The sequence below is a fragment of the Paramormyrops kingsleyae genome, chromosome 1, assembly GCF_048594095.1.
Source record: "Paramormyrops kingsleyae isolate MSU_618 chromosome 1, PKINGS_0.4, whole genome shotgun sequence".
NCBI lineage: Eukaryota > Metazoa > Chordata > Actinopteri > Osteoglossiformes > Mormyridae > Paramormyrops > Paramormyrops kingsleyae.
In genome coordinates, this window is record NC_132797.1 from 34,796,839 (window position 1) to 35,013,309 (window position 216,471).

Consider the following 216,471-nt stretch of genomic DNA (forward strand, 5'->3'; position numbering starts at 1 on the left):
GCCTTCCGACTTCTACGCCCGAATTTAAAATGTGTATGAAGCAGTTACTGCTTTATTTCAATGTTCCCCTGTAATACTTCACCAGATGCATATTTGTCACTCATTTAAAAATTTTGGAAGCGGAAATGCGGTTTTCTACATTTCAAATATGTACAAATTAAGCACTAAACCTGCCCATTATTTGAAATCTAAAATTCTGTGCATTGCTAATATTTGGTTATCTCACTGTTATTTTACACGAAACCCCGTAATCTAAAAACCGGCTGTTTTTCACATTAATGGACTTGGCTCCCCCTATTGGAAAATACTGTGAATTGTCAGCACAAGTCACGTCTCTCGGCACGACTTGTTCTCTACAGATAATAAAGATAGATCAATTTAACTACTAACCACTAGTTAATGAGGAAGTAGTCACACATTTCCGCATCAGTGCTGCATGCATAAATGTGATAACATACATTAAAGCGCATTTTGAGCACATCGCTCACATCGGGCGGTAGGTCGGGGGGGCGGGGGGGATGGTATAGATTTCAGCGGCGGCGCCGGGGAGGATCTTGGGCATGCTCTCGTCCCTCCTACCATAGCACCCCACAACACAGAAAAGTCTGTAAAATCTGTAATTACCTTAATCGAGAAAGGAAAGAAAATATTTTTATGTTTTCTTGTGATTAAATATTTTTCTCGATGAGCGAATGACCGTCGTTTACTCATGATGACGGAATAGTTCTGAGATCTCTAGGCAACATGTTTTAAAAAGACTGTAGCTTCTATACAGTCCATTGAAGACGTAAAAGTAACATTTGAGACAAGGTGGTAACCTGTCACTGCTTGGTTTTAGATCCAGTGTGCAGGGGTGAGGAGCTCTAACTGTATGACTGCCCTTGTGTAGACGGAACAGTACTAAGCATAGCGCATTTTTATTTAGTGGAATAACCCTCAAGGATTCAGTTTATTTAGATTTCAATATAGGTATGACGGTTTGTTTTATATCAAATTTAACTGCATATTGTTGCCATATCATACAGTCATGGCCGAAATTATTGCAACCCCTGGAATTTTTCCAGAAAATGCACAATTTCTCCCAGAAAATTGCTGCAGTTACAAGTGTTTAGGTATACACATGATTATTTCCTTTATGTGCATTGGATCAACACAAAGAACAGAGAAAAAAAGCCAAATTTGAGATAATTTCACACAAAACTCCAAAACTGGGCTGGACAAAATTATTGGGACCCTCAACTTAATACAGTGGTACCTCAGAACTCGAAATTAATCCGTTCAGAACTCCGGATCGAATCCTAAAAAATTCGAGTTCTGATCGACTTTTCCCCATAAGAAATAATGTGAAACCAATTAATTGGTTCCCGGCCCCAAAAAAGTTACACCGAAATGTGTTTTTTTTAGCATTTAAACACAAAATGAACCGGACAAAACAAGAAAAGCATATACTGTATTAAACACATCTAAGCACATTTATTAAAACAGTAATTTTTAAAGTAAGAAAATAAATGTATCCAAACAATGTGTAAAGTTAAAAAAAACAATGTCCACTCCTTCCGTGTGCCACGCCCCCTCGTTAGCCCCGTGTGGAATCCCAGTGTGAACAGCTCTTTCTGGTTGTTTTCATTAGCCCTCTATATTTAGTTCGCGTTTCAGTTTGTTTCCCCAGTCCGGTCATTGTATTGTCCTTCTGCGTTTTGCCTGTCTTACCTGTAATTAAACGCTGTATTCCCTGATACCCTGACGTCTGCGCCTTTGTCTCCGTTCCGTCCCCGCTGGGCACGACAATATTATTACAATTAAATGTATTATTGGTTTATTATTAATATTAAAATAATTAATAAGAAATATTTATTTTTAAATGTATTTTATTATATAATAATTACTGTTACTGTCTATCATTGTCTAAATGTATTTTTACTGTTTAAATATATGTATTCAGCTAGTGTAATCATGCACGATGCTCTCACAGCGAATGCGAGGATGAGACTGAAGCGTTACCCTTTGTTTCTGCTGAGAGACGTGCCCCGTGACTAATTTCCCCGCGCGTACAAGTTATCTTAGGTCAGCGTTCACGGTTTGACTTCTGAGATTCAGATTGAGTTATAGGTAAAAAAAAAATTCAAACTGGTTGGTTCGACTTTTAAGAAGTTCGAGTTTTAATGAGTTAGAGAACTGAGGTACCACTGTATTTGGTTGCATGCCCTTTGGAAAAAATAACTGAAATCAATCGCTTCCTATAACCATCAACAAGCTTGTTATACCACTGAACTGGAATTTTCGACCACTCTTCTTTTGCAAAACGCTTAAGGTCTCTCAGATTTGAAGGGTGCCTTCTCCCAACAGCAATTTTGAGATCTGTCCATAAGTGTTCAATTGGATTTAGATCCAGACTCATTGCTGGCCACTTCAGAACTCTCCAGCACTTTGTCTTCAACCATTGCTGGGTGCTTTTAGAGGTATGTTTGGGGTCATTGTCCTGCTGGAACACCCATGACCTCTGACGCAGACCCAGCTTTTTGACACTGGGCCCTACATTGCGCCCCAAAATCTTTTGGTAGTTTTCAGATTTCATGATGCCTTGCACACAGTCAAGGCATCCAGTGCCAGAGGCAGCAAAACATCCCCAAAACATCTTAGAACCAACACCGTGTTTGACTGTAGGTACTGTGTTCTTTTCTTTGTAGGCCTCATTCTGTTTTCTGTAAATAGTAGAATGATGAGCTTTACCAAAAAGCTCTACCTTGGTCTCATCAGTCCACAAGATGTTCTCCCAGAAGGATCTTGGCTTCCTCAGGTACATTTTGGCAAACTCCAGTCTGGCTTTTTTATGTTTCTGTGTCAGCAGTGGGGTCCTCCTGGGTCTCCTGCCATTTCGTTCAGATGTCAACACATAGTTCAAACTGACACTGTTGCACCCGGAGTCTGCAGAACAGCTTGAATTTGTTTAGAAGTTGATTGGGGCTGTTTATCCACCATTCGGACTATCCATTGCAGTTTATGAATTTTTCTCTTTCATCTACGTCCAGGGAGATTAGCTACAGTGTCATGTGTTGTGAACTTCTTGAGTATGTTGCACACCGCAGACAAAGGAACATGAAGATCTCTGGAAATGGACTTGCATGTAGTCTTGAGATTGTTGATATTTTTCCAGAATTTTTGTTCTCAAGTCCACAGACAATTCTCTGCTCTTCTTTCTGCTTTCCATGCTTAGTGTGGCACACATAGACACAACAGAAAGGTTGAGTCAACTTTTCTCCATTTTAACTGGCTTCAGGTGTGATTGCTATACTGCCAGCACCTGTTTCTTGCCACAGGTGAGTTCAAACGAGCATCATATGCTTGAAATAAAATGATTTACCCACAATTTTGAAAAGGTGCCAATAATTTTGTCTGGCCCATTTTTGGAGTTCTGTGTGAATTGATGTAAAATTTGTTTTTTTTTCTGTTTTTTGTGTTGATCCAATGCACATAAAGGAATTAAACGTGTATACCAAAACATTTTGAATTGCAACAATTTTCTGGAGAAATGGTGCATTCTCTGGAAAAATTCTAGGGGGTGCTGATAATTTCAGGCATGATTGTATATACACATTTTGTACGGTGATATATAACAGCGTTGACCAGGACCATGGTGCAACATAGAGACAAGACATGTAGATATTTTCTAAAGCAAGACATAAAGCCATCTCACCCTGCCTCAATACTTAATTAAATAAAATGTGATATTGATAAATATATTCCTGCTCCTCTTCTTGAAATATCTTCTTCTGCCACTTCAAGCAGGATAACTAATGACAGGTTTATCAACTTTACTCAGTTGGTGAGAGTGAGACTTGTAGTTTGAGATAAGTCTGCACACACATGTACAGACATTTACATGTATGTAACAAACTTATTGCTCGTAGGAGTTTTACTTACACAAAGTGTTATAAGGGCAGAATGAAACATTATTGGTTCAGAGAGATGACCAATCAGATTGTAGAGGAGGTGGGTCCAAGCAACTAGAGGAAGCAGGACCAAGACATCTGATTGGATGGTTCTGCCTCCTTTAGTTGCCTGGATCCACCTCCAGTACAATGTGATTGGTTAGCACTCTGAACTATGCATTTTTTTTGTTTTGCCCTCAGAACATTTTTGTATAAGTAATACTCTCAGGAGCATTTTGCCACCTTGTAAATAGTCTGTAGGGTTTCCAAACTACTCCAATGCTTTTGATATAGCTAATTTTAGGTGTATATTGGAATAATGTCGATTTACTGTACGATTTCTTACTTAAGAGTCTGAAAGTTGTCACACCTGATGCATATAGATGGGGGCTGTGTGAACTAGAAGTATTTTGGCTTATGCTTCTATACGTCTGGTAGTCAGGCATGTAGCCACATCGTTAAATGAAAAAAATGTGTTTGCTGCTGATCAGACATTCTCAACCAAGGAGTTAATCCTGTCATTTTACAACCTGGCCTCACACTAACATTCACTATAGCTGTAGTTAATTTTCATTAAAAAGAACACAAACAGTAAGTGTGATCCATGTGCGATTTTAATTTTAACTGGTGTTAACCAATGATTATAATCAAATACATAAATCAAAAATGGATCAATATCCTTTTTGTAGCTATTCTATGCAAAATACTTTTAATTCCAATATAATGAGTAGTTTTAGGGAAGATTCATGCTGTACTGTACTGTAAAATGCAAAAAGTGATGCTTGCCTGTCACATATATTCCTTTCAGTCTTCTCTCATTGCTTCTATCCTTCTCTGTTCCTTTCCCCATGTCTGCTCCTGCCTCTGTCACTTTATCTTTCACTGTTCCGATCCCTGCTCCTCTCTTTTTCCCTGTGCCTGCTCCTTACCTCGTCCCTGCTCCTTTCCCTGCTCCTACCCCTTTCCCTGCTCTGCCTCCTTTCCCTGCTCCTACTCTTGCCCCTTTCCCTGTCCCTACTCCTGCCCCTTTCCCTGCTCCTACTCTTGCCCCTTTCCCTGCTCCTACTCTTGCCCCTTTCCCTGCTCCTACTCTTGCCCCTTTCCCTGCTCCTACTCTTGCCCCTTTCCCTGCTCCTACTCTTGCCCCTTTCCCTGCTCCTACTCTTGCCCCTTTCCCTGCTCCTACTCCTGCCCCTTTCCCTGTCCCTACTCCTGCCCCTTTCCCTGTCCCTACTCCTGCTTCTTTCCCTGCCCCTGCCCTGCCCCCTTTCCCTGTCCCTGCTACTGCCGTCCTCATTTCCTCTCCATGCTCTACCCACAGCTTCACTCCTCTTTCTCCTCTCGTACTGGAGTCCTTCACTGTCCCTCTTTCTCTGCGGACTGAGGTCCCTTCCACTGCAGTGGGCCTGCCTGTCTCTGCTGCAGTGTTCATTCCTCTCCTGATCGGTAACCCGGCCTCCTCGCGCAGATGTGGGTTCCAGCTCCTTGCATTCTTGCTTCCCTAGATCCCGACTCCTTGATCTGCCCCTCTGAGGAGAAAGCTGTGCCTTGAGGGGGCTTTTTGAATTCTTGCTGCCATCACTGAGGGACCTCTTCCCCTTCACTTTCTTCCTCTTCTTGGCCTTGCACTGACTCTCTGAGTCAGTGTCGGAATCGCTGCTGCTGCTGCAATCGGAGGTGTCACTGGATGTCGAGTCATTCGTCCGTTTCTTCTTGTGCTTGCTTTTGCGCTTCTTTTTCTTCTCCTTCTTCTTTTCCAGTCGATCTAGTTTCCTTCAATGGAATTAAACAAACAGGATGACTCCATAATAAACTAGATGCTGACGGACCAATGACAATGTATTCGTGGGATCTGAATTTAGTGGTATTAGTATGACTTAAAAAAATCCACATTTACATTTGCTAAGAATTGGCGTTCTTGGAAACACACCTGAGAAGTTTCTGTTTCTGTTTTTTAGTCAGAGATTTCAAGAATTCAACTTCAGGGTCTTCCTCTTCTTCACTGACCACATATTCCTATGGCAGAAGAAATACTTTTCATGCTATGAAAAACAAACTTTGCCAGGCCATATTAACTGAAGGCCATGAAGGTCACACAGGCAGGGGCTTGCAAGGAGCACAAAATGAGCAGCAAAGGGAGGAGGGGGAATGAAGAAATCCTGCAATTCTCGCTTTGGAGAAATGATGAGGACCTATTTGCAGGCACATTACCAGAATTCATGCTCATTAAAGCGGCCCGGCTCACCACAAACTGGAAGTGATGTAAGAGGTCCATCATTTGCTCATAACTGGCCACTTTGGAACAGTCAGACAAACTCAAAATCTGTCATAAATATTGTTGGGGTGGACCAGGCACCCCCCACCCCGGATCGGGTGCGGAGGGGTGGCGTCTAGGAGACAATTACCTGCGTGAGATCACACACTGTGGCGTTCCTCCCCAGCACACTCCGCTTCAGTGCGAACCCACTGTTTCGCATCTCGGCCATTAACTCCGAGGGGTGCATCGATGGACCTGTTAGGACCAATCACAGCTTTAACAGTCTCATTGACGCCTGCCCACTGCCGCTACTCCCTCCGCAGCAGGGGAGCGCGGCGGCGCCTTTGTTCCTGCGGGAGGTGAACAAATCGACTCGCTCGCTCTTCCGGCTGAGCAAATCATAAGATATTATTCCCCTGAAGCAGCGGGCAGGGGTGGGCGGGTCAAAATACACAGTAATTGCATTTCTCTTCCAGCTTGAGGGGGACTCCACTGTCAACACTGTATGCGAGAGGCTCCCCTGGGTAGACACGCCATCGTGCCAACATCTCTGATTTCCAGAAGCGGAGGGGGGGGGGGGGGTCCCTCCGTGTGATAGAAAAGTGGGTCGGAAGCACCTCAGATGACACACCAGTACCCGGCAACATCGTCGTCTTCTAAAAGGTCTATCTACAAAGGTCAAAAAGGTCTATCTACTGCATTCTATTTCTGCAAATTTATACCCAAACATAACCACATTACCTTAACAGTGGGGGAAAAAAGTGTCTACATACTTATAACAAAAACATATAGGATCACAGGTGGTACGAAAAATACTCAATTTCCCACAGGATGGGGAGTGGCAGAAAACACCTGTCAGTCTGTTAGTCAACAATACACAATTTCCCAAATGTTAAAACAGCAGAACACTTAAAATGGGTTTGACAGAAATGAGAAGAATCACTAATCAGTATTGGCGAGCTTTGAAGCACAAATGTTGAAAATGACGTTAGCAAGCAAGGCCATTTCTTGTAATAAAACATTTGCAACAGTTTTTAAGTCTGTTTGTTTAATGTGGATAATTAACAGACTTAATCCATTTGATAGTAAGAGCAGGAGATGCTTGCAGGCAGACTGCCACCCACCTGCACCCTCGGAGGCCATGGAGCTGGCATTGATCCCGGACAGGCCAAAGAGCGGGCACTCTCTGTCCGTGTTCACATGGCCCCATTTGTGGCACTTGATGCACCTCACATTACGCACCTGTGGAAGGAGGGTAGATCAGCAACAAAGTTAGTCAATTATGCTTGTCACAAAACATGATGCCTGCAAACACTGGAACATGAATAAGGTATGAATCGTCTTAAAGCATTTAGTCCCACAGACTTTGCTCTAAAGTCTGAGACAACATGGCAATACTCTGGAATGACACTCGATGTTATCGTCATGCGTTTTACACATCACTATGCAGCTTAAACCTTCTGCCACTCATGTGCACAGTGCAAGAAAGGCTGCTGAAACAAATAAATGTTGTTCGTGTCGACACATCTCACATAATCACATGGTAAAACCCTGGCCTTTACAATTAAAAGGATTTCAGATATTACAGATATGTATTTTAAAGTTTGGTTTGTGCATTTACAAGCAAAATGAGTTGGTGCCACTTTACAATAAGCCGACCCATATAAAGGATTTATGAATGGTTTATAATCTGGTTATTAATTAGGTTGTAACACTTTGTAAATTATTAAGACAATTTTAAACAAGTTATAATACAGTTTTCTTTTTATTAATGAGTTACTACCATTTACTAGTGGCAAAAGGGAGCCTTATTATAAAGTGGTACCAATGAGTTTAAAGGGAATCTCTACAGTTTACATACAAATATGGATAATCACGAGAATTAGCACCATCACTAGCTGCATTTCATGTCCTTTTTGCATTAAATCTCCTGAGGTAGGTCCTGGATCACTACAGCTTTCATTGGATACCATTACATTTCCATTTGTTCAGTAGCAGATGTGTCAATAGTAATGCTTAATTGAAAAAGCAGGAAGAGTCAGTCCCTGGAGCAGCTGAGGGTTAAGGGCCCATCAATGACATTCCATCACCCCCCACGAGATTCAGACCACCAACCTTCCAATTACTAGCAAAATATAAGGACAAGTTCTGAATCATGGTCATCGAAATAAGAGAAGTTGCAGCTAGGGACACCAGAGAAGGCAACCACTGATCAGATGTCATATTCACCAAAATCACGACATCCCCCGAAACCCCACAGTTCCCAAACACAACAATAAATGCACAAAAAGGATTGAATTGGAATGAACAAAACTATACCTGAATTCCAAAAGGTTGATCTCTGATGTTCATGTCATCCTTTGCATATCTAAAAAGCAAAAAGGATTAAATGATTCTCTCAAAAACAGAAAAACTAAACGGTTGTTCATATTGAAAACTTAAAAACCTGCTATACTTACTTCTCACGTGGAGCTACTTTCTGCCATTCAAACTTGTATTCTGATTCGCCTTCCTGCAATGAATAAAAAGGCAGAATACAGTTGATTTATATAAAAAAAGATATTAAACAAAACAATCTGTAGAAAAAGACTAATATAAAAATTGTACATAACATACAATACTTTAAAAACCTTCCAATTTATTCTATTGCAAAGCTACTTACATATATTCAGAAAATCATAGATTTGGTAGAAAAAATAATTTCCTGCAAACATTAAACAGCAGATAGACAGGGGTCTGAAATCTATTAAGACGATAAACAATACAATGACACTGCAGGTAGCTCTGTTGCCTCAAACCTCCAAGGTTAGACGTTTTAATCTATCTTTGGTACTGTATGTTTGTGCGTCTGTGCGGAGTATGCATGGAGTATGCATGTTCCCCTGAGTTGTACAGGTTTCCTCCCAACCTCAAATACTAAGACATGCAATAATTAGCATCAATAAACTGGACAATTTGTATGCGCGTGTGTTTGCTGTGTGATGGACTGACATGTCGAGGGCACACCGTAAATCGCAGCCATGTAACATGATCCAGCCCCCAGTGACCTGGACCCGGATAAATGGTTTGAGGATGGATAAATGAAAAACAATACCTCTTTTGTCTCCTCTTCATAACCAAAAGGGAAATAAACCAAGAAAAAGAAACAAGATACATATTAATAATAAATATGGCCAGATATTAAAAAGGTATGCATTTCAAGCACACCCTTAAAATAAAATACCTTTTGATGCGCCAGGTGGTGCCTCATACATAAAATTGAGACCATTTTTCACACGATCATCACCCATCAACAGCCTGCAAGAAAGCATTTTATTTTTTCAGAAAATATGAACATAAAATGCCACCAATCACAAGAGCTACACTTAAACAGTTATCTCTTAATTTAAAATATTTCAGTACAGTTGTTGTTACACAACGGCATGGATCAAATACAACTAAAGGAGCATTGCCCTTGAACCGCAATGTAATTTTCAATTCAGGCAAACGGAAATACTAAGACCACATTAACGACACTTAGTACAGACCAACAAGCTGCTTAGTTCCTAGGTGGAAGCAATTCAGACCTGTTGTTATAAGTTTCCTGTTCCTTCAGGTAAGCCTGCATCAGATCTTCTTGTTTCCTCTTATCAAACGTCAACTTCTGTTCCGCTATCCATACCTACACACAATCATCGAATAATTCAATAACGCATACTACTTATATCGTGAAAATATTTTGAAAGAAAAGTTAGATTAGTTTAAGTTTCGCTAAATATAAAATAAAAGACTTGTACAGCATATCAAACGAGGAAAGAAATCAAAACCAAAAACGCATTTAACTTAAACTAATTTCAGTATTTTAGTTTCAATTTAGTTTAACTAACTTTTGCGTCCATTGAATATTATGTCGTACAATTTTTGAAGTTCTTTAAATCAAAAAGCCATGAGTTTCGCTTACCTTTTTAATGTTAGATTTCGAGGCAGGATGAAAATCTTTTTTACACATAAAATTTGCAAATGACTTTCCCATGTTGTCAAAATAATTTGCGAGCTGTGCTAATGTCAAAGAATTGCTTTTGATATCGTTTATAGCAAATGTGTTGAGGATACAAACACTAAACCCCCACAAATATTGACAAAACCCGTAAGCAGAGGCAAGTATTTCCGGTTCAAATGAACTCGGAAGCAAATGACGAAGAATAATTATTTCCGGTATGTGACAAATTCTTAAGTTTCAAAATAAAAGCACTGATTTTCATTAATTTAAACCCTCGCGATATTTTATTTTATATTACAGTTTTTCTCAGTTGCTTTGATGCATTTCTCACAACAGAATTGAAGTTCTCAAAACTGCTCGTTCAATTCCCACAACCTCTAGTCAGTTGTGCAGATCATAACAGCAATTTCTGGTTGTTTTTGTCATTTTGCAATTGCTTTAGTACACTCAGGCAGATGCTTATGTGCAATTCTCAGCTATATCATACATCAGCGGTTGCTTATGTCATTATGATCAAAATGCATTGTGCTAGCCCTCTTTTGCATAGTCATACACTCCAGACAAACTTGTCATTTTGTCATTGTGTATGTCATTGCAGTCAAAAGTGTTCAACAAGATATCATTAGCTGTCAAGTGTATTTTAAAGGTTTCTACAAAACTTTTTTGGTATGTATTCACAATACTAATGATTCCTGCACCATTTTCATATACATGGATGAGACTGGCTTCAACTTGGCCAAAGGAAGGAGACATGGGTGTAATCTGATTGGACAGAGAGCTACTGTTGATATGCCAGGTTTTGGGGTGGGACCATCACCATGTGTGCGGCTATTTCGGACAATGGGGTCCACACTCGCATCCCTCTTGTGGGGCCATACAACACCCAACATCTGCCGACCTTCTTGAACACCTTCTATAGGGATCTCATTCCTGAAAAGGAGATTGGTCAGGAAAATGTACCAAAGTATGTGATCATTTGTGGTAATGTGAGTTTCCATCACTCCAACCCAATCAGCGAATGGGTTGCCAACCGCCCCAGGATGCTGATGGAACTCCTACCACCATATTCTCCATTCCTCAACCCAACTGAAGAGTCCTTCTCAGCTTGGAGGTGGAAGGTATATGACCGTAACCCACATACACAAATGACACTGCTTGCTGCCATGGAAGCTGTGTGTGGGGATATAGCAGCAGGCACCCGCAGAGGCTGGATAAGACATTCTAGGAGGTTCTTTCCACGCTGCATTGCACAGGAAGATATCCGTTGTGATGTGGATGAGAACATGTGGCCCAATATACAGGATGACCTGCAACTGTAGAAAGCATTTAGAGTTTCAGTCTGTATATATTGTTCCCCTTTTTGATTTTGTAATTGTTTTTTGTTTCATTTCATATGTTATGCATAAAGCATTGAAATGCATTTTTTTTGCTAGACTGCAATTGCAGTGCATGGTATGTCACCATATACCAGTGCAATCAATAAAATATTCTTCTTGAATCAATCTCCCGCAATCAGTGTTTTTTATTTTTATGTTTCCTGCCCTTGTCATTCAGATGTTTTGTGTCAGAAAATGTTTACATTGTGCCAATTTTATATTGATAACATAACTTTATATTTTGGCTCACATGTCCATGGACTTGGGATTTTGATGGCACTGACATATTCAATGATATAAATACTTGCTTTTGAGGCATGGACTAAGTATTTTGAAGAGGATACCTGCTTTTGCTGGTCATCTATGATATTTTGCCATTTGCACTAAGTGTTTTGAGAAATGCATTCGCTGTTATGCAAATGTTAAGTCTGTTGTGAGAAATACACCAAAGCAACTGAGAAAAACTGTAAAATCCTTCTGTTTAAGCCATTAAGTTTTAGAAATAAATAATCATATTATAAAATGAAAATTATTATTATGCGTTGTATGGGTCATTATGGTGGAAGAATTTACAAATTCTGAAACTTCCTAACACATTACAGTGAAAATTTTTTGAGTTTTAGTGTGAACCTTTATTCCCATTTTTTTAAACCTTACCTTTGCCTTTCTAGCACAGATAGATATTTTTCATGAAGCAAATTCAGTAAATCAAGTTTTTGAATATCCTGTATCCAGAGCTCCTGATTTATGGCCCTACCAATGTATCTTTCTAGTAATCAGCTCAGTGTTGGTTCAAAAACTGTGCAATATTTGTGTCCGATTTAGATACTTTAATTATGAACAATATAGTCTGTAGGATAACCAGCAACGTCCATCAATTCATCTTTCATACATCTGATACATCTCAACGCTGAATGGGATTCCAGTACAAACAACATTTTGTTTTATAACTATTCTTTAAAGGGTTATGGTAAAGTAGCAGATTTTGGAAATGTGGATATATATGATTTATGATAATATTTTTTTTTGTAATAAGAGCACATTTATAAAATATCCTCTCGTTTTAAGAGTTATTTGTTTATTACTTTGAATATATCAATTGTAACCTATGGGTATGTGTAAGTCCCCTCAAAAATATAGAGGGTGCAGGTTTCGAAAGACAGAGGCCTAGATAAATTTGTCCAGCCGCATCATAGATACTTTGCAGTTCCTAAAGGAAAAGAACAGCATCTGTGTCAGTTGATCAATAGCACCAGTGTAACAGCTTGATGTGCCTTTTTAACTGTGATTGCTCAGGAATTCCACCCATCATGATTCTCTGAAATTTCGTGTAAGCAAAAGCCTCACAGGGAGAAAAACATGCAGACTGCTTTGGCATATCAGCTGAACTTGGGTCTGAGACCAACACCTCAGAAGGAGATTCCCACTTATTCCCTTATCGTTAGTTTAATAAAAAAAAATCAACATAATTGCTTCCATAATGATATAACTAACTACTAGGAATAATTGTTTTTATCAGAATACAGCTGTTCCATAACTAATTCTTCGATTACAAGCATATCATGCACCGTTATAAAGTCATATGTTTGTAACGTTGCTATCCTTCTGTGACCAGCAGAGGGCACTATATAGCAAAATTTTAAATAATGCCTAGTTTGCTTTAATAAGTACTAATTTTATAGTTCAGTATAAAACAAAAACAATTAAGCAAAATAAGTAACCTGCACACTCATCATTCTAAAATTGAAATGATAATAATCAATGTCTTTCATAAATACCATTTTGATTAAAGTAACATTCAAATGCCAATATGCCATTTTCAGATTAATTTCCGTAACAATAAATGCAGTAACGTACGGAGTACACTAACACAAGTAATAACTTATTTTAGTGTACTCCGCACGTTACTGCATTTATTGTTACGGAAATTAATCTTTATAGTTAAATATACTATATAAATTTACTGGGCTGGGAGTACGGGGTCATAGTGAGTTAGTTAATTATGGGGCCGGCTCAGTGTTGCGTTTGCAAGATGTTTGCCCTTCTGGACGTTAGTGTCCAGTCGGACTTCATCTGGGAGCGATGTAAGCTAGTGGACTCACTCATGGTCAAGGTTCGCGACCTTGAGGAGCAACTGGCTCTCATCCAATGCAACAGTGAGTTAGAGGAGCTAGTTAATACGCCGTTTAGGGAGATGGTGTGTACGCCACTAGCGGGGGGGAGGGAGAATGAAGAGCAGAGAGGTCGAGAGAGCTGGGTGACCGTAGGTCGTAGACGCAGGAAAAGGCGTACACATGTTACAGAGGCGGCATCACCTGAGGTGTCTGTGTCTAACAGGTTTCAGGTGCTTCCAGCTTTAGAGCCGGAAGGGACTGGGGAAGCAGGTGGGCCCTTGGGCACTGAGGAGCCCCCTCCCCCCAGAAAGAGGGAGGTTGTGGTAGTGGGGGATTCAATTATTAGGGGAGTAGACAGTTATGTGTGCACGCGTGATAGAGGGTCCCGTACGGTGTCTTGCCTGCCTGGTGCCCAGGTAGGAGACCTTCCAGATCGTGTGGACAAGCTTTTGGCCCCAGCTGGGGTGGATCCAGTTGTCGTGGTGCATGTTGGCACCAATGACATAGGCAAGGGTAGAAGGGCTGTTCTGCAGGATAAATTTATAGAAGTCGCCAATAAGCTTAGAAGCAGAACGTCCATGGTGGTATTTTCTGAAATACTCCCCGTGCCACGCGCAAGTCAGGCTAAGTTAGCTGAGATAAGGTGATTAAATGCGTGGCTAAAAGGATGGTGTAGGAAAGAGGGGTTTAGGTTTATGGGGCACTGGAGGACCTTCTGGAACAGGTGGGACCTGTTCAAGCCGGATGGGTTGCATCTGAACCGGAGGGGAACCAGTGTACTGGGAAGGCGTATTTGTAGAGTAGTTGAGGAATGTTTAAACTAGGGACTGGGGGGGCAGGGAGGTTAGTTAAGTATGTAACTGGGGGGAAACGGAAAGCCCCAAAAAATCATATTATAAGTAGGCACTGTAATAGGCCTACCCTTTGTTGTCTGTATTTAAACGCCAGGAGTATTAGGAATAAAATTCATGATTTAGAGGCTCTTATCTCATCAGACTCTTATGATATTATAGCAATAACTGAAACGTGGTTGAGTGATAAGGATGGACAAGAATATAATATGGATGGTTACACATTGTTCCGTAAAGACCGTATAGGTAAGAAGGGAGGTGGTGTTGCAGTATATGTAAAGGAAAACTTGCAGGCAAGGGAGCTTACTGATATAAGTAAAAGTACGGAAGCTATATGGGTAAAATTAGATGCTACAAACTCAAATAGCCTAATTGTCGGTGTTTGTTACAGAGCACCCAATGTAGCTGCTGAAGAAAGCAGATTGTTATACAGTGAGGATTATGAGCAATAAAAATGATGTGGTAGTTATGGGTGATTTTAATCTACCGGGGATGCAGTGGGACATTGTTGCTGGCTCTTCTGAAAATGAACTTGAGATGGTGGAATTAGTACAGGATTGTTTTTTTACTCAGTTTGTTAACACCCCTACCAGGGTAGATGCCATTCTTGATCTTGTTTTGTCTAATAACCAGGACAGGATTGGTAAATTAGACGTTTTAGAACCACTTGACAGTAGCGATCATAACATGGTTAAATTTGAGGTTAAGTTTAGTGCCCGAAGAGCAAAGTCCAAATCAAAAATATATAATGTTAGGAAGGCTAACTTCAAATGTATGAGATTAAAACTAGAAACTGTGAACTGGATGGAGTTAAATAACAAAACTGTTGAGGAGGCATGGGAATTTTTTAAAAGCACATTATTGCAAGTGCAAGAGGACTTCATACCTGTTTCCAGCAAGAATAAATCTAGGAAATTGCAACCTAGGTGGTTTAATAGGGAAATAAAGTATAAAGTAAGGAGGAAAAGGGCTTTGTTCCAGAGATGGAAAATAACTGATGATGACATAATAAAGCAAGAGTATCTAAATCTACAGGCTGAATTAAAAAATGACATTAGACGAGCTAAAAGGAATGTCGAAAGGAAGATCGCATTGGAGGCTAAGGATGACGTTAAAAGTTTCTTCCAGTATTTTAACTCTAAAAGAGCTCTAAAAGCTGAAATTACTAATCTGCAGGATAGTAAGGGTCTTATAATTGAAAACGACATTGACATAGTAAATGAGTTCAATGATAGTTTTGCACGGGTATTCACTGTTGAGGACACTAGTAACTTACCAGTTCTTATTACTAATCCATCATCGTCTATAACTAATATATATATAACTGAAGCTGATGTTTTGCAAAGCCTAGCTAAGCTCAAAATAAATAAATCACAGGGCCCTGATGGCATCTTACCTATAGTGTTAAAAGAGATGAGGGATATTATTTGCCGACCCTTAATATTACTGTTTCAAAAATCCTTATCTGAAGGTGTGGTACCTTCTGATTGGAAGCATGCCAACATAACGCCCATTTTCAAAAAAGGGGATAGAAGTAATTTGTCAAACTATAGGCCAATCAGTCTAACTTGTATAACTGGTAAAGTTATGGAGGCTATAATCAAAGAGAAAATGGTAGATTACCTGGACTCAAATAACATTTTGAGGGATAGCCAGCATGGATTTAGGAGAGGTAGATCCTGTTTAACAAATCTGTTGGAGTTTTTTGAGGAAGCTACTCAGGAAGTTGATGATAAGAAGGCCTATGATGTCATCTACTTAGATTTCCAAAAGGCTTTTGATGTTGTTCCCCACAAGAGGCTCTCACTTAAACTCAAAGCGACAGGTATTTTAGGAACTGTAGCGACCTGGATTGATAACTGGTTAACGGATAGGAAGCAGCGAGTAGTTATAAGAGGCTCAATGTCACAGTGGGCCTGCGTTCATAGTGGGGTACCGCAGGGTTCAATTTTAGGACCACTTTTGTTCCTAATTTACATAAATGATATAGACACCAATATATACAGTAAACTGGTGAAATTTGCAGATGACACCAAGGTGGGTGGTGTAGCAGATACTGAACTAGCGGCTCAGCAGCTACAGCGGGATCTTAATTTAATTAGTGACTGGGCTGACACCTGGCAGATGAAATTTAACATAGACAAATGTAAGGTACTCCATGTAGGGAGCAGAAATATAAAGTACAGGTATTTTATGGGACCTACTGAAATAAAGGTAGCTGATTATGAGAAAGACCTTGGTGTGTATGTTGATGCTTCCATGTCTCATTCTCGCCAGTGCAGGGAAGCAATAAAAAAGGCCAATAGGATGTTGGGGTATATCTCCAGGTGTGTGGAGTTTAAGTCAAGGGAGGTAATGCTAAGATTATACAATTCCTTGGTGAGACCTCACCTAGAATATTGTGTACAGGTTTGGTCACCATATCTTAAAAAGGACATAGCGGCCTTAGAAAAGGTGCAGCGTAGGGCCACAAGAATGATTCCTGGTCTTAGAGGAATGTCATACGAGGAAAGGTTATTTGAGCTAAATCTGTTCAGCCTCAAGCAAAGGAGACTGAGGGGGGACATGATCCAGGTCGATAAGATTCTAACAGGTTTGGATGCTGTTCAACCGAATAGTTACTTCAGCATTAGTTCCAATACAAGAACTCGTGGCCATAGGTGGAAATTAGCGGGAGAACATTTCAAACTGGATTTAAGGAAGCACTTCTTTACACAGCGTGTAGTCAGAGTATGGAATAGTCTTCCTGATAACGTAGTGCAAGCTGAATCCTTGGGTTCCTTTAAATCAGAGCTAGATAAGATTTTAACAACTCTGAGCTATTAGTTAAGTTCTCCCCGAGCGAGCTCGATGGGCCGAATGGCCTCCTCTCGTTTGTATAGTTCTTATGTTCTTATGTTCTTATCAGTACCATTGTCACATTATTTTGCATTATCTGCAAAAATACCATAATTACTTGACATTATGAGAATAACTGCGGGATATAGATTAATCCAGATATCTTGATAAAATGCCCAAAATTCCATCAAGCATCAGGCAGTACTTGTTTCACAGCTGAATAACCAAATAACATAAACATTAGAAAATCATTTATAGTCACACTCAGTATCACACTTAGAGTGAAACATTGTTTGTTAATTATACATTTAACTTTTAACAAGAGAATTGATAGATACATTTTCTTTACAGTTCTGTTATAAACAGATTTAAATTATAGGAATACTGTCAACTCAACAGATTTATTATTATTCTTTTAGAAACCTAATTAACCACACAAAACACATGACACTGGCTATTTAATGTAATTTAATTATTAAATGTAAATCCTTCTTTTTTACTCATACAAAGCAGAATAACACCATATTGAAATTCATCTGTTATACGCCCCTGTTGAACATTTTCTCTAATCTATTTTGAGTCTCTCCACCAGGGAGACACCTGTTCTTTATAAAAAATAAAAGCATTAGGATTTCCTAATAACAATGAAGTTTAAAAACTAGCATTGCTTGCACTGGCTTGCTTTGAGAAACACTAGTGAATATTCTGATATAAAACATTAGATATACAATAGTTGAAGACAAATAGCATGGGTGTGTATGTGCAATTCTTTTGGCCCTGCAGGGTGACATTAACTTTTTATATAAAATTGTTCCTGTATAATGTCAAATGGTAAATAATCTACAAAAAGTTAAAATTAAATTAGAAAAATGAGCCCATATGGAAACAGCTTAGCTTAGAAATACCAATTACTTCCAGCTTAGAAATATCAATTACTTCCATCTTAGAAATATCAATTACTTCCAATGCTGTCAGATGTAAAAAGACTCAGTAAGTAAAATATGCACAGGAGAAAAGAGGAGGCAGGTTTGGGTAACTGGGTGTACTGCGAGCAGCAGGTGGGGGGCTGGAGGACTGAGTGGCAGGATGTGGGGCTGCTGAACTCTTCACCGAGGAATGGGGGGCAACGGGGGTGCACCTCTTTCCTTTTTTCCAGAACCTGAAAGGATGGAAAGTGTGAGACTTCTGGAGAGAAGGACTGAACAAGGATTCAGCATAAGGAAGAAGCACTGATGCTACATTCCATTCCAACTCAGAAGTCAGAATTTCCAAGTTCCTAGTTGGAAATTTCAACTGGAACGCCCCCAAAATCTGACTGGGAAAGTTGGAGGAACATCTACAAACCCGACTTCAGAATACTAGATGGCTGCACCCTTAATCAGCAGAAGTGGAAGCTGTAGATAAATACTGTTTATTAGCACCTATGTCTGATTTGTGTCTCATTAAATCGGCCGTATACTCAGTACTGTCCAACCGCGATCTGTGAACGTGTTGCTACGGTGTTTTTATGCGCGAAATGCTGTGTAATGCGTTATAAACTGGTAGTGCTCACAATGGCTAACAATAAACCTGGCTAGTACTGGTATTGTTAAACAGCTTTCCGACTTGTTGTACTGGAACGCAGTTAAGTCCCAGCTCTGACTTCTGAACTGTGAGATAACTGGAACACAGCAGAAGACTCACCTCTGTTCTCACCCTTCCCCATCCTGCTTGGGTAGGTCTTCTGGGAAGGTATATAGGGCTCTGGTGAGGGAAGCTCTGACACAGGGTGAAAAGTGAATCTGCCCTCCCAGTCGTCTGCAAAACACACACAATGTTCACAGACCCCCTTGTACAGCGATATGGACAGAAATCCACCAGACAGTTTTTTAACAAGAACGTAAAAATGCTTTTAGTTGCTATATTGAAAATATATATAAAATTTATGGATATAAAATGTATCCATCTTCCAACTACTTTTCTGCATTCAATTAAAAAAAGAAATCTTGATCTGAGAATGTTCTTATTCTGTGAAATATACCAGTGGCCAAAATTGTGGAAACTTTCAATTTTTAGAGATTGCAGAATTTTATTGCGGTTACTTATTTAATCGTCCAGTGTATGATATTTGTAAGCATTCTTTGATTGTTTATAAACATTACTGCCAATATGTGTGTAGTAATTTTTAAGCCATATTGCCAAAAATGCTAGCTGTTTCCACAATTTTGGCCAGTAATGTATACTTTCCAATGTTCACCAGGGGGTGATGAAACTTTTGGAAAGGAGTCAGGTAACATTAACTGCATCCTGAATCAGTGCCAGAGAAAGGGATCTTGTGCCTTCCCAGCATTAGCGGGGCTAAGTGTGATTTTGACACTATGCGCCTGCAGATGGAAAAGCAGCTGGAAAATTCTGAGCAGGCACATCTGGACGTTTGCCCAAGCTGCACACCTACCTGTGGAGTGTTGGTAGGAATTCTGGTAACCGTTGCCAATGGGGGGAGGGGGAAGTGGCGGTCCCCCAACGGCCGGTCTCTCTGGTGGGGGTGGAGGTCTGGGACCTCCTCTTGGAGGCTCCGGTCCTGGTCGATTCGGTGGGGGCGGGGCTGATGCCCGTACATTGCTGCCTGACCTCCCTGTGGGTGGGGGTGGAGGCAGAGGACCTGTGGACATATTTTTAGCACCATCAGCAAGGATACTGGTGTCTACTGGAAAAGTTCATGCCAAGTATGTAATAAACACTTAGGTAAATAAAGCAGAAATATTATGCAAAACACTTAAAAATAGCCCAAAATAGCAAAATAAAACAGCAAGGAGAAGAAACTCTGAAACAGGATTTATTATTCAAGCATTGATTAACATTATAATTCATACCTGTTCTCCCAGGTGGGTTTCTACCAGGAGGGGGCGGTCTCTCATTAGGGGGTGGGGGTAAAGGGCCACTGCGGCCTGGAGGGGTGGTGGGGATGGGGGCGGGAGAACTGAGGGACACGTTTCGCTGTGGTAACCTGGGAATTTGTTCATCACTGGGAGGTGTGGGAGGAGGGGGGCCAGGTCGACCTGGGGGCAGGGGTGGGGCGCTGCTCGAAGGGGGCCGCGGTGCAGGGGAGCCCTGTGGCTTGCTGTTGGGTGTACGAGGCTGCGGGGGAGGCTGTGGGGGTCCTTCCCGGGAAAAAGGCTGCCTGCTTCCCATAGGCACAGGGGGGGGACGATCATCTGAAGCCCTGCTAGGGGCAGGAGGGAGGGAGGGCCGTCCGCTGCCAGGCACAGGGGGGGCAGGCAAAGGTGGTTGGCGGCTGGATGCGGGGGGCTCGCTCGAGTGTCGGCCAGGCAGGGCAGGCGGCGGGGGCATGGGGCCAGTGCTTGGTGATCGACCCCCCGCAGGCACAGGAGGGAGGCCTCGATTCTGGCTGCTTCCTTGGTTCGGCCGTGGGGTACTGGGAACAGGTGGTGGAGGCCCAGCCGGCTCATGTCGGGGCTTGGGCAGGTCTGGGACACTGCCACGGTGGGTTGGGGGTGCACCTGGTAGCCGGGGTGGGGTGCCTGTGCTGCCCCCTGGGGGCCTGGCTCCCGGAGACCTTCCCCCGCCAGGTGGCATAGGAGGCCTCGGAGACACGGCATCTTATGACAAAACAGCAAAACAAGGTCACTAGTACCATACACCAGAAGGTCACTAATACCATATACCAGAAGGTCCTAATATCATACAACAGAAGCTCACTAATATCATACACCAGAAGGTCCTAATATAACTAAGCTACACAGGGCTCCGGCCCTCCAGGACTGCAGTTTGACACCCCTGCACCAGAAGATCATTAATATCATACACCAGGTTATTAAGATCATGCACCAGAAGTTCTTACCTTATATGTAACATTACCAGAACATAATTTCATAAATGAATTGTAATTCATTATTACTTTTGTTTTTTATTTAAGTCAGTACATTGAACATTATTAATACATTACCGTTACTGTCTCTGTTCCCAGCAGATCTGAGCTTTGGCATCCCTCCTTGGAAAAGTCCTCCTAGCCCCCCTGCTGGTGCCCCACCAAATCCTCCACCTCCTCCGCCTCCTCCTCCGCCTCCTCCACCTCCCCCGCCTCCCATTCCTCCAGCTCCACCTTTGGGCTCTATAATAAAATATTAATGGAAGATCTCAAATCAGAGAGAGATGCAACATTTAATCATATTTCATGCAAAGCACAGTAAGGGATCCTACACTATACTGCAAGCTGTGTATATACTTCATTAAACTAACAGGCGAAAACAATGGAAGAATGTAAAACAGGATGTTTTTTTATATATGTAGATCTGAAACTTCAGTATTTGCCCGAGTAGGCAGATGCACTCAGCAGGAGTTTACTCACTGTCAAATACTGGAGCACTCCGGTCATTAGTGATGGCCTTCTTCAAGCGAGCGCCTTTGTTGATGTCTGATAAAAGAGCATTTCTTCCCTGCTGTTCAGACTTGTTGAGTGATGGTTTTTCTGTATTCGCCTAAAAGCACCAGGAAAGAAACTGATTAATACAGAGCTCTTCAGTCTGGCCCTCGATTCCAAATCCAGGTCTTGTTTTCAGTTCTCCCAGGTAGTTAGTTTAATAAGTACTGATTCTGAATGGTTAGAGGCTTTACATCTGGTTCACAGGTAAAGAAAGGCTGGAAAATCAGCAGTGCTCTGACCTTGAGGACCGTGATATAAAAAGCCCTGGTTTAATATTAAGGAAAGTTTAGTAGCTGTAATATTCCACCAGATGTCGCTGCAAAGCTCTGACAAACAGGGAGACTTTATAGATCGCCAACAGAGCTGTTATTCACTATAGAAACACTACATATATGCTCTTGACAAAATGGTTTTATGTTATAGGCAGATAACAGTTTTAACATTTGCCCCAATAGTGTTTTACGTTAGAATTGCATAATTTCAAAATTTCACCGGAGTTCTACTCCAGAATTTCCCCCTGGGATCAATAAAGTTCTTCTTATCTTTATTGACTTAGCAATAGTGTGTGAAGTACATATGGAACAAATAATGGAACCACAGGTAGCACATCATGGCCTAGAGACTGATAATCCAAGTTCTAGATGCGGCTTCTGAAGTTATAAACTGACTTTCTCCTGTAAAATTTTCAGCTTTATAAATGATTTCAAAATGTAAGCAAGCATCACCAATACCAGTAAATTAGTAAAGTAAATTAATAATAACCAAGAAGACTCCACAGACAGACTCAGCTGCCATTGGTTTCATATAGTTTTCAAAGAGAAAGAAAAATGACAAATGAGGAACACAACTTCCTTAGGTAGGTTCAGGGTCAAACAGTCACCAGGGAAAGAGATAGTGTCTCACCGCAGCAAAGGTTGGGGGAGGTGCTGGAGGTGGCGGTGGAGGAGGCACAGGCATCGTCGCTCCTCACGTATTCTTCTGTCACTTCTCAGACCTGACAAGCAGAATGCAGACTACCATGAAAAGCCACCTGGTCATTTTCAGCAGCCATCCATCTGACTGGGGGCTCAGTGGCAGAACAAGGAACTCGGTGACGGTCACGGAAACCACAGGCAGTGAGATAAAGTCACACCCACATTCACACAGTGTCGTACAAATAACTTAAGGTTGTCAAGCGGCCCCACACAGCACCTCGTTGCATTGTGGGAGGAAAGCCTAGTGACTGGAAGGAAGAATGAATGAGGCCATAACGTGCAAACCCCAGTAGGAGAGATTTGGATCCATTGTAGAAGCCTGAATGACAGAAGTCATGTTGCATGAAGGGCTTGCTCTCTGGTCAACATGCACACCTATAACGCGTTCTCTCCATATTCAAAGCTGACACACAACACAACGACATGCCAGCCACTGAAGGACCGTGGCTTTAAAAAAACACACACTTACATTCATAACACATTTTGGATTGATTGCTCACTGAAATATTGCTCTTAAAGACATTTTTCTATTCATATTTCTATACCCTGATACTATGAAGTTCATTTTTCAACAACTTGCTGAGACCTAATGCTCAGAAGCAAAAGTTCTAACTGCACGCTGACTGCCTTTCAGAATCAGTGCAGGAATGTGAAGCTCTCATCACTTTCAGGCCATAAATGATCCCTTTCCTCCTTCCTTTCCGGTCAGCTTTTGTGGACGGCCACTGAGAACTGGCTTGCGTTTTGCAGTCTTAATGCCTTCTCAAAGAACCCTCTAGAACACCATATGAGCCAGCAAGGCGACTCATGGACGAGTGTATCAATGGCAAATGCACACTGCCCTTGGCTGTCAAAATAAACAACTGAGAACGGTCTGCAAGAAGCCTCTGGCTTCCTGTGCCATCAGCTAACAGGAAGACGTGTGCTGAATGCAAACCCGCAGCCATCCTGTCACTGCAGCAGAAAATCTCTCCCTCTCTCTTTCTTTGGCTTCTGTGAAACTCAGCCATAATTCACATTTCTCTGTCTAATTTCCCATTGACATTCATTTTAATGGATTTAACGGTTTCCTGCGCCACCTTTTACACAGGGAGCCTGATTTTCATGAGGCACCATCATTGCTGAGATCTCTCAAGTAACGTTTGCAGGTTAAGATGGATACTTTGCCTGTGGAGAGTGTCTTGTATAGCATACAGTACTACACATGCATCCTAGTAGTGGGTCATCGGAGATATCGGAAAAATATCTGACTCATTCTCGCTCTCATCCATCCCATTATTCCAGCACCAGAGCAAGTCAAAAAGAGCACCATGCACTGCTCCTCTAACTAAAATCTTCTCTAATCATCCCATGCACCTCAAGGCCAACAGACTACCAGATATGTAGAAAAAATAGCAGCTCAGATGTCTCACAGAATTGCACGTGGAAAGAAATGAACAACTGGCATATGTGTTTTTGTGTTTGCGGTTTACAAAAGTTTAACAGAACTTCCTGCTATCTGCCTACTACAATATGTGGACTCAGATTAAATAGTTCTTGCATTTTATCAAAGAGATCATTAGCAAGCACAGGAAAACACAACTGTATCAAACGACTGATCATCTACGAGTCCATTCTCCAAGGAGGGTGAGCCTGTGCAGTTTCTCTGCCTCACTGTTTACGTATGAGGCAATAAAATGGGCATTTATGGAAAATGTACTGTAGTGTTTACAACAGAGCCCTTCTTAACATCCCATATGAAAAGATCCATCCTATGGGCTCAAGGCAGGAAACAACCCAGGATGGGGCACCAACCCATCGCAGGGCACACTCACACACCATTCACTCACACCTACAAGCAATTCAGCTACTCTAACTAGCCTCAGCATGTTTTTGGACTGTGGGGAGAAACCAGAGTACCCAGAGGAAACCCCACGACGATGTTAGGAGGACATGCAAACTCCACATACATGGAACCCAGGCAGGTCCCAGAGGTGTGAGGAGACAGTGCTAACCACTGCACCACCATGCTGCCCATATGAAAAGCTTTTTTTTGTGCAATTATAGTAAAGCTGAAACAGACTCATCTACTCTGCTTTAAAAAGGCTCGACACAATAACTATGTTGACACTAAAAGTGAGAAAGAGGGTGTTTTGCTTTGATTTTAACATGGATTTTGTAGTCACTGTAATTTTCACACTGCCGTTTTATCGCGGCTATGTTTGTACCTGTCCATCCTGAGAGACTGAAATATGAGTCACTGAGTAATGGCCGACCTGCAAATGGCACCTGAACAGCAGATCTAACATTTGCTGAGTGTTTTTAAACAATAGATTCTGCGAAACTGTGCCGGAGCGAGTCCCCATCCGCAGGTGGTGTCCCGCACGCCGGCCCCTCTACAGGGACGCTTCCGTGAGGTTCTTGCGGGAAACACGCCAGGCCAGAGGTCCACAAAGCGCCCATTGAAGGCGGCCCGTGCAGTGGCATGAGCCAGACAGCGGCTAGAGTTACAGCAGCACTACAGATTCAGCACATTAAAGGTGGCCCGCGGGCCGTGGCTCTTCCCTGCTGTAATTGCTTCCCAATGTCCGCGTGGCCGCTTGGCATGACCGTGCGGTGCTGAGTCCACTGCTGCGGGATTCTGGGATGTGGGGCAAGGAGGCAACCTGCTGACTCTGCTACTCGCACCAAGAGTTCCTTTGAAGCTCCAGTTAATAGGCTCTTCAAAAAAAACAACTTTTCTTTCATCCTCTGTTCCAGTGCCCCCTAGGCAACAAAAATCCACAACTAGCAGCAAAAAAAAAGAAAAAACGCACACTGCGCAGAGTTCCTGGCCTGGAGGATGAAGGACAGACGATGTTTGTTACCATAATTCAATCTTTTCCATCTCTGATGCAAAGTGTTGACAGCTGAGGCCAAAATCAACACAAGCAGGCAGAAGTAAAAGCAAAACATTTTCTATTCTGCCTGTAGCTAAAGCTTAACATTCAGTTAGACAACCTCTGATATTCCCCTGGGTTCCAAACCATTTTAGATGCCAAATGGCATTTCATCCAAAGGCATCCACAGGGACATCCACATGGGCTTACAGTTTTCACTGTGACATCACAGTTGATAGTTACCAGATCACAGAACACCATGTCTTAGCATATACTATCCAGAACCGCATCAGCCAATGAGGTAATGCCACGTCAGAGACGTCTTACTCAGAGCTGGACGTGAGAAATACCTGCATTTGCCTTTAACCAGGGAAACAGAACATCTACAGCTCTGGGGAAGGAGGTTCTGCTAAGAGAACCACAGGGCCACATGAACTGGCGACATTGGTGTCACTTGTTCAGAGGGTTCCAGAAGAACTACTTCTTGTATATTGTTTTCTTAAAATAGCATAATACTTGATTATAAACAGATGCACTGCAGATCATACTGAATCTGGCGCCATTTCTGTAAAAATCACGAGATTAAGTAGCAGAAACAGTTCAAGGGGAAATTCATTATTATTCCAGGTGGTAGCATTCCTGGATCAGGTCAAGTAAGGACATTGGTCACATCTGTATCATGGCTGGACATAGGCATTAATCAACACTTCACAAAACTCACTGTTGGCAAATCAGTGTACCTCTATCCCCTTCTCCGACGAATCAATAGTGGCTTTCGGTGCAATAAGCAACCAATGCTAGCACGGCCAGGCTAAAGACAATTCATTGGCAGCTGTACCTGTGACCATCAGTGCCTTTATAGCTTTCCTTAAGAAGCTGAAAAATATCCCCATGAAGGGCCTACTACTTAAACTGGCAACCCAGTTTCCGGAAGGCCAGGCATCCTTAATGACTCCTGCCCTTAAACTGGCAACCCAGTTTCCAGAAGAGCTGGCATCCTTAATGACTCTTGCCCTTAAACTGGCATCCCAGTTTCCAGAAGAGCTGGCATCTTTAATGAAACTGGTAAGGAAATGCCATTCATAGAAAGTGCTGAGGAAATGAAAGCAATGCTGGACTTTTCCATAATAACCAGGATGACATCAGACCATTTGCCTTCTTTTTTTGGGTTTATTGCAACAATATTTATGCCGATCACCCTTGGAGCTGCAGCCACAGCTACCCTACGAATTGGCAAACCGAATCAAACAGTAGAGGTTCATAGGAAGCATTTCATATGCCTTCCAAGTTTCCTCTGAGGTTCTGAGTTATTTTTCTGGACGTACCTTTTCAAGTTTAAAAAGAAGCTGCAAGCCCAGTATATCTAGGTGAATATCTTACTAAACCTGCCTACTATTTCCGCTCCATCTGTGATGTTCATGGGCCAAATTAAGATGTGAAATAATAGTTTTGACTGCTGGCTGCCAATTGAGGACCCCTGGATAGTGGGGGTTGGGGGGGATCTTCACTGTCATGCTGTGTAATATTAACATCCCCCTCCCCCTGACATTCTGGAAGGCTGGGCTCCTGCATTTAGATCACTGTGTCACAGGACCATTTTACATTCTCACTGAGGTTATTATTAATATTTTCTGCAGTCTCTGTGGTAAAGATGGAAAACACCGAGAACGCCCATTAATCAGAATGTATTATGTTCTTCTCTTTAAGGGCACCTCTTCCACATCTCACATTTTTAGAGAACTTGACCAGCAGATCACTGCTCGGCTCCACACAGTGACATTCCTCCTTTAATACGAAGTGGTTGACTGGTGATTAGTGACTTTCTCTTGGTTTTAAACAGGTCTGTATGCCAACAATGTGGCAAATGTGTAACAGTGAACAATGATAGGTGACTGTCTGCCAGAAGCTACAGCGTTTATTGTTTTTTTTTTTTTTTAAATATGAGATGTTAACTTCATCCACAGTATAGACAGACTTAGGTGAAAAGATGAGTATAAATCAGATATGGCTTGATGCCAAACATTGTGGTAGATTTCTTATTTAAACAATACTTTATAAATGAAAGAGTAGTAATTAGAGGCAGACTGTATTCACATTGTCTATTTAATGACCAATAACCAGTTCTAAGACTGTGATGCAATTAATACCTACATTTGACTGACTAATTAAAATGCTTAAATTCCAATACTTTTTTTTAGTTTCACATCATCATCAGTATTGTGACATTCATTTCCAACAATCCACTCAATTTGGCCCTAGGCAACCTATTCTGGCTATAGAGTCGGCCATGTATAAAGTACAGTAAAACCTTGGATTGCGAGTAACTTGGTCTGCGAGTGTTTTGCAAGACGAGCAAAATTTTTTGATAAATTTTAACTTGATAAACAAGCGAGATCTTGCAATATGAGTATTACGTATACGCTTTGTCTGCCGTGCGTCACATGATCACAACTGAGCCGATGGTTCTTCTCACTCTCTCGCTGGGGGATTGTGGGTAATCGTCTCCCATGCTCGGTCTCAGTTGGCGTCCCTCACTCATATAGTCAATATTTAGTAGAAAATCACCACCCGAATAAAGGAGTAGCAGTGCGAGCGATGAATCTGTTTAACGACAATGCAATGTCCACATTTACGTGAAATCGAAAAGGAGGCAAAAGCAGCTGTCATTGGATAGGTTTCTTGTTAAAGTCGCACAAAAAGAAAAAGATTCCAGTGAGCCAAAAGATAGTAGTGATTCCGTTAGTTATAGTGAAAGTCGTCCTACAAAATAGCCTTCCTCTTCTCCTCGTCTCCCTCACACCATCCACGATTCTTTTCAAAGATAAAGTGCAGGTTAATTTGTTTTATGTATTTTTACCTTATATTCATTTCTATAGGAATATTTTAGGTTGTGGAATGAATCATCTGAATTTCCATCATTTCTAATGGGAAAAAATGCTTTGATATACGAGTGCTTTGGATTACAAACACGTTTCCGGAACGAATTATGCTCGCAAACCAAGGTACCACTGTACACTATATGGACAAAAGTATTAGGACACCTGGCCATTACACCCACAGGAACCTTTATGACATCCCATTCTAAATCCATAGGCATCAATATGGAGTTGGTCCCTCCTTTACAGCTATAACAGCTGCCACTCTTCTGGGAAGGCTTTCATCAAGATTTTGGAGTGTGTTGGGAATTTTTTGCCCATTCATCCACAAGAGCATTTGTAAAGTCAGACACTGATGTTGGATGTGAAGGCCTGGCTCACAATCTCCATTATAGTTCATCCCAAAGGTGTTTGATGGAGTTAAGGTCAGGGGTCTGTGCGGCCAGTCAAGTTCTTCCACAGCCAGCTCAAACAACCAAGTCTTTATGAACCTTGCTATGTGCACTGGGGCACAGTCTAGAACAGAAAAGGACCTTCCCCAAACTGTTCCCACAAAATTTGAAGCATAGAATTGTCCAAAATGTCTTGGTATGCTGAAGCATTAAGAGTTCCCTTCACTGGAACTAAGGGGCCTAGACCAACCTCTGAAAAACAACCCCATACCATTATCCCTCCTCCACCAAACTTTACAGCTGGCACAATGCAGTCAGGCAGGTAAAGTTCTCCTGGCAAACCCAGACTCATCCATCAGACTGCCAGACAGAGAAGCGTGATTCGTCACTCAAAACAGATAACACATTTCCACTGCTCCAGAGTCCAGTGGCAGTGTGCTTTACCCCCCTCCATCCAACGTTTGCCATTGCGCTTGGTGATGTGAGGCCTGCATGCAGCTGCTCGGCCATGGAAGCCCATTCCATGAAGCTCCCGGTGCACAGTTTTTGTGCTGGAGTTAATGCCAGAGGAAGTTTGGAACTCTGCAGATTTTGAGTCAGATTCCTGACTGATTTTCTACTGTTCCTAAAAGCTTCCACTTTGCAATAATGCCCCTTACAGTTGACCATGAGCTATCTAACAGGGAAAAAATTTCGCAAACTGACTTATTGCAAAGATGGCATCCAATGACAGTACCATGCTTGAATTCACTGAGCTCTTCAGAATGACCCATTCTTTCACAAATGTTTGTAAACCTAACTGCATGGCTAGGTGCTTGATTTTATACACCTGTGGAAATGCACCTGAATGAAACACCTGAATTCAGTGATTTAGAGGTTTGTCCGAGTACTTTTGTCCATATATGGTGTATATATTTTTTAATTACTTTGTCTGGGCTCCCTTGTGTCGATTGGGCCCTAGAAGTTGTTCAATTTGCCTATGTCTGGATTCAGCTCTGGCCATGGTGAGACCACACACCCTGCCAGATTATCCCAGAAAGCACCAGGCATGAGGAAGGGGACACCCTAGATGGGATGCCTTTGTACAATTAGATCTTACTATATGTGCTTAAAATGTACTCTTTTTTTTCCAAAATCACGGACACACTTGAATTACAGCAAGATATCGTGCACTACTATTCAGACTTTTGTTCATTCTGCTCACTTATTTATAATGCACTACTTAGACAACCCATTTGGGAGAAGCACATTACCAACTGCCTTAAGATACTGCATAGGGGCACCATAACTATCAGGGTCTTGCAGGCAGTACACGGTAAAGTACATAAAACACTGTCTTCAAATGTTAACATCAAAATGTTTGCAAATACAATCACTTCCACCAAGCCCCACTGCATCTACCCCCGACCTCATGGTGAAGTGTGTACTTTAAGCGTTATTAATTGTGGAACATCACAGATCAGACAAATATGCAGCGATACTAATTGCAGAACTCACAGAGCATCCTAACACAACAGTCTTTTTCTTAGTCATGGTTTCCGAAAGCCCAGTAGACATTGCAAAAGTTTGCACTTCCACATTTAGCCACGTTGCTGCATTTCAGTTCCTCGTGCGGTTGCTGTTCAGCTGGTACTGACAGCGAGCAGAGCAGGGGCCCCAGGCCTGAGAACCCCCGCCTCTGTGTGAAACGCACATTACCAACAAAGGAACTGTTTCTCTACTATCTACACCTGTCCCTTCCTGGGGAGGGACGTGGGGGGATCGGGAGGGAAGAGTACGTGCTCACCTAGACCCTGCTGTCCTGTCGCTCCATGCAGCACTGCCCTCCCAGCGCGGTCACTTCCCGTATTGCTGTACTGTGCAGAACTGCACATCACACTTCCTCCCCCCGCCCCGCCCCTCAAAAGCTCCCTATCACATAAGCACAGGCTGTCCAACGAAAGTCTCTATTTCAGTTTTTTTTTTTTTTTTTTTAACTTTGTTACTTATTTAGCAACTAGGCTTTTACTAACAGTTCCTTTAAGTGACTAAAAAGCTCAGAAATGGATAAGGGAACTAAAAATGCAACTCCCAAGGGTCCCTCTTTAAAGTTTAACTAATTGTCACATGTCACTCCTAGGCATGCCAGTGGCAGTTAGCATCCATTTTCCACGCCACTTAATATCACAGGGTTGTGGTAACCTGCGTATCCCAGGCAGCGTAAGGCACAAGGCAGGGAACATCCTGAAGAGGATGCCAGGGTGTGTACACAGACACACAGACACACACACACACACACACACACACACAGACCTATACTCATGTCATTATGAGGACCATCCATTCATTTCTATGGGCAAAACCCAAATCCCAACAGTGACGACCTTAACCCCTACCCAGCCCTAACATTAAACACAAGTAGCCAAACAAACTCTTTTGGCATTTTTAATTATTTCATTGCGCTGACAGATTTTTATTGAAATTTAATTTTCCCCTGTGGGGACTGAAAAAAAAAACACACAAACACACACACACACAGACACGCACTATAGGCATAATACAGATGGCAATCCATGCAACCACATTTTTTAACTATGTGATGAACACAAAAGAAACAAAGAGAACACATGCAAATTACATACACCCAGAACCAGGAAGGGGATTTCAACCTTTGACCGGCGAGAAGTGATGTGAAAATGCAACCTACTACGCTAGCAGGCCATGGAACCTAAAGACAGAGCCGAAATCCCATAATGATTTCATTACATCGACTAATTAATCTGATGCCTTACAGGAGAGGGAAGGGTTACAGTTTATGTGTGCTCCCTGGAATACTTACATAATTACATTGCGCTATTTCGTATATTGTTCCTGTTTACATTACATTACAAATGAGAAGGTGGAACCGTCACGTGGGCATCAGGAATAATGTGCAAACTCAGTACGCGCAAAACTGGGGGGAGGGACCCAAGGAGTGTGAGGTCACAGAGTTTCCCGGGACACTGCACTGTCTCCACAGCTAGATGGGTGCAAAATTCAAATTGCAGGTGTTATGTCTCACTGTCTCTCCATGAGGTCCATCAGCACTAAAATATTGCACAACAAATCAGCCTGCAATCAGCTCTGTGTAATCTGTGCTTAAGCAAGTCTGATTTCAAGTAGAAGAGCTTACTGGATTAGTTCATCAGATCAAGAAGGACTTGCCTCCAGTGCTAAATGTTTGCAGCGTCTTCACAGAAGGACAGAAGCTTGAGCCGACATTTCCTGAAAGTATGACAGCACCACACAGGAAACAGGCAATATACCATAAAGGAGCCTGTAGTTCTCAGCCCACACAGAGGTACGGAGAGCGAGAGCGAGTAGCACTAATGTTCTCACACACCATCGACATATCTAAACCACAGAAGGTTTAGAAATGCACTATTGTTCTGTCAAGTGCATTTATCTGGGTCACTTTTGGAGAAGCTTTAAAATGGCTAAGCTGACACACTCGGCATGATATCGACATGATACCTACAGAAAAGTATCATTATAACATAACTTTCTTAAACGCCATTGTATAATAACCCTCCAGTTCCCATGTGGCCTTCTCAAGCAGCCCATGAGAATACGCATGGACCAAATGTGTTATCCATCACCTGATTCCTAGGCACTCTGCCTCCTGGTGTAGCCAACTGAGCTACAATAACAAACCTCCATTTAAGTCCAGACAGCCTTACCTGGCATCTGATTTCTATCCAGGACCATAAAGCTCAACATGTTAGACAGGAAACTCAGCAAAAAAAAAAAAACACAACATAAAGCAAAAGTAAAAATCACTTGTAAAAATCTTTAAGATTAGATAAACTTATTTTACAGTATCAACAAAATAAGTAAAATGTGTTTGTCATACATTTTTTACAAGCAAATTTATTGATGATATTATGCTTGCATTCACTATAGAAGCATCTTCACTGTTGATGTTTTCTTAGTGTCTAAACCTACATTTAAAGGACTGAAACATGCTGTTTGCATAAGTAGTCAATCCCTGTGTTGCAGAAGCACTAAGTTTAAACCATTAAAGAGGACATAAGACACAATGTGGGGAGGGGGGGGGTGGTCAGGACTGTGTCCGTATTCAGGGGCTGCATCCTGACACAGTCAAAGTGACATGATAAGACCATTTCGAAAGCTCCTTCAAATGCAGCCTAGACATACATGACTCTTTTGCCAAGTTTTCATTGCACGAACCTTTGAACTTCAAAGTTTGAAGGACGCAGCTTGCAAGGGCTACACAGACCCCATCCTTCGAAGGACGTAGCCCCTGAATTCGGACACAGCATAGGTCTGTGATCAGGAGGTTGCCAGAGTGACTGAGCAAGGCCCAAGACCCCAATTTGTGTACAGGGGAGCTGCATGCTTGCTGACCCTGTGCTGTGACCCCCAAGTTTGCTCTCACTTGTATATGTGTCTGTGTATTTCAGAAAGGGCAAGTTGCGATAGGCGAAAAAACAATTGAATATAGTATCTCTTTTCCAGATGCATTTCTGAACTGCATTTGAAGACGCAGCTTTTGATTGGGGCAGTCGTGTCACATGACTGTGATGCATTCGGTCTTCAAATGCTGCCTTCAAAGGAGGCAGCCCAGAATTCGGACACAGCCAGCCTGGACAGCTTACCTGATCCATTCCTTCCGGGAGCTCGGTTCTTGTATAGCGTACATGAGTGCATGTGTCACGATGTCATGTCTGTGTTCCGCACCCGGGCACGGTTAGCGATCACATGACATCCATGCCATGCTCGAGTCTGACTAATCATGCTCTGGCCTACTTCTCCCAGTGCGCCACACCAGAGCACAGTATGGGGCGAACACATCATTCAAAGGAACTGGACAGTGGGGGTCAAACATGGTCAGGCATGGAGTGAACTGGCGAGTCTGAGTGCAGCTGATCAAGGAAGACGTGCATCTAGACGCTTCTCTATTTTGGCACCTAAGTGGTGGAATGAACTTCCCATATATGTCCAAACAGCTGAGTCAAAGGGTGCCTTCAAACGACGACTAAAAGCCTACCTCTTTCGGAATTACTTGGATTAGTACTTCTAGAATTATAATCTTATTATTTAAAAAAAATGTTACTTGCCAACAGAATCTTTGAGAGTGATAGTAATCTTAGCCGGGTTCCATTGAAACAGTATCAGAATGTATTCACTGATGAGGCTTCTAAGCAAATTAACATCGCTCTGGCTAAGGGTGCCAAATACCATAAATGTACATGTAAATGTGTTTGGTAAAAACAGGAACTCCATTATCTTGAGCACTACGACCAGACAGTGTGACTTTTACCTCAGAGATGGACACTGTATGCAATAAATAATTATATAATTATGTTCTTTTATCTCTAAGTCAAGAGACAAGTGACCATGCATGCAAATGACATATTTCCAGGTCCAGAGTTCAATTTAGATGTCAATTCCAGTTGAGATTACGCTGAAATCTGGGACAGAAAATGCAAACACCGCTCAGCCCTCATACATACATACAGAGCTGGGGAGCAGGAGACATTATGGGACTTTAGTCCTCCAGTCTGTCCTGTACTGTGAGGCGTGTCGTGCTGCATGCAATTACAGCATCTGGGCGGGATAAGGGCACCCTAGGGACAAGCTGATGGACATAACCTGGGGACAAAAATCAGCAAACAAAACAGCTCTATAATAATAATGACAATCTTTGACTGGATTGGCGGCCAACCCTGCCCAACGGATGGCCTCCAAGACCTTCCCAGTGTGGACGAGCTGTTCCTCCCAGTTGTCCTCCAAATAATAATAATAATAATAATAATAATTCAAAGGCTGAACAATTTATTTGCCTTGAACATTTTCAAGAAAGTAAAGTTAATTTACTCTCTTTTTTAAAATTCCCTTTTTGAAGATAGTAGTCTACTTGAAGTTTGTTCCTGTTGTTTTTTTAACTGCATGTTCCTCGTTGTGCTCGGTCATCGGTTACAGCACTAAAAGAGATTTTCTGGGTATGAGCCATTAAAAAATAACACGGATTTTTATGTATATTTTGCTGTATGACTGTCAGTAAGAGACGTACTGGATTCGCAAGCGCAGTCGTATACAGTAAGCCTTTGCGCGGTATAAATTGATTTCACCCAAATACAGTAGGCTACTGGAATGCTAGGCTATGTTCTTAAGCTATAGTAGTCCTGTTTCTTGCTGACTTGACCGGCCCTGATTACAATAAACTTTTCCTGTCTTTCAAATTTCATGTCTTCACGCAAAACAGGCAGTTCCAAAATGAAAAGATATTGCTGGATGATCCAAGGTTGAATGATAAACCTCATAGCAGTGCTTAAATAAAGTGAAAATTCAATAATGCACATATCAAGCATAAATTGAGAAAAAATCCGAAAACTAGAAAAACACACAGATACACACACTTGTGCGCGACGCGGATGAAGCCTTTCAATAACCTAAATCTGCTTTCATGAGACTTTCTTCGCCGTTATTTTTGTTACATTTTATGTAACAGATATAACACTGAGACGCAGATCCCAAAACAGTAGCTACAGTACACGTCATATTGTTAGTTTTACATTTGATAACACATTAAGCATTAAAAAACAGAACTGCACAGCTGCAACAATTAAATGCAAATGGTAGGCATAGATGATGTAGCGGTGACTTTTATTCTAGAGTAACGATTGAGCTAAATTCACAAATACTCCTAGCGACATCTAGCCAACTACACACCCAATAAATGCCCAGGAAATAAGTAAGGAAAGCGGGGCTCGCTTCCTCCCAGCTTGACTTGGCATACGCTAAAATGTCTTGAAAAGTTTCTGAGAGCAAGTATTAGAGTTTACAAGGGAAAGACAAAAGTACACTTGTAACTGAAATGGCAATAGTCGTACACGTCGGACACCAGTACGTATCCTCACGATTCACTTTCATGATTTAAAGTGTTCGGTTTCAATCAAAACCACCTGAGGCATTGCAGTTTCGTTTTCTAACTGGATATTATTTTTCTAAATGTGCAGAAACATGCCAAGTTTGATGCAAAAAGTCATAAGAAAAATCGAGACGCACAAACCATAGCCTAGATGCATCCCAGTGCCACTCCTTTTGATATATTTTTTCATTCTGCTCTACAGCTTCCAGTTAATCTGGTAAATGTTATCGGTAATGTTTAACTTACCTTCGTTAAAGTGTCTCTGACTCAAACTGTCCTCGCATCACGAGCAAAATTAGATCGTCTTCATAAACATCTGCAACCGGGACATTTACCCAGTGTAAAGGCATTTATGGCTTAACAGAGAAACTTCTGTTTTTTCCCAAATCCGGGACATTCATAGTGATGCAATGTTTCCAGATGTGATACTTACTGAGCGTTGAGGAAGATATCGTTTGCTATTTTGCCCAGTAACATAATCAGAACAAATGAAAAAGAAAAAATGCATCATAATGCGTAATAAAATCATGATTTGCAGATGACGGAACCTATATATACAGGCCTACGCCAAAACATAATTTATACAGGCATTGCTAAAGAATGATCTTACCGTCTGTTTAAGACGAAAAAGGCATTCTCAACCGTCTTTTAACTTTTCTTTTTGCATTACCACGACAGCTTTAACGGGTTTAATCAATTCGAAATGTGTCGATATAGAGGAGATATTCCATCCGAGACACAGAGTCAAAGAGAAAATATGAATTACGCAAGGTAGACTTGACTTTTTTGTTTTCTTTTTGCCCTCCGGAAGAAAATATAAAAATGTTTGATGCAATTAACATACAATTGAATGAAAGGTGAACTGTCAAACTCAGCTGTTACTTTGTTGCAGGATAAAATGAAAATAGGTTGCACCCTCTAAAGTCTGAGAGCAAGACTGGAGGTAATTTCATGCAATACCTATGCTTTAAACTGCCATGCCTTTAATGGCTAATGCAATTAGTAAAACTCAACCATGTTTACAATTGGCTTAAATGGTAATTGGAGGCCTAGATGCTTGTTATTTATACATAAGCCTGGTGTATAATATCAGTGCCTACTTGTGTAGGATTAGCCTAGCTGTAAAATGTAACTAAATTAATCCCAAATTCAACAAATATTCAATACAATAATGTAAATAATAATACACTTTGATTGAAAAGTTAAAAACTATATAGTCACATGCAAAACATTTGTAAATATTTGTGAATGCATCATTTTACCCAAAATAAAGATACGCAATGTGGAAAACAAGGTTACGCCCTATTCGACATCATCGCCTCCTTGTGTATCAATCCTGCATGTTGAGCTCAATGAGGCGGCCAGCAAACACGCCCAACGTGCCAATGATGCACACGGCCATGAACACACACAGCAGGATGTGATCCAGCACCATGGCAACAAATTTCCACTCCTCAGCGGCCTGGAGAGAGCACAGGGTGGAGAGGCAGAGAGGTTAGGGAGAGTCACTGGGGACAGGGAACACATGACCACAGCAGACGTCTTATGGAGTATTTACCACACTTGCTCAAAATATGATTCTGCAAAAAACTGGCTGGACTTTTGAGTTATGCCACAATATGGACGGTTTGCCAGCCTTAGAACGTGCCCTTACATTATTGGATTCCTCATCAGACTTCATGGTCTCGGCGATGTATTTGACTCCATCAATGGCACTGCGGACGTCAGGGTTTTTAATGATGGGCGACTGAAAAGTAACCGAGGGCGGGGTGGGCTTTCCCGAGATGTCAGAGATATCGAAGTCCGCAGTGAAGATGGACTTGTCCTGCCTCTCCTTGGCCGGCCTCTTCATTGTTGAGAAGAACATGACGTTGGGAATTGTCTCGATGAAGATCTAGAATTGACCAGAAAACAAACTTTAAAATCCAGTATTTCTAAAAATAAAATCTTAATGGGAAATTCCATGAAACAGTGACATTCAAGTAGATACTCATCATCTTACAATATCCTATGTATGCAAATATTTTTGTTTTAACACATAAAAATTAAAGCTGCCCCTTTGTTTTTGTCGTACGGAGCTGTACGATCCTCGTGTGTGCCACGCCCCCTCGTTACCTCGTGTTAATTCCTGATTGTGATCACCTGTTGCTTATTCAGTTTAGCCTGTCTTTAGTATTTAGTCCGTGTCTCAGTCAGTATTCCCCAGTTCTGTCATTGTATTGTTTCGATGTTCGTCGCCTGTCTACCCGGAATAAACTCCGTATCTCGGCATTCACGGCTTTCTCGCCTCCTTCCCTGTCCGCCCGTCCGCCGAATCGTGACAGTTTTTCACCCAGTGACATCATAAAGAGACATTTCTTTGAGAAACTTTGCAGATTCACATCTGAGAAACATTCTATTCACATTCGTGCCAGATGGAGGCCATTTTGCACAGAGAGTGTCACAGGGTGACACAACGAGCACCAATTTAAGGAACAATTGATAACTTGATATGAACAGACTCTAGTGTGTCTAACAATTTAACCCGACTCTTACCCTTCTCTAAAGGCAAAAATGTTCTTATTGCTATAGAAGTCATTCTTACATTTAGCTATAATTTGAATTTTCTTGTACACTAGTGGCCAATATTGTGGAAACACCTTCAATTTTTACAGATCACAGAACTTTATTCCATTTACTCCAGTTACATATTTAATCATCCAATGTATGATATTCATAACATTCTTTGATTGTTTATAAACATTACCGCAACTATTTGTGCAATAATTTTGTGTGTAATGCCAAAAATACTAAGCATTTCCACAAGTGTACTTCCTACCAGTACAATGACAATAAGAATATTCTATTCTTTATTCTGTTTACCAGGCTCAATCAGTTATCTGGGTTACACAACCAAAGCTTTCCTCTGAATTATCATTAGCAGATCAGGATCCAGTGAAAATGGATTCATTATCGGACCAAAACAAAAGAACCCGCATCGTTTAATACTTATCGCTGCCTTGTTATTCACATTAACTCCTGCAGGTGGCAGCATAAGATCATGCATTTGCTCTCTATGGCAATGATTCATTTTTTAACGTGACAATTTTCATGCCAAAATGTGTAATATTTAGGGGACTGAAATACAGCCACTACAACTAAAACATGTTTCTTTTGTTGTTTTTGTTTTAAATTTTATTAAAAAGTAACACTGGTAAAGTGAGGTAAACCAAAGAGATTCTTTTTCTTTTCTAAGGATTATTTTTCATCATGACCACTTTATGATGTATGTGCAAGCAAAGATCCTGCATTTTCAATTACCATACAGACATTATCAGCAAGCAAACTGCAATTTACGAAGACTGAGGAATTTATTTGGCTTTATTATAGTGTATAACCCATAGAGGAGGAGCATACTGGGCGGCAAAGAGGTTAAACAAGAGACATCCCAGTATGTGATTGGAAGCCAACTAGCATAACCCCTCCCACTCTGAAAAAAGAGACCATAGACTGACTGGTAACTGCCTGCTGTACTCACCTTACGCACCCACTGAGGCATGGTGTGGGTGCTTGGGGAGCGGTGGTGAGTATTGATGACAATGACAGTGATGACGATGGAGGCGATGACGAACACCATGGTGAACAGCATGTACTTCCCAATGAGGGGCACAGCACTGGAGGTTGATGGGATCAGCTCCACAATGACCAGCAGGAACACGGTCAGGGACAGCAGAACAGAGATGCTGAGGGTCATCTTCTCCCCTGAGGAGAAACACCACGTGCAAGAGGCCAGCTGAGTTCTAAAGACAAACCTGATGCTACGCAAAACAGACTTTCCTAACTCAGCTGACCAAGAGACTATGGAATACTATACAATACAGTCCAAGACTGAGCTAACTCCAAAAAAGTGCGGAACTGTGTACATCCTGTTCTGCTATTATACTCCAAAATGCGAGTCAGCTTAATTGTGATTGGTAAATAGGAAAATGATGTATGTACTATAACACGAATCACATGTTAACTTTTATGCAATCTTATCCTTCACATGTTTATGCTTTATAAAGATCTCTTCTGGGATCAATGTATATCATATATTATGCTACAGGAAATAGCGGTTTGTCCACTGCACCAGGTACCGTACTTTTAATACTTTAAGAAAGTACCAACAGTACAGTACTTCAAAGTGTTGGCTTTCCACTTGAGTAAAAATTAAATGACATCACAATGCGAGGTGGGGTATTTTGTAGGCTGTTGAATCCAGAAAATGGCTGTAGTATATTATAGGGCTGGGTAATGTGTGATATTAATACCAACATCGCATGTCATGCACATGCGATTCTTACATCGCAAGGACCGTGATAGTCAGCTGGGTTGAGATCAGGCATTTTCATACCTTCATACTGTCCAGATATTATAGCATTTTTACTTTGTCATAGGAAACAAAATTTCCTAAGACTCAGCTGCAGGCAACATCGCATGCATTGCAATTTTAATGATTGGTCATTTTCAAGATTATCTATCCATCCATCCATCATCTGAAACCACTTGTCCTATTCAGGGTCGTGGGGGGTCCAGAGCCTATCCAGGAGGGTACCGGTGCAAGACAGGGAACAACCCAGGATGGGGTGCCAACCTATTGGAGGGCACACTCACACACCATTTACACACACATGCAATTATCCTCAGCATGTTTTTGGGCCCTCGCCCGGACGTGGGTCACTGGGACCCCGATGACAACCGCCTGGTGGCCAGGCCTGGGGGTGGGGCTCGATGGCGAGCGCCTGGTGGCCAGGCCTGCACCCATGGGGCCTGGTCGGGCACAGCCCGAACAAGGCACATAGGTCCCCCCTCCAATGGGCTCACCACCTGTAGGAGGGGCCATAGGGGTCGGGTGCAGTGTGAGTTGGGCAGTGGCCAAAGGCGGGGACCTTGGCGGTCCATGGAATGTCACCTCTCTGGTGGGGAAGGAGCCTGAGCTGGTGCGTGAGGCTGTGAGGTTCCGACTAGATATAGTCTGGCTCACCTCGATGCATGGCTTGGGCTCTGGAACCAGTCTCCTTGAGGGGGGTTGTACCCTCTTCCATTCTGGAGTTGCTGGCGGGGAGAGGCGCCGAGCTGGGGTGGGCATACTTATTGCCCCCTGGCTGGGCGCCTGTACATTGGGGTTTACCACTATCGATTTCCCAGTCGATCTACATTACTACCCTCACCTATGGTCATGAGCTGTAAGAACAAGGTTGCGAATACAAGCTGCCGAAATGGGTTTCCCCCACAGGGTGGCTGGGCTCTCCCTTAGAGATAGGGTGAGGAGCTCGGTCATTCCTCTGCATCGAGAGGAGCCAGATGAGGTGGCTTGGGCATCTGGTCAGGATGCCTCCTGGACGCCTCCCTGGTGAGGTGTTCCAGGCATGTCCCACTGGGAGGAGGCCCCGGTGAAGACCCATGACACGCTGGAGAGACTATGTCTCTTGGCTGGCCTGGGAACGCCTCGGGGTTCCCCCGGAGGAGCTGGATGAAGTGGCCGGGGAGAGGGAAGTCTGGGTTTCCCTGCTTTGACTGCTGCCCCCGTGATCCGACCCGGAAAAACAGTAGAAGATGGATGGATGGATAGATGTTTTTGGGCTGTGAGGGGGGAACCAGAGTACCTAGAGGAAACCCCACAACGACACAGGGAGAACATGCAAACTCTAAAAACATAGAGTCATGGAGGAGGATCGAATCCTGGTCCCTGAGGCGTGAGGCAATAGGGCTAACCAGTGCACCACCGTGTCACCCAAGACTATCTAGTATGTATAAAACTCAGTTTAAAGTTTACTTCTGCTACTTTTGCATGAGCGCTGCACGTGTTCTCCGAGACAATCACAATCATTTCATCCTCACTGTTTATCATTCATAGATAGGTTTGTGAGAAACTTCACTACATTTGAAAATTTTCCGTGCTGCCCTAGTATAGAGACGCTCCTCTACTTATGAACTTTCAACTTACAAACTTTCAAACATATGAACGAAGAGGACTGTAAGTCCAAATTGTGTTCATTGGGCTCCCATTTCCGGTCCACAACATCAATTTTTTTTTCTGTGCGCCAATCCCGCCTAGTATGACTTCTGGCCACTACTCTCGCTGTGCAGCAGCGTAGCGTGTGTACTCCCAGCATCCTAGGTCTTTGTACTTGCGTATACCCTTAACATGATGTTGAATAACGACTTACCAACATTTTAAGTTACGAACAGTCGTTCGGAACGTATCTCATTCGTAAGTTGAGGAGCATCTGTATTATTCTAAATACTTTTTTATTTCTTATCATAACATCCTAAACTTGTTGTATCTGTTCCTCCGACCAGATCGCCATCAAAGCTTGGGCCACACGTGTTATTATAACTTTTTTTTTCTTTTTACTTTTTATCATTGTTTTTCTAAGTTTGTAAAGTTTTTCGAGACAGTGGTTATATTGTGTTTCAGCGGCAGGCTATTTGCATAAACAATCAACAAAGGAAGAGTTTATAAGTACCACTCAAAAGGACCAAAGTACCAAAAAAGTACCTCAGGAGGTTTGGCACTATAGGTACTGGAACTTTTAATACTGGTACTCGAATGAAAGTCAATGGAAAAGGGAAAGTACCCAAAGTACCGTACTTGGTATGGTGTAAAAGTGCCCCGTAACTAAAGACTGAGTCTGGGTTCACATACACACTACAATTTCAATATAAACATGTGATTCTATACTATTATTCTTTGCTTAGTCTTGAATCAAACCAAAATTAGACTTTTTTGATAAAGTTAATGGACTAGCTGGTGTGATGTTATTCTACTGAAATGGTTCATATTGATAGTCATCATAAGATGTCACAAGCATGTTGCACTAAGGAAACCCATTACCTGAGTCAGTGGGCAAGTAGAAGACCAGGCCTGTGAGGAAGGAGAAGAGCATGCAGGGGATGATGACGTTGACGATGAAGTAGAGGGGCAGCCGGAGCATGAGGAAGTGGTAGGTGATGTCCAGGTAGGGCGTGTCAGGGCAGCAGGCATAGTACACCCAGTGCTTCCAGCTACGGTAATCCTTCATCACCCACTCGCCACTCTCCATGAAATTACTCAAGTCAGGCCTGTCGCTGTCCTGAGGAGGTCAAGAAGTGCAACAGGGCTATGTAGGGGAGTTAGGCAGGTCACGAATCTATTTTCCTGGAACAGTTACATTATTTTTATATGCATTTGCCATCAGCCCTGTACGCACAGCAGAACAAAGGAATGGAAGCCCAGATCACATGATTACCGGGTTGACCACGACCAGGTTGCCATCATACGTCCACGTTCCCAGTTTCATGCTGCAGTTCTGAAGGTCGAAAGGGAAGTACAACACAGTGATCTCACAGTAGCTCTTGAAGATGGCAGGCGGGGTCCAGGTGATCATGCCGGTGTGCTCCAGCAGCACCTTCGTCTCGTGCACGATCGCGAAGTCCCCATCAGCACTGTGAGGAGACATCAGAGGCAGAAAGCTTTTAGCAAAGGCTGGACAACTGCACTATGACTTAACCAGGAATGCCACCTGCAACAGTTGCCAAAGCACAGTTGCCCTGAATAAATGGCGAATGTGACTGATATAGCGTCTGGTCTGATGACCGGATTCAGTCAGAGGTACTATTTGCCAACTCCGCAGAAGGGGGAGCTATGTGACATCAAAGCAAAGTCATGACAAGTCACTGCTGGAGTACTGAGCTAGCCTAGCCTAGCCTAGCCTAGCCTAAGCACACTGAAACTGCACAGCGAACAATGACATAAAAGATTGATTCTTACTTATTATAAAGAACAAGATCTGGGCGCCAAATATCAGATGATGGTATTCGGATTTTTTTTATTCCACCATATTCATCGGGGTTCCATTGCAAGTTTACATCTTTCCATTGCTAAAAACAAGAACAAAACCATATAAGGCTCTATACAACACACATGGCATACAACCAAGTAACATGAAATTTGTTTCAATTACTCTTTTCCCATTAAGTAATTCAATCCTAATTGTTTAACCTATGTCCTTATGAATAGGTACATATAATTTTAAGCAATTTTATTTCTGATTAAGTCCAGGGAAAAGGAGAGATACCTGCTTAAGTCTCACATTGCTAGTGACAATCTGATTTACTTCATCCTGAAGGAGAAGAAGAAAATAGGTAAATCTGGAGCAGGGAGCTGGGGGGGCGGGGGTTAGTAGCAGGATTTATCACCAATCTCGTACCACGCTGATGAGCTGGATGAGCTGAAGGCCTACGGTCACCACCACTGGGTCTTTGAAATGGTTGACAGGCCGAACCACCTTGTTGTAGCCAGTGAAAAGCTGTTTGACCAGGCGGGTTTCGTCCTCTGAGCACCGAGCCAGTCCTAAAAAAAAACACGTACAGTGTGATTTAATATGTGTTAGACCGAGCCAAGTGTGTGAGTGATAAACACCGATACGGAGTAGGCAAACAGCCACAGATATGTACTGCCAACCAAAGGAATGTTGTTTACTGTAAGACAGAGATTCATTGTAATGCAGGACTTTAGAATCGCAATAAACCAACAGGCCTCCTACACAACAATCAGAAAAAGAAGAAAGCGCAGTGAAACAATACTACAATCTGTGGTGACTTGTAACTTGTCATGTTCTGCTCATGCTGTGCTACCAACAGTGACTGGAAGACACAAGACAACAGCCAAATGTATCACATGGTGTATTTTAAGAGTGCAAATACTCCTGGGTGCACCAGGATATTAGCAGCTGTCCAAACAGCTGAGGAGAGAGTTCATGAATGAGACGCTCTTACAAACAGCCCAGACTTTTATGAGGCCGAGCACGGCAGTTAAGAAGACATTGTCTTAACAATACTTACACTAAGCTTAAAAACAACAATAGGTACATAATGATTAATTGTTAACATGAACAGTTACCAGTTAAATAAATCCTAACATGACATAACATGACATGACAGCAAGAGTTCAGTTAATATTTTCTATTTTCAGTCAGTTGTGCATTTTAGTACAACTAGTATAACGGGCACAGTGGGTAAAATTGTCCGTTTTATTACTAGTTACAAGTTGCTTTATACGCCGTTTATCCAGTTAAATTTTTTATCCCCCTCTTTGCCGTAAGGTAAAGTTACCAGATGATAATTGTGACAGACACATGATACAATTACAGAAGAGCCTCTGCTATTTCCGCCTTAGTCTGAACCAAGTAACCAGTATCCGATTTTCCTCTGCGTATGACCTTGACACCAAAGCTTTACATTCATGAGGAATCTTTACAAAGTTTTAAACGCAACGAAAAAAAGGAATACAGTTTAGGTAACGATGCGATGCGGACATCTCATTCTTTAAAGGTGTAAGTAACACGTTTGCTATCCCGAAAACAGCAATGCAATAGGCTATAAGAGAAATAACGCACATGTACCTGTCAATCAAGACCACCTCCACTACTCCGCAGAAACATTGCGCTATTCCAATTCTTACAATTTGTAAGTACGTATTTTAAAATTTTATGGTCAAAAATCGGTTCGATACTTCCATCCATTCGTCCATTTTACACACCCGCTTGTCCTACTTTATTCTAAGAATTAATTTGTTTTTCTACACTTGAATAACTGGATAGACATTTGTAATTTGAAAACTATGCTATAATTCGGCTCGTAGGTAAAAAAGAAAAACTGGTCTTGATACTAAAATTACACTTATCTTTTAATTTCTTTTATCGTGAACAAAAATCACAAAGTTTTTACACCACGGTGCAAAAATACACAAAATATTGATATCGACATTAACAAATATGTAGAAACGTTTAAATATGCGACTTACCTGTTAATACAAGCAGCGAGAAAAAATACAAATAATTCATATTGTATCTGTGTTATTGATCATTAATAGATTTACATTCGATCTACTGAGAAAAGCTGTTGGTGACGTCCTGCACCGCCTCACTAAAGAATGACAGAGCGCAAAGATGTGGCGGATGCCTACATGGACTTCCGTGACTCCCACTGACGGGAGCTGCATTATTATTGTGGACCGCAAGTGCGCCCAAATGACAACTGGGTAAACCTCGACCGTGTCATTCGACACGTTCCTCCGTCTGTCCCAGCCCAGTCTAACCAGCATCAAGCTGAGCCATGCCTAGCTTACTGTAAGGATACCTTCAGCTGCCATTTTGAATCGCATTCAAGATTTGACACAAACTACCTGCATGTGTCTTCTATTAATTGGCACCGGTTTTATCTCTGTATCACAAACTGCGCAAAGTGCGACGCAGAGAGGTTTTGCTAGTTTCGTAGCAGCGCATTGCTCATTTTTATGGCGTACGCGCAAGTCGTAAAAATGGTACAGTGGTACCTGAGTTCTCGAAATCATTATAACTCGAATTTCTTAAAAGTCAAACCAACCAGTTCGAAAAAAAATTACCTAGGACTCGATCTGAATCTCAGAAGTCAAACCGTGAATGCCGACCTTGTACGCGTGGGGAAATGAGTCACGCCGCATGTCTCTCAGCGGAAACAAAGGGTAATGCTTCAGTCTCAGCCGCGCATTCGCTGTGATAGCATCCTGCATGTTTACACTACCTGAATACATATATTTAGACAGTAAAAATACATTCAGACAATGATAGACAGTAACAGTAATTATTATTATAAAATAAAATACATTTTAAAATAAAGATTTCTTATTAATTATTTAAATATTAATAATAAACCATTAATACATTTAATTATATAAATATTGTCCTGCCCAGCAGGACAGAACGGAGACAATGGCGCAGAAGTCAGGGTATCGGGGAATACGGGGTTTAATTACAGGTAAGGCAGGCAAAACGCAGACGGACAATAGAATGACCGGACTGGGGAAACAAACTGAAACGCGGAGGAAATACAGAGGACTAATGACAACAACCAGAAACAGCTGATCACACGGGGATTCCACACGGGGCTAAGGAGGGGGCGTGGCACACGGAAGGAGCGGAGGATCGGGGCAGGACACATTGTTTGGATAGATTTATTTTCTTACTTTAAAAATTACTGTTTTGATAAATGTGCTAAGATGTGTTTAGTACAGTATATACTCTTCTGGTTTTATCCAGTTCATTTTGTGTTTAAATGCTAAAAAAAAAATACATATTTCGGTGTAATTTTTTGGGGCCGGGAACCAATTAATTAGTTTTTGTCATGAAGCGTGGTCGGCGGACGGACAGAAAGGCAATGGGAGCCGGTCAGACGGGCAAACGGGGTTTAATGGGATAGACAGGGCTGACGATCACAGGCAGGGTAACACCACACTACACACGTCAATGACAGAACTGGGGACTACTGACTCAGACACGGACTAAATACAAGAGACAAGCTAGACTTAACAGGACACAGGCGATCACAATTAGGGCTGAACACGAGGTAACGAGGTGGGCGTGGCACACATCAGGAGCAGACGGAGCGGATCATGACAGAACCCCCCCCCCCAAAGGCGCGCACACCGGGCGCGCCCGAGAGGAGGCGACGGACGGGACGAAACCGGGGAACAGGACCTGGAAGACAAAAGCAAAAACATCAACGAGACACTGGAAACAGGACAGAGACACAGAACAGGAACAAGGACCAACAGAAAGACAGGACCTGACAAAGAACAGGAAACGCAGACAGAGAAAGGAGACACAGAGGGGACAGAAAACGGAGGAACAGGACGAGGAGCGAACACAGGAGACACTGAGGGACGAGGAGCAAAAACCGGAGGGACAAAGGGACCAGGAGGGAACGGAGGAGACAGAGGGACGAGGAGCAAAAACAGGAGGGACGGAGGGAAAGGGAGGAGGAACCAGGGGAGCCCGAAGGAACCCAGGCGGGCGACGGGCAGCGGCCGGAGGGGCCGCAGGCGAGAGGGAGGAGGGAGCAGGAGGGGACCACCCAGGGGCCAAGGGAACGGGACGAGGGAGTGACGGAGGGGACACGGAGGGAGCAGGAGGGAACACCAGTGCAGGCAGGCAGGAGGGGGAAGCCGCGGCAGGCGGAGGCGCAGCCGGAGCCGGCAAAGGCGCCGTCCGACGCCAAGCCGGAGCAGGGGGGCCCGGAGGCGGCCGACACGGAGCCGGAGGCGGGACCGAGGACCGGCACCGAGGAACCAGGGGGGGACCCGGAGGCGACCGCCGACCCTGAGCCGGAGGACCTGCAGGCAGCCACCGAGCCACAGCCAGGGGCCGAACGGGCGAGCCAGGGGGCAGGGCGGGCGGGACCCGGGCCCGACGCCCGTGTCCCCGTCCCTTACGGGACACCGAAAGGCGGGGTCCTGGGGGGCGTCGGCTTTGCCGGGGTAAGGGTGAGGGAGTCAAGGCCTCTAAAGAGGCAACAGGCGGGGCAGTCAGAGCCGCGGGCATGGCCGCAGGCGGGGCAGTCAGAGCCGCAGGCAGGACAGCCAGAGCGGCGGCCTCAGGCGGGGCCGCAGGCAGAACAGCCGGAGCGGCGGCCTCAGGCGGGGCAGCAGGCAGGACAGCCAGAGCGGCGGCCTCAGGCGGGGCCGCGGGCAGGACAGCCAGAGCGGCGGCCGGCTGGACAGGCGAGCAGGGCTGGGCTGGCTGGACAGGCGAGACGAGCAGGTCAGGCGAGACGGGCTCGGGCGTGCGGCCAGCAGGAGGTGCCTGCTCTACCTGCGGCACCTCAGGCGTGCAGCCCGCAGGGGGCGCCTCAGCGAGTGCCGCCAGCACGCGGGCAGCAGGGGGCGCAACCGTGGCAACCTCAGGAGGGTCAGGCGCCGGCAGGACCGGCGAGACAGGCAGGACAGGAGCCGGCGATACAGGCAGTTCAGGTGCCGGCAGGACAGGCGAGACAGGCAGTTCAGGAACCGGCAGGACAGGCAAAACAGGAGGGAGCGCCTCTGCAGGCACCTTGGGTGCCTCAGTCCCTTGGCCAGCAGGGGACGCCTCGGCGGGCGCCTTGGGCGTTCGACCAGCAGGGGGTGCCGCAACGGGCGCCGCCTTCACGCGGCCAGCAGGGGGCGCCGCCCTCATGCGGCCAGCAGGGGGCGCGGGAGTCGCAGGGGGCGCCTCAGCGGGCGCGGGAGTCCCGGGGAGCACTGGAGTCACGGGGAGCATGGGAGTCACAGGGAACTGGGCAGGAAGTGTAGGAGCAGGAGACGACACGGGCGCCTCTGGGGGCGCTGCAGCCTCAGGAACCACAGGGGGCGCAGAAGCAGGGGCCACGGACGCGCGACCAGCAGGGGGCGCCTCGGCTGGCACCTTGGGCACGTGGCCAGCAGGGGGCGCCGCAGGCAGAACAGGCTGGACAGGCAGTGCAGCCGGCGTTGCCGCGGGCAGAGCGGCGGCGGCAGCAGCAGCAGGCGGTGCTGTGGGCAGGTCCGGAATCGGCACCAGGATGGGCGTCGGGCGAGCAGGCGTTGTCCCTTTAAGGGCTTTATGGACCCGGGGTATGGCGTCTCTGACGCCGCGTATGCCGCCGTGTCCCAGATACTCCGGCCGATAAAAGTATCCCTCTAATGGAGGCGGCTGCTCAGCCACTGTGACGGGGGCTTTGGGTACCTGCGGGGGCATCGCTGTGAGGGTGTCCATGGTGCTCGGGGATTCCTTCTGATCACCGACAAGGAGAGAAGCAGGGGAGAGAGAAGCGGCTCCCAGGCGGACGGTTAAGGCTTCCTCAGGTGTGTCTCCCTGTCCGCGTTTTTTCCGCTTCTTCTTTGGCCGCTTACCTGTCGTGGGCAGCGGCGTTTGGGCCACCTCCGGCAGCTCGGAAAACGGACCAAAAGGCAGTCCGCTGGCGAGGGCTGCCCTCCGCATATTGGACTCTGCCACCCCTTGTCTCAGCTGCCGCAAGGCTTCGCGCACCTTTCCTGCAAGGTGTGCGTCTCCGGGGAGAGACGCCTCCAACATGTCCCTGCTCTGGCTGGCCGTAGCCAGGAGCAGGGGATCGTGCCGGACTTCGGGCTGACGAAGCCAGTACAGAACCTCGTCCACGAGAGCAAGGTATTCAGCTTCGTCCGGCTCCGGTCTTTCATTTGGGAGTTCTGTCATTCTGTCATGAAGCGTGGTCGGCGGACGGACAGAAAGGCAATGGGAGCCGGTCAGACGGGCAAACGGGGTTTAATGGGATAGACAGGGCTGACGATCACAGGCAGGGTAACACCACACTACACACGTCAATGACAGAACTGGGGACTACTGACTCAGACACGGACAAGAGACAAGCTAGACTTAACAGGACACAGGCGATCACAATTAGGGCTGAACACGAGGTAACGAGGTGGGCGTGGCACACATCAGGAGCAGACGGAGCGGATCATGACAGTTTTCCATTATTTCTTATGGGGAAAATTCGATCAGAACTCGAACTTTTTAGGATTCGATCCGGAGTTCTGAACGGATTAAGTTTGAGTTCTGAGGTACCACTGTAAATGAAATTTACGCCCGGTTTCCGTTCATATGAACTTGTCTGCGCATTTGACCAACAAAAACCATGCACGTCAAAAGTGGCGCATTGTTAGACGGTATTTAGCGGGGCGTTTTAGAACTGTTGAGATGCACGCTTGTTATTGACACAGGTACGCGCTCGAAGTGCACTAAGGGTTTTTTATATTAGGCCTATTTTATTTAATTTATGTACGTTTTTATATACTGTACATCTGGTCCTTTCATGTAATCATACTGTTTAATGAAACACGAAAAGAAAAACAATATATATTAAGAACAAACCGTATCATTTAAAAACCTTTCGAGTCCAATATCAGAATTAAGCGCGTACTGTAATTGAAAGGACATTTGGATTGCTGAAAATGCTTTTAAGAAATTTAGGTACGTCAGGTGGAACATCACAATACAACCATGAGAAGGTCGCAGAATTCTTTGTGGCATGTTGTATGTTATGTAACATTGCCATATGCGATGGATGTCTGTTGGACATGGGCATCGACCCATTAAATCTGAGGGGGACGTGTCCCCCACACATTTTATAATTATTCGTTTGGACCCCCCCCCCCCCCCCCACCCCCACCCCCCACATTTAACATAAAATATTAGTTCAGCCAGCGCGGTTTCTATTGCTTCGCGAAAGAATCCATTCCACTTGATCGATATGAGAATACACATACCCCTGAAAGACCACTCCGGGTTTGCAGGAAATGGCATGTAATTCATTAAAAAAAAAATCTAGGGGAGGGTCTCCAGACCCTCCGCCAGTGTGTCCCCCCCACATTCAAAATGCTTCTGACGCCCCTGCTATTGGACGTAAATGAGGACACATTAAAGGACTACAGAGAGTGTGATGCTGAACTGCATGCGCCGATGGCAACAAAGGACTCAGGGAGTGTTCGCTGGCAGCAGCGCAGGCAAGGAGGGATCAGCTGGCAGAAGAGCAGAATCGTCTGTAGCCTGGTAAGGGATCTGTATTGTGAGAACAGAAGAATAACAGTCCCAACTTAAGAGGGACAACAGTCGCCTTAGAAAAGAGTACAGCATTGTGATGAAGTACTCCTTATTCACTGACAGCTGTCATTGCCGTAATGGAAGAGTAGAATGACACTACAGCTCCTAATGAGACGACGGATGGTGTCCTGGGGGATCTCCTCCCAGATCTGGACCAGGGCATCACTGAGCTCCTGGACAGTCTGAGGTGCAACCTGGTGGCGTCGGATGGACTGAAACATAATGTCCCAGAGGTGTTCCATTGGATTTAGGTCCACCCTCATGAAGTCTGTTTCTGATTGTTTGCTCAGAGACATGCACACCAGTGGCCTGCTGGAGGTCATTCTGTAGGGCTCTGGCAGTGCTCTTCCTGTTCCTCCTTGCACAAAAAAGCAGATACTGGTCCTACTTATGGGTTAAGGACCTTCTATGGCCCTGTCCATCTCTCCTAGAGTAACTGCCTATCTCCTGTAATGTCCTTGAGACTGGGCTGGGAGACACAGTAAACCTTCTGACAATGGCACGTATTGATGCACCATCCTGGAGGAGTTGGACTACCTGTGCAACCTCTGTAGGGTCCAGGTATCACCTCATGCTACCAGTAGTGACACTGACTGTAGCCAAATGCAAAACTAGTGAAAAAAACTGTCAGAAAAGATGAGGAGGGAAAAATGTCAGTGGCCTCCACCTGTTAAACCATTCCTGTTTTGGGGGTCGTCTCATTGTTGCCCCTCTAGTGCACTTGTTAACTTCTTAACACCAAAGCAGCTGAAACCAAGTTTGTTAGTTGTTACGCACGACTCGCCATGAGTCTGACCAATCAGCGCTGTAACCATTGTAGTTCGAACTACTGTAGGTTTGCCGTCATTCTGACCAATCAGCGCTGGAACCATGGTAGTTCGAACTGCGGAAGTCCCAACTAACGTGGTTCGAACTACTGTGGTACGACGGTTTTGGGAAACAGTCGTACTTCGGATGTTGGTTAGTTTGAACCACCATAGTACGATGCATCGTTAATGCTAACTTCCGTCGTTGTTTGGGAAACGCACCCAGTGATAGTTGTAACATAGCCCTGGGTTAAATGTAACATTATAAATGATGTAAAAAAAAAATTCAAGTTATTCAAAGTTTTTTTTTTTTCTTCAACAAAATTCGTGAGTATGTATACATACATGTACAATGTATGTTAATCACAACTAAAATCAAAGATCATAATAAAACTTGTCTGTGCCAGAGGTGGGGAAACCATAGAGAGCCAGTGTAGGTGCAGGTTTTTGTGATGATCTCTCAGTCAACTAATAATAAAACAGTGATTTATTGGCTGATTGAGAGGTCATCCCAAAATTCCGCACCCACACTGGTTCTCCACGGATCAGGTTCCCCACCCCTGGTATATGCATTTCACCCAATTTTCCTTTGACTTTGAAATTTGCAGAACTTTCCTGAGCTGATGTGACTGTAGGGTCATTTAACAGCTTGGTTGGGGTTAGTCTCATTTTGTCACTGGGTGCTGTGTTGCATATAGCTGTAATATTGATGCAATATAGATATGATGAGTATTAAATGGAACATAAGCAGTCTGTTTCTATACATGGGGCAGGATCAACAGTTAAACTTTCACACAACCAGTGGTGTCAGCAGAAAATCTTGATTGGGGTGGCCATCAGGAGGTATTTATGGAGGTGGTTGCACTGCACCATATACCATGGTTCTGCTTAGAAAATAAAATAATGCATATTTTGTTTTTATTATTTTGATGTGGGCAGGGGCGGATTAAGGTGCACAGAGGCCCCTAGGCTACAGTAGTCTGTGGGCCCCCCAACCCCGCCCCCCTCCGCGCCAATGGGGGCCCCCTTGCAGGCTGGCACACGTGGGGCCCCTAGGCTTAAGCCATATCTAGCCTGTGCGTTAATCCGCCCCTGGATGTGGGGTGACAACAGGGCTGGCCACAATTTCCTTGGAGTGGCCAGCCCTGACTGCCTCTGATTTAGAGCTGTACCTGCCCTGAGCAGTTTTATAGAGGGGTGGGTGAGGTAGGTAAACCATTACATATCCAGCTTATATTTCATAATGGCCAAAATGGTCAAATTTGATAGAGGAAACCAATGACCAAACAAGTGTAACTGAATCTTTGGCTTCTCATATACTGGGGTGACATAAGAACACAAATCGCTTGGCAGAGAAATAACTCTTTGCTATTGCAATCCACCTCTGAAATAGTTGGTGATTAAGAACTCAGAAGAACATATTTTTTGTATGGCCAGTTCAGAGTGTATAAAAAGTGTTCAATCGTATGGCAAAACCAGTACACAAATAACAGCTACAGTAACATCTGTTTCGTGCGTCTCCCTGACCAAGAATAAGCATCCCCTTGTAACAAGAAGCATCACAACATCACAAAGCAGGAAAAAGCACATGGTATAGCAGCCACCAACTCTGATTAGGGTATATATGACTTGTTTGGGTTCACAAAAATCACCAAGAAGCAAGAGAATGATATAACACACACATACGTACTTATAATAAAACTCACCTGACATAAACAACTGATGCCATAAAGATGACATATCAGTCTCTCTGTTGTGTCATTAATATATTTTCTTTTCATTTTTGTTGTTAACACAATATACTACACTGCCACATTTAAAATGAAAAGTACTGAACCTGTAGCCACAACTTAGACCAACAAATATCTCAAAACATAAAATCCTTGAAATTGCCAGAGGTCAGTCTCAGTCTCATTCCTTCTCATTTCAGGCACAACTGAGGCCCCTCCTTTATATCCACAGCCAGAAGGCCCCCTTTCACCAGCCAGTGAAATATGTGGTCTCCGTATTTTGAGGAAACTGGCAATGTGCATGGTCTCAGTCTCAGTCTGTCGCCTTCTCTTGGTCATCAGAGGTCATCTCTCTCATCGCGGTTCACCTTCTGCCGTTTGCGAGCTTCAGCACCCTGCACTCTGGCCCTGCTGGAGGAGTCCAGCTTTACCACCAATGTAGCAACACACTCAGCATGTGATCTGTTCAAATAATACGCAACAGGACTGTTATTCTTCTGTTCTCACAATACAGATCCCTTACCAGGCTACAGACGATTCTGCTCTTCTGCCAGCTGATCCCTCCTTGCCCGCGCTGCTGCCGGCGAACACTCATTGAGTCCTTTGTTGCCATCGGCGCATGCAGTTCAGCATCACACCTTCTGAAGTCCTTTAATGTGTCCTCATTTACGTCCAACAGACATCCATCACGTATGGAAATGTTACGCAACATAAACATGCCACAAATAATGCCTTTTGAGAGTTGTAGTGTAATGTTCCACCTGACATCTAAATAACTGAAACACATTTTCAGCAATCCAAATGTCCTTTCAATTACGTACGTGCTTAATTATGATAATGGACTCGAAAGGTTTTTAAATTATACGGTTTGATCTTTAATTACTTAATATTTACCTATTAGTGTTTTATTAAGCAGTATGATTACGTGAAATGGCCAAATGTACTCAATAAAAACATATAAATTAAATTAAAAAACAAAAAACAGCACTGCACTTCGAGTACATATATGTGTAAATTAGGGTGACCAGATAATCCAGGTCAGGGAGGACACTTTGAGTTACTTCGGGTTTTACAAGCTACTTTCAAATTAAAAGGCTCCTGTGCTCGGCTAAATAGTTCAGCTCTTCTTGTGCTTTGACTGGTTTGTTTCCTTGACTGAAAGCCTCATCCACCTGTTTCACATTAGCATTAGTGACACATGCATGATTATAGGAGACTGACCAATCAGCACACAGCAAGAGCTCAGTACTTAAGTGAAATCCAGGTCCGTTTAATTGAAATGGTAATTTACAATTCCTGGCCTAGCTCAGAGTGTCCTCCCTGACATGGATTATCTGGTCACCCTAGTGTAAATGCAAGCGTCGTGCACCCGCACGTAACAGACCACTAAATATCGCTTTACAACGCGCAACTGCCTTTAGATTTGGTTATTGTTGGTGAAAAGGACAATGTCATTTCGCTGCCTTAAAATAGCAATGAGCCGACAATGTGCCAGGCCACGCCTCATTTAAAAAAAAAAAAAACAACGAGCGGAATGTTAGAACACCTGTTACCCATTTCCGCCACCGGGGAAAAAATAATATAACATTTAAGTCGAAATTTCGAGATAGTTATCTCGTTATTTCGAGATAATAAGTAATAAGTAAAAATCTCGAAATAACGAGATAACTAAATTGAAATTTCGACTTAAATTTTACATTATTTTTTTCCCCGGTGGCGGAAACGGGCTTCCCTAGAAACGGGCTTCCATAGAAAGTATAGGCGCAATATCATTTACTATTTTATTTGAAGTGTGCTAGCTAGCCGCAGCTGCCAAGTACAGACTCAAAAGCAGGGAACAATATGACAAGAAGAGATTCTGGTGGAAAGAAATTACAGATGCAGACAGGTTTCATATTGCCAAAGACAGGGTGCTCAAATATACAGTGGAAAAGTGCTAATTTCATACATGTGTTTGCTATTCTTAAACATGTTGATTGTTGGTATTTTTAAAAATTATTTCAATAATGTTTTTCATTTTTTGAGATTTTTAGGAAAAAATGATTAAAATCATAACATTAGCGTAGGTGTGAATTTATAGGTCAACTTGCTTAGCCCTAGCTCCAAGTGGTTGAGAAAGTCCTGAGACAGTAAATGAGTCACATCAGAGGGAGGTAGATTTACGCTATTGGGAGTTTTACTTACACAAAAATCTTCTGAGGGCAGAAGGAAAAACGATTGGTTCAGAGAGATTGTAGAGGAAGTGGGTCCTACCAATCACATGTCTCAGTCCCACATCCTCTAGTTGCTTGGACACACCTCCTCTACAATCTGATTGGTTATCTCTCATTTTGTTCTGCCCTCAGAACATTTTTGTATAAATAGAACTCCCGTGAACTAAATGCCCCAGAATTATTGCCTCACTTGGAGCGAATGACAGAGTTAAAAGTTATATTACAGCACACAGGAAGTAAGGATTACCACTCAGGAGGGGAATGCTGATGTCTTAGTTATTGCCTGGCACGGTTAATGTCCAGAAGAGCGTGATTCTTCATTACACAGCTCCAGCCTAGTAGTGCTACTCGTGTAGTTTCGCTGAGTTCATGTAACACTTGTTGCCATGGCACAATGCCCAGATATAAGGCATCTAATGGTGCCCAGTACGGGTCAGTGAGTGCAGGACTATTTTTATCTCTTCAACCAATAAAATGATCTGTATCTGTACCTATGCCTGGGCTGGCATGGTGGTGCTGTGGTTAGCATAGGCACCTCATGCCTCTGGAAACCTGGATTTGAGTCTCCACCAGGCTCTACCTGCATGTGCGGAGATGGCATGTTTTCATCGTGTCCCCCCCCCACCCCCAACACAGTCCAAAAACAGGCTAAGGTAAAGTTGAGTTGCTAAAATGTCTGTAGGCGTGCCTCCTTTTCTGGGGTGGGTGCCCCAAAATGGGTTATTCCCTACCTTCTGCCTATAGGTTCTGGGATAGGTTCTCGAGGTTCACCATTCGGCAAAGTATGTCAAAGAGACTCCCCCACTTGCTCAGCAAATTTTATTGCTAAGACTTCACTATACCAAAATAGCATTGCGTTTGAAAATACCATCAAGCGACAGTATACTTTGGTCTGCATGTCTAGATAGTATGACAGTATGAAAAATTCTGTGGCACCTGATGTGCATCTCAATAAATGCACACCTATGCACAACAAACCAAGAGGTTATAAAGCACAGTGAGACACACAGCAGATGTGCAACAGGGTGCTCTGGTAAGTAATGCAGGTCAAACACAACAAGATCGCTGGGGGAAATCTGGAAGACTTCCTCCTTCTCAGGTACATAAGTGATTGGTGTCAGCTAATGAGAATATCCTGTAGTTAATGGTTACGTGGGAGGGGCGGTATGGGAAACAGGCCAATGAGCATCATTGCTTCCCTGAAAGTAGATACATTCAGGTCCCCAGCCGGCTGCCGATCTGGCCACAGCATCAGGTTCACTCCGGTCCCCAGTCAGCCGGTGATCTGGCCACAGCGTCAGGTTCACTCCGGTCCCCAGTCACCCGGTGATTTGGCCACAGCATCAGTTACATTCCAGTTCCCGGCCAGTGATCTGGCCACAGCATCAGTTACATCCCAGTTCCTGGCCAGTGATCTGGCCACAGCATCAGTTACATCCCAGTTCCCGGCCAGTGATCTGGCCACAGCATCAGTTACATCCCAGTTCCCGGCCAGTGATCTGGCCACAGCATCAGTTACATCCCAGTTCCCGGCCAGTGATCTGGCCACAGCATCAGTTACATCCCAGTTCCCGGCCAGTGATCTGGCCACAGCATCAGTTACATCCCAGTTCCCGGCCAGTGATCTGGCCCCAGCATCAGTTACATCCCAGTTCCCGGCCAGTGATCTGGCCACAGCATCAGTTACATCCCAGTTCCCGGCCAGTGATCTGGCCACAGCATCAGTTACATTCCAGTTCCCAGCCAGTGATCTGGCCACAGCATCAGTTACATCCCAGTTCCCGGCCAGTGATCTGGCCACAGCATCAGTTACATTCCAGTCCCCAGACGGCTAGGGATCTCAACACAGTCAGTCATCCCAACTCAGCACATGACTCTGTTGCACAATTAATAATTATAAAAACAATACTACTGTAAATCTTTTTCCTTCAAAGCAATTCTAATTTGTGCTGAGTACCAAATCAAAGTCCCTGGTGACTTAATTTTCTAGACACTACAAGCAAAATTAATTTTTTATATAAGCCAAAAGAGGACTGGCTTATATAAATCCAAATGAGCATTAAAATGTTCAATATAAATTTATTTCCAAGCATGAAGATGATTTATGTATTAATCTTCAATCACTAAATACAGCAGAATTACCGTAGCCCTGACGCTCAGCATTAGAGCAACAATTCAGCCAAGAGGCAACTGTAATCACTACAATTTATAAGGTTTCTGCAGGTATGATACTGGAATATGTATACAAGACAAGAAAATAGAGTTTAACTGCTCAGTAATAAAAGGCTCATTGAGGCACAGACCTGAGCGCAAAAGTTAAACATTCAAGTAATCAGGTTACATCTAATGATATGGCAAGACATTCTGCGAAGCTTGGCATGACTGCACGAGCATCATGATCCCCCTGCGGCACTGTTCAGCTGGGCCCGATCCATGAACAGGACCCTGGCGTCAGCTGACACTCGCTCCAGCTCCAAAACGGTGATGTTGTTTGGTTGTGAGCCACTGAGCAGGGGCCCAGGAACAAACAGAGTTTGCTGTGGGCCTCTCTGAGGCCAGTATCTGCCCAAATTCACTCCATTGATCCAGACGTGACCCTGAAGACAGAGGCAGATATGAACATGCTCAGCTGTCAAGACATGAATTCAACACCTGCCACCACAGTGCCCAGGCCCCTCCTGGAAAGCCATGCTGAAGGTCAGCTCAGATTTGATTTCCTCGGCACAAAGCCAGCATTACATGGCATGGATCTGCCAGCGGTTCCACTTACCTTGGTCCATCCTCTGAGCTTAAGAAACGTATCCCAGGCCAAACCCATTGGCTCCAAGGTCCCCATATAGAAAACTGGCCCATCAAAAGCTTCACTCCCTGGCTCAAGACTGAGGTCCAGTCCCCCTGAATGTGGCCACCCACTTGCTATGACTTCATCAATGTCCAGAGAATATATCTGCCAATCAGTGAGCACATCACTGCCAAGGAAGAGACTGCTCACCAAGCCCTGAGGACAGAAGGACCGTGACATTCACAGGGTGCTCAGCGTGCATCTCACCTGCCAATATTCAGCTTTTACTTGAAAAATCCTGCTGTATTAATTAGAGCACAGCAACACAACTGTTACAAGACAGTGTGAGGGTGCCTTTCACTATAAAATATGTCCATGATAGCATCCATGCTTCAGAACAAGTTTTACTTGGCAGAAATAACTTAAACAGCTCTGGCATGTTTTCCATATGTCATTTAGAACCATCTTATCTGACACCTAGAAAAACAATTATCTTCTCTTTAAGCAAAGTTTCACAAGAACATAAACAATGCAATACATCCACATATGCTGCAGCTTACAGGAAGTTCAGGCTGTTGCTTGACTTGACTAAAAGATCTATCCTGGTCTTGCAAACACTGAGGTTACTTTAAAACTTATTTACCAGACACTTTTGCCTGAAGTGCAATTCAGAGAGCAGAGTCAGCCAGTCCCTGGAATGACTGGAGTTAAGGGCCTCGCTTAAGGGCCCAACGGTGACATCACTCCAGCCCACAGAAGCACACTGCACCCCAGCACCAGGCAACCACAGTAACAGTGATAAGGTGGTTTTAAATCCAGCCTTGCCTTGTAGTCATTGATCTTGCTGCCAAAGTTGACCCGACCCATGTTCTCCACCACGATGTCCAGCTGGTCCCCCTGCTGCCCCGTTACATTGACAGCTAATGTAGTATCTCGCTCCAGGAGGCCCTGGTACACCTGTCCAAAGAGAAAGTTATTAAACATGATCTTAGGCTATTAATAACAATATCTTAAGCAGGTTCTTGAGCACCACTGGGTTTCAGTCACAGTGTTGATTTTTGTGGTAGTTGTCATCTGGTACAAGAATGAGGAAGTAGGTAAAACCCACAGGACTGGTGTTGGACATTAGATGCCACAACAAAACAAAAAAAAAAAATATATATATCAAAAAAAAAAATCAACTGGATAGTCACACGTCTTTGCCTTTAAAACCAAATGACTGGATAACCTACAGCTAGAAAAAGCTTTAGTGACAAGCATATGCTATGCAACAATCTGCTCTACTGTATATATATCTACAGTTTGCCCCATGGGTAATGTTTCTGCTATTTTTCATTGCATTATATGTGTTTGTATCTGTGCACTATGTCCCTCACCGCTCTACGCAAAAGAATTTCCCGCTGTGATGAAGTAACATCTTGCATTCCCAGTTAGGGACTGCTCTGCATTCATATGCACCCTGAGACCTTACCCCATTGACAGAGACGTACATTCCCAGTTAGGGACTGCTCTGCATTCATATGCACCCTGAGACCTTACCCCATTGACAGAGACGTACATTCCCAGTTAGGGACTGCTCTGCATTCATATGCACCCTGAGACCTTACCCCATTGACAGAGACATACGCCCGGTCATGGACGCCATTCAGGGGGGAGATGAGGGGGGTTTTATCATGCAGCATTTTGGGCAGCTTGGTGCGATACAGCATGTAGCCATAATACTGCAAAAAACCAAGAGACACGATACATTATTCATGTTGCTTTGCTAGACCCCCCCAGTGTAATGGAGGCCCTTCCCCGCACCCCCTTCTGCCCTCCCGACATTTCCGTACCCGTTTCATCTCCTCGAATGTCTTCAGATTTGGAGACAGGATGGGACCCTGGGGTGAGAGGATGTCCAGCAGGCTGCTCATCCTGCCCACCTGCAGGGCAAAACAGCAAGGAATGATCCCCAGGAACACTGAAGGGCCCTGCAGACTGACTCAGCGGCTGGACATAGCGAGTGCAGTGTGGGCGGACGCGGCAGTCATGCCTTCTTTAAGGTGACAAAGCCATAGGCAAACTTTGCTGTGGGTGGCGGCATGGGACCCTCTGGGACTGCGCGGAACTGGGAAGGGAAATTACAAAAAAAAAAACAGTGAAACCTAAACACTTACAGCAGAATACACACACATTGATACATGATCTCTAAAACAGTGTTTCTCAACCCAGCCCTCAGAGACCATCAGATGGTCCATGTTTTTGCTCGTCCCCAATTCCCTGGGAGCTGGGAGTGAGCAAAAATGTGGACTGTCTGGGTGTCCCAGAGGACTGGACTGAGAAACACTGCTGTAAAAGGTACCCAATCTATCATTTTAAATGTAATATGACAGTCACATGACCTGTTAACAGACATAGCCTTAAATATTTACATGAAATAGAATGGTCCTTCCTATTAAAATGAGTTTAACTCCTCATTTTTGGGTTGATGCTCACTGCTACCCTCCATTTTACCCTCTTTATGATGTCCTTGATGGCCAGTAGCTTGTCGGTGGGGTCCCCTGCCTCTGAGAGAGGAGCGTCGTAGTCGTAGCTGGTGACCACTGGCCGGTATCTCGTATCGTGATCGGCTCCTGAGGAATCAGGTCAAACAGGCACAGATCTCTATGCATGAGGGTCTGTTCTGTTCATGTCACATGCTTTGGTGTAAATTCACTGGCAGGTGTCAAGTTAAAACGCAACAAGGTAGGAGTAGCTGACCAACCATTCCAGTAGCCAAAGTTCGTTCCACCTTCAAACATGTACCTATGGTGGAAAAGGTCAGAAGATTTTATAAAATCAGGGGACTGCAAATCCTTTTTGATATCAGAAACATTAGATGATTTGTCAATCATGAGCAATAAAGATTGTGTATTGATTACCTCCCTCTAGTGGTCAGTGCACGTGATTTCTTGAATATTAAACTATATTGTTTAATAATAGATTAGTTCATTCCAAACCCAAAAGCCACGCCTCTCCAACCTGCGGGACTCACATATTGACGTTGGCACCCATAGACAGCATCTCCTCCAGCATTCCGGCAACTTTGTTGGTGTCAACCTGGGCATGCTGGTCACCCCAATGGTCTAACCAGCCGGCATAGAACTCAGAGTTTACCTGAAACATGTGCGAATCAGGGCTCTACAGGGCTATGACCCCCCCCACCAACTAACTGAGCTGGTATGCAAACTGAGCAGTGCGACACGGTGCTGTGATCTCACTCACCAATGGACCCCGTGGCTCAAACCTGCGCTGGCGGTCAAAGGCGGCACTGACATTGGTGTCTGGGCAGGAAATAAACCAAATTAGGAGAGTAAAACACACCTGTCAGAATACAGTACCTCCATATGCAAGTTAAGCAATTAAAACATATTCCAAACCCAATATCCAATCACACCCAAATATTTTCACCTTATACTAAACCTAAAGACGATGAGAATGGATTCCCTCAATGAATCAGAACAATCAATCAACTTTAAGTGGAAAAACAGGCCGAGCTGACATGTCAGTTCATGTTCCAAAGCTCCTTCCTACCTGTTCCGAAGTCGATGGTGGCGTACAGACCCTGCAGCGTTCCACAAGCCATTTCCTTGTCCGTGTTCCCATCGGTAGTGAACAGGACCGTGTCTTCCCCCAGGAAGACCCGGAAGAGGTTGTGCAGGTGCCGTAGGTAGTTGTAGTCACAGGTGAAGTAACTGCCGTACTCATTCTCCACCTGGGAGATCGGCAAAGAAGCCCTTACAGACATGTGCATAGGGACGTCTAGCTCTAGTAAGACATGAAGACATCAAGAGTTTGCCCCATCTTACATGCTGTCTGCCTGAAGCTGCTTTTACACGAGCTGATGCACATGGTACCTGAACGCTGAGGATGTTCCCTCCCTCGCTGTACAGCCACGGCCTCACCTTGGGTAAGAGCACAGCCAGCCAGCTGTCCACGGCCTGCAAATAGTCTGCATTAACAGCACAAGCAATCAGAGTTAGTGCCAGCACCCATATACCCTCGACAGAGAGCCGCTGATCTGCAGTGCAAGCTGAGGCCTACAGACTGCCAGTGAGTTTAGAACATTCTGGACTGAATACTATTTTCCCTGCAATGCAATGTAAAGAATTAAGAATAGTGGGACTGGGGAGTAAGGGGCTACTACTTGGTACTCTCCAGCAAGGGGCTTCTGAAGGCCTTACCTGGGTCTGTGGAGCGCAGCACGATATCAGGATTTTGCAGGAGCCAGGCCGGCAAACCACCCTGCAGGGATTAGAGGAAGGCGAATATAAGTACAGAGGGCCGAGGGGGCTCACTGCTTAGCACTGCAGCTGTACAGTTTGAGCGCTGTGTTTGTATTGCTTTCCTTCCATAGAAAGGTGTAGTTTAAGTGAAATGGAGGCTCTGAAGTACCCATAACGCACTGCAGTGGTCTAGCATCCTGTCCAGAGTGACCCTTTGTACGGGAGAAGCAGTGACGGACTCTAAACACACAGAGGACTGTAAAGTTAGCCGTCCTCAGCATTCGCACACGGACCTGGAGGGTTACTGAATCATTTCCTGTGTGGCGCCTGACATTATCAGGCCATTATAACATCATCATACGGGAGCGGGGTAACGATTATGTGCTTAACTGTTCTTCTGCTTCCTCACTCACAATTTAGTCCACTGGTTATGCAACAAAGCACTGCTCACAAGGAGGCCACATGGGTTTCTGCCGGAGGCTCCGGGTTCCTCCCACAGTCCAAAGTATACGCGGTAGGTTGCTTGGCTCAAAGTTGGCCCCGTAATTGTGTCCGTGTGAGTGTGAGTGTGTGCACCATGCAGTGTGTTAGCGCCTGCCCAGGGTTGGTTCCTGCCTGCGCCCGTTGTTCCCAGGAAAGGCTCCGGACCCCCCTGCGACCCCGGTGGATGGATGGATGGATGGATAGATGGCACTGCTCACAAGGCATTCAACAACTACATCTCAGCGGCACAAGTATCAATGAGGTTTCCTTGCTCACATCACTTATTATTTACTACTTTAAGTATTGGTTTAAATTAAAGCTTTGAAATATCATAATGCAAAATGCCTTGCCACCCAAAGAGGGGGGGGGGGGGGGGGGGGGACACTGAACAGCCATAGCAGTGGTTCTCAATCCTGTTCCTGAAGCCACCTCCCCGGCATAATATTTCCATTCCAACCCATACTGCCTTTCACCAGCCATACTCATTATTAGCCTATTAAGGGTCATATTAGGGTTGGAATGAAAACATTCTGGAAGGGGGGGGGTACCAGGAACAGGATTGAGAACCACTGAGCCAGAGCGAATGTGACACTGACCATTTCCCACTCTGCACAGATGTAGGGTCCAGGGCGCAGGATCACATACAGACCCGTCTGATTGGCCAAGTCCAGGAAGTGCTCGAGGTCCCGATCCCCTGAGAAGTTGTACACGCCTGGCATGGCCTCGTGAAAGTTCCAGGGTACATATCTACAGCAGCGAACACCCGCCAGAGAACAGAATAAGGCACGCGCAGACCAGAATAGTAACGGTTTGATAGTAAAATACACAAAAAAAGCAACTCTAGAAGATGCACTAGAGTAGTATGCTATAGGGTGCGTTTATATTTACAGACATCTCTTTTAGCTACAGAAACATATTCATACCCAGGTTTCTATTAATACAGTCTGGAAACCAAAATAACGTACATCTGGACTGCATTGAGTCCTGTCATATACATCTTCAGCAGCCGGTCTTTCCAGTAGAAACGCGGAATGCGAAAATAGTGGATGCTGCCAGAGATATACTGGAAGGGCCTCCCGTCTTTCAAAAAACAGTCATTCTTGTAGTCTATAGAGAACGTGCCGGACTCAGAAGCCTAAAAATAAACATGAGACGGGAACAAACGACGTAAACGTTTTATTACCGTGTACTAAAGAATGCAAAATTGTCACTTCCAGTAAGCATCACAAAACGCCGGTGTCGAGAAACGTTTAAGAGTTATACAGGATTGTTTTAGATATTACACCTGATACCAACCAGCATTTACATAAACCACGTAAGGTCACAGTATCTCCAACAGGCAGGTACCAGCGCACGTTACTATATTAACACAGTAACAGACACCTAGTGGGATTTTAACACCCCAACGTGTAACGCACACAAAAATAGCACAAGTATTATCACTTACCGCATTTTCACACATTACCAAACAAGCACAAATCAGATTGGTCACGAAAGGCAACGTTATTTTCATCATGTATTAATTTATAGTCCAGGCTAACTACTTTCTTTCGTTGCAATATTTGCTATATTTCTTTCGATGCTATATATAGCAACAACATTTTTCTACGCTAACCACTCATTTCCAAAATACGTTGCTATACTTGTGAAACTTGACTTTGCAAACTCGCATAAAGTAACACGGGATAAAAAATGACAAACACGCCCCGTATTTGTTGTAGGACTCCTGGCTCCACGTGTCATGTGACTCACATCGCGCTCATCCGCTGGGTCCTAAACCCGACCATATTCCACATCTAATACTTTTACTTTAATGTTGTAATCCTTCAAGACTATTGTTGAGCTCTCTTGTTCTGCTTGTTTGCGCATTCTGCCCATGATTGCGTGGATTTTTCTCCCGTGTATCCCGGGTACTTCATGAAGTCCAAAAAGGTGAATTAGTGTATCTAAATAGTTCAGTGAGTATCGGTGTGGGAGTCAATGTCTTGTGATGGACTGCTATCCCATTCTGGGTCAAGACTCACCTTCATCCTCTAATGGACAAGCAGTATGGAAAATATAATGGATTTTATTTTTGCTCACTCTCTTTCACACACAGACCAGGATAAATGGTTGGAAGATGGATGGATGTTTTTGTTTTTCTTAACTGCAGCTAAAGACACCAGATTTACCAGCACCATTACATTGGGCAATATGTTTCCAACCCTTTTTGACCCTTGACCCTTGTGCATCAAGTCTGTATCATGGTTCACCTGTTCTAAATGACAGCAAAGCTTCTGTAGGGGTAAAGCTTACAATCAGCATTGTTTCTAGTGTGCAATTGAACCATATAGCCTGTTCTGTAATGACTTGCTGTACTGTGCAGTCTGTGATATAATAGACATTTGTTCAACCTGTATCATCGAAAGGAGCCAGCTGAGGTGGTTCTTGCATCTGTCTAGGATGCCTCCTGGACGCCTCCCTGGGGAGGTGCTTCGGGAATGTTCCACTGGGGGGAGACCCCAGGGCAGACCCAGGACACGCTGGAGAGATTATATCACTTGGCTGGCCTGTGAGCACCTTGTTATTTCCCCTGTGGAGCTGGAAGAGGTGCCTGGGGAGAGGGAGGTCTGGGCATCCCTGCTCAGACTGCTGCCCCTGTCACCCGACCCTGGATAAGTGGCAGACGATGGATGGATGGATGGATGGATGGACGGACGGATGGACAGACGGATAGATGGATGTATCATTTCAGGCGTAAAGGAGTACTTCAGAACATGACTTCTGTTGTATAACTTTACTTAGATATTCAAAGCCAACCTCACATCAAATATTTCTATGGATAAATCATTTGGATGATCAAATTCTTTAATGAAACTGTGTTAATGATTGAATGATACATGGAGTGGCCTCAGTACCATCATAAGATCTGGGGGGGAAGTGTTTTGTTATATTTGTTACGATGCTCTTACTGTATCTTCCCCCTGTAAATTAGTCAAAAATTAGTCTATAAATCAGTGTTTGTGACAAATAATTTGGTAATAATAGAACAATTGCTCCACGATGATAGAGCCCTGCAAAGACAAACTCAAAATCAGTCGTTGGCTGCCATCTGATGGATGATATAGGTATTGCTGCATATTACGATGTCTGCATTTCCCGAGACCGCTTAGCAGCCCTAAAAGGGATCAGTGATCGTGGAAACAATAACGCCAACAACATCAGCACTCTGGGACCATGCCTCGTACGATTGGTGATTTCTAGTCATTCAAATAAACTATGTTATGCAATTAATTAATTTTTGACCCGACCAGTAGAATCTATCACAGGCTGATTTTTTAATAGAGTGAAACCTGTTTTAAGGACACACCCACTTTTGAAGGTGCCAGAACCAGTGAAAAGGTGTTTAACATTAAGTAAGTGCTTCTCATCCCGGTTATCCCCTGCGCTGCCGTGCTTCACCTCAACCCTGTACTGCCACATGCAAGATGGGCGATTGAATATTTAGGTAAATATTGTATCTCCACCTTAGAAAATACTGTATCTCCCAGCTTAGAAAATAAAATATTGTAATACCAAATGGAATTCTCTTTTAACCAGCAGTACACAGAAGTGGTGATAAACATGCACATTTTTGTAATTTCATACGCAATACAATTTCTTCTTAAACTGTCCAGTAGTGGGCAGAATTGTTCACAGATAACGGGAATACATTTTCAAGCAGTTGTCAAATGATGCGTCGGATACAGTTTCACAGCCCAAGAAATTTACAGTTTAACATCTTAGAAGGTCATAATGGTTTGGGGAACTTTCTAAAACACTAGGAGAGGCCTGGAAGGCAGGGTGGGAAATCCACACATAGAGAGCAAGGAGAACATGCTTCACTTTGCATTGCTTGGTTTTAGTGTATATTTTGTTGCCAACCTTATGTAATCCACTTAAAGGAATGTAGACAGTGATAAACCATGTAGACAATGCATCCAGTTTTACTGTTTATTTTATTATGGCTCAAAATGCTCATCTGGTTTATGAGTATAATATATTTAGTCCAGGCTAGTCACACAGCACACAGAGAAGCCCTGTAAATATTTATGGCCTGGCACATGAATGAGATGGAGCTGGGTTTTATGGTGTTGACCTAGATGTCTAGGCATTGCTACTCCCCACCACTGCTGTGAATATGACAGTGTGTAATGATACAGAAAAGGAATGCAAATGTATTAAGTGTGTATCTGTGTCTGTGTCTAAACAGCCGCAGAACACCATTTTATTGTGTTTTCTCAAACAAACTGTAAATTAGTCAACAGAGCTATGGTTGCAGGGGGGAGTTAGAGGTGGGTGTCTGTCTCTGATACTTTAATACTTTGGGTGCTATGTTTGTATGTGCATTACACACTGGGGTGTTTAAATTTCAGTAGGTGTCTGTATCTGCTACTACGGTTTTGGTATTTGTTTGTGGTGTGTGTCATACACTAGCTTTGTGGTTTTGCTATCTGTAAGCTCAAATCGTGATGTGTGTGTATTTGACTGTGACCGCAGGAGTACTATTGGTCTAGTTATTACGGCTGTATATTTCTATGTATTAGTATCACTGTGATGTCAGTGATGCTTCTGTATCTGTTATTTAGGGTATGTTGTATGTCACACACTATGCTTGAGTGCGTTTCTGTGCTTGTGTGCGTTTCTGTGCTTGTGTGCGTTTCTATGCTTGTGTGCGTTTCTGTGCTTGTGTGTGTTTCTATGCTTGAGTGTGTTTCTGTGCTTGTGTGCGTTTCTGTGCTTGTGTGCGTTTCTGTGCTTGTGTGCGTTTCTGTGCTTGTGTGCGTCTCTGTGCTTGTGTGCGTCTCTGTGCTTGTGTGCGTTTCTGTGCTTGTGTGTGTTTCTGTGCTTGAGTGAGTTTCTATGCTTGTGTTCGTTTCTATGCTTGTGTGCGTTTCTGTGCTTGTGTGTGTTTCTGTGCTTGTGTGTACCGGATGGCTGGAAAATTGCCTGGATGGGAGATACTGCATCTTCTTCTCAGCATAAAAACCTGCTAATGCAATCAGTTCCTCTCTCATGCGCTTTTATACACATCAAAACATGCTCACAAAACATCCAATAAATGGACAAAGCATGGGGGAAAAGCCTAGATATGCAAGCTGTCACCAGTGACTAGCATGTGGTTGTATGGGCTGTCCCCAGGGATCGTGCTGAATGAAATCAGCCTACCATGCTGGCTCATGAGGAAGGGGGAAGCGTTAACAGGAAATCAGCCCCTGCCCTCTGGACGACCCCCACCGCCCTCCTGTTCTTGAAATCATTCCTCTCTGACGACTGTAAAGCCTTTTCATACTTTTCAGCCTGATGCTAATCTCAACTGGAAGCGGAACAAGATTCTTTCTATCAGTTCTTTAAAAAATATGTATAGGGCATTTCTAATGCTGGGTATGAACTCTCAGATACTCAAAAGTACAAGACAATGGAAGTGGGACTGAATGTGTGGTGAGCCTGTTTGCTGTGACCTGTTCATGTGCTGGCCGATGCAGTCTGCTTCTAATGGGGATTTGGGCTAATTTGGGTTAATCAGCTCATGGTGTCTGCAGAGAAGGGGACCACTAATTACACAATAGCCTGGATTTACGTGGCAACACAATGTTCCTTTGTCCATTTAACAGCCTCCTCCTGGAGTCACCTCCCGTCGAGGAGCTTTGTTTCTCGTCGCAGACATACGGAGACACTCTTCTGATTGACTCTCTCAGTGTCAGAGAGGTGAGCAACATGGATTTATGTCCATTCAGTCAGGCAGTCCATCTAATGGTGGGACTGTAAGGATCTCTTTGTTTCCATCCCTGTTCCATCCCCCAGTGAAGCCTGCTGATTACAATGGGCAGCATGGATGGGCACGGAATACCTGGTGTTCAAATATCAGAAGGACAAGGAAGAGGAGGTGGCAAATAATGGGGAGGTGTCTTCTGCCTACAAACCCATTCTTCCAGACAAGCTTCCTACATGCTATCAGCCCTTGGGCTTGTCTGTAAACTGCGTCTCAGAACCAGACTGAACTCTTCACAGACAAAGTCTGTGAAGTCATTTAATTTCAGTGTTACCATTTGACCTTAAGAGTAATAAAATAAAGTCCACGTCTTCACATTTGGCATGTCTATGATGTGCTATTAATGATTTCTGTGATGTACGTTTTGCGACTTGTAAGATACCAAAAGCATGCTTCATAGTGTTGTAGCTTTGGGTAGGAGATATGGATGATTTGCGCTGTTGAGATTTTATTCAGTCTGTTAAGAATGTATTGTATCTTTATGCACGATCTATAACTGTGCCTGAGAAACTAGCTGGGCAACCCCGAATATTGTGTAAACATGCAATACAGTGATAATGAAAAATTCTGGAATCTGTGGTCATTGTGAATAGTGCACACTGCCCTGCCTTTGTGTGCCAGTGTACTATACTCTCCTTCTTTTCAGACCTGTGTTTGTTCTCCATCAGCATCTCAATCAGGTCTACACGTGTTGTTGTCCTAGCCAGTCAAAAATGCTGCATGTCCCAGCTGAACAAGTACTGCTTGTGCAGGTGGTGTGGAAGGACAACCTGTTGACTCTCTTTATAATTTGAAAGAGCACATGTTCCTTGGCCAAATCGGTTTGTCCCATGTCAGGCTCATTCTTAAGCTTACCACGAGGAGCAACTGGAATGACGCCAAAGCCCAGAAGTGTTTCTGTGTTACTATTCCGTCAATTCCTCAACGAATCACATTTGCTTTAACGAAGGCCATTCTAACAAGCGCAGCAGTCACAAAGTGTTCTACAACTACAAAACTGAAACTTATTCTCAGGCACATTCTCTAAATGTCAAAATCACAAGTTGCTGGAGAATTTTAGGTGCAGTGTTTCTGATGTAGCCACTGATAGCCATCTTATTCTTTTTTGGATTGTAATGGCAGTTTTTAGTCAGGATATTGTGAAGATGACATAAATCTTACAAAAACAGGTGCTGTGGAGAGTGGAGATTCATATTCAGTCAAGTGTGGATGAGATACTGGTCACAACATTCAGACGGTGCATCGAGTGTAGGGTCCAGAGAAGATCATAAGGAACTGGATGTTGTGGGTATTAAAAATCTAAAGTTCAAATTAAAGTTCAGTTTTTTTCAGGTAAAATCCAAGAATATTAGTTGGCTTAAAGAAGAGATATCTACTCCCATTACTTGAAAAAAAAATCTAATTTTAACTGTATCCTGAACATGTTGGGGGGGGGGGGGGGCAGACACCCATCAGCAAATATGGTAACGATGAAAACGCCAACTATTTGGCAGTGAATGCCACTGAGCTTATGCAGAATGCTATCACTGCAGAGGAGAAACGTTCACTCTGGGGGGGGGGGGCTTGTGATCTGTTTGTGACTCATTGCTTGTGCCTTGAGGAGAAAATGTTCCCTAGTATCCCACCCGCCTTTTGTGAGAAAGAGTGCATGTGACTCATGGTCAGTGTCTCCCCCCATTGTGAGTGGCTTTTCAGAAGTGCCCCCTGTTTAGTAATTGCTCCCTTCATTTACTGACTAAGAAGAACCAAACCATCCACAAGGCCCCTGTCATTAGTGTATATGTCAGGCATGGGTCGGCTGCATATTTCTACATGCTGTCTAAACCTTATAAAGATGCACAGCTGCCTGCACTTCCTCAGCAATTCCTAAGCTATAAATAAAGCAGGACCGGTTCGCTGTGAAAACATGCAAGTCATAATGCGGATGTGGGTCTTTTAGGTGGTTTGTGGGTGGATGGGGGGGGGGTGCTGTTGTGGTAAATAAGTGCCTGACCTATGACTTTCATCCTGAATATGCCATAAGCACGAGAAGATAGAGGTCAGCTCCAGATGTGCTGGACACACCAGGAAAGGAATTTATGTGGTCCTCGTGGTAAGAAACTGTGCTCAGGCCTGCTCATGTTCCGGCACATTCTCACGTACTGGACAAAGCATCATATCAATCACACATGATGGGCTGTCCTTCAAAGTTTGTTTCTTTTCAGAGATGTCAGGATTTATGCTCTCCTCCTTATAGTCAGTAGATTACGATATGTCCTTTTCCTTCATTCTTGCCATCTAAAGCCTGTAAACAGTGATAAATAATGAATGGTTTAGATGAAGTAAGTACATTCCTTCTGGTACCGTAAACTATTGATGTGGAGTTCCTCAAGAAATAGAACAGTCATCTCCAAAACCCAAAGAGATGGAGAGATGGCAACCACCTGGTCCTGTTTCAATATATGTTGTATTTTTCATTCAACTGGTTAACTCTTCTGACCACAACCCTGACCAGAATACGCAGTTAAAAGTTATTTGCATTTTTATTTCAAGAGATGAAGGGATAAATGGTTAATTCTTCTGCTAAGAAACAAAACCATCAATGGTCATTATTGTGCCATTATTTATCCACTTGAATGCTTAGATAGAATAACATGCTTCAGCCTGATGTTAAATTTGTCTGATAATTGAATATTAATGGAATTCCCCATTGAGTGTATTGAGCTGTAGTCTGGTAGCTAATGGAATGGCATTGACAGAATTACTGGATGTATAAAGGGCACTTTCTCTTTATAGCTACATTAAGAGTTAGACCTGATCTTAAGTTCTAATTTTAGACCCAGACTTGTTACATCTATACCTACCCATCACTGACTGATAAGCCTCCACCAATATGGACATTATAAATGAGCATAAGTCCTGACCAGTGACTCTAGATACAGAATTAAGGCCAGGATGTTACATTGCCAGTATAGAGATTGGTGATTCAAGGCTACATCACTGTTGTCATGACCCTGCTATTGCTAATTTTGCCACTAGTTAAGTAGATATCTTTGTTTCCAGAACACAATTAAAGGGCAAGTAACATGATTTATTTGAATTACTAAAAATGCTCCCATTTCCTCTGTAAATATACTTTTTCCATACATTTTCTATGAATTGTTAGGGTTTATAAGTGTTACTAGTCCGTGTGCTTGAATGTCAGGCAGTTTCACATGGATGATATACTCTTGCATCCCCCCAACCCTCGCCCCCCCCATGGGTGAACTGGAGGCAGACAGTGCCCACCCCCTGGCTCCTGCTAATCACTCTGGACCCACCTCCCTCACCAGACCACCATGAGGATCTCAACTGGGCGCTCTAGTGCATTGCATTCCTGCATTTCTCTTCCTTTCTGTTGTTGTGCAATCCACATTCGGAAAGAGCAATCAGAAGTAATTGCCATTAGAAATATGTCAACATTGTATTACTTTTACGGTGCAACTGTAAAATTAGGTTTTCTGTGCTTACGTTCCATAACGGAAACATGAAAAAAGTCATCATTGGTTAGAAAAAAGCTTAAGCCATAAACTAAAGAGCTCTTTGTAACTGTGTGCTTTACGCAAGGTTCCCAGAGCCCATGAGCCTGTGGGAAACGTCAGTGGCTGGAAAGTTCCGGCTCGCTCCCTGGAGGCTGCAAGTCAGCTCTTCTGTGTTTATGAGGAGGGAGACCTTCCTTCAGCCAGAGCTCCCTGACCCCTGCACTGGGGTCATGGTATGCCCATGCGTTAAGATCCATCCCACCCTCTGCTGTCTCCGGTCTGATCACGTTCTTCACAGCGGGGAGCAGAAAATATCACCTGGGAAATATCACACTAGTCCCTTATCTGCCTGTCCTGGCCTGTCACTGATGCCAGAGGCCAGGCTAAGGAAAGCCCCCCCTCAGTTTGGGAAAAAAAGCTGAGTTAATGCATAATTGGCTTAATATCAACATATCAAGCTAGCCCGAACCACAATGTCAGTTCCAGAACGGAGAGCTGATAGATCTCCTAGGCTGCCCAAAATAGAGTTTATCCATCACTATTTAAATACATTCAGTTTGGTCTAGGGATGCCATAGAAGATTCATAGAAGATATCTGAATCACACTGTAGGATATAGTGGAACAGGAGTTAGAGTTTTCAAATAAGATGTTGCACTGATCAACTTATTGCTGTGTGCAAAAATGGGTGATTTCAGAAAATCCATATCCTGATTAAAAAATTTTAAGTTTATAACAATTGTTTAGTGGATCAGTTAATATCTACCCACAGACCTACAGGTATGTAGTATGAATGACCTACTGGCCACTCTGATTATTAATGTTTGCAGGTTAATTTGTATACTTTGGCAATGAAACACCTTCTAATATTGGCTATACGACACTGTTGTTGGACCGTGAACATGAAGGCAGGTTGTGCTGGTTAGGTTACACTCCCTCACAGTCTCCATGGTTACTGGGTTCACTTGATCTCTTTAAAGGTGGTATAGGGGTGAGTTATTAAACACCTACACAGCATGCTCCTTCATCATGTCTGATTGCCCATAACCCCCCACTAACCATGAATGCGTCTCAGTTAGATACCCACTCCCCCCCCCCAGGGGCATAACTGACCATGACTGAGGCTGTTAGGTCACTCCTGCTGGTCATTTTAAAAGCAATCCGTGTCAGACATCTTTTTCTCCATTATGGAATCGCGTTTTCAGTCACGGCTGTGACAATGCGTACCCATCCCCCCCCCTACCCCCGCCAGGGCTTCTCACAATTTGACCCCTAGCCCATGATCTAAAGACAGATGATGGGACAGGTATTCCCCACGTACTCCAGGCATTTTTTCATTTTCCCAGTTGTAAGACCTGCTGGGATTTGCTGCAGACGTCTGTCTTTTCATTGTCGTGCATTGCACGATGATCCATGACATCTGTGATGAGCTCAGCCATGGTCCAGACCAGGAACCGACAGGACTAGGATGTTCAGTCAGGTAATAGTGAAATTGTATTCTATAATTGATTAAACTCTGTGTCATCGTACAGTTGCCAAAAATCATACAGAAGAATTGTTTTCGTTGTGGTATTCATCAACGTCCCTCTTCAGACCAGCAGTTTACAGTAAATATTATAATAGTGAAGGTTTTGTTTCCATTGGTGTTTGTTCAACAGCACCTTGATCGGTGAGTATAACCACTGTACAGCAAATGTCCTGGTCCACGTATTGATTACAGTTGAAAAAAATAAATCCTGTAGTGTTGCTTCTTGTTCGGGGCCATTCTTGCCTGACATGAGTAGAAAATTGACATTATGCTCAGAGAGACTTTAGCCTACTTCTGTCCTTGGTTGATCATGAATTCCTTCCTTGGCTTAATTTCTAGAAAAAGAGGAGGACTCCAAAACAGGTCAATGACCTGGAAGTGTGACACAGAAGGGGCTTTTCTAAGAAAACATTAGCTACATTGCATTCCATTTGGTATTAGCTAAATCTGTGTCTGTTTTCAGATTCCTGTTACTCAAGCAAAAATTAACAGATATTGTAGTAATCTATTAGTACAGCCCAGCTTACCTTATAAGGAAGGGGTGTCAAACTGCAGTCCTGGGGGTCCGGAGCCCTGCACATTTTTGGATTTCCCCTCATTTAACACACCTGATTCAACTCCTTGTGCTAATTACCACACAGCTCTTGAGCTGAATCATTTGTGGTGGAACAGGGAAAGAACTAAGCTACACAGGGATCTGCCCCCCCTGTTATAAGGCAATAAAAGGCATGCACAACGACACATATGCAATTATAGCCGAAGCTACCAGGTAAATTTCCCAGTACAGTGTAAAGTCTTGGCAATGCCACTGGTAATTCTACTGATAATCATGAACCAGATATAAGCTAAAAAATAAAGTGTGAATCTGATCATCTCGTCAAATCCTGTTTTATATAGGAGCAAAGCACTAGGGACAGGAATTAACAGATGTCAAATCTATGTAATATTGATATTTGTTCTATATAATTTTCTTTCTATATAATTTCAATATATGTGATTTTTAAATAGTTTTTGCCGAAGATCAGTTCAGGTCTACATTTAAAGTAAAGATAAGGGCTGTAATAGTCATTTTTGTGCTGTTTGGTTACATCATTTTTCATTTGGAACACAAAATAAAATGAATGAATGAGTTTCTGTACACAGGCGAATCAAATTCACAAGCAGATGTTCAGCATGGAAAACATTATGGTAAATGCGGCTTTGAGCTGGTTACAGCTAATACTGGTTACAGTCAGTCATAAGTTAAGGTGCATTTTGGCTTCCCAATAAATTACACTGGAGAGAGTAGCTGATTTGACCAAGACTGTCGGCTCTGTTACACTGAACTCAGATAAAACACATCCAATGTGCTACTTCATTAGAGATGACATCATCTGAGTATGTATATGACTGGGGCAGAGCAGGAACAGCCTCTGTCACATAGTCTCCCCATGGAATTTAAGGCACTTTTACCAGGAAATTCAGACCAGGCTAAAAAAGTAACCAATATTATATGTGTATTTATCACGATAGATATGTGACCATACTCTTTAGTAGAGAGCATGGGAGTTATTTAATAATTTTTTATTAAATAAATGAATAATTAATAAAAAATATTTAATTATTTTGCACCAAGCTGTGAACCTAAGTAGATAGCTATAGGGATGTCTTGGCCTCCATTTCCTTAATAGACTCCAAGTTTCCCCAAATTTTGGATTTAAATGTGACCAACATAATTACAGTTACCCACATTTAAATTTATAGTTAAAAATTAATTTTTAACTCTCGTGGCAGTATAGCCATCGCCACCTTAAAGAATCGCGATTTGTGACTGAACCAAGTTGTCCCCCACCCCGACAAAGCACTACATACAGTAAATGAAAACCACTATCTAGTCAACCTTTAACAAATACGGAAACATTCAAGACCAACCTTAGCCTCAGGGGCAGGTTAAGGTATTGGCTATCCAAGGCTACAGCCCAGGGCTACGGCAAAAAAGAGAACTGTTAAACTTCTTAAATTTGGCTGATTAATCCATTGGCCCCCTCCCCAATCGGCAAATTTTACCAACAGGACCCCCACTCCTACTCTCATCGGTAAGTTTAACTGTTGGCACCACAACCTTTCATTAGCATATTATTTATGTTTCATCATTTTGAATTCCTCTCCTTTGACTTTATGCTCCAATGGTCCACTTAGGGTCAGTCTAGGACACCCAGAGAAGTTAGTCTGTTGTAATTCCTTATTTATAAACAATATCATTGCAGTGTCACATTGTGGGATATTTAACTACTACAATTACATTTTGTTTCCCTCAAGATGGAAACTAAATGAAGCTGTCAAGAGCATCCTGATCCAAATCTTGCTTTATTTACACAGAAGACAAGAGCCTTCCCACTGGATTACAACTGGCTACCCGTTGGCCAGACACTAGCCTTACGTCGGACTCACATTGGGCTGCTGGGATTATGTCCCGGGGGGCACTGTTCACTGTGAGGACTTTGTTGTCCATGTGAGCAGCTGGTTTCCCTGAACAATGTCTTGTCGTTGGGGTCTAAGTCTCCATAGGCCGCTGGGCTGGGTATGCTCATTCTGACTTGGTCTTTTTTGTTTTGTAGGTGATAAAAGACCAGTACAAAAATAGACACTAGCCAAAAATCAGCATCAAGGTAACAACCTAGGGTGCCTTGACCCATGGAAAGGTTGCCAGAAATCCTCTGTAATCAACTAGAGGGAATTAGGTGATGCGATTGTGCAGACAGAACAGCTACACTAGTGGCCAAAATTGTGGAATCACTTCAAATTTTTACTTCAGATTTTTACAAATCGCAGAGCTTTATTCAACAGTTGCTCCAGACACAAACTTAACCATCCAATGTATGATATTTGTAAACATTCTTTGTTTATAGACATTACCATCAATATTCCTATAGTACTTTTTAAAGCCAATGCTAAGCGTTTCCACAATTTTGGCCACTAGTGTATGTTCTTCCCAGTCCATTACGACGCCTTCTGTACTGTACGGACACATCTCCAATTTCATAGTTTATGGAAAGGATGTACAAGTGGTTCCTCAGCAGTTTATCAACACCATTCCATTTTAAATTGGATTAGCTTACAGGGGCTTAGCCTTCAACCAAAAGGAGGGTGGACACAGCCATCAGTCCTCCAATAGGAAGTGAGAGCTCCCTTCTGGAATGTTAGCCGTGAGCACCTGGGCTTCTTGTGGTCTTTAAGAGAGGGGGTTGAGGAATGGGAGGAATGGGGGACAACCACCGGGGAAGGAATGTACAAATTGCTCCATAGAATGTGTTAGAAATCCGGTTTTTATCAATCTTAGCCATTTGGTGATCTGATCCATTCCTTCACGACTAACCAGATTCACAAAACAACATTCTGAACCATTATGAGTTCAAAACTGCAGCAACTCAACATTAGCAACTAATCTGCTGGTAGATAAAGACACTGGGAGGTCCCATAAATAATTGAATTCTTGAAACGTTACCATTTATGGAAAGATTATAGTATAACCTCTAAAATGTTATACCTGCAATGTGTTCATAGGATATAGAACATTTCTTAAAAAAATAATAGGACTTATAGTGCATGATTAGACATTGTACAGGATTGAACTGTAGTCATAACAAGACAATTCCTGTGCATATTTGTGCAGTACATATACCTGTGAGTAGTGAATGATTAAAATCTTATGTGAACAGGTCAAATCAAAACAGTTAATTGCTTCCTAGAAGCAAACTGGCAGTGGAGTTTAGTTCATGTTCATGCTTGTATTAGGAATCATAACATTTGACTAATATAGCTGTACTTTTACAAATGAAAATCTATTTATTTTTGTTACTGTATGCATTTTTAATAACAAAACTGGATACACGGTAGGCTGTGTCCGGTGAAATCTGTTATTTTCACTGTGTTGTATTTTGTAGCATCATAATGTCAATGTTATTGGAAACAGTTTCCCCAGAGTAGTTTGATGCTCTGAGGTCTCTGTCCTCTGTGTGACTGAAGAGGCTGAGCAGCTTGGGGGGGGCAGTGCGAGAAGTAATCAATAGGCAAACTCACCAGGCACTTGCCTTGGGCTATAGTTTCCCGTTAGCGGTGCCCGACTGCCTTCCAGCTGTTGCCGGATGTGTGAAGTAGGTAATCTGCTGGTCTTTGCAGGTTGTTTACGGAGATTGAATCTTACCCGGAGCTAGTTCTGGACCGCAGCTCAAAGTCACACTCAGTAACAGCTGCGAATCACAGGCCTGGGCGGTATTAGGCCATTCGTCGCTGTTGAGTCTGTATACAGATGTAATTCCTCCAAGTTATTCAGTATTTGACATTTGCTATTTAAGTCAGCAAAATTGTGAGTAAAACCTAATCAAAAACATAAGAATGTGGTACAACATCTGTGTTATTTGTCAAAAAAAAAAATGTTTTGTGTTTCATAATTTTGCGATTTCCTGTTTCTTGGCAATAACAAACTAAGTTCAATGTCTTCCTGTGTTAAATCATCAATATACAGATAAATGTGTATATTTGTGTACACTTTGAAGCAAAACAAAATGTTAATCACAAAGGAATGTTTAGCAAGTTGAGAGTTTCTTCCACCTCACCTCTATTTGAATTGATATGTAAATGAGATGAAGAAGTCATTCTAAATTAGCAAACCTAATTAGGCCAAAAGGGAATTGGGGATTTTAAAGTTCATCAAGATAAACTGACACTCTCTCCCTCTGACTTTAAACCTCCTGGCGTGCAAGTAATTCCAGGAGTCCAAGACACAGGTATCGAATGTCCCAATTTCTGAGTTGTGTTTATTGGGGCTAAATTTGGTGCTGGGGTGTGTTCCGGATCCTTCTGTGATATTTAGGGAAAGATTCCTAAGATTCCAAATAATATTTTTAGAACCTCTTTTCAAGCAACTTATTGAATTCATTTCAGCAATAGTTATGAAAAATGTTGCTTTTCACTTATCCTGAAGTTTATTATAGAATTAGTTAAAGTTGACTAAAACACTGATATGACAGCCTATGTACTGAAGTTTTTTAAGGAATCTGGAATATTTTATATTAATGTATTCCATATTAAAACAAAATCTTTTACTGCTACCAGAATTGCATTCCTATTCTTCACTCATCCATGCATCAGTCTATGCATCCATTTGGAATACTATTTTTCATACACTTAAATTTGTTTGGGTTTGCTTGGGACCACAGTTGTAGGGATGTGACATTTTCAACTTCAAGATGCTTGGGGTACTTAAGATAGGAGCATTTCTCAGATATATATCTCACAATGACTCATGGGAATGTTACATAAAAAATGCTCAATGAAACCAAGAACCCCTGATCACTGCAGAGATTAATTTCCAGATCCGTTTCCCATAATAGCCTTGATTTAATGATTTTGTTAGCAATGAAGTAGACAGAACCATTTGTTCATAGACTGACTCTCCAGAACGATCAAGAGTGGATATAAAAGCTTTCAAGTCTCTTTAATGGGAAGCCATCTTGGCTGAAGATGTGAATGTTCTTAATGAATAAGTGAGCCATAATTCCCGATAAACTTTGTGTTGGATTCCGTGGTGCTGCATTATAATGTAGCATACTGATGCAGCAGTCAGCCAGCCTTGTGCACCAAATCGCACTGCTTTCACATGCTTACACTGATGAGTTATTCTATGAATAATGGGGAGTTATTTTTGGAATAATAGGGTATCACAGGTATGCTATCACCGAGTTTTCGGTTACCAAGTAAATGTGTTCTTCAACTAGAGTATTTTAAAGCATTGTTTAAACAATATTGTCTCGTGTAGTCTTCATAAAATAATTGCTGGCTGAAAATTGATTTCTACTACTTAACTGCAATGCTGCAAGGCAACTGATATGTCACACACCTGAAGCAATGCAGTGAGCTTTAGGTGGACATACTGTAAGATGAGATCAGCCAAGTAAATAGTCACTGTCTCCTCACCTATATAGTGATGACATAACAATGCATATTGGCATAAAGTGACATCGTATGCTGTACTTACAATAATTACATATGACCATCCCTTGGTGATGTCATTATTAGAGACCGTGCCTGTGAAGTAATTTCTTTGGCCATGTAGATGAGAATGAATGTGAGTGAATTATGGACTATAGCACATGGGTTTAAGGTTAAACACTGTGGAAAGAGCAACAGAAGAGCCTCATTGCACTGGAAAGAGAACAGAGACAGATACATATATTTGAAACATAAACAAATGTTTTTATTGGTAGGTCAAATATACATGTTGAGAATTTCCTCAAAACTCACTTCCTGTCACACTCTTCTCTATCAAGCCATATCTTTTTTTTTTTAAAAAAAAAACAAAAACAAAACTGAAATAACACAGAGAACATGTCTTCTCCACATTGTCTTCTGGCATCCCATTCTTATGTGTTTAGACCAAATTTATATAGGGAAGTAGCTATGCATTTTCAAAATAGATATCCTGTCACAGGGGAAAATGAACCAGGCGGGACAGGGAGACCTGTTCCCCGAATATTTAATTTGGTTTCATTCACTCCCCCCAAAATATACCTTTATATTTTGGTTATAAAGTTGTGTCCCTCCAATATCAAACTCTCTCCTACGCTATTGTCCTGTCACATCATATGAACAAACAGGCCTTCATAAGTTGAACTAAAACATCAACGCATAGAGAGAGGCATGGAGCCGAACACTTTTTTCTGAAAGCTTTTTCGGGACATGCAAAAGTAGAATCTGATTTCCATTAAAAGTTGAGGTTTTTATATTTCAATCCCATGCTTCTCTCTGTGCGACGATGTTTCTTTTTCTTGTTACTGGGGCTTCCATATGGAAAGATATTTTTTTACAAAGGTATCGTTTGTCCAGAAGCTTTCTCGGCACTCAGCTCATGCCGTCTAATAGGCGAAAAGGAAAAAATAAAAAAGGAAAACAGACTTAAATACTATTTTTTTCTAGAGCGCATAACCTATGAAGTCCACACAGACTTTGGTCAGTGTAAGTAGATAACACGATTAATCATAATGAAATTATTGATCATAAATGATTATTACAACTGAAATTATATTTTACAATATTATTATTATTATTGTTGTTATTATATTTCCCATGGCCGCCTACAAAAACAAATGGTAAGGGGATGATAAAGCAGCGGATGAACAGGGCGTGTTCGGAGGCTGGGTTGAGCTCTCAGAGCACCGCCTTCCGTATTATATCTTAAACTAAGGCGGGTCCATCGTCGCAAAAAAAGGGTACACAGCTACACGCGGCCGAATAGAAGTTGGGGATCGGAGGTTTGTGAAGTAGTATCTGATAAGGACGGATACGAGATCTTCGGAGGGTCTGTCCCTTTGTATACCTGCTTTCTCCGTCCCGAGCCAGGGAATGTCTACGGAAACTGCCGATATTTGCTAGGATCGTGAATGGAAAGTATTCACAAACTGGACCATCACCTTCCAGTTCATTTCCCAAGTCTTGGCATTGTGCTCTATTTGATTACAGGAGCGACAGAATTCCCGAATAATGGAAACCTTCGCAGAGGTAAGACATTTATATTACTATCTACGTATTTTAGAGCTTTATGTGGTCAGGTAGATAGGCTATAATAAATGATATAAAATATAAATTAAAATGAAACCGATGAAAGGAATAAGAAGGTAGAGAATCATTTTTGTTATTTTCTTTGCCAAGATTCTAGCCTATACATCCATATAATCTCTCTGATTTCAAGTGTCTTAAATGATGTCATTTGCGCCGGCAACTACAATATTCAGTTCAATTTTTTTTACTTGATTGGTAGTAGATTGGTAGTGTTACAGATAACCCATATTAACCGTTGAGTGTTCACTCATTCATACATTGTGTGGTAGTTATAAGAAAGCACACTGAAAATATGTCGTGTATGGTTAATAAACGAGAGCACACAATCGAGCAATTATTCTTTGGTGAAATAGTTCTACGTCTTGTTGCTAACACAAACAATCAGCGATAAATACAGTTATGCATGTTATAGGCTAGGCTAGACCTTAGTCTTCTACAATGTATCAATTATATACAAAAGCATACACTATTCCTATATTTAAAAATACTTTAAAAGTTAGTGCATTGACGATTAAAATAACGCAAAAATACAGTTCGTACAAACTTAATTAGACAGTCTTGAGCAGATCTTGCTGCTGACACTTGGCCAGACTCCGGTCCCTGCGCGCTCCTCGCAAATGTCGCGTATTGATCAATTGTGCTTTTGGTCGCAGCTGTATGGTTAGGAGTCGGTATAATGGGAGTCGCCATGGCCGAGGCAGATGCCGGTCGAGGAAGGGCTGGATCGGGAGGGGCTTCGGTGAGGAAGGCGTGTCTAAGGGCGTGTTTACACAAATTGTACAGGATGCCCAGCTTCAGTTCGGATAAAAGACAAACAATCTCTATTTTGAGAAATACCTGCTAATCACTGATTATTTCGATATTTACTTTTGAAATATTTGCTATATTTTTATCAGGGTTTCTTGCGCGACTCGATTAGCCTACTATCAAGGTAAAAGGTAACATCTTGTTCATTTCGAATCGCTTATCCTGGTCAGAGTCGCAGGACGTGTCATTTTGATTCTTTGTTTATTAGTTTTGCGTGTAGATTAATCTTCCAAATAATGTCACTGAAGTTAAATTTATAAGTGATGTATATTTGGTATAGGTACTCTCAGTGTTCGAGTTATTTGACTTGGGAACTGGACTTATTTTTGAACAATAATTGTTAAGATCAGAGACGAAATGAAACAAAGCGCACCGATCTCCTACGTCAGTAGGCCTATTAGACAAAATATCTTACACAAGGAAGCAAAATATTGCAGGGCCCTGTTTCTTTTATGCAATTCTGCACATACACTACGTTTTCACCTACATTTAATGTGAACAAGTTTTTTTCATTTTCTGTCATTTTCATCTTCGCTATTAAGGTCCCAGCTCCCTTTACAATATTCAGAGTTGGGGTTATTTTCTTTGAGCTCACCTTGCCTCTCTGATTGAAGTCACTGGGGGCTTTTTGCCTGTGAGACTGCAAGGGGGAGAGTGACATTAGGGAATGTGAATCTCTCCCTCCTCCTGGGGGTCTGGGATAATGTTACAGGGCATGAGAGAAGGAGCTTCTTTAAAGTCCTCAAGTGTTTGTTGTTTTAAGGCCCAGTACTGAAGATTATGTACACTTAATGGCAATGTGAGGATGACCTACCCATGTCAAACATGCCATCATTATGTTAACAGCTGTGGGTCTAGGATATAAAAATTTGAGTCCTTGTTAGTGTTCATGTCCATTCTTACACTCTCCCATCCCTGCCTAACTAGCAGACCCACCACTAGCCCCAAATTGGGTGAAAACACACAGGAAATACAATGACAGTTTTCTTCCAAAAAACCCGTGCAAAAAACACAGATCCGTGTATATGCAAGTGTGTGTTGAAGAAAGCTGTCTATTTAATTACATGAAAATTTTGTATAGGTAGTATGAAGTCCCTAGTAAAAGTGTAGTTCGGAAGAATTTGGAAGAGCTCTTTAATTAAAATTCTACTATTCATGGGTGGAGGTTGTGGGAAGCTGCCACTACAGAGAAGGAGCCCATCCCTTTGTGCTTCCAGTGCATTTTTGCTCTGATGGAGAACATGCTGAGCCTGTCCTAGATGGCTCCATCACACACCTAAAGGGAAGGAAGTGGCTTCTGCATGGAGTTAAGACTCATTCCCTCAGCCACTGGCACTTGCTATAATGCCTTTAAATGGTGTCCAGTCAAACCCTAAGGCCACTATTTACGACAGAGCTCATGTCCCTACAAGCTGTCATGCCTTCCCAATTTCTATGGATACCCTGTAATTTTCAACCATATCCATCCATGTACTTATAAACAGCCTCTAAAAGTCCAAAAAATGCCCACATACTGTGGTTCCTGGATATATGGCAGACTCCGAAACAATCCTGAGATCACGGAATTACTCTTCCAAACATCTTTAGCCATATAACAGGAATAAGTCTTTTATTTTTGGACTAAGTCCCGAAATTATTGAAGCATAGGAGAGTAAAAACATTCTGCAGTGTGTACTTTAACTTCAGACGAGGGATTGCTGCTGCAATTGATTGGTATATACTAATGTGCATAAGCTTGATCCATTAAGAATGGAGGTCATATATTATGGGCGTCATTATAGTATTTACAGATATGGGCGTGTTAAGGCAAAAAAATGCAGATTTGATGTCCCTGGAATTTTTTTTGTGCTTTCAGTATTGTGCTTGATGATTGTTTAAATACGCTGATCTTACTCTATGAGTAATATGTATTTATGCATAACTTTTTTTCCAACATGCCAGTTAGGGTTTGGCCATTTTACGCTGTCCAGTATCACCTTTTGGTCTTGGAAGAATTGCTGTGAGAATGTGTGTTTGTGGAGAAACTTTAACATTGCTGTCCGGGGGTTGTTCTGTGCACAGGAAAGTATATTATACCTTATCAATAATATAGGCATCACTGTTACTCTTATAGTTAACAAATATGCGTAATGTTTGCTGCTGCTTTTTAAAAGGTGTGTGTCTTATGACTTTAGGGACAAGTCGAGACAATTTAAGGAATGGGAAAATTATTTATTATGAAAGTTTACCGCAAACAGATTGATAAATTGGCAATAGTTTCTACACAGCAGGACATTAAATTCTGTCAGGTACTTCAAGTACATATTCTTACTGGAGCAGACCATTTGAAACCATGGGTAACACTGGGAGGGCAACAATGAGCGAAGCATTGAGTCATAGCCCCACCTGAAACTCTATCATAGCCCCAAATTCACCAAAAACCTTATCCTTTCTTGGTCAGTTCTTGAGTCATCAAACAGATACAGATTGTAGAGGGTGTGACTCGTCTGCGGCTTCTGCTCCGAGTGCCAGGTCACCTGCGACCTGAGCTGGCAATCTGAATCTCTGTATCCTGGTAGATCTACTGCCAAGCAACATTGCCCTTCCACTAGGTTTCTGTTTCCTGGTGTCCGGTCACTTCTGGTAAGGAAAGGGTGGTCCCGGATTCACCTGGCATGGAGCCCCCAAGGTGGGGCGAATCTGACTTCCTTATACTTGTCTGATTGCCAATGAATGATCGAGGGGCGTTAGTGTTACCCAATAGACCTTTCTGTGTCGTTTTTCCCACGCCTATGGCCCCCAGTGTGGTCCCTCTGTCCGATCTCAGTGACAAAAACGACGTTGCCACTGCAGCGTGTGTGGTGGTGCATCCTCAGTAAGCTCTAACCCTGCTGGTTCAAAATTCCATGTTATTGTTTTAGTCGAGTTACTTGGTAAAAGCAGCACGAGAAACGACAACGTGTTCTGGTGTTTTATCTCTTGCCTGTGAATTTCAATGAAATGAGTGTTACTCTCCAGGAGCTGAGGTGACGCTCCAGATCCAGGCTTTATCAGTAGCCTTTGATCTGAGTAATACAACTGATAAGACGCGATGCTGCCTGTGATCACCAAAGGACATGCGAACAGCTCGGAGAGCCAATGACGCAACCTGGAGAAAAGCAGAGTAGCTACAAAATGGAGGCATTGAATTGGATGGCAATCAGAGTGAAAAAGGGTTGAATGTATTTAAGAGCATGTGAGTGGATCAGTAAACCGCTACAGGTTTGGATCTAGGGAAAGATAGCAGAGGTAGAATGAGGCCTGTAGACTTACTCAGGCTTTAGGGTATTTACATGTCTTATCTTCATCCAGTATTGGATGGATTCCCTTCTTATTTCTCATGAACCATCAGTATATATCTGTAACACTGTAATGGTGGCCAGCATGGGGAGTATTACCTCTTACCTCTTTCTCCATCCATGCTGAATGGATCCCTCTCCTGGACTTGCTGCTCTTCGGGTTCCATGCCTTGCATTTCAGCTGTAATCTCCCAGTTCCAGAAGAATCCTAGCCCTCCTGTAGAGGTGAATCCCGACCCTCCTCCCCCAATTCCCGTCTCGAGACATTCACTCTGTGGGTGTCACGCTTTACAACCACGTCTGGCACTCCTGTCACCCCCCTTGGGGGTCCCCCCTGTGTTTCCCATCTAATTCTTACTTTATCAGGCTGAGTCCTGGAAAAATGGGTTTAATACAAAAAACTGGTGAACTGGTGTGGCTCCTCCTCACCGTCTCATCCCAGCCTGGGGTTTTCACCACCTCCCCGCTTTGTCATTTCATCACTCAGGGCTGGCCCTTCCTCTGGCTTCCCTGCGCTGTCTTGAAATGACGAAAGCGTCTGGAATCTCAGCGCTTCCCGTTTCCTGCTGACTAAGTTAGGAGGGAAGCAGAAAACAATGAAGTGCCGTTTGATCAGAGTGGCGCCTCCTCTCGCTCTTTCACCAGGCTCAGTATTACCATGGCGGTCCAGGTGATGATATTTTGTTAATCTCACATCGTCTCAGTGACGTTTTACTGACACATGCTTTACTCATACATGTGCTACAAAATGAAATGTGCTTTTTAGGAACTGAGGTGTAACATTTCAAATTAATCCCTGTATCGACAGGCAGCTTCACCACAATTTCGTTTCTTAGCTGAAGAAATACATTATTTCTGATTTGTACACCAATCTGGTTTTATTACTTAAGGATGAAATGGGAGAGTTCCTGATGAGACTAAAAGCAGTAGCTGTTACTTTGACCACCATAATACCTGCTGAGAAAAGTCTTAAATATTTAATTTTGGCCTGTGGGGCTTGTTTGGAGTGTGAGGCGTTTCCCACACTATACTTGTGAAGTTCTTGGATTGATGAATAGCAAAGGCTCAGTGTCACAGCACTAAGGAGGACGGAGCCACGGGTGGGCGCGCATACCCATGACGGCTGGCTGCTCGATACTGGCTGTGTGAAACGGGCCTTTTTCTGTGATGTTTGGGGAAGGATGGCTCTGATGTGGAATTACAGAGGAAGCATGATAGCTTGAGTTCCAGAAACTGGGCCAGTGGCTGTGACGCCCAGAAAGGAGGCTTCCCCGCTCGGTACTCTTCCCAGAATGTGACCCCTCCCACCTGGAGTCTCAGTGCTAGTTCACTCATGAGTACCCTAGTAGCTTTTGCCCTTGGCCCTGTTTCTGGAAACATGCATGTGCTGTTCACTGGCGAAGGCTGATATTGGGGTCTCTCAATGGCTTCATCCTGCCACGATAAAAATAAAAATCAATCCCCATCTGACTATGGCAGTGTCACTGTCCTGTCAGAGGTGTTGTGTGTGTATGTGTGTGTTTTTGTGACACAATTTGTCAGGGTTCAAGGAAAAAAACAGTGATGTCCCGAGATCAGCATCAGGGCTGGTCCAGGCATTTTTTAATTGAATGGTATCGGCTACCATAGCCCAATCCAAAGCCAGATGTATTTCATTTTCCAAGTCCACCTAATTTACGTCAGTAGCACAGATTGCAGAGTTCTGTCACAGGCTGCTGTAAGCTCAAGGCACATGGAAATTCTGGAGTCATGACTGTGGGGTCATTCTGTTTGGAAATTCTTAAAATTCTTAACATTTTGTGCCAGTCGAAGTAGCCCAACAGCTAAGTACAATGTTTGCCAGGCCATCCTTTCCAAAGGAGGTAGCAACAGAAGGTGGTTTAAAACAACACATTTAATTAGGCACATGCAGGAACATCATAAGGAAGAATTCTGCAAAATCGCAAGGCTGACACAGAATGCACCGATGACTACTGTATGTGCATGTATATTTAAATATTTATTAAAAGGTCGGATCAGGATTGGAATTGCCGGATATAAATAGTGAATGGATGGGGTCGGGATACCAAAAAAATGGATCAGAACATCCCTAGAAAAAAACTCACTTTATACCCCAATCAAGAAATGAGGTCAAGGGCTTTAAAGAAGCTAAACTGAAAGTATGCTAATAACCATATCACTCAAAATGAGCAGCAGCACCAGCACTGCTGCTGCTGTTACTACTGCTACTGCTATTACTACTATTACTGCTAAGGCTACTGCCATTACTACTACCACTGCTGTGGCTACTAATATTACTACTTCTACTGCTATCACTATGCTACTGCTAATACTACTGTTATTGCTAAGGCTACTGCTATTACTACTGCTACCGCTATTACTACTGCTGTTACTACTGCTACTGCTATTCCTACTGCTACTTCTATGTCTACTGCTGTTACTACTGCTACACCAATTGCTATTACTACTGCTACTGCTATGGCTATTGCTGTTAGTACTTCTATTACTACTGCTACTGCTAAAGCTACTGTTGTTACTATTGCTACAGCAACTGCTATTACTACTGCTACCGCTATTACTGCTGCTACTGCTATAGCTATTGCTGTTACTACTTTGATTACTATTGCTACTGCTAAGGTTATTGCTGTTACTACTACTTTACTATTACTATTACAACCACCACCTCCACCACCACCCACTCCCAGCCCCCCTCAAACCCACCCTGTTGATTGTGTATAAAACCTTAACAAGCCAATTAACCCAATCAGGGCCAGCTGGGCTGCATCTAACAAAAGCCTGGGGCTTGTAATAAATCACCAAAACAAGGATGACAGCAACTGCTTAATCCCAGCCCTGTACCACTGCCGCACCTCTGCCAGCTCGCAGTGTATGCAGTGTATGCAGTGTGCCATTTATGTCATTAGAAAATAAAGACCTTCAGCAGCAGTGGATAAATTCAGATAAAACTGCCGATTTTACCAAGATGGAAGAAATCTTCTGGGATTTATTTTTTGGCTGCACATGAAATTATTAGACCAGTAAATTCACTGGGTGAATTCACACACACACACACACACACACACACACACTATGGGCAATTTAGAGATGCCAGTTCACCTAACCACATTCTTTGGGCTTTAAGATTAAAACCTGTATACTTGTTCATGAACACTTTGCATATGGAGCTGTGAAATAGGGCAGCGGAGGTCAAAGCTGCTCTGAGCTCCTGCCCAGCATGCAGGGAACATTATTTCTTGCAGAGTCATGGTGTTATATTACTGTATTCGATACAATAATGTGAAGCGACAGAGTGCATCAGCAATTTGTCACATCCTTGACCATAGATTTATCCGGCCTAGATTTTTTCATAAATCCTACATATATTTATAAGCATCATATTAAGTGTGTTAAGGCTTTTCAAGTTATTAGCCATCAGACATTAAATTCAGTATTCATATGTTTAACATAGCTACTGAAGCGACCAGAGCTGCAGAGATACAGGGAGTCTATATACTCACTCTGAAGCAGAGTCAAGGTGTTTCAGACTCCTGAAACATGAAATTAAGTCCTTTGTCTGACCTAGTTTGAACACATACTCTTCTGTGTGTGAATAATTGATTTGAACAAACAACTTCAGGGAAGTTGGTGATCTGATAGCAAGTGAGATGAAATATCACTCTGTTGACATCAGTGGGTCCTCATCGGGGGGTGGGGGGGGGGTTCTAGCTATTGAAAAAATCAGGGCCTAAGTCAAGTTTGCCTGGGGCTTGTCTTTTTTTTTGAAGGAAGATTGGCATTTGGGCTAAAATACTTAGGGCTATAGGCGTAAAATATTCAGGGCTATAGCCCCGAGTGATTGGATCTAATGACACCCATGGTCCCAATCCTGTGCCGAAAACACAGAAGTCTATTGTATCGTGCATTTATCACAATACTTAGAATGTAGAAACCATTTTTAAGAGTTTTTGCCAGTCATGTCCGCAAGCTCATTTTGGGTCATGTTTCAGTGAAAGACTGAGTAGCACGGGTTCTCTGAACAGCTTGCTAAGCAGGAGTGCTGTGTACTTGGTGTGTACAGGCCAGGGGAACTGAGGGTATTTTTATGTTGCACACAGTAAAGTAGGTTTAGTTCTTCTGCTGCTCCAATGTTACCTCCTTGCATTCTGCAGCTGATCCTTCAGTAATATGTAACCAGATCATACTCGGTGGGGGCCAGTTGGGGAGTGATCGGGGGTGTTCCTGAGAGGGGCTCCAGGGGATGGGGTGGGACTCCCTTTTGTTCAGATGAGCGTCCACAGAGCCTGCACCTGAGAAGATTGCCAGGTAGGGCTCCAGGGTTCCTGTGATGCTGCCCTGCTTTGCATGAGCCAGCACCCATCCCCAAAATGCCCAAACGCTCACTTTTCGAAGATCTCCATCATCTCTACCCGAGATGGTCTATGCACCAGTAAGACTCAGCAGGTTTTAACCTTTTAAAAAACAGGGAGCTTTGAGGGGTTTATGCTCCTGAACCTTTCATTTAAAAAGCCTTCAGGCTTGAATATATTCTCTGCAGCATGTGTGCTTCTAGCAACAGCAAAAGAGACATCTCTCCGATTCCTAAAATGAAGAATATTACATTAAGACTGGGTTGTTTTGTAGGTCTCAACTATACCACTGAAAATAGCTTGATTGTGGAATTCAAAGTATGACTTAATTAACATCCAGTCCATCCATCTTACAAGGCGAGGCTAGAGCAGAGGGACCCACCATCCCAGAGGTGTCATACCCCGCTTGTCCGCTCCCCCCGTGTGCCACGCCCACTCATCTACCTTATGTGGAATCCCCGTGTTTACCAGCTGTTTCTTGTTGCTGTCATTAGTCCTTTGTATTTAAGTCTGCGTTAGGTATGTTTTTCCCAATCCGGTCATTAACGTCCGTCCTTTGGTGGTTTATCGTGTTCCTCGTTGTTACATAATTAAAGTCCTCGTTCACCCGATTTCCCGGCTCATGTGCTGCTTCCCCACTCCGTGCCTGAGCGAAACCAGGACAAGAGGTGTCAGGGACACAGCCTATGTGTGGCTCAGGCCAGACAGCAGAGGGCCCGCCTGTTTGGGGGGTTCGATGGATGGAGTGCTGTCATTTTCCATCTCCGTCCCATTCGAGGCTATTTTAGACAAACTTTGGTTTCTTTAAAATGTATAATTATTAGTAGTCAGGGTTTCATAAGTCAGTCTCCAGATTTGGTTGCTGCGCGGAAAAGTTTTCATGGGTTACACTTTGGGATTAAACACAGATGTTATTCCAGTATAGTGCTAAATAAGTACAATGAGGAATGAGGATTTATGCTTTTCCATTGCGCAAACCTTCATGGCATGGCTGGATTCAGTTTGTTGATGGGGGGGCATCGGTCTTTCTTTTGTGACATCATCATTTATCAGAATATGCATTTCCTACCTGGAATAAGGTGCAGCTCCTGACAGTGTGGTGAATTATTTCATTTCCAGACATTCGTTCTCATTCATCACACACAGACACAAAATAAACATAGACTGGCCCGTCCATTCTAGCTGGCATTTGTTTATCAGTGGAGTAAATGGGGCAGTGTAGCAGTCTCATATGGGAAAGCTATGGTTTTAGGGCTTATTTTAAGGCAGCAGTTGCACTCCAGGTAAGTTCATTTATATGCAGCACGATAAATGTCACTGAGGACACAGACTCTCGGGACAATTATTAATGCCGATCCCATTCCAGTAAGAAAACGTTCAATAAAATATCACACTAAACACCTTAGACTTAACCTTTGTATCGTCATGGCAGCAGCTGAGGTAAGCCTCTTTCCAAAGGAGGTCTGTCTCTGGCATTAACATGGCGTTAGGAGGCGGTTATTAGCTGAGTTTGTCACATTTGTGAGTATGTCACATTTTTGTGTAATTATCAGTAGATTGGTAGATCCCACTGATCTTACCCAAACAAAGTTTCTCTGTTAAATACAGATTGTGATCCATTCTAATCTGAGTAATTCAGGTCAGGACTCTGTTTTCTACAGCCTCTGCTGGTTGTGGCTGTTACATCATGTATACAGGATGGCTGGGCCATATCTAAACAAAGATAATATGTCATATTTCAGTTTAGAAATATCAGGATAAATGATAATATTTAGTCGTCCAAACCCCACTCCCCCAACATACCGATAGACAGTCCTGTATTCATATCTTTGTGGGGACTCTCCATTCATTAATATGGGCAAAACCCTAGTCCCAACATGACAACCCTAACCCCTACCCAGCCCTAACCTTAAAACCTTAAGTAACAAAACAAAACGCAAGACTTCTGACATTTTTAGTTTTTTGATTGCAGTTGCAGATTTTTTATAAAATTGAATTTCCCCTTCAAAATAATAGTTTTTTTTATCACAAAGGACCAAAGGTCAAAATAGTTTTTCATGTGTAAAATGATTGATCTGCAGGTCGGATTAAATTATGAATTAAAAACATGTTGCAGGCTATCTAAAGCCACCTAAAGTAATGGTCCACAAACTTACGGTAAGCCCTAGCTGCATATAACCATGAAAACCGACATGTACATACACTAGTTACCTTCATGTACCACACGAGGAGTTAAAAAATAATACAAAATAAAAGTCTGTTTTTGACTGCACCCGAACAGAAATCCAAATAATAATTCTTTGTTATCTTACTTTGTGTGTAGAGTAATCCTACTTCCTTATCAACAAAACTGATAATTTAGTCACTCTCAGATACCAACACAAGGATACTTGCCTGTTATCGTTGATTATCGAAATATGATCTAACAGTAAAATCGGTCAGTGACCAAAATTTGTCAGGTAAGCAAAATAAAAAAATAGGTGAATGTTGTCCCCAGAAGTTTCATTTTAACTCAACTTGCCCTCAATGGTTCCCATGTCATTATCCATGATTCTTCTCAACTGTAGCCAAGTAGAACAATCAGCACTGTTTAGTGGTGAAGTACATTAAGATGTGTGTATTTCCATATTAGGCATGAAAATTGGATCTAGACTCCTACATTGTGGTCTTCGGTCACCAGTGATTAATGCTGTGACATTGAGTTTCCACTTAGACCGTTATTTTGGAGTAGGAAGAGGAGAGTAGGAAGGCCAATACTGCGAACTCAGCACTGAATGATGTGGCAGATGCCCTAAGGGAGAGCCAAACTCCTAGAGTAAGCACTTTAGGTCAGCAGACATCAGTTGTGATCTTGGGTGTGGCTGTGTGGATGAATGCTGTCGTTTCTTTCTCCATGTGGTCCTTCCCTGGCCAGCCTCGCTTCCTGTCTGGGAAGACAGACTCATGTTCCAGGGAGGAAGATCTGACAAGTGCCAGCATGACTGGCATGATACATCAGCATCTTGAGCAGAAGCTGAATGCTCAGCAGGCTATAGTGCGAAAGGAACGTTGGTTAATTGTTATGGATCAAGGACAGATTTGGTGCAGTGGGTGAGACCACACAGATGTCTCTTGTCATACCTGAAACACATCTGGCCTTGATCCTGGGATTCGGGGACAGGGATGCTACCCTGACTCTTGCTTGCTTTATAGGCCTCACTGGATGGGTACAGCAGTGTCTGTCCTCTGGTTGCTGTTTCTTTGTGTCTGTCTGAGCCCCGCCTTTCAACTCCCACGTGGACAGGATGTCTCCGCCCAGGGACCATATGCTGTGCTCCAAGGCTGATTAACCCTTTTGTTTCCTTAGACCTGCCTGTGACCTCTTAGGGAAACTCCCCTGCCTCATTTTGTGGGTGTAAATCTGCCTGAGGGGGCACTGCTTCACTGCCGTCTTTAGACAAATATTTTTAATACCGTCTATCAAACGTACAGGACAGCAGAAGGTGGTTCTGCGTGGGGGCGGATTCAGTGTGCTGCTTAGCCTTGCACTGCTGGCTACTATGTCGATTATAATACTTAAGGTTTTTGTCTGATGCTGTCTAAGGGAATGAATTGGGTGATGCTGGCAGAGGCTGTTAGTCATGAATACTGTAATGAAAGCTGTCTTTGTCTCAGTCGGCTGGAGAACGTTTGCCTTCACGGCTCTGATACCTGTTTAACGACGACTGCTTGCCTGTGCTGTCAAGGGTTTGTTCTGGCGTCTGTTCTACAGAGTGCCTCCTCAGAAGCTGTGCAATAGATGCGGGGCTAGCATGCATTAGCCATGCAGAGGTGAGTGCCATGTAAGCGTGTCCCTCAGGGGGCCCCATTACATCAGCACACGTGCCCCCTCCTCTTTTCCATTGTCTCTTTCGGGCAGGGCTTATATCTTTCCCTTGGGGTTTGCTTCCATTAGCTAATTTACGATCAGCTGCCTCATCCATCATAAATGCATCCATGTCACTGTGTCACTCCTGCTCGTTTGATCCTATGATGCCACAGACGGTCATTTTAATTCTTATATCTAGCACAGAAATAATGTTCTCCATAGAACTTCTGATCTGTCACAAAGAACCCGCAATGTGGAGCTCTTGTTCTTGCTGGAGAGCAGCTTTTAGGGTAATGAAGTCATGCTGTCAATAGTGTCAATGGTGCTGCCTTTGGTCATCCATAAGTCCCCTGACTTTAGTGTGCAGTGCTGTTAGTCGAAGGTGTCTATCAGTGTGGACAACATCTATCGGTTTGAAGTGCAGGAAATTGCTAACTCTGCTTATCATTGACCAAGCCTCTTAAGGACAAAGCAGGACTTAGCGCAGTGGGTCTCTTCCGGAAACCTTGTTATCAGTTGTAGTATGGGATTTATTATTGCCCTTCCTATAAATCACATTATTGATCACGGGCTGGGAAGGCATTGCTCTAACCGCACGCCATTTATTGATTTCCTGTTCTGTTTCTGAATAATAAGTTCAGGCTCCATGCTGGCATTGATATGGCGTTGGGGCAAATGGGAATTCCGTCTTGAAGGCGAAATAACAACTGCAATGCTAATTACCAAACAATGAAAGTGCAATTTTAGCTAATTACCTTTCATGTGTGGGATACATGGATCTGTGTCTCGATCAACTGATAATGTCATTGTCTGGCTACAGTCCAGAGACTGAAAGAGAGAACCAGCACTTTGTTAACATGTAAATATTTAAGACTAGCTCATTAGCAGCTTTAGCCTGAATGAGCATCTTTAATGAAGTGGCAGTAATACAATCCAACCCATCGCCATCAGACACCTGGTCTTGTTAATACCATTGTCCTTGTTTTGTAGAGCTGCTATTTCTGTAGAGCCCATGATCTGTATAATAGTTTGGAGAATGTCTGTTAAACTGTGGTAATTGATCATGGGTCTTATTTGTGTGATTTGCCTCTGTTAGAAAGCCAAAGCTTTACCAAGACAGATGCATTATGGGATTGAGCTCGTTGCAGCGCCATTACCCAGTGTTTTATAAATTAGTATTTATTAGGGTTATGATCCACAGCTTTCTGTAATCAGTGTTAATGTGGCTGGAGCAGAATGGAGAAGACATCCGCTGTCTGATTCGAATAGCTGGAGTCTGGTATCGCTGTCTGAGTATCGTGATGTATGGGAACTATGGTTAGTGCGTCAGTTCCTCCATGACAGACAGTGGGTGCTTCCGTCTGGGGTTTATCTGACAATGCTTCTTTGCTCTGCCAAAGTGATCGGCTAACTTTTGTGAAGAGGTTTTCTGCTCGGTTTACGCCGCACACTCGGAGCAGTCCTCGCCTTTGTCGGCAGCGTGTGCTGGGAGCCTTGCTGGTTGGAGGTGGGGCCGAGGAGGACCATCTGTTTGCCGAAACCATTCATCCCTCACGCACCTCCCTGGCTCTGCTTCTCTTTCAGGGATTCACATCTGGTCCCTCCTTTTCACGGTACCCCCTCCTCTTCTTCCCCCCTCTGTTGTCCGCCCTTGCTGGAGCAGTGTTGACGAGGAGGTGGTAAACCCCACGGGACGACACAAGCGTGGCGACAAAGCTGCCGGCTGGCCCTCCTCCTGAGTCCTTGTGGCCTCCCTATTCCAGTGCAGCGACAGGCACAGGAGAGTCTGACAGAAGTGTCTCTATCAGTCTCTGTAAGGGAAGAAAACAAACATTAGCTCAGTATTAGCATCTATGTTAGCATTAGCGATGCCGATGAACTGCCCTTCCTGGGTAGAACTAAGATCAAACTGCTTGCTGAGACTGGTTTTACTGAAACAACATGTTGTGAAGTTATGTCCCAGTTTTTGTGATGTAGCCTTTACAAAGGGCCCACGAGACAGTGTTTGAAATGAAATATTTTCAATGGTAATACTTTGAATGACTGACATGTGAATTGCATTGTATTTATTATGCATTTTATATCAGCCTTTTGTCATTTCCTCCTGCCTTCACTTTTACGTCAAGCTGCTGTTTTGCCCCGTCTTGCACGCTACACCCTTTTTGTTAGGGCATGTGCCTCCTAATCCTCTGGACCAGGGATCGTCAGCCTGTCCATACACAGACAAACGTGTCCAAGGCAAAATGTTTTGAGAAAAAAATAAAACAATGTAGGCCAGTGTTTCCTAACCCGGTCCTCGTGGACCCACAGACAGGCCGTGTTTTTGCTCCCTCCCAGCTCCCTGTCAGACAGGCTGTGTTTTTGCTCCCTCCCAGCTCCCTGTCAGACAGGCCGTGTTTTTGCTCCCTCCCAGCTCCCTGTCAGACAGGCTGTGTTTTTGCTCCCTCCCAGCTCCCTGTCAGACAGGCCGTGTTTTTTCTCCCTCCCAGCTCCCTGTCAGACAGGCCGTGTTTTTGCTACCTCCCAGCTCCCTGTCAGACAGGCCGTGTTTTTGCTCCCTCCCAGCACCCTATCAGACAGGCCGTGTTTTTGCAGTAGGGAGCTGGGTGGGAACAAAAAAACTTTTTGCAGACTGTTTGCAGGTCCCTGAAGACCGGATTGGGAATCACCGATGTCTTTAAGCACCTTGTCTGTAGTGCAAGTTGTATTTTGATGAAAATGTGCATATGAATTGCCCATGGTGTTGAGCTCTGCTCTAGGCCCTTAGCCAGCACCCAGCCTCCGTCTGTCGCACACACCAGCTACACTTACACCTCGCTGGGTTCACTCACGCATGGCACCTGTACCCACGTGGGGGCTTCAGACGCAGCAGTAGTCAGTAACCCCTCAATGGTGTGTTTCCATTTACTGAGCTCTGCTCCTCAAAGCCTGAACTAAATCTGGAATGTTATTTTCAAAGATCCGGCTTGAACGGGAAAGTGCCTCCACACTGTTTGTAACTGCGAGCACCTTTATAGTGAAGTTAGTCATTCCGCGGTCATGCTGAGTTTCGGTGTTTACTCATCGCGCCCGTCGACCCTGTCCCGGCATGTCCGTGTAATGTGTTGCGTAATGGTAACTCTGTAGTCCAAGCAGAGAGAGTGAGCTCGTGTTTCTGAAAAAGCCTTCTTCCTCCGCTGCTCCAGAAAAGCAGCTCTGTCCCTCCTCTCCTCACTCTCCTGATGTACTTGACTCTGTCCTTTTGCTATTTATTTCAGTCCCTTGTTGCTACATTTATCCCACTTCCAGCTCCAGATAATAAGGCTGTAAAACCCCAACCCACCAACCCCCCCCCCCCCTCCGGAGCCCCCATCAATGGAAACAGGGTTGTGCTGACTTCTGAGGTTGGTAAAATAGAGCAGCTTGGAAAATGGACGAAACACATTGAAGTGGAGACAGTGGCGGGCCGGGCTGCTCCTGCTGGTGTGTCCCGGCCTCATCGTGTGGCACGAGGGGCTTCTCCATTATTGATGAGGATCGATGTCACTGAGCTCTGATCTTGCATCAGGTTCCTTTGTGGAACCTTGGCCCCATTGATGCTGCTGCTCTGCTGCCGCTGCTGGGTGAACAGTATGTTCGACACTCCGCGGTTCGGCTGAATGGGGGCATTGAGGGGGATTAGCACACCTGAGCGGCTGTGAGAGTGGCCTGGTCCCACTCGGGAGCAAAGGGAGCGATGGAGCAGGTGATGGCATGGGTCGGACCGGGCCATGAGCGAGGTTGGGGGGGGGGGGGGGTTCTCCTTGGAAATCGACTCCGGCCCACTTGTTGCCTCTGCATTATTAAATATTGCTGCTTCAAAGTCATGTCAGAAAAGGTCAGGGACATCCAAGAATCAAACAACTAATGGCATTTTCCTCAGGAATTTCCGGAAAGGGTCTCTTATCGGTAGCTTGCATGTTTTGCATGGTGCATATATGCAGGAGAGCTTCTTGTCCCTTACAGATATTCTGGGGCAACGTCTCAGGGTTCTACGACAATGGCACCTCATCCAAGAATCATGGAGCGAGCAGATAATGAAAGTCTGGATGAACCAGCCACTGAGCTGCTGCTGTCAAGAAACAGCTTACTGGACACACCTGTTTTATTGGGGAGGTACCTCCTGTGGTATAGGAAATATGATCTATTTCCAATACCTTTGTTGTTGGTACTGGTCAACATTTGTAGCAAACATTTTTTTGCTTTGTCTTCATTTTTATAGACAATGTAATTCCTGGCTACACCTATAGTCTCCATTTTTCTCTTGCTCTTATTTTGATCCTCTCATAATTCTGTTGCGATTACAGAGGACGTTTATATGCATATAAACTCCTTTATTGCATGATTAAACGTAATGGCTAAACATAATTTGCTGCATGTAATCCTGAAAGTGTCACCAAGCAGATTCTGCAGTGTGCCTTCTGGCATCCGACTGCGATTTACTCAATCTAATCGCACAGCTTTATCTCAGAAACATCCCACGATCCCAAGAACACCTTCTATTCAGGGAACAAAATTTCCAATCTGTTCCGCAATTTCTTCTTGCTTTTCACTGAACATTTTATGTCGTCTTACGTTCATTCATTCATGATTTCGCCAAAGCTACATGACAGTGATTCTTTGGTATATATCAAATGTTCACTGGCTTTTGCAGTGGTACTCCTTTAAAGCACAGGAGCTTATGGGGTCCTTGATCTGCAGAATAAGCCGCTTGATAGGAGACGGATTCTGGGAGCAGCCTTGAGATGTAATCCCATGTGTATATCTGACCTTGTGTTTGCAACATCAGTGTTTAATATCCTTTATTTATGGTATTTTTAGAAATCATGGGCATACTTGGTTTAAAAGATCTGAAAATTTCTGGACCTACAGTCTTCACTGTGCTTCTGACCACATTACTCCTGACCAAGCCAGAGTATAGTGTTCAGTCAGCACTCTGCTCCAATTTCTGCCTGCCTTTGGGGTTTCACTATACCACAGCATATGATTAGCTACACAGTGGGATGCTAATGGAACAGTCCCACCGCCCCACCCCAGTACCTGTGAGTCACACGGTTACCTGTCTCTGCCTGTGGAGCTGCATACCTGTCACAGGCAGGCGGAATTACAGCTGTCTGGATGTGCAGTCACACATGAAGCAAGGAAGACTCCCTGTGTGTGTGTATGTGTGTGTGTGTGTTGATATATGTGATGATATATGATCCCCTCCCACACAGGGAATTCACAGGCCCTGCCCCGAACTGGAGTAAACACAGCAATTGGTTTAAGTCCTTCATAAGTCGTGACCATGTAATTTCAGCTGAATCCCGCTGTGCAGTGTCCAGCAGGCTGTGGTGAACATGCAACTGGGCGTTTATCAGTGTGACAGTAACATGCTCTCAAAACCCAGCCGTGTCCTAAGGTCTGACTCAGCTGTGAATCAGTGTATGACTGTTTTAGTATAAACACGGGTCCAAAATGGTGGTCAACTAAGGTGTCATGTAAACACAACCCTTAATCGGCGTGTCACTGTATTGCAGGGGGCCCGGGCCTGGGTCAGACACAGAGAACAGCTGCTTCCGTGCACAGTCAGCTCCTGTGAGGACGGTGATCTCGTCCTCACCACAGACTACGGAGAGGTAAGCCTTTGCCTGCTCGAGGTGCAACCAGCACAACATCCAGGAGATACCAAACCTGGTAACTTTGATCAAGGCTACACATTTCAGGTTTTATCTAACTCAAATACCCTAGAGCAAGATACACACTTTCATTTGCTTCTGAAAAATACCCAACTGAACAAATGACCAAGAACTGTACACCATTTTATGTCAATGCAGCAGCTAAGCAACTTAATTAGATTTTTTTATTAAGAGCTTTTTTCCTTTAATTTTGGTGATTTGATGTCAGCAGCAGGTGAAGTTTAGTGAGAATTGGGCTCCTCCTACTTCTTCTTAAGTGAGAAATGTGCTTCTCCTACAAAAAACTCCTTGGGCCCATAGTTGTCTGTGTCTCAGCTCCAACTTGACCATAATTCAGTATTAATAATGAAGTTTTAATAGTACACTTGTTTTCCATTACTATTGCAAGACTTGCAATAGTTTTTGTCTTAGTCTTAGATACTAACAAATAGTTTTAATGTTCATGGAGCGTCTGGCATTGAGATGATTGCTTGAGTATCTCCAGGGTTAAACTGGCTCCTTTCTGTACACATGGCCTGGAAGCAGAAAAAGAAACAGCGGAACCTGAGGCCTAGATGCGCCGCGTCACATGGTCCCAGAGACGTTCCCCTGGCCTCAGGTGGACCTTTGTGTCTGGAGGAAATCCTGCGCTGAGCTGCTGGTTCCGGGGGTGGGGAGCTGTTGACAATAACACAAGGGCTCAATGTTTTGAAATCAGATGTCTTGGCAGAGGAACGTACCTTCTGGGCCCTTGGCCATGCAGTCGTTTCCTAAGGCCTGTACAGTTCGCACTGTTTATAGACCCCATAAACACAAGCTGCTCCTGTACAACCCCCCCAGAATCTACATGCTGCTGGCCAAGATCAAAAATCATATAAACTGCTGCTTTGTTTTAGCATTTTACTGTACTTACTGTATAATTACTGCATGACTGCTATTCAATGGCATTTATATATAGATCACTGTGCAATGAGGGAAAAAATTAAATGACATGGTAACTGAAATTGAATGCTATCCTTTTTTAGAATAAAACTAAAGAGAATCACCACATTTTAGCCCTCTTGGTACGTAGGCTTTGAAGTTGTCATTATTTCCTTGTCACGGATTGTGCTCATGTGAATTTAACTAATGATGGAAGTTATTTCTGGCTCTGCTACCGCAAGGGAAAGTCACTCTCCAGAGTTCTGCCCACTGAGCTTGAAGGGACTCTGCCTTTTATACTGAAGCTGCGTCTTGCGTGACTCTGACACCCAGTCCTGGGTTTTTCCACTGGTGGACTATGGAGCTATTTCAGGGCAGCTCTTAGCCATGTGTAATGGCCATAAGTATGGCAGACACGTGTGCCCATGTGGTTTCAGAACCCTTCTGTGCCAAAATGGGTGGGTTAAAAAAAAACCTAGCTTTGAGGGACTGTCATTATATGAGGCGACACTCGTTTCTGGGTCCTTAATTCTTTGGGCCTAATGTACAGTGTTGTTTGACCCAGTTATTACAGGTATTTGTACTACTGGGGTGCAGCCTGTTTTTGTGATTCAGTGTCAGTATAACACGTGAACATTCTGTTCCATTGCAAATGTTGAATGATGGAATAACATTTTGAAAATAATTATCCAGAATTTTTTTACAATTTTTATTTTTTAAATTTGCCCCCGATTTATTTTATGTATTTATCAATTTCCAGTTCGTCCACCAATCCATCCAATTGTGTTCCCCCTATCCGACTTGCTGTAGTAGGATTTTTATATATGTTAATCAGACACACCTTGTTAACATTATCAAAACCTAATATTGTGGTCCTTACAGCAGCTTGTAATCTGAGTTTGGACAGTAGATGGCGCTGTGCTGTTTTGATGGATCAGTGTATTTCTCTTCTTGGAGAATCAATCCAAGTATCTAAGAAGCTGCACCGTGATGGCAGCAAGAAGACAGGGAGACTGGCATGGTCACCATCCAAAGGGTCATGCTTAGTGGCTCTGCTCTCAGGGGGTTCTGAGATGAGTCTCTCACTTAGTGCTTTGGCGCTTGGCTTGATTGGCTGTGATGCAGTGTTGCGATGCAGTACTGTGATGCAGTGCTGTGACGGCCTGAAGCAGTTCCTTTATGTATCGCTTTATTTAGAGGGGCTGGGCTGCCAGCTGACCGAGGCTGGGCTCGACCTTCCTGTGTTTTCATAGTGGTTTATTTCCGCTTGGACACTTGTCCCTCCTCCCCGGCGGGGGAATCTTCCAGCCAGCTTGTGTCCAGTTAACAGACACGGATTTGTAATAATAGTCAGCTTTCAGATTCATTTTGGTGTACGGCAATGCCACACAGCATGCACACATACACATATGTGCACAAACATACACAAATAAAGCTCTACAGGGACAAACACAGAAACAAACACAAGGCTCACTCCAGTTATTAGCTGTTTTTTTAGGGATATCCCCAGCTGCCCTCCTGGAGGGCTGCTCCGTTCGTGGTCCAGATGGCACCATCTTGAATGGAGGAAGTGGTGTCTTGGCAACAAGAGGCCGAGAGGGGATTTCACCAATGGGAAGCATGTGCGAGGTGGGGGAGGGGCAGCCGGGCTGGTCGGGGCAGGTGGAGATGGCGACAAACTGGTTTAGTGTAATAGGCAACATTACCCACCACTTCCTGTGGACAGGAAATACTTCCTCCTTTGTGTGCATGTTATCAGATTGGAGCAAAAACTGTGGAGGTATCTTATAAGAAACAAACAGTGGCCTTAAACCTGCAGTGCTCCTTGTGTCTGATTCCTGTTTGTGTACGTGTTCTCCCCAATTCATGTGGATTTCTTCCTGTAGTCCAAAGAACATATGGTCACTAAACTGGCTTCTCGAAATTGACCACAGTGTGCGTGTGAGTGTGTGGGTGGGTGGGTGTTTGTGTGCACGAGTACCCTGTGATGGTCTGGCATCCCACTCAGGGTGTCCCCTGCCCATGTGCCCCGTGATTGGCTGATATCCCACCCAGGGTGTCCCCTGCCTATGTGCCCCATGATTGGCTGATATCCCGCCCAGGGTGTCCCCTGCCTATGTACCCCGTGATTGGCAGATATCCCACCCGGGGTGTCCCCTGCCCCTGTGCATTGTGGACAGGCTTCCGACTCCCTGTAACCATGTGCTGGATTAGAAGCTCGGGCAGACAGATGAATGGGAGCGCGCTGTACTTAGTGACCAGCTGGCATTCCTCATGGCGCTGGCTATTTCAAGCCCCTGTCCCTGCCCAGACCAGGCACATTCCCATGCCCACCTGCACCCATCCCCCAAGGCTTTATTAATGCTGATTTCCTCCATATTAGCATGTTCCTTTGCACTTCCTCCATCTTTAGATTTTTGGAGTAATTTGGCAGTAGCACCTCTCAAAGCCTTATATCACTTAATTCCTTGTACAAGTGTACTATGCGATTACAAATGAAATATTTCTTATAGGTTATATATACTGTATATTATAATGTACCACCTCTGAGTAGCAGGCATTGTAGTAACTCAGGTCATGGATCATAACCCTGGGTCGACTTTATTCCGATAAAATCAAGCCATGTACACTGGAGACATTTTTGATTTTTTTAAATCAAACAGTCAGCTGAATGACTTTTTTGCAAGTTTTTTTTCTAAAATAAAAGAAAGGTTTGTCTCTACACAGTTATCAAGCCGTTTCGGTCTGTTTCTTTTTCTTTCTGTAGTTATTCGCAGTAATTATTCCTCTTGAGGACTGAATGGTTTCAATTTTAATGACAACATGTTGGCCCCACAAATGCTGTATCTATCTATAGTTATGTAAAACTAGGACATTAGCACCCAAAGCCCTTCCTGTCCAGTCAAATGACACTAAAGAGCTTTCCGGAGTTCTCACATTGTGCAAATCAAATTTGTTATATTAAAGTTTTTGTGGAGATTGGAGCTGGGTATAGTTATGTTTATATTTATGTTCTGTATTGTGTTGTTGATGTTACACATCTATTTTTTGTATTTGTATTTATGTGTAGCATAGGGGGCCCAAGGAAAATGGTATTTCAAAACACTGTACTGGTACATGGATATATTAACATTAAAGAACTCTTGAGTCTTGAGTATGGTGCATGAAATCAGTATGGAATAATAGCATAAATGCTGTTGCGTTCCTTAGTCTTAGAAATTATGTATATACCGCCTTGAGGAGGGGATCCAGTGGGTTTGGTGGGTAGCACTGTTACTTTCAGCTCCAGGGTTTGGGATTGAATCCTGTGTGTGTGTGTGTGTGTGTGTGTATCAAGTTTATATTACATTGTGTGTCCCTCACTGTTATTTTAACATTGTGGGGACCATTTTCCAGATCCCCACAAAGATCTGTGAATGCAATCAAAAAACTAAAAATGCCAAAAGTTTAGTTTAGTTTGGCTACTTATGATTAGGGTTAGGGCTGGGTAGGGGATAAGATCGTCATGTTGGGATCAGAGTTTTCCCTGTAGAAATGGATGGAGAGTCCCCACAAATATATAATTACAAACCTGTGTGTGTGTGTGTGTGTGTGTTCTCCCTGTGTCATGTGGAGTAACTTCAGTTTTCTTCCACAGTCTGAAGCCATTGAGTTAGGCTAACTGGGAAAGTAAAAATGCAATAGCATTCTCTTGCTTGTGGTAGAAGATGGTTATATGTTACATGCAGTATGTGGTTATGTGTTTGCTCTGTTTTTCTAGGTAATCTGCCTGCAGTCCAGCGAGGTGAGCAGAGAGAAGCTATATGCCATGCATCTATCCAGCATCAATGGGGTGGAGGACATGTCAACCCTGGCTGAGCTGCACGAAGCTGCCATCATGCACAACCTGTACATCCGCTACTGGGAGGACTGTATCTATGTAAGCCCAGAAGAATGTTCTGGAAGGTCACAGTGGTAGCGCTGTACTGGGTATTTAATAGCCATCTGTAGTTTGGGAAAATGTCTGTTACTCTCAGTTTCTCATGCAGAGCATTGTTCCTTAGTGGAATTCCTAAGATGTCTGTCAGAAAATGTATGTCAACTTCCACTTAATGGCAGATGCTTCCTGCCTGGGATAAACACTATAGAAAAATAGCTTTGTCTTGGAGAAGTCTATTAGTGCTTCCTGTTGCAAGTAACACATAACTTATGTTTGCCAAACTAAACCCTTGAATGGTATAATGGGGCTGAAGGAAATTGCTTATAAATTTGAGGAAACTCTATTTCCCATGTTTTAGGACTGCTATAAATTTACTGCTAATTACAAACAGTGGATCAAAACCAACCAATGTTTGTTGGAATAGCTGAAGTCTGAAAATCACAACAGTGTCCTACCCAGTAAAAATACCCCATACTCCTTTCATCCTTAGTCATGCGTATGTCTTTGACCTGAATATGTCTGGAGGCCGTTGGTGTTATGTGACCCTTCTAGGCCATATTTTGAGAGAGGCGAGGCGGTAATGCAGCTCGGAGACTGACTGGAGCCCTCACAGATCTATCCTTATCTTTTTCTTCCGTATGTTGTTATGCATACGCACTCACATGCACACATGCCGACACATACTGTGTCTGTGCAATCAGAAAGAGCAGGAGTGCCGGAGGGCAGCCGGACAATGCACTGGAAGCCCAGGGCTCCGCACAATGGAAGGCAGCAGCAGGATTGTCTTTGTGTACAGGTACCAGTGTACCACACATAGCTAGGTCTGCAGTGTTTGGACTGAGAGAATATGTATATGTGTCTTCGCTGCCCCTGGTGTTGAAACTGTGGTATTGCATTTAAATTCACATCTTTGTAATTCTGTGCAAACTGCCAGTAAGTACATAACAGTATTACGCTAGTTTGGGCTGCTCTTGGGGTCCTGTGCTATTACAGTTTGGCCCATTTTATTTTGCCCAGGAGTGTACGCATGTTCTCCACGTGTTTTTGTGGGGTTTCCTCTGAGTTTCCCCCACGGCCCAAAAACATACTAAGGCCATACTCAGACTTGGCTCGGTGGCCTTGTACCATGCTGAGTACAATTGCCCCGCCTCCCCCCCCCCTTGCTGGTCTACATTCACATTGCACTTAATGATCCTGGTTCGAGTATGATCTCATCATCACCGTGCTACAAGAAAACATAGAAAGGTGACCCGGAGTTGACAATTTGTCCATAGGTGTGAATGGTGTGTGAGTGAATGGTGTGTGAGTGACTGGTGACTGCCGTGAGTGTGCCCTACAATGGGTTGGCACTCCATCCTGTGTTACTCCCTGCCTCGGATAGCTTACGGGAAAACGGATGGGCCTTTTGGGTCATTTCATCCAGAAATAGGCTATAATTAAATCTTATTCATTGATTGAGATCTTGCCTCAGCATTACTATTCACAGCTTTCCTTTGTCTGACTTTATGTTGTAGTATCTATTCTGGGTTTTGCTGCTGCTGCTGCAGATTTCACATTAATGCAGACGTGTAAATTGATGATGTTGCCTTTCAAACTATTTGCTTTCACAATATATCTGTTGCAAGTGTCTCTGGGAAGTGTAACCTAATCTCTAAATGCTTTTAGCTCGCCCTTTATAACCTTATGCATTCCAGTCGATGGCAATATTGAGATAAATCAATGTGACATTATAAATAATGTGAAAATAATGTGAAAAGAAATACTGGGAAAAGAAAGAAAAAAAGAAAAGAAAAACTTGAATAACTGTCTTTTGTCTCCTTGATTTTGCAAAGAAGGACATAGACAATATTTTGATGGTAGTGTATTTACAGTTTTAAATCAGTGCGGGCTCAGTTTAATCTTTGTTTAATCCCCAGGTGCTTCCATAAATAGTATTTGTTTCTGATAAGGAATAGGCAGGTGGCACATGTAATAAAAATATTAATATTTTCTTTAATATTCTTTTTAATCCCCCACACACAGCTCTAAATACTATCTAAATACTCCATAAATACCTCTAAACTTTGCAGACCAACATCGGCTCTATCCTGGCTGCGGTGAACCCCTACAAGCAAATCCCCGGGCTGTATGACCCGGCTGCCGTGGACCTTTACAGTCGCCACCACCTGGGGGAGCTCCCGCCCCACATCTTCGCTGTGGCCAATGAGTGCTACCGCTGCCTGTGGAAGAGGCACGACAGCCAGTGCGTGCTCATCAGGTGAGCGAGCCACACGGGAGCTGTCCCTGCAGACCGCATGACCCCAGCCAAGTCTGTGACAGCATCAGCTCGCTGCTGAGAACGCCACACAGCTCCCAACCAATGAGATGTGGGGGGATTTGTGATTTGCTGAAGGATTATTTTCCTTATCCAAGCACTACGGTAAAATCGCATGGAAGTGCCCTATCAAAATGTGCCAATAACCTTAGTCTTAGGACAGAGCATTACTGTATTGGCAGATTTTTAACAGTAATCTGTTCTGTCAATGCATGGAGGTAAATGAAATAAGTATTGGGGTTTAAGGGTTGAAGAGGTTCCTGTCCATCTGGTGAACTTTCTGAGAATGTTGTCTGAACAATGTGAGTGAGTTTGGTTTCTGGCCTGGCAGTGGGGAAAGTGGTGCTGGGAAGACAGAGAGTACCAAGTTGCTTCTGAAGTTCCTGTCGGTCATGAGCCAAAATTCTTATGGGACCCCACCTTCCGAGAGGACCACCCGTGTGGAGCAGGCCATTGTACAGAGCAGGTGTGTATAAACTTATGGTACAGACCCAGGTTCTCATTGTCGAATGACCGTGAAGGCCAACAATATCTTTTTGCCCTTGTCGCAGTCCCATCATGGAGGCCTTTGGGAACGCCAAAACTGTTTACAACAACAACTCCAGTCGCTTTGGCAAGTTCATCCAGCTGCACTTCTCGGAAGGTGGACACATTCAGGGGGGCTGCATTGTCGACTGTATCCTTTCCCTACCGCATTTCTCACACAGGCTTAAATGTAGGCTTCCTCAAGGCTTGAGTAAGTGTTGAACCCTCTGAGCTCACAGCAGTTCAACCCTCTGAGCTCACAGCAGTTGAACCCTCTGAGCTCATAGCAGTTGAACCGTCTGAGTTCTCAGAAGTTCTAGAGTGTATTGTGAAAGTAAATTTCTGATTGATTATTATCTTTTATTGTATGATTCCTTGACCTCTGTCCTCCAGATTTACTTGAAAAGGTAATTCCACCTCTACCGTGTATCTCTGTTCACTTTTTTCTCCTAGATCTCTGGCTTGAATGAATTCTTCCATGCCAGCTGGCTGCAGAAAAAATCCAGACTAGTGAACTTGGAAGATACACACCCAACTGTTTTGTTTTTTTGGATCAGTGTTTAATTGTCTTGAAAGACCTTTGATCTCTGTTCCAGAATCGTGTGGTGCGTCAGAACCCTGGAGAGAGGAACTATCACATCTTCTACGCACTATTAGCTGGTGCTGATCAGGATCACAGAGGTGAGTCCCACAGATGATCTTGGGTTTTTGGTGAATGAATGCAGAGGACATCTAGGATAGGATCTCAAACATTTTCCTGCCCTCAATGGTATAATTCCAGTTTTGAATAGGTTTTAATGAACTTACAATCAATACACAGGATAAACGAGTATATATGTGAAATCATGAAAGATTATGAATGTTTAACATGCATTATTTATTATATGCATGTAATATTTATGTAAAATGGAATTACTTAAATGGATCTTTTGACCTGGTGGTCACATGACATGATTTTTCTTAATATTAGAGTTGTACTTCCTTGAAGAGCCAAAGAACTATCACTACCTACGGCAGTCTGGATGTGTGAAAGACAAGAGCCTGAATGACAAAGATCTCTTTGACAGTGTGATGGTAAGGGAGGCTGCAGCTGAAGGTGTTGACATGTTTGCATGTGCTTGCCTCTGCTGAGGTCATTGTAAACTTGTGTGTTCATATTCAGGCAGGAGTATTCATGAATGGGTGGTCCGCATTCTCCTCTATCTGTAGGAAGCTCTGAAGGTCATGGAATTCACGGAGGAGGAGATCCGTGATGTCTTCAAATTGTTGTCTGGAGTTCTGCAGTTGGGCAATATTGAGTTCATGACGGCCGGAGGGGCCCAGATCACAACCAAAGGAGGTGAGAAAGCAGTCTGGCCAGAATAAAATTTCCATCCAGACCTTCCCTGTCTGCCCATATTGGGAGTCTTGAAAGCTTAGCATCAGCAGTATCTATGAACAACATTTATGGCATCTGCATTTCTGCTCGGTTCTTCTGCCGTTTACCATATGTTGACATTGCCGTCCTTTTCTTTCACAGTGGTCAGTAATGTTAGTGATCTGCTGGGGCTAGACTCCTTCCAGCTTTCGGAGGTTCTCACCCAGCGCTCCATGATCCTGCGAGGAGAGGAGATCTGCTCCCCCCTGACCGTGGAGCAGGTGGGCGTCCCTGGCTGTGTGTCTCAGACTCAGCTTTCCACATAAACATCAATGCCACCTGCTACAGGCACCACCTGTACACGGTCCCGAGCCAAACACAATCACAATGGGTTAATTACAACATTTGTCTCATTTATATTGTCGTCTGGACATTCCTTTCTTATTTGACTGCCTGAAACATTATAGGAAGTATAATCTGCCATTACTCTAGTGTATGAGACTGACCTGAAGGAGCAGGCTTCATCCAGCAGGGGGAACCATAGTACGTAAAATGACATCAGGAGAAATGACTTAGTCTGGATCTTTTGTATTTTAGCTCATGCTGTGCTCGTGCTTTAGACCATCACAGAGAACACATTGCATGTTAAAATTGTGTTACACAGTTTGTCTGACAAATTGTTCCTTGTTTTTGAGTGACTTTGTGTCATATACCCTCCACAGATCCTACTGTACATTAACCTGTTTTCTAATCCTCACTGCACTAGTAGCATGTTTTTGTGCCAGCTGAGAGATGTGAAATGTGCTCTTCCTTATGTGCCAGCTGAGAGATGTGAAATGTGCTCTTCCTTATGTACCAGCTGAGAGATGTGAACTGTGCTCTTCCTTTGTGCCAGCTGAGAGATGTGAAATGTGCCCTTCCTTATGTGCCAGCTGAGAGATATGAAATGTGCTCTTCCTTATGTGCCAGCTGAGAGATGTGAAATGTGCTCTTCCTTATGTGCCAGCTGAGAGATGTGAAATGTGCTCTTCCTTATGAGCCAGCTGAGAGATGTGAAATGTGCTCTTCCTTATGTGCCAGCTGAGAGATGTGAAATGTGCTCTTCCTTTTGACAGGCCGTTGACTCCCGTGATTCCGTTGCCATGGCTCTATACTCCCAGTGCTTCTCTTGGATCATCATGAGGCTGAATCAAAAAATCAAAGGGAAGGACAACTTCAAGTCTATCGGAATCCTGGACATATTTGGTTTTGAGAACTTCGAGGTGAGGTGGATCTGCTCACACTGAATACCCAGCAGGTGGAGAGACATGGAAACGTGTGACTGAGACAGCATAGTCATGTGGTAGAGTATGTTCTGCTTTCTTTCTGTCCACCAGGTGAACCGGTTTGAGCAGTTCAACATTAATTATGCCAACGAGAAGCTGCAGGAGTACTTCAACAAACATATCTTCTCCTTAGAACAGCTGGAATACAACAGGTAAGGTCACTGCAGAGTGGTTTCTGCTTGAAGGTTGTTAAGCTGCAGTATCTCATATTCCCAGTAATTTCACTGGCTGCGTTAATGGGCGGATGTGTGTGAATTTAACCACAGAATATCCTGTGCTACTTCCATAGAGAGGGAATACATTGGGAGGCCATTGACTGGATGGACAACGCTGAGTGTCTAGATCTAATAGAGAAGGTAATGCCCTAGCTGCTAGAAAACCCTGGGTCCAGCACTGAGACCATGTCCACAGTTTCCTCTAGCAGTGGTGTCATTTATGGAAGACTGGCCTATGTCTTTCCCTCTCCTCCCTGTTTCAGAAACTCGGCATGTTGTCCCTCATCAATGAGGAGAGCCGCTTTCCAAAAGGCACTGACTGCACCTTGCTGGAGAAGCTCCATAGCCGGCATGCTGTGAGTCTGCATGCACACACTCACACCGATATGCACACACTCACACCGATATGCACACACTCACACCGATATGCACACACACATAGACAGACTCACACAGAAGTAGCCAGAAAGGTGCTTAGAAAATATGCACATGTCAGGTAATTAGCCTGCATGTGTATTTATCTTTAAAATGTGAAACACTGAGTACCTGGTGTGAGAAAATTGTGCTACGAACTCTTTGAGTTCACGTAAAAGCGCTATATAAATAAAATGTATTATTTTTATTATTATAGTTTCAACTGTTGTGTCAAATGTCCCTCTCCCTACAGACAAATCCTTACTATGTGAAGCCCAGGGTGGCTGACCACCAGTTTGGTATCAAGCACTATGCCGGAGAGGTAATTACCCATATTGTTGTTGGCTGATGACCTATGACCAGGGTTGCCCACTTTCACGCATCTGGCGTGACACTCACACTTTTTGATTCTCACATTCACACAAGAAATCTTACGACAAATCTATATTATTCCACTATAAACTTAAAATTAGTTACATCAAAAGGAAATAAAATGCAAGGAAATTTGCAGGGAACTAAAATTGTTACACACATGTAAATTAGTGTGCAAACTGAAAATCTGACACCAGCCAGCTGACCAGAGCTGCTAACCCCTCATATGTCCCCTGATCTTTGCCCTTGCTGCAAACAGCCACATTGTCTCACTTATTCAGCAAAATATGTCATTTTTTTCTTCTTTAATTGTTAAATGAAATAGGTTTGCAGTAAATTCCTGCTGATGGATTTATGAAGTGCTAATCAGACCCTGCTTACTCGCTTACTCACGCTCTTCAGGAAAATCTAGATTAGTGTTTCCTTGTTAGCTGTGTCATGAAAGGGAAGAAGAGAGTCCGGACAGAACAGGACAGAACGATCAGGGACGTGCAGTCTGGGATTATGATCACAAAATAGTATCGCATGCAGAAAGTGGTTAATTTGAGTGGCGTGAATTTGGTTCCTGTTTTATTGTCTCTCTTTCTAACACATGGAAAGGCTGAGAAGCAGCGGGACACAGGGACGCACACATGCATATGAGCATGCTGGTATCCCCTTGAGGGAGACTCGGTCGCTGCTGGTTTCTCTGAGCTGCTGCTGGCTCTGTTTCACAGTAACACACACCGGCCAGGCTGCAATGCCACACTCGGCTTCTCTTTCACTAATTAGGGAGGACTGGGCTGCTGGGGGGGTTGGGGGGGTGATTCGGCACTGTGCCCCTTCCGGGACTGCTGCCGAGGCTCGAGCCAGCTCCCCGGGGTTACCCCCCCACCCCCATCCCACCCGGCGTCTGCCACTGAATGACAGACCGGGGCGACTCCTCAAAGCAGAGCGGAGAACAGGGAAAGGTCAGCGCTGGGCTTGCTGACAGCAGCAGGACCTGCCCCCTGGCAGCGAGGAGGCGGAAAGGCGCCCTTTCACTGGCTGCCCTTTAGAGATGCCAGCAGACAATGCCGCCACAGTCACTGTGCCCAGAAGCCACAGGCCTGCTGCTGCTGTCAGTCTTATTCTCTGCCTCAGTCTTCCACATCTCCTCTGTGTGCAGTTCATCATCAAAGCATCTTCTGTTACCTCCAAAAGAAGGTGGCTTCACTACACTGACTCAGGGAAGGTGTTTCTTAAGTTAGGAGAACAGTAATTTGAGTCTGACATTCATGTGTAAAGAATTGGTGAGTCTTTGATTTTTGAGACAAGGGTATTTCTAGTTATGTTGAGGAATAGAACTTATGAGTCAGATTTCACAGAAAGAAATAATCAAATTGATATATGCACTATTTGGAAACTGAGCTGGACTGAGTGTAATGCTTCTCCCAGGTCCACGTCCCCTCAAAGTCCCTCAAAAACATGAGGTATTTTTTGCTGTGTCCTCCATCCTCAACAGGTGCTTTATGATGTTCGTGGGATCCTAGAGAAGAACAGAGACACATTCAGAGATGACATTTTAAACATGCTGAAGGACAGCAGGTGAGTCATCTCACCAGTTCCTTCCTCAGTCACAGAATGTTCTGAGCAAAACAGAACAGCCGTATTACTGTAGTACTCCGGTACAGTGCTATCTGAGGATTCATCTCGGGTTATGCCCCTTCCACTTTATTTGTGTTTACAACAGGTTGGACTTTATCTATGACTTGTTTGAGCGTGTGGGGAGCCGGAACAGCGAGGAAACGCTGAAAATGGGCACCGCTAGGCGTAAGCCTACAGTCAGCTCTCAGTTCAGGGTGAGAACTAAATAATCATGACAAACAAATGATTTTGAGATAACCTGCAGTGCTTGTAGATTGGAAGATATTTACAGGACTGAAATGAAAAGTTTACTTAAAGGAGCTGACGACTTACTCAGATCATTTTAAGGAACTTATTTCTACATGTATCAAAAGGTCAGTCACCTGACTGGTGCCTAAATCCTTTTAACCCGGGTGATTGGTCAAAAGGAAACAAGCCCCACATCAACCAGCTTCAGGTCCTGTGATTGATTTAGGTCATTGTTTCTTAATCCGGTCTTCAGGGACCCAAAGTCGGTCCACATTTTTACTCCCTCCGAGCTCCCTGCCAGACAGTCCACATTTTTACTCCCTCCGAGCTCCCTGCCAGACAGTCCACATTTTTACTCCCTCCGAGCTCCCTGCCAGACAGTCCACATTTTTGCTCCCTCCGAGCTCCCTGCCAGACAGTCCACATTTTTACTCCCTCTGAGCTCCCTGCCAGACAGTCCACATTTTTGCTCCCTCCGAGCTCCCTGCCAGACAGTCCACATTTTTGCTCCAGGAGCTGTGAGAGACCAAAATCCATGGACTGTCTGTGGGTCCCTGAGGACCGGAGTGGGAAACACTGATTTAGTTTAGTTAGAACCAGGTTGTAAGCTCCTCTGGTCACTTTCTGTAATTCCTTACATGGTCTAAATGAGGCTGCCGTCAGGTGAGATGAAGCCAGTGTGGCAGAAGTAGAGGCGTGTTAATTTGCGGCATAGCATCACTGTTATGGGGAGTGTGTGACTCTGTTCTTGTAACCCAGGACTCCCTTCATTCCCTGATGGCCACCCTGAGTGCCTCCAACCCCTTCTTCATCCGTTGCATCAAACCCAACATGGAGAAGGTAGGCCGAACGACAGATGCTGTGATCAGCTCATAATGATGAGAAAGTTTCACGACTCTGCTCCTTATTCTCATGTTTTCCCGGAAAATGGTAGAATTCGATTAAAAACAATTGCCATTTACACTTGGTACAATTATGCCATTTGTTTTCTCCCAGAACATGGGAGAAAATGTCAAAGAGCATTCAATAGCATTATCTGCATCAGAAGATCCTTTTATCTCTAAGAGTTTCACTACTGATGGGCCATTTTGGGGAGCTGGTTTGTGCCTGTCAAGGCCTCTTTAATGCTTTAGTCCCGAGCTGGTAGAGCACAGAGAGTCTATTGGGGAGCATGGAAGGCGATGGGCGAAGGCCTGGCTTTGCCTAAATGTGAAAAGCTGAAGTTGCTGCTCGTTCTGCGAGTGAGCGTGTGACAATGCAGAGGACACGCTGTTCCAGCGCTTCCTGGGGCTGTGAAAGGGGCCCTTTGTGCGTCGCTAGAACGCAACCGGGCATCGGCGCCTCGGCATTCCTGCCACCCAAAGCCGTCGGCAGGGGCGCAGAGGTCACAGCTGTCCTTTCTAGCCGCGGTGCGCTAGCCAGTTGACCTTTGACCTTTGGCGGCGGAATGTCAGGAAGGGCCGACAATGAAAACACGAAGCGAGAGAGGAGTGCCCTGCTCCCTCACTCCCACACGATGTACTTACAGCTGGTATTAATCCACTTCTTAAGGCTTTCACTATGAAGGTGTCTTATGAAAGTGGTATGAACGTATCGTGAAGGGCTTTTTAGCTAAAGTGTTACCAATGGTTCGCACATACACACCAAACAGGGGAATAGAGTAAAACAGTGGCCCATAGTGTGGAACATTCAGCCCGTTGTGTTTCAGTGCCCACAAGGATCAGATTCAGCCTGACGGAGCATTAGATGGAGTCCTCTGGGTACCATGAATTCAGTGCAGACCTGTATCACGCCTTATGGCAGCCAAGTCAAAACATAAATTTGAATGCATTGTTTGTAAGTGATGCAGGTTTCTCTAGAGGCTGAAGGTTAGATTGTATACTGTATGCTTTAACATGCAGACGCCTAGTGTCTTCGACCCAGAAGTGGTCCTGAATCAGCTGCGGTATTCCGGGATGCTGGAGACTGTAAAGATCCGACGGGCTGGGTTCCCAGTGCGCAGAACATTTCAGGACTTCCTCAGCCGGTAGGTTTGGAGTTCGTTCAAGACCAGCATGCCTGTGCTTCCTTCGGCTAGACGGAGCTCAGGAACCTCAGAGACCAGACTTCACCAGGCACATTAACTGATTATTTGGTATTGTCTCTGAAGGCAGGGATAAGATTGCTGTAGATCAGGCATTTCCAGCCTGGGGTCCGTGCCCACCCCCGCATCTCATGCGTCCATAGACCAGTTTCATTGAGCTGGCTGTAAAGATGTACCTTAATTTGATAGAATGTCAGTGTGATCATCGTTTACACAATGTGAACAATATTCAAGGGGGTCGAAATGCCCCCCCCCCCCCCCAAGTCCTGAGTTTTGTGTTACTTATGTAATCACATTTTAGTGGTGGGGGGTTTCTTATTTTTTCCTGGGGTTTAAACAAAAGGCTGAAAAAGCCTTGCCCAATATTTAAAGTATTTTACTTTTTTATAGTCTTTTTTGGCCTTAATATTAATGGAATATTAATAAATGCATTTTTGTGCTGAACACTATGCTCTTACTTTGGTTCTAAACCATCCAGCAAAGGGAATATGACTTTCAGAAGACCTGACCTATGATCAGTAGTGGGTGTGGAATATGTGGCCCATATTGATATATGCTGGCCATGCATGTGTAGTGTGTGTTCGATTCACATCTGAATTCTAGCCAGTTGCTTTGTGAGCATGTACCCACATCCATCTGAAGTTCTCACTATGATGTTGCACCTTCAGATACAAAATGATCATGAAGAAGAAGAACTCCAGCGGTGAAGAGAAACAGATGTGTGCTGGCCTGCTGGCGACGTATGACAGCGCGCAAAAGGAGTGGCAGCAAGGGAAGACTAAAGTAAGAGCGGTGGTGAAGAACACAGTACTCCAGGCTCACTTGCACTTTCAGCTGTAGATATATGCCCAGCCAGTGTCTCGGGGTCGCAGAAATGTGGGGGGGGTCGCTCATTTTAGGTGTCTGACTCCTGGTAGATCCGGTTCCTCTCTGCTTCAGGTCTCACCAGCCCAAAGGCATCATATAATGATCCATTTGCAGAATATGAATTCTACAATTTTCTGACATTATGTGAGAATATCCATTTTACCTTTCAGTCAAGGACAGCATATATATTTTCTCATATTGTCTTTTCGTGTTATAATCTGTAGTTCTGATTCATGGGAGTTTTACTTTCACAAAAATGTTCTGAGGGCAGAACAAAAAATGATTGGTTCAGTGAGATACTTAATCAGATTGTAGAGGAGGTGGGTCCAAGCAACTAGTTGCTTAGACGCACCTCTTCTACAATCTGGTTGGTTATCTCTCTGAACCAATCATTTTTTTTTCTGCCCTCAGAACATTTTTGTGAAAGTAAAACTCCCAAGAGCGTAGTTCTATACGGTTGGTCAAAAGCAAAATATTCATATACCAAAAAAAAAACAAGATTCAGGAACAATCGATTGTACTGTTCTGCCATTTGTTTGTTTAGTGTTCATTTTCATTTCCTTATGTGGTGAACCTATTTTGCAAACATGGTCCGTCCCACTTTCCCATGGCAAATCGGGGCTTTCCCAGCGAGTCCTGAGGCTGTGGGGCAGCAAAGCCTGCTGGGTAATTACCCTGTGGAAAGACCACTGGATAGCCACACCGGGATGTGGTTTGGCCCTCCAGTTTCCCTTTACATTGGCCGGAGACGGAAGCGCAGAAGTTAGAAGAGTAAGGATTGCTTTGAATGAAAAGATAGAAAAGCATACATACCACCCTAGCTGTGTTGAAAACAGGTTAGTGGCTCAAAAAAAAACCTGGAAAAATTGGGGGGTGGGGGACCAGGGGTGTTGAGTCTCCCATAGGAAAGGTTTCAAGGATTCCTTGACTTTCTTTTTCTCGGTTGGTGGGTATGCACCCTGCTACAGCTGGTCTTGTTAGGAGTTTATATGTTTCTGTGTTTGTCATACGTTATCGTATCACGGGCACAATTTTGTAGAATAAAAAGAAATGTCCTTGAAGCACCCACCATACAAAACCCAAATTCAACAGCTTTTCAAACACGTTTGTTTTTCTATGCCCCCATTTGGTTTGGTGGTTGGACGCGTCAGACATGACAGATTTTGGAAGTATATACAAGACTGTATTGTATAATTAAACCTGCAAGAAACAGATAAACTACACTGACCAATTTTTAAAGGACTACTCTATGGTGGCTGTAGGAGCTTATCAGTAGTAAGGGTGTGAGCGGGGGAGTGCCGTTTGTCTTTAGGGTGCTGGAGAAGCAGACGGCTCTCAGACAGAAAAAGCGCTTTTTGAGAGCCAATTAGTGCCTGTTTTATTGGCCTGTTGTGTAATTCTTTGACATTTAACTGGGCAAGCTGCTATTTAACAAGTAGATTTGCAGATATGCAGGAAGCTACAAGACTCCACCCATTATGTTAGCCCAGATAAATTAATCTCACTTGTGTCGTCTGTATTGCTTCCGAACTTATAAGCACCAGTAATGGTTTTATATTTATTTAGTGAGACTTCAAGTCCAGGAATTAATTATAATGCAGCCTGGGTAATGGCACAATAACGTGATTTAGTTATCTGTATTAGTGAAAAAGGCTTGGGGTCAGAGAGCATCCTGGCATAATTCATTCTGTGGCCTTGCTTAAGGGCCCATCAGTGATATGAATACTCGGTCACCCGTGGGATACGAACCCATAACCTGTTGGACACAGGTACAGATCCCTAACCCAATGAGCTACATGCCACCCTAAAATGTGTGATATTATATTATAATTAAAGATTCATGCATACGCCTCTACATGGACTTTCAGCCTTTCAGAGTGTGGCTAGCAGCTGTGACAGCCTACGTAGCTTCAATACAGCAATAGCCAAGATCACTAATGGAGGCAAAGCCAGGAGAGTGTGGGTGGCAAAGCTGGATTTTTTGAGTCGCATGACTGTGAGCACACATTTCTTGGGTATGTGAAAAGTGCTATATGAATGTAATTTATTAAGATTATTATTATTATGATTATTATTAGTTGTTACATGCTTAGGGAAACCCTGTAGAGAGTTTGTGTGCGCTTCAATGTAGAGACCTGCACTCCCGCGGGACCCAACGCACCGAGTGCGGCGCGGGACAAGATTTGATGGGTGAATGCGGGTGCGGGCGGTAAGGTCCTCATGTATGTGCGGGTTGCGGGAGAATAGAATTAATCGCGGGACTCCCGCAAAATGTAATTATCTTAAAATTAATTTATTAAAAACAAATACTCATTTATCTACTGCACACAAGCAACAAGAACGACTAAGTTAAAATAATAACAATTTACTGGCGAATCGTCTACAGAAACTACAATTGCCGCGCTCTGAGTGCCGGGGGACGTAACCGGACACCCCAAGAAGGAATCAGCCTGGTGCTTGGACGGGATGGCATGTTCTGAAAAGCTCCTCGTTCGTGTCCATGTTCATCATTCCATTTAATTAAACTAAAATAAAACGAAACATATTTGTTTATTTTCCGTTTCTTTTTTATATACACTCAAAAGGGAAGCAAGTGAAACAAATAACAGAGTAGCGGGAAGAAGCGGTAAAAATAAAACTACTTATATGTTTACCTGCGGGATTTTGCGGGCGGGAGCGGGACAAAACTTGAATACTGCGGGCGGGAGCTGGAGAAAATAATATATATTTTTTGCGGGAGCTGGCGGGAGCGGGACAGAATCTTGCGGGAGCGGGACTGAAAAATCCGTCCCGCGCAGGTCTCTAGTTCACTGCCACCCCAAGAGCTGCCGGAACGTCTTAGCTAAAAGGTATCACTGTGTGAATAGAACAATTCCAAGGCACATTTGCGGATGATGGGCTGTATGGTGACCGCCTCTGATATGCTGCATGCAACTGAATCTTACAAATCTACAGCTAGTCTGTCAAAACGAGACGAAATACCAGCCAGAGTTGTGAGATGGGCCAGACAGGTTTCTGTAAAAGAATACCGTAATTGATTATTCTTTTTTGCATTGTTTATATATATATATATATATATATATATATAGACACACACATACACACACAGACTTGAGGTACATAGTCTCTGCTTGGTCAGTGTCTGTTGTGGAAATCATCAACGGATATTTGAGCTTCAGCTATGAAGAAAACTTGTGAGGATAAACTTTGGTAGCTAATAAATTTGTCTGGTCTCTGGCGTATTTAATTTAAGCTTTTTGCTTTTAAAAGTTATTAACAATGATTGATTAAAGTAAGCAGTTTACACTGAATGCAGCCAGCTGAACTCAAGGGCACCGGGGAGATTAGTCAAGGGTGAATTCACACAGACGCCAGGTGTTCTTTTCTCTCAGCGTGTGGGGTAACGTAAAGAGCAGGAGAATCAGAGGTGTTTCCATGCTTTGAGAACCAAGCTCCATTAGATGCACTCCAGATGTGGGTGAAGTAATGAGCAAGTCTAGTCTGAATGGCTCATTGCGTTCGTTTAACTTTTGGCTTCTTTGTTCTAAAAATGCTTCTGCCGTCTGACTTCCGCCGGAGTGTGCGGAGTGCTGCCAGGGTTTCGTGTGTGATTACCGGAATCTCTGCGCCCACACTGGGGTGTCGAGAGGGCTCCGTGCCCAGAATGCATGTCCTGTGTCAGCATGTTAGGCGATGCCATGGGCATCATCCGTCGCCTTAATGAGTGTATTGATGTTCTGAGCCTGCTAACCCTAGAATGGCCCCAGCTATTTAGAGTTTGCGGTGAACGCGTGCAATGTGTCTTTCTGCAGCGTATCCGTAGCACTCTGCTGTCGCAACACATACTTTAACTCCGCGGTCGAAAAGCTCAATCTGCCTCCAACCACACAGAATGGTTGGCTAACCCTCTGCCGTCAGGCCCCCGGCTGGTAGGGGAGGGTTAATAAGCCTGGCTGCACTTCCCTTCCTCTCCTGCCCCTATGAGAATGCAGGGGGGGCGTGGCTTGTGCTCTGCCCCGCCCCCACATTCTCGCTGTCTCCATGCAGTCGGAGAGGGCCGGGAGAGCAGGAGTGGCAGCGATGGCAGTCAGCAGTGGGGTCGTGGAGCCTCTCTGTATCCCCCGAGCTCCTGACCTCTGCAGCAGGGGCCGGTTCACAGGCCTGCCCCCCCCTCAGGCTTGTGTGTGTGTCCCACAGGTGTTCCTGAAGGAAGCGCTGGAGCAGAGACTGGAGAAGGAGAGGGAGGAGGTGCGGTACAAGGCGGGCATGGTGATCCGAGCCCACATCCTGAGCTATGTGGCCAGGTGAGCGGTGCTGCTGGGCCGGGGGGGCGGGGGGGGGCACATGTGCACTTGTTTCCTGCATATTTTTTCAGCTGATATCTTTTTAGTTTTATTTGCTTGAAAGTGTATGTGCATGTCAAAGAGTAGCAGACACCCAGTAGGTAAATGCTGCTAGTTAGGAATCTTTGCTTGCGTGAGCAGCAATTGTAAATGAATTGATGGTTAATAATGACATCTTACAGTTTTTTTTCTCATTCTAACATATAAGCATACTTTTTATATGGATATTATGGAAAAGGCTAAACTTAATGTGTAATCAGCTTCTCCTCCTTGTAAGGACAAATGTCCTTTGTTTACAAGTGAAATATGCTTGCAGCATCTGTGAGAGAGTTCTGTCCACATTGTTTTGCCTGCAAGTTCTAAACCTGGAATGAGCTGACTGCTCTCAAGCGTATCACTGTGCTTAAGCAACTAAGCTAATTACTTGTACTAGGACCCAGTGAAATTTTTGACAAGCAGAGAATCAGATGTGCCATTAAGATTCATAGCAAACTGCATGGTCACATGACTCTGACATGGTTTCCAGTGTCAGTTTTTAATGTAAACCAGGCCACTATCTGGTGGAAGTGTAGGATACTAGACCATCTGGTAGAAGCATATGAGAGGTGTCACTTTCCCCATGACTACTGGAAAAAAATGTTAACCACGTGGTGTCTCATGGTTCATCCAACGCAGCGAGTCAGGAGATAAGCTATATGTTCTAGACTGGTGAAGGTCCAAACAGGGTGACCATGGTGTAACTGTCCAATAAATTTTGTGGGCTCTAGTTATGGGTTCATGGCGGGGAACTGGGAGTGGAACATAAGAGATGTTGTTTTGGGTAACATCTTTAGGAAGCACTTTAAGAAGGTGCGGACCAACATCATCATCATCCAGAAGAACTACCGTGCTTACTTCTGGAGGCGCGCCTTCCTGCGTCTGCGCCTGGCCACTCTGGTCTTCCAGAAGCACCGCCGTGGACAGCAGGCTCGTAGCCTCTGCTGCAAGCTGCGAGAAGAGAAGAGGAGAAGGGAGGAAGAGGAGAGGCGCAAGAGGGAGGAAGAGGAGAGCAGAAGGAGGGAAGAGGAGGAGCGCAGAAGGAGAGAGGAGGAGGAGAGGCAGCAGAGAGAGGAGGAGGAGAGGCTGAAACAGGAGGAGGAGAGGCTGAAACAGGAGGAGGAGGAGCGGCTGAGGCAGGAAGAGGAAGAAGAGCGAAAGAGGAAGGAAGAGGAAGCAGAGAGGCTCCGTGTCCAACAAGAAGAGGAGTTAAAGAGGAGGCAGGAGGAGGAGGAACTGAAGGCTAAACAGGAGTTGGAGTCCCAACAGAAAGATCTGACTCTGGAGCCATCATCTTCATCCCGGAGTGTGTCCGAGGAGGAGAGCCGTCAGATGGAGGAGATCCTGCGTCTGGAGCAAGAGATCGAGCGGCTCCAAAAGCAGCGGGAGGATGGAGTGTCCCAGCTGTGTGAGCGCGGTAGGGAGGAGCTTCAGCGGCAGCGTGATGCTGAGATCTACCGGCTGGAGAAGGAGGCCTCGCGTGTGGCTACAGAGTTCCTGGAGCTGCTGGACTTTGGGGTCTTGGAGCAATCTGTCTCAAGTGAGGAGAACCTTCATGACCTCTCAGATAGCAGTGCCCCACTGGCTGAGGAGGAGGCAGATGAGGGCTTCCCTGCAGAGGATGAGCGCATCCACCTGCCTGACTTTCCATCTGCTGTGGGAAACCCCTTGGATCAGGAGGACTTCTCCAGCCTGCCTCCCCCCCCACCTACATTTGCAGAGGAGCTGCAGCCAACCATATCTCCCAGCCCTTTACCCCCACCACCGGTTCCAGACTGCGCCAAGGAGGACGATGAGCCAGACTATGCAAGCATCGACATGCCAGAATCTGAGGACCCCATCTACAGCAAGCCCCCAGACACGGAGTCAGACTATGACCAGGACGAGGCTGAGGAAGCCCGACACGGCTATGAAGACGCCGCCAGCACTAACGGAGGTCACATGACTGACGAGGAGGTCCTCCGTAAGTCCTGTTGCACCTACAACAGCTTGGACTCGTACCGTGACAGCTCTGAATCTGTGAGTATACCCCTATGAAATGCCTTAAAGGAAAGATCAATAATTAGTTTATTGCAGGGTTATTCAAATCGCAGTCCTCGAGGTCCAAGCACTGCTGGTTTTCCAGCCTTCCTTTACCTGTCAGTCAGGTGCGAAGCCTCTGACCAATCAGAATCATTCATTATTAAACTAACTACCTGGGAGAACTGAAAACAAGACCTGGATTTGAATTCGAGGTCCAGATTTGAAGAACCCTGGTTTATTGCTTCATATTTGATAATAATAAATATGATGAATGCAGTCCAAATGATTACTATGGTTTTAATGATATAAATAGTATTAATAGTAAATATTTGCATGTTTCTCAACAAGTATTGCAATTCCTCATCACACCTAAGCACGATGAAAGACCATAAGGACTGCATACGTTAAGAGACACTCCATATTGACGGTGATGTTATTTGAAGTTCATTGACAGTGATGATGACAATGATGTGGACACAGATGAGGAGGTGTCCAATGGCAGAGTCAGTCTGCTCAACGGGAGTGGGCCTCCATACTTTCACAGTTACCTCTACATGAAAGGTAAGCTTGGCGCCCCTTCCCTACCACAGAGTCCTGCACTCACTCAGGAGCCCCCATACTTATACTCTGCTCTTATTATCTTTCATTTATGTCTTCATGATTAATAAGTAGAGGTGGCATCATGGCACCGTGGTTAGCGTACCTCTGGAATTGTGGTTTGAGTCTCCGCCGTGGCTCCATGTGTGTGGAGTTTGTATGTCCTCCCCTGTGTATGTACTCTGGTTTCTCCCCACAGTCCAAAAACATGCTGAGGTGAATTGGAGTTGCCAAATTGCGCACAGCTGTGAATGGCGTGTGCGTGTGCGTGCCTTTTGATGTGCAGTATTGGAGCAAGAGCTAATATTCTAAAGAAAGCAAGATGATAGCTATTGGAAGCAAAAAGACAAGGACTGACATTAAGAGCGTAAAGGAAACGTAAGAGACCATGAAGTCAGCATTGAGTAGTGTTTGCTTGTGGTATCATGCAGAAAAATGGGACATTACTAAATGTAACAACAAATAGCTTGTTAAGTTCAAATGTAACCATTCACCATACTGAAAGGCTAGTCTGAGGAATGGGTTCCACTCTGTCAGGTGGGCTGATGAACCCATGGCGCCGACGCTGGTGTGTCCTGAAAGATGAGACCTTCATGTGGTTCAGAGCCAAGCAGGAGTCCCTCAAGTCTGGGTGGCTGTACAAGAAGGGCGGCGGCCTGTCCACTCTCTCCCGGAGAAACTGGAAGATGCGTTGGTTTGTCCTGCGGGACTCGAAGCTCATGTACTTTGAGAATGACAGTGAGGAGAAGCTGAAGGGAACCATCGACATCCGGACAGCCAAGTAAGAGCGCCATCTATTGCCTGGATGTGACCAGAGCCCAGTATGTGCAGCTTTCCGTAATGAAGTTTCACGAGAGCCATATTTAATGAATCAAGTGATGCATAGGTATAAAGAGTATGGTTAGCGATAGTTTTGACTGATTGTTTCAAAAAACAATTTGTGGTTTGTGGTTTCCTGTGCATAGAGAAATAGTGGACAATCATGAGAAGGAGAATGCATTGAACATTGTCACTGAGGAAAGGACCTTCCAGGTCTTTGCAGAATCACCAGAGGATGCCAGGTGTGCCGCCGTCGTTTGGCCATTAAGACTTTTTAATCTATCTATCTATCTATCTATCTATCTATCTATCTATCTATCTATCTATCTATCTATCTATCTATCTGTCTGTCTGTCTGTTTGTTCATTAAAAATTTTTATTATTTGAAACACAGTTGCTGTACTATATCTTATAGTGATTTCCAATTTCACACTTTAGATCTACAGTAAAGAGCGATTTGCGCCCCCTGCTGGAAGCCTAGTGCTCTTTACTCCATTGTCTCTAACCATGCTTAACTCTCCTCTGTGAGTGCAGTGGCTGGTTCAGTGTGCTGAGTCGCGTCCACAGTGCCACCCCGGAGCAGCTGCTGGAGATGCAACATGAGCAGGCTAACCCTAAGAATGCCATGGTGAGTGAAGTCGTCTACTCCCATACTGCGGTCACCTGCCACCAAGCTGTGCTGGAGAAATCTAAGCCTCCATCCCATCCCCATGTCTCCCTCCAGGGAACGTTGGATGTCGGGTTGATTGATTCTGTCTGTGCCTCCGACAATCCAGACAGGTAAGACTACTCCGAAATCTGTGAATTTGGATATACCAGGATACATTTGACTATGTGAAGCTTGGGTGTGAGATTTCTAGTTTGAATGACACCTGTTTGGGTTATCTGGTTGCCATATGTTTGCCCTGAGGATGGGTGGCGTGACAGAGGTTAATGTCTTCCGCTGCAGGCCCAACTCCTTTGTGATTATCACAGCCAATCGGGTGATCCACTGTAATACAGACACGCCAGAGGAGATGCACCACTGGATCAGCCTTCTGCAGAAGCCAAAGGGCGACTCCAGGATCGACGGCCAGGAGTTTGTGATTAGAGGTGAGTGACATTTCACATATGAAGTCTTGTCAGATTGATTAAATGTTTATATCTCAAAGGTGCACACTGTAAGGTATCACGGGGGCAGCATGGTTGTATAGTGGTTGCGTGAGGTGTTGCCTCACACCTCTGTGTCCAGGGTTCAAGTCTCCACCTTGGCTCCACGTTTTTGAGATTTGCATGTTCTCCCTGTGTCATTATGGGGTTTCCTCTAGATTCCCCCCACAGTCCAAAAACATGCTGAGGCTAATTGAAGCTACCAGATTGCCCATAGGTGTGTAAGTGTTAGTGAATGGTGTGTGAGTGTGCCCTGTGATGGGTTGGCATCTCAAGATGGGTTGTTCTCAGCCTTATGCCCATGGCCTTCAGCATAGGATCCGGAGAAAAACTCCGGATAATCTTTTTTCCAACATTTGAAACACAGTTTTAGATCTAGCAAAACAATGGTTTCTCCTGTTTAATCAGAGCACTGGTTTTGCTCAGTCTTGACCCTGGTTTTTCCTGTTCTGCTCAGGCTGGCTACACAAGGAGATGAAATCGGGTGGAAAGAGCACCTCCCTCAAACTAAAGAAGCGCTGGTTTGTGCTGACCAACAACTCCCTGGACTACTACAAAACCTCAGAGCGCGGAGCCTCGAAGCTGGGCACGCTGGTCCTGAATAGCCTTTGCTCTGTGGTGCATCCAGATGAGAAGGTCTTCAAGGAGACGGGTAAGAGAACAGGACCTTCTCGCTTTCTGTGCTTGATGACAGAATCTCCACAACCAGCGCTGGGTCATATTCTTGTTCAGGAGCAAAACAACATCATCCATAGGAACAAGTGCTTGTGGAATCTATTTTTTTTTTTAAAATCCACTGCATGGGAACCATATTTCCTCTTTGGGTGTCCAATACAGTTCTGCGACTTGTCAGCCCAACCTCCACTCTTTGTTCCTTTTAGGCTATTGGAACATTATTGTTCATGGGCGCAAACACTCTCACCGCCTCTACACCAAGATGCTGAACGAGGCCATGAGATGGACCTCTGCCATACAGGGAGTCATAGACAACAAGGTTCCCATTGAGACCCCTACCCAGCAACTAATCCGGGACATCAAGGTACGACTGTTGGGACAAGAAGGGAAGAGAACTTTAGGCCTGGTACTTAGGGCTAGATGCTCCTTAGTATTTCTGTTGGTGTGCAACAGTACAGCAGTCTGCCCTTCTGGCTCACGTGTGACATATTTCCATTGCAGCCGTGGAGGCACATGCCTTTACAGACCCTGTTTACGGCCAGGGACACAAACGGTAGTTGAGTGAGGTATCTGAAGCTGAGCTGGTGGCATTCCTCAGTGTGTGAAACTTGCAGAACCACTTGATCTTTGCTTTTGTGTGTTTTTTGTGTGTTTATCTTTTTTGCAAGTACTGTAGTTTGTGAATGGTATGCAGTGCTTTGTTTTGCCATAATATCGAGTTCCATGAGATTTGGGATGATGCACAGTGGGACATTTCGAGAGGGTATTAAGAACAGTTCGTAGGGAAAAAAACTCAGGATTTCCCAGAACTCCAGCAGTCCGATGTACCTGCTCTGCTCTTCAGTTTCCTCCTGAGTGCTGTGTTTCTCTTTCCATCATGACAATGAAGTGCTGGGAAATCACTATCTTCTCTATGGCAGAATTCAAATCATCTTCATTCTGTATTTTATTAAGGTCCCAAATCTTTTACTGTTGTCGGTGAAGTATTATGGGTTGTGGGTCAGGCTCCGTACTGCTGTTGATCTTGTTCTTTTACTGCTTCCCCCAGGAGAACAGCCTGAACCCAGAGGCAGTGGAGCAGACGTATCGGAGGAACCCCATCCTCAGATACACCCAGCACCCACTGCACTCGCCCCTACTGCCACTGCCATACGGGGAAGTCAACATCAGCTGTGAGTTTGATCTCATTCCGGCTCCTCACTGGCTTTACATTTAAGACCTTACCTTCTGACTGTGTACCTGTATGTTATTACCTTTTTTTCTCCTTTATCATCCTCTAGTCCAAAAAGAGAAGGGCTATGCTAGCCTGCAGGATGAGGCAGTAAAGATTTTCAACTCACTCCAGGAGATGGAAGTTGTGTCAAACCCAGTGCCTATCATCCAGGGCATTCTACAGACATGCCAGGACCTGCGGCCCTTACGGGATGAAGTGTACTGCCAGCTGATCAAGCAGACCAATCATGTTCCGCAGCCCAACAGCCCAGCCAATCACGCGCACTGGCATCTGCTCACTTGCATGAGCTGTTCCTTCCTGCCCAGTCGCTCCATTCTGCGCTACCTCAGGTTCCACCTCAAGAGGTACGCACCATGTTTCCCCCCACTGGGCGTCGGTGCGCGGCCTCACATCCTTTTCCCCGTGTCGTGTATCTAAGCCATCTGCCTGACTCCTCAGCCATTAAACCTCCGTGTCTTTGTATATTTCTGTCAAGGATTAAGGATCAGTTTCCAGGGACTGAAATTGAGAAGTATGCTCACTTTATTGGGGAGTCCTTGAAAAAGACCAAGTCCAGGGAATACGTGCCATCCCAGAGTGAGATTATGGCCTTACGGATGAGACAGGAGATGACCACCACTGTTCACTGCCATGGAGGTGGATCCTGCAAAATCAGCATCAACTCACACACCACCTCTGGGGAGGTCTGTCTCAGCACCACACAAATACCTACGTGAATCGCGTGATTTTAACCTTCTGTCTGCCATCTAAATGCCATCTTTCAACCTTTTCAGTGTTGCAGGGTGATTTGGGTTATTTATATAAAAATCTAACTGTTCTGATTTTTCACACAGTCAGTCACACAGCTGAATACGGAACATTCATTGTTTTCTACCGTCTTACAAATGTTACAGTGTGTCATTCTGTTCTTCACTGCATGTGTATTCTCTCTAGATCAGCCTCACTGGTTTATCTATAAATCCAGTAGGCTATTTTTTTTTTTTTTAATGGCCCGTGTCACATGTCTTTCTCCCTCCCCGCAACGGTTTTTATGCTTTTCTGTAGGTGGTGGAGAAGCTGATCCGGGGACTGGCTATGGAGGATAGCAGGAATATGTTCGCCCTCTTTGAGCACAACAACACCGCAGACCGGGCTGTGGAGAGCCGGGTCTTTGTGGCTGATGTGCTGGCCAAATTTGAGAGGTAGATACTCAGCAATGAATCATTGTATCTGTTAGCATACTGCTGTTTGAAATCTCATTTGTTGCATGGTTAATATTCATGTAAGTATGATTTAAACCCCTTAAACTCTCTTATGCGGCTGCTGATGCTTCTCCAGGCTGTCAGGCAGTGAGGAGGAGGAAGATGGAAAATGGCGTCTCTATTTTAAGCTTTACTGCTTCCTGGATGTGGAGAATGTGCCGAGAGAAGGGGTGGAGTTTGCCTTCATGTTTGAGCAGGTTAGTAAACAAGAGCATATTGTCAGTGTAAGAAAATGAATTTGAACCCGTAATAATGTTAATATCAAACAGTGAACGTTACAAAATCTGTTAATAAGATTAATTATGTGTTTAATTGGAAACTCACATATTCACATATTAATTGGAAATTCACATATTTAAACAGCTATCTTCTATCCAGCAGTTTTCCATGACTGCTTACCCGTTAACAGGTTGCAGTGACAGCTGCATGATGAATTTATATATGTTAATATGTGTGTCTGTATCTAGCCCGGATAACGTATATATAGTGTGGGTAATGTATGTCTAATTTATGTATGTATGTAATTTTTTATGTATAACGTACGTAATGTATGTGCAATCTATGTATTGAATTTAACTACAAAGTTAACAAAGGTGACTGCATTTTTTTCTGTGCTTCTTCAGTTAATACTACTCTATTAGAGAGTTACACACATGAATAACTGTACATCTACTGTTAATGAAAATGATGGCGATCATAGACTTGAAAACTTTATAAGTTGTGTGTGATTTGAATAGTGGCACAGAGTCAGCGGTTACAGCGTGGTGGAGCTGTCAGGCTAACTACTGTCCTGCTTCCTGTCTGTGTCTGACTCCCCACTAGGCCCACGAGAGCCTGATCCACGGCCACTTCCCTGCCCCAGAGGAGACCCTGCAGCACCTGGCTGCCCTGCGGCTGCAGTATCTCTACGGGGATGCAGGCCGGGCCAGCTGGAGCCTGGACAGTGTGTACCCCGTGGGCCGGCTGCGTGCCCGCATCGTGCAGTCCACCAAGGCCGGGGCTTCGGGGGCCTCGGCGGCACAGACACTGGAGCGGAGGCGCACCAGCTTTCTGGAGGGCACCTTAAGGCGCAGCTTCAAGACAGGCTCGCTGAGGAAGCAGCGGGTGGAGGAGGAGCAGATGCTGGAGATGTGGGTGCGCGAGGAGATGTCAGCCACGCGTGCCAGCATCCAGGAGAAGTGGTCCCACCTGCATGGCCTTCCCCAGCACCAAGCCATGTTTAAGTACATGTCCGTCGTCAGGGAATGGCCCGGCTACGGCTCCACCCTCTTCGACGTGGAGGTGAGAGCTTCCTGGTGTCACCGCACCCATGAGATGCAAAATAAAAAATCAAACGTACGGGAAAATATTAATTCACTTTTGTTGACATTTCGCACGAATAATCATATGGACGTATGTCACTGAGTGTGCATTTTGGTTTAGCTGTGGGTTAGAAAGCTAACGGGAGGAAGTAGTGAGAAATGCTGAGATCAGGGCTGACCCGCGCGATAATGTCCCTGCAGTGCAAGGAGGGCGGCTTCCCCCATGAGCTGTGGCTGGGCATCAGTGCAGAGAACGTCTCCGTCTACAAGCGAGGTGACCCCAGGCCTCTGGAGACCTTCCCCTACGAACACATCGTCTTCTTTGGAGCACCGCAAGCCAGCACCTACAAGATCACTGTGGATGAGAGGGAGATGTTCTTTGAAACTCTACAGGTAAAGGGAGTTCGGTGATGAGAATTGTCTTTTCCGTATTAATCTTGCAAATAGCATCTTAAGGAGACTGTTTTCACCTTTCAGGGTGGAGAGATCACCAAGATCATGAAGGCTTACATTAATATGATAGTGAAAAAGCGATGCAGCATAAGATCTGTATCGAGCTGCGGAAGCGCCTGGACCAGGTGATGAGGAAGGTCCAGTCAGAACACAGTGTCCTCACGCTCAGCGGATGGATCCATCGGAAATGTCGGTCGTCAACAGAAAGGCTAATTCACAGATGCTAATTGGAAGCAAAGGACTGATGAAGACTGAAGGGACTATTACCTCAACCCTGAGGATTACTGTACATTCGGAAAGCTGGCACAATATAGAACATAATATATTTATGTAACTCTTTAAAATAAGGTTACAAAAACCTATTTAATTTGTTCATTTTGGCTAAATATCTCAACTGGTAGGTTTTTTTCCCCTTCTCCCTGGAGACAGAAAGCTGTTGGCTTGTTCTTCCCTTCGTCCCCAAGCTATGCAAAAAGCTCTCCCTCTGGCTTTCTTTGGTATGTCCTCATTTTCATAGGCACGGTCAGAAATATGACTCTTACTCTCATGCGGGTGCCGGAATTAAGGCACAGAGCTGTATGTCCATTCTCAGTGCCACAAGATCAAATATCCTCTCCCAGGAACTAGTTCTGAAGATGGCGTCTCTGCTGCTAGCGTCTTGTCATTATGCTCTCAGTGAGGGGCCAGCTATGGCAGTATGTTAATTAGATTTGGAATCTCATTTTATAGTGGGCTGAACGTCATGTTCCACAGTGTGATTCTTCATGGTCATAAATGCCCTTCTCTGTACAATATTTAGAAGGTGTAGTGTGTTGTTAAGTAAGGGTAAAATGATGAATGACTGTTACAAATCAGACTGAATTTAGTCTTCCAGGTACAGGAAGCAGTATGTCGGCCTGTATGCAAAATGGGGAAAGCGTGTTCCATCCCTGAGCTGAATGCCTTACACGGTCATGCTGCTTCCGAGTCTCTCTGTGATTTAATTGTTGAGACGTTCTTCCTTGTGGCAGATATGCAGAACGTGTCCTCCCAGCAGACTGCCTTGCTCCTACAGTGTTGTACTTAAATCACTGCTTTATGAGTTACTCATGTTCAGCATTTCACTATGCTGAGTGGTGCTGGGGTCTCTGTGCTGATATTTCCGTAGCCTCTAATAACTTTTTTAAAACAAAAAAATCCCAGTGACACCAAAAATCTGTATTTTTAGCTGGTATAATACAGGTTCTACCAAATGGAAGTGTTCTTGAAACAAATTAAAGTAGCAGGTATCTCTGGAGGAGGATGTCAAAACGTGTTTTTTTAAAACAGCGAAGGAATGGTTATTTATTGTTTTTCATTGCAGTTTTTATATGAGGGACACCAGTGATTACATAGCACACTGTGAACCTGGAAAGCACAGAGAGAGATGGTGTAATGATGAAGTGTGATGTCACTGTGTGGGATGGTGGATCGGTCCTTTATCGCCAGGATGTTCATACAGCACTGCCTGATTTGACTACTACTGTTACACAGGTTAATGTCTGGCTGCCGGCAGCCAGACCAGGCCCAGAATGTACTCGTATATTACTGTAGTTATGAACTTTGTGGATCTGTGTGTGTGTGTGTGTGTGTGTGTGTGTGTGTATGTGTGTGTGAGAGAAAGAGAGAGAGAGAGAGAGAGTATTAAGAAGGGGAGGCTGTTTTTGTAACTGGCTTTACAAATTTGTTTAATAAATTATTTGATTACTGATTTGTTGACTTCTGTCTTTTCTCAAAACCACATGCATTGATAGATTTTCTTTTTGATTTTCTTTTTATTATTCTATACAATTTCAGTCTTAATTCTTCTAAATTTTTGTTTTACATTTTAATAACAAACTCATCCTGTCCGTCCATTTTCTATACCCACTTCTCCTATTCAAGGGCACGGGGGGCATTTTTATTTGTAATATGTTTATATTATGTGTATATTAAGACAATAAAAAACTATTAAAGAAATATGTGTAAAATATATCATATAATGTATTAGCCGCCAAACTGAAAACAGTATGTGTCGGGGGTGGGGGGGGGGCAGATATCATTTGGTCCCCACAATGTGACACTTTTTATTTTGATGTTGTGGGACCATTTTTTCAGTTCCCAGAAGGGAAAATTCAATTTTATAAAGATCTGTGACTGCAATCAAAAAACTAAAAATGCCAAAAGACTTGTTGGGATTAGGGTTTTGTCCATAGAAATGCATGGACGGTCCCCACAAAGATATGAGTACAGTTCTTTGTGTGTGTGTGTGTGTGTGTGTGTGTGTGTATAGGGGTCGAGTCTCCCATCAAGCAGCTACGTCCTTTTTGACTCCAGACTTAATATTGATTATCTCAATATCTCATAAAAATGGTGTCTGTCAAGGTCTGGGATATGTTAGACAGTAAGCTATTAGGTACTCATAGTTGACATGTTAAATGCAGAAGACATTGGCAGGGATGAAAACCTGACTGACTTTGACAAGGACCAAATAGTTATGGCCAGAAGGCTGCATCGTCTGTGTGTCACAACACACAGGGTATCAAGCCCTGCTGTGTATGGCACTGTGTAGCTGCGGATGTGGACTTCTTGATCTAATGCATCCCACAGATGCTTGACAAGTACTTGGCCGTCCACATCCATTGCTCCAAGGTCCTGTTCCAACGCTGCGGTGCCCATTGCAGGTGCTGTCAACAGTAGACGAGGATTTGCATACGCACTCTGACTGGCCTGCAGCTACATAGCCCCATATGTAGCAGGGCTCGATGCCCAGTGTGTCGTGACAAAGTCACTTGCCATTTGTGCCACAGTAACCCTTCTGTTGAATTGTACCAGATAGGACAGCCTTTGTTCACATCTTGCATCGATAAGTCTTAGCCGCCCAGCATCCGGTCAGCAGTTCATGGTTTTTCCCTCCTCAGACCACTCTCAGGAGGTACTCACCGTGATTTGCCATGAACTCCCCAAAAGCCTTGCCATATCAGAGATGCTATGATGCAGTCATCTGGCCATAATGATTTAGCCCTTGTCAAATTCACTCAGCCCCCCACACTTGCATTCAACCCTTGTTCCCGACCAGCACCATGTCGCTCCCCTGCTCCACATGCAACCACTGGCAGTCAATGGCCTCCTGTCCATTACCGCCAATGTTCCCATCCACTGCTTCCATCATAACCCAAATCTGGCTGTGTTCCTTGATGTGGCAACTGTGAAAGCAATCTTTTTTGCAGGGGTGACAAGAGAGTGCAATGACACTTTAGGAGGTAGGCCGCCATGATCTTTCCAGGGTCTGTCGCCATGCCCTCACTACCCACGGTGTGATCCAGAAACTCTGGGTATATCTCAATATACATACTTGACCGTATTTGTGTTCTTGTGTAACCTGTTTTACGTTATCTTCTATTGCTGAAGACCAGTTCCAGTACTCAAGAACAGAAGTACAGAGAGCAGTAAAAATCCCTGGATGTCGTTCTTGCCCCACCCCAAATATCTACGTCATTGCATTCTTGCCAAACGAGATCAATCCCATGATTCACTGCACCCCTGGTTCGTGCTTGGTAGGCAAGTTAGCAATGTGATCTTGCCAAGACCACAATTATGAACGTCTTGTACTTGGTATTGTGTCTTCTGCCACAGGAAGGAGGACACACTTACAGGGGCGTGTCTACATGGTGGCCAGAGGTGACATCAATATCTCTTGGAATCTGATTGGCCACCACAGTACTCCGCCCCCCCCCACACCAGCTGAATGGTAGTTGGATTTTGTATGTAATATTTACCTATCAGGTTCTTTCAACTTGTATTCCCCTGAATGCGTAACTCATGCAGTGAGTGCGCCGGCCAGAAGAAGTCAGCAGCTAGCAGCCAGCAGATGTAAAACTCAAGCTTGACGGCAGAATAGTGTGAAACAAAAGTACAGGCATGTAACATTAACCATGGTGTGTGGCACACTACTTTTCTTTCTGCTATAAAATCAACATAAGTAGTTTCAGCTGAATTAACAAGCTCTGGTTAGTAACTACCATTGTCATAGCAGTAGCCAGAAGGGTCTATATTTAAAAAGAAAGGCAGGGGGAACATACATTCTTGAGCCAGAAAATAGTCTTCTGAATGAAGTTATTTTTCTTGAGTATACCAGCCAAACTATAGAACGCTAGCAGATTATGCAATTAAAAAAAAAAATTAAACCAAATATTTTATGACAATATTTGTTATATTTGCGTAGTTACTAAATAGTCAGCCAGAACCTTTAGCATGCTTCATATTTTTAACATGAACAAAGTGATCATTTTAAGTGAATTACCATAGTTAACATAGATTAAAATAAATAAGCACCCACAAGTAAAATCAGCTAAAAAAAATTCAGTCCCACATGGGGAAACTCTGTGACTCCAATCAAAAACAAAAAACATCAAAACTTTTGTATTTTGTTTGTTTACTTATGGTTAATTTTATGGCTGGGTAGGGGTTAGGGTAGTCATTGTTGGGATTAAGGTCTTCCCATAGAAATGAATGAACAGTCCCCACAAAGATATGAATACAAACATGTGCGCATGTCTATGTCTAAAACCACAATTTCAAAATTTCATGTGTTTTTTAGACATCTTATATAAACATTTCTGCTATGTAGTTTATGTCTGTATTCCCCAAACTGTTTTGATAAAGTAATTCTATCCTTATTAACCCACTCATTCACACGGGCAATTTGGTAACTCCCTCGGCATGTTTTTGTACGGTGGGGGAAAGCCGGAGTACCCTTAAGGAAACCCCTGAGGACCCAAGGAAAACATGCAAACTCCACACCACCAGTCCTGGTCCCAGAGAAGTGAAGCAACAGTACTGTAAGTTTTTAAAATCCTCCTACAGCTTACAGTGTGTCTATAAGTTAAGTATGTATGCTATGGATTTAAACTGAGAGATTCGAATGATCCATATCGTATGTTAATTGGCATCGTACTGCAATCGAAACCGGAATGGCCCGAGGTAAAGCGATTTTTCTATCTAAAAGCCGAGTCGTTCCCGACGGAGATCACATGACCTATATTATCGCTGGGTTCTGATTGGCTGCACGCACGGCTACCTGAGAGGTTTTGTTTTCAGGCTCCGGTGTGAGGCGTTGTGACAGGCGTGTGAGCTGGCAAGTGTCAAAGTTCGCTCGGATAACTTTTAAACGAGGACGACAGTAATAGTTCGCTGTATAGTGATCTAGCTGTGCAAAAATGGTAGAGCTACGCTGTTTTCTGCCTGTTTTATTTGTCTTCGGTGTGCTGGTGATTTTGCCGCGGAGTTCTGTAGCTTACACAGGTAAAGTTTTTTCTGTGCCCTTCTAAATTATTGTAATGAAACGAGTAGTGTAAAAGTCTCCTTATGTATTTTCATATATATTATACGAAACATTTGAATTCAATTTTTGATGAAGACTTAAGGTTATTTTGTTTAATGCAAATTGTAAGACGTGGTAAACATTTTCGGGGGAATGAAGATAAACCAGTTTGCTAAGCTGGAATAGCTGGTTGTGGTCGGTAAGACTTTACTTTTTTGCATAAATATTTCCGAATTACCAATAGCAACTGGGGTATTCATGCGGGAATATTTAAAGGTTATGTACTCCTCCGTTGATGCTGTTAACATGGAATAAGCGTAATTCCTTTGCGCAAATAAATTAGTGTAATTAATATCAATTTCAACACACAGGTGAACTTTTGATCGTGGTTCATACTTTTGCCACTAATTTTATCTGAATATAACTTCTCTGTGTAAGATGAGACCGAATCTTGATTATCATAACAAAACTAAAAGTTGTTTCCTTCCGGCTACAAATTTGCCTTATAATATATAAAAATGGCATTATATTTAAATCACCAGATGATTACATCTAGGTATTTAAATATATGTATGTTCTAGTGTATTGTAGAAGTGTATTTCATATCATGAACAAAGTCAATACAGTTTTCTTTTGGTTCATAAGAAACTTTAGTAAGAAATAAACGCTTTTTCATAATGCTCATATCTTGTTCTTAAATATGAGTGAGTTTATACATAGGGACACAACTGAAACTGATATGTTAAGCTGGAGTTTAACTGGAGAACCTGGTAATACTGTTCCCCAGGGTCTCTAGCATACAGCTGCAGCCACTGCAGCAACCTGCCGGCACTATAATCAGTATTAGCAATGGCCTCCATAAGAGTTTCAAAATGAAATTTCTAGCTGTGGATTATGCCAGTAATCACGGAGTACATTACAGAGAGCTGTGCAAGGCTCATTGTAAACAGTAAAGCATTCTGCGTTCCTTGACCAGGCATCTGCCTTGTTTTCTGTTTTCCTTTAGACTGCAACGCACTGTCAAACACAACCTGTGAGGAGTGTCTGCGCAATCTGAGTGTGAGTGAACAGAATTGAGTTTATTTCCTCTCATGTAACCTTTGTAGTAGCTTCAGAACCTCATTATAGCTGGGTTATTAGTTACTTAACTTGCCTGCATTTAGTATGTTGCTCAGATGCTCAGCTGTTTTACTGCACTGACCATATCCTGATCTTTCCAGAGTCTTGTGGTGAGCTGTGCTATTTGGGGAAACTGTCATGTGGTCTAAATACAGATGTCCATTTGACTTAAATTCAGAAATCAAGTTTGCCCCAGAAGTATTTTTGGGTGTAAAAATCATAAACTGATTTTAAGGAGCTTGGCAGAACTTTTGGAAAGTTTTATTAACAGATAAACATGATCTTTATTAATGAAATTCTCATTTGACATGAATTATGTGGGTTTAAGACCTGATTTACTAACTGAACTTTCTGCTTCGGTGTTCTCACCACTGCAGTGCAGCTTTGATGTCATCACCGTACAGTCTGAGCTCCCTATCTCAGTAGACACCTTGGCTTTTATGTTTATCAGTTTTAGAGTGGTAAACTTCTGTGGATACATGTTGCAGAAATGGCAGATAAGCACAAGCTTGTTAGTTGCTGAAGAACAGATTTGTAATTAATACAAAAACTTTATACTAGGCATTGTGTTATATTATTGGGGGAACTTTAGACTTAGTCATTGTTGTCAGTCAGTTCCTATTGCATTAGAAACTTGCCCTTTGCATTTTCCTTAGAATCTGAACTATGACAAGCATTCTCAGATGTGAATTTTGTTTGTCACAGTGCTTGTGGTGCCAGTCAACACAGATATGCATCTATTACCCGGTGCAAACTATTCTGCCCCCTCACTCTCTGTGCCCACTGGATTTAGCTCGATGGGGATCATGCTGGGGTAAGTTCTGATGTTAATTAGTGACTGCTCAGTTACAGTGGAGTGCCAGCAGGTGATAAGTGAGACTATGCTAGCTGAAATATACCTTGTACGACACAACCCTGTGCTGGAATGAGCTGCTCATATTTTTGTTTGGAATGTGTTTTTGGGTCAGCCCCTTTTACGTCATTTCCTCATCCGGAAGAGGTTAGACCTTTTCAGCCAGCAAAGGAACATGCCAGTAACTGTCTTGGTGCTGGTAATCAATATTTCAGTAAATCTTCAAATAAAGTATTAATGCCCAGAAATTCTCTGCTTTGGAGTACTGGTGTGCAAATTTTCTGTATAGATGGTCTGCCCCTTTTGTAGTATTTTTTGGGTGCAGGTGGATTCCAGTTCATCACTGAGATTCTCAGCAGTTCATCTTTTGTGTTTTTGTGTTCTTTGTGTCTTGCTGCTGAGAATGTGTGCTTGCCTGGAAGTCTTTGGCCTGGCTTGATTTAACAATATTCACAACAAATCTTGCTAGCTAGACTAAATTATCATTTGCAAATCTGTTCATGAAGCTGAATAAAATATATACTTGCTCCACATATTAAGACTAGTTATTTATTTTTTTGATGTTTGCATCAGTCTTGTAAGCATTATTGACATTTTCCTTTGTGTTTCTGCTTTTTAAAATAGCTTGGACGGTGACATTGCATAGAGGTTGGATTAGAGACAAAATTATTTAGATTCATCAATTAATAAAATGAGCGGTTGGTGAGCTGATTGTCTAGTAACAGGTGAAATAGGCATCTGATTAATTTTGTTTTATCCTCTCAACCACAGTGAACTTTCAGACTCTGATCATCGCGATTTCTGTAGTTGCTGCTGTCATTATCATCGCGATTCTTATCTGTTGCTTCTGCTGCTGCAAATGTGAGAATATTGGGTAAGTTCAGAGTGAAAGTCGTCGTGTTATTGATTGGCTTTCATAAATATGTTGGGTGTGTCCTGTGTTGTTCTTGCCTGAATGTGATGTAATAATCTTGTTGTTTCTCTATAATATTTTTTTCTGGCAGAGATAATAATTGGTTATTAATGCCTGTGATACTTTTTTAAACCAAAAAACTTGCCCAGTTTACTCTGGTGAAGGGTTATAATTAGCCATGCAATCCAGCAGTTTTAGATGGCTTTCTTGGCTGTATGTCATACCTTCAAATTCCCCCGATTCATCCACCCCTCCTCCCACTGTACTTTTGATTTTCCACAGTGTCATGATTGTGGGAAGCAATTCCCCCCTTTCCCACTCAACAAATTTTATCATTAGGACTCCCCCATCCTCACTAGGACACCAGGAAACTTGTTATGGTTAGACATTCACACTTTTTCAGGTTAACAGCCATATCCTGGTTGCAGTTAGCCAATGTGATTCTTTGTCTTTGATTTGAACTTGATTTCTCTCAGGACGAAGAGGTTTGAGAATAAGATGGACCGCCAGGCTGAAAAAAGGAAGGTTCAACAGGAGGAAAGGTATTCATGCACCAGCCGTCACGCAACTGCTGCAGCAGCCTTACCGGTTAAACATTATCTGCCGTGGTTCATTATATTTAGTGAGGAGCGAGGCTTAGTTATTGTTTATTGTTCTGAGAGAGCCACAGTCTGCCAGATTTTCCAGTTCTTATTATAACACGGATTCAGAAAGTGAATTAAATCAAGTTGATTCTACATATCAGATGGTTCAGTGGCAAGGAGTAAGGGAATGTAGCTGGGGAACAACCTCCACAGGCACCTGTATCAGGAATGTGTTAGCTATGCCATAAAATGCACTTCTGCAGGAAGCAGCCTGCATGTTTTCCAATCTCCATACTTCACCCTAGCATTCTCTGACAAATATTATAATCAGAGAAGTGCCCTATACAGTGTCATCTCCTCCATTACCCATAAGTGTCGTTTGTATGAAAAACTTCTGAGTGGGAGATATCTGCAGGATGTCATCCTAATGCTGACGGCATGCAACCCAACCAGCCCAAACCGGTTTGTCAGCATAGCATACCTCATGCTAAGGACCGCGTGGAAGGACTGAGTCATTTCTATATGCCCTGTGTTATCTTTGTCTCTGTTGCCTAAACAGTCTTTATTTTTGCCCTTGGCCTTGCAGGAAAGCTGAGATGAAGACGAGGCATGAGGAAATCAGGCAAAAATATGGTACAAAAATTTGTTTTGCTTCTCCATAAATCAGCACTGGGGTAGCAGCCTGAAGTGATCAAGAGAAATGTAACTTTCCTCTTGCTTATCATGTTATAGATTAGATATACTGAAAGGAAGACCACACCCCTACTATATATGCATGTATAAATATTCAGTTGCCAAAAGTGGAGCACTGGTTTCGGTTTGTGCCCTTTCTGTGATTCCCTGAGAAGCATCCCTGTGTAACTGGGAGGTTGAATCTGAATTCTCTAGGCAGAGAAAATAGCCACCATTTTAGTATTAGTGTAATAATAGTACCCATCCTGATAAAGATTTTTTTGTTTGTTTATGGTGAGGTGCTTTTCAGCCGCTGACATATTCTTGGTCACTAAAAGAAAAGGGGAAAAAGGGAATGGTCTCATGACTCAGCATGCGGCACAAATGACGCATATGAAATGGATTCTAATTATTCATTGACAAACATTTATGACGATACTTGTGTGTACACAGACTTCATAAACAAATATCTCTGTTTCTTTTTCTTCAGGTCTCACAAAGGCAAACCCTTACGCTAGATTTGAGAACAGCTAAGCGGGCTGGTCGTCACAGCTGTTCCGATAAGCTTCCGTCTTTCCTCGGCACAAACAAATCCCGTCCCTGAAACACTCCAATACGTTACACTTCATTCTGCTACTCAGAAAAGTAGTTAGTCCTTTATGTAAAATTGTTGCCAGAAAGTATATTGCTGTACATCAGTTACTTTAAAGATGTTTGTTTTCACTGAAAATCCTTTAACTTTTTAAGCTGGTATACCTAGGTAGACTAAAACATTTTAGTTAATCTAATATAATTGTAATTGTTCTTTTTTCCAGCTCTTCTTCCCATTTAAAAATATACCAAGAATTAATAAAGCGTTCCAGTGCAAAACACTACCTATCCTGAAGTGCAATGTTCAGATTATTTCTAATACAAATTTGATTGCATGTCAATTTATTGTCACAGATTACAGCAGGTAGTTATTCTTCTGAAACTGGCCTTATTTATATGTTTTATTTCTAAGGTCTAACAGGGGAACTGGTATGGTACTCTTAAAATATTAAACCAATGGCTTTTTGAAGTGTTACTATGTAACACATTATCCTAGATAATGTCTTGAAAGTCATTTATAGGTACTGGTAATAGTTATAAAATCAAATATTACTATCTTGTAATTCATGTTTGATTTTGGTTTAAGCCTAATTGGTCAGTGTGGTAACAAACCATAATGTGCAATCAGTTGTTCCAAGCAGTGTATGCAATTTGATTTTTTCGATTCATGTAATTATATATGTTTTTGTTTGTGTGCCATTTTAAAGCTCTATAAAGAGGTTTTATGTCAGGCTTAAATTGGGAAATGCACATTTTTTAAAATGAACTTTTACGGAAGATTGAACCTGATATATTCTGCCAGCACTTGAAGTATACTAGCTGTACATGTGTTGTGGCATAATTGTCTTGCCAGACTTTTTCTTTATAAATTGGGACCTGCATTGAAAGCTGTCCTGATCAATACAATATACTGCTAAATACTTATAAGCCAGGGTTTGTGCTGCAATTCAGGAAATCTCAAATTACAAATAAATGTGAACTGAAATCGTCTTGTATTTTTGCTATTCTTATTTTTGACTATGAATTTAGGAATTGAATTATCTAGTATAATTTCTTTACGTCAGTGTTTCTGATCCTTGTCCTTGGGGACCCCCAGACATCCATATTATTGCTGAGAGCTGGGAGGGAGAAAAAATGTGGACTGTTGAGGATCCCTGAGGAGCAGGTTGAGACACACCGCTGTACACCATTCTGCCTTGACTCTTATATGTTTAACATTGACTCTCTGTAACTATATACAGTGGTACCTCAGAACTTAATCCGTAGAACTCTGGACTGAATCCTAAAAAGTTCGAGTTCTGATAGAATTTTCCCCATAAGAAATAATGGAAGACCAAATAATTGGTTCCCGGCCCCAAAAAATTACACCGAAAAATGTTTTTTTAGCATTTAAACGCAAAATGAACCTGACAAAACAAGAAAAGCATACACTGTACTAAACACATCTAAGCACATTTATCAAAACAGTAATTTTTAAAGTAAGAAAATAAATGTATCCAAACAATGTGTGAAGTTAAAAAAAACAATGTGTCCTGCCCCGATCGTCCGCTCCTTCCGTGTGCCACGCCCCCTCGTTAACCCCGTGTGGAATCCCCGTGTGATCAGCTGTTTCTGGTTGTTATCATTAGTCCTCTGTATTTCATCAGCGTTTCAGTTCGTTTCCCCAGTCCCGTCATTGTATTGTCCGTCTGCGTTTTGCCTGCCTTACCTGTAATTAAACCCCGTATTCCCCGATACCCTGACGTCTGCGACTTTGTCTCCGTTCAGTCCCCGCTGGGCACCACAATATTATTATAATTAAATGTATTAATGGTTTATTATTAATATTATGAATAAGAAATCTTTATTGTTAAATGTATTTTATTATACAATAATAATTACTGTTACTGTCTATCATTGTCTAAATGTATTTTTACTCTCTAAATATATGTATTCGGCTAGTGTAAACATGCAGGATGCTATCACAGCAAATGCGAGGCTGAGACTGAAGCGTTTCTCTTTGTTTCCGCTGAGAGACGTGCGGTGTGACTCATTTCTCCGCGCATACAAGTTATCTTAGGTCGGCTTTCACGGTTGGACTTCTGAGATTCAGATCGTTTTCCGAACTGGTTGGTTCGACTTTTAAAGAAATTCGAGTTCTAATGAGTTCGAGAACTGATGTACATGTACTGTACATGTATTATATAGTTATAAGTCATAATATAATATTCAATAATGCAAGTTAAAATATCGTGTTATTTTAGATTTTGTTCGTACTTGTCATACTGGGTTTTATTTGGATCACTGCAATTTGCACGTCCTATTCCGCAGTCACTTCTTATCGCATCTACAGGGGTTGGGCAATGAAACTGATACACCTGGTTTTAGACCACAATAATTTATTAGTATGGTCTCGGGCCTCCTTTTGTGGCCAATACAGCATCAGATCATCTTGGGAATGACCGATACGGGTCCCGCACAGTGGCCACAAGGATGTTGAGCCATTCCTCTTCCAGAACAGTGGCCAGGTCACTGTGTGATGCTGGTGGAGGAAAAAAAACACCCCGAAGTGGCTCAATAATATTCATATCTGGTGACTATGCAGGGCACGGCCCGGGAGATGTTCAACTTCACTTTCATGTTCATCAAACCACTCTGTCACCAGTCTTGCTGTGTGTATTGGTGCATAATCTTCTTGATACAAGGTACCACCTTTAGGGTACACTTTTTTTAACGATAGATATAAAAACGTAGATACCACGTGTGCGATTACCCGTGCGCCTGCGCAGTCGCCATATTGGGGCGGTCGGCGCTTGAATCACTTATAGCAGATTGCTTGGAAGTATGCCGCAGCCATGTGCAGCACTTGGGTGCACAAACAGATAAAACTGTGAAAACAGGCATCGCGGGACTACTTTTCTGCAGTAAGTGGCAATTTTATTTTACTGTTATGTAAGTTAGTGAACATGAATTATCAGTTAAGATTATCCTGAAAGTGACTTGACACCATCGTGATGATGGCTACATAACGTTATGGATAATTGTTAAAGCGCTACATGATTGGTGTAAACGTGATATTTACTTAAGGCCACTTAAAATTAATAAATTGTTTTACATGGCCGCCCGCCTCAATTTTTTGGTGCCGCCTCGATTTTTTTATATTTTATATTTTTCAAAAAATCCGTTTTTTTTACCTCAAAAACTGTGGGTGAAAAATCTTGAATGTCAGCCTCGGATTTTTCAATTTAACGCTTCTCGGACAATGGTTTTTGTCGTTTGTCAGATTGTGTGTGGGCCCACGGTATTAAAATCTTGGCAGGGCGCATCAATATACCGAGTAATATTACCCTTCGCGAGCTGTTTGAGAACTTTTCTAGTTTTAGTATATCTCTGTTGCCGTTCGTCTTTTCGCTAAAAATATAAAATATAAAATCCCCTACTCACCAATATTTTAGAAGTTTGAGTCATGTAAAACAATTTATTAATTTTAAGTGGCCTAACAGTGACCTCAGTCGCTGTATAGTTTACTTTATGTAAAATTGTGTTATATAATTGTGTCATGGTGTTATAAACACTAACTAGCCCAAATCATGGTGCTAGCTTAATGCGCTAGCTGCACCATTCATCCACGAGCCAGAAGTAATTTTAACATGATCTTGTTTTTGTCACAGGTTCCCCAAAGATCCTGAATTAAGGAAAGCTTGGGCCATAGCTGTCCGACGGAAAGATTTTGTTGTTCTCTGTAGCTGTCATTCTAAGGCAGATGATCTTGACTGGCCAAATTGTGCCTCTGAAGGAAAGTGTGATCCCTTGTCTTCCGTCTGAACAACATTAGCGTGTAAGATAGTTATAAGGTGAGTGTTTTTTTGTGGTAAACAGTGTTAATATATAGTGTAATCTAATTGGAATTACGAGAATACAGATGATCTCATACTAACATAACTGAAATTACCATTAAACCTGATATTGAAAGTGAATGTCCCTTTTGATTGTTCTAATATTGATTTTTATTTTTTTTTGGTTACCATTGTTTTTTGTTTGCTTGTTGTGAGCAGGGTATGTTTTATTCTTTATCTCTATATAGTTATTGTCACTTTATTTCATTAAAATATTTTAACATAACTGCCCTGTTTCATAAAGTAATAAGGTAAGTAGATTATCAAATAGGAAGACAATAAGTGCCACTCCTTATCACTGAAAACATTGTGTGGAAATTTGATTTGTCAAATAAAGTTTTATTGTTTCTGGTATAATTTTGTTAAAATTATAAGTAAACATTACATATGCAGTAAACTGCATCTATTGGTTGTTAGATGTAACAAACCTGAATTCAGCATCACTGTGGTTTTTATTGAGAGCAGATGTAATTTCTAGATTATATGTAGTATTGTAATGCTATATTACAGAGCTGTACTATTATGTGTCCATGTCTAAAATGAAGATTACAATAAAATATTTCTGACGTGTAATGGTAATTGTCCATTCTGAAGAAGTGGACTTAGCATACATGTCTTGGGATGTACAGATGAATTGAATGGATGTCCTCTCTTAAATGAAGTCTGGAGGTTGAAAATTGTCTTAATTGATTTAATTATTAAAACAACAAGGAACCGGGTGAATTTTTAAGAACATAGTATATTTGAAAATCTACCTTTTTGGAGAAGCTTTCAAAAGCTGATATTCTAAATAATTCATGCTTGATGCTGCCTGTTCATAGATCAGAGCCTGAATGTCCCAGAGGATGCGAGATCACGAGAAAAATAAGTCGTGATCTCGAGATAACGAAAAGAAAAAAAATGTTCATGCATGTACCTCTACAGACTTCCGTAGGTTCAGAATTAATTGTGTTAGTGAATTTTGTAGAGTCTGCATCTCTCAATATTGATTGTATTTGTTTACTAACGGCTCTTGACCACTCCAATATGGTGGATGTGCAGATGTGTAGTGGCAACAGCCAGCAGTGGCTAGTGAGCTATGTTATTTATAGCTATGGTTTCAACCATTGAGTGAACATGGTCCTCCAGAATTGTTCGGTAGTCCTTGGCAGTGACACGCTCATCTAGAATAAGTGGTGGGCTTAGGGAATGCCATGATATTGCAGCCCAAACCAACACTGATCCACCCCGTGCTGTACTCTGGGTAAGCAACAGTCCAGTGGCCTGTATTATGAAGCGGGGTTACTGGCTTATCGGGGTAACTTGTCGGATTTAAGGTACCACAGTTTAAATGGACTTCATATTCGTTCACTTACATTTTGCCCAGACTACCTTAAATCTGACAAGTTACCCCGATAAGCCAGTAACCCCGCTTCATAGTACAGGCCCCAGGTAATAAGCCTCTTTGGGGTTTCTCCTCACTGTAACTCTCCTGGATGTAAGATAGACAGTGAAGGCAGACTCATCAGAGGACAATACATGCTTTATATTGTCCACAGCTCAAGATTTATGCTGCTGGCACCTTTGAAGCTGACATTTAACATTGGCACGAGTGACTGAGGGTTTGGCTATACCAGCCCAACCATGAATATTGACCCTGTAGAGTTCCTGACAAACAGTTTTGGTGGAAACAGGAGGGTCGATGTGCACAGTTAATTCTGCACTGTGTTGGGTAGCTGTGGTTTTATGTTTTTTGGATACAATCCAGGTTAGACTACCCTTTCAGACGGCTTCCTCTTGCGTCCAGTTACTCCTGTTGGATGTGATCCATCCGTCGTGGTGGTATGCAGACATTACTCTGGATACCGTGGCTCTCGATAAACCACAAAGATTTGATGTCCTCGTCACAAATGCACCAGTGAGACGCACACCAACAATTTGTCCTCTTTTGCACTCGGCCTCCCAATATGATTTGTAGATTGCAATATTTTATGTACAGCTGTACTATTGCTCTGCTAATTCAAACTTTCTGCTCTTAATGATGCAATCAGTGAAGATTGACCACCAGGCTGCGCATATATAGGTGTGAAACCTCAAACGCTGTTGGCCAATGTTTCAGCTTAATTGTCCAACCCCTGTAGCACACCCCATTCAAAAAGTCTGGGAAAACTAAAAACAGTATGGTTTTACATTCACATAAGACACATTAGATTTATAGTTATGATGTCACTAAAACATATTTTTCAATGTTTATGAAAGATACTTATTGTAGATTTAATGGGTGCCGAATAACATCTGAAATCTAAATGATTACACAAAAACAGTTAAGAACAAAGGGGCAATACTAAGGTTCAAACCCTGGGGCCTTCCATGTACCAGTGTTCCAAGCACAGAAGATCAGTTTGAATCAGATTCAGTGACATTGTAGATGTCCTGTAGCATTGCAAGTTAATTAGAAATAACAAGTCATATAATGTTTATCCTAAAGACAATAAAAACTCAAAAGCTAACAAAAATATATTTACTGACATTAAATGAATTGAATTGAAAGTAAATGTCAGTAAACCAAAGGTTCCATACATAAAACCATTTTAAAAAAATCAAACACTGATCACAAAATCGCCCAGAAAAACTTGTCCAAATAATTTAAAGACGCATCTTAAGCAGTATTTAACTATATTTCCGAATAACACTGCACTCACCTACAGCTGCATAAAATCCGCGCCACCGAATTTTAAAATATATGCGCGTTCACGTCTCCACGCTCCCGTTAGAAAGGCCCACGTCATGTACTATAGGCCAATCAGATTCTGGAAACCAAAAGCTCAAGCGCGCACGCGATAGCGGTGGAAGATTGGGAGAGGTAGAAGAGAGTCAATCGCAATAATTTTGTTAGCGCTGAGTTTCTTTATAATATAAGTCAACATCATGTCTGAAGAGAAGCCAAAGGTAAGACCATAATATTGTCGAATAAATTAGTATATTTTTAGCAGTTTAAAATACGATCGGGAAATACGTGCAGCCGCAGTGCTTGACGGTAGTCGGATTCCGCATTTGAGCGGTTTTAAAAACAAACTGACGTCTATTGTATAATTTACGGTTTTTATATTAGCGTCTCGAGCTACTTTTTTTCAAGGGTCCGGGCGGCGATTTATTATGCAGCGTGAGTGCCTTCATTGAATCTGCGCCATTGTTTTCATGTGCCGCGCAATTTCTTGGGGTGGAATTCAGCGTTGGCTTTTGCGGCTTTTTCTTTGTAAAACTGCGCTGCCAGTCTTTGGGCGGAGTTACGCATTTGGCGTAGCGAAATGCCGCAAGGATAGCCGGTCCGAATGGACTGGAGCGCCGTGCGAAAAAGCCGCCATTTGAAAGCCGACACAGAGGCGCAGTACCTAGCTATCGAGTAATCGGGTTTTTAGCCACATGCTTTTGTGAAGTAGTTAGGAAATTAATTTTCTTTCAAAACCAGGAGCATTGAAAATCCTTGACATCACTTATCGGTTTATCCAGTCGTTTACTAATTTAGCAGAAATTGATAGAGCGCAAATACTCATATCCAGGATTCGTCAAACAAGTTCATAATGGTAAGGTTTAATTTAATGGTAAGGTGTTTTTTTTTCTTTTATCTTTCGAAGACTTAGCTTTGGGTTTGTGTATACAAGTTAGTGTGTGAAGGTTTCATCTTAACTGCAATATGATGCTTTTATGTTCATGTGGTTATCAACGAGTCTTGATGTTTCTGAAAAAAGTGTTTTTATGTAAACGCTCGTTTCTGTAGGTAGTGGATTGCACGAGGTTTAAACATGTTTGTAAGGGTTTTTAGGTATTTCTTTTTTCAAAAAAGCGACCAAAGCTAGAGACACGATGCTTGCTAAGAGGGGACAAAGTCAAGTCCGGATAAGAGGTGCCTTTTTGTCTGGTGGAGAAATTGATCCATGTACCGTGTGGGCTGCTTCTGTTATTTTCAGGAAGGTGTGAAGACTGAGAATGACCACATCAACCTGAAGGTGGCTGGTCAGGATGGCTCAGTGGTCCAGTTCAAGATTAAAAGACACACTCCTCTCAGCAAATTAATGAAAGCATACTGCGAAAGACAAGTACGCTGGATTACATTACCTCCCCCATCTCTTCAGATTGAGCTCTTTTGTGGCCCTCTGTTAAAATAAGAGAGAAATTGTACTCTGTTATTCCTGATTATTTTTATTTGCACTTACAGTTATACTTGTCTCACTGATCTGTGGTTAAGGCCTGCAAGTTCATTAGGCATTACTCCTACAGGATCTACATAAGCATACATGAATTTGCAGTGCCAAGTGTAATTTCTTGTTAGACACCAGTACATTACATAATTAGGTCACGATAGTAATTTTAATATAATCCGGATGTCTCTGAAATTATCTAATTTTAAAACTTTTTCATTCCTCCTTCAGGGTTTGTCAATCAGACAAATTAGGTTTAGGTTTGATGGGCAGCCAATCAATGAGACGGACACACCTGCACAGGTTAGTAAGCTGTCAGTTTTTGCAGTAGCTATTTGTGTATGTGTTCACCTTTTAATCGTTTAGTTTTTTAACATGAAATGCTTACATGCTGCCTCATTTGCCATTTGAATTTGCTGTTTAAAACCAGACTTGGCTAATATGTATTTCACATAGTTAAACTTCATTGTCCTAGTGAAAAGCTGGGGACGCAGTTCACCAATTTACAACTTCACCAAAAGCTCTTTATATTTCTGGCATGTATAATTAAGGGACTGTTTAAAGGGTTGTTTATTTTTATTTATCCATTGTATATTTCACAGATTAGAGTAATTACTTGTCACTGAATGGAAGTTTTGCTGATGCTTGAACACTGGTTGAATATCAGTCTTGCCAAAGGCTCAGAAGAATACATTGGGGCACACCCATCGACAATTTTTGGATGTAAAGTACATTCTGACTGGAATAAATCAGCCTGGATTCAGCCCAGTATATGACACTTAGCCTACATATTAATTTCAGCTCTAATTGCAGAGTTGTTTTTTTGTAATACAAGCAGAAAGAATAGTAAGTGTAGCATGCATTAAGTTTGTTTCATGTTGCTTAATTAGCTATGGGCTGAATAGTCTAGTCCAATTCAAGTTGGATAAAACAAAATGTTTTGGGTGTCAGTGTAAAACCAAATTAGACTACATCATAATGGCATAAAGGGCTTTTTCCCATCCAAAATGTGGGCTATATATGTTTCTCCATTTTGTAAATGATGAAATATTAAATAAGTGATTTAACTTCTATACAATGAACATAAACATAGAAACTGAGAAGTAACTTGGTTTGGAGGCAAATAGGAAAGTGTTTCGTTGGGCACACATCTAGAATTTTTTTCCCCTCAAGGTCTTCATTTAACAAATTTGTTGTAAGACTTGGTGTAAGAACAGCATTACTGCCTGTGCTAATTTGGCAAGTGGCAAATGAAGGTCCAATATACACATCTCCCTTAGTCCGCAAAGCCTTGAAGCCGTCTTTGTTGTAGTGTTTGCGAGAAAATGGCAAAGACTGGAGCTAATGAAAAATCCGTGTGAGCAGAAATGACCTTCCCCCAGATCTGAACAGTTTTGTGGTTCTAAATGAATCTTTTTTCCCTTTTTTGTCAGCTGGAGATGGAAGATGAGGACACGATCGATGTATTTCAACAGCAGACTGGAGGCTCCTGCTAAGTGTGAAATCTCCCTTAATGAGGACTGTACACCTGGAGATCAACAATTTTATGTTTCCTTGAAGTTCTTTAATTTTGTTTTTCACCCATTTGATTTAACTACCCTTGTCCCCTGCCTGTTATTGGGTGGTCAGGGTTTGTATCAGCTTCATAAAGGGTAAGATTTTAGACAGTAACCATAGCGTGCTGGTCAGATAATGGAGAGCATCTCATTAGCATTCTGAGGAATTGGCCAGACCAACCCATTGACCTGGTTTAAGAAGGTTAGATGTTAATGCGGTAAAGCCAGACCTTGGTATTTGTCTTAAGTCTATGGTCATTTTCTTAGCATAGACTCGGCTCCTATGGTCTTCATTCAGTCTTCTGCTGATGGTAGGAGCAGTGTGCTTATTACCACATCGTATACAATACTCTTAAGTCTGTTCCCTTTTAAGGTACATGTGTGGAGGAGACATGCTTCATTTCCCTGTTTTCTACTCTTAAGCTGTATGAGTTGTTCAGAAGCCTTGTGTTCTGACATAAGTGCATAAATGGAAACCTCATGCCCCTGGACTTATTGCTGTCAAATTATATAATACGCTTGGGGTTAAATACTGACCAAATGCGAAACTGACAGCTCCTGAGTGTGCAGAAGCGAAGTTCCGGTTGGTTTTAGTGTCGTCATGTAGACTAGCTGTCCGTTTTCCATATGGAAATGTTTAATATTTTATTCCCTACAGTTGAGTGGTGGTCTTGAGCATTTAGGAAAGCCACTTGAATTTCACATGTACTGCCCTTCCCCACGTGGATTTAGCTTGGAAACGGGAACTCCCCCCTCCCCCCCCCCATCACAATTTGCCCTGGTAATAAGGAAACTTTTTAAAATTTATATTCAGGCCTCCTGTATCTCTACTATTCAGTTTTTATTTTCAAAGGCAAGTGAGGTATATACAAAGTCCATGCTAGTGGTCCTGTCATGTATCTCTACTGATCTGTATATTATCTGTTGTCCTTTACTACTGTATACAATAAATATAGTTTGGTACTCAGATTTCGTGTCCATGTGTGTCGGTCATCTTGGCTTATAATATACTGCTTTGTAACAATGACGGAAAATATGGTCCATATTAGGGCACAGAAATGTCTACCAGAGAGGTATTTCTCAAGGAACTCTAGACAACCACTACCACTAAGAAACGGGCTGGAATGGTTGTTATGGGGAGCGTGGCATTTCTGGCAGGTGGCAGTGTTGCCAATTTTGATTTTACTTCATAATAAGAATTGAAGTGTAATTGCATCTTGAATGATCGATGTTATTCGATCTATGAGTTGCAAGAAACGGTCTAATCGCTATGTGACAAATAGCAGCTTCTGCTTGCGGCGGAACGTAAGTTTGATTAATATTGAAATAGCTATAACGTCATCAGTCATCCTAAAAAGTAATATGTATCGGCTGCTGGCTCCCATTTCTATCTGTATGTTATAAGTATTTGCAGCAGGACTTCAGAGTACTGTGGCACAGCCAGCACTCAGTGCTCCATGGCACTCGGTAAACTTGAAGTACCAGATACAGCAGCAGACGGGCGGGGTAGCCCCCATAAAGACACCTAACTAAACGCAGAAATATTATCAACAGCTTAGGTCAGACTGAGCTACCCGAGTCCCAGCAGTATTCTTCAATTAAAAAGTGGTATGATGCAGTTGCCTTAACCCCAGACGCTACAATCTGTTAACCGAAGAATTCATCCTAAGCGATTGCAGAAAGAAGGGGGATGCTGAACTGTTTTCATGTACTTGAATTAGCTTTTTCAGTAGGTGGTGCAATTTCATTTAAAAAATTCCCAAAGCAATATCACAAATAATGACCGGATGAGTACGTCATAAATGATGCTGCTATTTAAATGTGTTGTTTTAACAAGGTTTTGGTTTTCTTAACTGAGGTGCAATTTAATGTTAACTGACTTTTAAAATTAAGTTTTCATAATGTATGCACCAATATGCTCTTTCTCCGTACTTTCATAATTTCTACTCTTTAGGAGATTGAGAAGATCAATATGTCAGTCTGTCGTATTTATAATTCTGCCCGAAAGGAATTATGGTATGTGTTTCTGGTGCCAGTGACGTTCATGCAGTATATTTTAATATGAATTATTTTGTATGCAACCAGTCCCTATATCAGGGGTGCCCAACTCCAGTCCTGGGGGGCCGCAGTCCTGTGTAGCTTAGTTCTTTCCCTGTTCCACCACAAATGATTCAGCTCAACAGCTGTGTGGTAATTAGCACAAGAAGTTGAATCAGGTGTGTTAAACGAGGGGAAACCCAAAAATGTGCAGGGCTCTGGCCCCCCAGGACTGGAGTCTGACACCTGTGCCCTAGATTTATACGTTTATAGGTGTTGGTACAGAACATGCTCAGTCCTTCAGTTATCAAAAGATCAAATTGGACCACAAAAGACTGAGAATGATACCCTTTGAAAATAAACACTGGATTATATAGTTTAAACAATACAAAAAACAGAGTACTTAATGCACCTCCCTAGACTGTGAGAAAGTGCAGTCAGTTACTTGATTTCTTTGGGTTTTCTCTCCATTCCTTTATTTTACTGTCATACTCTAATGGTACATGAAAAAGAAGCAAAATGGTGGGCTTTAGTGGTACGAGATGCACTCCATATCTTTTCATATTGAAGTCTCATATTCTTCCATAAATTTTCTGATCTCATATCTAGTACAGGGTTATGGTGAGAGGCACTCTGTACAAGATGCCATTATAGGGCGCACGCACACACACACACACACACACACACACACACACACACTGCGGGCAATGGGACTGTAAGGGAAACACACAGAGTAAACAGCGAATTCATGAGCACCACATACAGCTGGGATGGGATCTGGGCCACCAGCATGTGGCTGTGAAGTGACAGTGTTGGCCACTGTGCCACTGTGCCACTTAGTACAGGGTTACAGTGATCCTGGGGCATACAGGAGAAAACACATAGCATGATGTACAAGCAATTTGTGTACATCGCAAGAGACACACCATACACAACCCATACAAACTCAAGGAGAAGTACACACACCCTTAACCCCTACCCAGCCCTAACCTTAACCATAAGTAACCAAACAAAATACAGGACTTTTGGCTATTTAAGTTTTGAATTCACAGATTTTTATCAAATTGAGTCTCATATTGTGGGGACCTGAAAAATGACGCCACAAGATATAAAAAAAGTAACAGGTTTGTATCACATTGTGGGGACATTTGGTCCTCACAATGTGGTAATGCAATCCCACACACGGACAGGAACCAAACACACAACTCTGGAGGTGTGAGTCCACCATGCTGCGCACTGGGTGACTGAGTCACATCTCCAATGCATTCATAAAGCATGATAAACATAATAAACACGACAATAATGTATACATAGCCATGTTTATAATGCTTTATGATTGCATTACAATGGATTATGAATGTGTTTATAAATGACTAAAAACACGGCCTTAAGTAAAGTGTTACTGATGTTTTTCTTTTTAATTAAACATGATTTCCCCTTGATAATAAGTACAGGATTATGGTTATGCAGAAAATATTGCTTCAGATCAGAAAATACCACTTTTGCATATGTAATGTTTACAGGTATGACTTTGGCTACCATGGGATGGAGACGTTGGGCGTGTGGGGACGTCGTCTGGGGATTCCCCCCTAGAGCTGTCTGGAGGATTTGGAGCAATGAGATGCTGTTTGCAGCGCTGATCCTGTAATGAGCAGCTCAGTGACTCAGGAGGTTCCTGCTATCTCAAGCATAGCAGCATTAATAGCTTCTGCTGCTTTTATCTATCTTATGGGGTTAGAGTGATTTGTTTGTTCCTTCTTAACTGACTTTGGGTAATTGCTGATGAGGAATTAAAGGATAGGAATATTGCTTGTGACCCAGAGGATGGTGGTCCAGACTGTCCTTTCTTGCCATTCCAGTAGGGAGCAGTCTTGTCAGGTTTATTTACTCTTTCTCCAACCAAAACAATAAGCTGTTTAAGGCTATATCTACTAGCTGTCATACTCTGTTCGGTGAACACATTGGCAGATATGTCCCAGTTTTATGTAATAAACAAGCTGAGGGCATATTCCACAGATTGAAAAATCAAATCTTAATAAAAAATTGTAAAATCTAAACTTTGGTATCCATCTTTATGATCTTCTGATTTCATCATCTTCCATAGGAGAGTTGAAGACGTATACTTGCATTTACTTGCTCTGATATGTTGCCTGTCCGATAGCCATGTTTTTGCAATATGCAAATTTCAGACTTCATCAGACAATTTGGCTGGCTGACCACATGCTGTTCCTGTGGCCTGGCAGGGACTGAATCTGAATTCCTGCTGTGAAGCACACCAAAGATCTCCCTGTGGGGGCAACTGGGGGGTGCTTGGGCATGATGAGTTTTACCAAGGGCCACTCATCAGTAAATGTAATGGGACCCACCCTGCTGATCAAGTACCTGCCTCTCAAAAACTCTCAGTGAACATGAATGGCAGCAATCATGTCGCTATCCTCACAAAGACTTTGTTATTAGTTACTGTAAAACAGACTTTGTTACAAGAAGTTGGTCATAATCATAAGCTTTTGAGCTGCATTTCTTGGTTATTCTTGTCAATCATTTGTTTCTTTTTGTAACAATGCGTGCTTGTTAGTGATGAAAGGTAATGTTGTTGGAAACACCTGCATCCATCACATACCCAAATCTGTGCTATTGTGAGCTCTAGGCATACTTGTAATTGCATTCAATCCCCCTGTTCCAGGCTTTCGTCAACAAGTAATCTGCAGTGACACATTTTTGTGGCCCCTATTGACATCTTGCTTTGACATATTTAAGTATAAGATTTTGGGTCAGAATAATTAATGTAGCTGTAAAGGGCAATAAGGGAGGTCTGGGGGTGACAGATGCAAAGGTGACTAAGACCAGGGATGACAGGCAGAAGTTACAGATTGTCGGCTGTGTTAAAACAGCTGGGTGAGGTGCTAATCTCTGGTCAGTCGGTCCATGTGATAATGATTAGTTTAAGTTCAGCATGCCAGCTAAAACAAGGAACAGGAAAACTTCCTGTCAATGTGGTTAAAATTTTAGCTCTTATGAAAATCAGATGTTAAGTGATGGGATCTTATGTTGGTGATTAATATCACCTTTTTTCCAGGTAAAAGTGGAAACCAAACATTTAACATTTGCATGTACAATGTACACTAAGATTAGGATAGTACTGTGTGCTTACAGGGTTGTGGGTTTTTACAATTCCTGCCCTGGAATTGTACCCTGGAATGGACTGGCATCCTCTTGAGTGTGCTGTGTTTCATGTCCTGTGATGGACTGGCTTCCCATTTCGGGTGTACCGTGCTTCATGCCTTGTGATGGACTGGGACCCCATTTCGGGTGTACCGTGCTTCATGCCCTGTGATGGACTGGCTTCCCATTTCGGGTGTACCGTGCTTCATGCCTTGTGATGGACTGGGACCCCATTTCGGGTGTACCGTGCTTCATGCCTTGTGATGGACTGGGACCCCATTTCGGGTGTACCGTGCTTCATGCCTTGTGATGGACTGGGACCCCATTTCGGGTGTACCGTGCTTCATGCCTTGTGATGGACTGGGACCCCATTTCGGGTGTACCGTGTTTCATGCCTTGTGATGGACTGGGACCCCATTTCGGGTGTACAGTGCTTCATGCCTTGTGATGGACTGGGACCCCATTTCGGGTGTACCGTGCTTCATGCCTTGTGATGGACTGGGACCCCATTTCGGGTGTACCGTGCTTCATGCCTTGTGATGGACTGGGACCCCATTTTGGGTGTACCGTGCTTCATGCCCTGTGATGGACTGGCTTCCCATTTCGGGTGTACCGTGCTTCATGCCTTGTGATGGACTGGGACCCCATTTCGGGTGTACAGTGCTTCATGCCTTGTGATGGACTGGGACCCCATTTCGGGTGTACCGTGCTTCATGCCCTGTGATGGACTGGGACCCCATTTCGGGTGTACCGTGCTTCATGCCTTGTGATGGACTGGGACCCCATTTCGGGTGTACCGTGCTTCATGCCCTGTGATGGACTGGCTTCCCATTTCGGGTGTACCGTGCTTCATGCCTTGTGATGGACTGGGACCCCATTTCGGGTGTACCGTGCTTCATGCCTTGTGATGGACTGGGACCCCATTTCGGGTGTACCGTGCTTCATGCCTTGTGATGGACTGGGACCCCATTTCGGGTGTACCGTGTTTCATGCCTTGTGATGGACTGGGACCCCATTTCGGGTGTACAGTGCTTCATGCCTTGTGATGGACTGGGACCCCATTTCGGGTGTACCGTGCTTCATGCCTTGTGATGGACTGGGACCCCATTTCGGGTGTACCGTGCTTCATGCCTTGTGATGGACTGGGACCCCATTTTGGGTGTACCGTGCTTCATGCCCTGTGATGGACTGGCTTCCCATTTCGGGTGTACCGTGCTTCATGCCTTGTGATGGACTGGGACCCCATTTCGGGTGTACAGTGCTTCATGCCTTGTGATGGACTGGGACCCCATTTCGGGTGTACCGTGCTTCATGCCTTGTGATGGACTGGGACCCCATTTCGGGTGTACCGTGCTTCATGCCTTGTGATGGACTGGGACCCCATTTTGGGTGTACCGTGCTTCATGCCCTGTGATGGACTGGCTTCCCATTTCGGGTGTACCGTGCTTCATGCCTTGTGATGGACTGGGACCCCATTTCGGGTGTACCGTGCTTCATGCCTTGTGATGGACTGGGACCCCATTTCGGGTGTACCGTGCTTCATGCCTTGTGATGGACTGGGACCCCATTTCGGGTGTACCATGCTTCATGCCTTGTGATGGACTGGCTTCCCATTCACATTCTCTTTGCATAGACTCCATGCTCACTATGACCCTGCATGGATAAGCTTCCACAGACTTCAGAGGAGCAGACACATTTTTTAGGCATGTACAGTATACATTACCTTGGTTATCCAAGCAGAATTTTATAGTCCTGCTGATTTACTGTCTAGTTGTCCAGTACCACTTGATGTCCAAATCAGAGCTGAAACATGCTTCCCTGAAGTTAAAAATTGGAGCTTTTCTACAGTTCTTTGACATTTACTGCCTTTGCTTTGGTTGCGTCCTGTATTAAGATTACATGCCGCTGATGGAATCCTCGCTTTGGGTAAAATTAATGTCAAGGCTGGAAGTAGTAGGAATGAGTCTTGAGTGTCTTTTGAACTTCAAAGCAGCTGTAAAGCTCGTTTCATTAGGGGATTTCTGAGACCCACAGCCTGCCTGATGAGCAGCTCCACTTTAAACTGAAGCGTTTGCACTGGGTATGGAGATAAACCCTACTGGTTCCAAAGGACCTCCCCATCCACCACCCTTTATTTTTGTGCCTCTTTCCCTCTCTGGGCCCTTTAAGAGGTTGTAAATATCAAGTAGAATTCTGGCCTTGAGGTTACAGGCCTGACAGTCCTCCAGCCTACAGTCTGGTAAGGAGTCTCCCACTTCCAGGTCACCCTTATTTGCTGTGGTGGAAAAAGCTCTGAAATCATACTTGTACCGTGAAGTGTAGAGGACGTATTTATGCCTTGTAACCTAAAAGCTGTGGTTCAAATTCCAGAATACCCTCTGCAATAACTAAGCCAAACTGCTCCAGGCAGATAACCAGGTTTGCAAATGGGTCCTGGTTTTCCTGTCCTGGTTTGTCCTGGAGTGGAGGAGTAATCCCACCGTGTGGAGGGTGCCTGAGGCCAAAACTCACTACAGGCAGGGAAGATTCTGGGGAGCCTCACAGACACGGATCCCTAAGGAAACAGAGATGGTTCAGCGTTGTATGGGAGAGGTGCAGCAGCTGGCTGGGGTAAGTCAATCCCCGATCCCAATTCCACCTGTCGCCTCTCCACCATGAGACACCACTCTGCAGTGTGAGGCCGCTCAGCCCGCCGCCTCTCTGCGGTGTGAGGCCGCTCAGCCCGCCGCCTCTCTGCAGTGTGAGGCCGCTCAACCCGCCGCCTCTCTGCAGTGTGAAGCCGCTCAGCCCGCCGCCTCTCTACAGTGTGAGGCCGCTCAGCCCGCCGCCTCTCTGCAGTGTGAGGCCGCTCAGCCCGCCGCCTCTCTGCAGTGTGAGGCCGCTCAGCCCGCCGCCTCTCTGCAGTGTGAGGCCGCTTAACCCGCTGCCTCTCTGCTGTGTGAGGCCGCTCAGCCCGCCGCCTCTCTATAGTGTGAAGCCGCTCAGCCCGTCGCCTCTCTGCAGTGTGAGGCCGCTCAGCCCGCCACCTCTCTACATTCAAACTACATTGTTGCCTGGCACACTGGTCCTACAAATATGATCATTCCGGATCGTGGACGGTTCTGCACTACGGCGTGCTCACTTTTGTGTGAAGTATGTATCAGCCTGGAGCCTCCTTTCTCAAAGCACATGTTACTTTAGATAGAAGTGTATGCTAAGTGAAATGTGAGTTCATGTTCATAGACGTGTGGCAAGTCTGGAATGTAATTCTTCTTGCCATGTAATACTGTCTCACCCAAATCTCTACAAAACAAAATGCTGTACATCTCCTTCATTTATACAATTTTGTTTCCAAGGTTTGCTGTTCGAGGCATCAGCGGACCTGTATATCAGAAGAGGGATCTTCCCTGCGATCTGACCTTCAAACCACCCGCCTCAGACCCACAGCCAGAAATACATTCCGTGGGGAGTCCGGCAACCCAAACCGATAGGTCACAGGCTATATATATATTTTTCAGCTTATTAAAATGGTACATCTGGATGTAATTTGTTTGAACACTGATAATCTGATAAATACACAAAAGGAACTGTAGTTGTATTTCTCTTCTCTTGTTTTATCCAGGACCTCATCTGGGTTCACTACAATGTCTCTGTATTCTGAGAGCAAAGTTAGTCTATTTAATCTCTTCTCTGTCATCGTTGCTCCACAGTTTGTCCTCTATCCTTCCCAGCTGAGAAGAACTTCTCTCAACATGGGCAATAGTGACAGGTAGAGTGGTACAATGCTCAGAAAAACATTTTGAGGCAAATGTGTTGCACCCTTCCATTAGACTTCCTTGTGTCATTTTCAGATTTTACCACTTCCAGATGATGTAACATTGCTGAGAATTATACAATAAGCTGCTGTTTTGGCAGGTCTGTCTGGAAGATCTGTCTGAATTCTATCTCACAATTAGGCCTCGTTTCATCAACCTGTGTAATGGCAGCATTAGGAGCAGACATGCAGCATACCAGGTCATACTTCTCCTTCTGTAGGAAATGGGTTTTTGCCAGCAGCTTCTTGCACACTTTCATAGTCAGCATGACTTCTGCACTAACAATTAAAATAAACAGTTTAGACTGGCTTAGACAGAAGAATCTCTGTTAAATGATACCTTTATTTTCCGCAGGCTGGATCGCACGGTATCTTAAAGCTCATTGGATGTAGATATTGCATCATACTATCTGACCCATTGTGTTTCACACAACTTTGTCAGGGTTTTTGCTGTCTGGTAAAAGATTTTCTGTCTCGTGTTTCTCCGGGCAGAATCTCCGAAATAAGTGCAGATTTCCATCGAAATTCCATCTGCACAGTGCAACATCTGTTCAGAACAAAGATCAAATTCAGACAGTGGCTGGAACAGTACACATAAACTGTATGTTTGTGTTTCTCTTGCAGTTTAGCCTGGGCACTGTCTAACCAACTGCTCATAGCCAGTGTGCCATCATATCTGTCAGCCCATAAATACTGCAGATAGATGCCTGCATTTGTCAATAGACTTTCAATGGAATTACCTATAGCCTCACTGCTCAGGTCCTCAGCATCCACAAAAGACAAACATGTTCTTTGATGCTATGCATATAGACAGCTGCTCTTGAAACATCCTTGATTTCGTTGGCTGAGACAGTAAAGCATTTCTCAGCATTTATTTATGCAGCAGTTTTTTTGTTATAATATCGCCAGTGATGGAGACATTCTCATTGTGTATCTCAGGACTTGTGTACAAATTAGACTGAGCAATGTACTGTAGTTTGTAGTTCTTTGGAATTTGCATATTTTCAGGAATCAATAATGGCCACTGCAATTCATTTTTCAGTACAGGCCTGTCTCCACACCAGACTGGACAAGTTTTTAAAACTTATTAATAGCCTAGTTCTTCTAGAAATGATCAGTGGCTTTTTTTTAACTCAAGTTTTGTTTCTAGCCGGTGAAAACCGATCCCTCCCATAAAATGAAAGAAGCCACAAAGAAGGAATTTGTAAAGAGGCTATCAGCTCTGTCAGCAATGTCCTTTCTTGTAAGGGAATTACCATTGGTAAGTTCTTCTTTTGTTCTACCATGCACGTAAGTTGGGAATCTCGGAATTCCCGCCAGGAAGTTACACTTGAACATCTGACATTCTGGGGCTGCTGACTGGAAGATAGAAGTTGGTGATGTGACAACATCTAACTTCCCAACTTACAAGAATGGCAAAGACACAATTGCTGCAACATGCAATGAAACACTGAGCTGTTTTTCTTTTTTTTTTAGCAGCATCAGAAACATTGGCTGGAAGCCTTGAACTGGAAGCCAAATAAATCCTTCTCTTGTCTTGCTTTGAGTGTAGCCAAAGCCTACTTTCCGGACACAAGCAATAATCGCCGGTTAGCCACTGTCAGATATCGACGCAGGGTTGCTTGTCTGTTATCATTGATTAATTACCAGTAATATTGTTATATCGCCTAGCCCTGTATTTCAAGAGGGATGTTGATGTTGTGATGGAGGAACGGGAAGATGGCATTGTGTAAGAAGGAAGTAATAATTATGCTAGAAACACCATTAGCACTGTGTAGGATAGTAGGCGCGCATGCACCTCTACATAGTGTTTGTGAGCATGTGTTTGTTAGAGTCTTCAAATGAACTGGGTGATTATTGCCATATTATGAATAAACATTAAACTGAATTATAATAACTGACATGAATTTATCAAAACTTTGTCAATGGACAAAGTGTTATCGCCATCCTTGTACATCATGGAATAGTATTTAACTGAAATTTGGTGATTGAGTCATACAGTTTTTTTTGTGCTTGCTACTGCAATTTTTTCATTACCTTTTCACTTCTTTTGTAGAATCTAGTTTCAAAGAAATTGGTTTTACTTTAACTTGAAGGACCCTTACAAAACCGTGAGCTTTACACACGCATCCTTTCGGCATGCCTTCTGTGCACGGTCCTTGAGCGTCTCTAAAGCATGTTTCCAGTATGAGAATGGAGCTTTAACTCGCCTGGAGCCTTTCTGAGCCAACCGTGGCCAACATGGTCCCCTACCAATGCTGCACTGTGCTTACTGAACACCCATTAGCCAGCTAAACTGAGATAGCCAGTGATGCTCTGATCTTAATGCACCTCCTTCTTATACGGGGAATGTATATTCAGATGTGCCCATAACATGACCTGTTGGTGTGAGGCAGAGGGAAAGCAAAAACTCCTGTGCAGACAAATTATCTTCAGAATTGTCACCTGCACTTTTTTTATTTGGACATGAAAACATGAATTTTTCTTGTTTTATTTTCTTAGTTTTTGGAGAAGTCCGATTTTGGCTTCATGTTGCTTGTGTTGCAAATTAGGGCTTTCTGCAGGGCTGCCTGATTCTGGGTAAAATATGAATCATGATTTTTTAATTTGGCATTAAATGTTGTCTTCAGAGGGTGGTGTGGTACAGTAGCACTGTGGTTAGTGCTGTTGCCTCACACTTATGGGCCCAGGGCTTCAATCTCTGCCGGGGCTCTATGTGTTTGAAGTTTGCATGTTCTCCCTGTGTCATTGTGGGGTTGCTGTTGGCTACTCTGCTTTCCCCTTACAGTCAAAAAACATGCTAAAGTTGATGGGAGTTTCCAAATTACCCATAGGTATACATGTGTGAGTGTGCCCTGTGATGGGTTGGTGCCCCATCCTGGGTTGTTCCCTGCCTTGTGCCCTTAGGCCCCAGACCCCCCCACAACCCTGAATAGGATAACCGTTTACAGAAAATGAATGTACGTTGTTCTGGACATTTAACAGAGATTCTTCTGTCTAAGCCAGTCTAAACTGTTTATTTTAATTGTTAGTGCAGAAGTCATGCTGACTATGAAAGTGTGCAAGAAGCTGCTGGCAAAAACCCATTTCCTACAGAAGGAGAATGGAACAAACAATATATAGAGATGCACAATATATCAATTAACATATTGCTATCAGCAAATATTCATTAAAAACCAAGATATCAGCATCGGTCCGATGTGTCAGTCTTGGCCAATATTTACATTAGACAAAAATATACCAAATATTGGATAAAATGTTCTACTTCAGTTCACCACTAACAATATGATCGTTACTGAAATTTAACATCAGCTTTGCAGTACAGAAAGGGTGCACTCCTAGATTGTAATGAATAACTTGTTTCCAAATGCAAGAAAAACATAAAGTTAAACCTCTTCTGCTCTTCATTATAACCCCTGTACCCCTGATATAACGCAGTCCTGTCATCTGTTGATAAAGCTTATGGAGAAAAATGGAGTGCTTGGTTTGATGCAATGGATCTCCCCGCTAATGCAAACATGGCAGAGTTGCCGTCATGTAAAAATGAGATCATATAGGGGTATGAATCATATAGGGGTAGGAGACCGCGGTATTACAATTAACCGTGCAGCCCTAACTTGTGGTCAAACTTGCTGAGACTAACACTTCAGCAGGTCAAAGGGGTGAGAATCGTTTGGAGATTTATGTTAGATTTTACACCTGCTTTAAAAATGGCCAGTACAATGACTTGCATCATGTGAGTATGTGCTCCTAGGATATTTATTTATGCAGGAAAATAAAGAATAATTCATCTCCTCAATGTAGACATCATGGTTACTCCAGATAAACTTGCTGCAAACTAAAATAGCAGGGCCTTAGGTAGGTGTTCAACTTGTTATCCTGCCTTGACCCCGCCCCCACCTTGATAATGATCGCTGTTTACTATATCCCAGAGGGGGAGGGTAACTCCATCCAAAAACTCTTTCTGATTTAACATGACATAAAGTACTATAGCTGTGTTATTAACTTGTTTTTAAAAGGCCAGGCCCCCATTCCTAGGCTTGCCTCCTTTGCTTGTAGAATGCAGGCTGTCTCTGCCATGCTGCTGCGTGATTACTTCAGCCTGCCGTATTTGTCAGTGAAGCTGGGGAGGATAAGAGATCGCTTTCATGAAAGCAGGCGAATGAATGCAGAGAGCCCACATCATGGCCTCGGTAGGATACCGACACACTGTAAAGATGCCGGTAATTACAGAGGTAACGAGTGCATTCACCCAGCTGTACTTTATCCTAATGATGGTGCCATTTGATATGTGCAGGTGGCAGTTGAAGGTAAGCAGCTGGTAATTGTGTTTCACTCCATCAGCTCTTCCCATGTTTAGTCCTGTACTCAACAGTTACACACATAAGAAGAAAAAATGCCAAGCCTGTAGTAGGCTGGTAACAGTCTAATGAGAACTATCTGAATTGGACCTAAGTAGCAGGAATTAGTCTTTGTTGCTATTATTAAGCATGAAGTAATGTTGTCTGAATTCCTCTTAAGAGCTATGTAGATGCTAAAGAGGGTATTCTAATGGAGCACAGGGATTCATACAGCCCCCATGTTTGTATCATTTTGATGTGACCCTCTGTGTTGGTTGTTGTTTTGCCCTCTTGAACGCTGTTTTGAGAACGTTCGTTCTGTGTAACAGAAGGGAGCATGATGAATTGCCATGACATCCACCAGGACTATTTCAGAGGTTTCGCATGTTAAATGTGGCTCATTTCTCTAATATGTAGAATAACTTAGTAGAGGTTGATCTTTTCACCATACTAATGAAATGACCAGGGCTTCATATCAGTAGCTAATGGCTTGTGGCTATTGCCTACATAGCGTAAGTGTAGGTTACTACAGTCAACATGAGGGTTTTGAGAAACACCATGTTTCTAAGACGAATGGCTTTAAAGTCTAACAAACTGTGTCTCCCACACCCAGAGCCTTGACGGGCCCATGGTTGTTTGCAACTGTTACATTTTTCTCTTACAGCATGTTGGAGCACTTGGATGGGAAGAGCTATGCACTTAAGGAAATGGGCCAAGATAAAGCGTTTCCTGTTTGGGGTGTTATCAACCTGCTTTGGCCTTACATAGATGCTATCAGATCTGAAGGCCAGATCTCTCTTTCCCAGACTGGACGGAGTGGGAGGGTGGTGTCGGCTGATATCATCTGCTGCATACCTGCGGTGGATCTGCTTTGATTGCATAGACTTGCTGCCCTGGTTGGATTTTATTGATGTCTTCCGTCTCGGTGCGCCCCTGTAACTGGGTCAGGCTCTCATCATTTGCAGACTCCACTGGAGGTGGTCTATGCCCACACACAGAGGACTACACCAGATGACCATAGAAGAAATGAGGCTTCAAAGCCTTTGGTTTATACTCTATCCAGTAGCGAATGTTCCGGCCTGCTTCTCTTGGTTGCTTTATTTATTCATTTAAACAGGGTAAAAATGGTAATTTACAGGTCATGGTAATCCCAACTGCCATGTGTTTAAAACTCGTCACTCGTTACTATGTAAAGTTAAGGAGAAACTGATCCCCCAGTAATCAGATGCTGAGAGGAGAATATCTTACTTGGAGTAACATAACTCACTTCCCTGAAGTGTGTGTAAGTTGATGGAGATCATTTAGACTGTCATTAACCACAACTTGGTGCTTCAGACTGCCCAGCTGAAGCCAACTGACATTTCCATTTTGCATTCCACTGCAGACAATTAAATGTCTAAAGCCAGCTCAGAGTATGGAAAGCATTGCAGACTGCCTCTGTGATTGGGAATGATCATATCAGCACATATTGACCCGGATCTGCTCACCTTGCATTGGCTCTTTCAGCTGAGTCGTCTCATCTGCCTCTGGTACTCGGCAGATAGATATGGACACTCACACAGGAAGTTGTAATGCAGGAAATGACCTCCTCCTGTGCTTCTGTCCACCCACCAGCCACCCCATGCATTCTCTGCCCCGGTAGTATTATTTTAGAACCTATATTAATTTAAGACTTCCTTTTAGCTATAAATTGGGACTTCTTTTTAAAGTGGATTGGAAGTACAAGACAGAATACTCATTTTGATGGTAACACTTTACTTGACAAGACACATATATATTAGTTATGTATTAATTAATCACAAACTAACTCTTAGTTACATACTTATCTCATGTTAATTCATCATTAATAAATCATGATGCATGTTTTATCTCAAGCAATTACTATATTTGTTACTATAGCTGTTAAATCCATAAACCTTTGTGAACTACTGAAGGAACTACTGAAGGAACAAGTAATGAATAACAATTGAAATACTGATCTCATGTTTGTCATTAATGAACCACGATGCATCTTTTATCTCAAGTAGCAGCTATATTTGTTTATGACTTGTTCACAATTTGCACTTCAGTAGTAACTGAGTTATTGCTAAGTACTTCTGCCCCATCAAGTAAAGTGTTACCATTTTGATTAATACAATGGTGAATCATTTTGCAGTGAATCTTCTTGCAAGATTAAATTCTCTTTGAGCTGGTATTTCCTTCCTCCTCAGTGACAGCATGTTAATGCTGCTAAGATGTGACACATGAACACTCCACAAATTTTACACAAATCTTGCAGCTTCTGAAGCTGTTACCTTCTGCCTCACACTGCCTCTAGCCACAGCCTCTCTCTTGCTTGGTCACTTCCTGTCCATCTTAGGGCCATCTGGACAACGGTAAGCCTGTCTCCTTCGATGGTGCTAATGGAGGACGCTGTCTGGTAGTGCCACTACAAACATTGTGTTTCTTTTTCTCGGTTGTTCCGCACTTCAGTTTCTTGGGAGGATCTTCTGTAGCAGCCTCACTGTTCAGACTTGTCATTGGCACCCATTTTGGCCTAATTTGCTAATGTTTTAGCGCAGCATTAGCCGGGATGACTTGCAGACAACAGTAGTTTACATACTTTTGCAAAGTAGCAGCGCACTAAGTGAAGAGCCTATTAACGTGGGAAGTGGAGGTCCAGCGCTGCCACATTCCTGTTTTGTCTTGTTTTCATTGCCTCTTTTTGTTCCTTGCAGTGTTCAAAAGCACAGAACCTGCCTGACTTTTGTGAAAATGGGATTAGAGATATTTAGGATCCTTTCCTGAACGATCAATTAAAATGTCAAGCTATAAGGAATAGTCGATTACATTGTAAAAGTGTAAAGGGGTGGGGGAAGCTGCCCACTCTGAATTCTTGAGATGAGATCTGCTTCATTGTTACCTTTAGAAGAGTTTAAATTGCTTGTTGATATGACGTGAGTACAATGTTATTGTACAAGAATATTGTATTATATGGTTTATGTTAGGGAATATACCTGCACAACTGACACAAGTAAACAATCATATCAAACCTATTCTCATGCCAGAACCTTTTTGTTGTCACATTAGAGTCCACAGCATCCTGCCTTGACCCCGCCCCCACCTTGATAATGATCGCTGTTTACTATATCCCAGAGGGGGAGGGTAACTCCATCCAAAAACTCTTTATCCCTTCTGGGGACTCAAAGAAAGAGTGTAAAAATGTTTTCCATCCAGCACCCCTGTACACGATGTCTAACCATATTACTTAAGTCTATAAGGTCTCAGAGTATAAAAATGCCTGTTGGCATATCCTTCAAAGAGCCTCACCTCAGAGCAAAAGGCTATTGTGACCTTGGCAGCAGCTCTGATTTATTACTTTAAGTTATGAGCTTTAGATGTAGTACTTCATTCCACCTAAAGTGCTGCTTTGCTGTTAGGTTTCCTTACTTTAAGTCTCCGTGTTTAATAACACAGCTATAGTACTTTATGTCATGTTAAATCAGAGATAGAGGCAACAGTTTTGACACGACACATATGACGATGAAGACCGTCATTCCTGTCATTAGTGTCTGAAAGAGACTGTTGCACACTGTGTCTTATTAGCAACTGATAGCACACTGAAGACATGACAAAACAAGCCTGGCCCATTTCCATTGGGCGAGCTGTGGAGAGCGGATGACATGTATGACATCATAGTGTCTTAGGCAGGGAGGCATAGAGGCAGACTGAGGTGCAAGAGGCCAACAGCTGCGATAATGACAGGGGGAGGCAGCACGGCTGAGCGGGGCCAGGGGGCTCGACCTGCACTAATGACTGGGAATGGCTGCTGCCGAGAGCATGATTACTAGGCGCTGGTGCTAACGCCCAGCTATGACTCCACTCCAGCGATGTCATTAGAGCACGCAACCCCTGGCGAGTACGTGACAATGAAAATGGCACAAGCTGGCAGGAAGATGGCTGACCCTGCCGTGTGTGCGTGTCTGTGTCTGTGCATGCATGTCTGTCTGAAAATGTCTGTGTATACGTGTATGACCATTTCAGGGACGAGGCTGATCACTGGGACTAAAGCTGACCACTGGAACTAAGACTGACTACTGGGGTTGAAGCTGCCCACTGAGACAGAGGCTGACTACGGGGATGGAGGGTGACCACTGTGACTGAAGCTAACCACTGGGACTGAGACTGACTACTGGGGTTGAAGCTGCCCACTGAGACAGAGGCTGATTACAGGGATGGAGGCTGACCACTGTGACTGAAGCTGCCCACTGAGACAGAGGCTGACCACTGGTGTTGAAGCTGACCTTTGAGACAGAGGCTGAATACAGGGATGGAGGCTGACCACTGTGACTGAAGCTAACCACTAGGACTGAGACTGACCACTGGTGTTGAAGCTGACCTTTGAGACAGAGGCTGACTACAGGGATGGAGGCTGACCATTGTGACTGAAGCTGACCACTGGGACTGAGACTGACTACTGGGGTTGAAGCTGCCCACTGAGACAGAGGCTGACTACAGGGATAGAGGCTGACCATTGTGACTGAAGCTGACCACTGGGACTGAGACTGACTACTGGGGTTGAAGCTGCCCACTGAGACAGAGGCTGACTACAGGGATAGAGGCTGACCATTGTGACTGAAGCTGACCACTGGGACTGAGACTGACTACTGGGGTTGAAGCTGCCCACTGAGACAGAGGCTGACTACAGGGATGGAGGCTGACCACTGTGACTGAAGCTGACCACTGGGACTGAGACTGACTACTGGGGTTGAAGCTGCCCACTGAGACAGAGGCTGACTACAGGGATAGAGGCTGACCATTGTGACTGAAGCTGACCACTGGGACTGAGACTGACTACTGGGGTTGAAGCTGCCCACTGAGACAGAGGCTGACTACAGGGATAGAGGCTGACCATTGTGACTGAAGCTGACCACTGGGACTGAGACTGACTACTGGGGTTGAAGCTGCCCACTGAGACAGAGGCTGACTACAGGGATAGAGGCTGACCAGTGTGACTGAAGCTGACCACTGGGACTGAGACTGACTACTGGGGTTGAAGCTGCCCACTGAGACAGAGGCTGACTACAGGGATGGAGGCTGACCACTGTGACTGAAGCTGACCACTGGGACTGAGACTGACTACTGGGGTTGAAGCTGCCCACTGAGACAGAGGCTGACTACAGGGATGGAGGCTGACCACTGTGACTGAAGCTAACCACTGTGACTGAAGCTGCCCACTGAGACAGAGGCTGACCACTGGTGTTGAAGCTGACCTTTGAGACAGAGGCTGACTACAGGGATAGAGGCTGACCACTGTGACTGAAGCTGACCACTGGGACTGAGACTGACTACTGGGGTTGAAGCTGCCCACTGAGACAGAGGCTGACTACAGGGATGGAGGCTGACCACTGTGACTGCTCCCAGGCTCAGAAGATGGGGTTAGATCAGGCTAACAGCAAAGTGATGATAGTAAAAAAGAAGTAGTGAGATGAGACTAGATGTTGATGTTTGGAGCAAAAAATAAATGCTGTTTGTGGGGATCTTTGTGCTTCAGCGAAAAGGAAGATGCCCCAAAGTCTGCTGTGTCTTCCATCAGCTCCCGCTGTCACCCGTATCTTTCACTTAATCTGCCCATAAACCAAAGTTTTCCGCTGGTATTTAAATATCTGTCCTTATGTAACTGCTTCATTTTTGTTGTATTTTTAGACCAGAATTTTGTAGAAAAGAGATATCGAATTGCAATGTTCGGAAAGTCGGGCTACTTGAGGGCACCTGAGATCTGAGTCCTGATTTCGGTGCTGATTTCCTTGGCAGAAGCTGAAAGCTGCTTCTTTGCTCTGCTGTCCTCTGCCCCTCCCTGACCCGCTGAGTATCACACTCACCCATCTGTGCCCAGACCGCAAGCCTGTCGCTCAGCCACTGGGGAACGCAGCTGCGGTCACTGTCTTTGTGTTCTGAATGAATCTGGGCCCTGAGATTGCGATCGTGAAAAAAGGAAACTACAGACACACAGCAACAACCTGCCCACCGAACGCTACCCTCTCAGACATGCATACGTACACATCAAAACACACAGAGATGTGCATCATGTAACAGCATTTGGTATAAGTCCTCCATTCTGTCATTAATTTGTCAGAAGGGTTAGCTTTCTTTATTCTTGTTGACATTGTGTCTGCCCCCCATTGTCTACAGACAGGTAGTTTCAGTTTAACTGGTGACAATAAATTGCCCTTTTAGTATATGTGCGTGCCTGGCTCCCTGTGTATCATGGGTAAGCTGCTGGGTCACCGTAACTCTAACCGGACAAGGAGGTCTTCAAAAGGGCTGTATGGGAAATATAAAAATGAAACTGTGTTCCTACATGACTCACTTGTACTCTAACAGGAACTATTGGGGCAGTAAATAAGCCAGGATGGAATATATACTTTAAATAAATTGCCCCAGAAAATGCCATAAATAAATAGAAAATAAATTAGAACAAAAACATTGTTCAATAGGTTTTCAAAAAACTCTGCTTTTCTGAGAATAATTAAGGCTACAGTAAAGGTAAGGAGCACAATTGAGCAAATTTCTAAAACTCACTCAGTCCATCATATGTTACAGTACTGGCAACCAAAACTCACTCAGTCCATCATATGTTACAGTACTGGCAACCAAAACTCACTCAGTCCATCATATGTTACAGTACTGGCAACCAAAACTCACTCAGTCCATCATATGTTACAATAATGACAACCAAAACTCACTCAGTCCATCATATGTTACAATACTGACAACCAAAATTCACTCAGTCCTAATGTAATGCAATGAAGTACTTTTGTTAAATTTCAAGTCCACAGAAATTTTCTCAAAAACATCTCTCATGGATTGAGTTCTGAAAATTTGCTCTTCAACTGTCAACATTTCTCTCTTGAAAAAAGTCTTATTAATATATACATTTTGAAACCAATGAGGTCCACAGACTTAACTTTATTAATGAAGTTGTTCCAGTTCTTTTCAGGAGCCAGATAACTGATTCATATCTAAGTTAATAGCTTAGTTCTGTGGATCATATTCTTAGCTTTACCCCTGGGGATGCCTGTACAGTGATGCCAACATAAATACAGAGTGTTTATATTATTAAGAGACTGGGCAGTGCATGGTGGACCAGTTGTGCTGGTTCACTGGGCTGGAATGGAGAATGTCATGGAGCATCATAGCCTCGATGGGGTGGGGACTGGGGGCCGTCCTCATGTGGCAGAGTGGCTTCTGACAGTGACTGTCATTAAGAGCGAGATGTTGTGTAACAATGATACAGAAGTTTGGGTTCGCTCGTGCTCACTGCAGCCGGCACAGCAAGACTCTATTTTCCTGTCCAAACATGTAGGAATTCTTCCTTGTGCTGATAATGAAACAAAAGCAGAAATCAAAGAGCTCGTCACCTCCAGCAATGGCCCTATACACCAAAGGGAGACCATGCTTGGGAGTCTGTAGCTTTCAAAGATAGTCTGCGTGAGCACCTCCCGTTTTGGGGGAAAGGCCGGGAGGGACAGCACCTCTGATGAGATCCTTCTCTCTTCTGTGCAGATGGCCAGACTCGGTCCAGTCTCAGTGTTGTGATTCAGTTGCCACAATCATGAAAACAAATCTTTACTTGGAAGGTGTGTGAATTTTTTTTTCATATGAATCTCTTCATTATACATCTAAACAAGCTGCCCTGCACCATAAGATTCAGATCTGGTGACTCTCTTCCCTATTTGAAGAATTATGCTTAAAAGGGCTTTTGTAACTATATGTTGGTTTTTTTTTTTTAACCTAATTTCTACTCCTTTTTGGACACGTGTGAAATGCTTCAAATATGCAAACATGATAATCTCAGCCCATTGGGCAGCATTAGGAAATGCAATTACTCTCCATAGGTTAAAATAATTTTACACAATTCTGCAGTAGGCAAAGTATTTAAATGGTAATCCTTAACCTAGCTTAGCTAATTTCATACTTTGATTATCTTTGATTATTTTTAGTAGCTTTCAGCTACTAAATCTGTAATGGTATAACAAAAGTTGTATCACTGGTTTGAAGTTTCTTCATCGTCTTGGATCTCTCCATCGCTGGTCTTCAAATGCAGGATCACACATCAGCATGTGTTTTGTGGCTCTCCAAGCTGATTTCTGTATTTTTTGAGAATGTTGAGATTTGTTTTTGTTGAGATTCCGAAGTGAGCTTGGAAGGGAGTTCTCTCATCACCCTATTTCTTTTGTAGAATTTACAGATTTTAGATGTTACAGTGCGGCACAGTGGTGCAGTGACACAGTGGTGCAGTGACTGGCAGTGTTGCCTCACACCTCTGAGGCCAGGGTTTGTGTCTCTGGCATGGCTCCGTCTATGGAGTTTGTATGTTCTCCCCATGCCTTTGGTTTCCCCCCACAGTCCAAGAACCTTGGTAAGGTTCATTGATGTTGCCAGATTACACGTAGGTGTGAATGGTGTGTGAGTGTGCACTGTAATGGGGTTGGTGCCTGGGTTGTTCCCTCCCTTGTGTCCGTAGGTAGAGGAAATCCCGTTTGGAAAAACATTGGGACACTGTGTAAAATGTAATTAAAAACAGAATTCAATGATTTGCAAATCATTTTAACTCATATAATTGAAAATAGAACAAAGACCAAATGTCAGATGTTGAAACTGAGAAATTGTATTGTTTTATGACAAATATGTGCTTAATTTGAATTTGATGCCAGCAACACATTTCAACAAAGTTGGGACAGGAGCATGTTTACCACTGTGTTGCATCACCTCTTCTTCTAATAACACTCTGTAAAGGTTTGGGAACTGAGGAGATCAGTTGCTGTAGTTTTGAAAGTGAAATGTTGTGTAATTCCTGCCTGGAGGATTTCAACTGCTCAGCAGTTCAGGGTCTCCTTTGTCATATTTTTCATTTCATGATGCGCGAAATGTTTTCAGTGGGTGACAGATCTGGACTTCTGCTACGGAGCCATGCTGTTGTAATACGCACTGTATGCGGTTTGGCATTTACTTATCTGAAAAGATGTTGTCTGGATGGCAGCATATGTTGCTCAAAAACCTGTATATATCATTCATCATTAATGATGCCTTTCCAGATGTGGAAGGTACCCAAGCCATGGGCACTAATGCACCCCCATACCACCATGGATACAAGCTTTTGAACTGTCCACTGATAACAAGCTGGATGGTCCCTCTCCTCTTTAGCCCAGAAGACCCGGTGTCACCTGAGGACCCAAAGATCACAGCTATCCAATACTAGTTTTTGGCCTTGCCCCTTGCGCACAGAGATTTCTCCAGATTCTCTGATTCTTGTAATGATATTATGTACTGAACATGATGAAATTCCCAAATTCTTTGTAATATTATGTTGAGGAACATTATTCTTAATTTGTTGCACTGTTTGCATTTTCACTGCAAAGAGACTTATTATACCCAATCATCTTACTGTTCTGTTGCCAATTAACCTAATTAGTTGTGAGATATTCAACCAGGTGTTTTGCTTTCCAGTCATTTGTTGCCCCTGTCCCAACTTTTTTGAAACATGTTGCTGGTATCAAATTCAAGCTGAGCATATATTTGTCATTAAACAATGAAATATCTCAGTTTCAGCGTTTGATGTGCTGTCCTTGTTCTATTTTCAATTAAAATATGGGTTTATATGAGTTGTAAATCATCGCATTATATCTTTATTTACATCCCAACTTTTTGGAAACGGGGTTGTAGATCTTTCAGATTAGAACACCTATGTTTTAACTTGTGAAATATTTGAAGACATTACATTATTATTGCATAAATACAACTGTCACTTTATGGAAGTTTGCCCACAAGTCTGACTAGGAAAGGTGGTCACAACATGTAAGAGCATGGGCATGTCCTGATCCCCCACGACAATGTTTCCCAATCCGGTCATTGGGAACCCACAGACAGTCGACATTTCTGCTCCCTCCCAGCTCCCTGCCATACAGTCCACATTTTTGCTTCCTCCCAGCTTTCTGCCATACAGTCCTCATTTTTGCTCTCTCCTGGTAGGGAGTTGGAAGAGACCAAAAACAAAGACTGTCTGCGGGTCCCCAAGGACCGGATGGGAGACAGTGCCCTGTTAACTTCTTCTGTGTTGGCTGCTTGGTCAAAGACTCTCTCCTTCTCCCTGGCCTATATGCAGGGTCTGCTTACCTGCGTTTCCATGACCACTGCTCTGCTAAGACTGTCCTTGGTGTCACAGCCCACAACTGTGTTAGACACTCTTTTCTAATGACTCTTTTCAAATGATTTTTTTTCATTGCCTGCATCCAGTTGAAGATTAGGTATTGAGCTTGAGAGCTTAATTCTTGCAAATGTCACCAAAGACATAATATTGTGTGTGAGCAGCAGCAGGAACAGATTACACCCATGAGAGTATCTGCAGGTACTAAAGAATCATTGCTTATTTGGGTTTAAGATGAAAGAAGTTACTTACAGGCCTATTGTATCAGACTCTTGCCTTTTTCTGCCAGACATAACATTATTCACATAAGCTCAAATGGATCCTACTAATTTTCTATGGAAATCTGAAAGTCCCACGAGCAGGTTTGTTTGTGTCTGTGTCTCATTGGTGTCTCTAAAATGCCCATATTGCGTTATTACGTGTCCATGGTGTCCCCTGCTTTGTCTCTTATGCCTCTTTTCAAATGCTCCATGTTTAGCATGACCCAGTACTGGATAAGTCCTTGTGGAAGATGGTTGGATGGCTGAATGTATGACAGAAGACATGAATTTATATCAACACACATATAGTTACAAATGTATTGTTTTCAGTTATCCATGAAATAATCATTCATTTGTGTAGAAGACTAGGCTGCCAACTATGCAGTGAAGTGGTTAAAACTGTGCCTTGCTATAAAATTTCAGATTCAGTGTTTGGTTTCAGATTTTAAGGCTGAAAACATTTACATCCACCACTACATGAGAATACATAAAATTAACTGTCTTTCAAAATTATACTTTCGATTTGATGTCTATTAATGTCACAATTTCACTGAGTCCTTGTGGGTGTTCATTTGAAAGGACTGAGAGTTAATTTTAGATTGGCGAGTCCCTCACCACTCAGAATGGTGCAGAGTCAGGCTGTGGACTAGGTGACCCTTATATCCCTTCACTCCATGCTGGGGTAAGAGGGACTCATGCAGACTCTCCATGGACCATGAAGACACCAGTGAGACATTTGTCAGGGGGACTGAGGCAGATTCACAGCTCCATCTCCTCCAGCTAGGATTAAACACTGAAAGACTCTTTTTAAATGGCCATTGTAATCTCATTGTTACCAAAGGGCCATGCTTCCGAATGTAGTAATGCAGGAAAAATAGGACTTTTAAAGGCTATTGTATGACATCTACTGCCCTTGGATGTATTGAAAAGCATCTGTTGTTGGATCAGTAGTTGGAAGATCTTTCAGACACATTTGTACTCAGACATACTGACATATGTTGCATAGCTGGGAAGAACATTTACTTATTGCTTGATGGAAAATAAAATAAAATAGAAAATAAAAATATGGTAGAGCAAAGCTGGCAAAAGTCACCACTGTCATCGATCATATTTTACTCTGGTAACTTGCCAGCAAAGGGGTTTTTCTGGTACCTTTCTCTCACGCCCTTGGTGGCTACTTATGTTTCATCTGCACTCTCATAATGAATTTTGCTTTTGGAAGACAATAGTCTGTAGGCACACCCTTTACTGTGGAAGAGAGAACGTCCCAGACAGTATTTCACACTCTTACCCATTTTCATTAAATTTACTTTGCGTGGTGTCTAGGAATGAAATGTCACTCAATATGCTGCTAGACAAGGACTCTAAAATCATTGACGCACAGTCATTGTGAATCCCAGCCGGCCGTGCATTGTACAGGCTGCAGTGTGAAGATCAGTCACAGAGAAGAATAGCAGAACTTCTGCACCAAGTGGATCTACAGTCCGCGTCACTTTGATACAGAGCCACACCCGGCTGAAACGTTCTTTCATGTCGTTCTGTGTAAACGTCCCCCATGCCAGGCTTGTCTGCCTGCACAAAGGCACTCGGGTCTTACATGTGCTCAGACAACAGCGGAAGGAGCCATCGTTTTAAAGGAAAAAGGGCAGGTGCACATAAACCCCCCATTCAAGGGATCGTGTGGTGGGTTCTGTGGGGTTGAGGGGCAGGAAGGGAGAATATCCACTCATGATGCCCCTGATTTAAGTCCTTCTTAAATCCAATACATTGTCTGTAGGGATGATTAGTAAAATATCATGGCCAGATATTGACAGTCCACCTCCAACACTCTTCTTCTGGCAGCCCCTCACATGCAGGACATTTGGACACGTCTCTGAAAACACATTTTCAGCCTGATAGTTGACTTAATAAACCACTGTGTAGTGCTTTTAAGAATTAAGAACTCTGTGGCACATTTCCAGGTTTTGGAGAAGCCTGTGAGTTTGCCGGCCACGCATCTCCGTTTGTGCCTTGATGGCCAGGAGACTGTACTCATCTGGGTTTCACACATAATTACGTTGTTGTCTGTTAAACACTTATAGCTATGTGCCAACAGGGCTTTGAAGTCGGGAGGTTTTAAACACACCCAGGTAAAGAGGACGACACGGTCTACACCAGGGCTTTGTGTCGTGTTTCCCTTGGCTGGGTTTCAGCTATCATACCTGCATGTTAGACATATACTATGTTGTATAATGCACATTGTATAATTCACAGGGGTTGAGAGGGCAAACCATTTTAAAGATCACATGACATGAAACTATAATACTCAATGAAGAGAGTATTAGTTGGGTTAAGTACTGTTTGTATGTACAGTATGCTTCAGTATAGTTTTCAAGTACACTTTCGGCTTTTTGCCAGTTTTTATCATCTAATTGCAGCACTTTAAAACAAAAAAGTACATTTAGCATTTTAATTAAGTGGATAACTAATAGAGCATATTTGAAATTAATAAAACGGCTGGGAAAAACTTATTGTTAATAACAATTTAAAAATCTACAGTATAAAATATAAATAAATGAAATTATATAAGTATTAAATGTATTGTCTGATAGGAGGTGGGCAGAGGCAGCGGCCAGAGGCAGCGAGTAGAGGAGGTGGGCAGAGGCAGCAAGTAGAGGCAGCAGGCAGAGGCAGTGGGTAGAGGAGGCAGGCAGAGGCAGTGGGCAGAGGCAACAGGTAGAGGAGGCGGGCAAAGGCAGCAGGCAGGGACAGTGGGTAGATGAGGCAGGCAGAGGCAGCGTGTTTCACTTCTCATAGGCTGCCTCAATTGCCAGAGCAGGCCAGCTCCTGACATCCACACACAGTTCACATTTAGGACAGCATCTCTGGCAGATGGGGAATTCCTCCTCTCTCCCCTAAAATGAGACATAAAAAACCTGATTACGAAGTGCACTTCCCCTGCTTCCTACTCAATTCCACCTCACCCCCCTCCCCTCCTTCCCTCCCTCATTCTCCCAGCAGCAACCCCTCCCCTCCACAGCTGACTTATTCTCATTTAAATGTCTGTCAGGCGCTCCTGCTCTGCCTCAGATAACTGTACGTTACTCTGCCTCGCACAGCTGGAGAGGCAGGAGGAGCGATCAGCTGGCGCTAGGACACGTAACGTTCTGTGGGAAACTAACATGAACATTTTACACCTAGAAATGAGAGGATGAGCAAGAATCTTACAATATCAGAGCCCCGTAAACCGATCAGTTACCAGCTGGTTAGTGTTAGATTCAGCAGGCGTATTTAAAAGAAGTGACCAAACAGGAAATACCAGCGGGACAAAGTGAAGCAGCGGTATAGCAGGGCTTGTGATCTCCTTGTGCATCACACCCTTTCATTGGCACACGCAGCATTCCGGCTCAGTCCCCCTGTGGATCTATGTGATGCTTCAGAGCTGCCACTGAGGCAGACCCCAGGAGCGGAGGGCCCCCAAAAGGCAAAGGGATGACATTCAGGAGCCTGCTGGAGATGCGGAACTGTGAATCAGCTGCGGATCAGCCGCACTTCCAGTGAATGGAGCTGCGTGTCAGGGAGCCCCGATGTCCACCGTGCTGTTCATCTTCCTGCTGATCCTCTTTGGGCCCCACAGGAGCTTTGCCGGGTCCTGGAGGCCATGCACAGGTAGGAACTTCAGATATTACCTGCATCTCTGTTTGCCGCCAGGATTGCCAGACTGGGTTAGACACATGAAAGCATCAACAAAAACAGTTTGTGTTTCCCATGTGCTTCAGTCGTGTTTGTGTTTCTGATACATTGTCATCAAAAGTCAAAAGTATATACTGCAGTTGCTATCACATTTTGATGGATGTTCATTCGTGCTGTCATGGCACACCTCAGCTAACATCTCAAGTCATATGTTGCAGACCAAGTGTTGTTTTATCCATAGACACAAAATCACTGGTCTAATCACACAAAGGAGTGCCTACTGGAATATACAAGTCCCCTAAAATATAATCATAATCTTTTCACTACTCAGATGTGTTACATTTTTGTAGTCGTAAAAGCAGTGAGTTTTACAAACTTCTGAAATTCCATCAGAAATATCGGTTGGATCTAAGAAACTGATCTCTACAGAGTCTTGGAAATGGTCCAATTTACTTCTAATCCAAGCCTCAAACCTTAAAGATGGTAAGAGAAGATTGGAGTATAAATAAATTGGACCATTTCCAAGACTAATCAAGAACAATAACCTTGATTTTAGACTGTGTGTGTGTGTGTGTGTGTGTGTGTGTGTGTGTGTGTGTGTGTGTGTGTGGGTGGGTGGGTGGGTGAGTGGATTATGTTTATATTACATTGTGGGATCTAAATGTACCCGACAATGTGATAAAAACCTGTTATTTTGATGTTTTGTGTGTGTGTATGTGTGTGTGTGTGTGATCTAAAGACAAGGTGATTTCCTACATCCCTCATTGACATCAGATTTAAAAATCTTTTTAATGTTTCTTACAAAGACAAACACAAACAAGAACCATTTAAAAAAAATATGAAACTAGCATTGCTCTTGTTGTTGTTATTGATATACTTCATGGAGTAGGTAAGATTTAAATCACAGTCCATCTTCATCAGTTCATTTGTATGTTTATACTTATATGATTGTGTGCTTTATCTTGAGAGGAATAATTTGAATTTCACTTGAAGTCAGAGTTCAAAGTTAAAGAAAACCACTGTCTTGGTTCTTTGGGAGATTACATGGGATCTAACTGAGAAAAACAAGTTACAACCTGAGCTTTGCTTGTAAACTGTAGGAAAGAAACCGTCTTCGAGTTTGTAATAATTACAGGCGCTTCTCAAAGCCTCTGTGAAATGAAACACAGTGTCCTGGCTTTAACCTTGAGGAGTTGCTTACTGAATCAGGGTTTCACAAATGCTTTCTGAAAGCCAGATGCCATTTTTCTGTGTTTCCTTCTTTCTGCCCTTATAACTTATCTGACTAGCAACAGTGATAAGAGGCTGTGAATTTGCAGTGAGATTTTCCTGGGTAGGCTTTTCTGCGCAGTGTTCTGGCCCCACCTCTGCATAATCCGTCATCCTGCAGTCAGCTGTCACACATGAGAGACAGCCAACGGGCCATACAGCCGGTGGTTCCTTACAGCCTGGGGATAAGCACTTCCACGTGGGTGATACCTGCTTCAGTGTCAGTGAAGTTAACCTGCTTAAAGCAGCTTCAGTTATCTGAGGATAGCTCTGATGTTCTTCAAGCAAAGAGCGGCATGGGGAGCTCACTTTGGCCTGGGGGGCACTGGCCAGCAGGTCCTCAGCAAGCTGCCTTGCGCAGTTCATGTCACCTGTCAGCAAACAGGTACTAGAAAGTTTCCCGAGGATCACAAATCCCAGCATGTAGCAAGAACCTCTGTTAGATCTCCAGCATAACTGCTGGGCATTTACAAAGACATACAGGACACACAATTTTTTTTATGTGCCAAGTAACAGAAAGGCTTGTCACTTCCATGGGGTTAGTTGAATTGTTGAGTTGCTTCGAAAAGATCTGTCCTTTTGCACAGCGCTCTCTTTTTGAGAACAGCAAATGTCTCAGATATCACAGAAATCTCACTGTTTGAAGGTAAGGAGAAACATCCTGCTTGTAGAGTTTAATTGATGGTTTAATTTTTTATTTGTTACCATAAGAAATTTATGAGAATTTAAGGGGCTTAAAAGAACCCTGTTTCAGTCACTCTGAGCTACACTGATTTATCCAGATTAGCCAGAGATTTCTCTTCTGGCAGTGAATAGACACTTACAGTAGGAAGCCCAGCCTTTGGGCCGGTGAGAGGCGTGCTGTCCCTGACTGGCTGACTGACATCCACACCTTGGGTCTGCCCCAAAGCCTTGCTTTTTTCCCTGCCCCATTCGCCACCACATTTCTAGGGTGTAAACCCCACCCCCCTCTTCTTCCCCCTAGAGGGCCATTATTCAACTACTCCTTGCCAGTAGGGAAAACTGAGCTCTGTACCCTGTGGTTTATGTGTAAAATTTTCCCCAGGAGTCGACAATAAATGAATATAAAGTGGTAATACAGTATTCCCCAAAGTATTCCCTATTGATATTGTTTTGACTACTTTAAAAAAAATATTTGGTAACACAATTCCACTTTACAATAAGGCTACCTATATAAAGGGTTTATGGATGGTTTATAATCTGGTTGTTAATTAGGTTGTAACACTTAGTAAATTACTAATAGATCATTTTAAACAGGTTATAACAGAGTTTTTTTTTAATTAATTAGTTACTACCATTTACTAGTGGCAAAGGGAGCCTTATTGTAAAGTTGTATGAGTAACACTTTATTTGATGGGGCACAAATACTTAGTAATAACTCAGTTACTACTGAAGTACAAATTATGAACAAATGTTTGTTCATAATTTGAGATTACTTGAGATTAGATACGACACAATTCATTAATGATGAACAAACATGAGATCAGTACTTCACTTGTGTTATTCATTACTTGTTCCTTCAGTAGTTCCTTCAGTAGTTTACATAAAGGTTTACAGAATTAACAGATGTGGTAGAAAATATAGTAATTGTTTGAGATAAAACACGCATCAAAATTCATTAAAGATGAATTAACATGAGGTCCCTATGTAACTAAGACTTAGTTTGTGGTTAATTAATACAAAGGTAATTGTACAATACTATATTATTTGTGCCCCGTCAAGTAAAGTGTTACCATATATTTTACAATTCATTCCATGCTCTTCTTCAGGGAAAAAGACATTGTGATTTTGACCTGAACAAACTGTAATACATTTTGGAAGTGGTTTTCCAAACTATAACAATATGGATGTGCGCTTCAACAAGAATATCACGTTTTTCATAATAAGTCCATTTGCTATGTTGACCTTTCATATCTGGCTTTGAAATGTGATCCATTAAGTGTCCCCCCCCCACCATGACTACCCTCAGTGACACGCTGCCGTAAAACAAAACAAAAAGTCGACTTTTAAAGCTGAGACACTTGAGTGGTTCTTTGCGGTTCCTCAGTAATGTGCAGTGGGTGTTTCTGAAACTGTTACACAAGCTCTGCTTTGAACATGCCCTCTCGCCGTATGACAGAAGTACCACTTGAAGCATCACAGCACCAAACAAAACTCAAAACAATCGTGGTCATGTTGACTGAGGAATACATGTTTGTGTGACTGTGAGTTACATGAAGGCTACATTCTCACAAAATGACAGTAAGTTGTGACATTTACAGTGATGACATTTAAATGATGTACTACATAATAAGTACTGCTAGTAGTGAGAAGAAATAGACGGCACTATTGCTTATTGGATTCCATCCAATTAAATCAAAAACAGCACCAGGCTCATAGCCAGAAATAAATTTCCCATCCTGTTCCTCCTCAAACAACAATTATTTTCTTATCTGTTTCTGACTGCTGCCACTGTCATGAATTTCAGTATGTACCTTTATTTACTTATTTGACGTGTATTAAAAGCCAAAGGTAAATAACACTAAAGGATTTACTTAAAATAAATCTGGCTATCCTTGATTCAGCTTGATTGTAAAAGGGTAACACGCTACTTTAAATGGATCGATGGGTAAATGGATAGATGGATGGATGAACGGATGAATAGAAATGGACCCTGAAGCATTGAAATGTGCCTTCCTGTGAGTCCTATCAAACGAATCTGATGGAGATGTATGGGTCTACTGCTGTGCCACGTCTGTGGAAAGTGATTATCTCCTCAGATCCTCTTTGTTCCTTCCACTTTGCGTAGTAGTACATTTACATTTTCAGATTAGATAAAGTATTCCCATCAGGATAATTATTAGCAGTTGACTAAAATAGACACAGCAGATAGACTCTTACCTTCCTCTCTTGAAAAGTTTAATAGTGCGTCAATCTTCTGTGACAGATGTCAGATTTCTTTGTTAAATCGACTAGTACCAAATCAGCCATCTGCCATCCTCACACATTTGTCTTCTCTACATATTTCAGACCCTGAAATAACAAAATTCTTTGGTTAGTTTCTATAAATAACGAAACTGTTTGATCTGTTTGATCTTCCACTGTAGCACTAATGATTACAACATCAGTCGACACTATAAACACATTACTGAGATTGGTTGATTTGTGCGAGATGCTGCTCTGAGACTATACAGTGTGTATTGCACAATGCAATGCTAACCCTGGATACTAATAAGGTTTGGTTGTCCATTGTGGTTACCTAACCCTACCATAATGATTCTGTATGTGACAGACTTTCCTTGGATGTTGCAGATCTGGTTCCACTTGACCTTCTGAGCAGGGCGCTTCCAGGCCATGGCCAAGCTTTCCCTGGAGTGCACATGGTTCAACACAAGGGGGCTCGAGGCCTCCAGCTGTCTGGGACCAAGGGAGACATCAGCTTCCCTGCCTCACAACTCTTCGTCAACTGTGACTTCTTCCCAGAGGAGTTTTCTATTGTGGTCACACTCAAGGTGTCACACTTGGCTAACAAGGTAAGACAGGGGGGAGGCATCATCTTCTGTTTTTGACCACACTTCCGGTGGTATTGTACATTCAGCGTTGCTATTTGTCCTTGCTTCCAGAAGAACGAGTATATCTTTACTCTGGTGGAGGACAACTCAGCTCAGCTGCTTTTGGGCCTACGGTTTTCTCAGGAGAAGCTCCATCTGCTTTTCCTGGGTCCCACGGGCAAGGAGTATGTTACCCTCAGGGCCGTGAAGCTGGTGGACAACCACTGGCACACGCTGGTGCTGGCCGTGACTGGACATCACTTCACCCTGAGCCTGGACTGCGGCATGCCACTGGAGATGTGAGTTCCAGCAGGGCGACGTTCTGAGAGGCTCAAGCCCCTTCGAACAGGACCAGCTACCTCCATCCGCAGATCACCTACATTTGCTAGTTCCAAACTAGGTTTTAGGTTCCAGATTAGATCGATGCAGGTGCTGGTAATCTTTTCTATGTCTCATCATTGTCATTGAATTTGAAATAATTATCAAATATATTATTCAATGGAAATGTTGTATTGGTAATATACCATGCCAAAGAAAACAAAAAGTGATTTAAGTAAGATGGTGATGCTTTTCTCAAATGCAGTGTCCATGAAAGGCCATTTCCTGTGGCTCTCAACATTAAAGGATCCAGGTTTTACATTGGCAGTCGAAGGCGATGGAAAGGCTTCTTCTCAGTAAGACATTTGTGTGCGTTCTAGTGGATGTTTCAGCTAGAGTTCCGCTGGTAGTCTCTGACCAGGCACATTATGATGTTCTGATCCATAGGGGTTGCTGCGACAGCTGGTCCTGTTGCCTGGAACTGATGCTACCTCACGGGTCTGTCCCTCATTAGAGCCCAGTCTTGCTGTCCTTTCCATCCCTCGAGTCTTATTGGACCTACCCATCAAACCCCATGGAAATGAAGTTTTGTCGTACCCATATGGTAAGACAATGGCATCAACAACCAGACATGATTTTAATCATCTGTAGGTCATTGGATGTTGTATTTGAGGTGTAAACTGTAAGGTGTGGTGGTATGAGAAAGACTGAAATTCTACACTAACTCAATGACAGTGATTAATGGCTTTGTTTTCCTTGCTGCTACCTTACACCGGAGAATAACTGGTTGTGGAAATTAGGATGTTTTGCACACTGTGAGCATGTGCTAAGAGATACAGTGCCACATTTAAGATGTGTGTTTTCATCTTATCTTTGAGTTAGACCTGTTCCACACAGAGCCAGGTCAGATTTAAAATGTTAGCAGAAATTACATAGTTGTTTTTTCCAGGCTTACAATCAAGCTGAATAGTTAATTTTGAGCAGTTCCTAAATATCTGTTATAGATTGTGAGACACGAAATGGGAACCCCATGCATTGCCTTGTTGCCCCCCTCCCATAGAGGCCGAGGTGCGGGTGACAATGGGCACTGAGCCAGCCTGTTCCAAGCAGGAGCAGGGCCAGCTGTGGTTTGACACACTAAGGAAGGGGCTTCTGTTGTGTGACGGCCAGGCCTGGACTTCCCTGATCGGGGGTGAGTGTCTCCAGATCTCCACCTTCACCCTACTGCATAACCATGTCTTTAGCATCTTAAAAGCAGAGCTAATATCAAAACTGCGCTTGAAACATTGAGATTATTAGTTTCAGATTTAACACCTAGTGAGAACCCTTCATTACTGCATGAGAAACGATTGTCTATGTTAAGCGCCAATGTCAATGTGCTACACAATTAACCATTAGAAGGCAATCAGCATGCTTAACAGTTATAGCAGGAGCACGCCTGACTAATTGATCATACTTTAGTCAAATACAGATTGAAACAAGTTGAATAATTTGGTAGTTGGTTTATGGGGAGCCACATAAGAATAGCATGTTCCTTACTGGCAGCAAAACTTTTCTATATGCAGAAAAACAGAGGCTGGACTATGTGGAGGATTACCAAGACCTGCACACCAACTCGGAGACTTTCGATGTGGAGGTGTTCCAGATCCCGTCCGTAGGGCTTTTCGCAGCAATGGCCAATCGGGAAGCCAGGCATGGTTCCGTGATATACAAGTGGGATGGGGGGAGATTTGAGCCCTACCAGAACATCAGCACCACCGAAGCTTTGGCCTGGAAATACTTTACTGTTGACAAGAAGGTGAGGAAGTAGTACATCAAGGATAGCAGGATTAATGCTTGTGGGCGGTGAGGTTGTATCTGTAATTATGGTGAATTTTATTGTGTCTCTTTTAAACTGGTTCATGTTCCATTGCATGAATTAGAAGGCAGAGTTGCTGTCCCTCTGTGGCAGTGTTTCTTAACCCAGTCCTCGGGGATACCGAGACAGTCCATGTTTTTGAGGGAGCAAAAATGTGGATTGTCTGGCAGGGAGCTGGGCAGGAGCAAAAACGTGGACCGCCTGGGGGTCCCCAGTTACCGGGCTAAGAAACAATGCTCTACAATAACGTCTTTGGAGATTTGTTTTGGTGGTGACAAGGAAATAGCACTGGTAGATGAATTCATTGACACAAAACGCCACCATTCTAGAAAGCTTTCCTCATTACATCACTGTCTTGCTGTGCCGATTAATATGTGATCATGTGATCAGCTTCAGCATTGTTCTTTACCAGTGCAGTGTAGTGTTGTCCAAGGCGATGACAACATCTCACCAGCATCCACTGCTGCAGCTGCTGTGTGCAGTGACAGCTCGGCCTTTGATGTGGGGTGCTGGGGTGGGGTGCTGGCATCTGATACCGCGCATTGAAGATGCCGTAAATCATATGCAGAAATGAATTTGTCTTTATTTTTCATTTATGATTTATGATCCGTGCGTCATGTCTTTGCTTTGTGCAACTAATTAAAATTACAGAATAGAAGCATGAATGGGAGAATGTTCAGGTCCTTTTAAGAGTGTGCAGTGGTATAATTATATTAGCGCTTTTTCATTTACCACGTCTGCTTCATTTAAGATAAAGTGGTACCCTAGTCTTATAACAGGGGAGAAAATGGATACTTATCAATCTTCAGCTGTTTCAGCAATTAAAGGCTCTCCACATGTTAACCACTGTCCATCATATTAGACATAACATTATCATAAGTGGTAAGACTGAAGCTAACCTGTACTTCATCTACTAGAAGACATATTAAAAATCCCATATAGTGTATCTGCAAAATCTTTAAGATTTATTGCCATTCTGCAAAACACAAAGTAATGAGAATGAAATTGCAGTTTCTCTGGATGCCTGATATAAGATCGAGGTAGAGGGTTCGACCACAAATAATAAGAAAAATAAATAAAAAGGAAAACACAATGTACAAATGTATAAAGTGAAGAAAACAAACAGTTAAATGTACATTCAAAGGCGTAGGAGAGAGTTTGATATTGGGGGGTCACAGCTTAATGATTTAAGTGTAATAGTCTGCGTTTGGGGGGGGGGGCTGTTTAATATTACACTGTACTACACTCCCACCTGTGTTACACTATACTACATTCAAACCCATGTTACACTGAACTACACTCCCACCTGTGTCACACTGTACTACATTAAAACCCATGTTACACTGAACTACACTCCCACCTGTGTCACACTGTACTACATTCAAACCCATGTTACACTGAACTACACTCCCACCTGTGTCACACTGTACTACATTCAAACCCATGTTACACTGAACTACACTCCCACCTGTGTCACACTGTACTACATTTAAACCCGTGTTACACTGAACTACACTCCCACCTGTGTCACACTGTACTACATTTAAACCCGTGTTACACTGAACTACACTCCCACCTGTGTCACACTGTACTACATTTAAACCCGTGTTACACTGAACTACACTCCCACCTGTGTCACACTGTACTACATTTAAACCCGTGTTACACTGTACTACACTCCTACCCATCCCCCTGGTTCCTAATCCCCAGTAGTACACAATATAGGATCCAAGAGTATCGGGGCAGCAGCAAGCAGACAAATAATGCAATAGACAGTACATTATTAATTAGTATTGTATGTGTGCAAAATTGCAATAGTATGTACACAGGTACTGAAAGTATCAATAGTACAGTGAGGTCTTATGTTATATGGCACAGAACTGTTCAAGAAGAGTCAGAGTTCAACAGCCTGACAGCACAAGGATACCTGGCCTGGATGCCACATGATCTTTTTCCTGACGGAAGAGGATGTCTGTCACATTCTATGAGAAACACACATTTTAAGGTAGTTAAGTTAAGCTAACTTGGTCACTATCGTTCACCCTCTGTCTTGTCCTAGATGTTCCTGGCAGTGGCTGATTCCAGGGGACATGGTGAGGGGGGGCAGGAGCTGTCTGCAATCTACAAGTGGAGCCCCCGCAAGCTGAGGTTCCTGCACTACCAGACACTGGAAACCCACTGTGCCCGTGACTGGGAGGCCTTCCAGATCCAAGGCGAGGCCTTCCTGGCTGTGGCCAATCACAGAGCAGGTACAGGAACACATGTTTATCCAGTTTATTCCAGTTAGGGCTAGCTACAGGGCTTGGTATTCAGACACATGTCTTTTAGCTGCATATAAATAATGTCAATGTCAACCTAGTCAGGTCTTCAGCCAGCGTTCACATAACCACGACTGGCCTGGTCCCTGCACAATGGCCCCTTAGTGGAGCACTGGGGAGCCCGTTCCAAAGAGGGCCAGTGTGGGTGCAGGTTTTTGGGATGACCTCTGCATCAGCCAATAACAGTGGGTCCGAGGCACTGCACTTCTTCATCATTGGCTGATTGAGGAGTCATCCCAAAAACCTGCACCTACACCAGCCACTGGATCACATGGATCAGGTTCCCCACCCTTGCTTAGTGTGAAGGCACACCAACGTCTGTACCACCTTAGTACAGTATCTCAACTTACACATAAAAAGTGCTTACTAATTCATTCTCAGAGTCTCACACTACCTGCCACTTTATAAATGTGTATATGACAAATAAAACTTTGATATTTTGAAAAGAAGGAAACTAAAACTGGCAGTTACATGTTTAGCACCATTTACAGGGAGAGCCTCAAGAGCCTGGCAGAATTATGTATGAGAGACTTTCTGGAAAAAAACATTTAAACGTAGTAATGTGTTTTTGAGATGTGCCGTTAATTTTAGTTTGTGATGATAGATTTGTACACAGGGCGCTTTCCTTTGATTTTCCACTCTGTTTATCTCTTTGCATCAATGCGTGTGTCTTCCTTCTTTACCTGTGAAGCTGCGGGACGTTGTGCAGGATCAAAGCTTAGCTAAATATAAAGGAGGACTTTTTATGAGGTCTAATGAGTCCCAGCACCACTGTACATACACCTGCAACAGCTGGAACGTAGCCAACAGGGGCCTGGCCTACCCAGGCAGAAGGCTGAGAAGAGAGAGCAAAGATCTGGCAAAGCCTCCCAATCAGGCTGATGCACATAAACTAGTGTTTCTCAACCATGTCCTTGAGGACCCCCAGCCGGTCCATGGTTTTGCTCCCTACCACCTCCCAGTCAGACAGTCCACTTTTTTGCTCCCAGCTGGGAGGGAGCATAAACACGGACTGTCCGGGGATTCCTGAGGACTGGGTTGAGAAACACTGATGTAGATATTTCAAGTAAGCATGTTGTTGATCATTTATTGCGATATTCCTTTTTACCTGGCAGGAGACAACAACCATAATATTGACAGCGTCATCTACAAGTGGAACCCTGGCACCAAGGCCTTTGAAGTCAATCAAACCATACAGACCTCCGGGGCCTATGACTGGGAGTTTTTCACTGTGGGACCGTACTACTTCCTGGTGGTGGCTAATACCTTCAATGGGGTTACCACACATATTGACTCCACCATCTACATCTGGTTGGGTGGCAGGTTTCAACGCTTCCAGGACATAAAAGTGAGTCTTACTGATGACTGTTTGGTTACCATTTTTAACTTTAAACAACTTGCAAATCCATAAAACTGAAAAGTACTACAGTGTCAGCTGTCCAACAGTGCCTAAACCCCCCCCCCCTAAATTACACACAGTGAACTGTGCTGATACATTCATTTGTAGCTTTAGAGTCTGAATGCTGAGATGTTATACAGCGTGCGCCTATAATTGCACCTGTTTCCCAGAGTGATTCAACAAGCTATAAAATGGTTGGAAACTAAACAAAAGGTTAGCAGCAATATTTTGAAATAGAGTTATAGAATGCTATAAAAAAATAAGTACCCAAAACATCCATCCTGCCACAGAAATTGCCACAGGGTGAGGAAGACTAGACACCTCAGATCAATTTGACAAATGTCAGGTGTGACATCAGGTGTGCAGGATTTCCCTGCCTGCAAAACGGGGAAGGGAAATTTAATAAGCATACACTACAGTGCATGAGGCGGTGATGATCCTGAGCCGTCGTGCCCAGACCTGACTAGGAGCTAGAAGCAGGGCGTTCTGGATGCAGACATTTTTAATTCAGTCATTGGTTTGACCTCTTTACTGGTGATAATCATTCTTCAAAGTCTAGGTCTCTCTGCAATGTGCCTCCAGGAACATTTTATGTGGTTTCAAATTATGAAGCACAGATACTCAGTCTTACAATGATGACATTTAGCAGCTACTTAATTGTACAAAAATGCAGGCTCTCATCAATTATCACCTGTCAATTGTAAAATCCATTTTAAACATTTACGTGCAGCAGTTATAAAGTGTTGCTATTGCGGATACCATTGTAGCCCTAACGCGATCTTGCTCCTGCGGAGGTGCACATTTAATGGGCGACGGGCCTGCTCAGGTGTTTTCCTGGATGGCTCTCACTTTAATCTACCCCATGAAGGCCTCACTTAACGCCCATTGCAGGAAAGGGCAGGTGCTCAGGAGAGGAAGACCTTCCAGCACTTGGCTACCTTCCAAAGACAGATCAACCATGAGCTTGAATCAGGGAATCCAAAAATAGCAGGTTGAGTGAATATGAGTCGGCTGGTGGGATTGTGAAAACCATAATTAATAATGCAAGTTTCATTGCTTTTCCTGTGTACGTATCACTTTCCACTAGGCAACCCACCAGCCACAGCAGCCATCAAGGTACTTCTGCTGGAAGGGGAATTCCATGGCTATCTTTCAGTTTTTAAATTAAAAAGACAAGTTCTCTGCCTTTTTCATATGCAGATTGGTGTGAGTCACATGAATTGCAGACACATGTACACTTAATTATTCTTATTCATTAAGAAGGAAGTCACTCTCACATATTCCCTGTAATTTCGATTCTACCTCAAAATGTGTGATGGCTTGCATAACATTTACACCTGCGAAACTGCTCTGAAAAGCAACAATATGGAAAACAGCAGAGCTAGTTTTTTTAATGTTTGATTTAATGGAAGTCTCATTCTTCCCGGTGTTGACATTTATGAACCACGATGAGCTGCCTCTGGGCCTGGTCCGTGGCTCAGCCTCTCTCAGCCTGCCACCGGCAGGGAGACACATTCACACGGCCAACTCCGACCTGCCTGTCTCTCTGCCTCGCTGTTACTCTGTGCAGACCTTTGGGGCAACAGACTGGGAGATGTTCCGGATCGGAAGCAGGGTCTTCCTGGCCGTAGCCAACAGCCAGAGGCTGTATGAGAGAGGCCCAGGTGTATATGCCATCAACTCCACTATCTATGAGCTTGACATGATGACAAAGACTTTCCTAAAGTTTCAAGACATCATCACCTACAGGTGAGAGAGTCGCAGGAACTTCAAGATAAGCATGTTAGGCAGGAAATTTCCCTCTGACTGCTTTTGTTTCTTACCAGCGCGCTTGACTGGGAATTCTTTACACTGGGAGATGAGAAGTTTCTTGTGGTGGCCAATTCCTATGATGGAACGTCTTACTCCTTGAACAGTGTAATATACAGGTAATGATGAAGGTTCGAAGTGAGTCGTGGTAACTGGTGTGCTGCTAGGCCTGCTTCTTCATAGATGATCTGCTGACCATCGAGAGTGCAGGCATTGTCCTGTAGGTCAGTAATAGGTAATATAAGGTAAGGGGTGAGTAATCACTGGCTGATCCATCAGAATGCCTTAGTGCTCCTATACCAGGACTTCAACCTTTACTCCTCCCCAGATGGCAGGGCTATGAGGGCTTTGTCCCCATCCACCACCTCCCAACCATCGGGTGCAGAGACTGGGAGTACTTCACCTCCGCCGAGGGCATCTACCTCATCTACTCCAGCGCCCGGGAACCCCTTTCCAAGGTCTTTAAGCTGAAAACATACTGAAAAGGAGGCTGCTTGACCACCTCCTGCAGTCGCTGTGCTATACAGTGACGTGGAATCCCTGAAACTGAGCACAGAAGGAGAGCAAGCGCGGGAGGGAATGGCGTGGAAACGGCCACGGCAGCACCAAAGCCACCAGACACCAGATAATGTCCGTTTGCACCCATGACTGAAACAAATGTCAGCAACGCCTTACTGGCTAATCATGGGATGGAAATAGCTATTAATATAATAATAAAATAAGCTGAAAATGTATCCTTTTCTGAAACTGAAAATGAATGCTGTGGCCATTCTGAGTCTCTTCCTTTGTATCGGTGATAAAAAATGTTTTTAAACATTACTGACAAAAAAGATGAGCATCTCAGCATTAGCCAAGCTTTACATTTTGATAACTTATTGGTACTAATAGAAAATATACTGTCTATAATAATAATAATTTAATATTTTTATTTTAAAAAACATTGGAATAACCATCTGCACTGCTTTAAAATGTCAATACTGGCAGCTATCAAATGTGAGGCATCTAGTGAGAATATTAGTTGGCAAGATAATAAAGGTTCAGTTTGTAAACCTGTCACAGTTAGTTATTTTAGTAATGAAACTAAGTCATGCATCAGCACAGAATGTGCTCCATATAGCAGAATAGATAGCATATGTACAGTACACATAGCTGTCAGTGGGAAAAGCTACTGTTATGCTCAACTAAACTGCATTCAACAAGACACTGACTAAAGAAATCATGTGTAAAATAAACAAAATTGGGAATGAGAATATAGGGGCAATGAGGGGCATTCTGGGAAGAGAACACACTTACTGGTTCTTCTCAGTTATGTGATCGTTCATCGTAATTTATGTGGGTTTTATGTTTTCCTAAATATCTTGGGCCTTTTTACTATCATTTGTTTGTAAGTTAAGGAATGCTGATACATCCTTGCAATAAATACTATTTTATTAATATTCTTTATGAAACCAGTTTGTAATATCATTTTCCTGCATCAGCTTCAGATTCACTTCTTGCTGCCTTTGTGAGAAAATCCCAATTAAATGAGATAAGCTACACACTCAATTGTCTGACTCTTTCTATTATGTGCTAGTGCTTAAGGGGGTGTGATACCCTTAGTGGGGGTGTGCAGCACTGATCCTAAGATACATGCTGGGGAATGGGTCCTACATATTCAAAAGGTAAGCGCCGAACTGATTACTGTTCCTCTGCCTCAGTATTGGCTTAGCGCTTTCTGTTGGTCATCGAGATGAAGTGAATATTCCAGAGAAGGAGATAGGCTAGAGTGAACCTGGTGCATTGATTGGAAGTCCAGGGAATTTCAACTAAAGAAAAAATTCTTTGGTATGGCTGTCTTGGTTATCCTAACTGAATGGCTATTTAAGCATTTCCTTTCTGTTATCAAAAGCTGATATGCCTATCCAAGATCAATCATATGTTTGGCATAATCATGTTTTGTCGTATTTCCTTTTGCAGTAAACATTTGAATTTGAGAAAAAAAAATTCTTACAGAGAATTGTAATCACAATTCTAAGCAAAAAAAAAATCGTCATTCTAAATTGTAGAGAATAGTTCAAATAAACCTTTCTGTGGGTAGACATGTCTGACCTTTTGACTGGTACAGTATTTCTGTCTTTACGGGACAAATATGAGTGATTGAAGTCGCTCTAACACAGAATCAACATGAGTTATGTTAAATGAAGGGAAACTGAGCCCTACAGATTCCTGCACTTTTCCTCCTCAGTTACATTCCTCTGTGCCTTGCTTCTAACAGCATTCACCTGTGACACATTTCTTTACTGATGACTACTTAACTTCCCCAGGTTAGTTTTCTGCTTTGTATTCAGTTGACCTTTGTTGATGAGCCACTTCAGGACGTGGCTTATGTAATATTTTTGTAGTCCAAAATAACCCTGTATTAGTTAGCTCCTGCTTGAAGACTCTTATGCACTTACAGTAGGTCTTCCTGATTTTGGTCTACCAGTCAGGATAATCAACTCTGCCACACAACAGGCCTGTATCATGAAGCAGAATTTCTTGCTTCTCCAGATAACTTGTCAGATTTAAGGTAGCCTGGACCAAATGTAAACGGATGACGATAAAGTCCATTTAAACCAGGGTACCTTAAATTCAACAAGTTATCTGGCTAAGCAAGAAATCCAGGGGGGTAATTCCATGAAAGTAGCTTAAAAAAGGCAGACTTTCCCGAAAAAGTCAGACTCAACCTACCTCCATCTTTAAACTTATCCTCACGTCGTTCCACGAACGCAGTTCAGTTTTAATTAATCAAGGTTTATTCAAGACAGACTTGCACAGTATCACTTAGTGCGTACACCTGCGATATTTAAGAACAAATAAATGGATGAACGATAGATCGGCCAAATGAGTCGGAAAGCCTGTAAAACGAGAGCGGTGTTTCTTTCCGCTGCAGAATAAACGCTGCTGATGGAGCTGTATGAAAAATACAAAGATGTAATCGTTAAAAAGGCAATACTGTGACCATAAACACAGCCAGGGAGTTGGCTTGGCAATGAATTACAGACAGACTAAATGCATAAATTACGGAATGTTACAAACGATTAGTTCAGTGGCATGGTGGTACAGTGGTTTATGTTGTCGCCTTATAATGCGAGAGTTGTTGGTTTAATCCCCATAGCCAACGGCGAACCTTCTGGGTTGATTTTACCTGTCATTATTACTGTATAATATTATGTGATCTCCGTAAAATACTTTAAATCACATCCGTGTGAAATGTTCTGCACAAATAACCGTATGTTGTCTTTGCTATTTTAGTAGTAAACTTTCAAAGTAGACAGTGACTAAAAATATAAAGATATCTTCCTGTTCATATTATTTTAACGGATTTTTTTTCAATTACAGTCATTGCATTTCATGTTTCACCTTTGCAATATGCGTACGCTTTTATTTTACAGTAAAATACCGTTATAACGGACTCCAAGGGACCTGGCAAAACAGTCCGTTATATCCAGAGTTGCTGTATGTCCAGAACACAACTACAGGACACCATTTACTCATGCCACACCTCAGCAGACACACTTGTGGTATAGATTATTATATTGTACATGTAGTAATCCAACTTTACCTGACCAGATGCGTTACTATTAATAATCCCGACTACGTACGTATTTGCGCTGGATATCACCGGCACGCCACACACCCTGTAGACGGAACTGCATGTCCGTTATAGCCGAACAGAAGTACAGCTAAAAGCGGCCCTGGGGACCAAATTGTTTGTCCATTATAAGCAAAATTCCGTTATATGCGAGTCCGCTATATCCGATGCTTTTTCTGCATGTTCTTAAAGGCGCACGACCGGGACCAGCGGACCTAGTCCGTTATAGACGATATTCCGTTATAATTAAGCGAGTCCACTATAACGGGATTTTACCGTAATTATTTTGGAATTAATTGGAATGCTAAGACGTGATTTTATAGGCTTTATTATATTGATTATGTAGCAATCTCAGCTCTGTTCTCCATATTATGGAAGTATCACGCAGAGCTTTACTTCAGAAAAGATGGTTTTTATTCTCTGCTTTCTCGTCTTGCTTTTACTCACAGCCAGGGGCGCCGTAAGGGGTAGGAAAGCTAGGACGATTCCAAGGGCCCCTGACTGACAGGGGCCCTAAAAAATTATGAAAATAACTGGATTGGTTTGGACTGGGGGGCCTAATATGATATGCTTTCATGGGGCCCAAAATCTCTAGCAACGCCCCTGCTCACAGCACTGACTACATGCAGGGTTCCATTTTTTATATACGTATACAAGACTCATTCTCCCGCTAACTCAAACAAAATCATGTCATTTTGGTACACCTTACAGATTAACAAAAAAATTCAATCAGATAATGTAAAATATAATGTCAGATGAGGACATATAATTCAACAGATTACATGACATGAATAGTAAGATCGCGGAATTTCGTCGGACGCAACGATCTTTTGGGAATCTGTTCCCACACGAGTGGGAACTAAGCGAGACAGTTAGCCTGGTCTGGCCTGGTAATTCAGCGGGGATTCATTTAAGACACGTTAATGGAACGGAACTCTCACTTAAATAAGACAGACTTATCGAAATAAGCCAGACTTTCCCTTAATCCTGCTTCATGGAATACCCCCCAGCACTGTGTTAAACCCCCAGATGTTTGGTATGCCACAGGATGTCAGCTATGTGATTCTGAAGGAATATCAGGCTTTGAATCCTACAGATACTTATTGTTATATTGAACCTAGGTCTTACGGGGCATACTGCAGAAATAAATTACTAATTTAATCTAGCTATTACAGTTTCATTTTCTTACTAATATTATATTTAGTATAAAGTTGTACGGCTAATGAAACCAGGCATTAATTTAATTAAATGATTTTTCCCTCACAATATACAAACTTTGATTTTGGGCATGTAATGATTCACTTGATTCTTGATTCTTATTTTGTTATTTATCCATTATGTGTGAACATGTTCTTCCTTCTAAATGGGAAAGAGCTTCGAGTAGACACTTAAGCATTAACAATTTGTATTAATTGACGAAATTAATGAAAACGCCTAGGCCTACTTAAAAATATCTACTCCACCGCGCACGTAATAGTGAATACTCCGGACCACCGGGTGACGCTGTATATAATGTTACAGTAGTTGTAGCGCTTTAATATGTCTCCGTAATTTCCTCGGTTAAGGTCAAAGTTTCAGTTTACATTTTGAATCCGGTTTGTGCGGTAAAGTTATGTGTAGGTAGATTACACACGACACTGAATAAATTTATTTCTCCTTGAGAATGCCTATTAAACAGCCTATTTTCACACGTACGTTTAATCCGTTTAAAACTTGCTCTTACGGGTGGGAAATATGTTGAGTGTAAGGTTGTGATATGTGGTTGCTAAGTAGCAGTCAAAATGTTTTAAAAAGTTGTGTAGTTCGGGTTTTAGTTTAAAATTCCTAGCTCCATTTAAGTTGTCAGGCGATTTTACAATTGTTATTTTTTTAACCACATTCTTAACGTCCACATAACTGGTGCCTCATCAGTTGTTCTACGTCCTGAAGTAACGGAATAATGCGACCGGGATTAGTTAACGGTCAGACAAAGAGGAATAGCGATGATCTGTCTGAATGCCAGTATTCTGGTTAAATAGGTTTGTGGGTAGTTACCCATCACAGGCATGATATTAACGGAGTCGGTTACCTACCAAGTAAGACATTCCCAATATATGAGCGGAAGATTTATAAACGTGTATTTAATAGCAAGTATTATAACATTTTTAAATGTATACATTATATGATTTGATATAGTTAAAACATGAAAATGGAAAACTGTATTTAGAAATTGTAAATGCATTTGTAGTTATTTCCCTGAATTTGTTTTGTACACTGGGAGTTAAATTCAGTGTTTAACTTTCTGTTTGATTGATGTTTTTCTGCTGTTTTGGGAGAATAAATGTGGCAGAGTGTGAGGCATATTTCAAATGTTGTAATGAAGTATATTATATTTATGTTCCGCACATTGTAATGTTGTACAGAGTACCTGATGAAGACGGACATCCTATGAAACAGTGTCTCCCCCGAGTTGTTCAGTCCTCACCTTGAGGATTAAGCGATGGAGTCTGAGCTACTCCTTAGCTGGAAGGATGAACGGGCTGAGCTTGCGGCAGAAATATCACGGCTGCAGGATGAGCTGGCGGGAAGTCGAGCGGTGAACGAGGAGCTGCGATTCCGGGGCCAGGCGCTGACGGACAGGGTGAGGGGGCCAGCCACCCCTTCCTGCTTCACTTTCCCCGCTGGCTGGTCTGTTACTGTTCTCTTAAGTAAACTTGGGGCCCTCGGTTCTCTCTCCTCCTCAGCTGGCTCAGTCTGTAGAGCCGTCCTCCTCCATGTCGATACGCTTGGACACCGAGCGGCGCGAGTGGAGGAAGAAGCTGGTGGAGAGTCGGGAGCGGGAGTCCCGGCAGACGCTGCTGGTGCACAAGCTGCAGAGCAAGGTCAGGATTACATGTGTGCCACTATTATTTAAGTGTGTTTATTCAGCATGTGTGCCAGCTGGTTAATGTGAAATGGACATAGGTGTTGGAATACAGAGGGCGCTGCCAGCAGCTGGAACAGCAGTTACTGACTGGCGAGAGAGAATTGCGCAAAAGGGAGGTAAGGAAACCGATGACATGGTCCTTTATTTCTTTGATGTTTACAATTTGCTAATGCACCTTCTTTTTGGGATGGTCTGTCTGGAAGAGGATTAGAGATGAACACAGTAACTCCATGGAGAGTGCCCTCATCAGGTTGGAAGAGGAACAGAACAGGTGAGTGAACACTTAGGTACTTTACGTTAAAACTTGGGAGTGAAATTGGAAAATAAGCAGTGGTTCAGGAAGGATTTCTTCATTCAACTTCGAACCGCTCATCTTGGTCATGGTCACAGGGGGCCTGTAGCCTGGATCTCAGATAACATAGGGCAGAAGGCTGGGGTACGCCCTGAACTGGATGCCAGTGCATAGCAGGACACACATATGGACATATTCAGATGACACAAATTTGGTTCATATGATGGGTGAATATTAAAATGAGTAAATTGATTACATTCAACAATCGAATTGTCTTACTTTTCTTTTGTCTTTGTAGAAGTATAGGACTGGCAGAATTAAATTCTTTTTTGCGGAGTCAACTCAGCAAATCAGAAGAAGCTAATGAAGCACTGAGGGAAGACCTTTCTAAGCTGACAGCGGATTGGTCCAGGGCAGTGGAGGAGGCAGGTCTTAAGGAGAAGGAGTGGCAGAATGAAAGAGAGGTAGAAGCAAGCCTCTAATAATACTGTTAATACTAGGATGTTTTTATAGTGGGCCTGCCCAGTGTATTGCAACTTTAATATTTATAGTGTTGGGAGCAGACAGCAAATGGCCCCTTTAATTCAGACAAGTTAGTGCAGTATGTGTTATACTGAGTGGCCACTTCATTAGATGCAGCTATCCTCCGCTTTCCAAACATTTGCTTTACGTCTCTTGTCTTTTACAAAACACCTACATTAGCACCTGTTTTCACTAACCGAAAGAAATTCAAAGATTTTTGCTTTTATGAAAAACAGGAGAAAAGCGAAAATAGCACTAAGCATTTCTTTATCAGCACGTTAATTATATACAGTGCCGCATAACATTTTGGTCAATGATGATATATGATGGTAATCCTACAAGATTATAAAGGAGGTGAAAAATTCCTTTTGCCTAGTGGTGTCGTAGCCATCATGACATCATAGTGCAACACATTACTCACGTGTTGGTGATGCTAGTGTAAACAGACCTACTACATGAAAATCCCATTGAGGATGTCTGTTTCTGAGATCCTGGAACCACCATGTCTAGGACCAACCATTACTATTGTCTGTGTGCTGCATGTATTTAGTTGCAGCCTCATGATTTGCTGTTTGTTGGAGCAGGCCTTGATAAGCAGGTATACCCAAAGAAGTGGCCACTTACTGTATAAAGTATAACTTCAAGGTCCTAATGCAGTGTTTATATCTACAGGCGCTCCTCTACTTACGAACGAGTTACGTTCCAAACGGTCGTTCGTAACTTGAAATGTTCGTAAGTCGTTATTCACCATCATTTTAAAGGTATACACAAGTACAAAGAACTGGGACGCTGGGAGTACGCATGCTACGCTGCTGCGCAGCGGGAGTAGCGGCCAGAAGTCGTACTAGGCGGGATTGGCGCGCAGAGAAAGAGAAAATGATGTTTCGAACAGGAAATGGGAGCCAAACAAACACAATTTACTACAGTCCTCTTCATTCATATCTGAAAGTTCGTAAGTTGGAAGTTTGTAAGTAGAGGAACGTCTGTATGTCATTATATACTATGTGTTGTTCATGTTTTGTTTTTTTTTTGCAGATTCTAACAGGCCACATCTCACAGGAGCACACCCGCCTGCTGACTGTATGGGGTGGAGTGGTGAAGCTCAAACGACAGTGTCACACTGTGAAGAGTGCCACCGACAGGTGGGGGGTTATAAAAGCAGATCCCTGGGGAATTACACATAGTCACACGAGTGATTAACGTGAAGAAATGTCAGATCGCAGGCATACATTTCAGTAGGTAACTACTGTGGTAGCTGTCAGAAGGGGTATACATGTGGTTTTTGCCTCTGCTACTGGAGGCATTTTCTCGTTAGCACAGTAACTCAAGAAGTATTTGATGGATCTTTTCCAAACTTTGCAGACACTTTGTATGACTGAAAACCAGTAATGGATCAAATGTTGAGACAAATTATACCAAAATTGAAGAAAAATCACTTTTGATGGATCTTATTACCACTTCACAAAAACATTATATAGATGAAAAACTGTACCTGATTAACCTGAGACAAATCATCGCAAAGCTGAAATGGCAGCAGAGAGAGGACAGAAACAGCAGCATTAGGAGCTGCGGGGGGGTTAAAAGGAAGGGTGCAACAGCCATATTGTAAACAGTTCTCTGCCATCTAAATGTGTGCCATGGATTCTATTTCAGACATTCTAGGAACATTGTACAGGTCACGGATTCTAAAACTCTGGGTTGCTAGATGATTTTCTGAATATTCTAAAAGTTTATAATTTTGTTTTGTTACCAGCCTCCCTAGCTGGTCAGCCAAAATAATTGTGAGGAACTTGGGGAAATGTGTTGTGGGGGAGTTTATATATATAGCTTTAAGGATTTTTGGAGAGGTGTAGCCTCTTTATACTGTGTATATTGTGCAGTTGTTCTCATTTTGCAAAATTAAATGTAACAATGTGAATAGTATAAATGTAAATGATATAAAATGACAATTTAAGATATGGACATTGGCACAAAAAAATACTGTTAAGCACCTAACTGTAAGTGAAATAAATGAAAAGGTGTCAGAGTTACTGGGGGGTGTGGGCGGAGGAGTAAGGATTAGATGGGGCGGGGGTGATGGGGTTGTCCAGGGAATACATTGTCGTTGTTCCGTCATCATCGTTTCCAGCTATATAATAATGCTCTTTAGCTAAAGACAGTAATAAAGATGAAGTGGTATAGGAGCTGCAGTGATGGCGTAGCAGTGTGAACGCCGAGCTTCATCCTCCGTCTTCCTGCAGGGACCTCTGGGAGCTCCGGGCGGCGTTTTCTCGCCTCTCCTCCTCTCTGCTGTCCAGCTGCATCTCCTTCGGCTCTCCTCGGGCCATGGGACCTGGTGGCAGCTCCGCCGCGGACCAGGGGCACGGCCGTGCCGCACGGTCGACCTCCCCGTCGCCCTCATCCACAGTGGGGCCGCTGTCCCTGCAGGACCTGGAGCACAGCCAGATGGAGAAGCAGCGCGAGCTGCTGGAGCTGAGGACCCGCCATGACGCTGAGACCCGGGAGCTTCGGGACCGGTGAGCACGAGGCTGGCACCAGGTTCCAGACTGTACACTGAACTTCATACATTTTACCACAACTGTCTGCTGGATACACGGTAATGAAAATGTATGGGGGGCAATAAGCAGTGCATTTACGTTACATCAGATCCACCACTTGCTGTTTAATTTCTCATCCTCCTGCTTCAGGATCACAGAGCTGTCAATCTCCCTACAAGCCCAGGAAGGGCAAAGGGAGCAGGAGCGAGAGAGGGAAAGGCAGCTGGAAGAAGAGAGGGAGCAGGAGAGAGAGAGGGAGCGGGAGGCTCACAGGGAGGTGGAGAGAAACCTGGAATCCATTCAGCAGGCTGTGCTGACCCTGGTAAGGAGCAAGACTTCTTGGATAAAGGCATATATCTGTCTGTGCTCCATCTTCTGTGCTGGTACACTCACAGGGCATGCCACACACACACACACACACACACACACACACACAGTGTTGGGGGAGTTACGAAAGTAAACCAGTAGGTGGAAAGTACAGGTCCAGAAAGTACAAATCCAGACCAAGATTTTGTTTCAACCAACCAGTTGAGTATAAAAAGTCACAGAGGTACTCACCTGGTTTGTTGAACCAAAATCTTGGTCTAGATTTATACTTTCTGGACCTGAACTTTACTTTTGTGAGTAAATTCCCCAACACTGCATGCACACATGCACACACACATGCATGCACACACACATGCATGCACAAACGCACACACTGACACATATTGTACTGTTTAAAGATGCCGGTCTGTGTCATGTGTTTTTAAGCTGTGGGAGGAAAGTGGAGAACATACTAACTCCACAGAGAGAGCGGGATGCATACCTCCCCATCTGCAGAGGTGTGAAGACACAGCCCTGCTCCCTAAGGCTGTGTGAACCTCACTGAGCAAATCTCTACGACTTTTTACCTTGTTTATTCACAACGTCTCCTTTTAAAACGATGTTGTGGCTGCTGAGCTGTGGCTTTCTTCACTGGCTCTCAGGTTTCCTCTGCGGTAGAGCCTGTCTCTCCCATGACATTACCAAGATACCACTGCACCGTCAGTGAGGTCTCATTTGCTGGTGATTTTGTTTTTACTCCAGTCCAAAGCACTGAACTCCCAGTGTGTGGATGAACAGAGTGCATCTCCTCTCTCTTCGGCTGACCTGCATAGTGAGGGGCTTCACCCTGTCCTCAGTATCATCGCCCAAGCAGAGACTGCCCTCCGGTGGAGACAACAGGAAGTAGAGGTGACTGACTACCATGGAGAAATGATTGGATTTCTTAAAAATGTCTTTTAAATATGTGTTATATAATGACCTTTGTTATAAAATCATATACAGTCTTGGTCTGTCCTTCACAATGTCAATATATTAGAATCCAAGCATCTTAACTGTATGTAAATACAAGATGCTGTGTTGCCACCACCCTTTCAGGAGGCTGAGATCAATTTGCAAAGACTGGGGGAAGAGCGGCAAGCTCTGGAACAGCGTATCAGAGCCCTGGAAAGAGAGGGGGAGGAGCTTCAGTCACATGTGCAGCAGGGCAGACAGGAACTGAGAGACACCCAGGAAATACTGCACAGGTAGCCCTGCTTCCCTGCTGCAGTCATCCTGCTAGAATACTGCATGCACAGATAATACAGAGACATTGGTGGTGTTCTGCTGGCAGTGAGAGGGAGATGGTGAGCTCCCTGCGGAGTCAGCTGGAGGAGGTGAGTCAGCACAGTGAGGAGATCAGGAAGGAGAATGAGCGCCTGAGGCAGCAGAAAGAGAGGGATGAAGAGGAGAAGAGGCGTCTGGAGAAGGAGAGCCAGGAGCGGTATTTACAATTTCTGCTTTTACCAGACTCACGTGTAGCGTTACAGATGCCCTTTATTAGTGGTTTTTCTTTGCTTCTTAATGGGTCTCAGTTCATGACACAGTTCATCATCGTCGTCACAGATCAGTGAAACTGAGCTTTGTGTATGTGTGTGTACATGCTGGTGAGTGTACCTCTGTGGGTGCTGTATGTCTGTCTGTCTGTATGTCTGTCTGTCTGTCCGTCTGTCTGTCTGTCTGTCTGTATGTACATGCTGGTGAGTGTACCCCTGTGGGTGCTGTCTGTCTGTCTGTCTGTCTGTGTCTGTATGTACATGCTGGTGAGTGTCCGTCTGTCTGTATGTACTGTACATGCTGGTGAGTGTACCCCTGTGGGTGCTGTCTGTCTGTCTGTCCGTCTGTCTGTATGTACATGCTGGTGAGTGTACCTCTGTGGGTGCTGTCTGTCTGTCTGTCTGTCTGTCTGTCTGTCTGTCTCTGTATGTACATGCTGGTGAGTGTCCGTCTGTCTGTCTCTGTATGTACATGCTGGTGAGTGTCCGTCTGTCTGTCTCTGTATGTACATGCTGGTGAGTGTCCGTCTGTCTGTCTCTGTATGTACATGCTGGTGAGTGTCCGTCTGTCTGTCTCTGTATGTACATGCTGGTGAGTGTCCGTCTGTCTGTCTCTGTATGTACATGCTGGTGAGTGTCTGTCTGTCTGTCTGTATGTACATGCTGGTGAGTGTATCTCTGTGGGTGCTGTCCGTCTGTCTGTCTCTGTATGTACATGCTGGTGAGTGTACCTCTGTGGGTGCTGTCTGTCTGTCTGTCTGTCTGTCTCTGTATGTACATGCTGGTGAGTGTCCGTCTGTCTGTCTCTGTATGTACATGCTGGTGAGTGTCTGTCTGTCTGTCTGTATGTACATGCTGGTGAGTGTATCTATGTGGGTGCTGTCCGTCTGTCTGTCTCTGTATGTACATGCTGGTGAGTGTCCGTCTGTCTGTCTGTATGTACATGCTGGTGAGTGTATCTCTGTGGGTGCTGTCCGTCTGTCTGTCTCTGTATGTACATGCTGGTGAGTGTCCGTCTGTCTGTCTGTATGTACATGCTGGTGAGTGTATCTCTGTGGGTGCTGTCCGTCTGTCTGTCTCTGTATGTACATGCTGGTGAGTGTCCGTCTGTCTGTCTGTATGTACATGCTGGTGAGTGTATCTCTGTGGGTGCTGTCCGTCTGTCTGTCTCTGTATGTACATGCTGGTGAGTGTACCTCTGTGGGTGCTGTCTGTCTGTCTGTCTGTCTGTCTGTCTCTGTATGTACATGCTGGTGAGTGTCCGTCTGTCTGTCTCTGTATGTACATGCTGGTGAGTGTCCGTCTGTCTGTCTCTGTATGTACATGCTGGTGAGTGTCTGTCTGTCTGTCTGTATGTACATGCTGGTGAGTGTATCTATGTGGGTGCGGTCCGTCTGTCTGTCTCTGTATGTACATGCTGGTGAGTGTCCGTCTGTCTGTCTGTATGTACATGCTGGTGAGTGTATCTCTGTGGGTGCTGTCCGTCTGTCTGTCTCTGTATGTACATGCTGGTGAGTGTCCGTCTGTCTGTCTGTATGTACATGCTGGTGAGTGTATCTCTGTGGGTGCTGTCCGTCTGTCTGTCTCTGTATGTACATGCTGGTGAGTGTCCGTCTGTCTGTATGTACATGCTGGTGAGTGTACCCCTGTGGGTGCTGCTTGTCTGTCTGTCAGTTTGGAGGCAGATATGAGAGAAAGTGCCCAACTCAGCGAGAGAGAAACGCAGAGCCGGCAGGAACTGCACTCCCTCCGCGGGGAGCTGGAGAGGGAGCAGCTGGCCCGGGCACAGGCCGAAGAGGAGACCACCCAAACCAAGGAGGCTTTGATTAAAGTAAGCTCCTTCAGCCATACACTGCCCACCCCGCTGACCCTTTTTCTTTGCTTCGTTGGCATTCAGTAATTACTCTTTTTAAAGTGGTCTCATTTATGAAAAGTCTCCCACACTTTCAGAAGCCAATGAAGTGCTGTCTCTCACCATGTCAGGCATAGGTCTTGTGATAACCCTTACATGTATTCATAGGCATTTCTGTATGTACGCGCACTTTTTGCCAAATCCGGTTTCCTGCCGATGTTCCTTTGTTCAGTAGTTCAGTTTTTAAGTTATGCTCTGAGTAACAGAAGCAGAATCTAGCCTAGTCACCCATGGTATCTGACTCACCTCATAGAGTCAGAATCGCAGCGAGGGGATGATTATCTGTGTGAAGCGCGTGCAGGTTTTGATGTGCCATGATGACAATGCCAATTGCAAGCTGCTTCTTCATCTTACACATTTTGCAGGTTTATAATTTCAAGAACACAATATGACTATTTTATTTAGATTTTTTTTTCCTTCGAATTGCTGTTCTTCACTAATTTTGCTTGCCTTTTCCACGGCTCCTGACTACTCCCACTCCTGCTTTCCCTTCACGCTGACAGGCTCGCCAGTCGGCCCTTGCCCTGTCCTCCAGTCAGACGCAGCTGAAGCAGGAGGTGGCAGAGCTCGGCGATTCCCTGCAGAATATGGCAGCCCTGAGCGAGGCACTTGCAAGTGACAAGCGGGATCTGAATGTCCGCACGCTGCAGGTCTGTCCTCTGTGATGGCTGGTCTGTCCTCTGTGATGGCTGGTCTGTCCTCTGTGATGGCTGGGATGTCCTCTGTGATGGCTGGGATGTCCTCTGTGATGGCTTGGATACATGACTGACGTGCCCCTTGCACTTTAGCTGGAAACAGAGTTGGAAAACGCCCACTCGACTCTTCAGAGTTTGGGGTCAGAGGTCACGACCCTGTGCAGAGAGCTAAAGATGGCATCCCAGGAAACAGCCAGTTTAAGGTATGTGTTTGTATATTGCTGAAAGTTAACACATATTGCATAATTAGATCTCACCGGGCAGGTTTGATAACACTAAAACACTTGTTTGAGGTGTTTTTATTTTTTTATTTTTGATCAAAATTTTGATTGTGCCCAAAATCATCATATGAGTATTAGTGTTGTAGTGAACGGCGTGGTGTGGCAAAGGAGGATAATGTCCTCGCAGGGCTCAGAAACATCATCTCGGGATTAAGGTGGCTGTATACGTCAAGCAACATCGACGAAAACGAAAACGAGCACATCGGTGACAACAATGTGTCATACAAAACACCAACGCTGCCACCTTGTCCGTCCTGCATCATGACACAACCGTAGACGGCGCAAAATGTTTCCAGTGCAGCAGACCCACCTACGATGCACAAATAAATGTATTGTGTCAGTCATTTTAATAAAGGAGGTGACAGCTCTTTTAAAATGGAAGCTCACTTTTTTTTAAGTCACTATTGGTTTGATACCAGATGTGGCGCAGACAGGGAAGTCAACAATTTAGGCACCACTCTCGGTTACACTCTAACAAAATGCACATATTCCGTGACAAACAGTACACGGTTTTGACACTTACTATTAATAGAAACACACGAATGCACATATTACTTTACAGATACTCGTGTTACGGTGCAAAGCGTGCCGGTACCTGCATAATGAGTTCTACTGGCCAGTCCCGCGGCGTCACGTTTATGTCAGCCAGTCATAGACAGTGGGTGGAATCAGAACTAGGGCTGCACATTCAATCATACAAAAAGCCTACAATCTCGATTCACACTTCTTTGCGATCTCATTTCTAAATTACCTTTATCAGCTGGATAATAAAACAATGTTTATTACAACAAAATCACACTGCAATACTTAGAAATTTTCCAGTACCGTGCTGCCCTAGTATATTATACAAAATACTTTCTTTCTTTTTATGCTATCCTGATCTCTGGTTCTTCCGACCAGATTGCAGTTAAAGCTTGGGTCACTTAATTTGTTCATGCATCCATTATTATAATTTTTTACCTCATTTATCATTGTTTTCTGAGTTTGCAACCGTTTTTCAAGACAGCGGTTGTATTGCATTTCAAAGGCAGGCTATTTGCATAACCGTCCGACAAAGACAACTTTTTAAATCCCACCCAAAGTACCAAAAAAGTAACCCCTTGGCATTTATGTTTGGCAGAGTCATGTTTTGTATTTCCTTTTGCAGTTTAATGAGTTCAAGAAACGTCTAAATTTAAGGGAGAAAATCATTAGAGAACCGTAATCTCAATTCTTAGCAAAAGAATCGCGTTTCATTTTGTTTTTCCCCCACAGTTGGGAAGCCATAATCAGAACAAACAAAAAAGGTCACCTCAGGAACGCTGCACAGGTGTCGTGCTGACATGGTGATCACTGCAATGATTATGGCTCATACAACATCGTATTGCTAAAACTCGGTTTTGTTTGAAGTATATGCCCACTTTTAGTGTGATAGTGACCTGTTTGGTTGTGATGGGTGACGCTGAGGATGCTGATGTCCTCACAGGGCCCAGAGGAGTGCGGAGCTGGAATCCCTACTGCAAATGGAAGGCAGGGAGAAGGAGCTGCAGAGGGAGATGGAAAGACTGAAGGAGGAGGCAGAGAGGGAAACCAGTTTGTTGATGGAGGAGAAGGAGAGGGATGCAGAAAGATTGCAGGAGGTGGGTCACCATCAGAACACAGATGCCGTTTTTTGAATGTTTCCTGCAGCATGACTGACAGCTTGGGTGTAACGTGCATCTTGCCTGCATCTGTCTGTCTGTCTGTTCATGGTCAGCTGACCAGACAGCATGGTGCCGTGTGCAGGGAGCTGCAGGGCGCACAGGCGGAGCTGGGCCGGCTGCTGGAGCTGCAGAAGCGGGCTGAGCGGGAGAGGGAAGACCTGCTCAGGGAGGCTGAGCGGATGGAGAGCAGGCTGCATGCTCTGGAGCGAGAGAGGGAGGAGCTGGATGAGGACCGGGAAGAGCTCAGGTAAACCAGACGCCTGTATGGAAAGGAAAGCCTCACACAGAGTAGTCTCGTGACTTTGTGTGTTTAGGAGGGTGGGTGGCTGGCTGGCTTTGTATTTAACACATTGTGGGACCAGCTGTCCCTACAATGTCGTAAAAACCTTTTACTTTTTAGTTTGTGGGGAGATTTTTCAGGTCACCAAAATATGAACTTCAATTTTATAAAAATCTGTGAATGCAGTCAAAAAACTAAAATAGGTAAAAGTCTTTGTATTTTGTTTGGTTACTAGATATCTAATCTGTATGTGTGTCTGTGTGTGTTTTCACTGCATCTCCAGGTCCCTGACGGCCTCCCTACAGCAGCACTTAGCCCAAACCCAGGAGCATGTTTCCGGCCTTGAGGTGCACAAGGGCCAGCTGGAGGTGCAGGTTCAGATGCTTCTGCAGACCAAGGATGTGCTGCAAGGTGAAGCAGGCACAGGGATTTAGCGAGAAGAGAAGGAACAGTATCACTATTCTGAATGGGAAGTCACTGCATATATGTAATTTTTTAAAAAGTAGTTATGTAGTGTATAGCCATATTTATAAATTCAGTCCTAATCTTAGCATAGATCACACTTTCCAGGTGCTGTGTTCATGTGAGTATGAATTGGTGTTTATCTGATCAACTGTTCCTTCAAAGTTTTACACAGGGACGTGTCGGATGGGGGTGAGGACAGTGAACATACTTACACATCAGAATCAATAAAAGACATAAATATGAACGCAATGGAAGCAGTAGCAAATAAACATCAGCAGCTCATGATGAACTTGAATTCATGTTTCAGAATTGGAATGAGGTTTATTGGCCAAAAAACATTTCATAGAGCGTTTATAAACGAGATTATAATAAATTAGTTAATATAGGTGTAGGACATGGGCAGTGCTAGATTGCAACAGTAGTAATTATGTACCTTTGTATTAGCAGGTGCATACTGGCAGTTTAGGGGGGCCACTGCTGGGGAAAGAAGCTGTTTTTTGTTCTTGGTTTTTTTTCAGAGTTTGCATTTCTAACATCCTGATGGCACTCCTGTGATCTTTCCCTGTTTTTGTATCCCTGGGCTACAGGAGAGATCCAGTGTTTGCGTGAGGAACTGGAGGAGGAGGTGGCCCAAAGAGCTGAGGAGAGGGAGAGCCAGCAAGTAGAGAGAGAGCAGACTCACAGAGAGATGGAGAGCAGGCAGGCAGAGCTGGAGAGGCTGAAAGCAGAGGTCGAGCAGTCTGTCAAACAGCAGAGGACACTAGAGGAGGAATGGGTGGAAGAGAAGGACGTGTGGCAGAGGGAGAGGGAAAACCTGAGTTCAGAGCTGGGACAGCGAGATGGAGAGTTAGAGGCTCTGAGACACAAAATGGAGGGAATAACAAGACAATTGGAGGAGATGTCAGGACAGCTGCAGGAAAGGGATGCAGAGATGGAGAGAATTCTGACTCGGCATGGGGTAGAGCAGAGGGCAGCTGAGCACAAGGCCAGGGAAGCCAGTGATGAGGCAGACATGTGGAGGGGGAGAGCAGAGGAGGAGCAGAGACAGAGGAATGCATTGAAACTAAGAGTAAAAGAAAAGGAGATTGAAGAATTAAGGGAAAAGGAAAGAGACCAAGAGAGAACAGCAGAAATACTGAAAGAGAAGGAAATGGATGTAAAAAAGAGGGATGAGGAAATAGGGAGGCTAAAGAGCACAGTGGGAGCAATGAAAGAAGAAAAGCAAAAGCTCGTAGCTGAACTGCAGAAACAAGAGATATTGCAGGCCCAGGTGACTGTCTTAGTGGAACTCAACTCACAGCTGAAGGAAAGGCAGAAATTAAAGCTCGGAGAAGAAGAGGAGTGGAAGCGAAGGGAGGTAGAACTGAAAGATGGAGAGGTGAGACTGAAACGAGAACTAGGACAGAAGGAGGTAGAGGTGTGTCAACTGGTAGGAAGGATCCAAGATCTTGAGATGGAGATGGAGAGGACCAGGAAAAAGCATGATGGACTGCAAGAGAACCTGAACATTCATATAAAACTCCTGAAAGAAAGAGAGGAGGAGGTAACAACTCTACGAGAAACAGAGGAAGAGACTAATGCTAAACTCCTCTTAGAAGAGGAGGAGACAAAGAAACTTAGAGAGAGATTGCAAGAGCTGGAAATGTTGGGACAAGAACTCAGGGAAACAGAATCTACTCTGGAGAGAGAGAGGAGTCTGCGTAGAGAGAAGCAGGAAGAACTTCTTGATAAAATCCAGGACCTGAACATAGCAAGGGAAGAGCAGGAGAGAGAAAGGGAGCTGGCACAGGAATCCAATGAAAAACGAGGGAAGCTGGAGAAGGAGGTAGAAAAATTGAGATATTTAGTAACAGAGAGAGAGGGGAAAGTGAAAGATGCTATAGAAGAGAAGGAACAGCTAAAAAAGATCCTAAATCAGAAGGATAGCGAGCAGGAGAAGCTGGTGTTCCAGCTGGCACAGCAACATACTGAAGCAGAGAAGTTCAGAATCAAAGTTGAAGAGCTTCAAAGAGAACGACATGTCTGGTTAGAAGAGAGAGAAAGCCAGATGGAAAAACTGGGGCATCAGGTGAAGGAATTGGATGAGGACAGAGATCATCTTGCTGCAGAGCTGAGGTGGAAGGAGCAAGAGGTGAGGTCTCTGAAGGATGAAGTGGAGAGAGTGAGGAGAGAAAAGGAGAAGGTAGGATTTTCCTTGAAATATGTTGAACAGGAATTGAAGGAGGCAAGAAAAAAGGGGGAGACAATTGGGGTGCAACAGACAGCACTGAAAGAAGAGGTGTTTGAGCTCACAAGGGCCCAAGACCAAGCCAGAGCAGAGATCAGTGAGAGAGAGAGAGAAAAGCTGAAGATGATGGAGGAAATTGATGCAGTAAAGCAGGAGCTGACTATACTGAAAGAACAACTGGAGGAGCGTAACCATGAAGGTCAGCAACTGAGAGCTGATCTCCAGGAAAAGAGAGAGGAGCTACTGAAGTTTCAGCTGAAGGACGAGGAGGTAGCAAGGCTGAAAGCACGACTGCAGGAGATTGAACTGTTAGAACAGAAACTCACCGGTCAACTGAAGGAAACAGAATCCATCCTGAAAAGACAGAGGAATCTGTGGAGAGAGAAGGAGCAAGAGCTTCTTAACAAGATCCAGGACCTAAACGTAGCAGAGGAACAGCGGGAGACAGATAGACAAGCGGCCAATGAAAAGCAGGAGAAGCTCCAAGAGGAGGTGGAAAGATGGAGAAAGCTGGTGAAAGAGAGAGAGGGGGAGGTTAAGGAGGTGAGAGAAGAACTTGAAAAGGCTCTGAATCAGAAGGAGAGAGAGCAGAAACACCTGGCATTGCAGCTGGAAGAACGGAAAGCTGAACTGGAAAGACTAAAGGAGGAGGTGGAAGAACTGCAGAAGGGACAGCATGTTTTGTTAGAAGAGAGAGGGAGCTTGGTGGAGAAGTTGGGCCATCAAGTAAAGGAGCTGGAAGATGAGAGAGAACATCTTGCTGCTGAGCTACGGCAGAAGGAGCGAGAATCAGATGCCCTGAGGGATGAAGTGGAGAGAGCAAGGAGAGAAAAGGAGAAAGTAGGATTTTCCTTGAAATATGTTGAACAGGAATTGAAGGAGGCAAGAGAAAAGGGGGAGACAATTGGGCTGCAACAGGCAGCACTGAAAGAAGAGGTGTTTGATCTCACAAGGGCCCAAGACCAAGACAGAGCAGAGATCAGTGAGAGAGAGAGAGAAAAGCTGAAGATGATGGAGGAAATTGATGCAGTAAAGCAGGAGCTGACTATACTGAAAGAGCAACTGGAGGAGCGTAACCATGAAGGTCAGCAACTGAGAGCTGATCTCCAGGAAAAGAGAGAGGAGCTACTGAAGTTTCAGCTGAAGGACGAGGAGGTAGCAAGGCTGAAAGCACGACTGCAGGAGATTGAACTGTTAGAACAGAAACTCACCGGTCAACTGAAGGAAACAGAATCCATCCTGAAAAGAGAGAGGAACCTGTGGAGAGAGAAGGAGCAAGAGCTTCTTAACATGATCCAGGACCTAAACGTAGCAGAGGAACAGAGGGAGACAGATAGACAAGCGGCCAATGAAAAGCAGGAGAAGCTCCAAGAGGAGGTGGAAAGATGGAGAAGGCTGGTGAAAGAGAGAGAGGGGGAGGTTGAGGAGGTGAGAGAAGGACTTGAAAAGGCTCTGAATCAGAAGGAGAGAGAGCAGAAACACCTGACATTGCAGCTGGAAGAACGGAAAGCTGAACTGGAAAGACTAAAGGAGGAGGTGGAAGAACTGCAGACGGGACAGCATGTTTTGTTAGAAGAGAGAGGGAGCTTGGTGGAGAAGTTGGGCCATCAAGTAAAGGAGCTGGAAGATGAGAGAGAACATCTTGCTGCTGAGCTACGGAGGAAGGAGCGAGAATCAGAGGCCCTGAGGGATGAAGCAGAGAGAGTGAGGAGAGAAAAGGAGAAGGTAGGATTTTCCTTGAAATATGTTGAACAGGAATTGAAGGAGGCAAGAGAAAATGGGGAGACAATTCAGATCCAGCAAGCAGCACTGAAAGAAGAGGTGTTTGAGCTCACAAGGGCCCAAGACCAAGCCAGAGCAGAGATCAGTGAGAGAGAGCAAGAAAAGCTGAAGATGAGGGAGGAAATTCATGCAGTAAAGCAGGAGCTGAGTATGCTGAAAGAGCAGCTGGAGGAGCTTAACCATGAAGGTCAGCAACTGAGAGCTGATCTCCAGGAAAAGAGAGAGGAGCTACTGAAGTTTCAGCTGAAGGAGGAGGAGCTAACAAGGCTGAAATTGCAACTGCAGGAGATGGAACTGTTAGAACAGAAACTCACCGGTCAACTGAGGGAGACAGAATCCATCCTGAAAAGAGAGAGGAATCTGTGGAGAGAGAAGGAGCAAGAGCTTCTTAACAAGATCCAGGACCTAAACGTAGCAGAGGAACAGAGAGAGACAGATAGGCAGGCAGCCAATGAAAAGCAGGAGAAGCTCCAAGAGGAGGTGGAAAGATGGAGAAGGCTGGTGAAAGAGAGAAAGGGGGAGGTTAAGGAGGTGAGAGAAGAACTAGAAAAGGCTCTGAATAAGAAGGAGAGAGAGCAGAAACACCTGACATTGCAGCTGGAAGAACGGAAAGCTGAACTGGAAAGGCTTAAGGAGGAGGTGGAAGAACTGCAGAAGGGACAGCATGTTCTGTTAGAGGAGAGAGGGAGCTTGGTGGAGAAGTTGGGCCATCAAGTAAAGGAGCTGGAAGATGAGAGAGAACATCTTGCTGCTGAGCTACGGCGGAAGGAGCGAGAATCAGAGGCCTTGAGGGATGAAGCAGAGAGAGTGAGGAGAGAAAAGGAGAAGGTAGGATTTTCCTTGAAATATGTTGAGCTGGAATGTAAGCAGGCAAGAGAAAAGGGTGAGACAATTGGGGTGCAACAGGCAGCACTGAAAGAAGAGGTGTTTGAGCTCACAAGGGCCCAAGACCAAGCCAGAGCAGAGATCGGTGAGAGAGAGAGAGAAAAGCTGAAAATGATGGAGGAAATTGATGCAGTAAAGCAGGAGCTGACTATACTGAAAGAGCAACTGGAGGAACGTAACCATGAAGGTCACCAACTGAGAGCTGATCTCCAGGAAAAGAGAGAGGAGCTACTGAAGATTCAGCTGAAGGATAAGGAGGTAACAAGGTTGAAAGGGCGACTACAAGAAGTGGAATTGTTAGAACAGAAACTCACCAGCCAACTGAAGGAGGCAGAATCCATCCTGAAAAGAGAGAGGAGTCTGCAGAGAGAGAAGGAGGAAGAGCTTCTTAACAAGATCCAGGACCTAAACGTAGCAGAGAAACAGAGAGCGACAGAGAGACAGGTGGCTGAAGAAAAGCGGGAGAGGCTCCAAGAGGAAGTGGAAAGATGGAGAAAGCTGGTGAAAGAGAGAGAGGGGGAGGTTGAGGAAGTGCAGGAAGGACTAGAAAAGGCTCTGAATCAGAAGGAGAGAGAGCAGAAACACCTAGCATTGCAGCTGGAAGAACGGAAAGCTGAACTGGAAAGACTAAAGGAGGAGGCGGAAGAACTGCAGAAGGGACAGCATGTTTTGTTAGAAGAGAGAGGGAGCTTGGTGGAGAAGTTGGGCCATCAAGTAAAGGAGCTGGAAGATGAGAGAGATCATCTCGCTGCTGAGCTACGGCGCAAGGAGCGAGAATCAGAGGCCCTGAGGGATGAAGCAGAGAGAACGAGGAGAGGAAAGGAGATGGCAGAGTCTTCTCTCACACGGGCTGAGAAACAGTTGAGGGAGTCTCAGAAAAAAGGCAATGCAATGGCAACTCAGCTGACCACACTGAAACAAGAATTAGTCACACTAAAAAGAACACAGGATCAGTCTAGAATGGAGGTCAAAGAGCGAGAGTTGGAGAACCAGAAGATGCGGGAAGGGTTGAAAGTTGGGGTGCAAGAGATGGCTACGCTGAAAGAACTGCTAGAGCAAAGTAACCATGAAGGAGAGAGACTGAGAATCCTTCTCCAGGAAAAGAAAGAGGAATTGGTGAAAAGCAGAGATGAAAGGGTCCGAGTGCTACGAGTAGAATTGGAAGAGTTATATAACAGGATTGGGTTGCTCGAACAAGAGAAGCAGGAGCTTGAGATAAAACTTGAAAGGGGGTTACAGTTAGGGAAGGATGGGGTCCAAGAGAGGGAGAAGATGGAAACACAGCGACTGAAGGTTGAGGATGAGCTGAGAGCTACATTGGGAGAGAAGGAAGCAGAGGTGACCAGGACAAGAGCAAAGCTTGATGTTTTAGAGGGAGAGAGGAACAAGTTCAGCACTTTAGCAGCTGAGAAAAGCAAAGAGGCCTTAGCACTTAGTGAGAGGGTGAAAAAACTGGAGAAGGAGCTGGCGGAGGTGAGAAAGGAACGAACTGAAGAGGCTCAAGTGTGGAAGCAACAGATTAATGTTCTGACGAACTGGGAAGAGGGGAATTTTGAGGGGGAGAAAGAGAGGCACATTAAACTGCTAATGGCAAAGCTGAGTGAGAAGGAGCAACAGATGGAGGGCATGAAAGAGCAAGTTCAGGAGGAGGAGAAAAGACGGGAAAGACTTAAAAGAGCTGCAGAGGAAAGGGAGAAGCAGGCTGAGTTAGTGACAAATATACTGAGAGACAGAGAAAAAGAAGTACAGAGGCTTGTAGGGTTACTGGAGGAGAGGAGCAAGTATATAAATGAGCTCAGGGAAAAAATGAAAGAGCTGCAGAAAGAGGAGAAGGAAGGGGAGCGAAGCAATCAGAGAGAGCTGGAGAAGGGGCAGCATAAGTTAAAGAAACAGAGAGAAGAGAAGAGCAGAAATGAAACGATTCAGAAGGAAGAAAAACACAAGGTTCTAGAAGAAGCTCTGCAACAGATGGAGAGAGAGAAGGAACAACTGTTAGAGAAGCTGGGAGAGAGGGAGGGTATAGCTGAAATGTGGAAAAAGAGGGCTGAGGTGTTAGAGGCAGAGATGGAACGGCTGCTTTCTGGAGTGGGAGGGAGACAGGGGGGGTCACAGATGGGCTCAGCAGACGAGGGTAGTAGCCCTAGGGAAAGTCACCTGAAAAAGTTACAGGAACGAGTGTCCACATTCCTCCAGGAAAAAGAGGAAGGTATCAGGCTTTTAAAAGAAAGGGGATCTGAGGTGTATGCTCTGAAAGCGAGGGTAGAAGAACTTAAGGAGGACAGGCAGCGGATACGAGCAGCACTGGAAGAGACCGAGGCAGCACTGGTGCAGTATCGTGACAAAGCCAAGCAGCTGGAGAGGAAGCCGAGAGGCAGGCAGGAAGTCATCTCAAGAGCAACACACACCGAGGTCAGTCAAACCTGTACACTAAAACATGGGGTGGTTCAGGTATTTGCACCTTAAGTGTCTTTTCTAGGAGGTGCATTCATGTTTTATAGTTCATTTGCATTGTTTATGTAACTATTTAAAGAATGTGGGGAATGTTCTTGCTTTCTGTAATCTGTAGATGCCTTTTTTTGTCATGGATGTGTGGATGAAACCTGTGTTACCATGTTGTGGACAGGGACAATGGCTAGAGAGACATAGCAGCGATGATACAGCAGGTGGCGCTGAGTTGCGGGAACGCTTATTAGCCATGCAGCAAGCTGTGGCACAGCTGGAGTTTGAGCAGAAGCAGCTTCGGACAAGAAATGTGCAACTAGAGCAGCGCATTGAGAGACTGAGAGCCCAGAGGGGGCAGCTGAGGGAGACTCTGACGCAGGTGCCAACCTTTCCTTCCTTTATTTGACCCCTGTATGGTAACTGATGAGTAGTCTGCACCATTTGCATCTTTTCACCATTTATTTTAGGTGGAAGAGGAGAGAGTGAAATTGCGTCGTCAGTTGTCGCAGTCAGGCAGCGTTGCAGGGGAGAACTCCACTACGCAGGTTAACTGAAAAGCCACTTCAGATTCACCTGAATGCTGAATTTCTATGAAAACTAAGAGCTGTAAGTTTTTATTTCTCTGTATCCTATAGAGGAAGGCTGGTCTCTTGCAAGAAGAAGAGAAGACAGAGCACCTGAGAGCTCGTGTGAAAGAGCTGGAGGAACAGGTAAGCCACTGCTTTTATGTGTACAAACTGTTCATTTACATTTGTCCAAAGCAATGTGCAAATGTACATGCTATCAAGGAGTCAACTAGTGCAACTAGTGAGCAGCTAATGAGCTTCCTCTGAATTCCCAGATAAAAGTAGCATTGGAGCAGAAGCTACACAATAACTACTGACAAAGCAAGAACCTAAAAAGACTATTCAAAGACCAGAAGTACAACATAAGTACATTCAGGGATGTAAAGAGGTATCAGGCCATTAGGGGATTTCATGGAACAGATGAGTCTTGAGGTGCTGAATTTGATAACTGAATAATTTTTTACTTCATCTTTTTTCTGAACTCCAGGTGCACTTCCTCAGGTTGACCTTAGCAGTGGATCACAGAGAAAGAGCAGAGTTTATCGAACATGCCTCTCGGAACAACAATTGGCTGGTGTCTCTCAGACAGGACCTAAGTGACTCTTTGGCCATGGTCTCCGAGAGGCCCTTCCCATCTGTGCTGGAGGCTGAAACGCAGCGATTGGACAGGAGTCTGAGAGAGGAGGAGCTGCGATTATCTCTCAGCTTCACCTAACTGCATAATGAATTACTGAGTTATAGTTAAAAATTATAAATGACACTTACTATGAGACATTAGCTGCATTAAATTTAAATGTGTATTGTACTCTAAATGTGTACATTTATGCTCTGAAAACATGGATACGGAGTCCTTTGTAATATAATTAAAAACAAATGTAAACCATCTTACAGACTAAAACAAAGCTAATTTAATACATGTACTTATATTTGAGTTTTTATAAATCTGCAAGTTTTTGACAAGCAATTTATAATAAGTATAAGAAGATTTGTAAAACAGGCCATGTTACAGATTCAGAAAGCAACTTATATTCTGTAAAGTGTCGTGCTTTTGTTTTTTAAAGTCAACTATTGCGGCTTTGGGGCAGGCAGTGAATTAAGTAGTTAATCCTCTATAGCCAGTTGGACAAGATAGTACTATAGTTAGAATTTCGTAAGCACAGTTGTAGAGTTTTGTTATTCTAAAGGTGTGTGCTGAAATGGAAAGCAAATTTATTTTTCACTGTGATGGTATTTAAAAATGGTTCAATGACAGACAGAGTCCCGCTTTGCAGTAGTCGGAGACAGATTCTAGCTTGCAGGACCGTTGCTAGGATCTTAAGACATCCGGGGCTTAGCCTCTGTGCTCAGACAGAGAGCGTGGTTGCTAAAAACATCTGAGCTAAACAAATTATTCGGTGCTTGTTCGGATTCATTCGGGGCTTCAGCCCTGAATGACCCCAGCTCGTGACGCCTCCGCTGGACTTTAACGTTGATTGCAAAAATGAACAGTTCGTGGATGATTTATGCAAATAATGCAAATACTGCCAACAGAATTTTGCAGGTAAGGAAAACACTTGTATGAAATCAAGTATTCGTCTAAAATCAATTCAGAGTCAAGTGCTCAAACATGGATCACTTTTCCCCTTATTGCATTTGACCTACATAAGCAGTCTATGGTGCATAACACGTACACCAGTTATGTAGGATAGAGGGAATACCGTAGGCCATCGAAAGTGTCTCACATTTCTTTTTAGTTGCGAAATTCTTCAAACTATATTGTTTTTTAAAGCCATACTTCTTATTTCACAGAAATGTTTGCACTCACGCAAGAGGAATAAAAAGTTGCAAGTTAACCCGCGTGCATAAAAAAAGAAACTAAAGTTCGGAAAGAAGTTACCAAAATCAAAACTATACCGGCTTCTGAGTTCAAATCTAAGCAGATATCACTATCTATATTCAGACTGGAATACAAGGATTAAAAACTTATTTTCCCCTTAAATCGGGATTTCCCAAAAATAGGTG

At 43.5% G+C, this 216,471-nt stretch overlaps 9 protein-coding genes and 2 long non-coding RNA genes across 16 annotated transcripts; 7 read left to right on the forward strand and 4 right to left on the reverse strand.

Moving 5' to 3' along the window:
- Positions 1 to 4,525: 4,525 nt before the first annotated feature.
- On the reverse strand, positions 4,526 to 10,353 carry cir1 (corepressor interacting with RBPJ, CIR1). The gene is made up of 10 exons (XM_023806139.2): positions 10,127 to 10,353; positions 9,753 to 9,847; positions 9,410 to 9,483; positions 9,281 to 9,294; positions 8,646 to 8,698; positions 8,506 to 8,554; positions 7,311 to 7,428; positions 6,335 to 6,441; positions 5,860 to 5,945; positions 4,526 to 5,702 (listed from the first exon to the last, which is right to left on the reverse strand). Exons 1-10 carry the CDS (start codon positions 10,196 to 10,198, stop codon positions 4,802 to 4,804), a joined length of 1,569 nt encoding a protein of 522 aa, XP_023661907.2. The 5' UTR covers positions 10,199 to 10,353; the 3' UTR covers positions 4,526 to 4,801.
- A 7,227-nt stretch (positions 10,354 to 17,580) lies between these two features.
- On the reverse strand, positions 17,581 to 36,163 carry LOC111840739 (WAS/WASL-interacting protein family member 1-like). 2 transcript variants are annotated; one of them, XM_023805895.2, is made up of 8 exons: positions 36,027 to 36,163; positions 22,671 to 22,761; positions 21,693 to 21,822; positions 21,291 to 21,455; positions 20,197 to 20,943; positions 19,779 to 19,985; positions 19,028 to 19,141; positions 17,581 to 18,503 (listed from the first exon to the last, which is right to left on the reverse strand). In XM_023805895.2, the coding sequence occupies exons 2-8, from the start codon at positions 22,722 to 22,724 to the stop codon at positions 18,451 to 18,453; spliced, it is 1,470 nt and encodes a 489-aa protein (XP_023661663.1). In that variant the 5' UTR covers positions 22,725 to 22,761; positions 36,027 to 36,163; the 3' UTR covers positions 17,581 to 18,450. The 2 variants fall into 2 exon arrangements, with proteins under 2 accessions (XP_023661663.1, XP_023661664.1); XM_023805896.2 differs by lacking the exon at positions 36,027 to 36,163 and adding an exon at positions 30,654 to 30,757.
- On the reverse strand, positions 34,668 to 45,864 carry chrna1 (cholinergic receptor, nicotinic, alpha 1 (muscle)). Its single transcript, XM_023805898.2, has 9 exons — positions 45,586 to 45,864; positions 43,991 to 44,133; positions 43,859 to 43,903; positions 43,552 to 43,661; positions 43,031 to 43,226; positions 42,637 to 42,874; positions 39,298 to 39,521; positions 37,435 to 37,674; positions 34,668 to 37,242 (listed from the first exon to the last, which is right to left on the reverse strand). Exons 1-9 carry the CDS (start codon positions 45,623 to 45,625, stop codon positions 37,111 to 37,113), a joined length of 1,368 nt encoding a protein of 455 aa, XP_023661666.1. The 5' UTR covers positions 45,626 to 45,864; the 3' UTR covers positions 34,668 to 37,110.
- Positions 45,865 to 56,746: 10,882 nt separating this feature from the next.
- glb1l (galactosidase, beta 1-like) lies at positions 56,747 to 65,201 on the reverse strand. Its single transcript, XM_023806061.2, has 16 exons — positions 64,899 to 65,201; positions 64,417 to 64,586; positions 64,048 to 64,198; positions 62,927 to 62,987; positions 62,600 to 62,694; positions 62,277 to 62,457; positions 61,968 to 62,026; positions 61,738 to 61,859; positions 61,468 to 61,508; positions 61,218 to 61,336; positions 60,757 to 60,831; positions 60,557 to 60,646; positions 60,332 to 60,445; positions 59,550 to 59,681; positions 58,713 to 58,940; positions 56,747 to 58,539 (listed from the first exon to the last, which is right to left on the reverse strand). The coding sequence occupies exons 1-16, from the start codon at positions 64,965 to 64,967 to the stop codon at positions 58,336 to 58,338; spliced, it is 1,911 nt and encodes a 636-aa protein (XP_023661829.2). The 5' UTR covers positions 64,968 to 65,201; the 3' UTR covers positions 56,747 to 58,335.
- A 1,639-nt stretch (positions 65,202 to 66,840) lies between these two features.
- LOC111840642 (uncharacterized) lies at positions 66,841 to 69,483 on the forward strand. Its single transcript, XR_002837476.1, has 3 exons — positions 66,841 to 66,938; positions 69,085 to 69,178; positions 69,275 to 69,483. It is a non-coding gene; the product is annotated as an uncharacterized lncRNA (long non-coding RNA).
- Positions 69,484 to 81,524: 12,041 nt separating this feature from the next.
- On the forward strand, positions 81,525 to 131,642 carry myo10l3 (myosin X, like 3). Its single transcript, XM_023805851.2, has 39 exons — positions 81,525 to 81,804; positions 99,740 to 99,838; positions 104,559 to 104,717; positions 106,787 to 106,974; positions 107,363 to 107,497; positions 107,583 to 107,707; positions 107,950 to 107,963; positions 108,153 to 108,237; positions 108,527 to 108,630; positions 108,766 to 108,895; positions 109,076 to 109,194; positions 110,029 to 110,175; positions 110,290 to 110,390; positions 110,528 to 110,594; positions 110,717 to 110,809; positions 111,121 to 111,189; positions 112,723 to 112,805; positions 112,951 to 113,059; positions 113,853 to 113,933; positions 114,995 to 115,119; positions 115,845 to 115,959; positions 120,241 to 120,347; positions 121,220 to 122,441; positions 122,888 to 123,005; positions 123,579 to 123,822; positions 124,007 to 124,102; positions 124,395 to 124,488; positions 124,585 to 124,640; positions 124,810 to 124,952; positions 125,467 to 125,661; positions 125,891 to 126,048; positions 126,733 to 126,856; positions 126,965 to 127,262; positions 127,394 to 127,601; positions 127,963 to 128,099; positions 128,236 to 128,356; positions 128,982 to 129,440; positions 129,662 to 129,853; positions 129,938 to 131,642. The coding sequence occupies exons 1-39, from the start codon at positions 81,787 to 81,789 to the stop codon at positions 130,040 to 130,042; spliced, it is 6,243 nt and encodes a 2,080-aa protein (XP_023661619.2). The 5' UTR covers positions 81,525 to 81,786; the 3' UTR covers positions 130,043 to 131,642.
- Positions 131,643 to 134,992: 3,350 nt separating this feature from the next.
- On the forward strand, positions 134,993 to 140,952 carry pttg1ipb (PTTG1 interacting protein b). The gene is made up of 7 exons (XM_023805854.2): positions 134,993 to 135,214; positions 136,240 to 136,292; positions 137,058 to 137,166; positions 137,977 to 138,079; positions 138,595 to 138,660; positions 139,289 to 139,335; positions 139,865 to 140,952. The coding sequence occupies exons 1-7, from the start codon at positions 135,130 to 135,132 to the stop codon at positions 139,906 to 139,908; spliced, it is 507 nt and encodes a 168-aa protein (XP_023661622.1). The 5' UTR covers positions 134,993 to 135,129; the 3' UTR covers positions 139,909 to 140,952.
- A 1,480-nt stretch (positions 140,953 to 142,432) lies between these two features.
- Positions 142,433 to 144,413, forward strand: LOC111840723 (uncharacterized). Its single transcript, XR_002837496.2, has 2 exons — positions 142,433 to 142,868; positions 143,616 to 144,413. It is a non-coding gene; the product is annotated as an uncharacterized lncRNA (long non-coding RNA).
- A 2,198-nt stretch (positions 144,414 to 146,611) lies between these two features.
- On the forward strand, positions 146,612 to 150,543 carry sumo3b (small ubiquitin like modifier 3b). Its single transcript, XM_023805855.2, has 4 exons — positions 146,612 to 146,768; positions 147,788 to 147,916; positions 148,250 to 148,321; positions 149,452 to 150,543. Exons 1-4 carry the CDS (start codon positions 146,748 to 146,750, stop codon positions 149,512 to 149,514), a joined length of 285 nt encoding a protein of 94 aa, XP_023661623.1. The 5' UTR covers positions 146,612 to 146,747; the 3' UTR covers positions 149,515 to 150,543.
- Positions 150,544 to 159,799: 9,256 nt separating this feature from the next.
- LOC111840719 (thrombospondin-type laminin G domain and EAR repeat-containing protein) lies at positions 159,800 to 191,074 on the forward strand. 2 transcript variants are annotated; one of them, XM_023805853.1, is made up of 13 exons: positions 159,800 to 159,827; positions 176,730 to 177,000; positions 181,606 to 181,826; positions 181,917 to 182,143; positions 182,428 to 182,518; positions 182,610 to 182,766; positions 183,223 to 183,354; positions 183,728 to 183,960; positions 186,080 to 186,269; positions 187,454 to 187,686; positions 189,308 to 189,486; positions 189,564 to 189,665; positions 189,875 to 191,074. In XM_023805853.1, the coding sequence occupies exons 2-13, from the start codon at positions 176,919 to 176,921 to the stop codon at positions 190,026 to 190,028; spliced, it is 2,001 nt and encodes a 666-aa protein (XP_023661621.1). In that variant the 5' UTR covers positions 159,800 to 159,827; positions 176,730 to 176,918; the 3' UTR covers positions 190,029 to 191,074. The 2 variants fall into 2 exon arrangements, with proteins under 2 accessions (XP_023661621.1, XP_023661620.1); XM_023805852.1 differs by lacking the exon at positions 159,800 to 159,827 and having other exon boundaries at positions 176,420 to 177,000.
- A 3,651-nt stretch (positions 191,075 to 194,725) lies between these two features.
- On the forward strand, positions 194,726 to 215,355 carry LOC111840717 (uncharacterized). Of its 4 annotated transcripts, XR_011992413.1 has the most exons (24): positions 194,726 to 194,850; positions 195,562 to 195,779; positions 195,883 to 196,020; positions 196,103 to 196,180; positions 196,268 to 196,335; positions 196,655 to 196,820; positions 197,914 to 198,020; positions 199,119 to 199,394; positions 199,566 to 199,737; positions 200,484 to 200,630; positions 200,817 to 200,965; positions 201,052 to 201,201; positions 202,928 to 203,084; positions 203,669 to 203,815; positions 203,954 to 204,063; positions 205,607 to 205,760; positions 205,877 to 206,070; positions 206,387 to 206,514; positions 207,156 to 213,871; positions 214,086 to 214,283; positions 214,372 to 214,449; positions 214,540 to 214,614; positions 214,746 to 214,858; positions 214,958 to 215,094. XR_011992413.1 is itself a non-coding variant. In XM_072714602.1 (23 exons), the coding sequence occupies exons 2-23, from the start codon at positions 195,639 to 195,641 to the stop codon at positions 215,183 to 215,185; spliced, it is 9,777 nt and encodes a 3,258-aa protein (XP_072570703.1). In that variant the 5' UTR covers positions 194,726 to 194,850; positions 195,562 to 195,638; the 3' UTR covers positions 215,186 to 215,355. The 4 variants fall into 4 exon arrangements, 3 of the variants coding, with proteins under 3 accessions (XP_072570703.1, XP_072570709.1, XP_072570713.1); XM_072714602.1 differs by lacking the exon at positions 214,746 to 214,858 and having other exon boundaries at positions 214,958 to 215,355; XM_072714608.1 differs by lacking the exon at positions 214,746 to 214,858 and having other exon boundaries at positions 194,745 to 195,234; positions 214,958 to 215,355.
- Positions 215,356 to 216,471: the final 1,116 nt, after the last annotated feature.

Bases quoted from the DNA above. Each gene is read 5' to 3' on its own strand.
- cir1 (XM_023806139.2), bottom strand. From the start codon at position 10,198: ATGGGAAAGTCATTTGCAAATTTTATGTGTAAAAAAGATTTTCATCCT. The intron at 9,848-10,126 runs GTAAGCGAAACT...GATTGTGTGTAG, and splicing joins CGAAATCTAACATTAAAAAG to GTATGGATAGCGGAACAGAA. The intron at 7,429-8,505 runs GTATAGTTTTGT...CTCCTTCCACAG, and splicing joins ATCAACCTTTTGGAATTCAG to GTGCGTAATGTGAGGTGCAT.
- LOC111840739 (XM_023805895.2), bottom strand. From the start codon at position 22,724: ATGCCTGTGCCTCCTCCACCGCCACCTCCAGCACCTCCCCCAACCTTT. The intron at 21,823-22,670 runs GTGAGACACTAT...TGGTGCTTTTAG, and splicing joins CTCCCCCAACCTTTGCTGCG to GCGAATACAGAAAAACCATC. The intron at 19,986-20,196 runs GTATGAATTATA...ATATGTCCACAG, and splicing joins AAACCCACCTGGGAGAACAG to GTCCTCTGCCTCCACCCCCA.
- chrna1 (XM_023805898.2), bottom strand. From the start codon at position 45,625: ATGAATTATTTGTATTTTTTCTCGCTGCTTGTATTAACAG. The intron at 39,522-42,636 runs GTAATGGGTTTC...GTTTCTCCTCAG, and splicing joins CTACTTGCCCACTGACTCAG to GGGAGAAGATGACCCTCAGC. The intron at 37,243-37,434 runs GTAAGGGCACGT...TGCTCTCTCCAG, and splicing joins CTGATGAGGAATCCAATAAT to GCCGCTGAGGAGTGGAAATT.
- glb1l (XM_023806061.2), bottom strand. From the start codon at position 64,967: ATGATGAAAATAACGTTGCCTTTCGTGACCAATCTGATTTGTGCTTGT. The intron at 64,587-64,898 runs GTAAGTGATAAT...GTTTATTTTTAG, and splicing joins TGGTAATGTGTGAAAATGCG to GCTTCTGAGTCCGGCACGTT. The intron at 62,988-64,047 runs GTCAGTGTCACA...TAATCCCTGCAG, and splicing joins TCTGTGCAGAGTGGGAAATG to GGTGGTTTGCCGGCCTGGCT.
- myo10l3 (XM_023805851.2), top strand. The intron at 108,896-109,075 runs GTGAGAAAGCAG...TTTCTTTCACAG, and splicing joins CCAGATCACAACCAAAGGAG to TGGTCAGTAATGTTAGTGAT. The intron at 110,176-110,289 runs GTGAGGTGGATC...TCTGTCCACCAG, and splicing joins TTGGTTTTGAGAACTTCGAG to GTGAACCGGTTTGAGCAGTT.
- pttg1ipb (XM_023805854.2), top strand. From the start codon at position 135,130: ATGGTAGAGCTACGCTGTTTTCTGCCTGTTTTATTTGTCTTCGGTGTG. The intron at 137,167-137,976 runs GTAAGTTCTGAT...TCTCAACCACAG, and splicing joins TCGATGGGGATCATGCTGGG to TGAACTTTCAGACTCTGATC. The intron at 139,336-139,864 runs GTACAAAAATTT...CTTTTTCTTCAG, and splicing joins GGAAATCAGGCAAAAATATG to GTCTCACAAAGGCAAACCCT.
- sumo3b (XM_023805855.2), top strand. From the start codon at position 146,748: ATGTCTGAAGAGAAGCCAAAG. The intron at 146,769-147,787 runs GTAAGACCATAA...TGTTATTTTCAG, and splicing joins TGTCTGAAGAGAAGCCAAAG to GAAGGTGTGAAGACTGAGAA. The intron at 147,917-148,249 runs GTACGCTGGATT...TTCCTCCTTCAG, and splicing joins AAGCATACTGCGAAAGACAA to GGTTTGTCAATCAGACAAAT.
- LOC111840719 (XM_023805853.1), top strand. From the start codon at position 176,919: ATGTCCACCGTGCTGTTCATCTTCCTGCTGATCCTCTTTGGGCCCCAC. The intron at 187,687-189,307 runs GTGAGTCTTACT...TACTCTGTGCAG, and splicing joins AACGCTTCCAGGACATAAAA to ACCTTTGGGGCAACAGACTG. The intron at 189,666-189,874 runs GTAATGATGAAG...ACTCCTCCCCAG, and splicing joins TTGAACAGTGTAATATACAG to ATGGCAGGGCTATGAGGGCT.
- LOC111840717 (XM_072714602.1), top strand. From the start codon at position 195,639: ATGGAGTCTGAGCTACTCCTTAGCTGGAAGGATGAACGGGCTGAGCTT. The intron at 200,631-200,816 runs GTGACTGACTAC...CCACCCTTTCAG, and splicing joins GGAGACAACAGGAAGTAGAG to GAGGCTGAGATCAATTTGCA. The intron at 214,615-214,957 runs GTAAGCCACTGC...TCTGAACTCCAG, and splicing joins TGAAAGAGCTGGAGGAACAG to GTGCACTTCCTCAGGTTGAC.